The 215349-nt window shown below is 44.5% G+C and overlaps 1 protein-coding gene across 2 annotated transcripts; it reads right to left on the reverse strand.

Annotated features, from left to right (window-relative positions):
- Positions 1 to 31496: 31496 nt before the first annotated feature.
- On the reverse strand, positions 31497 to 202812 carry SLCO3A1 (solute carrier organic anion transporter family member 3A1). Of its 2 annotated transcripts, XM_052808172.1 has the most exons (11): positions 202467 to 202752; positions 174363 to 174828; positions 84609 to 84707; positions 81300 to 81563; positions 72865 to 73029; positions 70673 to 70871; positions 69608 to 69746; positions 65031 to 65206; positions 61823 to 61887; positions 57221 to 57341; positions 31497 to 31626 (listed from the first exon to the last, which is right to left on the reverse strand). In XM_052808172.1, exons 1-11 carry the CDS (start codon positions 202638 to 202640, stop codon positions 31620 to 31622), a joined length of 1875 nt encoding a protein of 624 aa, XP_052664132.1. In that variant the 5' UTR covers positions 202641 to 202752; the 3' UTR covers positions 31497 to 31619. The 2 variants fall into 2 exon arrangements, with proteins under 2 accessions (XP_052664132.1, XP_052664133.1); XM_052808173.1 differs by lacking the exon at positions 31497 to 31626 and having other exon boundaries at positions 48070 to 57341; positions 202467 to 202812.
- Between the last annotated feature and the right edge of the window lie 12537 nt (positions 202813 to 215349).

The following is a 215349-nucleotide window of genomic DNA, read 5'->3' on the forward strand; positions in this document are numbered from 1 at the left end:
CCACTGCTAGGGGCTTGCACAAAGAGCTCTGTGAATCCTGTACTTGGTGTCATCTGTTGCTTTATTCCTCTGAAAGATGTAGGTCAGAGAGAAAGGTCATTCTTCAGTTGATCAGGCTTCAAACAGGGGGACCGGGTCCTTGAAGTACAGCCAGTTTTGAATGAGGAGGCAGCAAGCTATATAGAAGACACAGGAACAGTGCAGCTTGCTGAATTATTTTGTAATCAATTAATGAGGTTGTATAACATCAGCAAGTGTGACTCTGCAATGAAAACCTAGAGATCTTGTTGCATTGCTGAGGGCTAAATTCTGCACGATCAGGAGTCTTACCACAGTGACAGAAAGAATTGAATATAATACATACTGAGTGCAGGAGAGGACAGTTTACTCTGCACTTGCTCCAAGTCCATCCTTTACAGCATCCTGGCCAGATTTGGGGAGGAGGAGATAATGCACCCCAGTTTCATGCATTGCTCATTATCCTGAAGAACTGCAAGCCACTCTGGAGCGATTGCCATAGTTCCTCAAGTGTTAGTCATTCTGCACATTCCATTTACTATGAATCCTCACATGATTCAGCTTAAACAGGTGCATAAATGTTGCAGGATTGGGTCCGTCAGAGTCCAGAGCCTCAATTTTATGTCTCATTTGTAAGATGGGTTGCAGGAAGATGAGAGCAAACTGTCGCAAATAGACTGTTGTGGTAGAGTAATATGTTCTGAAACAGAATGAAAGGCTATTATATCTTCTAGTTCCTAATAATTTGAGGAAATAATTCTGTATCCAGAACATTTGCAGTAAATACAATAAGGTGTACTTAAAAAAAAAAAAATTCTTAGCATAACGGCAAAAGTAACTGCACCAGAACAATATTGCATTTTGCTGCTTTGAAGGGAGAAGAGAAAAGAAATGGCATTTTTACATTTTCTTTTGACCTTTGAGAAATATCAGGAATATGTAATAGCCATATCTACCAACAATAGCTCAGAGGATTCAGAGAAAAAGAGTTAAACACCCAGGGACATTTACAAACAACTGGCAGAGAGGCGATGAATTTAAGATGCGGGTATGAAAGGCACAGATACACAGAGAGTGCAAAAATAATACATATTTAAAATGCTTTTAATCTATGTGAGAAGCGTCATTGAGAAAAGGTAGTGGCTCCTGAACAAGCGAAGGAGGGACAGAGAGGATGACCCGTGAGGTCTTTGCCATGCTATGATGAATGATAAGACCTGGTGCAGCGAGAGGTCTCAGGGGACCTTCCTCCATCAAATTTGTAATGCTGTAGAATACACATAACCTTTATCATATCTGTCAGCCAAAATGAACAAAGTTTACAGCCCATTTTATACAGCTAAACAGTACTCTGATGTGATGAACGGGCATGACAAATGGGAGCCTGTATTAACCGGGGTCACGATGTTTCATTGCCTCATTATTGGCAACGAACCTGCCTCTAGGTGCTTTCGCCAACGAAACCCTCAGTCCCTCCTGCAAAAGTCAGGCGACTCCCGAGGGGCATGAAGTGTCTTTTCCTCCCCAGTAAGTTCATTAACAGGAAGGAAGGATGCTGATTCAGTAGGTTTTCTGCCCTCCACCTTCTCCTGAATGCTCTTGCTGGTCTCCGTGCAGAGCAAGGGATTGGAGAGTACCACTCCAGCCTCTTTGCTCATGGATGGAGAAACACTGGTAATAACCAAGCAGCTTCCAGAGCTGTCAGTGTCCTCACCTGGCTTTATGTACCCTTGGGTGAATGTTTTCCAGCTGGATCCCAAAGCAGCTAGGTCCATTACTAAAGTGCATTCACCTTCCTCCCAGAGGAGTTGTGGGTCTTACTAAAGGAATCCCAAATGTTGGACAACTTGTTTGTCGTAGGCAGGGGGTATAGGAATGTGGTTCTTTTTTGAGAAGCAGGCAGCACTGAGATGCAGCCCTAGCAGAAGCATTTAGACATGTCCTAGCGTTGGTGAATCTGAATTTAGCCACATAAGAGGGGTCCGTAACTTTCTGTGGTCTGTCCCCTATTGAACTGAGTGAAGAAGCATCTCTGCTCCTTATCTCTTAGGCTGGAAGGGAGAGCCTTTAGTTCCTTGGAGAAAGAGCTGAAACCCTCCTGATTTTCTCTTTCCAGGGATTTTTGCCATTGGAAGGAGGACTCCAAGTCTATCATTTTCTTTATACCCAGAGTGGTGTAGCAGCAACAAGAAAGCTTTGGTGGTTCACAAGAAAGGGAGAAGAAAATTAAACTCTATTAATTTCAAGCTCTATTAGGATTTTAAGAAAGTAAAATCAATAGAAAAGGATGGACTCAGTAGGGAATGTGACCTTATTTTCCCGGTGTCTGAAGGGGAAGTGCACACAATAGAGAGACAAAAATACTCACATCTATAAAATCAGATCAGTTTCTTTGATGTTGAAGAAGAGAAGTTAAAACACTTACGTAACCTGACATCATTTGACTAGCATTTAGGAGAAGTGTCCTAAAGAGAAAAAGAGCAAAAGCAAAAAAAACCCAAACCAAAACCCACCCCAAATCCCCAAACCCAACCCCATCCATTAGTCCTTTCTATTTCTTTCTCTCCTGCAGTAAACTGCAAAAATGGAGTGATCCATGCAACATTTCATCAAATACTACCTGTCATTATCAGAGCAAAATGTTTGATATAAAAGAAGAATGATCTTTCTTTCTTTTTGGTCAGGTAAGCTGGTTTGGATTAATAAAAATGACACATTCACAATGATATTGATAATTTGCATGTGAAAAGCCTTCCACCTGGTAATGAAAACAATTTTTCAGTTTTGCCACCACTAGTTGCAAGAGATAAGGTCTGCCGTCCTCCCCCTCACAATTAACCACACATGCACACAAAAGGGAAAAGGTAGAAAAAAGGGAAAAGGTAGAATATGTGTGACAATTGCATATTGCCTGTTATCTGAATCCGATGCTAAGGTATTGATATTTCCAATTGCAGCTGCACAGCTGGCACGCTTTCACAGCCTAGCCCTGTGTGCCTGCCAAGCTGGGCACCTCCAGGTTGGGAAGGCAGAGCTGAGTACATGCTTGTATGAAGTTTTTATAGCGTATTAATGGCATTTGGGGGAAAAAAACCAACCTAAAACAAGTTTGCACCACCCCCTCCCTTTTGTGGTTAGCAAGCCACTGGGTGGCAGTGTGTGTGTGAACATATATATATATATATATATATATATATACATACACATAATGGGGGGGACACCCTCTTTTGGGGAGGGTGTCTCAAACCTGGGTAAGTTTTGCTCATCCTTGATATGCTGAAGGCCACTGCGGTGCTCAAGGCAGAAGGCAGGAGAAGAAAGGGCTGAAAGATGCTTCAACTTTGAAAAGCGTGGATGATCGCTGCATTTCCATCGACCTGTGCAAAACTCCTCAGCCGGGAGGAGTGAGTGCCCGAAGGTCGATCCCACCCCAGTGTTGGCACTCCAGGCTGATCTGAGCTGTCCTAGCCTTGCCTGCAAACCTGCACCTGCAGCATTTGTCTTGTACAGTCATCAGAGGAACAAAGCAGCCCTTTGCTGATAGTCCTGAAACAGATACCTGCCCTGTTCCCTGCCTCTACCCTAACCCACAGGCTTGGCCCTTGTTCTTCCCACCCCACAGAAAAATAATTAACCCAGCAAGGGCATATTTTCAGTGACTCAGAATACGCACATGTGTGCTCGGTGCGTATGAAGCATGCCCATTTTCTGCATACGACCAGCAATGATTTGAATTTAACAACGCATCCTCCCAAGATAATTCTAAACTAATAAGATTTTCTCACTTATAATGGTAGATTTTAAGTGTCTGATAACAGATATAGGTTTCAAATGCCAAATTGAGACCTTGTCGGGTTTTGAATTTTGTCTCTTATCTCAGTTCAAAGCTGCTAAGATGTGGCATTTCTTTTAGGTTTGTTTCTGCAGTACACCTTCATCACAGTATTTCTGTCTGCATTTCATGGCCCTTAAAGCGCAGGTCATACTTGACTCTAGTTTTGGCCTGTTTCAAGTTGGCAGGTTTGATTAATCTTGTCCTATACTTGACAGAAACCCAATTACTCTCCACAAGTGTGTCGAGGAGGTAAATCTACCTAGTTTGGATAAACAATCCTACATGCAGGATGAAGAAACAAGCTGTGTATGGGCACCGTGAAGTATGGGAGGGGGTTTCTTGCAAGATTAACTTGAGATTTCAGATTGTTCCTGCCTGTGAGAAGTCAGAGTGAAAAAGAGGACTCGAGGAGATGACACAGGAATAGATAAAGAGGAGGAAATCTTTATAACCCTCCTTTGAGGCCATCCAATACAGTGCTGCTAACCACTCAAAAATCTATCACCTTAGTGATGAGCACACCTGAGAAAACCTACAAGAAGGCTGTCTTGCTTTTTCCTCATCTTCTTATGGTCCTCGGGAAAATTTTGATCTAAATCTTTGCAAACTGTGCAGATTACAACAGCAATTAAAACAACCAAAAAAAGAAAAAAAATCACGTGCACACATGGTCCTTTGCAAATGAGAACTTTTCTGCAAGGAAAACATGAGATTCAACAATGTGTTCCATTTAGCAAAAATGACAAAATCTTAAGGGGCAATGTAAAGAATGTAACTTTTTCTTCTCTCCACCTCTTGCTAACAGCTAAAAAACTGCTGTGCAGAAGGCCTTTAATGCAAAACCTCATTTCAGCTCTAGAAAGGCACGATTTCTGTCTACAGCAACTGTCGTTTTGCCCCCTATCAATAATAAATGCTTTTTTCCCCTCTTTTATACTAATATTTCTCATTCTTCGTGTCCTTTGTGGTGGGCAGAGCTGCTGAGTGAATTGCCTAGGCTTCAGAACAAAGGGAATTTTGAAAAAGTAAAGTAGGGCAGCGGGATTCCCCCCAAAGAGCTCTAGCCAGAAGCTGCAGGGAGAGCATGGCCCCCAGGTTAACTCCTCCTGCAGGAGCAAGAAAAGAACTTCTTCGCCTAGAGCTCACCTAAGACCTTGCCTCTTGGTGGTCAACACCAAGGAAAAATCACCTACATTTGATCCAAAAACATCTTAGTGTATTGCAAACACCCCAATCACAATAGAAGCAGCTGGGGCAGGATATTTTCAGTACCATACTCCCCTTCTGGATCCTGAATTAAAGTTGTTGAATACACGACCCTGGTTGTGCAACGCTACACACTTGAAAACTAACCTCTCTGGAAACCTGACTTGTCAGTCCAGTGAGCATGTTCCTCAGGAAAGAAAACTTTAGTGCAGCTTGTACCTAGATGTGATTTTTGCTCTGATCTTAGATCATTAGAGTCCGCTGTGGTGAGGAATATGAATGATTGATCTGCTGCTGGATTGCACCTAGCACAGGGAGATACCAGCAGAAGGGGGAGATGGCACATAACACTCCTGGCAGGTTTAAGTGCTCTGTACAAATGTAGAAGGAGTAAGGAGAGAGAAAAAGAGCCAGCGTGGGGGAGAGAGACCACAGGCATGTACAGCCTTCCTGACCTAGTGATTTATTTATGGCATTCCTAGAGGGGAAGAAGCCATGCAAAGATCACGAGCCTGCATGCTGCAGTAAGTGTATGCCTGCATATATTTAGCAAGCAACAATACAAGGCACAAAATCTACAGAGGACAGGGAAATGCTTCCACTCTGTGTGAGGTTATTGAACAATTAGAGTCAGGGAATGAGAGAGTTTTATTTAGAGGACCAAGAAAGATTTCCCTTGCTTCTTTCTATAAATAAATTACAGGAAGATTCTTGGGTTTGCTTCCTTCAAAGCCAGGGTGTTGCGTCTCCCAGAGCACACCTCATCACGCTTTCCTCCTGCTCTGGTCAGCTTGTTCAAGGGCCTCTGCAGGGAGTTTTGGATACTGATAGCCATCTCAGGTCTGTAAGAGAAAAGGCTCTGTTCGCATCAAGATGCCTGGGAGATATATTTCACAGTGAGCTGCTGTCTCCAGGGTAGGTGAACAATGAAAGGAGCATTGCAGAGAATAGGCCTACAATGTAGCACAAAAAAAGGCAGAATCTGTGTCAGCTGAAACCAGTCGCAATGTTCACCGGCCTGATGAATACTTGCATTGGCAGATGGGAACGTTTTATAGAGTACAGTATTGCATGAGGGAGCGGTGCAAAGATTAACTCTAAACTTGCTGAAAGGCCTGATTCTGCAAGGTGCTGAGTCCCTGCAGCTCCTAATGAAGAGCCCATTACGTTGGCCACCATAAATAGATATTACTAAAGTGGTTCACCTTCGCTTTTGACTGGAGCAAACCCTGGATTTCACCAGGATGGTGCAGTCAGCAGTGGTACCTGAAGCAACATAGCAGGAGGCTGCACTGTGCTGAGGGGAGAGCAAGGGGGAACACGCGGTATTCAGTAGCACTCGTCAGACCTTTCACATCACAAAACATTAAGCCCTAAATGAGGACACAGTCTCATTGTAGAGCTCTTGACTCTGTTGTCTAAATTAGACCTTATCAGAAACAAGATCGTAAACAAGAGCCTGGGCCATCCCATTTTGTTTCTGAATTTAGCTTCTGCTTCAGCTCTGGGGATTTCAGAAGGAGGTAACCCTGGTGGCCTGAGGCTCCTGGAGACCTGTGGGGACACAGGGCACCAAGTCTCCCAGCTGCCTCTCCAGCTGTGCAAAGCTGAGGGTCTGATGGCTTGAAGAATGCTCAGAAGCATCAGCATTGACTTGAGGAGTTGGATTTAATTACTCCAGGATTGGACTTAATGCTTGGACTTGCATCCCAATCAAACTTGTCTGTTGTTCATAGATTCCTAGTGGAAAAAAATAATCTCCATTTATATATGGGAATATAATAATCAATCAAGCTTTATCGCCCCTGTTTCCATTCTAGCAGCTTATAACCACATAATAAAAGCACATAATGAAAACATCATAAAAACACACAGTAAAAACACATTCACCATGCAAGTATTGCCATCTTAGCACATCCTGGATAGAAATGCTGAAGAGTTCTTGAGGCTTCTGGTATGTACTAGTAACCTCCATAACACTACATCACACCCACCCTTTCTGCTTGAGAAGTGCTATCTGTTTAAATGACAGTGGTTATGGAAGATGCACATAAATGTTTGGATTCAGCAAACTAAGAACATGAAAGGTCTCCAGAAGAGTTTTGCCTTCTTGGCTTTACAAAGTTAGTTAGAAAATTCTGTGAGAAAAACCTCTTCAGCTGCTTTTGTTGTATTATAGCCCTTATTGGAAAAGCCGCATGAGATGGGTGTTGCATTAGCACTCTTCTTCCCTGTGGTTTAAATTAAGGTTCATCTTCACAGGCACTCCTTTGCTTTCCTTTGAAGGATGCAAACAGCTCGCTCTGCCTCGCTGCTCTAGCTTCATTTCCCTGACACTTTTTCATATATCCTTGCCCTAGCAGAGCATGGTTTGCTCTCACTGTAGATGAATCAACCCCCTGAACCTGCAACAGCACCTGGAATGGGGGATGATTCTGCATCCTGACAAAAGATATTGGTCCGTGCTAACTCTGCTTTGCACCCAAACTGTTTTGATTCATGTCAGATGACTCTCACTGTGGTGTACTGAGATATCAGTGGCACAGTAGTAGCACTCTTGGACTTCTTTTCCCACCCCATGTAGCAGCAACTCCTTTATCTGGGGAAAGTTGCTTAGGTCAAAGCCTCGTGTAGCTGGTCACTGAACCTGCCCACTTGTCTTTTCATGTATTTTCCAAGTTTCTCACACAGTTACTTCAGTGAGCAAATAAAACAGAAATTAATCATCAATCCCTTCAGTGACTTTATCCTTCACTTCAATAGTCCCAGAATAGTTACTTCTCACTTTAATAAGAACCTCTTGAATTCTTCTCACTTTCAAAGATTTTGTTTTGGGTTTGAAGCCAACATTACAGTGACACTGTGAACTTCATGGCTCAGCTACAGGTTGATTTTTGTATTTTTTTTTAAGCCACAGATGTTACTAGTAACATCTAAGATGACTGAACCTGGTTATCTTAGAGATTAAAGGCAATATTGTTCCCATTTTTTTCCAGCTGCTTATTTTGTGTCTTTGGGAAGCACTTTGTACTCACATGGCTTTGCTTTTTTTCTCCATTACTTCTCTCTCCTTTGTTTGCTTGACACTTTCATGCAGAGAAAGGGGAGAAACATAAACTAGGCAAATGTGATTTGATCACAGAGCTGGTAGGGGGCAGGTACAGTCAATCATGCTGCCTTGAACTCTCTTGTGTGCGATCAGCTGGAGTTTGTTTGGAGAGAGTCCCCTGAAATTATGTACCACAAAGATGCCGATCCAAAGCCCACGATCAACGGATGCCTTTGCATGGATGCTGGATGGGGCGTAGTATGTAAATATTCCCCCATATGATTTGCAGATGTGGGAAAAACTGGAGGTTGGTTTACCAAAACCTGTAGATTGATTCAGCTGCAGAGCAGAAATTCCTGGCCCTGGTCCTTCAGTTCCTCTCATGAAACATAAAATCACCATCAGAGGCAGGTTTTTTTTGCAAGTTCTCAGCCTCTTCAGAGACACACTAAATTAACCTGAACTCCCCTGGCTTCCCTTAATCTTACAAAAATGCAAGATGCAAAGCAAACCCCTTGTCAGCAAACACATTACAGAGGAAGGCAGCAAAGCTGCCCCCCTTACACCAGCTCTGAATTTGGTCCCTGGGATTTTAACTATTCCTTTATCTACTGAAAAGGAATGTTAAAAAGTTTAATTGGCATGTAATGAGATAACTATAACAAGTTAATTAGTTCTCAATTAAATTGTGTTTACCATACGTTCTGAATATGTTGTTAGCAATTAACGACACCTAATGAATTTGCAATAGCGACTGAGTTTACAACGATAAGGAAAATAATAATAATAATGCTCACACGTGGTTTCATAGCGCATTAGAAGTGACAAATGATTTAATAAGTGTGTGGTTAAATCACCATATCTTGTGCAACCGCTGGAAGGGAAACATCCAGGAAATTTATTCTGGCACATCTAACAGGGTTTGGGAAGAAACAATTGGCTTTCAGGGTAGGTCTTGTTGGGAAAAAGAATGCCCTGAGAGCTATAGGAGAATCGCAAAGAAGAAGGGAGAGCAAAGCTTCAGGATAAGGTCAGTTATTCAGTTTAGACTTAAGAAAGCATGACAAAGAAAGATCATAACAAACAATTGGAATAAGGTGGAAACCCCGGTGGATGAGGGAAAAGGGTTAAGTTCTTTTCCAAGATCACTTAAGCAGGTGAGTATATGGAGAGCAATTTGTCTCTGTGCTTCGAGTTAACCTCCCCTTAATGCTTTGCGCCATTAGAGTGCCACACTGAATAGGCAATAGAAGGAAAGAACCCTACAAACTAATTTACATTTTAATGAATTTTTAATTGAACCAAAATCTGTTGTTTCTGTTTAAAGATGCAGTGTTGACTTTGTGGTCTGTGCTGCTGAGAGCCAAGTGGGATCTTAATGTGATAAAAACAATGATAACGCTAAGCTTAATTAGGTTTGAAAGCGTGCCTGGTAAAGTGGCCTGGAATAAAAACATTACCTTCCTGTATAGAAGCCGAGCAGCGGGGCTGGGCAGAGCCTGGACCACTCGGCTGTCCTGGATGCGATGAAGCAAGAACCAGAGCTGCTACTTCTTGCTCGTGCAAAGCTCAACCGGTGGCACAAGTAGGGTGGGAGAGAAAAACCTGGTCCCATGTGCAACGGGATCACCCACAGTAACTTTAGCTCCATCTTCTCCTGCCATTAGATCCAGCTTTAATGACAGGCAGGACCTTACTGCTGTTTCTCTAAACACTTTTCTCTTCGTAACAGCCTATATCGACATGCCAAAGCCTGGGAATTGCATTTTGCAAGGCCAGGACTTGGAGGCATGGGCTCTCATGCCCTTCTCCCTCCTGGAGCATGCCTCCAGCAAAATAAACATATCCTCCCCCTATGCATCCAAGCCTACCTAGAGCCTGGAGACAAGAGAAAAGCCCTTACGCAGGGATTTCTGACCAGCTGCACTTGCATTTAACCAAAACTGTTCCCTTCTATTGAGGTGCACTCATTTGCTCTCTCTCTGGGGTACCTGTAATCCTGTTCCAGACATTTTAAGGCATTTTGTTGCGTTTTTAATGTCTTGTACCGAGTGATTTGCCAAGTTGACCGTGGCACACACATACCTAAGGAGCTCAATAAAATGGCAGCAAAGCAGCTATTTTAACATTAGTTTCTTGTACATCCTCTTCTTTCATCCTTCCTCTGGCTGCCTCTGCTCCTGGGAGGATTGCTCTGTTCATAACACACTCAGGGTTTCACATAATTAAACCTTGGTTTTATTAGTTATTCTTTATTAGGTTATTGTTAATTTGGTTGTACAATAAGCATAAGCTGAATGTGCCCCTCACCTCCACAGAGAGCCTAAGCATCTGACACTCTTAACAAACCCAAATAAAATCACAGCAATCAAAAACAAGCTATGGCAGCAAGTTTCAAAACCTGTTAAAATCACTATGTGAGCTTCGTTTTCAATATCCTGCTGCTACCTACCAGGTCCTGCATTTTGCAGCAATTTGCTCCACTATTGCTCTGTTATGCCATTTGAATTTCTATTGCGTATGAGTCACTAGCCTTCAGTGACTCATAAGCTCAACTTTGACCTTTACATTATAAGCCACGTTATTTTTTACTTTTAAAAGTAAGGGTTCCCCCAACCAATTTATTTCATACCTCCTCCCAGTGCCAGTGGGCAGTAATTTGGGTCCCTGTTAGCCTGGGCTGGAAACATGTTCCTTCCTAAAGAGAGCAAGTTTGTCACTAAAAACATCCTTGCATGCATACTGGGTGCAGAATGGCTAAGACAGAGACCTTCCACCTCATCATGTACATGAAACTCTCCTTATTTCTAGTTGGAAGCAAGCAACTTTTCACTACTCCATAAATTTTTCAGCTGCTGGCGATTTTGCCTTCAGAGGCATTAAACTCCAAACTCTCTTTCCCTGCTTTGCTGCTGTATCTCAGCTGCTGCTCTCTGGAGTTAGATCGTCCGAACAGAGCGAGCCACACCTCTACTTGCATTGCCTTGGCTTGGGAAATTATTCCTGCCTGCCCCTCCTTGCTTTGCAACTGCAGGAGCTGTCAGTGAAGGCTGCTGTTGCTGGATTTGCTAAGCAGAGTGGTCCAAGAATAGCCCTTGGTCCTGACAGGGCATAATCCCAGAATAGCTGCCACATTAGGAAGTTAATGGAAGGGGAAAGAAGTCACTGGCAGTTTTGAATTTCAATCAGGGACACCAGGACCCCCAAAGCCACACGTATCAAGAGGGGTGACGTAATGAGTATAGGACTCAGCAGGCTCTTGCCTTTGCACCATCACAGTGGGGATTCACCTGCCCGTAGCAGGTTATCAGGACCTCTCTGGGCAGGTGGGTGCTGACGAGGGCTAGCTTCCCAAGAGCAGATCTGGAAAAGGTTAGCGTGTTTCCAGTGTATTGTGGTGTCTCTAAACTCCTTTTTTGACTTGGCCATTGAGCATGAGCAGTCCCAGAGCTGGAAGGCTGGATGCAAATCCAATTAGCAGGACTGGGAAGCTCTCAGGGGACAGACAGAGACCAAGGAGAGGTCTTTTTGCATGTCTTTCTGCTGCACTTGTGCAGGAGCTTGTCACTGTCTAGCCCATAGGAACAAGCTATCTTGAAATCCAGGAAACAGCTGCTAAATGGCAGAGATGCCTTTGCATTTATATGATGATCATTACTGGAGTGTGTGAACTCAGGCTTCTGCAGATAAGCTCCGAATGTGGGTGGGTGCCACCTCATTTTGCTTTTTGCTTCTTCCTTTAAAAAGGGTCTTTCAACAAATTGTGCCCTTTCTCCCCTGCCTTTCTTGTCTCTCCTTCTTTCTCCTCCCGTGTGGCTGCTGTGGGAAGTTAAATGTCAAGTCAATTGAACAGTTTCCCATTTTGCTCTGACAGCTGCAGGCATTTGAGGCCACCTGGAGCTCCTGTGGCACCAAGTGATGGACCAGGCCAAGGAAGCGCCATCTCTCTCTGTAATGAGCCTCAGCGGTGTGGCTGGCAGGTCCTGATGAGCGCCACGGCAGAGGAGTCTCTCCGCCTTAGAGGTCACCCCCCCAGTCAGCTTAGGGCATTTCCTTGGCGGTGGGGGGGGGTGGGGGGGTGGTGAGTTGTAGCTGAGGGCTGCGGCTCTGAATTTAGCTTGATTTGGGTGATACAGGCTCTCAGGCCCAGATAACTTTCATAGAATCATAGAATCATTTCGGTTGGAAAAGACCTTCAAGAACATCGAGTCCAACCATTAACCATGTCCCCTAAACCATGCCCTGGAGTACCCTGTCCACTCGCTTTTTGAATACCTCCAGGGATGGTGAATCAACCACTTCCCTGGGCAGCCCATTCCAATGTTTGACAACCCTCTCAGTAAAAAAATTTTTCCTAATATCTAACCTAAATCTCCCTTGCCTCAACTTGAGGCCATTTCCTCTTGTCCTATCTCCAGACACCTGACAGAAGAGACCAACACCCACCTCACTACAACCCCCTTTCAGGTAGTTGTAGAGAGCGATAAGGTCTCCCCTCAGCCTCCTCTTTTCTAGACTGAACAACCCCAGATCCCTCAGCCGCTCCTCATAAGACTTGTGCTCCAGGCCCCTCACCAACTTGGTTGCCCTTCTCTGGACACGCTCCAGCACCTCAGTGTCTTTCCTGTAGTGAGGGGCCCAAAACTGAACACAGGACTCGAGGTGCGGCCTCACCAGTGCCCAGTACAGGGGAACAACCACCTCCCTGTTCCTGCTGGCCACACTATTTCTGATACAGGCCAGGATGCCGTTGGCCTTCTTGGCCACCTGGGCACACTGCTGGCTCATATTCAGCCGGCTGTCAACCAGCACCCCCAGGTCTTTCTCTGCCGGGCAGCTTTCCAGCCACTCTTCCCCAAGCCTGTAGCGCTGCATGGGGTTGCCGTGACCGAAGTGCAGGACCCGGCACTCAGCCTTGTTGAAACTCACACAGTTGGCCTCAGCCCATCGATCCAGCCTGTCCAGATCTCTCTGTAGAGCCTCCCTACCCTCAAGCAGATCGACCCTGCCTCCCAACTTGGTGTCGTCTGCAAACTTGCTGAGGGTGCACTCGATCCCCTCATCCAAATCATCAATAAAGATATTAAACAGAACAGGGCCCAACACCGAGCCCTGGGGAACACCACTTGTGACCCGCCGCCAACTGGATTTCACCCCATTCACCACTACCCTCTGGGCTCGGCCATCCAGCCAGTTTTTCACCCAGTGAATAGTGCACTTATCCAGGCCACGAGACGCCAGCTTCTCAAGGAGTATGCCATGAGAGACAGTGTCAAAGGCCTTGCTGAAGTCTAGGAAAATAACATTGACAGCCTTTCCCTCATCCACTAGGCGGGTCACCTGGTCATAGAAGGAGATCAGGTTGGTCAAGCAGGACCTGCCTTTCATAAACCCATGCTGACTGGGCCTGATCCCCCTCTTATCCTGGAGCTGCCGTGTGAGTGCTTTCAAGACAAACCGTTCCATAATGTTCCCCGGTACCGAGGTCAGGCTGACAGGCCCATAGTTCCCCGGATCCTCCCTCCGACCCTTCTCATAAATGGGAGTCATGTTGGCAAGCCTCCAGTCCTCTGGGACCTCCCCTGTTGACCAGGAACGCTGATAGATGATAGAGAGTGGCTTGGCAAGGACCTCTGCCAGTTCCCTCAGTACTCTTGGATGGATCCCATCAGGTCCCATAGATTTGTGAGTGTCCAGATGGCGTAGCAGGTCCCTAACTAATTCCTCCTGGATTAAGGGGGTATGTTATGCTCTTCATCCTTACCTTCCAGCTCATGGGGTGGGGGGGGTGGTGAGTTGTAGCTGAGGGCTGCGGCTCTGAATTTAGCTTGATTTGAGTGATACAGGCTCTCAGGCCCAGACAACATTCACTTCCTGCTTTCAGAAATAGAGCGATACTCAGTAAACCACTCCAGATGCCAGACAAAATAAATGGCAAAGAAGTAAACCACCATTATTTACTGTCGACGCCTTTGCTGTCTGGTGGGTCCACCTGTACTGGCACCTTCAAGACCAGAACTTGCTGCAGAGCCAAGAGAGAGGTGCTGGATGTGCAGCCACAGATGAGTTTTTCAGAGCAGGCTCAGGGGTTAGTACACCCCAAGACATACCTTGGAGGTGTATCTACTGCTGGAATCTGCCTACAAATGGGGAGAGGGTGGGATGTGGAGCTGACCGTGCTTTTGCTGAGTGGGCCCAGCTGGTAGTTCCAGCACAGTGAAAGCTGAATATCCATTCCCAAGTGCTACCAGTCGCAATTCATTCACCAAACACCTATTACAAAGTTGCTTTTATGATGAGCTGGGGGAAAAAAAAAAAAAAAAAAAGGCTGGCTAGTTGCCTTTTTGCCTATTTAGGTGCCTATGGCCCAACACTACAGAAAAGGCACTTCTGAAGTGAAGGATCCCTTAGAGATTATTTCTTTCCGTAGCTCTGGGTAAAATCTCTTTACTTCTCCCCCACAGCTGAAGCAGATCCATCGATCTCACACTGCACGCTTTGCCTCTCCCTTTTCACCTGCTTCTGCCTCTGTTCCCCATTGTCTGGTAATCATTTCAAGCTACAAGAGCTCAGTGCCTCCTCATAATGAATCTGCTTGTATCACAAAGCCTAATTTTGGGTAGCTGGGTGGAAAATACTGTCAAGGTCCCATTTATGAAGATGTCTTTAGTTCTGAGAGAAGGATGACTTTGCAGTTCTATTTAGGAAGATGAGGATAACAAAGGGGATTTAGTGTAGAAAGGTCTACAAAGCATCTGTTCCATATGCCGTAGGCCACAAAACATTTCCCATCTCTCTTTACCTAACTTAATGTCTACAGCAAAAAACAGGCCCCTACTGCATCGTGCTGCAGGAGGTCTCCCAATGTCCTAAGTCAGCATCTTTGGGAGAGAAAGACACCTGAAAGATGGGTTTATGTGAATGTTGCTGCAGTGGCTTAGGATGTTGCCTCCTCCTGAGAGGATAGCATGGATCTGGACCTCAGTTGCACGCAAGCAGGTTCTGGCATCCTTCTTCAAAGCCACCATCACCACATGTTGCAAGATACAGACACGTGTGCAGAAGAGGCTGAGGTGCTAAGCTGAGGGGAGAGAAGCTTTGGCAGACAGGCAGCAAAACAGCTGGAGGCTGTAATTTCTCAAGCTGTTGCAGCAGGAATTCATTGCCAGCACTCTGTAACCAGGAGGTCCTGTTGAGTATGTGGCTGTACACCGATTTCTGACAATGCTTAGGTCAATCGTGACCATTTTGTTCCCCAGCTCAGTAATGGGGACAGGCATAGAAGAGCTGCCTTTCTAAGATATAAGTGACTCAAGCAGAGATCAAAAACTCCTAGGAGATTAGGCATATGGTTTTCTTTGAATGTGGATAGTTCCTAGCACAACAGAGCCCTGACTTTGGTTAGGCCTACTGCAAATTAATAACTGTAACAAATTATATAATGGATGGAAGAATTTAAACAAAACACTTCTGCCCAAGAAGGTAAAAGTGATTTTTCAATAGCACAATTTTCAGGTTTTCACCAGGCTTCAGGTGCTTTTTGATTAATGAAATAGATGAACAAGTGAAATACATATGCTTAAACCATGATCCTAATTGAAATACATTATGGTCAAACAGGGCATGTTCTTCACAGGCAGAGATCAGTGCGATAAAGCAACGAACAAGATGGAATTGTGCTTCAGAAGTGTTCAAAAGCTCTTCCTATTCGGCAGGAGTGGCTCACATTTGCAAAACATTTATTCAAGTTTTAGTTGAAAATAAATCCTTGAATGTAGCTCTGCTATTGAGAGGTTGCAAAGTGGCAGTGGCCTCTTTAATCATTGTCCTGTTCAAGCCCTAATCAGCACAGCATATGCAGGAATGAGTGGTAGGAGCTGACAATTCACCTCCTCAGCAGGGTGAGGTTGTGTGTGTCTCTTCTTTCTAATTAGAAGCTCTATTCAAATGTTAATCAGCAACACCATGATTAAGGAGGATTAAAGAGAACACTTGGACATTGCTTCACTGATGTGGCTAAAGAGGTTTTTCCTTTCTTGTAACAAATAAGGATGTTCTCCTGGTGGAAGTCAGCTTATTTTCCAAGTGTTGTTTGGCTTCACCTTAGCAGCAAGGATGCCACCCCTCCTCCATGATGCTGCAGCGATGGAGGGCAGTTGTTTTACATCCAAGACCTTCTGCCTTTTGTCAGCCATCCAAGCCACTGGTCCTTGGTAAACTTTGCCAGTCTGCTGAGCCAGTGATGAGGGACTCAGCCACCACAGCTGAGAGGAACCTGGGAAATACAGAAGACAAAGATGGCCTGAGAGAAGGTGAGAGGAATAAGCTCTCTGCTCCCCCAACATTAGCTTTGAGCTCTCCCCTCAGTTATGCCAGTGCTTTAATACCCTTCTTAGCCCATGTCTTCCCTGCCAGTACAGGCTCCTAAACTACCCTGGTTGGATTTTTCTTTAGAGAAAGGAAGAAAAATCACTGGTGGGGTGAGAGAAAATCAAATTAATCTGGGCTGAATGGGAGAAGTCAATGAAGGAATATTCTTATAACTGATGGAAATGGGCATAAGCCTGCAACTGGAAGGGACAAAAGCACTGGAGATTATATCAGGATGACTCCAGACCAGACAGAATAAAGATGGACCACAGAACCAATGGGCACTTTTCCATCCAGAATTTCTCTGCTGTCCCCTATTCAAAGGGAAAAGGTGCTACATGACTAGAGACCATGTCCTTCTCCAATACCCTCTCTCGAGGTGCCTGCATCACATGCCATGCCTTGCTTAGTGATACCACACCATTCTCAGTGCCTTCCCGTGCCCCATAATTAGGGGAAACAAAAAGCTCTCTTGTGTTTCTACTGAGAGATGAGCTCAGCTGGCGCAAAATGAAACCATTTGTCTAACGGTCTAATATTTGAAAAAAATCCCTTCAAAGAGACTGTACTGGAACTGGCTAGTCCTCCAAATACATGAAATGATTTAATTAAAGGTGACAATTTAAACAGAAATTTTAGTGGATAGTGACCTCATTGTAAGTCTGTATTTCACCATTACAAAGAGTTAGCAGCAGGTGAGACTGCCCTCCCAAATCAAATGTTGTAATATAACAGAAATCCTGACACAAAAATATTCCTCTGAACTCTGGGGCTGGGGAGAACTCCCTTCATTTGCATATTTCAAAAACATGAAAAATCAAAGCAATCAGTTCATTTCTGGTGGAGAATTTGGATGCTACCTCCTGCATTCATGCATAATCCTCAGCACAGCGTTCATTAAGCCATGATGATTCATGACTGGCTTCTCCAGCTGAGATATGGAATGGGTTCGGCCCTGACTTGCCCTCACTATCTGGAGGCATTTAACTCTGGGGGTGACAACATACAGATTGCTGTGTGTATTTTGAGGCTGACTGCTCTGCAAAGTTAAGTGTTGACTTCAGCTGAGTTTCTGACAATACAGAAGTAGGCAAGCAGGGATTCAACCCTGCACTATATATTATATATGATTGCTTGGGGCAAAAAACTACCAGTGGTTTTTTTTCCCTGTACAATACCAAGAAGAATTAAAGTGGTCACAATAATAGGCTCTGTGCTTGCAGAGTACTTCCAGCCTGGATTCATTTTTAAAGTCAGCTAAAGGTTAGCACAGAGTCGTCAGGGACTTCTGAAAATTAGGGGTTTTCAAACCGTACAATTCCCATGTTGAGATGCTGTTAGCAGTCAATATCCAGTCTGAATCTTCAAATATCATCTGGGCCTTCAGCATACCATTATGTCACACTAATAGACATTCACATCTCAGCCACCACCACTAAAAGAGTAACTCTGAACTGTAGTCCCATCCTACCTAATGGAGATAGACTGTAATCTTGGCAGGCATAACTATGCCAGGTTTGATGTATCCAGCATGGACAACAACAATAGCGGAGGTCCAATGGAATAGGCAGTTTTGTAAGCTATAGAAACTCATGGTCTACTGACTCATGGCAACATCCACAACCCTCCACTGTCACTGCTGCTGGTACCTACAGAAGGTAGTTTAAGTATGGCTAGATCAACTTGCCCACATGACAGTATAGCTACACAGAAAAATCAGGGGAGAACTGGAATTGTATCAAAGTGTGCCAGAGGGAAGGTGAGTAAGAAACAATTATTCACTGTTCTTGCAGCAGAAGAACAAGGGATCATCAAATGAAATTCTCAAATTGCAGACTTAAGCAAAGAAAAAATAAGTACTTTTGCACACGTATTTAAACTGTGCAATATATTGCCACAGGACTACATGGAGGCCAAAAATATTAATGCCCAGAAAAGACTGTCAAGAGCCATTAAAAAGAAAGACTTAAACGTTGCTCAAAGAAGTGCATACACTACTACTGCCTAAAGGTGAAAGGACACAGAGAGATTTTTCCTCTCTTCCTATGCAAAAAAGCTTCTGCTGCTGGTCACTGTTACAGACAGAAGCCAGAGCAAAGCAGATGCTTGGTTCAGCTGAGTACAACCATTCTCTACATCCTTATAAAAAAAAAGTTCTGTTCATGGACTTGTCCTTTCTGGGGAAGTTCAGGATCTCCAGATATAGTTTTGACAAATTTTGGGAACTAATCAGATAATCAAATATGCCTTTCACTGATGCTGGACAGGGACCACCTTGTTGGCCAATTGCAATTAATCCCACGAGTCCCTCCACAGCCTAATGGATTACTATGACTCCTAAAGGTTATTTCCTACCACCAGAGCACTCCCAGGATAGATGAACCCCACATTAGCAATACCATCCATGTCCTTACGCAGTCAGGATAGTGCTGCATGCTTCTCCTCGCACTCAGGGTCTCAGTTACTCTGTCCCTCAGTGTGAGCCAGCAGACTGAGAGGAGCCCGTCTCAGCTTCACAGCTGCCTGGGTCTCCAACATTTTACTGCTGTCACTGTGGCCATGTCTATACAGCATAATTCAGTGTTCTGCAGAGCTGTATCAGCCAGCTCTGAGTCAGGCAACATCTGCACTATTGGCATCTGAGCTGCATGCACATGTTGCTCCCTGGAAGTCAACGTGTATTATTTCTCACCCACAGGGCTACTTTGGTGTCTCTTGCACCTTTGCACCATGGAGACACACCTTTGCTTAATTTTAAGCACATGGTGATGAGGTCTAACGTCCTAACGCAAAGGGCTCATCGCTGAAACTGTAAAGACAAAAGACTGCAAAAAAACAGCCGTGTCAGGCTGTGCCATCTCAACGCATCTTGCTGCACTCCCTGCCAGCCTTGGGGTGGTGGGGAGGAAGAGTAGCAGGATTGACAACACACCAGAAGCACAGACTTACAGCTTCAGTTGTTAGCACGGCACCATCAAATTCAGGGGTGAAGCTTAGCAGGGCAAGCAGCACGTCCCTTGTGGTTTCTGCATGGACAGCCACCTCCTCAGCAGCCTGCAAGAGCCCTGCCAGCCTGCCTGGTACCATGCAGGTCCCAGGTGGTCCAGTGGGCACTTTCTAGGCACATCAGAAGCCTACACTTGGAGACATTTTGTCTGCAGCATGGGTGAGTCGTGTCTTGGGGCAGCCTCAGGTCTCTCCTTATGTTCACTGTGGCATTGCCATTTCAAGAGTTTGACCTCCTGTGGGCAAGGGTGAAATACTCTTACTAATGAGCTGGCTCTTAGCTAGGCTGAGATCAGCTGGTGCCATTAGCTAGGGACATCCAGTAGGTACCACTGCACTGGCACTGTCCTTGAGAGCTTAGGAGAAAGACTGGGAAAGGGTAACTCCCTGTCTCCATATCTTTCACTTAATGAAAACGTGGCTTTGCATCAGACCCCTTCCATATGCCCAAGTATTGGCCACTTTTTTCTGGCAATAAAATTCCCTTAAAGCATTTAAAATAAAAAAATTGCAGAGCTACAAAACGCTGATGTTTTGATCAGAAATCATTACGCTTCCCACAGGCTTAGAAATATATTCATATCCTTCTTGCTTGCTTCTTTCAGCTAACAGTATCTCCAGAGGAGTTTTTCCAACCTCACCTATTTCTTGGCTTGCAAAGAAATAAAAATCTTGATTGATGATTGCAGGCAGATGTGATGAAAGCATCCCAATCAGAGGTATAACACTGTTGCCTAAGTAATGGTTTTTCCACTCCCATGGGAGGCAGCACATATCAAGTGCTGAGCTTGCTCTTCTAGTGGGCAAAATTCTGCACCATCAGATCTATATAAACAGCTGCAAGTTCACCTCACAGGGCAAGAAGAAAGCAAATAGATAAACTCAGAATACCTCCCTCCCCTTGTCTTTACTCTTGTTAACATCCAGGCATGAGCATTAGTCTGTTGCAGTAGGTCATTTGTTTTAAGATTGTACTTGGCTCGACAGGGAGTCTAGACAGAAGAGTACTCCATTAGTCTGACAGCTCTTCCATGCATCGAGCAAATCTTGGATGAGCTGGTGCCTCGAAGGCATAGATCGGTCCTGCAGGGAGGCTGAGGTAGGGGCTTTACTGCAGAGCAGCCTGGAGGAAAGGTCCTGGCTGACCATGCCAGGTCTCCTCTGGAACCAGAGGAAGAAGGTGCCCATCTTCCTCTGGAGCAGGGCTGGACCTTTCAGGGTGCCATGACCACAAAACCTTTTTCCAAATCATGAGTTAAAGGAGTGGTGGATCAGCTGCTAAGGTCAGTGTGAATGAATAGAGAGGTTGCTTTTTAGGGCAGCAAGACTTTGCTTTACAATCAGCATAAAGGACATTTCTGTGTAAGGCTCTGGGTCCTACCTCAGCCTGAGTTTAAACTCCAGTGGGACCCAAGCTGGATACCTTTGCTGCTTGCAAAAATCAGCAGTAACTGGAAAGAGCTGCATCTTATTTATGTGTCTTCCAAGATGCTGTAATTCTCACCCCCAGGCTGTTCTTTGCCACCCAAAGGCACCCTCATAGTGCATCTTCTTTGGCACCTGTAGGTAACCTCTGCCATAAAGATGTCACCACGTGGCTGCTTTCTTGTAATACCACCCATTGCCATAGTCCCAGACAGTCTCTGAACAGAGACCAGACAACGCCAATCTTTTTGGGGGTCACCAGGGGTTCTGGGCCCCCATTCTGCATGCACAGTTGAGAAACAGGCAGCCCACCAGGTAGAGTGGTCCTACTTTAATGCCAGGCTCCTAATACTGATTCAGTAGTTCTTACAGCAGCAATAATCAGCCACACAGCCACGGAAAGACGGGCAGGCCAGGTTCATTTTAGATAAGGTAACCGTGAAAAAACAACAATGTGACAGACAACTGCATGAGGAAGAACCCTCTCCACAGTTAAGGCTCTACTGACAAAATGAAGCAACTTTCCAGTAAGAGCTGCTCCGTCAGCTCCAGAGCTTCAGCTGCTGCTCAGGTGACACCTTCCAGGTGGGATTATTCTTGGAGGAGAAGGAGAGAGGGAGCGAAAGGTATGAGATGTGGCTGTTTTGGGATAGAGAGCCCTGGAGGTCCTGGAAGTAAGGATGAAAATGCCCATGGCACTCCACAGTCTGGTTTGGGTTTGTGTTTTGCTTTGTTGCGAGATGCTGATTCCTCTCTCAGCGAGGTCAGGAACCCGGTGTTCATCTACAAGCAACCATCCTCTGTCTTCCCACCCCAGTTCTCCCCACTATGCATACACATGCACAAAATCATCATCAAATTGCCAAAACCTGCTTCTGAGGGCCAATATCTAGTCCAAACCCCCGGACGTTGCGCAGGGCAGGATGCGCTAGCTTTCTCCAGCTGTTCCAACCTGCAGCAATTCCTGTGCGTTGAGTCAGGCATTGATCCTGGGTGGGAAGCCCACACCTCTTCCCAGCGATGCTCGTGGCTTGCCTTAGCCCTGGTCATGCCTCTGCTGTGTGGTGTCCAGAGCCGGTGCGCACTGCTGCCCACGTGCACCCATGAGGGTATGTGAGGAAAAAGGGACCGGGGAGGTGGCTCCAGATAAGGATTTTTGGCTGCAGCTCTGAACACTCCTCTGCCGATGGAATACTTATGATGACATGTTGCCTAGCAATGACCAGATTGCCCTGAACAGGCAGGAGATAAAATACACTATGGGATGTGGGAACCAAGGAGAGACTGTTAAAGGGAAAAAAAAAATCAAAGAAAAACCAACTCCCAATGGCCACTGATTTTGCTGCGCTTAGAACATTTTACTAGTAAGAGATGAAAAACAGATTTTGTTCAGGAAAGTGTTGGATTGGTCAGACTAATTTCACCAGCTAGGTAGAAGGCTTACAGGGATAAAAGCAGGCAGTCAGGAAGCACTTAGCTGTTATGTAGCAAAATGGTTTATTTTTGTCACTGCTTGGCGATGTGTGTCCGGACAGCACTGTCCTGTGGTGATTTCTTCCCTCTCGTTGTCAATGCGCCAAAGCTAATTAAAGTGAGCTGGGTCTATCCGTGAAGTGGGATTTACTGAAACAAACTAATCAGGAAGGCAAAAATAGCATGTATTTTTGTCATTTGGAGGGAATTGGTTGGCTCAGAAAGAGGATGGAGGGGAGAGCCGGCATAGGATGTCGTCTGTTTTGCCATCTGATGCTCCTCATTCATCCTGGTGTATATTCAGAGCACTTTCAGGTTGTTTTTTTGTTTTTCCCCTCCTAGATTTAACCCCATTTCCAACAAGCTGAAAAGCCAACAAGTGAGCAAGCTAGCATTTCTGAAAAACAACCACTTTTAAAAAGCTGCCAGTACATTTGGTTTTTGGCGGACCTCGGTATAAAAGAGGGGAAAAAGGGAAAGAGAGAAGTTCTTTTTCTGTGAAGAGATCATCTCACGACTTCATTCGCAGCATTTGTTTGCTGGAGCCTTTGCAGAGGCCAGCTGTTAATAGATGGGCTGCATGAGCCTTCTCATTCAATTTATCACCAGTCTTGCACAAAATGATTCTGCTGCTTTCGCGGGGGCACAGTCAATCTAACTATCATCTCACAGAACTAGAGAAGCCCTGATTACTTTACCATCCATTGCCTGGTAGTCTTTATTCTTTGAATAGCCCTGTGGGGAAGGGATGGTTTCTAGCTCCATTTTACAGATTCACAGAGAATTAATGCTTAAAGACAGAAGAGAACTTTGCATCATCCAACCTAACACAGATTGGGACATTTCATCGCTTACCTCAATTCTTTGTGCGTGACTGATGTCCTCCTTCCCCATGGTACCCCATCCTACCACCAAGCGATGGAGACTCCTGGTTAATCTCCTGCAAAACTGTGTTTAATCTCAAATCAATGCATATCTGATTTCAGCTCCAAGCTGCGTGGCTGAGGCATAGAGAGCCTGAAGCCGTAATCTTCAAAAGCAACTAGGCTCTTTCTTTTACTTTAGGATTCAGTGGGCTTTAAGCACCTAAAGTTTCTGAGGACCTGAATATGCTTGGGGATCCTAATGAACCAAACCAGGGCTTCTGGGTCAGAAATGCCACACTGAGCTCCCCTTTCCTACCCTCAAGAGGTGCTCATTGAGGGTTTAGTTTCAAAGGTTTTCACAATCCTAAGGGATTTGGTCAACCCAGGTGCTGTCCAAACCATTTCAAAGTAATCCCCAGAGGCTGTAGTGGAGACTAGAACATGGTTAAGGTCCAGTCTCAGAAGAAATTGATAAACCGAGGAGAGCTCACAGAAGGGGAGTGAAAAATATACAGGTCTGGAGGGGGTGATTTATGGTGACAGATGAGGAAGAGCTACCTGTGTTGGCTAAATGATGACTAAGCAAGAAGGTACTAATGGGAAATCTATTTGAAAAGTATAAAATATCAAGGGCAAAGATCGACTGTTTCAGGCGGGTGCCTGGCAGCGTGCCAGGGAAAGATGTGGGCCCACTGGCAAAATTACCTTCTCAGCAGGGAGGTTGTGGTAAGCTGAGGAATGATCTCCACGGGGGTCAGAGGAGCTAATGTGTGACTTTCACTTTAATAATCAATCTGGAAACAAACCAACAAACAAACAAATATATGGGAGGGACTTTCCTGGCCAGACCAGGAGAAGTGCTGTGGGATGGGACCAGTGTTTTCCCTCCCCAAGTTTCAGCGCGCTCATGGGCTCTTGTCCCGGCAGGCTCCTTCAAGCGTTTTGTCGACAGCTTGAATTTCTGCACTGCACTGGCTTTGTGGAAGCTTTTTGAGCTTCGTCATTTTGACAGGCCAATTCTATGACATTTTCTCCTCCACTGGGTTGCCAGGCAGAGGCGACACGCGCTAGTCAAGCTCCCAGCACCGTCCTTCGACAAAGCAACCCCCGGGCACCTGCCTGAGCTGCAGCGATGCTTGCCAACCTTGTGGCTTTTCCCCCCAGCTTTTATTCAGCACAGATGTTTAGCAGGGCCCCTTGGGGATGTTCACTCAACTGCTTGCATGGCGGAAAGCAATCCCTTTCTCTGAGGTGGGTGATCGTTGTGGACCTGTAAGAAGGCATTGGGGTGTTTGTGCCGTTCTCTTGCAGCGGTTTTGAGGACAAGGTTATCTCGTCCCCTCCCGACTCTCACTTAGAGTCAGCGTGGGGGAACTAATTGCTGCCTTCTTTAATAGATAAACCAAGGGCTGTTTAACCTTTGATGACTGAGTGGATCTGGGAAATAAATCGAACAATCTTAAACACAACGAATTATAGGGTCAAAAAGAAGCAGAATGCGATGGCAGGTCCATTCAGCTGCTAAAATTGAGGTGCAAGGGGCCAGAACGTGACCCTCTCTCCTCCATCCAAATAAAAGGTTGTCCATCAGAATGGGAGTTCAGGGGTGGGGTGATCAGATATGGCACGTCTGTGGCAGGAGCCAGGCTCATCAATTACCATTGATGGACTGTCACCAGGGAGATATTCCCTTTGGCACAGAATCAGATAATGCTGAGTCAAAACCATGCCCTTCAGGAGATTTCAAAGGCCCTCACTTCTTACCCGATGCTATCACTTTTATTAGCAGCTGGAAGTGTGAGATGCAGTGAGGAAGCACCAGTTCCCCTGGGTTCAGTGCCTGGCTTTGCCAGTGACTTGCTGGATGCCCTTGGAAAAGCCAATTAAGTTTTTGTTGCCTCGGATTTCTCAGTTGTACAATCCAGAGCTGTTCGCAAGCATAATTAACTCATAATCTGACCACAGTTTCAGGCGTGTGGTTTGCAAAAGGAAGGCATGATTATTTCAGAAATCGGGTATTGAAAGTATTAATAGATTTTTAAGGCCTGAAGCAATGACTGTGCTAATTTATTTATACAGCATTTTTTTAACCAGACCACAGAACCTCTTCCAGCAGTATCTACACTGCAGGCATGCCTGTAAGTCCTGCCTGTGCTACAGCACACCCTCTAAAGAGATGTTAAGTCTAGATTTAAAGATCTCAAGTGACAGAGACTTCATCACATCTGTAGGTCAGCTGTTGAAAGGCTTATTTACCTGCATCACTAAAGTATACCATATTGCTAGTGTGAGTGTATCCAGGATCAGTTCCCACTGCGAGAAGATTAAAGAGCCGTAAATGTGAGCAATCTCTAATCCAAGTGGGAAGCTGCAGACGGTGACTGAGTGAGCTCTTTGCATTCTGGTGGATAAGCTGAATAGATTAGGGCTTAAGCCTCTCAGAATAAAGCAGGCTTTCAAGATCTTAAATCATTCCTGGAACTCTCTCCATTTTTTCCAGCATCTTTCTTTGAGTTTTAGATGCCCAAACTGGAGAAAGTACCAAAACTAATCTCATTGACATTCCATTCAGATGCAACATCTCTGCACTACTTATAATCTCTTTCCTTACTTATTCATGGCTCATATTTGTGCTCTTAGCTACAGTTTTGTGCTGGTAGTTCATGTTTGACCGGTTTTCTGCTGCGATACCCTATTTCTATTCCAACAGAGTTTTTGAACAGTCTCAGAATATCTGTTTACAACCTGATCAATGTTTAGACATAAGTGTAGGATGAGGAACTTGATGTTTTGATCTAAAATAACTTAACAAGTGCCCAGAAGTCAGTCTGAGTTGGAGAGGTGGAGTCAAATTCACAGCTGGAGTTGTTCAACCAAGACTTGAAAGGATATCCTGGACAGAGACTGGAATTAACTTTCAAGGTGGGGTTTGCTGCTGGAGCACATGAAACCTGGCATTAAGCTTATGAAACGCACTTTTCTTTTTTTTTTTTTTTTTCCTCACTGTGGATTTGAGCAAGAACCAGCTAAGGGAATTACACAGGATTAGATGCTGCAGACATTTATTCTAAATGTTTATTGCTGAAATGGAAAGGTAAGGAGGCCCCTGACCTGAGCTGGGACAGTAGACCAAAATATAGCCAGGAGTGTATGAGCTTGGGATACATATACAGGAGAGAAGATGGACAGGGAGACCTGAGTTTCACTGGTGTGCGTGTTACATCTGTTCTTTGCTGCTGCCTTATTTAAATACGAAGTCTCTGCAACACGTCTGTAAGTTTCTGTGGGACCACAAATGACCTCATGTACATCCAATAAGGACCCATCCCAAGTGCATGGCTGTGGGGCCACAACACAAGAAATTACAAAAAAATCTTTGAGTCACCGGGCTATAGAAGAAAATTAGAAACAAAACATGTCCATTAAAAATTAATTAAAAAACCACCCCTACTGCTTCAACATGATAAAGGAACTATGGCTCTCAGATGTGCCCTCTTGCAGGGAAGGAGGAGGGTGTGTTTTTACAACTAGCTGTTGGAGTTGTCTCTCAGAGGCCGCCTGCACCTTCTTTTGTTGCTCCTCCTCTGATCAGATTCCCAACTTCTTCCCTTTGTTTCTGTCGCTTTACGTCCCCCACCCCCTGGCTTGTGAGGAGTAGCCTAAGAGTTAAAACAGCAGTGCAAAGCCCTGCCTCACCCTGGGATACAGCACTGGAAAATGCTGATGCTCTTGCATTTCTTCTGTTGGTCACAGAGCAATTAGTTGGAGTCTGACCCGAGCAGGAGGCTCTAGGGCTTGGCAAGAGGAGCCTTCCTCTGCCAATCTGTGCCGAGCAGCTGGCACACGTCCTGTGCTTCCACCACAGCCCTGCTGAAACCTGACTTAAAATAAATTAATTCCCTGACAAGTATTGCAAACACTCCTAGCAAAGATAACCCTGCAGACTCCGGCGTCCAAAAGCCTTCACCTTGTCACTGCCAAGAAGAGCCGGTGATTGCTCCAGCTATACACCGACCACTTCTAGAGCAGCTTGCATGGACATGGGATGGTACAAACCTCCAAGGAGTGTCCCTCTACAAAGCTGTCATCCATGGATGAAGACGGAAATCAGGACAAGGAATGCAAGGAAGATGCGGGACAGTGGAAGAACAGATTGAGGAATGGTCTCTGGGAAAAAGCTCTGTGGGAAGTGAAGGGTATTGACAGGTAGCAAAAGGGGGTTTCACTAAATAGAAGGGAAGTTGTGGTAAGAAACAAAAAATTCCGGGACCTGCTTTAATAAAAAATAAAGAAAAAAAGATATAAGGGAGTGGTAGAGACACCTGCAGAGAAACCTGGAGTTGAAAACTACTTGCTTACCTGAACTAAACACAAGGTTGGCTAATTCCAATTAATAAACTCAAGTTAAGAACGCCTTTTTCTTGCCAAGTGGATATATCATGCTAAGTAGAATGGACAGTGAAGGAAGACAGTGGGCAGAAGGAAAAAAAAAAGCATACACTGAGTGGGAGGTGTCAGAAGGATATATCAGAGACCATACCAAAGAAGCAACAGATTTGAGTGTTCACTTTTGAGAGGAATAAAGGGGAAATTGGGGGAACGAAGAAGTAGAGATGAGAATTGTCTAAACCAAATGATGACTGAAAATCAGGAACAGTGAAACCAGCAGAAAGGGAAGCTGAAGGGAATGGGGACAAAATCCTGTACAACAATAGTGAAAGGAAGGGGGACTACTGGCAGAGGGGGAAGGAGGAAAGGTTTGCAAGGGTGAAAGGGAAGAGCAAGTTCCTCTGCAAAATCTTGTACTGAAAAACCGTGATCAATCACATAATGAAATATTTTGGCCTCTGGGAAAGTCCCTGAGGAGCTTCATACAGAGCTTCCAGCTGCTGCGTTCAGATAGACAAATGTCATCTTCTCAAAGGTTTTGTATTGCTGTGTATGGAGCTGGACTATGGAAGGAGGCAGTGCCATGATTTACCATGTCATATATTAATAGTATCAAATTATGGCTCTGTGGTTATTGGGGTGGAGTATGTTTTACTCCTGGCAATAAATGTAGTGTTTGCCTTGGGATGTCAATCAATAAAATAGCTGCCCTAATTGCTATTGATTTATTCATTCATTGTAATACAGTACAACAAAAACCAGCACTCCTGCTTTGTCACAGTCCCTGCAGCAACAACAGCAGAGCTCTCACAAAATGCATTTTGCACAGCAAACTCAGGATTTCAGATGGGGACAAACCTCTGTGAAACTCCCAGCAACTTCAGCTCTCCCCTGGGATACCAAGGGGCCACAGTCCATCAATTCGTATTGCTGTGGACAAGTGACTGATGTTCACTTTTGCCTCTTCCATCATCTGCTGCTGAATGGGAAGAGAAAACCTCTCTCTCCTTTCTTTCTATCTCAATTCAACAATGAAGAACAAAGCTTCCCCTAAAGTGAAAGTGTAAGCTTAGATATCCCATTGGAAACGAGGCATGTTTGCAGCCTGCAGAGATGCTCAGCAGCATGGTGATTGGCTTTGCTTAATAATGGTGACAAAAGCTCCTTATCCTGCCAAAGCAGCATTAAAACCTCCCCTGGACAAAGGGCCGGGCGTGCAGCGGCAGTGCTGTGGGGCTGACGGCTCTCCCCCAAAGACGCCCGGCTTCTGCTGTGCCGTGTTTACAAGGCAAGCGGGTTTTATGCTACTTTTGGCTCAGTGGGATCCTGCCAGTATAACAAAACCTCCTCTCTTTTACCTGGGAGGAGGCAAAACACTTAAGTGGAAAGATTAACTCTGATGTGGCTCTGAAGCTGCTCCAGAGGGGCAGAAGCGACACAGCAGTGCCTCCAGCCTGGAGAGCACAGGCTCGGGATAGGGCCAAGGGCTGGCTGCTCAGCTCACGGCTTTTTTTTTTTTTTCTCCCAGTTAAAAAAAAAAAAAAAATTGTTTTTTGCTATTCCCATACTTCAAACAATGCTCGGGATATCATGCAATCCCAGAACAAGGCTGCTGATGCTTATAGCATGATACAGAAATAGGAGCCCCGTTTCCTACCTCGCTGGTACCCTCAGTCGTGGCTTCTTGCTTTGTTCTGGGGATGTCTCTACATCCCCTGCTCCTCCAGATGCCTCTCCCAGACGTGAATGTGTGTGCTGGCAGTTAGAGTTAGCACAGGCAATTACACTTCTGGGGTTTTTCTCTGGTCTCACCTCATCTGAGCAAGTCAATTAATCTCCTTGCATCTCAGTTTCTCTGCCTGTAAAACAGATAATAATGCGGGCACCACCCAGTGTGGCTTAATCGAGGTGCTGGCATCTCCCTGGCTGAGAGGGCTGCAGAGGTACGATGGGTTTTTTATCTGAGGCAAAGTAAAATGCCATTGTCTGACTGGTGGTCATTATAGCTGCCGAACTGCTAGCAGCCTGTGCCCACCCCCGGGATTCACTAGGTCACCTCCCAGGACCTCCCACCCGCTGCAGCTCTGAGCCACGGGAGACGCTGCTAAAAATAACAGTACTGGCACTGCTGCTCAGGACTCTTCAGTTCATCTATTTTTCTTTTTTTAAAGCGCTGATTTCACTGACACTTCTTTAAAAAATAGGAGGAAGGAAGAGAGAGAAATCATTCAATTAGAGATGAAAATATTGGCCCTGTTAGGTGGTTGCTGCTGAATGGGGCAGGAGGAAGGTGAACTGCAAGCATCTCATGTTGGGAGCAAGGGTGTGCGGGGCGTAAGGATCTCCGTTGCAAATAGCTGCCGGTCTGACATGAGGAGAGCAAGGCTATGAAGGGAGACAGCCCCAGAGGGACGATGGAGCTTGCCCAAGGTTGTGCACTGGGGGTAGAAACAGTGTCCAACTCTTCTGGGAGGACAGGCCATCCCCCGGATGACAAAACCTCTCCCCATCTCCCTCATCCACGCTGTGTTATTCCTCACAGCACTACGGAGTGTTACTCCAAGCCTTTCTTGCAGTGAAAAGTGCCCCAATTAGATTCCAGGATGAAAATTTACCAATTAAGTAACTTTTCTACAGAGGAAATTGCTGCACACATGCCATATCTCTTCAGGAGGAGATGTCCATTAGTGCTAATTGTGCTGGTGGCTTTGGTAATGGAGACACTGGTCTGTTTGGAGTTGGAAGGACAAGCTTAATCCTATTTCAGTTATGCTACTGAACAGATAGCGGCTGTTAATTACTTTAGTCACTCATTCTCTGGATCACAGTGTAACCCATGATCCAGAGGGGAAAAGTTTTGTATCCCATTATCATATCCCTTGCATCAACTAATGACTCCAACAATAAGGACTACGTTTCAATTAATAGTAATTTCTACATGCTTTGTGATAACTCTATTTTCAGCGTACACTCTTCAAACACTTCATATTTTACTGCAGAAAATGTATTGTGTTAAAGCTGGGAAAGCTATTTATTGGGTATTTTTGGTATATGATGAGAGCTTTTTTGGCATTAGTCCATCTTATCTCCACTCGGATTTTAAGGAGAGACTAAGTGGCTCTGACCTGAGTAGAGGAGGGTGAGCAAACCGAAGAAAATGTAATTGGAGTAAATGAACTTTTTAAGACTCAAATTGGACTGTAAGAAGAACCACTCTAGAGTTTGGAGAATCTTCACATTCCCCAATAACAACTTATTCCAAAAAACAAGCTGGCGGCTTTGCAGCTGGTGGTGTGTACACAAGCAAGACATGGGAGCAGTGTGGGCAGGGAGACTGGGGCAGGCTGGAGCCCTTCTCTGAAAAATCCTTTGTGTTCTCAGCAAAACATATCCTTCCACACGATACATTGGCCATCTTCCTAAAATTTCAATTTTTCATTGGAAAGCTATAGATTTGTCTATGGAAACCAATTTCTTCTGATAATTTGTGGTTTAGGGACCGAAAATGTTGGTTTACTATAAAATAATTTAAAAAATTTCCCAAATTCCTACCTGTTCTCATTTTCTCATCCAGTTCCCATTAGTCTGTGCTCATCCATCTTAAAGCATAAAAGGAAGGGAGTTTTGGGGGGGTTTGTTTTGGTTTTGTTTGTCTGTTTGTTGTGGGTTTTTTTGTTTTATTTTAATAATTCAATCCTAAAACAACATTTGAAATTCAGGTGCTGACATGTCTGAATGGGCGCACTGAGCCTTCAGAATAATTTTTGTGACAGGCAGACAGGTGAAAGGGAGAAATCACAGGAGGATTCAAATGTCTTCTAAAATGCAAGAACCAACCTGAGAGTTCACAGGATGCTGAAACAGATGGCTTTCTGAGAGGTAATCTATTTCCTCAATTTGGTGTTGTGGAAGGCACATAAACATTTCTGAAGGAGAGGATGACTCCTTGTCTTTTGATAAAAGGCACCTGCCCTCCATGCAGTCAGTACCTGAACAAAGAAGAAAAGAGATAAAACTGAAAAAAAAAATATAAAAATGAGGTTGCATTTTTCAAGCCTTTGTTGGAAAAAGGATGTAGAGGGGGTGAATACTCCTAATTATTATCTGAGAAGCATTCACAGACACTAGCTTTGGGGAAGCCTGTGGCAGGTTGAGAGCACATCAGCAAGTGCACACAAATGAGGAGGTACCTCTCAAAGAAAAACAATGCATAAAACATCCTGCTTATGCAAATGTATGATGATGACATTACCAGGCACTGATTAGGAAATAAATCTGATTTGCTTAGGGCCCTTTTTATCAACAATATACTGTTTTTTTAAGGTTTCTGGTAGCTGTAACCTTGGCTCATTCCTCCTTATTTGGCTGTCCCCTGAGGTTAGGTCCAGTACTTTGGAGATTAGCAGGGGAGGGAAGGCTCCTGCTCCAAGGGTGTCCTTCAGGTAAGATTCCAGACACAGCTGATGAACAGGTAAGGGTGGCATTTGTGCTTGCCATAGGTGAAAATGGCTCTTTATCCATTCTGTAACCTGCGTTGTTCTTGCTCCTAAGGATGCTCAGGTATACATCAATTCCTCTCCAGCCTTGTCCCATGAGGGAGAATCTGGTCACGCAGCAGAAGGAAAAATACTGGAATAACTTATAGTGTAGGTTGGTTAGAAGTTTACTTCTTGCTGTGTTTACAAAGGATTATAACTTTCCGGTTTTCACTGCAGGGACAGAGACATCAGGAAATGGCAGGAATGCTCCACCAGGGTCAGCTGATGTGGTCCCAGATACCAAATAGCAGCACAGTCCTCCTTTGATGGTGTTCATTGCTAGGAAGGTTTTTTCTGATAAACAGTGGCCATTAGCACATTCTGCAAGTGCCTTTTCTAAGCCCATCTTATCTTGGCATCTGTGACCTGCAGAGACTGGTTCCTAGCTCTACAAATTGGCAACAGATCACATTAACAGATGGCCTTGAGTATGCGCGTGCCAGGACTTATTATGCGCCTCTTTTTTTTTTTTTCAAGAGCTGTGTGTGAACTCTATCCAGGTATGTGGCAACATCTCTCATGTCTGGGATCATGGTGGTACACCTTTGTTATACAAGAAAGGAGCTGTCTCCATTTGCAATGCACTCTGAAGTCCTCACTCACACTCAAAAGGAGCGAAGCATCTGTCTGGTTTGAGTGAACAACTGTGCGTCCATTTTGGATAGCTTGGAGCGGGCTGCTGGCAGCCTACACAAAATGAAGCTACTGGGACCCATCCAGTCCTCACCAGACTCCCAGTCTCGGTAGATTTTCCCAGCCAAAGAAAACCTCAAACACTGCCTCAGCTGATATTCCCATGGCAGCCACAGCACAGGGAAAATGGGGCACGGAGTAGGAATTTTCTGGCAAATGGCAGCAGGTTGCAGACAAAGCCCACAGAAAAGATGAATGGAGTCTGGGGTATTTTACTGCTCAGGGCACATTGCTGGGACTGCCTCCACTGCAGAGCTGGGCAGGGAATCTCTTACAGTTTGCAGCTAAAGGACATAGGCACTGAAGGCACCTCTTCATCTAACAGACACTGGTTTTGAAACTTTTAGCTTAATTTGTATAACTTTAGGTCTGTGTTATTTACCTGATGGAGAAAGACTTGACCCTTTGTCTTCCTGAAGATCACAGCGACTCTGCTGCCTCCCCGGTTGTGTCAACCTCAAATTTTTCTTCCTGGGAGAAATATGTCATGCACTGATCTGTCAGTCACTTCTTCAGGGATACTGAATCTATTAAAAAGAAAAACCTGGTTTTAAATGACGTGTGATACTAAACTGTCTCATTACCTCCAAAGTGAGATGAAATGCATTCTCTCTACATATTATTTTTTCCCGTATGTCTCAGTATTATTCTTTGTTCATGGGAATGGTGTTTAGCCCCGAAGATTATAGACTGGTCATAACCAAAGAAAAGGAGAGAAAGATTTACTCCAATCATGTCAAAGGGACCTCAGTGAATATTAACTGATAAAGTATACACAGATCTCAGCACACCCTCATTACCCGCCTGTGAATTTAGCCGGCTTGATAAATGGGAGCAGTTTATAGAGCAGGCAGAAATTGATACGGAAGAGGTTTCTATCTGGAATGCTCTGTATAAATTACTGGATGCTTATCTGTGAGTAATTCCCTTGCATATGCTAACTGTCCAGACGCTTACAGCCTATGGCAAAGACATTAGATAACCTTCGATTCACAGTTGCCGGGGGCAATCTTCATGCTAAATAAATAGTTCATTTCTTTTGGACTCAAATGATATATCTGTTTGCAAGCATCACAAGTACTGGTCTAGAAATGGATACTTAAGCTATGATTTTTTTTAAGCTGTCCTTCCTTTTTTTGTGCCTGCAATTTGTGGCTGCACTTCATGTAATTTAGCAGCCTGTTACTTCTGCCTCGTCTATTTTATCCATCAGGTTTCTAATGTGCCCATCTAGGTGCCTGTCAGGTAGATGGACAGTTAAAGACATGATTTTTTAGCTTACTCTTTCTTTCTATACATGCTCTATTAAGGGCACAAACTACCCCAAGCACGTTCCTATATTTGCCCATTAGGCAACTTTGCCCACGGTTCTTTCTTGCTACAGACCTATGTGCTGAGCAGAAAAGGAAATATTTTTCTACTGAGCTCTGCAGGCTTGAGATCAGAATTCATCTGAGCAAAAAGTGAGGCCAAGAAGCAGGCAGGGTGAAAATGAAGCACTCAATACATAAAGGAAAGAGCATTTCCCAGCACTCAGACAGGTGAGTGGCAAATATCATCTTCTTTTGACATAACTCCCCCCACCCCAGCTTAATACAGACATTGCATAGTGTTTATTTGGCATAAGCTGGGTTTATAGCTCTATTTTCTAGAAATAGAATCACTATCTCTGCCTGGAAGTCAAAGCAGATTTTTTTTCCCTGAGGGAATTGCATTGGCACTCACAGCCCATCTTGGAGGCCAGTGCCAACCAAGTGTAAATGAACCAGGGGGAAGTTCATCACACAAAGAGAAAACTTCAGGCTGCCGAAAGGCTCCAGGCAACTTAGAGCAGCAGATCAAAACCAGATGGACAGAAGCTGCTACTTCTCCAGCCATCAAGCACTAAGCCAGGGATGCCCATCCTGTTGTGACCCAGCTCTTGAGCCAGGGAAATTTTCGGCCTCACGGTGAAGGTGAACTGAAGATGTGATCAGTGAATTGAGAGCACGTGCCCAAAAGCAGTGGTGTGCTGGGACATGAGTCACACGTGGATCTGCTGTCCCTGCCCAGAGGGACACAGCCTCCTGTGGAGGGTCGGCACAAGGCTCAGGTGGTCCCAGTCACTGCCTTTGACTTAAATCTGCTGCTACACATCAGTCAAAACGCGCACCTTTAGGCTAACCAGGAACAACCTGAACAAGAGTGTCTGCACCAGCCTCCTCACCCCAGCTATGAAAGAAACTGGAAATTATTATTAAAACCTGGGCTTAAGACACTATTCACCCAACAATATTCTTTGCTCTAACTTTTGCTGCCTAACAAGTTGTGCTGGTAAGTGCAATTTCCCTTGGAAATTAGCAGTGAAGCTGGCTCTGTTTGTTTGCTGGATTTGTATTTCTCAGCCCTGGAAGAGGTGCTCATCCCATGCCTCATTCTTGGCATTGCCAGGGTCCCTGGCAGAAAGCTGTGCACAGATCTCTCCATAGGGAAATACTACATTAATCAAGTGCTGACAGACCTCCTCGCTATTTTTTTCCCCATGATGGTCAAACATGTCATTTTTGCTCCTAAAAGATGTTGCCTGCAATTCTACCCAGCGCAGGTGCATCGCACAAGGCTCAGTGGTGGTAGAGGGTCTGGTGCTCAGCCTGTATCTTTTGGGAAAGGAGCAGCACTTCCCACCAGGCCTCTGGGATCTCGTACAGATGCAGACACGGAGCTTGTCTTTTGCCAAGCTTCTTCCACCTTCTGGGGTTTAACAGCTGGTGACAGTCCATTTCTCATCGTCAGAGCCTCTGTGAATGCTGTAAGCTATGGCATCATCTCCAGGCTTGGCTGCTCTCTCTCTCAAAGCCAAGATTAACCCATCCTTTCCCCAGTTTGCTGTGTGGAAGCAGCACTCAGCAGCTGTCCACAGCTGCAAGGCAAAGCTAAGTACCTGGGGTCCATACCCTCATCCAGGTGTATCCCACCCCTAGGGTGGGGGTATCCCAAGGTCTCATATGGAGGCAAAACAACAACATATCTTGTTCTCAGTGGCCTTCCTGATGATGTCCAATATTTTGCAAGCTTTTTTTGGCTGCCACTGCACACTGAACTAATGATATTGGAGAACTGTCAAGAGCGAATCCAACTATGCCCAGTCCAAACTCAGCGCACATAGAGATAGCTCAGATTATTTCCCCCTAGAAGCATTATGGCCAGTTACACCGCAGATCAGATTTACCTATTCATGCAGATTTCTGAAATCCTTCTGAGGTTCCCAACCATTGTGATGGCATTTGACTGCCCAAAAGACCTGAGCTCTTCCCCCTCGCTCTGGCTGTGTTGTTAGCAAAGGCACAGCTGAAGGGATGCCCTGTTTGGTTGGGTATCAGAGGAGCAGATACTGCACACCAAGCTCAGCTCTCTTTGGGCCTCTTGCCCACTGATTCCTGCTCATAAGAATCTGAAGACAGATTTTACATCACTATTATTTTTTCATAAAAAGCTGACATCATTGACTATAAAGGTCAATGAGTGGAAGAAACCTCTTTGCATCAGTATCTTTAGTTGAAATCTGGGAGCTACTGCCCATCTGCCAGGGTCACGCTGGAGACAAACCCAAGGTCCGAACTCAGCAGCAAGCTACCACTCCACTAGACCTGGCCAGTGCAAATAACATCTCTTACCACTGCTGCATGCCTGTGATTTGGGTCAAAGAAACCTTTTCCTGCATACTTTCAAGAACAATTTGCACAAATTTCTTTAGACCCAGGGTCCAATGAGTGTCCTCTGCAGAAGGAAACTGGACGCAAATTTCTTTCTCTGTCTTGGCAGAACCGTGCATGTTTCCAGCTCAAAGGAGTGAAAATCTAGATGCTATTTCTGCCTCCTCATGGCTTGTTGCAACAAGGATTCTCCCTATTACCTTTCCCAGAGGGGAGAAGAGTTGCCTTCATTTCTAAATTTAGCTTTAATGAGTGCAAAATGAATAAGGTAGCAGGGGAACCTAATCTGGTTAGCAGAGCAGCAGCAGAAAGCACAAGATGTTTGTGTACAATGTTGGATTTTGATTTCCTGTGCTGAATCCACAGGAGCATTGAAAGGATTCAAGGCTCCTGAAACTTCAGTGGTTTTGTGGATATACAGTTGGGTACAAATTGGGCAGGTAGTCCTTACGGCCAGTGATGACAGCAGAGCTCTATTTGGCCTTGGGCAAATACACACGCCTGCTGACTTTGCTGCTTGGATGCTGTTTATAAAGGGAGAAATAGCACAGGCTGGAATATATAAAGTTCTGTGCAAAATTATCTACTTGCCACAGCTTGCAGCTGTACTTCACTCCTAACAAGTACCCTCTGGCTGTTCCCGCTATCATCCGTGCTCTCTGGTCTGACAGTGCCTGGGTTGCCTTCCTCCTCCAGTCCTGGAGCACTACAGAGCAATGTTCATTCATCTAAGTTTGAAGCAAAATTATTTGCTGCATTTATTCAACTCCAAGATCCCAAAGCAACAGTATTAATGCACCTCAGCTTTGCTCCAGACCTGATTCTCTGAGTCTCTAGTGATACCCTTTGGTCCTGACTTGCATTATCCTTTCCACCCTTCACAGCCCAAAAGAAGAGTGCTGCTGAACTCATCTAAGCTGCATGGCAATATAGATCTGCAAAATATCTAAACAGATAGAATGCCCTGTCTGACTTTTGGAGCTGGCATTTGGGATTTACACAAAATGTTTTGCCCAAGGACCCAAACTAGTCAACAAACCTTACAGGCCCAAATTCCTTGGTCCATTGCTGGGAAGTAGCTCCAGAGGCCCCCCAAAAATTGGCACCACTGTAACCAAAGTAGCTTCACTGCCCAAAAGCACAAAGAAGAACATGTACAGAGAGACAAATTATTCAGATGCCACTGCAGGGCATTTTAAACCAGGACTCCAGAATTAGCACCTGGCACTTGTCAGAAATGGCAGAGGATGGCTCATGATTGTAAGTGATCAAGGCGTTTCCTTTGGTCTCGTATGAAAACCAAACCTATCTTCAGAAACAATAAATTCTGCTAGTCCTGTGCTGACGCCACCACTTTCTGCAGAGTCCTGGGGCTTCTTTGGAGGTCTCTGGGCCAGACACACATAAAGGATGTGCAGACTGAATTTCAAAAGCATCTCTGCACCCACAACTTCTAGTGAAGTCATCTGAGGAGGCTGCAATGCTCCGAATCCTTTCCTAATTAGATCAGCAGTCTCGTCACCTCCTGAGAGGGCTTGGTATATCCTCTGGGTTTTAAAGGAATTCTGTATTAAAAGCAGAGATCTGACAAATTGGAGCCTCCTCAAATACAGAAAGAAATGTAAAGACAATAAAGACCTTCCCCCCTACCTCTGATAGTTTTGAGTAATGACAGCTAGAGAAATAACACTTGTTTGGAAATAACCCATGACCCTTTTCATCCAAAGGGATCTTAGTAGCAAATGAATCCATTTTTTTTTAAGGCATAGAGGGCATTAACAACACGCTTGGTCAATTTTCTCACTTGGATTTCAACTTTTTCGAGGCTGTGACCACACATTCACTAGATAATAGTATCTTTAATTTCTCACTAATTTATATGGGCTTATTTTCAGGGGATGAAGCAGATATAAATTATTTTTATACACATTTATATTTCAGGGGATGAATGAAAACAGTAAGCACCATCTATTATTAAGTCAAGCACAGAGGCAGCAAATCAGCTGCATATGAGCAAATCACTCATACAAGCATCAGGGTCAGTTATCCCCCTATATAAGATATTTCAGCAGTATATAAATTAATACAAAAGGGTGGATTCATGTTTCAATGCTGTCGCAGTTGCCTGGTGTTACATAGACACTGCATGTTTATTTATCATTGTTGGGATGAGGGTTCATTTGTATGAATGGGCATAAAGATGACGCTGGATCTGTGGCTCACAGCATTTGCAGGGTAAGTTGATAGGACAAGGAAATGGTAGCTGGGAAAGAAGTAATTATTATTATTATTATTCCCATTTTACAGGTGAAAAGCAAAGCAAGGGCAAATGGAAGTGGATAAAGGGCCGAGCAGTGACTCCTGTTTTTTCAGCGCGTGGTGCTTGAGTCACAAGGCTTATGTCTTCTCGAGTAGCTCTACACCTCAGAAACTCAGCAAGCAGCTGGGAAACTGCAGCTTTACCCTCGCCACCTCCAACAAAACAAATGGGATTTAGAGATGCTCAGAGATAACGGGCAGCCCAGAGGTCACCAGGGAGCCAAACCCTCACATCCATAAACCCCATGGGTGAGACCAGAGCAAGTCAAAATGAGCAAACAACGGTGAAGTGTTTGTGAAGATTTATATAAATGATGTGTGAGTGTTTTCCTTGGAGGTATTTCTGACCTTTGCCATGAATGTTTATACAAATGATATTTTTGTTTGCAAGAACAATTGTACAAAGGCAAATGCGCAGAAATATACATTTGAGTGAAGCTTCACTACAAAGGAGCTTATAGAGCCATGCAGAAATCTCTTTGCTGCGTATAAAAGTTTCAGTCCCTCAGGAAGCAAATTGAAGTAATACGATCTAGGTAATATATTTTGCAAAACAGAAAATAGCAATGAAAGGCTGGCAAACAGCCAGATGCAACTGAAATGAACTCAAGGACTGAGATACATCACAGACCGTGTTTGAATAAGGAACATTGCCATAAAACCCAAGCCCTTTCATTCATGAATAATACAGGACCAAGAGACAGGTCTGAATTTGTCATGTAAATTATTTACTGTAACTACGAAATGGCCACCTGTCTAGGCTTGCGGCAGTGTTTGAACCAAGGCCCTTTAAATTAAAAAAAGGAAAAGATAAAGTTGCTTAAGCTAAAGAGGTACTTTTTTGCTACTGCGGAGTAGTGTGCTCCTGCCCTCATGCACAGAGGCATGAGTGGGGGACATGACTTGTCCTGGTTTTGGCTGGGATAGAGTTAATTTTCTTTCTAGGAGCTGGTATAGTGTCATGTTTGGGATTCAGTGTGAGAAGAATGTTGATAACACAGTGATGTTTGCAGTTGTTGCTAAGCAGTGTTTGTACTTAGTCAAGGATTTTTCAGCTTCTCATGCCCAGCCAGCAAGAAGGCTGGAAGGGCACAAGTTGGGAGGGGACGCAGCCAGGACAGCTGACTCAAACTGGCCAAAGGAATATTCCCTACCACATGATGTCATGCCCAGTATATAAACTGGGGGGAGTTGATCACTGCTCAGGAGCTAACTGGGCATCAGTTAGCGAGCAGTGAGCAATTGCATTGCGCATCACTTGTTTTGTATATTCCAATCCTTTTATTATTATTGTCATTTTATTATTGTTATCATCATCATCATTATTATTTTCTTCCTTTCTGTTCTATTAAACTGTTCTTACCTTAACCCATGAGTTTTACCTTTTTCCTTCTGATTCTCTCCCCCATCCCACTGGGTAGGGGAGAAGCGAGTGAGCGGCTGTGTGATGCTTAGCTGCTGTCTGGGGTTAAACCACAACAGACCTCCACTGGGCTGAGCCCTCCATGTTATTAAGCTGGGGAGCATCTTCAGGGGGGGCTTTTCACCTTGTTCTGCTGGTGAGGTCAGTGATGATTTTGCCCACGGGGCCCAAGCTTGGGACGAGGCCACCCAAGGGACCCCAGGGTATCCCAGACAGCTGAACCTACCAGCAGGATGGCCAAAATACCAGAAGGCAGCGGCACATCCCACCTTCAGAGAGCATGGCCTTCTCCAGAAGTGGAGTTTGGGTTTAGGCTGAGTGAGATTATAACCTTTAATATGGAACAGTTTATGAGCTCAGGGCAGAGATGCCTTGATTTGCAGAGGCACTTCCTATATGGGATGGACAGCAGCTCCACAGGACCCATCTGCCAAAGCCAGTCTGAACTAACACTAATGAGACAACAGCTCTTAGAAACACAAGACCTTTGTGCCCAGCCAATAGCAACTGTTAAAGATGGAATAAAATCTGCGCTGGAAGAAGTCTAAAAGACATTTCTAAGAATTCTGGATACACCCTTACACACCTGCCCCAGACTGTTCCCACCATCTCACCTCAGTCAGCTTCTCCATAGTGACTTGCAGCTCTGTTCAGCCTGAGCTGGAAGAGAGCTGAGCTGCTCAGGATTTCAATGTGGTGGTGGTGGTTTTTTTTTTTTTTTTTTTTTTTTTTTTTTTTTTTTTAAGCTGTTGGTCTACAGAGTGCTTCCAAAGAATCCCAGCAGATCTATAATAAACAAGAGCTACTTTTGAAAGCCACTTGGCATACTTGTTTAAATAACCTCTCTGACTCTCCAATTGTCTTGTTTTTCTCAGGGTTGTCATAGAGAGGAAGATATTGACAAGTTCATGGTGTGTCAGGGAGCATAGATGAAAGTGAAATAATTTACTCTGTTCTTGAAAGCATTTATTTTTGACCTATTTCTCCAGTGTGCGTAGCTACAGCATCTCTCTGTTTCTTCATGTCAGTTTGGACATTGGGAAGAGCATCCTGCAGTAGAGGCAGTGCACAGACATGGTTAATGCTGCACTGCCTGGGACTAGAGGTGTATCTGTCATGTTCAATGCATCTTGAGAAAGCAGACACCTTGTAGCAGGGAAGTCAATAGGTTGTTTAGTTATACTGAGCTTCTAGAAGGCAAAAACTCATTTTCACCTCTCTAAAGAAAGGAAAGGTCTTAGATATCAGTGCATTAGATCTTAAGAATGTCCCATCAAAACACAGGCTGCTGTAAAGGTTGTTACCTTTTAAGAGAAATGTCTTACTGAAACCAGCAAGGTCTTTGCTCTCTCCCTCATATGAGAAAGGTGATGAATGAAAGCAGGCAGTAGGTTGTTAGACTGTTTTTCCCAGAAATAACCCAAACGTTTTCTTCCTGGTGCATTCCAGCTTTGTTTGCACTTAACTAGAAAACTGGAAGAGAAGAGATAAAAGGTGAATGATGCCAGGCCAGGCTGTCTCCGAGTTGTAACCATCAAAAGGCTTCTTCAGCAGAAGTAGCATTATGAAAGGTCCAAGTCAGCACATGTAATGTGGATCAAGAGCTACCTACAAACTCCAGCCCTTCTAGAAGGTACAAACACTGTAGAAGGCTTTCCTCTGGATATTTTTTCCTGCCGCTGCTGAAACACGCAGCTTTACTCCTGACCCACAAAACACACTGTCCTTTTCAGATATCTCTAACAATTACTCCATTCACACCGGAAGGCAGCACTGCTGGTAGAGTAGTTTTGATTGTAGCAGTGTATTAACTAAACAGATTAATTAACTGATACACCCTCTTATTGTCTCATATTTCCACTGTCCTGTGGACTGCTGTGCTCTAACAATACTTTAAAATTCTAACTTGTTTTGTCTCTCCTGGCTTTTAAATACCCCTGCATTCCCATCTGCAGCTTTGTATAAGAATACACATGCAAAACTAAATAAACATGCATTTTGGAGACACCTTAACCTTAGCCCCCAAAAAGGCTGCTGCCCTACTTGTTTCTAAAGCCTTAACCCAAATGATGACATTTAAATAGAGCTACAATAATACCAGGTAGCTAATTCCAGTGATGGCAACAACAGAGCAGGGAAAGGAGGGAGGTGAAAAGCGACCAGCTCAAATAATATTTGCTGAAAAGGCAATCCTAAATATTATTAACCTGATTCTTCTCTGCCATCAAAATTACACTGTGGTATCTCTGGTTCAGTGAGAATCAGACCCTGAAAGGTAATAAAATCCTTTCTGTTAACAAGCCCATAAACTAATAGCACTTGAAAAAAATCGGCATACCAGGCTTCACAACCAGCAGTGAAAACAGATTAGATGTGATGCAAGGGCCAAGAGTATCCCCCAAAACCTCATCTTCAGCTGTAAAGTGCATTCCTGTGATGAACAGGCTTTGGTTTGCAGCTCAGTACCCTCTTCTGCATCTCCATGTGCATTTGTGGTTCAGTGGCATATTTACAATATTGGGGGGGGGGGGGGGGGGGGGGGGGCGGGGAATCAAACACCTTTTTGTTCAAATGTCATTTCAACAAAGGCTGCGTTGTGTTCTGATTTCTGGCTTCATCTAGAAATCTAGATGTCTTTCAAGTTGCTCTACTCCTTTCCAGAGGCATTTGGAAGTTGCGTGGGTATTAGTACTGGATAAGCACTGATTTAAGTGAGGAATTAGTATATGTTCTGAATGGAGAAGATGTTCTTTGTAAACACCCAAGGCTTGCAGGAAAGAGGTCTCCAGGATTTCAGGTAAATGCATTCCTAATTAATCTAAGGGGAAGGGTAGCATTCAGTGACCTCTAAGGGGTACTATGACAACATAATATTATCGATCATTCATATCCTTGGTTCAGCAGTCCCTTTCTTCTTGCATGTGAAGAGAGGGCTGGAGAGATAACAAGTTCAGCCCCAGAAACCACCTCTCGGAAAAAAGCAGGATGAGGCTCCACTCCAGCCTGAGCATTTTCTAGCCTTCTGAACTTCTGGTTGCTGAATTTGCCAAGTTTCTGCATTTGCCTGCTGGAAGCAGCCCGAGGACCCCTGTTCATTTTGCACAGGCCACCCTGCAGCCTTTAGGGGCACATTCACTCCTCACTGCCATCTTGAGTCCATCTGATAATAAGATAAAAGTATCTGTCCCCTTTTCTCTTCCACCTCTCAGTAGAAATTTTCCTAACTTGCAGTACAATCAGACCATTTTTATTCTTTCTGGCCATCTCCTAAAGGTGAAAGTGGGACCTCTGCTGAGCATCATCATCCCAGGCTCAAGGTTTTTAATGAAAACCTGGAATTCCTTCTATTTAGGGCCAGGGAGGTGACTAATGGACTAAACAGCCTGAGAGGTGGAGGAATGGCTCTGCTGAAAAGCACTGTGGCAGCCAGCAAGGTCCATGTGCTGAGCAAATGTTCATGACAGCCAGCGAGCCATGTGGACCTCAGACAGGGAGCAAACTCCCCTGATCTGCACTTTGTCCTCCTCAATCAGCTTTTCCCTACCTACAAGACCACAGAAAACACCAGATTTCTACAGCTGCCCTTCAACTTCATGGATTTGCACATCTAAAATAAGGATCGTCCTACTGAGACCTCTGTATTCTGAAAAATATAGGCTATAGCTATGTAGTCTTCTGCAGCCTGCGCACAAAGGCAGTGGGACACGAGCAAGCTCTGCCCCCGAATATGGTGCTCCCTGTCTGAGGGTGAACCCAGCTCAAGCATGGCACTGGCAGCATCTTCCCATCCCCAGCTGAGAACAACAGAGAGGGGAGATGCAAATTTGCAGAAGAGCACACACAAAGCCAATTTTAAAGTGAACGTTGGCCTCAAACTAACAGGGAAAATGCACCATTGGCTTTGATTTTTAAATACATTAGTTGTTCTCTCAAAGACTGGATCAATGGAAAAAGGAAACTGAGCGATGGATAACCCTTTACTTACTTAGGAGTAGGACTTATCCTCATGCTGTCTGGCAAGAGCATGGCCTGCTGTTGGGTGACTGTGCTCTTGCATTTCCCTCACAGCCATGTCTGCTCCCATGTCCCAGGTAACCACCAGGCTGGTCATGTATTAGAAGTATTTACCAGTGGGGTGTGAAGTGGCAAGAAGCATCTGTGAAAAATTCCAGAAGGTCTATATGCACTTGTATTTCAAAACAGAACAAAATATTGAATTTCTAAAATTTCCACAGAAGTGTAACGTTAAGCAGAAAAGATTGCTTGAAGGCAATCAAAATATTTCATTTTGATTAAAGTCCAAATACTCTAATTTATTTTATATGCTGATAGAATTCAAGCTACCATTTCCCAAAGAAAATTCTAAATGATACAATTCCAACAAGACACTGTGAGCTCATCAGATTGTTTGAAGGAAATGCCACCGAAATGGAGATATTCCCACAAAAAGTCACAATTTTGAGGAAATGACATTTTTTCCTCATGGGGAATATTCTGACTGGCTGTATTTAGCAGTTTGTTTCTGCACTTTGCCTGCACAACTCAAAGGTGTTTGTGTGGAAGGACAAGTGCCATGACATGAAGGAGCTGAAATCCACCACGTTACAGAGGAGATACCTGCTGGGGACTGAGATTCCTCCTTGTGCTGCTGAAGGTTGAATCATAGAACCAAGTTAGGTCTTGATGTGCAACATCTCTTCCAAGCAGGCTGAAAAGATTAATCATTTTTCCCCTCTATCGCTCATTTTTCAGCCTCCATCTGGTTATCTTTTGTGTAGATCACAGGCACTTCTGTTATCAAAGTTTGCAGAGCACTTGTCTCAGTTATGGTGAGGACTTGTCCAAGTTATGGTGTCAGGGACTGCAGGTATTACTGCAGCACAGCTCACACGTAACAGCATCACTGTGGAATGTGCTGAGCACTTTCCTTCTGCCCTGTACAAGAGCAGCCTTGCACTGAGTACCTGTATTTACTGAGCTCTACACGCAACTCTCCCTGCTACTTGCGTGACATAAAATGTCCTTTGCCATACAGAAAGCAGTGAGTTCATTTGGGAGCAGTGAACGGGGAAGAATTTAGCTCACTTATGGAAGCAGCAATGGCCAATAGCACGATAACGAAATGGTAGGTAGCATTTTGAAGGCCTCTAGGTATCTACAAAACGCAGATGTGCCTAAGCTCTTTGTCTCAGCATCTGAGGCACAGAAATATGATTCGGCACGTGGCTGTCGGGAAAACACCTGCTGTTTAAAAGCAAGATTTGAAAAAGAAACCTTCAGGCTCCTAGCCTGCTGAAAATACCTGTCTGATCTTGTTACCTTGTACTAGCCACATGAGCCAGGATCCATCCCTAGAGAGCTGAGAGATAGGCATCAGCAGGTACGAATGGAAAAGCCATGGATCAGCAAGCAGCTGCCTCTTGCAGAGCAACCCCTTTCTCCTGGTAATGAGACCTCTATGGATTTGCAGTGAGGAGACAGTGTGGTCCAGGGCTGCTCAGGGTCAGCCAGGACACAAGCTGCAAACAGATCTCTGAAGACAGGCAGTTCCTGGTCTCGCAAGGCACAAACCCAAGCTCCTGCCCAGCCCACGTTTGTCACAGGAGCGATGGAAAACCAGAAACAAGGGATAAATACTTCATTTTGCCCTGCCGTGAACAACACGGGACCTGTCTGTCTTCCCTGACTGGCTGAGCAGGGCTCTTCAAACAAGGTTTGTGGTACAAGAGTCCACAATTTTAATGACAGGTTTTATCTTTCCAATATTCTCTGCTCCTGACCACCAGATTGCTCTTTGCATAATCCTTACTCCAATAAGTACACATTCTGGGGCACACACCAATTGCAAGCACAAGAACACCAGAATACAAAACCAAATTCTTTCAAGCCCTTACAACTACTTCATGTCATTCAGCCAGCTTAGAGGCACCGTAAAGATCACCTGAGGCTTCAGGAGCTGAGCAAACTTGGTGCAGGGCTAATAAGACCTTCTGCTAAGCACCTTCCTGGATACACAACAACCTTCTCAGCTTGGAGCTCCCCAGACTTCATCACCAATCACTGCCTTAGACTGAGCCCTGGCTTAGAATGCTACAAACAGGCTGGCCTTGGGAAGGCTGCCAGGATCACACCTACCCTGGGGCTGGCACCACATCTGCAAGTCTTACCCGAGGCCCAGGGACAGCAAGGAGGAGATGCATCAGAGAGGGCTGAAGGAGGCAGATAAACCTACGCTATTGTGACCCATCTGTGAGTCCTTTCTAATTAAAGCAGGGCTTACAGCACAGCTACACACATAGCCCTGTTGCTAATTAGGGAGGGCTGAGCACTGACACATTAACCTCCCAGTCTCAAAACATTAACTTTACCAGGTGTAATATCTTCTAGGTGACATTAAGGTTAATAATCTGCATCCACAACAGAATCCAGCTCAGTAAATACCCAATTAACCGGGTTCTGTTAGAGGTAGCAGCAAAATGCAAGGTCTAGGATGGCTGAAGGGAGGCCCCGAAAAAGCTGAGTGTGATGTGTGCTGGTGTGCACACCCGCTGTGGGGGACAGTGGGGGACCTGTAAGAAACGACCAGTGGAGCATGCAGGAGTGATGCCTTCAGAGGGAGTGTGTGTGGGCTCCAACACCAGCACCAGCTAGGTTGAGGGAAAGCAATAACATGAATAAATAAAAGATTCTTTGCTGTCGACATTTAGCAAAACATTTTTTCCAGCCTTCCTCCCTCACTCCCTCCTTCTGAACCATTCCCCAAAGTTTCTGTTGTTTGAAAGTGAATTCAAAGCAACAGTGGATGGATTCAAGTTGCATGCAGTTAAAATGGAAGGTTTTTTCCTAACTTTTAATCTTTGTTTTGCCCTCTGCCTTCCGGAAGAGGGAATTGGAACAGGGAAGGATAAAAAATGGAACAAACAAGGAATAACTGAATATTCAACTCAGTTTGAATGTAATTGCCTCATTTAGCATCATTTTGTAGAAGCCCAGGAGAAAATGATTCCTTTCCTACAACAGATTTGAAACATTTAAAAATAATGGGTCAAATAAGTGCTTACTTTTAATCTGAACAATGCAGCAGCTAGAACAAGTGGAAATGGTTATCATCACATTCTCACGAATGTGCCACTGCTGGCCTGACCCCACGGCACTGGGGCGCTTTGATGGAGATGAAGGGAGAAGCCTCTGCAGCTCTTGGAGCAAAAACAGCTGCAGGGGCTCAGGGTGCTTTGCAGGGCTCAGCCACTTCACTGAACTGTTGCTATTTTAGCTAGAAGCTCTTTTTTTTTTTTTTCCTCCACAGCTGAACTGACACAAAGAGTGTCAGACACATTCGTCATCAACGAGACATCCAGCATTTTTCCTAACTGCTCAGCTCATCTTCCCTCTGAGCTCCTTCTCATCTTACTGTCTTCCAGGTGTTCAAGTTGCCCCATTCTGCAGCCATCTAGGATGTCCTCATTCTCCCTCTCCTTTTCTACAACGATTAATTAAACTTCATCTTTCCTTTTCCAAAAATCTTACCTTACCTTCTCTGTCACAACCACCTCTTCACCGGGACCTCTCCTCTGAAGGCACTGCATATGCACGGGAACACATTCAGGCCCACTGCCATTTCTAGCAAACTTTCAACCTCAACATCAAATCTCCAACCCAAAGTATCAACCCTGCTTTTACTGAAACTGAAAACTTCCTGGGAGAGACAGAGCACCAGCCCAGCCAGCCAAGCTGGCAGAACCAAAGAGATCATCCAGTGAGACAGGAGAAGAATGAAAATAGTGTTTTTAATATCATTTACAGCAAACTTACAGTATGTATTTCACATCACATATTTCTAAACTGCTCATCTGGAAAATATAAGCTGCAAAAATACAGAACACAGTACTCAAAATATATCGAGCATGTGGTTTCTCTTTTTTTTTTTTTTTTTTAAATCAATTGTACAGTGAAACATTTCCTTTTCCAAACCAGGTTTCGGTTTATTTTGGAAGTGCTGCTAAGCATCTGCAAAATTACCAGCAGTCAAACCAGCACACTTCAAAGACCTTTCCGAGAACCACTTTCCCTTGGGCACTGTAGGAAAAGACCAACCTACAGCCTGAGGCAGGGGAGAGGCACCTGGGCTCCTCTAGGTCCCAGGCACGCTGCTACAGACCATCTGTGGAGATGTCCTGCGCAGGAATAACCTTCTTCACATACAACCACCCACAAATGCTGCTCTGCCCAGGTGACTACGAAGAACAGCAATGGTATGAGGGACAAACATCACTGACTGGTCTGGTATGGAGGCAGGTAGGTACCCCTCCAATATTGTGGACCCTACAGAGAGCTCTGGGAGGGAGTTTTGAGCCATAGGTGTGATAAACTGCATGGGGTGGTCTTGTTCCTCCAACAAGACAATCAATGTGGAAGCACCCTCCACACACCAATGGAAGATTACATCTGCACACCAGCTGCAAACACTTGCCAGAGAATTCCTGAGCTTCTGAAGACTGGAGGAAAGTCTCACCAAGAACCTAGTTAAAAGATGCATCAGGATTTGGAGGGCATGTGGCAGACCTGCCTTGCTGAAATGTGTTAATTCTGTTATTACACCATGGAGAAACATGAGGATGGAGAAGGGAGTGGGTTAAGGAACAAAGTAAGTTCCTAATATTCTTATTAGACAAAAAAAAAAAAAAAAAAGCCCCTCAATGTTTGCCAGAGCCACAGAGGGGCCAGCTGGTTGAGGTAAGAACAGGATAACTTCTTTCCCAATCTGCTTTGAATTCTAAGCTCTCAAGTTTGCTCAGCTGTAGCTGCTGCTAAGGGATCTCAAGGGTGGAGAATAACCAGGTTACAGAGGCAAGGCATATGCTCCTGATCAACCTCTTTATCAGGAAAACAAGCAAAGAGAAATCATCCAAACTAAAACTTTGCTTTTCCTCCATCATGAATAAAGCATTGCCAAGGACTGACTGGGCAGCACTGTCACTTCTGCTCACAAACCACGTCAAGTCAAGAGCTGTTCCCCTCCTGCAGATTTAATCTGCCCCCACTCCCTCCACTCTGGCTGGTTTTCATATGGTGCTTATGTCTCATCTATACACAACAAAAGGAATTTTAACATTTTCTTATTGCAAACATTTTCCATCTAATGCCATTTATGGATTTCTAGCTCACACGACCCCAAATGTCCCCATGCCTGGAATGTGATGGAAGTACATACAACAGGGAAAAAAACATTTCCGCAGACTGCATTTGACTTGTATCAAAATCCTAACGAACACCACATTTATTGTACTTTATTTACATGGTAGTCACGTATAATATAATACAATACAGCGTTCCATTTGCAGTGGTAGGCACTATGGGTTTTAAAAGGTCACAGCTCTTCCCCTGCTCCCATCCCCGCCGCTCCTCCCTATGGACATGGTACCAAAGCGAACCAAGAGCTCCCTTTTGGGTGGTCCCAGCACTGCTGCAGTTTTCCACTGAACCCTGCTCTGAGATGGCTCCTTCCCAAAAGTAGATGATGGGAGCTGCTTTCATGTGCTAACATGGAGAATCCCAAACTTTGGTGGCCATAGACCACTGGCAACCCTTAACATTTGTCAGGGCCAGTTACGCATAGCCTCATCACCATGCTTTGCATTGAAAACATTGTGAAGGCAATGTGGGCTGTAGACAAGCTACAGACCTCTGAGCACAGCTTATAGGCCACCTGCGATCAACAGAGCACAGTTTTGGTCCCACTGCACATAAGACTTTAGGAAAACGGCTGTGAGTCTTCAAGAGAGATCATCATCCTCCAATCAGGCAGAAAGCATTGTGGGCGAAGAACAGGGGTCATTTCTTCCTTTCAAGTTCACACAGTTAGAATTGTGAGGCACCGAAAACATAGCACTGAGATGCAGTTTACATTGAGGTGTAAATGCACTGATATTTGTGCGATGCCATACTGCAAAAGAAAAGGGTTTTGAAGGGCTAAGATATACATGGCAGGGAAAGATGCTTTTTGCTGTCCTACCAACTGGCAATTCAATTGGGAAGAACTAAGATATGTTAGGCCATATGCGACTCTCCAATTTCCAAGAGATTTTTGCTTCTGATCTAAAAGCTGTGCAAACATCACAAATAAAATTTGCACCACCTGCTTCACCTTAATACCAATTTGGTTTTGTCTGGGTTCATACCCTTCTCGTGTTTGCTCTCAGTAATTACTGACATGAATGCATTAACTGGTAGAAACACTGGGAGAGGCAGATAATTTCAAGCATCTGTGAGAGAATATTCCTGGAAAGTGGATTGTGAGTTGGAAGCCAGCACTTTGGCCGTCCTGGAGCAGTGTATGTCCAGTGGTACTCTGCCCATTGGCATTGAGCAAAGATCCTCTTACTCAATTCCTAATCACATACTTTTGAACTAAATATTTGTACTGATGAGAAAATTCCAGCCTAGGGAACTCGGGGAGTAGAAATATCCCCCATAATTTCTATGTCCAGTCAGAACAAACCAACATGTATGAATTATAAGCAAGCTTTTCCAAACCCCTCCAGGCCACAGGTGATATGCAGAAATGACCTTGCAAATACACTGGAGGCATTTTCTTGGTTTTCTCAGCAATTCGCAAAGAAGAAATAAAAAGGGAAATTCATTAATGAACTTGCTAAAAATTATTTGCTGAGTGGGACTTGACAAGTTTCTTATTGCTCTCTGCCATTTGCAGACACCAACTTCCTGTAGAACAAGCCCAGCACTACAAACTGTCAGGGTATTGCTAATCTTTTCCTTCCTAATGTGTGAGACACTGCTCTGCCACACTTGAGCTGAAGAAAGTGGGGGAAACATTGCAAACTCATAGTATCCCAAAGACCCCATCCCTGGAGTCACTCCATTCATCAGACAAATAGAGGCTGAAGCAAGGTTTTGACAAGCTAAACAGCATATATGCTACATACATCCTATGGTCCTACTCTTGCAGCCATCTAAATGGATTCCTCTGTCCATGTGGCTTCTCCTGAATCCCCTCTGTCCTCTCAGGACAGTGGGATGCTCATAGCAGAGCAGCTGTGGCAAGACTGAAGCTGAAAGTGGTCCTTGTTCATACCCTGAAGAGAACACCGGTATTGCTTCTGAGGAGACAGAGCCTCCTTCTGATCCACTGGATTCAGGGAACAGAAAATGCCCAAAGATTTTACTTGGCATGACTAGTTAATAAAGAAGTACCTAATGTCTAAGAATTGCTGAAAGGCCATTTTTCAGTGAAGCAATTGTATTAAGACTCAGATTGGCTAGAAATGTCAATGGAATGATAGAAAACATCATTTGCAGCCTAGAAGTAATAGATTTCGTGTATAAAAGCAGAACAAACTATAATATTTTGAGCATATGTAATACTAAGTGAGACCTGCTGGCATCCCAGGCAAATTTAAAAGCCAGTCAGTAACTCCAAACACCTCATATAGACTTGGTAGAGCCGAGCTGTGCTTTGCCATCAGGAGGAAGGAAGAACTGTGGCTGGAGAAAGGAAGCTGATGGTCAGTTCTGAAGAAATGCCCACAAACCATGGGTTTCAGGGAGGTAAGGCAGGTAGGTCTATCCAGCAGCACTGAAGGGTGGATAATCCTTGCAGAGACTCCAGGAGGCTCAGCCTCAATGCCCTGGTTGTTCCTTTCCTCCTTGGATCAATCTCAACCATCAGATAACCAAAGCTGAGCCTGGCTCATGCCAAAGGCTCCCATCACACGATTGCCCATCTTAATAAACCACTGCCTACATTCACACCAGTTGTATCTTGGCTGCCTTGTGGGGACAGGAGGGTGTCATGTTGGAAGGAAAGGAGAATATTCAGTCTCCTGAAGTTGTCGCCAACAAAAAAGGCGAGTCACAGCAGCAGCATGGGATGTTGGGAGAGGTGAACTCAGATTTAGGTAAGAAAAGCAAAAACTCCTAATGCAAATGGGAACAGGTCAGTATTATTGCTTATATTCAGGGGTGCTCTGCCCTACGCACAGAAAGCCTGTGAACTTTGCAGGCGTTAAGCAGATCCAGAGAGAGATCAACAACAAACTTGCTTCTGTCTGCAAAGATAGCTCATGTGAAATTAGGGGGACAGATAAGCATGGCTATGTCTAAAGGCAGAGTCAGAATAAGTCTGGAAACCCTTGTGAATAAAGGAAAAAAGCTGTTACCACATCAGTCCAGTGAAGCATTTGCATATGTCTTTAACACTGACAATTCCCCATGTCACCTGCCAAGAATAAAACAAACATCACACCAAGATTGTCCAAGTCTTAAGAAAATACTAAGCCCAACACACCCAGGTGTGAGAAACTCTCACATGGCAGCAACAGCTGTGGCCGACTCAGGGGCTAAAGCTTCACAGTGCTGGTAGCCTTCAGGTTGTCTTGAGTTTGCTGCAGAGTGGAACTGCTGTTATGAGATGGAGTTGCTTTTCTGTCTCCCAGGACCTCATTTACTGAGAAAAAATATGTGTCTGACTGAGACACAAAGGGAAACCTGAAGTACATTGCATCCAACAGCAATGTGATGAACATAAAACTCTGATGGGCATAGGAGGGACTCCAAATCTCATTCATTCCCTTAGTTTTTTAATTTTTTTTTTCAGGAAAAAAATGCCAATGCATCTCAGCCATTTGGAAATACTCCAATCATTTTCCAAATGTCTGCAGTCCATCAGTTCAATTCTGAAGCATTCTGAAGCATAGCTAACTCAGCTAATTGACGCTAATTCCGCTCTGCAACTTTCCCTTTTCACCTTCCCAGCAAGGTGAGACCCAACTGAGATTAATAGTAGCAGCACTGAGTAGTTCAGTGCATCTCATAGGGGTATGGCAGTATGAGGGCCCTATTAGTTGAATTCCCAAGGAATGGAAGGTTTGTCTAGATAATTCAAGTGATGGCCTTTTCGGTCCCACCATACATCCAAGATGTGCTGGGCAAAGTCAGAAAAATGTATGATTTCAATATGTATAAAAAGAAGGTTCTGAAAATGCATCCCCTTGTTAACAAGGATGCAAAGAAATGGATTCTAGTGTCATCTGCACCAATTTTAGACTGGGGTCTCCTTTTGATTCCACTGGGGCTATGCCAAGGTGGTATCTGTGCAAGGGAAAGGAAACCCCAACCTGAAGTCATGCAAGGCAACTGGACAATCCCATAGAGACTGCTAAATCTCAACTAGTTTATTTTTTCAAACATCCCATTCCTTAGCAGACAGCCATGCAGGGAACACAGTGCTTGGAAATGTCAAAATAACACTTCTGCTGAGACTGAGGTCTCAACAAAACCCTGAATTTCAATGCCCCTGAATATGGAGAAAAAAATTTCCAACATTGGATCTGGACTGCACAGCTCGGACCATACCCTTATTTCTGTTCCCAGGAATGGGCATTCTTCTAACTCCATCCTTGTTCTTAAGTTTCCTGCACGGTTAAGGCAGCTGCGGGATGGAAGCGAAGTGCTGACAGGCAAAAGCCCATACTGCAATTTGGGAAGTGGGAGGATGTCTGAGACTCTTCATTTGTTATTCTATAACAAAAATTGGGTCACAGGCAAAACTGGCTTGTGGTTCAGAAATCAGAAAAAACAAAGAGCCTGCTGGGACGGATGAAGGTTTTGGTCTGTGTGTTGTCTTTAAACTAAAGCTCTGTTCTTGAATTTGTACCAAAGCACTGACAGTAAAGCCCTTCATGATGCAGGCATCTGATACACCCTTAAAAAAACCAAAAGAGTGGGATGGGGAGAGACCTTTTCAAAAGTCACATTATCAAAAGAACTAAAAAACAACAATCATGCAGGAATTTTAAGTTACAGCTTAAAAATAATGTAAGTAACCCCATTCAACTGTGTCTCCTATACATACCAAGAGAGGAGATTAAATGAAAAAAAAACAACCCCAAAACAAAAATGAAAATGTTAAGTGCCCTGGAATCCTGTTTCTATAACTCTGGTCAAGGGGGACTTTTGACTGTACTGACAAACCACAGCTCTTGAACACTGAGAGTTTGTTTTGCATCATGTCAGCATGCTATTCTCCTTCACCTTGGACCTTCAGAGGGGGAAAAAAAATGAAATTGTGAAAGGGGTTATAGAATTTCAAGCAATCAGGCTTTTAGAAAGGTTCTATTCTATGACATTTGTGTTCGAGTCTGAATGTGTGTGTATAGTATAAAATTATGAGCTAACATTTGAAAAGACAGCAGTCTAAGTAATAAATTTGCAGAATGAAGAGAACTGTACAGAATGATTTCAAAGGCTTATACTTGACAATTATACATATTTTATGAGACAGTTATGTACCCTGTACCTTTTTTAGATTCATTGTTTTATGGATGCAGTATCTCTATTTTAGCAGACAGGATATGCTAAACCAACCTAATGGTCTAAAAAGCATCATTTACCACCCAACATAACAATGGCACTGCATAGCTTAATAACTTTTTTTCCTTAAACTCCTTCATTAATCAAGTGATTCTTAACATGGCTGAAAACCAAGAATCAAATATCTGCAGTTACAGTATTTGTTAAGTATTTGGCACAGTGGAGTTTATTCGATACACCCTTTTTTTTTGCCCTTATTGTTGCTGAACATATAATGCTGTGCATAAATTACAGACACACATGTAAAGTCAGTCAAGTGGAAGCAGTCTGATACACCACACCCATGTTTCAATTCCTAGATAAGAGCAAAGTCTGCTGAAAAGGTGTTGAACATGAGTGGCAAGTTATCAACCCTCTGTAATTGTGCCAACTCTGGGGTGTCCACTGCCAGCAATGGACAAGGACTTGGGGAGGATCAGCCCCTCCACCGGCTGCATGGAAGTGATGTCCAGCATTCGGTTCAACATACCAGATGACTCCTCTAAACATCTGCAAGTTCACAACAGCTTCAAAATACAAACAAAAAAAAGGAGCTTTTTGATTATGATGCTAACCCTTAAAACCCTTCTGACATTTAGTCCATTGGAAATGGGTCTGGTTTCTGGGGAAAACTCATCAAACACAACCAATTTGTATTGCTTCCCAGCAGGAATGTTTTGGAAAAGAAAAATATGCATGCAAAATAAGCCTGACCCCATGCTTCTTGAAATCAGATGAAAGCTTCCCCATGCTTTTTGCAGGCTTAGATAAGACTGCATTGCAAAAGCAAAGCCAAATCTACTCCTGCATGGGTGCCTCTTGAGGATCTGAATGAAAATTTCAGAGGTGCTCAACGCTGGCCAGCCTCTTCTCCGATAACCCAGCCTTCCATAGGAATACTATTTGCACATCTAAGGGCAAAACGTGGCCTCCAGGACCGGAGGTTATTCCATCTTCCTCACATGCCTTCCACTGAAGTCAGTGGAATTTCTCAGGTGAGAAAAAATATCAGTTGTGAGGGTTGCAGGGTTAAGGTCAGTATTCCTTTCATCTTGTACATACACACACACACACACACACACGCTTACTTTAAAGAAAACATCCACCACACAATTTCTAGATTGCAAATTATATATCTTTAAAAACTAGAGAGAACATAAACAGCCTCTCCATATATATATATATGTATTCACTGAGTCACATAGAATATGAAAAAACTATATTATGTAAATCATCATATTATCTATAATTCTCCAACTGACAATTGTTTTTATAGAGACACAGTGCATTCATTCTCTTTTTTAAAAACATATTAGGTGTCTTCATTGGCTTGGTAGCATATTAGAATGAAGGCGTATGGATAAAAAATCAGAGGATTAAACAAACCCCTTGAGTCACATTATGTTTGGGTGAATTAAACAGGATCCTTCCCCAAACTAGCATAAATAAATCCTCCCTATGGAAAAGTGTCAGCGATTTAAGGGTTAACACAGATTTGAAAATAAGTTTTAAAAAAATCTTATTAGAGGACTACACAGACAAGTATTTGGAACTCAACCCCTTTAAAAATGACAGCACATTTGGCAAGTGTGAGCAAATGTCTTGAACTTTACTGGGTTTGAGAGATCTGAGCACAGCTATTCACAGACAACCACAAAGCTGCAATCTGCGAATAAGCCTCGGCTGGAAGGACTCGGATACCTCTGACAGCATTGCTCGCCACCTGGAAGGTTTCCAGCAGCTTTCAAGGTATTTATCGTGGACTCATGGCTGGTGACAGCGTATGACTGGTGGAAAAACTCCAGCACCGCTCCCTCTTTGCCATCACAAAGCGCAGCAGGTTTGAATAGCACCCAGACCGGCTAACCCTTCAGCCCGCGCTGCGGGGCTCCACGTACCCCTGGGACCCCATTTGCAACCACAAACGCCTATTCCAGCATTGCTGTTATCACCTTGCTCTTTCTATGCCTCATGCCCAAGCCTGTCTGTTTGCCGAGCTCTCTGATGAACTCTGCAGATGCCCTTCTTGGAAGCTCGTACTGTCATCAAAGGGGCTGGTACCCAGCCACAGCAGCTTCCTGCTTTCTCCATCACCCTGCAGGATGTCACAAGTGATCCCATTAGAAGATGCTGTTCTCAAGAATCCTGGCTGGGTCTGACTTTGAGAAAAAGACAAAAGTTTCCTGTGTCGCCATTGTTGTTTTGCAGTTGTGTTTTTTCATTCGTGCTCTCTTCTTGTTTTTATTAAAAAGGACCCTTGTATTATTAATATAGTTCACTCCTCCACAGTCACTATAAAACAGACTCCATATTTTCACACCACTCATGATCTTCAAGGTTATAGATAAATTTTGTCCTATGTGATTGATTTTGGGGCACCGAGTCCCGCCCCAGATTGTCTAGGGTGAGAGTAGAGGCAAAAAACTCACTAGTGCTGAGACCACCTTCGTGGTTCTTGATGTATCTTTTATAGTTTTTCCTCAAGCACTGCCAGGTGGTTGTATATAAGATGAATGCAAAAGACTTCAGGGCTATAGCAATACTAACATACAGGTATCTATATACCACGTTGTCGTACAGCGCACAGGCTCCTTGCTCGCCACAGAACGTGCTCCAAAACAGACACGTGGAGTCAATTCCAGCCCCAAAAATCAGCGGAGGTGGGATAAAACCTGTCAAAATAAGAGAGACAAATCATAATTTTATGATCCTTATGATAAAGAGAGAAGATGTGATTGCAGTGAATGGAAAGAGAGGATACTTTATCAAGTTTAATGGTCCCAGCTGCAGCCTGTGATTCTAATTTTTTAAGTTCTAAATCAACCTAAACAAAGTCTGTGGATGAGTTTTTAGCTTGGGCTCAACATCTATGGAAGAGATTCCTGCTGATATCAACATGCAGGAAGGATTTTACTCAAATTTAAGTGGCTTTTATTAAGGTTCTCATTTGCCTAATGAGGCTGAGTGGAGGGGTAAATGAAAGAGGAGGACGACAGCCTTGCAGCTTGTTCTCTATTTAGATATTGGTAATTCTGCACTCTGGGGTGTTCATCTGAAGAATGTCATAGGACGCCAGTTCAGAGCCTGATATCAGCTGAGGCACTGAGGTCTAGTTTTGGACCTTTCCCTGACACAAAGGTTTTCTCCAGGTCTAAGGAAAATAAGCGATAGCCTCGAATAGATGCCAAAGATTAAATCTGAAAAGAAGGGAAAATTTCAGTGCACCATTAAATGAAATATCACAGCAGCATTCTCCCACAGCCACTGCAACTAACTACTGATGAGTGTTTCTCAATCATAGTTTCATAGTTTGCAGCAGAGCTGCAATCTTAAAGCAAAGTAATCACTCCAATCTCATTTAACTAATAAAGACAGTGTTTTTCTTCTCTACCTTTCCTCATCCTACAGAGACATTGTAGAAGCCCCCCGCTTCACATTACCCCAATGGTGGTTAGGACATCCATGTTGCAGCTTTGCACTCCCCAGCCAGCACACGTGTACTGAGCGTGCAGTACTCAGAAGGAAATGTGGATGTTCTACATAATGTAAACCATTTCTCTTCCTTCTGTAATATTTATGGGGGGAGGCTGGAAGCAGATAAACCCTGGAAAAATCCCTGATTGATAAAATCACTGCTGTGGGTTAAGACAGCAAGCAAAGGAGAGCATCGTATCTATTGAAACCAAATAGCAGGTGGGCACAACATACCCGCGACATTATCACTCCATTCATAGGTGCTGTGAGGCCCTAGACTATAAATACATGTGTAGACAAACAGACACACGGACTGCAGTTTCTAGACAGAAAAGTGTTTAATCTTGGATCCAGTTTCATCATTAACCTGGATTTCCAGGCTTAAAAAAGATACCTTCCTTCAGCTTGTCATGAACAAAACAGTGACATTCATGACATATCTCCTAAGACTACAAATAAATTGGTTGTCTTCACCGTTCCCTGTGGTAACTGAGATCTCTTTATTTTATTTTGTCGATGACTAGTGCTCTGCAGATTTTGTTTGATCTTCCTTGTATGTTAATAAATGCAGGAGTTAAGAAAGGCTATATGGGTTTTTGGTAGTCCTTTTAACCAGTCATTAATAGCACAAATGTAGTAAATAAAAACAGATGATAGAAAAACAAGACAATCTTTTTGTTAGAAACCCTAGTTCCAGTCATCACATTTAAAAACCTGGTTATGTTCTGGAAAAAATGTCAGCGCCAGCTCCCTGTTTGTCATTTCAACGACTGGAAATTCCAGACTGGGCTGGTTCTGCTTCTAAGTTAAAAGATGCTCTTTTTTTTTTTTTTTTTTTTGAAACCTGTGGACAAGCACACACTCAATCTGGAATTAAAAAATTCAGCTGGGGTCCTGCCAGAAACAAGCAAAGAGACTGTGCTGCTGAATGCAGTTTGTGTGCCCAGTGCTGCACTGGCGCTGGATGCCACCTAAGGGGGTAACATCCAGATGTGGCAGTGACCGAGAAGGCAGGAGCCGCACGCTTTCTGGACTAAGAGAAAACTGCATTTGGATCATAATTTTGACATGTGAGCCCCTACTCGTTAACATGCTGAGAGATGTTGATACAAAGCTTTGGAGGTACATAGGCTGAACTTCACAGGGAGCTATCATACCCATCTGCTGGCTTCAGCTGGCTTTCCAGGTTTTCAAGATAATTTGGCCTGGAAATTGTTCCTCATAAGACTTGAGGAAGGACCTGATTCACTGAACTCCAAAGCTACACCTATGTGGATGCAGGCATGGATGTAGAAACCTTAAAGAAAAATACGTGAAAAACTTTTAGGAACCAGTGAGTGTTTCAGGTAATTTTTACCAGAGGAGAGGACAAGAGACTCACAGGAACAACTCAATGCCTAGACCCGCTGAGACATGGGAGTTGAAGGGTTGCACTGCAGATTGTAAAGTTCTTCTGAGAGAGAAACACTGTGTTTTTGTCATGTTGGAAGAAGAGAGGCAAGCAACATGGACTTGTAGCAAAAACAAAAGGAAGGCTTTGCTAGGATGCATGGTGAACACCATCCAGAAAGGATGCGTCCAGGACCTTACGAGCCTAAAACTCTTTGCTATTCCAGACACTTCCATTCCAAACCTTTGGCTCCGACAGCATTGCCTTACTCTCTTCTCTGAGAAACTGCAGTAGCACTTTTATGTGAAGACATTGTTATGCTGCCCTCTCACAGCAGAATTCCTATGGAATAAGATAATACATCCAGGAGGATACTGGGAGAATTCAGTCTTGTTTCATGTTATTACAGTGAATATTAAAGAGATTAAATCATGTTTTACCTCTTACTGCAAAGTATTGCAAAAATTTCTGCTATATATATATTTCATTGCAGAAACTGTAGGGCTGTGTAAAAAAAGCTGCTTCTGTCTTACTGAAATCTATTAGCTACGATTGCACCTCTGGGTCCCATACCTCCTATATTTAATACTCTCCTTTGGTTCAAGAAGCAGCTATTATCACTCTCTTCTTAAGTCAAAGCTTAAAGGTGAACTGAAAAGCTTTTAAAATAAATCAGTAAAGCTATTCTCAAACCTCAGGTTGTTAAGGGCAAAATTTGGATACCCTTGCTCACATTGAAAAGTACCTTTCTCTTCTATGGGTTCAAGCTACATTGCTGACATGCTTCAGGATGTATTGTCTTATTTCATGGGAATTTCTTAGTGACAAAGCAACGTATAAAGATTTGAGTTTAAATTCTTACTATGCCTTCCTCATTGGAAGAAAAAAAAATTCATTCAACTTAAGCATACATGTCTGAGCCTGCTTTTGGAGGAATTCAAGATGCCACTATCTCAGAAGGTTTCTCTCTTTTGAAAGGAAAACAAAAAAGAGAGAAAATCTCCCCCCCCTTTAAGTACTTTTTCCTTTGGAAACAACAGCCCACAGCCATCCTGCTCGCACACTTGCCTGCTGACACTCCACATTCAGCCAGTGAGAGCTGAAGACAGGCCAAAACCTGAGAGCAGCCCTGACAGCTAAAGAAAATGCTGTCTTTGCAAGGCTTGAACCGGAGCTGACCCAAGTCAACCCAGAAGCTTCCCTTTGAGCTATCTGAGCTCTGGATAAGATCGCTTGATGGAGCTTTCTGTATGACTGCAGTTACTTCACCAAAAGCAGTGAAAATCTAATTGGCTTTATCATAAACTGGTCTGGGACCACCATGTCCTTTTCGGCTAGTGGGGAACAAGGTGTTACAAAAAATAGGTAAACAAATGAGGTCACTTATTCAAAGCAATATATGGTACTGTTAGATTTTTGGTTCCCTACTGCCTAGTGCCTTGCTGCAGCCTAGGAGATGGCATTTTACTCTCCGGCTCATTCCTTTGAGACTGGGGGGTATCAGGCAGGGAATGTACTGCCCATGCCCTGCTAAAACAAAGAAAATTCCACCTCCACAACACACAGAAACCCCGTGCATGAGATGGACTCACACAATGATGGATTAGAGAGGATTTTGCCCTGAATTGTTGAGATTAATGAGCTGAAATACAGGAGCTTTAAAATAAGAGCCATCTCTTCAAAAGGGGAAAAACCCCTCTACCCAGAAAAAAGAAGCAGGCAAATAACAGCCCAGTGTGTTCCTTTTAATTCATACATGAGAAGCACATACCAGTTCAGAGGAACAGCCATATGCACTTTAATGGGATATTAACCCACAGGAGGATAGAAGGACTGAGCCTGTCTCATTTCACTGTTTCCCTTTCCCAGAGATCCGAAGAAAGGGACAAACACACCATGTAACACAGGTCCTGTCCCTCAAAGGAGGATGAAAATACATATCCCTCTGCTTCAGCAATATGCAATACAGCAGTAATTTTGCAAGCTGCTGACGTGTTAATAACAGCTATAGAAGAGTAACTGGTTGCGTGGGACCATGGCAGAAATGGTCATTTCTCATGCAACACCGCATTTTCTTCCATTAGCACAATTCAAATGGCAGGAAAAGTGCCTTCAGGAGCCTTGATGTGATATCCTTCATAGAGAGGGCTCGGACCCCATTGTGTCAGACCCCACTCATGACAACCACAGTACTGCACGGAGTAGAAGTCAGCTTTTGCACGTTAAAAATACAGTTTTCTGTGAGGGAGGAAAGGATGGGAGAGAAGGACATGAAATTTTTGTACCTACCTAGCAAACGGAGAAGCAGGAAAAGCACCCCCAAAGCGTAAGACTTGAGTTCAGGGCTCACGGTTCTGTAGGGAGGAGGGAGGGAGAGAGTGAAATCAATTCTTGTTGTTCTGCTTTGATTAACACACCCTGTGGCCATTCTGTGCTGTCAGCCAGGATGCCACCACCACCTCTTCAAAAAGTCATTAATGGAGTTTTTCTTCTCTCTTTGCCTGAACTGCCTACAGCCCCAAAAGTAATTGCATTGGTGATAGGTTCAGGAATTTAGCTAAGTCATTAATAACAACAGCTAATCTTGTCATTGGATGGGGAAAAATGAAATTCCCATCCCAGTAAATCATCATTTACAACCTCCCCATCATGCTTTCAAGGCTCTGGATGTTGAGAACTGGTGGGAGAGAAACTTTTTTGTTCTGAGACTTCCCACATTACTGGGAACAAGAAAGAGAAGAGGCAATGACAGACCAAAAGGTTCAGTCAGCCTGTTAAATCAAGCCTCCCATTGAGGACGTGCTCAAGAAGACTACTCTTCATGGGCATGAGTTTAGCATGTGAATTTTTTTTAGGCTGGGAAGACAACAGTTGTGCTGCCTTTTGCTACGAACACAACCCACTCTATTGCACTAGTGTTAACCTTCAAAGGTGCTTTAAAAAATAATTCATGGCTTTCTAATTAGCTGAGTTCAAGGATGCTACTGGCTAAAGTCACCCTCTTGGGGCAGGCTCAGCAAAGCCTTTGGAATTTCAGAAATCATTAATTTGGTCTTAAGTCTTATAATAACATTTTATTTCCCACAGTATAAAAAGGCTGGGAAAGCAGGACAGTGATGCCCATATGAATAGATTCATCACACAGGGGAACTTTAAAGGCCTAAGCAGCCTCTTCCATTAGCTTCTTACAGAGGTCTGCAGGCAGCACTGTTAGTGGCACCCATGGTGGCAGTGGTGGTCCTCTGTATAAATACATTGGAGGGGCATCAGACAATACCGATAAAACAGGAAGAAAGAGCAACAGGTTTTAAGTTGAGAAGAACATTCTGATCACCTGCCCTCATCTCACACATTATACTGGCCATGTAACATTGTACCATGATTCCTGCATGAAGCCTGTGACCTCTGGCTCAATTTCAGCAGAGTTTTCAGGCAGACCCCCAGGCTCGATATAAACCCTTTATGCCATGAAGCATCTACCCTTGGAATAACATTCCAGTGGTTAATGCCTTGGCTCAAATAGGATTCTACAGTAGGGTGGGAAATGAAAGAAACAGAATGAGTATTAAAGTTTATTTTATGGAAAAAATAATTACCATGTGAAATATTCACAGTGGGTTTTTAATCAGTGGTGGTGTCCATCGATCCACCTTTTTGTATTTAAGACCAGTCAATCTCACACCTTAGGGTGGAGTAAAAGTTGCCACCTGGAGACATCTCCTTTTCTCACCAACTACAGCAGTGAACAAATGACTTGCCTAGACAAGATATCTAATTTGTAGACACTGAAGTTCATTTTAAATTAACCATAGGAGCTGCTGATGCCACTTGTCACTGCCATGGACACCAGGGACACACTCATATGCCAAAACTTTATTTTAGCAATCCAAGATGGCAGCTGCAAGAGAGCATGTGGTGTTACATGGAGAAGAGCTCTTCCCTGTATGTTTTAGTAGCTATCAGTCATTCTGAGGGGATTGTAGTTACTAATTTGGATGTGTGAATTGTTTATTTTCCTACAGCTGTGAGCTGAGTATTTTTAATATTCCCTTTGCTTTTCTTATTCCCTTGTATTCTTCTTCCTGGCTGGCAACTGGCTTGTCTCATTTGAAGTTGACACTAAGACATCTCCACTCAGGATCCTACAGGTGCTGGCAGCTCCCTTGAACAAAGAACTCTTCAAACTTCAAATTACTTTTGCCACAATATTTATCATGAGAAATTTGATTTCCCTTTAGCTACTGTAGATGCAAAGAGGGAAACAAACCAGTAGGTGGAATATCTCATTTTGTATCCTGCAGGGAGACATGCCCTCACAGAGCTGTTCCATCCAAGATCCACTCAAGAGTGTGTTTCTAATACAGACCTTATTGATTGAATTTTATTGGAATTTTCCAGGCAGCAGAATGGATCTGCTATTTATGCCTCTGGTTATTATTCTCAGCAAGTGACAGCCCGGACAGATAAGTAATTCTGGATAAACGTGGGCTTAGATATATATGTATATCAAAAGGTGAAGTGTTTCATGTGTCTGGAAATAACACAAGGTCAGTTATTTGAATAAGCTACTTTTGCCCACCTATTCGTATTGGTTCAACTCAGAGATGTCCTTCAGACTTTCAAGTTCCTTCTGTTCTTGGACTTGGTCCAGGGTGAGAGAAGTTAAACTCTAGCCAGGGGGGTATTGACCAAAGCTAGCTTTTGCTGCAGCCTTTCATTTTTCCATGGTTTCTATGATCTTTAGGCCATCTCTAAAGGTATCTTACTAAGCCATTATGTGCTGAGAACATGGGCTGCAATTCTGCCCCTTTCCTGATGCAGTTGTAAGGTCCTTACCACCTGGACTGAAAGCTGCACATCTGTATTACCCTTCCCATGTTAATCCCAGCCTTGGTAATAACAAGCCTGCCACCTTTCTTTGGAGCATCCCTGCAGGGATCTTCCTGGTTTGCAAGCCCAGTCCCTCCTCACTCCCATTTTACCAAAGCTGTACTCAAGCAATTCCCGTATTCTCTCTAGCAGGTCAGTACTGTAGGCACTGAACTTGGTGGGGCCATGCCACAGATGGAAATAGTGCCTTAGAGAGAATATGATTTAATTAACACTTGAAACAATGGGCCTGAAATTCAGGCAGGACTGCTCAGGCTTTCACATCCCCAACTCCTGCCTGCATGTAGAGGCAGTAATGTATGAGAAAGCCTGTGCCTATAGCTCCTCATCAGCTGAGGAGGTTCAAAATCTTTTGAAAATACAGGCAGCTGTTTCAAGGTGTCTCCACCAGGGAGTGCTTAGTCAAAGGAGGATTTTCTGATGGCTTGAGCTGAGGTTCAGTCCAAAGTCATGGATCTGGGGACAGCCTAAAAGGCAGAAGCCAGGAGCTGTGTGGGACCCTCGGCTCCCTGCAGCTCCCAGTGGTACTCCACGGTTCCTCCAGCCCTGCTACCACCCCAAGGGCAACCCCATCAAGCTCATCAGTTCCTCCCAGCAGCGGTCCTACCTGATGAGTATGATGACTGAAGGCGTCTGTGCCATGGCCCCGATCATGCTGCAAACACACATCACGCAGAGGAATGTCAAGAAGGCCTCTTCGCAGCCGGGACTGGGGCATTTGCCAGGAACAACGGTGGCATTTTCGGCTGGGACTGAGGTGAGGCACGAACAGCCACTGAGGTTCTGTGGAGGAGCACAGGGGTTCAGGAGAAGGGAGAGCTGCAGTCCCCACCTGCCCTCTGTAATGAGGGCTTGCCAACAGCAACTCTGAATCCTCTAATGGTCAATTAAGTAACTCCTAAGTGCTTATTTGAGGGTGGTTTGGAAAGAATTTCAGAAGCGCGTCAGCTCTGATGCATGCTACCAGCAAGGGAAAGCCGTCCCTTGCCTTGTTTCTTTTCTTCTGCTCCTTTCAAGTCTCTCCCATAAATGTCAGTGCGACAAAATTATTACCAAGTTATACCCCTTTGAAGGAAAATAAAGAAACGATCTGTGTCCCTGCGACAAGGAAGATCCCCAAATTATGGTTCTAATTACTTTCTTATTTACCTCTGTCCTCTTGGCTGTTGCAATTAAACTGAAGTACATTAAAAGCAGGTAAATCTGCAGCCCTGTTGTTGGCTGCGGGTTCGGTGTCTGCTTCCAGCACCCTGAATCCCATGTAGGAGCCACCCACAATGGGTGCTGCAACTCATCAAGAGCTGAACTATCACAGCTTGGCAGCATAGACACTGCTGGACTCAAGTGCACTACAGGGCTAATAAATGGCATCTGGTTCAGAGGGATTTGTGTTGAGCTAAAAGCTGAAGTCAGGCGAGATAAACTTTATCAATATGTGATCAGAAGGAGGTCAAAATGACTGCATTTTTCTTTGATCTCTCCAGCAAGTGCAGGATGTGAAAAGAAGCTTTGTTTGCCAGTCACAGATTTAGGGATTTTTTTTTTTTTTCTTATTTTCCAACTCGCCCTCCTGAATTTCTGAGTGGGGGATGTCAGTGCAATTAAGGCACACAATACTACCAAGAAATCCCTTAACGAATACAGAATGAAACGATCATAAATGATTCATGGCTTGTCTCCATCAGCCCGCTGGGTTTGCAGGTCACATGTTTGTAAGAGGAGTAACGCCATAAAATAAAACATATTGAAAAACAGCTAAATCTCCTCCCTTTCCCCTCTACCACGTTCAGGCAGAAAGTCCTTTGCTTTTCTGCTGGGGTCCCCTTAGGACCATACAAAAGCACACTTTCTGGTTCACTGCATCCAAAGATAAGGATCCGTGGGGATACTACTCCAGCCTTTCTGACACCAATCTCTTTCTTCTGCATAGGAGTCAAATGATTTTCTTCCAAATAAGTGCACAGAGGGCAAGAGAGACCGCAGTGCAGAACTCCAGGAGAGCTGGAGTAGACATGCAGGTGCCTTTCTGGCTGGCAAGCAATAATTAACATAACAAATTCCTGTGCTGTGAGTTAGATGCTGCCACCTGAATGCTTTGAGATGGTGACAATTAGCACCACTGCAGTGGTGTTTGTACAGAGACAACAGGAATTTGTAGTTCCTGGCTCTTACTCCAGTGCATTGCCAGCAACGAGCCTGGACGCAGCCCTGTGGATTAAAACCCAGCTAAGTCCAGGAAAGTACATACCTGCACTGAAATAGCCTGGGACAAAACTCCCATTCATGGCATATGTGCAGAACTGGCTGCTCATTTCCCATGGGCTCTCATCAATGGAGAGAAAGTACCTGTTTCTGGCAATGGTGGGGCAGATTCTTCTCCCATTGGTGTGATTTTTTACAAACCACGAGGCAGGTCTCCACTTCCATTGCCTGAAAATTTGCCCCTCAATCTGCTTTTTTGACCATTTTGCACCAAGGTGCTAGCCCAAAGCCGCGTGAGTAGTTTGTACCAACTACATCTTCTTGCTTAGAGCTGCACCTCATCCTTACCTGGGAGATCTTTGATCTTTTATTACTGGCACACTATACAACTCACAGACATCAAACAAGGAAACATCAAAGATGGAGATTTACCTTTGTCCTGTGGAGAGGCAACTTTTTGCTACCCATGCCAAATTGCTATAGATTCTCTTGTCTGCAACCCCACTGCATTCAACCACACATTATCACAGCCTTCCACTGCCCAGCAGCTTGCACACTCAGATTTTCTGTGTGCATGTGAAGCTGCACAGATGCAGAGTTTGCACCTTTAACAGCATCCTGAGTTTGGGGTCATTATCTATGCAAATTACCCATGGTTTTAATTACTCATTTTTTTAAACCCTGGCTCTGACAGGGAAGGGACAGGCTGGTACTTCAGTGCAAAGCTGAGATGCCAGCATGGTAGTGCCAGGCTGCAATTCATGCATCTCGAGCCAAAAGGGTGAGAGAAGCAATGGCATCAAACAAACAAGACGCGGAGTAAAGGCTTCCTACGCAAGGGCCATTCCCAGGAATGGCTAGAAAGAGAAATTCCTGAGGGTGCCAGAGCTCTGCCTATCAGCACCGATACTCCTGTGGCTTTTTGGAAAGGTGCACCTCTGCAACCAGCTCAGGAAGAGAGAAGAAATGAAAAAGAAAAAAACTGAGCTACACATTGCTTTTAGAAATTGTTCACAGAGGAAAAGTGGAGAGAGGCAGTCAGAAACGTCCAATGCAGTAAAGTTAAATAAAGCATTCAGAGAATTTTATGTCCCAGTAAAAAGCAACCCTTGGCTCATCACAAGCATATAACATTCACAAGACCCTCTAGACAGGTCATTACCTGGATTATGGGTTTAAAACCTGGTTTGGCAATTTGGCTTTGCCTCAGGGCCATTGCATGGCCAAACTGGTCCATAATTCTTGATAATGCCCTTTCCAGAGGATGCTATTGCTTCACTAATTTGTGTTCAAAACGTTACTGCAAAAAACCCCACAAAACAAAGCGATGAAAAGAACCCCAAGATGCTAACAAAAAGGCAAAATAAGAAAGAATGAGAGAGGGCAAGGGAGAGTGAGGTTTTTGCTCAGAGGTTTGTTCTTGCAGAGCACGAGGTCAGGCAGCTGCAGACTGAAGGGACAGAGCTGAATTTTCATTACTGTGCTCCTTCCAGAGGAGCCAGAGCTTTGCCCTGAACCGCATGGCGGGGAGGTCACTGCCACACTCCAGCCACAGACCACACCAACTGTATTCTTGCTAAGGGCTTGGTGATCTGGCGGAGACACTATTCTGCGTGCCCTGTACAAGCTGGCTTCTTGTTAGAATGTTCATGTTGCCACCCCAGGTGTTGACTTGTCTCTTGTTGGGCGAAGGTGGAGGAGGAAGAGAGCAGGAGGCAACACCTTCGCATGTGCCACACACTCATGGATTCCCTTGTGGGGTTGCTGAAAGTACCCTGAAACTGTGATATTTAAAAGGGATGCCTACGCCTCTGAAGCTGGAGTGGGAATTGAGTAGAGAAGAGGTTTAAACAACAAACTCCCAGGTCATCTGGGCTGTGAGGCTGCACTTGCTAGCAGCAAGCTTGCAGCTCTGCTCACCAGCGCTTGTAGGCGGTTTGTGTCTTTAGGGCAGCAAGGGAGTTTTGACTTCTCCTCAAAAAGGAAGGATGAAGCCGTGGAGGTATAATTGCATGTGGTGAGCAGTGATGTCCCTGCAGCCACAAATGGTCACTGCGACCAGGCTGACCTCCCATAGGCTCCACACAGGCAGTGTGGCAGCAGTCACCATGCCTGGCATGGCCCCGGGCAGGGAGCAAGGACCGCAGGAACCCCACCAGTTCCCACCCACAGGAGCAGCAGGCACTCATTTTCATTGTAACCCAGAAGATACTAGCATTTCAGCAGCAAAAAATGGAAAAGCAGGCTTTTAAGATACTGTTAAAAATTCCCCATATCTTCTTTACACAGAGATGGTTTGGTCTTTAAGAGTTTTCTAAAGGAAATAAACTCTTAGATATGGAGAACTGAAAAATGCAGAATGTCTTTGGATGGAGTCTTTGCTCCCTTGACAACCGCTCTTGCTGCTGCCTCAGAGCAAAGCAGGGAAAGAGAGAGGAGCAAGAAGAGTGGAAGGAAAGCTTAAACAAGGGTGAATAAAACCAGGATCTGGTCATATATGTCTAGGAACCAGATTCAGGAAAAGAGCAAGAGGAAAAAGAATAAAAGGATTGGGCAGGACAAACACAGACTGGTGGAGAAGCAGGGAGATGAGGAGGTGTAGAAGAAAAGTGAAGCTGGTCCCACAGCCCAGGCCAGCAAGCTCTCAAGGATCTGGGTTCTGCCAGTGGACAACTGTGCAGATCTCCTCTCGTGTTCCTTGCTTCTATGCTGAGGAGAAAGAACAGAGAAGGAGGAGGAGGGGAAATCCCATCCTGCTCGGTGGGTGACCCTGGCAGACTGCTGCTGGAATCAGCAGACATTCATGCAACACAGTGAAAAACGACAGCGGCTCAGGCCCATCTGAGGTATGAGGTTAGCTTTTGGGGGTGTAACCACTGCTGGCTGTAAATCAGCTGCTCTACCAGATACGCACTAACCTCACTCACTCGCGCTCAGAGAATTGTTCCTGCAGGCAAGAGGTCACAAGGAAAGCTCACTCACCGTGCTGCTGCAGCCAGCAAAGCAGGCAGATAAGTATGTGACCCCATCTGCCCCACAGACTGGAGTGAAGGAATCAGTTTGGCATTCACAGTTGTTATTGCAGGGGGAATATGGGTCCAGAGATGAGGTTGGAGTTGAGCTGTAAGAGAAACAGAAAGATAAATTAATAGGCAGTATGATGATATCAGCCAGCTTTTCCAATTGTTGCCACACAGAGATGGCTTTGAAGGGGGGTAGTTAAGGCAAACAAATTACAAAAAAGCGGTGGGCAGACCATCTGGGTCCCAGCTTTAAGAAATACAGGCTACAGCCTCTCCTCGGGGACAGAAATGCCATGGCCCCTATTCCCCTGCAACAGGGAATCTAATGTAAGGCTTGCACTGCCTTGTTACCCCAATGAGAAGCCCCAAGGAAACCCACAGAGATGCTGTGGAGATTGCTCTGTATTTTTGAGAACAGTAACTGTGAGGAGCTGAGAGCCTGAAGTTGTCATCTTCTGAAGAGTTGCCACTCCATACTGAGGAGCATCGGAAAAGAAAATACAGAATAACTCTCTCCAAGACCTCTGAATGCTACAAAGCATCGTATGCCTCACTTCTTGTGCCTCACTTCTCCCATTAAAATGGGCCTGGAGCCACGCATACTGTCTCCTCACTGTATCTGAATTTCCAGGCATATAGAATCTGGTTTTACAAATTCCCCTCAGGCACTTAAATAAATGTACAAAGCAGTGCATGTCCCTCACTGCCAGGAGAAGCCAGATGGTGTGGTGGACCCAATGCTACGTAGGTGGCCATGGGTGCAGAATCAGGTCTGGCACCTTTCAATTCAGTTTGATCAATTTTAGTAAAACTCCGTTGTCAGCTGCAGGTACTCAACTCTCACAGCAATGAGTGGCATGAAAATATCCCAAACTAAGAGCCCTATATGACATTGTATTCCACATGCTTGCTCAATATGGTTGTCTAAGGGCCAGCGCTGCCTGAAGGCTGCCTGTTGAGGACAATAACACGGCATTTATGTTGGTAAGGCTCCATGAGACCCTGAAACTCTCTGAGGACTCACTTGTTTCCATAGGGAACAGTAACCCCTGCCACAGGTCCTGTGTCACATCCCAGGAACAGGAAAGACACGTAGCAAGCTGTGGACACCAGGTTCACCAGCATGGCCATCCTGATGGCTCCCAGAGCAGACAGGCTGAGCTTCTTCACCAAGAGGCCACCCAGGAATATGCCCAGACATGCACATGGGATTGCTGTCATCCCTGCAAGAGGAAAAATCAGTTAGTAAGAAGTGTGAGTGAGGCTCAGTGAACCACACTATTACAGCTTTTTACTTTCCAGCAGAGATCTGTGCGCTAGCATGGGGAAACCTTGTAATGACCAAATGCTGGAGCAGCACCAAGCTGGGGTTGCCCAAAAAGAGGAACAGACGCAAATGTGTACGCTGCCTTGCACAGAGCAACCGGGATCTTCTTCCAGTTCTTGTCCACATTGGCAGGAGATGCCAAAATTGCTGAGATTGGCCCACCCTAACCTAAGCATCATCATCTCTGATGCTTCCTGCAACAGTTGGCACACAAATAAAGTCAGGAATTTTCTGAGATGTCTAGACGCTTTGGATGAGCGCTGCTTGGCATACTTCACAGCAGTCTGATCTTCAAAGATTAGGCAATAGTCGCATTTGAAAATATGAAGTGTCCCTTAAAGAATCTTCTTAAACTGTGAGATACAAAATCACTGCCAGAAGTGACTCACTTTCCAGGCACAGAAAGGCATTATCACACTAAGCTTGTCTGGGTTCACTTTTACCCCTTTGCTGCCAGTTATACTCCAGACCTTACTCACCTGGGCAAAGCTTAGAAGTGCATCCAAATCCTGGCATTTCTGGACTCCCATAAATGACAAGTGGAGTATCTGGTAGCAACTTTATTTAAATTAAACAAGTTGTTGTGAGGACCACAGATGTATCAAAGTCTCCTTTCCCGCTGCTAGGTCAGAAGCAGGACATGCTCTGGCTCACGGGTGATTCCCTTGATTCCCTCTTTGCTGACAATCCAGTTGTACTCACATGCTGACTGGCCAGTATCTCCCACCAAACAGCGTAGCGGTTTTCCTTCTCCCAGTGGGTCAACGGTGAAGTTGCTTTCCTTTGCCAAGCCTTTAATTTTCAGGAAAGATGGAAGAGCCTAACATCTTTGAGACCTCTGCCCTTCTGTCAAATCCTATTAAAATTCACCAGCGAGTTCCTGTGTCACTGGGGGAGGCAAGATTCACTGCAGGGGATTGTTTCTTTTGGAAAACAAGGCCAAAACCAGAAGATATCAAGGAGTTCAATGGGAAAATAAATAACTGTCAGGAGAGCAGCTTGCAAGCTCCTTATTTTGATATTAAGATCCACCCATTTCATGATGTCCCAGTTTTTGACAGATCACTGCCAGCTGCCCATCTGGTGAGCTGTGGTTGCAGATCATCCAAGATCAACTCGCAGATATCTTAATTGGGTGTTGCCGAGAGAACGGCTATCATAAACAAATCACTGGGCCTGCTTGGGAATGAGCAGCAGGAGAAAATAAATGAAGATCCTGCCTGTGCATCAGTGTCCTGACAGGGAATGAATGAACGTTAAGAAATATATATATCTGGGAAACTGCAGCAGCATAGCATGGTCAGAGGGAAGGGGCATTTGAAAGACAACCATGCTGCACTAGCTCAGGTATTTGAACTGCTGATTGCAATTGTGTCATTTCCAGTCCAAGGGGAAAGGAGGGACTAGCAGGAGAAACTGGGCTTCCTAACCCAAATGGAGATGGGCTGGAGAACTCTGCGATATCTGAGCCATGAAACAAGCAATTTGATGGGCAGCCCTGTCGCTCGTCGAGCAACTGCAGTCTTGGGCAACCAAATTGCCCAGTTTGGTTGGGATTTCTGCTGTTCTTCAGGGCCATCACAGACTTTCATACCCTGGCTGTATCATACCACTCCTCACACAATGGTCTTGGCTATAGGTGAAGTGATCGCAGTGGGCTGTAGTGGAGAGTGCAGTCGAGGAGGAAGAATGCCGGAGGTCTGCTCTGGGCTCTGCAACCAAGGCACAGCTGGAACCCAGCCCTCCCACTCATGGACACATTTCTAGATGTTGGACAAGTCACTTTTGGGGCAGCCTAACTAGTGAGACTGGTTGTGGTTACCAGCCATGCTGAACACTTTTAAATGCCTTTGGATGCTGGAGATTTGGTGGCCCCTGTGGTTACTCACCCAGGAGCTGGTTGGCAGATGAGGTGGTGAGGTTGAACTGTTGCTCCAGGTACTTTCCAAGGAAGGCGGCGAAGCCGGCCACCACCGCAATCTCCATGCAGGCTGCCAGGATGATACAGGTGAAGACAGGATTGGAGAGCAAGTGCTTAGTTACTTTGGGGATCACTAGAAGAGAGTAAAAAGGGAGAGGTGTTTTAGTATAGGCTGTCCTTGAGGTGCTGGAGGTGCCTTGCTGCTCTCCTGCAGGACAAACTCACTTCAAATCAGGAGTAATTTTCTGTTCTGCACAGACAAGCTGGTTGAAAAGTGGCAACACTAGAACAAAGTGAAACACCAGAACAGTGTCATCTAAAGATTCAGATAGCAGGAAGGTGCAAAAAGAAGTCACCTGTCATTACGTTTACATCTTACAGATGATTTTGAAATTTTGAAGGATGAGCGTTTTCCAATATTGCTTTTGTTTACCCCATAGAGAAGTCAATCAAAGCCTAGTATTCTCTTTCTCCTTTCCCTGCCTGCTCCCCATGAACAACACTGAGCCAGCCATTGGGTGTCATGAATACTGTACTCAGCACCCTACAAATTCTTGCAAGCTTTCAGACACAAGCTCATACTTGGCCTTTCCTTCTCCTGCCATCCAGATTTGCTTCCTTTTCTTATTCCCACGTAACACTGGCTCACTTGCTGAAGGACACCTTCTTGCAGCACATCTGGGTGCAACCTGAAACTCTCCTGCTTAGCCTGGGGCCACGGCCAGCCATGGGCATGAGGGACCTCATGCCTGGGACAGGCATGTTAGCCTGCGTGTTCCCATAACCCAGAGCTTCACCAGCCAAGCAATGCCCTCCATGCAGAGCCTACCAGCCTTGGTGGCTGCAAGGGTGGAAGAGGACACATTGAGCTATTCACTGTGTAAGATGCACACACACTTGCTTTAGTTTCATGATCCCTTGGCTCCTCCCTCCCGAATCATTAGTGTGCAGAGTCCTCTTCTCCAAGCCCGTCTCTATTTCCGATAAGCAAACACGAGTTACCTTACAAAGGGAAATCTGGCTAATGAATCAGATAGCACATTTTCTACTTCAGCGAACATTTTAATTATTGCCGAGATAACACAGCTTGAAGAGAAGAGCATCCCAGTACAGAAGAGAGCCTTCCTTTGTCTCAATACCTGATGACTAATTTCTCCCTGAATTAAATGTGAAAATCATTAAGTTTGAAAATTACCTTGGTGAAGTGTAGTGAAGCCTCAATGGACCCCTATTTGCATTCTGAAAATCCATCCCCCACATCCCCTATGGTGTACCAGGGTTTGGCACGTGACAGATTTCTCTGTTGTTGGCTTCTGTTTTCCCTTAGGGCTTTTTCTGGTGCAAAATCTAATTGCATTGGCCTCAGCAAGTGTATGCACAGCTCTTTGTCAAGGCTCTGCTTGGGTCCCCTTGGTTCTTTTGGGGGTGTCAGGTGTGGGGGGTGTTTATAATTAGGTTTGATCTAACCTTTTTGGAAGGGGCCAATCCACAGTTTCTGGTCTCTTTATATCACAAACATTTTTTTGTGCCGTATAAAATTATTGCTTCCTGAGGATTTGCTGAACATAATGAAGGTGCGGGAGGCATAGTATTTTTCAGTAGAACAGGGAAAAAAAAAAAAAAAAGAAAAAACAATACTGGGCAGGAGAAATGGGGGTGGTGGGATTCAGACATGGATAGATCTCAGAAACCACCTGCTGCCTCCTCCAGTTCTTTGGTGGCCACCTACAGAATTTCTCCTTCTTGCCAGGAAAAGGAGGGAAAATGCAAAGGTGGACTTGGCAGTGCTGAACTTGAAAAGTCATATTTAAGGTATTAATGCCTGTTGTGCCTCTGGAGTTCAGTTTGTTCCAGATTAATGGATTCCTCGAGATGTAGCTTTGTGCCAATTCAAATGCAAAGATACATCTACCTCCAACTTTATCTACCAAACAATAAAAATGGCAGCCTGTCTTTTGCAGGAGGGAGTTAAAGATCATGGGCATTTATTTCTGAAGTTGGCAAGGCTGGTACCCAACCATCATGCATTACCAAGGTCAAAATCCATCCTTCGTACTTGGGGAAGGACAGCAAAAATTTTGCAGAGTTATTGCACCATCTCACACAAGAGAGGAGGCCCTCATGACTGCCTTGCCTGGCAGTGTTGGGCTATGAGTCCCATCACTTCATCATTGCTTCTCCTCCTTGTGTGTCCAGGTGTGAGTTTTCTGGGACAGATCCTGTCCTCCACTGCATGTTTGACCACCATGCACTGCAACAGGACTCTGTACCAGCTGGAGGGTGTAAACACAAAACCTGCTGCAAAGAGTGCAGAGGCAACGCAGGCAATGCTTGGCAGCCTCCACCATCTCCTCAGCCAGGGCTAGCTCGTTCCCTTTCATTTTCTAAGGGAAATGACAGGAGGCTCCCCATAGAAGTTAATATCCTTTCATCTTGCTACTGCCACCCGTTAAGATGAATCATTTGACACCTGCCGCTGCCTTATCTGTCTCAGTTCTTGGGGTGAAATACCTCTGGGAACAAGACTAAAAGTCAGCAGTGAAGTTTAAAAGTCTCTCAATAACTAGAGTGACGTGCTTTCAGCTGCCTGGCATATGGTGCTGGGTATGAAGGGAGAACGGAAAATGTCTGACGGGGGACAGTAAAACCCTGGGGAACACAACAGCTAAGCATGGCACTTCTTCACTGGAGCCGATCCCAGCAAAAGTCATGATAAACGTTACCCGGCACCTTGTTGGCCCAAAGGTTAACTGAACACTTTGTAGCAGCACTTTGGAGCTATAAATCTGAGGTTGAAGCCCATTCACCAAATGGGAAAAGAGAAAAGTCTTCTGGATTCAAAAGAGTCTCAGAAATCTACTTGGAGAACCCATGAGCTGTATCAGACATGGCACAGAAAGACCCCCCCTCCCACACTCAGAAGGACCAGCTCATTTAACGTCCTTATCCCAATGCACCCAGCATGCTACAGAAACGACAGCAGAAAAGCGATTCTCATTGCCCTGGCAAGATACACTGAGAACAACAACAAACCTCAGACTCTTTTTACTCTTGAAGCACTTAAAACTCAACTCTTCAGACCATCCATGTGCAGCGTTGGTCATAGGATCATCCGTAGGTTGGCAGGGACCCAGGAGGATGTCCCAAAGCTCTCCAACACCCCTGGCAATCCCTCATCTTCCCACCTTTTAACACCCCAAGCAACATACGTGCCAAGGCATCAAGCATCCTCCCTATCTCCTGCTGTGGGGCCAGCTGTGGGTGACAGGCCACAGGCTCGACAAGCAAACACACTTATGTACACCAAGTAGCTTTGATTTGTCACTAAACATCAGGGAGTACCAGGGATAATTGGCAACCTCATTACATGAGGTTTAACTACTCTCCAGAAACGACAAACTATAATCATCACGTTGGTGCTTGAAATGAATTGTTTGGAACATTACAATCACCAAGGCCCCTTTTTCCAGTTGGAGCACCCTACAGAGACATGTTTTCAATTTGCAGTAAAAGATGAGGAACACAGAAAGCAAAGTAATAAATTAGAGGGAGGTTTACAGCCCAGTCCATGTAGGACAGTGTGGTGAGGGAAAGGCGAAATGTAGCATTGAGCCAAAATACTACTTTCTAATAGCAATGTAGGCAGCGAGCCTCAGATCTGAATAGAAAACAAAAGGCAAAATCTCCACCTGGCTTGAGGAACAAGGGATGAAGAAAATAGTGCAGGCAGCTGGAAGAAAAAACCTCCTGGAAAGAGGCAGCTCCTATAAAAAAGACGATGGAGTATGGCAAGAGGCACTGAAGATATCTCAGATGAGTTTAATATGCCGAAGTTATATGTGGCCTTGGCAAAATTAGTATCACAAAGAATATGAAGGAAAAGGGTGATACCCATGTCAAAGAGGCTTCTTGACAGATACAAGCTTGAAGCAACAGTAATGTTCTCATGGAAGGAAAGCAGGTCCTTCTAGTTTATCACCTTGCCTCCAGCAACCGCCTTTGCTTGATTTCAGAGGGAGACGTAAACCTCCCTCACGTGCGTCATGTAGGTCATGGCAAGGCACAGTATCTTTTTGGAGACAGACATACTTTGCCTGACCTCAGCTGCTGCTCAGCTTCTGCCCCGAAGCATGCAGGCTGAAGGTCTTTCTGAATTAATCAAAGCTTCTGATAACAAGGATGCCAGCTTCGAAACAGTCAAGAAGAACCTGCCAACAAAGGCCACATCCTCATGAAATCCAAGCCAAAGGAAACTTGGAGACTGACAGGACCTGATGTGGGGCCTTTTATGATCGGCTGCCTCCTCCTTACCTATGATTAGGATTTCTCGGCAAGCCTTTTAGATGTTGGTAGGGAGCCAAGACCCAAATCCAAAAAGGCATTAAGGTCATGGTACTGGTCTGGATCCAGGCCAAAGACTCACTGCTATGGCCATGAAGGTACAGATGGAGCCCTCTCCAAAAGGTTGTCACTATCGCTTGTTAGAGCTGTGAATTTAAAACTACTTGTGGTAGCTGTTAATCCTGCTCAGTCCTATGAACTCCCACTGAGAACTACAGGCTCTCCATGGCCCAGGACACCCCTGCACAGCTGTGAGCTTCTGGCCCAGCGCTACTTGTCTGCTCCTAGAGAGCACTTTTGGGGAGAGACATCCAGGATTCAGAGCAGCTCCCTCTAGGTATTCAGCAGATTGGTACACAGAGCAGGAAGGAACTGAACAGAAGACAAGACAGCTGTCAGCTGTACAACCCAGCTCTCCCATGCTCTTGAAAATGAAGCTGGACAGAAACCAAAATGTTTCTAAATCTAGGGAATTTGCAATTTTGAAATTCATTTAATTCCACAGTGAGTTTTCTTTTAATTCCTTGTGAATGAGCTTCTCTCTCCAAACCTGAAGGATTCCATATCAATTTCAATCCTTTTAGGTTTTTAATCTCTCTCACTAGATAGACAGGCAGAATGTAATGAATTTCTGGTTTAAATCATTGCAAAACAAAATGCATTTAGAGCAGAGTGTTTCAGAGGTGTTAAAGATAAAGCCAAGGAACCATTTTGAAACCAAATTTCATCAGAACTGACTGCTCAATTCAGTAGAAGTGACATTGCCGTATGAAAAATGATTTTAACAAAATATTTCCAAGCACATCCTGGAGCAGGTGGTGGGTTAGAGGCAGCATGTTAACACCAAGTGGGAGGGCAGATGCTGGACAGACACGAGCAGAGGGCACAGGTGCCTTGACACAGCTGAGCATCATCTCTGCCCCTGAGCAGCAGAGATGTCCCCAAGGCAGACCAGAGGTAGGAAAGCAAAACTGTGCCCCCAAGACAGCAAGGACTGCTGCAGCCCACGCCTGAAGTGCTTTCACAGACCATACAGAGAGAGCAGGGCTGGAACAACCTTGCCAGGCTGCCAGCTGAGAGCAAAGAGCAATGGCAGCATTTATCCATCCTCTCCCTGCTATTAAACCTTCGCTTCCCTGTGCTCCCAAATGGATTTGCATTGCTTAACTGAAATACCAATCAGGTAAAGCAGCGCAGCATTCACACGCCAGTTTAGCAATGGTAAGCACCTCGCAGGACTGCCCTTGAGCCATCATGCCCCTGCCAGTGCTGCTGGGCAGAGCTGCCGTGGCAGCTGCCTGCTGCCTCTGCTGCCTTTGATTGCCTCTTCACCCTGTGCCATTCAAAGGCACAGTCTTCATTTCAAGTCTGAAGCTCCTCTTAAGGATGCTTCTTTTCCCGGCATGAAAATACCTGGCATGAAGAGATGCCGTGGCTTCCCAAAAGTTGGGCCTTCCCTCCTGTTTAGACCTTGATAGAGATGTAAAAGACTTTCCAACACTTTGAGCAGGTTGCTTTTATATTAGTCCTAGCTTTTCTGCATGCTAAGGCTACAGACAGGCAAAGAATCTCACCCAGCCCTACATCTCACTCTCTTTCAGCAAATGCTGTAGTGTCTCGAGCATCCTCCCATGTGCTAGCCATGCCATGTCGCTAGCTGACATGGCGCGACTCAGCTGGGAGCATGTCTCTGACACCACCCTGCTTCCTCTCCTGCACATCCACTCAACTTGCAGCAGTCTCTGCAGCGCTTGAAAAAAATTAAATAAAATAAAAAATAATCAAACCCCTTCAATAGCCAAAAAGGAGACCCAGTTCAGCTTCCGAGGATGCACTGTTGATACACAGTGCGTTCACACAATCAGTCCACAGAAACAACTCTTCCTCCCCACACTGTGCACAAGAGGCGGACAATCCCGCACCTCCATACAGACATGGACTTATGTCCAGCACACACCGGCCCAGGACTGAGCTGCAGAGACAACACTTGCTAAAAAGGAGTCAGAGTTATGGCCACACAAACTCCGATGAGCATTTCCACCCACAACCCCACGTACAGGTACATACTCTGCTTTTCAGTCTCACAAATACATGCAAACTCCATGTCCTATGAAAGGGCAGAAGACATGACTATGCATGTACATATATGTTTTTAACTTCTGTATATAATTACCAGTCCTTTTTATCCTAGGAAAAAGGTTAAACAGTCTAACTTTCCCCAAAGGAAACTTTATACAATCAACAAACAGATTAAGGATACTAGGTCCCGCCATATAAGAATGCATATATATATATTTCAGCTGCTGGCAAAATAAGGTATATACACAGCAAGATTCAACACATCACCTTAAACACTGCTCATCAGGAATGAGCGAGGCACATTTGCCTTCCCTTGCAGTACGTGTCTGAACATCTCCTCCAGGCAGGCACTTCAGCAAACATGACTCTTGACCACATTCTGACTGTGACAATAGTGGCAAGGGACTTAAAAGGAGATGTCAGCTACCAACACCATGTTGTCTGTGACAGCCTCAAAGGATAACTAAAAAGGTCATTCCCTGTCTGATTTGATGTGATGTAAACCGTATTTCAAAGTCCATCTACAAAGAGACTTCTGGAATACTGACTGATTCAAAATAGGGTTACCTGCAACGAGAAGGCTAAGTGGTGCCTCCTCATATAATCAATACTTGGAAGCATGTGGATGGGGCAGTTTAATTCCTCTACTTTGGTGAGCAATAGATGCTCTGGGAACACCCCCATGGCCTCCCTGTGTGCAAGAAACTTAGCTTGCTCAGCACCATCCTCGGCCAGAACTGCTGCCCCTCCACGCAGCCGGGACATGCAGTATTCTTTCATTTTTCTGTATGAAAACCTGCAAAGATTTCCAGTGCCCATTCCAAACACTCAGCGGCCAGAAGCAGATGCTCTGTTGAGTCCATGACAAAAGCCACAGAATTATCCAGATGGATGTATCATGGGAAAAGCACATTCCTCAAACTTGAGAAAATCCTTGCAACAAGGATAAAAAGATAAAGGAATTAATTTTACTGACAAATTTTCAAACAATTTATTCCTTTACCTTTCTTTTGAATTTTCTCATCAAGTCAAAATTTCACATCTTTGACCTTCCCTAATGAACAACCACATCAACTATTCAAGGCATTTTTATATTTAAGAAAACACTTTTTTCCCCAAAGTCTCTTTTTCCTTCCCACCCGCACCTCATTCAATTCCCAATTAAGGCAACTGCACAGGGAATAAGTGATTTTGTGCTCATTTATCTAAATGCATTAGGCAGTAATGAAACCCGCTCTGCCACAGTGACAGAGAGTGGGAAGCAACCACCAGTGCTACAGAACCACCCGCTCAGATGAAGGATTTTCCAGTGCAGCCTACAGAAATGGTATCTGCCCACACTGTCCTACAAAATGCTGGATCCTTAGCTGACCTTAGCTAGAGCCAGGTCCATTTCCATCACTGCAGGACACGATGTGGGGTTTTCTACTCTGATTTGCTACAAGCCATGCTCTGCCCTGCCACTTTGCTGCTATTCTGGGCTGGTATCTACCTCTTCCCCATCCTAGTTTAAGAGCTGCAGTGGTGCCCAGCACTCATTGCTTTGTATCTGGGATTGCCCTAAGCTGCAGCTCAGATGCCAGGAGCTCCCAATTTCTTTTAACCACCGTTGCTGGCTCACTCTCCATTTCGGGAGGCAGACAGAAGCAGGACAGTAGACTGGAGAGCAGTTCACAAATTACTCTGCCAACTATGTTCCCCTTCTTTTTTTTATCAACTCTGCAGGACTATTGTGCATTTCTGAGGCTTTGTAGTTTAAAAAAAACCCAAACCTTTCAAGTGGAACAAAGTCTCTCTTTAAAATGAGGACAATGACAGAGATAATTAGAAGCTAGGGACTGAAATTTCAGGACAGTGAGATTTTGGGGGGATTTTTTGGGGGGTAGACATAGATAGCCCAAATCAGAGACCAATTACAAATCCAACCAACTGTTAAGCTGTTGCCAGCTCTCACAGAAAACGTGACAAGAGCCACTGTCTCACCTCGCAGCTGCTGGAAGCAGGTCGTGCTGCTCTCCCCGTCCAGCGTGTGCCGCAGGACCCCGTTGCTCGGCTTGGGTCTCTCGTAGTCCCTCTCGGGAAGCATGGCCTGCTCGCTTTCCCCAGTGTGCTCTGGCCGTGGTGGCAAGGACTGTGGAAACCCGAACATCGGCAGGGACGAGAAGAAGAGTAAGGCACCACACAGCAGGAAGCCTCCCCACCATGCACCAATCCACCGAGGGTCATCCGGGGTAATGTCCAGCTTACCTGCAAGGGTACACACACACGTCAGCGGCTTGGCCATGGGGAGGGAAAGACAACAGTGTTCATTATCCTGTAGGCTGGAAGACGGTTGTTGGGGGCTTTGTTGGCTAGTGAGGGGCTCCCAGACACAAGGTGGGGACCCACAGTGCATCCCACACCCATACTGTGTGAGTCACCAGTGCATAATGACCTCCACATCCAAGAGGTCCTTAGGACAAGCAACCCATCACCTTGTCTATCTAGATGGTACATCCAGCTTCTGCTACACCTTGTAATCAGAGCTTCTCTCTAGTGTCTTTGGCTCTGCCAGCTCTAGGAAGCTGTCATATACCAGTCAGGGTCCCCCATGCCAGCACCGAGGTTTTGGACATCACCGTCCCAATGTGTCAAATGTGCACACAGAGCCGACATACCTACTGGCACAAAGACCTGCATGGAGAAGCAGCAGCACAGACAACGACACTGCATCTCCATCCTGGCTTACCCTTTTTTTTCCAGGTCAATGCTCTCCCTGCTTTGAATTCGCAGCCCTTTTCAGCAAAGGAGAGATGGGTATTTGGGCTGTACGGGCACCTGTGACTGTGTGGAGGGTGAAACGATCCTAATACTGGATAAGAAACCCACCCACTGCATCAAATGGGCTCAGAAACATAGAGAAATCATCAGAAAATGAAGAAAAGCAAAGTAAAAAGCAAGAGTATCCTGTAGGCCATCACTCAGCAGAGATAAGGAAAAAGAAGGCTCTGGAGTCAGTTTGAAGGAATAAATATAAACAGCAGGAGAGAAGAAACTGTGGTTCTAACAGCTGCCTCCCTGCCATAGCCACTCAGCAAGCCGGTGGAGGGTGCCCAGCACCAGAGCTGACTCCCAGGGGAGACCCAGGTCTGCCTGGCTGGAATAGCAAGCTCCTCTGTTCATGATGTCTGTCTGGTTACTGCCACTCTGAAAAATCTGTCTCAAGTGAGGCAATCAAGTTGTCTCTCAAGCAGAGACAGAAGGAAACTCTTTTCTCCTTGGGGAAAATAACACGTAGCTCTCAAATATATATAAAGTTTGAAAAATAGTGTTTTGGAGGGATTGGATTCTTCTGTTATTTCCTCCTTCCTGAAGTACATTTTTTTCAGGTTCTTGGGAACACAGCCACATGAAGAGCCACGTAAACCAAGGTCTTCTTCATATCCCCTTCCTAACATAGGTCATGTACAGAGGGCAGCACAGCAGTGTGCCCTGGCATCGCACACCTCCTGCCCGAAACAGGGAGCAGGGCAGGGCTCAACCCTCTGGAGCTAGGTCTTCTTGTGCCACCCCGGGCTGCAAGGCAGAGCCAGTTGCAACGTGGAAACTCTTCCCCATACAAAAATAGATGGAGGCCTTATGTGCCCCAGCCTTCACATGGCAGTGATGGACCAAGGCCAAAGCCAGCTGGACCTGCAGCTGGGAAGTGCCATACACTCCCTATGACCCGCTGAGCCACAGCCCCTCCAGGCTTCTCAGTGATAACAATCCACCGTTCTCCTCCATGGCTCCGTATTTGTTTGGGGATTTTTAAGCTGTAAATACAGAGCAATGTCTTATGTTAAAAATGGCTAGATCACATCACATTAACTTTTTAGCTAGATCAGCATCTTGCCTCTGATGGTAACCACCTGCAGATGCCCATAAAGTCCACAAGAATAAAGTCAACATATACCTGATATTATTCTTGTGATTTGCGGCTCAGGGGCTTTCTAAGCTAGATTTGATGTCATGTTCATTTTTTCTTTTATGAACTCGTCCAATTGTTTCAGAATCCATTTGTAGACTTTTAACACCCTATGGTGAGGAGTTCCACAGCTTCACCTACTGGGAGAAGAAATACCTTCTTCTGCACATTCGTATTTCGGAGTAAATTATACTTAATGGTCAAATACGTAACAGGGTTCAAACAAGTTCCTCTGCCTACAGGACCAAGCAAGTCTTTGGCATACCTTTGCTAAAGCCAAGGAATGAAACGGGGCCATGTGGTGTTTGACCAAGCCACAGCTAAAAGTCTCAGCCACCAAAAAAAAAGACAGTTTTCCTGCTCATTCAATATTATTTAGATTTCTTCAGCTGCCATATGCATGCAAGACCAAGAAAGGGCAGTAGTACTTTTCCAGATTTGCACAATCCTGTTCTGAGTCTTGCAAGGTTAAACTCCATCCAAACACATCCTGCGAAGGTGTATTATTTGCAACATCATTAACTGGAGTGCACCCTCAGAGGGGACAACATCTCTCCAGCAGGTTGAGAGCCTGTGGGATCAGATGGAGCTGAAAACTGTAGAAAAAGCATCTGAACAACTGAGGGAAAAGAATGAAGCGTCAGGTTTGCAGTCTACAGCCACAGGGCTTGGGGAGCAGCAGAGAACAGCCTATTACACATTGCCCTCTAATGGCAAAGAGCACATAGTGCAGGTAGCAATAAAAGAATTTGCAGATTTTTTCTTAGTGAACAGAAAGACAAGCTGCAGACAATTTGCTTTAACCCAGCTGCAGAGTCAAGGTGGGCAATAATTAGCACTGCTTTGGGAAAAAGCAATAATGCTGTGGGACTGAATCTGTCCAACCAGACAAGGTCATTCACATAAGGTGCCAGGCACGGATCTTACTGGTGTGCCTCCATCAGAGAGCCTGGACAGTCCTCCCAGGTCCCAGGGATGGCAGCTCTCCAGACTTCATCTTGCCCTCTGGACACAGCTCCCCTGGCAAGACTACGTCCACAACTAGCTGGTGTGCCCGGCCACGATGATATTTGAAGGTGTCCTCTAAGAGCTGGGCTGAAAGTCATCTCACAGTAGAAAAGCCCATATGAGGGAACAAATTTTAGCTACTACAGATCTGTTATCTATAGGGACAGAGTTGAAAACATCTGAATCCCAGCCATAAAACCCCTCTAAAAGTGATACATATACATACAAGAGGCACTCAAGATGGAATGAGCAGCAGTTTCCAGCTTGTAAGCATCAACATTTTTGTCCTGCTGATACATTAATGTATTTGATTTGAAACCAAACCCAGTTCTCCTTACTTGTGTCAATGAAGACAGCATCCACATAGATTTTGGTACAGAATGAGCCCAAGATAAATCCACAGGCTGGTCCAAATACCAGCATTGTGAAGAGGATCCCTACAGGGAGAGAGAAAAGAGAAAATTAGTACTAGGCTCGTGTTATTCATTACAAGTTGTTCTGCTTGTCTCCTGCAAGATGCTATTGCCCTCCTGATGTCAAATAGATAGGGATATGTCTCTGTGTCAAATGCTTCAGGCAAAAGAGCACCCTAAATGCTTTTTGCTTTTCCGTATCTCTTCAGGAAAAAGAATAGATGGAGCTGTGATAATGCTGAAGTTTTTCTCTTGAGCTGAGAAGACAGTGTGGACATATACTGTGTTTTGGTTGGCTGGCTTCTCTAAAAGATGTCTTACTCAAAAGCACAAGGTAAAGTAGACCTGCCTTCTCCCTGCAGGGAAGTCTTTACCTTTGCCACCTCCAGCTAAATTCTTGGTAGCCAGGTATATTTTCAGAATTTAGGGCCAGCAAATCTATGAAATGCAGCGTTGTCAGAGACTGCTGGATAAAGTCCTTTACAGAAGTAGGAGCACTATTCCAAATCTGTGAAGCCCTTATCCCCATCATACCCCCACAGCAAATATTCCCCAAGGCGCACGGCTCTTCTAACCTCTCGCAACTGCTCACTCCTCCTGCAAAACCTGCATGAGATTGCCAGTGTAATGCCAGGCGAAGAGCTATTGTAAGTAAATTACTTATTTGCTTCAACACAATCTTTAGAAGCATTTATTCTCACTCCCATTTTGGCCCTGAAACAGGAACGCTACAGGCACACCGCCAACTCTCAATTATCCTGAGCAGAAAGGCAGGGGGACACAAGGATAATCCAGAAAAAGAAGCAGCACAGATAACACAAAACATTTGTAAATTAGACAATAGGAACATATTTGGGATAGAAAAAACAACAAAAAGTCCCCAAGGACCCTTGTAAATGGCTTTCTGAAGGAAGCATGGGCAGGTCTGAGCAGCATGGAGCAAAGCAGCACCTGCTCGTTCACTCTGGGGCAGAGCATGGCTGATGGACCCATGTGCACGGTGAGGGGGCAACTCTTTGGCACTCCCTGCTAGGGATGTGCCAGCCTGCGCTGGCACCAGTCTTGGTGTCGCTGCACTTCAGAAATGTCCCATGAAGGAGCTTATTCGCATCTGGGTGCTTTGCTCACTCTCCTTCGGCAGCGAGGTACATCCCACATTTCTCCAAAACTCTCTGGGGGTGCTGTCTGGCATCTCGGTGCATTCATAATGCACTTCATCACAGCTATCTCAGCCCTCAAGTTCCTTAACTGGAAACTTTTCATTTCCAAGTTCTCTCTCTGTGCATTTCTCAGGAGTTGGAGAAATGATCAGAGCTGCAAAATATTCCCAGGAGACCACCAGCCCTATGCAAGGCAAACCGCACCTGCTGGACAGCTTAGCCAAGCAGAATAAGCTGGTACGGTCAGAAATAACTTCACCTTCATTTTTAAAATGTAGAGCACAAACTAATTCCTCCAGGTTTGTGGCACCGTGACTTGGCTGGATTAACAACTAGGTACAAAGCAACGGCGTCTCCAGCCAGCCACTGGCACAGAAACCCAGCATGTTAATGCCTTCACAGCTATCACCTACAGAAGCAAGAGGGAGAAACAAAGGTGGTGGGAGGAAAAAAAGTGTCAGGTTGTATGAGCCACAGTAACAAGTCACTGCTGTCAGGACAGCAACATAAGCTGCCATCCCTTGCCCCGTCTCAGCTAAGCTCAAGGCTGCGGCAAGGCACTGTGTCGCAGCCCATGCTGCCAGCTTAAATTAGTCCCCAGGACCTCTGCCCATGATGTCCACACCAGTAGTGGAGCAAGCCATCTCCCCTCCTGCAGTCACCTTATCCCCGGGCATTGGGTTTGTGTTCCACAATCCAGCAGTAAGTTGAGGAATTTTTGCTCCTCAATCAACAGAGCTGCTTAGGAAGCCCGTGCCTTGCTCCCCGCGGGATCTATAAAGCCTCACATGGGAGATCCCAGTCCCCGGTTACCTGCAGAAGCACTTCATGGGATGTGAAATGAGGGAAGAGACAGGTCGGGAGAGCAGGGAAAAGGGATTTCTTTTCCCAGCACCATCTCCCTCCTTCCCAGACCAAAGGCCTGCCCCACTTGGGGCTATAAAATTTCCAGTGGCATTTTATAAAATATCCACATCGCATTTTTTTTGGCCACTAGATGGCATTAGTGTCTGTCATTCATCCCACAAGTCCCATGTGGGGTAGGCTGGGTGACAGTGCAGCCCACGCCAGCTCCCCAAACACGATCATGTTACTGGAGGTCCTACAGCCCCTGGGAGGATCGCGCTGATGGCAGGGTGCTGTCTTCACCCATGTATCTGCCATACACACAATCAGATTGCGCCCTTTGGCTGTTTGCATGCAGGAAATCGCAGATTTTAGGACAAACTGTTCTAAAACTGTTGAGTTTTTAGTCAAAGAGTTTAAACAGACAGCATCTAGCACAGGAATGGCCATGACTACTAGTCTGATGAACAAGCCGGCAATCAAAGATCTGGTTTATCTTTGATGACTGAACATTAACCATGAATTTCTATGTAATTACGGTCAAGCATGCACGGACACAGTGGCCCTCACACCGGTTGAAGCAGCGCCTGGGGCAAACAGCCCATGTTTTGGATGAAGAGCCCTTGGATTTCAGCAGGAGTCACCACATTGTTCTGCTCTTACTTCCCTACCCTAGGAGGAGTAAGGGGAAGGAAAACCCAGGCAGACCTGAGTAACTTCTCTTTCCCAGTCCTGGATCCCCAGTCCAGAGGGCACCAGCGGAGAAACCTGCTCCTCCAGAGCTGCCCGAGGGTTCACGTCTGCAGGGATGACCCTCTCTGAGGGGAGGTTGCTGTGGGCACCAAAGCACCCCAGGCTGTGACAGGTTCCCACAGGCACCAAGGAGCCAACGGGGCTGCTGAACTGCTGTGCCATTGCCCCGATGGGACCTGTGTGTGCAAGCAAAAGGACTGTGTGGCCAACAGACAGCTGCTTCCAGGGCACCCACAACCCAGAATAGGGCAGCTCTGGGCACCGCAGGGCTGGTTTAAGACCTTGAGGACAAAATGAATCAGGCAAGACCTGCTCTCCACAGGCAGCAGGCACTTGTTTTCCTTTTTTTTTAATTTTTGTTTTTAAACCTGTTGCCAGTTGATAATTTTCTGTAAGTGACAGAACTGGAGAACTGGGAACACATCAAAATTGTCATTTGGCACCGATGCAGGCTCACACAGCTAAGCAGGCAGAAGGACAAGGACCAGTTCTAACCCTCTAGACAACACCTGTGGATGTACCAGTGTTGGGTTGAAGAGGGACACTAGTTTGTCCCATGATGATCTCCAAACCACAGACAGGGTTGTCAGACCGTGTGCATACAGGCAAAGCCAAAGAACTGAAGTGTTTCATGGAGCAAAGGGTAAGATAAAGAACGTGGAAAAAGATTATCCTTCACCAGAAAACCCAGTGAATATTTTCCCTTTTTTCCAAAGCAGAAAGGAGCAGGAACTTTTTGCTAGTGATCCATCAGCAGCAGGGAGATGCTTGCAGAGGCAGTTAGCTCAAACAAAAAGCAAATGTCACAAAAGCCGTGGCCAGTGCAGGTACATGCACCAGCACCTGTGACAGGTGAATGCTGCCCCTCCTCACACTATTCACACTGCATGGCAAACTACCACTTCAGAAACAAGCCATGGCCTCAGTTATTAAAATACCACTTTCTGTATATCTTGGCACCTGCAAGCTGGAAGGCATTATTTGCTCTGCAATGTCCTCACTAGAGGGCAATGTGGGATAGAGCATCCACTGAACAGGGAAACAGGTATCTAAGATCTTACAATAAGATATTATTATTCACCTCTAGGCTAGCTTAAGAAACCCTCATGTTAATTTGTCCTAAAATCAAGAAAACTGGCTCACCCCATGCCATTTTTGTTAACTTTTTTCGAGACTCCAACAAAATCCTATCATTGCAGTGATGGTATTTTACACTTTGTCTCATAAATCAAGCAGGTTTTGGAAAAACCTAAGGCAGGGATTGTCATGATGGATAGTCTAGGGCCTGTACAGAGCCGGACCATGCTCAAGGATCAACAGAGCACACCACTGGGCACAAGAACTAGGCTATTAGGCATTGGGATAGTGCCTGTGGTTGAACGCTTATGTGGAATTGAGGGCTCAAGGGGAAATTAGCCAAGTTAGAATTTGCTTAAGACATCCTTCCTCTTTTGACAAATTCTGCATGATTGCTAGTCGCCCCCATTACTAGGAAAATACTTTCCACATCATCCACCTAGTCATGCAACCACAAAGCTGCTGCTTAGTAGAAAAGTTCTAGCAAAACCCTTTTTCCCAATCCTGGGGTTGCTGCTAAGGATAAAGATGTGCTAAACTTGCAGATGGCTTTAACACCACTTCTAGGTCTTTTCCCATGTTTTCCTCTAACTTTTACATCAGCCTGATTTGATAGAGCTAGAGGGCACTAATACTAGGAGCGAACAGATCACAGGTCTAATCCTGGCTCTGTCAGTCTCTTGCAAAACTCCCACTGATGGCAACATAACTGGCGATCAGTATGGGATACTGCAGCCTCTTCCCTTTCATTCTCAGCTTAAAATTTATTTCTATTGCTCAGAGCAGTACATTCAGTAACAAACATCCTCCTCGGGAGGAGGAAGGGAAAACATCCAATACTGCCCTGGAAACAAATGCTTCTTGCTCTGCAGGGCTGGCTGAGCCTCTTCAAAGGGCCTGTGCTTGGTCCTGCATCCAACATTTCAAGGAGGAGCAGGGCATGTCCCCAGTGTAGTTAGCCCTACAAAGACCAGTGAGAAGTAGGATGAGAAAGGTTTCTCCTTTATGCAATTTCATGGGGTTTTTTATTTTTAATCTTAGAATTATTTTTTTAAATTCCTTCCAAATTATGGCAATTCTTAGAAATAAGTCAAGAGCTGTGAATTAAAAAACAAAATTACCTTGTTTTGGGACAATTCAAACTTTTTTTTGATAACTCGCAAATACTTCTTTTCGGTTTGGGCCCTTTTAAAACACAATTACATTTTATTTTGAAAACAGCTAATCATTTTCAGCTTTCCCACTCTATCCCTTGCACCACTCTCTCTGCCTCCAAAAAGGCAGGGAGAAAAATAAAAGCAGCAAACCAGGCTGGACTGCGAAATCAGAAGTATTTCCCTCCCCATCTTTTCAAATGGAACAATTTGCCAAATTCTACTTTGTCCTGCCAACTAACAGACATTTTCCAGGGGCTGAGGAAAGAACTGGGACAGAGGGGAGTATTAGATCTGACATTTTGTGATGGGATTTTATCACTAGTAAGGCCCAGGACTGATAATGCTGTTTTCCATTAGAGCAAAAGAAGGAGCAGCAGCAGGTACCACTACATTGGTGGAAGACTGTGGCACAGAGATGCTCAGTCAGTCATGCAAAATGCACAAGAACGAAGTTGCAAAGACAGGGATAAAGGATGTTAATATTCAGTAATAAAGAGCTGTCCCTTGGTGATCCAAGTTGCTTTCCAGCAGCAACAGGATCCCGAAACACAAGCAAACTCATGTTTCGCAGTGTGAAGCGGGTGCAGCATCAACTCGGTCTCTGTAACAATTAACTGGGGACAGTAACTCCCAGCAGAAACCCTCCTGCCTGGAAGTAAGACATGGAGGGAGACACAGCAAAGCTTGCCAGCCTCACCAAGGCGTAGAGAGGAGGCATCACAGGTACAGCTCGCCGGGGAATAAGAGCAGGTTCAGCACACAGTCATAGGCTGAGAAAGAAAACATGGGCAGCTAAAGGACACCAAATCACTTCACTTCAAAGCCTCAGCCCCACCAGGGACTGAGGACACAAGGTAATTTATTTGGGAGAGCTGCCACAAGCATCAGGTGAAGGTGAGCTGAGTAGGTGAGACAGGAGGAGGAAAAGCAGCATTTTCCACGGTGGGACAGCACGCAGGGCTATCAGAGCAGGAGCCATTCCTCTTACTGAAGCCACAGACATTTCCCATCACGCCCCCATTTCTACTTCCCAATCCCCTTCTGATATGGTGTTTCCTATGTCTGCCCTATTCTACCTGCAGGCTTCATTTCTTTACATGAAACCCTGAGGCAAAATGGTCAGGAGTCTGGATTTTGTTTTGCTTTATAAAGGAATTAATGCACTTTGTAAGGTGATTTAGTGAATAGCAGTAGGAATGTCAGAAGTACCCTATAATGTGGAGAAATGAGAAAATGAAAAAGTTATGTTCGGCTGTCATCTTGTCCTATCTCACATTCCTCCTAAGTCCTGATATGAAGCATTACAGCATCTGCCATTTATCTCGCCCAATAATAGACTATGCAATAACAGCAGGATACATATTTGTGACTTACGCCACACAGTGTTTAGATACAAGTTAAGGCCTACTGCAGGAACATACCTGAATTGAGCTCTTTGGCTTCAAAGGAACTGGCCCAGGAACACAGGACAAGGTGCTAAACCAAGAATTTATCCCCAAAGACATTGAAGGCTTTTGTTCCTGTCTGCCTCAATATCAAACTGGTCCAAACATCAAATCTCCCAGCTAAGAGTCAGTGCCACTTTCAAGCTACCAGCACGGCGACCTTCTTCATGCCTTTGCTCTGTGCATTGGGTGCCACGTGTCCAACGTTCAACTTAAAGCACAGCTTTTGGAGACACGCAATTCGGCAAGCATCTCAGCTTGGTACCCAAGTATCCACCTAGCTCTGTGGACCCATCTCACAGCTCTGCACAGGCATCCTGCTGCCAGGACTGAACTGTTATTCATATTTGTGCTAGCCGGTTTAAAGCCTACCTTGAGCACACCTTCCTGAACTCCAGTAACCAGTGCAAGCACACCCTGATCCCACAGGTTACCAACCTTCCTGACCTTACCAAGTGGCAGACTGAGATGTGATTGAGAAGCACTCACTTTGGAGAGCTGGGGGAGAGAAAAAAGGATGGGAGGTTACACCAAGAAACATCAACATTTCTCCAGCGTTCCCAGATGCACAATGGAGCAGTGTATGGAGCTGAATTACAGTCCCCATGGCCCCTGCTCACTTACTTCTTCCCAAAGCCCCCCTGTCGAAACAGCCCTGCTGCCATCCCCAAGAGCCAGCATCAGCAAGAGAAGTCACACTCCAACTGTTCCCAAAGTGAGAATTTATTCGATGCTGAGAGGAAAGAGATTTGTTTGTGATGCAGTTTGGAAAAGTTCAGATAGATACAAAGTCCCCGCTGCAAAGCAACCCTCTACCAATAAAGCCCTGGGAAACACTATTAGAATTGCCTCCAGGGACTTGCAATCACATTTAAAGTTTGCTTGAGTTATCCAGACCCTTCTGAAAAATACTGCTTACTATTTTCACAGCAACCTGGGTCACTCTTCTAGGAAGGGCTGGGTCCAAGGTGCACATGCACAGACTGCATTGCTCCAGTCTGTTCCTCCACAGGTTTGTAGGCAGTTGATGTGCTTGACCACCTGGGAGTTAAATAACCTCTACAACATGCCTTGAAACTCTAGCAAAGCAGCGATACTTCCAAACTGATCCATAAAGCCAGGGCCCGGATGCCCAAAGCATCTTTACTGCTCTTAGCTGTGAAGCAGCTGAATATGGACCATCAACAGTGAATTATACAGCATTTCCCAACCATGGGCAAACCCCTGGTGTTGCAAAGGATCACATTGTATTTATCCATGGAGATGTCACTGGTATCTACTGAGCTTACAGTCCCCTTCCTCAAGCCAGGCTGCTCCCGCCTTGGCATTTCCATGAAATTAGACTGTACAAGGCTGTGCACTGAGCTCCCAAGGAGCAGCACACCTTCAGCAAAGCATAAGGACAAAGCAATGCCTGTTCCCTCACGCACCATCTCAAGGGACAGCTTTGGTGGGCAAAAAGCTGATCAGTTTGGAATATGTGGGAAACACTCTCCACTGCAAAGCTAGCACTGTCTTCGCATCAAGTAACTACATTCCCATGGAGGAATGGATCGGGGAGTGAAATGTGATCTCTGTCAAGGATGACAGCGACCAGGTGGTTCAGCGACCATCACAAAATGAACGTATGGGGCACGCAGAGGAGGGCAGAGCACACACATGTGCTCCCATGGCCCTGGGGATGATGCTGTGGACATGGGACAGCATCCTGCCAGAGAAGTCATCCCCAGTCCCCTGCCTGCTGCAGGAGCAAGCTCTTTCTAAAAGCACAAAGGGAGCTGGCTTTACAAAGCACCAGATAATCTCAAAACCCTGCTTGTCCCACATTTCCTGCTGCGTGGAGGATGGGGCAGACCAGCGTGAAGGGATTACTGGAATAGCGTAATTTGTGCGCTCTGCAACCTGCCCTTAAAGAGACACCACCCCAGCAAAGCCCACAGGAATCAAAGGCATACTGGTACAGAATGGAGATGCTGTATTTTCCTGCACACAAGGTACTGGCCCTCAAGGGCTTGGGATAAAAGCTTTTGCACTCACACCCAGTGGGCAGAGACGGGTTTTCTCTGATTTCTATCAGTTGACTTAACCTCAAAAACGAACAGTAAAGGTAGGGGGAGGCTCTTTCCTAGCCAGATGGCTTCTTCCAGCGGCAAAACCCGCTGGAGTCATCCAGTGCTGCCCCTCTTCCCCAGCAGACGGTGTGCCCACGAGCCATCCTGTTCCCACGCGGGCACAGGGATGCCTGCATTCCTGCAGAACCCAGCAACAACACTCAGCCCCCAGTCCCTCCTTCCCAGCTTTCCTGGAGACAGCTTTCCTCATTTACCATGGAAAGACATCATTTTTTCTGCTGCTCAACTCCTTGTCTACACAACCAGCTGCCCATCACCACCTCTTGCTCCCTTATCACTCGTGCTTATTTGCACCGCTGCGATCGACTGTAGGAAACTTGAATAGGTGGCGTTGGACCAACGGCATGTTTTGATTCGTTCTGCTTCCTCGGTGCAACCACTGAAGCGAAGGGAATGTTCAAACAATCCTGACAGATGTTTCCAAGTGCCTGCAGCTGTCGATTAATGAGGAGCAACTTTGGGATAATTCACTTTAATGTTTAGTCTTTGTTCTGATGGGGATCAAAGCGGTCCCAGTCCTGTATTGATATGAGATGAGGTGGGGAGGAGGGAAGAGGTTGGGGGCTTTCTCCCTTTGGTACAGTAGCACACATTTTATTTATTACTTTTGCTTTCAGGAGCTCAAAAAGAGTAGAGCCCTCAGATGGGGATATCTATTTAGGGTTGCTCAAGTGATGCCAAAGACTGGGAAGGATGTCCTGGTACTGCCGAGGTAGAGAGAGACTGAATTCCCTGCTCAGTCATGACCTTCCCGAGGACTGTTCGCTGCATCTCATAATTTTTCCACCTTTTAACAAAGGCTAGTCCCTCCTTGTGAAGTGTTGCAAGATGCACGAATATTATGCAGTGCTTTAGTAATCAGGGATACAAAATGTGTTAGAACATCTGAATTTTGTTTCTGAGCTCTTCTCATTGATTCCACCTAACAGCTCATTGCCTGCATTTGTGTGTGCAATACAACACCTGGAAAAAAGAACCGACAGCACTGTCCTGAGACATCCTATTTCTCACTGTTGGACCTGCAGCTGCTTTTGGCCAGTGAAACAGCTCCAGCAAGCAGCAAGCCTGCAAAGCAGAAGTGTTGAACTGAATCTGACTCCTCCCATTTCCATGGGACCACTTGTGATGGGAAGCCCATAGAGGGGTTCAGTATTTGATTGCCCTGCCTTTAGCCAGTGACATAAATTATTACCTAGTTTGTAATCAGGCAGCCTTGGACATCTCCCATCAGCTTCTTCCCCTTTTCTACTATCAAACTTTTCCATCAATTTACCAAACCACTGTCTGCAGCCTGTAAAATCAGCTCCTGCTTCATGAAGATTTATTCTTTTAATGCAAGCTACTCACCACTGTATGGAAATGCTGCAGAACAACTTATTTACACCTGGGTTTAATAAGACAATGGCTGTATCTAAAGCTGGGGGGGGGGTTCACTTACTTATCAAAAGGCAGGAAAAAAATGCACCCACGCTACAGATATACCAAACTTTTAATGTGATTCTTGCAGGGCTGCAGACACAGCTCATGGAGGTGGCCTTTCTTCACAGCACATTCTTTGTTCTGGCCTATATTTATCATTCAGATGTTAATCCCTAAAGAGGTTGCTAGGACTTGAAGATATGTTACATAGAGGTTTCTCCAGAGACTACCAGTGTCCCTTTAAATATTGATTTCCATCAGAATTCAGGATTTCTCCAAGGAAATGTCTGCTGACTTTGAGATGAAATCTGATTCCTATAAGCAGGTATTTTGCCCGGTGAATTACCCTGCATTTTCAATTATTACCAAGCCTTAAGTTTGTTTTATCAGCAAATCCCTGTCCCCAGCACTATCAAGGCCACATTTGAAAGGATCAATGTTATACCAACAACTGACAGTCCCAGGAGATTCTGATACACACACATAATGTTTGCGGAGCAGCACAAAAAGTGATTGGACTTTTGCATTAGGAGCACAAGCTCAGTGTCCAGCCCCAAATTTTCCATAATGACTAGGTGCAATTCTGACAGCTCAAAAACACACCCATTAGCTGGCTTGTGCCCTCATTCTGATAAGCACAGAAATAAAGAAAACCCAAGCAAAACCAACCAAAAACCCAGCCCAGCCCCCTATTTGTATTGGCCTTTAAGTCACTGCTTTGCTCAGCTGCTGAAATAGGATCACCAACAAGATTGCAGAGAAACAAATCACGCAATGACAAAAGCTCCACAACCCTCAAAATTGCATTTGCAAGCAAACCAAAAATTAAAGTAGCCAATCTGGGAGTTCTGCAAGGTAAACTAAAGGGATACTCCCACTACAAAAGTCTTGGGATTACTTTGGTCCCACCAGTTGACACTGGGAGCAAACTGTTCCCCAATCCTGAACAGTTTTCCTCCTTAGCATCCCAGTACCCTTCCAGGCAGTGGGAGGGACTGCTTGCTGCATTTCTCTCCTTACTGATGGGAAGCTGGAGAAGAAATTTGCTTATGCTAATCAAACACTGGCACCAGTCATACGAGACTAATCCACCAGCAATCTCCATTAGTCTCTGCATATTTAACTAAAGCAGTGAACACTCATGGAGGATTATGAACGCAGTGGTATTGTTTTAGCAGTGTTTTCCTACTTAAGCTGCAATCACTCAGACCCCCTGTCTCCTAATATTTACATACACTCTACATATAAACAACCTGCAGAATCGCATCAGTCCATGCAAGCATCCTGGTCACTCTGCCTACAAAACCACACGCACCACGTAGCGATTTAATACATCTCCCTGCACCGTACAATGCTGTCTCCATTACTCTGCCGAAATACTTATGTTCATGGTGGTTATTTATATAAAGCAGCATCCTTGAAGGTATACACATTGCTTAATGCTCATAAAAGATACATCTCTTCCTCCAAAGGATTTACAGGTAGTTTGAACGCATTGCAAGAGATTAGAGACTCAGGCTGGGTTAGGCAAACTAAAGAGCTTAAGAGTCCAGTTTTCCGTCACTTTCTGCAAAAGGCAAAGAAAGAAAGAAAGAAACAAAAAACCCCGCCAAAATCCATGCCCTGTCCAGTCAGGTGTATCACAAAAAGCCATTGCTGAGCAATCTCTGAAATGTAAGGACAAGTCACTTGCTCCACCTACCCTGCTGGCTCACATTCTTGTCCCCCAAATTTGCTTGTTATCACATGAGAAGAAGCCAACTCAGTTTAAGAAGCGGGTGTAAGAACATACCTAACTATAGCGTACAAATCCAGGGCAGGCTATATACACCCTGATGCACGAGCCCACAAGACACCGATTCCACACCTTCAATGTACGGTGCAAAAATGCCAGCCATAGCTGTGGGCTTGAACTAGCGATTTCCGCCTTTCAAGCAAATTTTCTCCGTGCTAATTACCTTGGGAAGCAGCCACCAAGGAAACTCTGAAAGAAAAAAAAAATGCTTAAAAGCCAAGTACACTTTTTTAAAGGGTTTAAGTCGCATGCCTGCGAGCTGTGTTCATCTCCTCCCAGCCGTTAAACACAAACACCTGTTTTACCAAATCTGTGGTGCCACTTTAGCTAAAGGCAGACAGATTTCCTTGCGTTATTTCCCAGGAATTGTGCCAACAGTAGGTTAGTATGGAAATGCACTTCCAGGGCACTTTTCCCTATCTACAGGACTGCAGTTCTCTGAGTTTGCTGACCAATTTCTCATTTAACACTGGGTGGGTTTGATCCTACATAGGAGTATAGGGATACATTAAACAACTGCACAAAATCCTTCCCATCTCTCTGTCCCCTGCTTGGGCAAGCCGTCTACCCCACCTGCAAGCACAATCTGAGGTTCTTGCACATTTTTATCTCCATCACTTGAATTCTGTAACAGCCAGCACCCCCCATCCTCCTCATATGCTAAAATACACTAGGAAAAAAACTCAACAGATCATACGACTGAGAGTACAATGAGCTATTCACACATACAGGGTAAATCTCAGAGCCTGAAAAATGTGAATTTTGGCATTTGTCAGTTTGGAGGTTGGTGCAACACTGCCTTCCTTTTTTTTTTTTATTTTTTTTTAAGCTGTGCACTGAGTTCAGCACAGATGTAACACATTTGTTTGAGGATAAGGCTGCCAGGACCACCTCCCGCTCACTTTAACCTTGGTCTTGGGGATATTCCTTTCCCATCCTACATACCTTAAAAGAGAAAATGTCGAGTTCCATTTCTAACTGACATTTTATGTCGATACAGACAGCTTGCTGCTTTTCTAAGCAATGATGCCGTCGGGAAGAAAAGTTCAGCTCTGTTTCCTCCCTATTGGACCTCCTCCATGCCAGCCTTGACATTTGAAAGGCTCTTCTCTGCAGAACTCCCCACTCCTCCTTCCCACCTCTCGCCTGACAGCAGCAGAGGACCACTGCTGCATTTCCAGTCCTTTTAATGCCTCTAACTTAGTGTTTGCCAGTTCTTCCTTGTACTGACAGCACCTGGGATTTCAAGGTCTTCTCTCTGAGCATCAGCTAGAGAACGTATTTTCCAAGGTCAGAGGACACAGACTCATTCAGTCTGGTATAGTGGTCAATACCCCAACAGCCTGCAGCTCCCCAAATTCCCCTCTCCTCCCAGCTCAAGCTGTTACACACATATACATGCGTAGTTCTCCATCCCAAACACAGCACCTGCAATGGAATCCATATCCCTGAAACATAGGAGGAAAATTTGTATTTCTGCTGTTCAGGCACTTTTGTGCTAAGGAAAACCTCCCATTGCCCTGCAGTCCCTATCACCCCTGCTCCAGGGCTGCCAGCTCAGCTGACATCTCCCTGGGAACATTAGCTGTTCTAATTTTTTTTTTTTCCCCTCCTTTGTTTCACGTTTTTTCAAAAAGTCTGGGAGGAAAACCTCAGGACAATTAAAGAGCAACGTAATACATGGTTTGCTCCTCTGCAAAGGAAAGCAGGAAGAAGAGAGTGGCCGAAAAGCAACAGTTCCCCAAGAACTGTCTGGGCAACCCCTTGTCCTCCCAAAAGTCATCAGCAGAACTCTCACTTTTAGCAAAAGCAGTTTTCACATCTTTTGTGATGTCTCTTCAAATCTCCCTTTGCCTGGCTGCTGCTCAGGTAGAGACTATGTGGAGTGATGGAGGATGACTCACAGGCACCTAGTACTGGGTAAGCCCATCCTAAATTCCTGAAGCAAGGAGAGGCCTGGGAATCACCGGTGACGTCAGGCAAGTTGCTGGGAACCTAGTGCTGATAACAGTTATCTGTATGAACCATTTAGGAAAGTGCTTCACTTCCCTCTGCTGAATAGATTTAATCTAGTCTAGTAATGGCTGAGCCGTCAGGAAGGAAAGGAAATTAAAAACAAAACTTCTGTTGTTCTGCTTCCTCATATTGCAAACGCCATTAGAAAAAAGTATTTGCTCTTGACAATAGTCATTCTTTGCACTGACCCAAATCTCACTGAAGTTTATGAGAACTCTTGCACTGACCTTAACTGGCTTTGGATCAAATCTACCATTTGCTTCTTACAGAGGATGGCCAGACATTTAGGGTGCTAGCCTGGGACCTGCCAGACTTTTACTAGTGAGCAGCCATGGCTTGATGCCAGGATCCTTGCACGTCTTTCCACCCATCTCCTCCCTTCGAGGTCCCTCACTGCAGGGGCTGCTCAGCCCTTGGCCATGCACAGGTCACAGCTCCACCTGCTTCGCTGGCACAGTGGCAAGAGTATGCTGAGGTCTCCCCATACCATCTGTGGGGATCGCTGTGGGCAACGCGGGGTTGTGGCTCCAGATGTGCTTTGCTTCGCTTCATGGCGATCTTACTTCTCAACACGCTCTATGCAGACTTCTCAGCAGGAGAAATTTGGGAAGTCTTAAGACATACTATATATGGGTGGGACAGCACTATGCTCCCATGAAACGTTTCAGAGGAGACAGTGGGGCTGGCCCCGTCTGACAATCCCCTCCAAATATCCCCCCCCCACTCACCCCATGTGCTGAAGTCTGAGGGATGCCAGATGCTAGTCTGGGGGATGGGGAGGCTGGCTGGATGCAGGATAATCCCCCAATCTAAGATTACTTCCAATATAATTTCTAGCAGTCAGTTGCATTATAAGCACAAACCCTGGAGGCTGGATCCAGAGGACTATGTTCCTGATAGGGTGTTATTCAGCATTTCACCACTTCCCAAAATTACAGGCCACGTGGGCATTTTCCTAAAGTTTCTTACAAGTCAGAAGCCATGGGGAGCTACCAGCCTCTCCAGTGCTGCTTTCGTAAGAATATTTTCCTTTGTGCCAAGGAGGACCCTGTCCATGAAGAGTCTCTTTCTCCCCAGGGGAGAGAACAGCTGCTGCTATCATTATGGGCTAGTCTCCCTTAATTAAGCAACCACAACCACAGCTGAAAGATAAAAACAAAGCCCTTTTCCAGCTCTCCGGGAGAGGGATAGGATGGAGGCTCTGGAAGAAGACAGCAATTCTCTCCCACAGTAGACCTAGGATTGCCTTTTAAGTTTGGAAGTGAATTAAAAGCACCTGAATATCCCATTTAAAACCAAATGCATCAGAATGGCCCAGTTAAAGGTCTTTTGTGGGAGGTAGCCCTTGCCTGAGGGAAGCAACCCTAGTGGGACAAGTAGGATGCACATAGGAAGGTGCATGATAGCCTCTTGTTACTGAAACAGGACCTTCAAAATTGTTCCTGTACTCCTCCTCTCCCCGGGTGCTCAGCGACCTTTCAGGAGCTGGTGTGGTTCTGCAAGGTCACTCTCCTGAGAGTAATAATGGCTTAGTGATAATTGCCCAATTTCCACTTTGTTCAGAGATGTCCACCTCTGGATTTGCTACTTTTTGATGGGGTTTGTGTTTTCAAGAGGGTGGAGGTGCAGGTTTGTTTGGATTTTTTTGTTGGTTGGTTTGGTTTTAAAAAAAATAAATTAATTAATACAAGCCCCTTAATTCCCAAACCTTCAGCTTCAAGCTGCTTTTCTTTGTAAGCATCCCTTCATCCTGGTTAGACAAAAAAGGGGTTGCACCCAACCGAGTAACTGCAAGTGTCTCAGAGTAGTATTCCTAAAGTCACTCTGGTAGTGTCACTCACTAGCTCCTGCCCGTCTCCAACATGGCTCTATTAATGAATTCATGGGGACTCTCTCATTTCTCTGACTGTTTATTACCCTGCTTCCAGCAATCACCTCCTGGAAGAAGTTAACCCCTTAAGACTGCATAGGTAAGCACTTAGAAAATGAAACTAGTTTCAGACAACTGAACTATTCTGGCTGGACCTGAGCTGGATTAAGAGGTTTACAGAGCTTGTTACCACCCATATGCTGCAAGTCCTGCCAGCCAAACTGCCAGTGCTGGCATTTCTAAGCCCAGTCTTGCAAAGCAGTTCAAGTTAAGATACTCACACTTTTAAAATAATCCAGCTGAAAGAACTGCTACAGGGAGGAATCCTACAGAGCATGTGACAGGAGGCTGGAAACAGCAATTGCCAAACCAGCAGATAGAGCCGCCTGCTTCTTATATCATCATTTCATAAGGTTTATCTTTATTGCAAAGTCCTGGTAAGTGAAATTGGTCAGAAAGCCTTTGACAGACCAGTGTGCCACTGGAAAAATGCAGCGGATGAAGTCAGGAGGCTTTATGAGACTATGGCTGCTTATCTTTATTTTCATTTTTGGGAGGGGGAAAAAAAGGACAGGATGTTGAAAATTCTCCTCCTCAGAATTTCAAAATGGAACACATTATTATTTGGGGGTTTGAAAAAACATTGTCACTTTTATGTGATTAATTTTCATATTGCATACTATATAGCCATATAAAAAAATGAAGAGGCAATAAAAACACTGATGTTTCAGACGTTTTTCTCAAAATATTCTGTTGTGGAAAATTTCAAAATTTGCCACATTTCCTCCATGAAGAGGAATGAAGACCCATTCCATGAAAACTCAATACCTTGCAGGAAGCAGAGCCTCTGTCTCCCGCCCCGCTCCGGTGAGCGCCAAGCCCTGCAGGATCTCACTTGGCTCGCCTGTGCAAACTGCCACATGTTTCAGCTGGTGTGGCTTTGGATGATGATCCACTTTTATTATTTTTGGCAGTTTGTCGTATTCTTTTGGACAGTAATTACATTTTCCAGGGCAGGCTTTCTGCCAGAGCTCAAAACGATGACCAACAGGCCCTTTTTAACCACCTGCTGTGATTTCAGCCTTGATTAGTTATTAACGTGCTATTGAAACCCATTGCAAGAACCATCCTTTCTGGTTATGTTACCAGCCTGGCTTCAGGGAGAGGTAGGCTTGAAAGGAGAACAGGGAAATGCCATAAGCAACAAAGACAGAAATTTGAAAGGTCTGAAACTGTAGAGATTTTGTACAATGGTACTTGCCTTTGTGAATATTCAGACTGCACCAGCCTTGTCCCCGCTGTTCCCACATCAGCTGGGATTGAGCAGCTTTGATATGATATGAGCAAACCCGATGCTAACAATGGCCAAAAATGGAAATAAAACTTCCTGTAAAAATCTGGAGTCTTTTCCACCTGCCAAGTATCAGGCTCCCATTTTCTTCTTGTGCTCTAGCTGGCTCCAGGGAATGAGACAGGCTTGAAAGCACTGGGTTTCTGCAGGTGTATGGGTGCCTTCTGACTACCTCCTCCCTAACAAACACTGGCTTCATGGACTCATTTATATCTGACAGAGAGTAGGGGTCTTAAACATCCTAAATTCTTATCACTGGCATGAATATGGGGTCATGGAGAACAGCAATAGCTCTGTGCTAGCTCCAAAGGTCAAGTAGCAACAGCCTGGCCACAGATGCTGTCTGTATTTATAGGTATTGTAGATGCTTATTATGTGGTATCACAGAGAGATCTCAAAGCAGAGTCAGAAGTTCATCTGTGGGTTGACAGGACATAGCAAGCTTGCCTTGGCAGGAGAACAGGTCTTTCAGTCCAAAGAAAACCTCTCATTTCCTCCATCCTCTAATTTCTACCTTCTAATTTTTACCATCTCCTCGTTCCCTAAAAAGAAATGATGGTTCCTGACACAGGGGGATCAAGCCTTGCACGAAGAAGACTCACACTCTCTCTTGCTGAAGGGAAGTGAGAGGCTCCTGTCACTGCCTATCACACACTTCAGGTGTTTTCTTCACTAAACCAGAGAAGACAGAGGATTGAGGCACCAAGAGCCTAAGGGATATGATCAAGGATATTCCCAGCATTTTAGGGAACCAGGATCCTAATCCCACATCTCTTTTCTCCAGCACTAAGAAATGCTCAGATTCCACATTAGATACTTTACAGTCTGCCCTGATGGGTCCCTTCTCATAGTTTGTGCAGTCTCCCATTGAAGTGTATGTCCTTCTCCTTTTAATAAGCATCAGGTCTTAATTTTACCTTCAGTCATCAAGCACAGAAACAAGTCAAGGTCTTGGCACACATCACAGGCACAAAGGACACAGACGCCCAACACCTTCACAAAGCTGCAGTCCCAAAGCAAGTAATCACAATTACAGTCAGTATGAATTTCTGTTCTCCACAGGTACCAAATTTTAAAGGTAATATGACTAACAACATTGCTGACATCCTGCACAGGAGCTAAAACCCAGCAAAAACCCACTTATCCCGATTTAGGACCACTCAAATGGCAGATTTTTTTTGTAGACTTGGTCATGAGTATATACTGTCCAGGCTGTATCAAGCTCCCTGACACCTCTTGCATTCCTTCAAAGCCATCAGGATTTCTCCAGCCAGGCTTTCCACCTCATCTTCCCAGCCTCTCAGGCTGCAGCTGGCAGACTGTTAGGGCTGGTTTGCAGCTTCCCTCTGAGTAGACCTCAATAAAGTTACCCACAGGATCTTGATAAAAGTTAATGTGATACTCTGCCATATGTCACCAAATCCGCATACTGCAGGGGATATGATATATGAGAATTACAAACTTAGTTTTGTGGTAAAGCATCACCCATGAAATGGCCATCTCAGGGGAACATTCTGCCTTTGCTTTCACTCTGTTCTCCCAGAAGGTTTTTATTATTAAAGCTAGCAATATGTTTAAAAGGATCCAGAGTGGACACATAGAAAGTGCTCGGTATTTATTGTGATCATTTCTGCTTTGCAAAGCAGGCATACGTCTGCCAGAAAGTGCTGTGCTTCGCCTCTGCCAGTGTAACCTGAACTGTGGGGAGGAGAAGGGGACTAGGTTTTTTACATTATCCTGTTTGCATTCTTTTTCCTCAATGAAGCTGCAACTCTAAAAGCAGTTAAAGTTAGTTCCTCTCATCACTTTTTTCCTTTACATGGTCAAATCCACAACTTAATCAGGTTAAGTCCATTCCATGGAGATAAACACCTACAAACATCGTGGTGGTTCCTCAGTGCACTCAGTGTCCCCAGAAGTAAAGCACACAACTCCCAGCTTTAGAGGCTTAGGTTTCTCTCTGGGAAGTTTGGCAAAGAGGTTCAGTAAAAATAAAAGATTTTTCCGTCCCTGTGGAAATACTTCCTTTAGTCCAACGTCGAGACAAATCATCAGACCTTGTGATTTTTTTTGCCAAAAGAAACATTCCCAAAATGCTTCACTGAAATTATTGAAGCATTATGCATTGATAGAGGAGAAAAATAGCTACCTAGAGTTTGTTTCATCTCATTATTACATTATATTAAAAAATCTTTTGCCCCCATCCAAATGACATAATGTTGACAAATTCCTGTTGAATATTTGGACAAATTTGATGCAATCCTGCAAAACACCTCAATTTGAATGAATTGACCTTACAGAAAATCGCCAGTGAGAAGAGTCCAGCAGACACAACCTAGCAATCACCCTGCAAGTTTTACTGTGCAAACCTGATGTGTCTTGTTTTCCCAGCTGAAAGGTGCAGGGAAGACCAAGGGGTTTTCTGATCTGAAAGTGACCTTTATGAACATCCTCAAACATGGAGGCTGTAGCATAAAGTTTTAATCATTTCATCATTGCATTTTGGCAAGATTATGCACAAGACTGCAGCAGGGCATGTGTCTAAAGAAAATTACCCGGGCACTGAAATCATGGACTGTATTCATCTCCAGTGCACTAATTGAAGCCTTCAGGCAAATTATTATACCTTTCCACTTAGGAAAGAGAAAAGTTTTCTTTCCCGCTGAATGACCATTAACCACGTAATACTAATAGGGGATAGTAGCCATTCGGAATGATAACTGAAGCGTGTGTCACGAAGGACAGTTTGGCAATATGCAATTTGCAGAGTCCAAACAGATTAGAGTCCATCTACTTCATGACTACAGGAAAGCGTATCGCTGCTCAGCAGTATCACGGCAAAGCTGCGTTGGGTCACATCTACTTTATCACCATCCTATCACTGTTCTTCCTGGCTTTTGTAAGGGGATAAGTTTCAGATGTCCACATGTACAATTTTACTATGCAAAACTGAGCATTTATGCTCATTGTTAATACTGAACTAGGGAACTAGAGAAAAGGAAGATAGGAAAAAAGTGTACTTGATGTTGTGTTGTGTGTGAAAACTACTATTCCTTTCAACTGCAGGTGCTGTAATACAAAAAAAGGTGCTGACTGACACAGTCTGAAATTAAAAAACCCTTCTGGGGACACACAGATCTATGATGCTGTTTATAAAGGGTCCTTCATCCATCCTGAAGTGACAACACTACACAAGCGCTGCTGCAAAAGGTATGTTTAATCCTGCCTTTTGACTGCTCACTAGCACTGATCCTGCTTTCTGCACGCTGCTTGATAAGAAACGTGCTGCAACCACCCCATTTAGCAATGGCAGGCAGCGAACAAAGCCCCGGCCCCTGAACCACTGCTTTGTGCCATTTCTCCTCCACCACGGTCTGCAGAGGAAAGTGCTTGTGGTCCTGCCACAGCAAGAAAAGATAATGTGGAGGAAAAACAGGTCACCTCTTGGTGCGCAGAGGAGACAAGCTTTTCCACAAACCTTTATAGCTCTTTAATATGGGCACTGGAAATAATTCTGGGCTTGCACAGAAGTGTCAGAGATAGAGAAAGATTTTAATGTGTTTGAAAGGGGGAAAAGGAGCTTGATGAGAGACATCCTGCATACCACAGATACAACACCTATGGATCTCCTCACCTGTCCCTGGAGATGGGCACTGAAAGCCCATCCCTTTGCAAGGGTGAGCTTGCTTTCATTTCACTGTTCTCACAGATTTTGTCATGGGTGACTATGAGATCTGAAAAACCCTTCAGAATGAGCAACTCCACTTCCAAACCTCCTGGATGTTCTCAACCCAGTATTTGCAGAAAAAATTCCCAGTGAGGACTATTTTTTTGTTTTGTTTTGTTTCATTACCGTGACCAAAAATACCTAACCTCCCCTATGCCAAACATGTACTTCATAACCTGCCAAAGGAAAAAGAGGCAGCATTACCATTACTAACCCAGGCATTGGAGTATTCCTCCCTTACCTGCCTCCAGGAGACCACATATCAATTCCTTCCCTTGCCAGGAGTAGCTGCACCACTCCCTGTCTGATCCCAAGTTTCATATGTGACTATTCCTGAATTGAAACCAAGCCACAGATTCCCAAACTTCTGCCCAACTCATACACTGGCTCAGGATCTGGATTTTGTAGCTCCAGAAGCAAACTGAAAAAAAAAAAAAAAAGTAGCAGCAGCAGTAAGAAAAATCACATTTGTTGCATACTAAAAATCTACCCCTTTCACTAACAAGTGCTTCTCTGAATGCAGAGGTTCTCAGACACATCTACATAAGAGGCTTGAGTGAGCTTAGCTCTCGGGAATATGTGTCCCGCCAGACCCAAATCACAGTGCTGTGATGTCACAGCCAACAGCAGCTCAACTTCCAAGACTTGCCTTTTTTGCACCAAAATAGCAGCTAAGCCTGAACAGGAAGTTCTGAAATATTCATAATGACGGAATTAGAGGTAACACTTAATCCTCATTACTCACTATTGGTATTTATGCAGCATACTTTCTGGCTTGTGAATAATCCAGAGGCAGAAGGCAAAAGAAGTTAATATATGTGAACAAGGTACTGTCATTTCAGAAAAGTAACTTTGTGCTGCCTATTGGCCCCGTGTAATCTTTGTGGGTGGAGGGAATGCAAGTTCCTCTCCCTTTACCTGTCATTGTAAGAAAAAGTAGAGCTGGCATGAATAAAGAAGAGAGCAGACAGTTCCATATTCTGCTTCCAACTACCTGGAGCCATATTCACAGTGTAGGAGTTGCACTGAAACTTCCCTGCCTGTTTAAGGACAGGTTGGTAGCTGGTTCTCCATGTCCACACCACCATGTCTGCCCAACAGCAGTAACAAATGGTGCTGTAAGACTTGAGCCACAGACAAATAGTCCCTTTCAAGTGCAGCCGTGCCCCCTTTTTGCTTCTCATTATTTCTTTTGCAAGCAGTAAGGCCAGGCCAGCTGCCTAAGCCATTGGTGCAAAGGTATCCTACCTCATTCGAGTCAAGAGGAACCAGATTAGCAGAGACCTGTTTATACCGCTCATGGTCACCTGGCTCATTTTGGTTTAGGGAGGGATCAGATGAGGAACTCTGCCTGTTGGGTTCAAGGGCCAGTATCTCCTAAGTAACAGCTAGAGGAATATACCAGCTAGAGGAATAGACTGCAGCTGACACAGCAGAGGCTATGAAAGGCCACATCTCTGTGGCCTCAGTTTAGTAATAACACTCATTTCAGGGACTGCACATACCACAGTCCTTGATCTCAAAAAGGTCAAAATATTGCCTTTCTTCCCTCTGAAGACAGAAGAAACTGAGCCAAATATACCTGCCTCACTTCCCACTGCTGGCAAACGGCAGAGGAGACGATATAAGCCAAGCTTTCTGGGCTCCCCCTAGCACTCCATCACCAAACATCTCATCTCACACATGTTGTGCTGGGTACCACGTTACTGTCCTTTTTGGCTGTGCTGCATCTCCCCTTTGCTTCTCCTACAAGGACAGGAAAGCAGCAGCCAAGCTGAGGATCCATCTGTCCCCATCACACAGACTTCCTCACCCTCCAGCCATGCTCTCTTCTCTCTCTCCTGGATGAAAGCTCCTGTTTCATCCCACTGTTGTGACAAAGGCATCTCACTTCCACTCAACACACTAAAGCCCTTCAAGAATGGATGCTGCCGCATTCTGATAAAGCCAGCAAGCACCAGGATTTTGAGCAGAAGCTTTGAGTTTGCCATCTAAGGCATCAGCCAGCCAGGCTGTCAGCCTGCCGAGCGGTGATGGAAAGTGGGGTCATCCACAGAGGCTCTGTACCAATAAAAAAAGGCCTAAAAAATGGACTGCCAACTAATAAAGCCCTTCAAAACATTGCAGGGAAAGCATTTTTCCTTCTTATTCTTAGGAGTATAAAGATTCATGTTTCAGTGCTGTCACTGGATACCCTGTAAATGAGGACACTGGGTACCACCGGATACTTCACAGGTTCTGCAAGTCATCTCAATGATGGGGTGACAAGGGCACAAGTTCAGGATATTGTCACCACAGACAGGGTTGTGACAAAGTTGTGACTACAGCACAGTTGCTCCAGCTGGCTTCCAGCCTGCCAGTGCTCGTATCTATCCCTGCTCTTGCAGCCTGCAAAGGGTCACAAAACTGATCTCCAAAGCAAAATAAATGGTAAAAGTAAAACCTGGCTCTCAACTTGTGAGGTTCTTGCATGCATCAGGCAAGTTTAAAAGCAGTTTAGCTACCCACCACATTGCAGAGCAGTCTCTATCCTAAAATGACAGGTGGTGTAGGTCAATGCTCAGGTATCTCCATCTAGTTGTAAAATGCTTTACAGATGTGGGATAGCAGACAATGTGACAGGCCTGTAGTTTGTGCAGAGCATGCTGCAAGGTAGCAGAGAAAGAAGAAAAGAAGATGCACTCATCAACATGCAAGAGTGTCAAACTGCCAGAGCCTGTCCTTCCCACCACTGGATTCTGCCCTGTGGAGACAGAGATGTGTAACCATGGAATAAAGCAGGATTTCCACCTCTGACATTAAAAAAAAAATGAGCAAAAAGCCTGCTGCCTACTCACAGCTCCTTTGTACCATCCCTGACATGTGGGCAGCAAAAGCTGATTGCAGATTGCTAACAGTAGTTGCCACTGCCATCTTCAAAATTGCCATTTGCAACTGATTAATTAATGCTGCTTGGGTACAGACTGTAATGTTAATTAAGCTAAGGGGGAATTTTAGAAAGCAATTCTGATGAGTGCTACAAGGCGCTAGAAGGGGCTGAACGTGGCTGTCTTTCCCCTCCACAAGCAGTGAAAACAAACAAACAAGTAAAGTATAGACCTGAACAAAATGGGTCCTAGTACATTTTTAAACAGATTGCATTTGGTTAATTTCAAATAAATGCTATGCAATTTAATTTCCAGGGCTAGAGGCAAGAATAATACAGCCCTGCTGTGTTGTCTTCATCCGTCTTCTAATAAACTGATTAGAGCCCAACACGTTAAAGCCCTGTGCACCATTATCTATTATTCAGGTCCCTAAAAGATGTTAATTAACCCACATGTTCTGAGAAGCTCCATTGTAACACATACAATAGGGAGCCACATGGCACAGTCAAAGCACGTGTTGCTTACTCGTTTTGACTTAATTACATGGGCATGACGCCAAGGTGGTTCTGGAGGAAAAAATATAGTATTCCAGAGACAATGTCCAGATGCACACATCAGTTTACAGTCCATTATTTTATGAGGAAAAAACAAATAAATCCACCTTTCTCTGTTCTTACACAACAACAACAAAAAAATCTAGCTTAGTCAGAACTAGGTTATGTCAGGCAAATCTAACACTAAACAAGATAGGTTTGGGTTCAAAAAGCAGCACTCAAAGAGTTGATCCTGCCATGCAGGAAGATCTGAAAAACAAGTGCTTTTTAGGTTGAAATGCAAACTATAAACTAAAGCAATTGTAGAAGGAGATGAATGGGGTTTTGACTCAGCTCTTGGTCCCTCAGCCGTTGAGAAAGGAAAGACTAAGAACAAGAAACCTCTTTGTCAGCTCCTGCAGCCACGGCACATGCATGCCTGTTGCAGATGAAGATTCTGGAGAAGATGCATTACCCAGACCTCCACCAGGCATATACAAAATAAAATCTTTCAGAGGTTCAGCACAAAATAAAATCTTTCAGATCTCAAAGTTAAGTACACTTAGTGATGACAAAAGACTCCTCTAAGACTACAGAATTATCTCTCCCCAGATTGCAAGGCATGGGAGTACATGATAACTGCAAGAATTATGTTACTATTTGAACATGATAAAGTAACATGTGTTCAGCCAAAACCACTGAGCCACAGCTGTTTGTGCTGAAAATTATTTTTCTTCCTAAAATCTAATACTGAGGTAGACACTTTGTATGGAAAACTTGGGGTCAAGTTTTGAAAGTTGGCAAAGTTGTAAGCACTAAAACCAACACAGTGCAAAGGGATGCGATCAGCTGGTAATGCTGCTTGCTTCATCTCCAACACTGCAGGGCCCAGGTTTAACAAGCCATCAGGTAGACCACTGAACCCCCTGTAAAACCTGGAGTACTTGAACGATGTCTTTTAAACCAGTCATCAAACATAGAGGTAAAGTCAATGCAAACCAAGAAGGTTTCTGAACCGATGGTGACTGGTTTCGCAGCGTGGAGTCTCTGGTCTATGCAGTGTGCAGCTTGTGCTGCAGTGATGAGAAAGCATGTACTGAGTAAGTACGTGCTGAGCATCCACGTACGGCATGGGTTAAAATACATTACCTGTGGAACTGAGATGATGAATATCAACATAAATGACTTACAGCTGTTAAATGATTTGGGGCCAGTCCCATCACTACCAGAGATAAGCACACATCACCCCTACAATAGATCAAACAGGATGAAAGCCAGCACTTTGGACGTTATGCTAACGCACCTCTCTCTTTTGCAAAGCTCTTCCTTTTTCTTTTTTTATAACATTTTCAAAAGAAAACAAAAGGAAAAAAACCCCACAAACCCAGCCTTTTCTTACACGGCTCCAAGGATCAGGGACAAGAGGAGCACAGCAATCCCTGGTAAGAACTGGCCCTCCTTCTGCGACTGCACTCCAAGTAACGCGGCAGGGTTTGGCTAGGAGCACCCATACTCTTGTTTAAAGGAGTCACAAAACACAGCTGACAGCAAATGAGCTCAAACCACCCTTCTGCAGCCAGGCACCTGGCTCAGAGCTCGCTGATAAAAGCAGGACTTTGCTCTGGGGCAGGAACCTGCTCTGCCCCCCAGGACCTTCGTGTTCTGTTTCTCTGCCATAAATCTAAGCCAACTCCATAAATCTGCTAACATAAACTCCTGGTGGGTGTCATGCAAACATGACACGTGCAACTGGAGGTTTGGAGAGAGCCTTCCTTCTTGTTCATCTCCTAGCACTGCTGGTATTTTTTTTAAAACCTGTTTAAGAGCTGCTAGGTCTGCCAAGCGTGCATGTCAGCCAGCACAACGAACAGCCTTTGGGAGCACATTACTTTGTGTGTTATACTTTATGGCTATACAAGACCTTTGTGATGGAGTTTCAGATGTCTCTGGTGTCAGGATTTTGTACTTAAATGCAGAAGGACAATTTGTTCCTTGTTCTCAGAAAGAAGGAACTTGAAGACGTGACAAAATTTGTATTAGAATTTAATGTTAAATAAAAAAATCTGAAAGGGTTACTTAACTCAAGCTGTCTTTAAGCCCTTGTGTGTTGTAGGGAACCAAGTATCAGGGACAAGTTATCCCATGTATATTTATCACAGATTTCATACCTTTCCTCACACACATGGAAATTTGGAGAGTTTGGCAGTTTGAGGTTCCCTTCCATTTATCCCATTGAATCAAAGATTTTTCTTTACCCATGCAGCTCCTGCTTTCCCTAATACAAATGTCAAGCTCTCCCTGTGCTTCCTCTGAAGCCTCAGTAGTGCAGCCTTTACAGATGGACCACTGGACTGGAAAGAACATGGGTTTGACCCCTCTTTTTTTAAAAAAAAAAAAAAAAGGAAAAAATGCAGAACTTGGTAGTTGCTGAAATATCTACTTGGCAACATAGAAAGTACCCATCCAAGGTTTATTCTTCTGGTTTAGAACTGCAAATGCCCAGCAGGTCCCCAGATGGCAAGGGAACACCGCTAGCCGAGCACCAGCATCACCAGGATTTTATTGCATCTTATGTCAACCCTTCTGCGCATCCACCCAGCAATTTCTACCACTGGCAATGGCAGTATTTTTATGATCAACCAGTATCAATGCAGATGCCATTAATATGTCTGTGTATATCTGTGTAAGTAATAGTGCAGTGTTAATTGAATGGCTCGGTGTTCATTTCATCACACATTAACACTGCTGAAAGTTACATAATTCAGTTTCCAGGGAACATTTTACCGTATACCATAAACTACCTCAAGAAAAAAAAGCAAAGACAAAGCAAATCAGAAGATCAGAAGGCTGAAAGCTCCTAGCAGCTTCTCCCCTTTTGGAGGGCTGTTATTTCATCAGCTTTTATTTCCATTATTTATCATGTGGAAGTAACTGTGCTGTTTCAGTTGCTGTAGCTTAAAATGTAATAAAATATGGTTGTGACACAACAATACCTGGATCCTCCAGCCAAACCCTGCATTTCAGTGTCAGGATGTACAAAATATTAATCATCTGATGCAGCTGCTGCCGCCTTTGTGAACAGAGCATATATTTCACTGCACCCTGGCACATCTCTTCTCCTGAGGGCTTTTATTAAAAAGAGCCTGTGAGTTACTGAACTGTAAGGTTTGCAAGCCAGAAATTTGACCCAATATCCAGGTTCATAATGCTCTTGGAAAATATTTAAATCAATGAGCAGACCCAGACCCTTAAATCATGGCAAAATAACACCCAACACACCATTATACAACAAATCTTTTTTAAGAAGAGGCGGCTGATAAAGCTTAGCTCCTGGCATCATTTGCAATGTTTTGTAACCAAGGAGGCCAGGTTCCTACTTACGGATTAGGTCAACGGAGTCAGAAAACATTTGGGCTGATGAACCCTTTCTTAGGCTTTATCTCTGGGTCGTGAGTTTTGCAACACTTCAATTAAGGAGAATATTAGCACAATGCAACTGTGCAGTAATAACACATGCTTTGCTTGGAGGGGAACGCCAAAGGGAAATCTCCTCCTCTGACGATGCTGACCATACACCCAGATTGCCGAGAACAGGTCAAGGCTCTGCTCTTGCCTTGGCCCGGCACAGTGGTAGGAGCCCCGCAGAAGTGTGGCTCCAGCTCCTTGGGGCTTCACAGCTTTCAGACCAAGTTCATCTGTCTGTTCAGCCCAGACTTTAAGAAAAAGGAATACAGAAACACAAAGGAGGGTAAGAACATTTCTTTTGGCTGCAGTGTCAGTCCTGATGAGAACTGGGTCATTAAAGAACAGCTATTTCTGCCATTATATCTAATTACAAAAAGGAATCAGTCTCTAAAAATAAAGCTTCAAGTGTCTGAACTATATTAAAGGCAGATAATTAACAATCAAATAGAAGAGGCCATCTTCCCCATCACGTTGAGTCCGGGTCTCCCACTGAGACATATCATTCAAGTGTATCACTAACACAGCAGCCCCATGCAAAGGACAACAGCCACAGCTCCTGACTGATGATGCCAATATACAGCAACCTCTTTCTCAGAGCTTTTGAAAACAAAGAATACCACAGCACTTCTTTATTTTTTGCTGCTGAAGGAAACTTGTCTGCATTGAATTCACAGATACAACTGACCCACGAATTGGCCAAATACCTGTTATCTCTCTCCAGCTCAGATGCATCCCCTCTATTTAGACACATAAGCAATGCATCTAATTTATAGATACTCCACCCTCCAAGGACTGAGAAACATGCTCAGAGGCAATTCAGTCCACCTGAGACACAAACCATCCTCTGGCAATGCCTACCTCTTTCTACAGGCTCCACAATCAGCCTTCTATCTCTGAAAAAAGTGCCAGACGTTGAGACTGTCCCTCCAGATGAGGATGTCTCAAGGCCACCCTTCATCCCAACTTTAGCTGGGACCACCAAGTCAAGCTGCCTGGTGGGTGTCAGGAGCAAAACACCTTTGGAACAAGAAGGTGGGAAACAGGGTGCAAGATTGCACAGCCAGTGATGGGCAGAGCCTCAAAGCTCGTTTGATGTACGTAAACATGCCAAAGATGAGACGTATCTTTGATGCACTTGCAATTGCAAAGCTGGAGTGGAGTCTCACAAAAATAATCTTGTTCATGGTACATCTTGTTCTTCCTATTTCTGAATGTGATGGGAACACTGCAAGAACAGCCTCTGCCATCGTAGAGTAGCATATTGTATTCCCAGGCCACACAGCAACAGAAAAGCAGAAGTGAATGGAGCAAAAAAAGCATATCACTTTGGCATTATTACCCTCAAAAAGACTCTATGTTTAAAAAAAAAAGGTCCAAATTGCCTAAAATGCCGTTTGAAAGCTTTTCATGCCCATTTTATCATCAGAGCACTTCTCTTGAGGACACTTTCACGGAGAGGACCTAAAAGCTAAATCAGATTTGAGAAATTCATCCACGTTGGGGTGAATACTCTCCCTCTCCTCCTCTTCTCCAGAAGAGCGTGGATGCAATTTATCTGTGCAAACCCAAGAGAGAAGGCAAAGAGAACAGGAGGGAGAGATCCAGCCCAGCTGTGATGAAGGAGGGGCATCAAACACATCAGGAAGAGCAAAACAGCATCCAGCCACTGATGGGGCAGTTTTTGCCCAAACCTGAGAGAGAGCACAAAGTTAAAAGCTGTGTCTGCTGCCTTCTTCCCTGCTCCTTCGCCACAGCAAACTTTCCTAGACTATTATCTCTTGCTCATTAAAAAAGACTACAGCTATTAAAAAAAGACAGAGTTGATAGCACCTTGGGGGGATTCATATAAGGCCAAAAGGGACCATTATGAACATACACCAGACAGCCTGCACAAACCCCGAGAACCTCATCTAGCAATTTCTACATCACCCCAAAACATCTGTTTGAGCTATGGCACTTCTTTTAGATGAACATCTAGGTCTGGACTGAGAGATCTCCTATGACAGAGAATTGTACAGTAAATTGTTTCAATGGTTAATTAACAATATAAAAAACCGCATCCCTTATTTCCTATCTGAACAGGCCCAACTTCAGCTTCCAACCACTAGACCTTGTTTGGCCATCTCCTGCTCAGCCAAAAGACCTCCTGCTATTGGATATTTGACTTGTTAAAAGAATTTGTTGGGTGCTTGTATACCACAGTAATAGGCTATATAGAACATGAGATTAAAAAAGGCAGGAGATGCAACAACACAGACACATGCATACCTACCGAGCTGGAATACATGGATGTAAAAGCTGGCATTTGCCAGCCCTCCCTGCCCTTGTCCCAAGCCGCTGGCCAGGCATGCAGCAACCAGGGAGCAATGCCAGCAATCAGCTTCAATATAAACAACGCTCCAGCTCAACACAAGTTCCTTTATGGGGCTTAATAGCACTTCATAAAATCTATTAAGTAACTTCGGGAGCCTTTGTGCTGCTGCTTTCAAGCTCCCTCTCTGGAGGCAGTGGGGAACCCCCACCTCTGAGGCTGGGAGATGTGAATGCTCTGAAGCATAGCTAAACTGTTTGCTTATGCCACTGGTTACAGGGCTAAAAGAAGCATCCGCTTTCCATGTAGGCATTGCCCTCCCTCAGATAGTGACAGAATGAGGCAGGGCAAGCCAGCTCATAGCATCAGTTCAGGAGAAGTTTCTATTGTGCTCTGCCCATTGCTTACTGGTGACATGAGACAAGTTGCTTCAGCTCTTTGTGCCTCAGTTTCCCTCACCGTTAAACCGAGGTGAAGATTTGGTGATGAACTACGTAAGACATGGGTATTACCACCAGTCAAGTGAAGAAAAGGCAGTGTACTTGAGCCCAACATTTGCTCCTTCAATATGATCAAAACTATGCACGAAAGAATGGTCAAAGTTCCCTTGAATGCTACCATTCTGGTCTCCCTCTTCATCCACCCCTTTCCCAGCCACACTCTGCTCTTCACTTCTCAGGGCCAGGCTGTTACCTAGGCATTTAAGAGCATTTGGATGAAAAACCCAGGCAGTGAGCGGACTTCATGGGGAACAGACACTCATAGTCCTACAAGCTGCTCAAGCTGACCAAGCCCTGGGGTCAGAGTGTGAGCATACTGAGATACACTCTTAGGAAAGATGGCAAGGATGAATCAGATAAAGACTTAAAGTGAGAAGAACCAGCTGTAGAAAACCCTCAAGCAGAGACGTCCGGGCAGATCATGCAATTTGTGACAGCAGCTTTTCCAGCCTGTTGTTCAGATTCTGTTTGAACCATCCTCTCCCTCCCTTACAGGATCATTATCTTACACCCTCCTCTCTCACTTGTAGCCAAACTCCTTTCATTATTCTCTACCTCCTTCTCACACACACTGTTCACCTGCCTGTGTATCACAACCCTCCCCGCTCTGTGTTTATCATGTCTATTCAGATCCCAACTCTACAAAGATGCTCATTACGTCACACCTGCAAAGACTTTGTTTGCCAGACTTTCAAAAGCTTACAAGTGGGATTAAATAGCATCTAGTAGATAGTGAGTTGCAGGAATCAGCAAGTTTTTCACACAGGGCCATTCAGGGTAATTACTAATCACACATTCATTGCAGATGCAACCTTTTGTGACCCAATTCTCAATAGGCAACATCTGTCTGCCTGCAAAAACGTGCATCATTGTGCTACAACTCTTGTATATGTAAAAAGGAGCTGTTTTGTACAAAAAGCCCCCCTTTTCCTCAGAAATCTTTCTGCAGATTGGATGGGTTTTGCGACTCTCTCGCACTGCCTTCCTTCCCTTGCCAACAGCCAAGGAACTTACCTCACTTGCCATTGCACCTCTTCGTGGCCATGGGCTGTCCTGTCCCACACTTCACTGCTTACCAAAAACTTGCCCTTATAGTCTATGGGATGCTCTTTCCTGGTCCTAAGAAGCAGGAGTGTCAGGGCTGTTGCTGGGGCTGAAAGCTCTTGAGGGTGGGGAAGAAGCAGGGAAGGGTTGTGTGGCATCCAATCCTTTCTTTTACTCTCCAAACATCTCACAGCTCCAGCCAAGCTGGTCTGTCTAACTACCTGCTAATCCAAATTTGCTCACTGCTCACAGGTTCGCTGCCTCCTCTGAGAGTGGTACTAAGGCATGCTGAAAGAAAGATGAAACTAATAGATACCCATTTTGTCACTGGTTAACCCAGTGCAATTACCACAAAGTTCATGTTCCGTAATAGGCAACAAGCTCTTAACAAAGCGATGTTGTACAGGAGGTTCCTGTAGATCACAGCTGGGAGCGCGGCTGAGAGCTCGGAAGCACTCCTGGTTAAAAATAGGACAGTACATGGAAGAGGTAGGATTTGTAACTTCTAAAAATAGCCTTCCTTAAAAAGATGCTTTTTACCTTGCTCACACGTCACGTGTGCATCAGGCCTCTTGGCTAGTAAGAGTAGCCGTATCAGGATTTTTGCCTGGTCCCAACTTACTATTTCAGAAACATCTAATCCTAACTCACAAATGAAAAAAAATAGTATTTACCATAATGACTCATTCTGAGAAACACATTCACAAATGCTCCCTTCCCCCTACCAGGAGACACATTCCAGGACCATGTGAGCAAGAAAACACAGTTGCAGTCTCCAAATAACACAAGCTCTGCTTATTTAACAATTTTGGCAAGCCTCTGTTTCCTGATTCACTGTTTCAGATTTGCAGTAACAGAAGTGAGAGATTACAGAGCAGGTTCGCGTGGAGGCCGAGATAAATGTAGGTCGACCAAACTGAATTTCCTATGAAGTGTAGGAGAGCAGTGTTGTCACACCATAATGGTCTCCAGCTGTTAACGCCACCAAAATACACAGCTAACGTTTACAATAAATGCGTATAGTGCTTAAAAGCACGTACAAAGCTGGCTCCTCTGACAGGAGGTCTACAAGGCAGAGTCACTAATGCAGGACTGAGCATTTATAGAAAGCAGAGAGAGCGATCACTTGGTGACACTGTTTACATGGGTCTGTTCCCACTACATTACTACCTCAACTAAATCATATTGGGACGAGGAGGATTAAATTAAATGATTCTCCAAAATCCTGCTTTCTTCTATTGCTCTGCCAGCATCCCTGCTAAACTCATTAATGCATAGCATCGAAGTTGTTATTCCACAGGGACAAGGAAAGCCCAAAATGCACTGCTGGGGAGAGAGAAGAGGGAGGCAATACGATCCAGCAGATGCAGCAAAGGACTAGCAATGGAGCTGCTGTTCCCAGCCCTGCCACTGGCCTACAGTGCATCACTGCGCAAGGAAGTCTGCCTTTTTGTGCTCTGATTTCCTGATCTCCAAAGTCAGGCTTCTCTGTTAAGATTTTTAAGATCCATGCATGTTCAAGAGCTATACTGGTTTCTGCTAAAATAAGGGCGACAAAGGCTCAGGGCCAATAAAGAGCCAGGGCCCACCTGAGCAAAATGGGTAAGTTAGTGGAATTCCTCCAGTTTTTCATTTGTCCATAACAACCAACAAGCCACGATGCTGGCAGGTTGCCACAGGACTCTTTAACAGCAGCTGGTAAAAATTACAGGTTTGGTTTTTCCCTTGATTTGGGCATAATGAGGGAAGAGCACTGAATGTATCAATCTATTTTTAAGCCAATGCAGTAAGCAGCACTGTCTGAGGAAAGTGCTGGGCATTACAGATTTTCAAAAGGAAAAGATGCCTCAGTTTGGACTATCAAAAGGGTATTGCCTTTCTCTCAGTGGGCTCCACAGCCCTGACTGGAAGGCTGGTGCAGTTCCACAAAACATGAGGTAGAAAGGCCAAAGTCAAGGTAACCAGAATTAGGTCTCTTTCAAAACACCAGTCTAAAGACTCTTTTCATAGGAGCTTTGACTTAGCCTTTGGCAGAATAGGAAGGAAAGAGAAATATAAGCATTTCTTTCTCTTCTACATCCTGGGCTGGCTACATTTATAATGCCACAGAAGCTGTTGACAGGGTGGTTCAAATGTCATAGTAGCAACACCTGAAAAAGCCTTAATTTTCTCAACAGACTACTTCAAGCGATACACAATGATAAACTATGTATGTACAGTATGATACAGCTGCTGTGTAACCAGGACTCAAGGTTTGCACTCCGGGTAGACAAGAGATGCATTTGCACTATTTCTACCCCCACATGGCTCTAGGAGGCAGCTCAGGAAAAGTTCATTTGGTACAACTTGCCTCAGGGCTTTGCTTTTCAGCTTTAACATTTTACAGGACAGCATGGCCTTGGAGCAACTTGAAACACATCTGGTCACAACCAACTGCAAGTAAATGGACTCTCCTTACATTGCAGAATTGTACTTCCCAGCATTTGATGACAGAACAGATCCTTACATCAGCTAATCTTACTTTGCGTTGAGGACTCAATAGCTTCATCTATGCTTTCATCCAATTACCCCATGCACCAAGACCCCAATCACTTGTGCTTAAATACCATCTCTCAGAAAGGTGCTTAAAGACTTCGAGAGACCACGAAGTTTGTCCACAGGTTAATCATAAAGCACTGGAAGGAAAAGCACTGGAAAAGCTGACACATGATGGGCAGCTTTCCTGCTATGTAATGTCCTGGCTCACTGGTTACCAGTCTCGCAGACCAGTTTCTAGCTTTTGATGTTACAACTTTGTCCAAGAGCTGACAGGTTATTCAGCAACAACAAATGGTGGAGGCCCGAGGAAGACATCTGCAAACAAGCCTGCTCTGGCATTATGCTGGAAAAAAAGCAGAGCTATCAACTTGACACTACTGTGGGTGGAGATATCTAGCAATTCCTCTATCCTATATAATAAACTGAAAGAATCAGAAGGAATTTGAAGTGGCTGAAGGAAAGAATTGCTTATTCCTGGGATATGGGTGTAATTGAGGCCCCATGTTTGTATTTCAAGGTGGAAAAAACAGAGCAGGCAAGCATGTTGTACTGTACCTGTAAGCAGAAACACCTATTGCATCTCATCAGATTCACCACTGAAACAGAAGTGACCATGAGGCATTAATCTCCAGTACAGTGTAAAGAGCAGCAAGAAGGTTTCTGTATTCTGTTTTCTTTACTTATAGCAACAGGCTAGCGTTTGGGCAAGCAGCTCTGGCACCATGTAAATCCGTGGCCTTCCTGTATGTGCAAAGGCACTGAAAGAGAGGAATTTATTAAAGGATACAGTGACATGCCTTTGATACATCAAAAGCTACGCTGTCTGCCTCTCTGAACAACTGAGTCATAATCACAAAGGAAACTCTTCTGAAGTTTATTTCTTCACTAATTTGCATCTTGTTTTCTTGCTCCTCTTTTGTATCTTGTGCTTTGAAAGCACATTTCCCTGCCAGCAGCAAAGCAGAGCCCAGGAGGTGAGAAACCTCCCTCCCACCATTGCAAGGACTCCTCACTCGCTGCCTACATGTCTTCTAACGCTGGGCTGACCCTACCCACCTGCACGAAGGGGAGAGCTCCCTCTCAGAGCTCACCCATTACCCGCCTGGAAGGGCTCTGGAGAGACCTCCATTCCCTATGTTGCACCCCAACACTTGGAAATAAATTGTGCTTCATCAGAAGGAAAAAACTATAGATACTTGCTGTCGATTCACACCCACCCCACTGCAATGAATGCATGCTCCTGCACTTTCCTTAGCCTAGTTTCTATGAGTACGACTGGCCTAATGCAAACTTTGCAGCTGGCTGCGACTGCAGAGCCTCAACAGCTACTCTGAGCTCAACTACCTGACCATGATGGAGCATCGTATTCTTGGGCTACAGTCCCTGCATTTGATTGGAAAGAACAATAGTATATTTAATAGTCAAGACATTTGCTGAGTAAGGGCAGCTAGATATGCTATGGTCTATGAGAAAGTTTTACATTTATCTAACATCCTTTATGCAGTGTAACGGAAGAACATTACAATTTCCAACATCTCTCTAAGCCAGAATTTGTTTCCGCTTTTGCTCTTTCCAAGGGATCATGTTGCAGCCCTGAGCATATCAGGGTGGTCCCACTCTACACCCATACCCTTGTAGGGTTCAGTGACTGTGGCCTCCTAGGATGTGGTTTAAAACACGTTTATTGTTTTGTGAAGGGATTTTAAATACAACAGCAAATCATGCTGCCAAATTCCAGGGGAAAAACCACAACAGGCAGGCATAATTTTTCAATGTCTCTACTACTGCAGGCCTCTTTTTGAACCTAGAACTCATTTTTAGGGTAGAGTCTATTAAAACAACTAGAGGACCATGACAAAAAGATGCTTTCATCATACATTCAGAGCACTGTCTGCAGTGCCAGTTATGCCCAGCAGGAGTTACTACTCTGACCTTCATACTTCTCTTTCAAGGGGCAACACATAAGCTGGACAGAGCTGTATCCACACCTCCAAGTTTAGTGGGTGACCTTATTACTCAGCAGAACTGACAGCTCCGAAATTATGCAAAGTTTTTGCATGGGAAAGACAGATTTATCAAGTTCCTGGCATCCTAGCAACGGCTCCATGGCTACAGCCTATATATCTAACCCTAAATGCAAAAAGAAAGGAAAAAAAGGGATTTCAAGGTCAAAACGTTGTGTTTCATTTTCTCATGAATAACGCAACAGCAGCAGTATGAAATCTTGCCTTCTGCCCCAATCATAGTTTCTCAGTCATCAGAATTCTAGTGGTGTCTTCCCATCTCTCTCCGACTCTCATAGGTAGATACTTGACAATTCAGTAAACTAAACTGAAATGAAGGCTCAACAGAGCACAAAATTTGAGGCTAGTTGCAGCCTTTGAACCAGACCATTATGATATTTTGGGTCAGTGAGTAGGAAAACAAGTTGGGATAGAGAAATGTCAAAGTGTGAAACTGTCAGAAAAAAAAAAATGTCAGAAACAATATACTTTCATTCCTCCCTGAAGATGACTGTGTTTGTGATACAAGACAAAACTCATTTTACACACCAGAGATCCATAAAGTCCCTTCAGATGGAATGGCAGCAACTGATATCTCGCTCTGGAGCAAGGACAGTGAGCTTCATCACTCTTGATCTCATGTTTCAGGCGTTGACTTTGACCATGAAATTTTATTGGTAACACAAAAATTTTTCAATATAGCTAAGCTGATGCTTTTGTGGTGCTAAGAAAAGAAGACACATTTATTTTGATAATTTTATCTCATCAGAGACAAAACTAGGAATTTAGAAAAAGATGTAAACTTCAAATCACAGATCTTCTATGTGGGTAAGTTGGAAGTTACAGTATTTCGTTGGCTAGGAAACACATAATTTCAGTTAATTTACTGATCATTCAAAAAGCCTGACAGTCAACCTTGCAACACTGTCTTGTTGGTTTTGGGTTTTTTGCTTGTTTGTTTTTTAAGCAAACTGCAGCATAGAACCTATAATGTCATCACTAGAAATATCCTTATGAAAAGGTAGCAAAGATACTTGCTAAATCCACTTAGGATAAATCTGCACTTACTCATGTATTAAAATCAATGACAAGACATAGAAACATCTGAAGTGATGCATGAGCAATACTGTAATTCTTAGCTCAGCTGCACCCCAAAATAACTTGGCTGAAGTTTTTCCAATTAGACAGTGCTGGGATTCAACAATTAACTTAGCCATTGTTCGAAGTATCTAGTGTAACCTCATTGTAAAAGAGCAAATAATTTGTAACTGCAGCAAGAATGTGTCTCTCAACAAACATTTCTGAGTGTATATAATATGGGGGGGAAAGAGACAGGTTGAAGGCCGTAAGTGCCTCAGAAAATCACAAAAGATGGAAGGTTCAGATTTCAACTAAGAACCAGATCAGTAACCACAAGTGAGCATTATCATCCTGTGGCTGTTAAGAAATTTATGTAAAAATGCATATGAAAGTCTCCTGCCACAGCCCAACGTGCCACTCCCACAGTGGCTTTATCTGGGGTCTTTGCTGAAAGCTCAGTGTCAATGCCAAAAAATCTGAAAAGACATGAAGTTTGAGCTCACCTTGGGATGCTCACTGAAGGACCATGTAGAGGAACACCAGCAGCTGCATGTGGGGAGCTCTCCCCACCACCCCCATTCTCTAGATGGAGAAGGATGCTTTTCAGGACAATCGGGCGTTCATGAGCATTAAACTAATTTCAAATACTTTAAAATCATAGTTTTAAATTAACATCCATTTTCTTCTGTACATTAACTATTGAATTGGGCAAGCCCCTTCCTCAGCTCTCAGGGGAAAGCTAGCACGAATACACTTTGTCAATCATAATCTATCAGTCTGCAGCCCAGACTTCCCAAGGGGTACCCTACCACACAAGCCATTTAAAACTGGACTGGATGGGCCATCAGCATGCCTACTGTTGGAAATCATCTTGCATTCAACCCTGAGGGACAGGGTTGTAATAAATATTTCCAAACTCTCATTTCTCTGGTTTGGGAACACAATCGATGTACTTTTGTTAAAAAGATAAAAGATAAGAAAAAAAGAAGAGTTAAAATAGCCACTTGCAGAAAATGCTGAGCTTGACCCATCCAGGTCAAGGATCCTGGAATGTAAATACAATGCAATATAAGGCTATAAAAGAATGGCCTTGATTGTTTTCAAGTGGGTCTTTTTCTCTCCAGCAGAACTGCCTTTATACAAGCCATGGTACCTACAGAAATACAGTGCCCTGAATTAGCAGAAGTAGTCTTTGAGTGAATCTGTTGAATTTAATCTAGGATCTAGAAGTCTGCTCTCTTCTCATGCTTATTCCCTAATCAGATAGTTATTCAGAAGAAGAGAACAGCAAAGACAATTGTCAAGTGTTTTCATCAGCTGAAATGTGTCTCCAATGCCTTGTAGATGACCCCCACCCCACCTGTGATCACACAGCCTGTCAACCCCCCCTCACCCAGATCATTGTGCCAACTAAAGTAATTCCTTCCCAAGAAAAGTAATGGTAGGTATGTATCTGACAATGTATCTTAGGGCATTTAAACAACTAAGAAGAGGAAGACCAAGCACCAAGTAATAAACCAGGGATGAGTCAGCTGCTTCTTGCAGATAGCTCACATGGAACAATTTGGCTTGTTCTAATATTTATTGTATTACTGTATTCCCAAAGAGCTTAAACAAGTGGAAGAAAATACCTTTTTTTCCCCCAATTAATTTTTAAGTTGTGGAATTCAGTGCCACATCATGAGAGCCAAAAGTTTAGATGGATTCAGGAAGCAATTGGACAAAGAAAGAAATCTCTCTTACTGGCAAGTAACGGAGTACGTGTGTGCAGACAAGAAAGAGCAGGGTTTCACTTAGCCTGCTATGAGACCAGACAATGGACAATGAAATGAGGAGTTAACATCATGCCAAACCATCAGCATTCAAAATCCCAGCCCTGGTCAGTATATGAATTTGAAGAGGCAGATGCTCAACTTACATGACCCAAGTGTATTCTGCTGTTTTATATTTGCTCGATATTTGGCCCATGAATTTTCCATCATAGAGAGGTCCTTGTACAGCCATAGAAACATGACAGCACAGGCAAGGGCTCCTACGCTCCTCTTGGTGTCCAAGCTTGTATTGATGGCATTGAGTCACAGGTTTGTTGATACTGATTCTGACTGGCATTACAGAATCCCAGGAAACCTCCGAACAGCTTCTGGCAATAAAGCATTACTAATTTTGCATAAATGTATATGGGGTGAGACACAGAGGTATAAAGATATTGAACTACAGGGTCACAAACAAGAGGCAGTAGCAGAACAACCACCCAGATCCCAGTCCAAGGATCCTCAATCCAGTAATTTAGGCATATCAGCATGAAACCTTGAAGTAGATTGTGGCTGCAGCCACAGTGGTTAGAGGCTCTTTTCTTTGTCATTCCCCTCTAATCAAATGTTTTACTTTGCAGAGACAAATTACATTCCTAGCTTTTATTTTACTCGGGGACTGCTGTGACCCAGCAATCAGCTCCAAAACTCTTCCGTCAGGTTTAAAATGCTGATGGCCAAATAACGAGAGGTGATTCATCTTTGAAATACATCAAGCTGCTTGCAATTGCCTGACTGCTTTTCACACACCAAGGAATGGCTGGCTTAAGGGTCTGATATTCAGAAGAAATAGGATTCCTCCAAGTGACATTTACAATACATTCACATATGTCCCACACCGGTACATGTAGGCTCTTCTCTTCTTGAGTTTCATTGCACAGGGGAAGGTATGGAAGTCATTTATCAATAGGCAGCATTTCTATAAAATAGTGAACAGGTTCCAGGAACAGTTAGATTCAACCACCTCTCCTGCCACCATATGCTCAAGATGGTGGTGGAGCAGCCTCTTTTTGCTCCCAGCCATGGTCAAACTGTAGTCTGACACCATGATTGACAGCACAGTGGGTTGAAAACACACAGGCTACAAGCTGGCCAAAATCTTCTCAAATCTTATTTTATTAAGAAGCAGTTTTTCTATAAGAAGGTAAAAAATAATTCCAGTATTTTTTTTCCAATTAAAACTTATTTGAGATAGAAAAATTAATTATCAGGAAATTTGAGAGGGAAAGGGTGATTGTCAAAAATTGCTAAGTGCCAGAAAGAAAACTCAGTCCATCCCTTTCCTACTGCCATGGTGGGAGCACAATGCAATTCATTGGGAGGCCTCAGCCCAAGAGATTGGCTGCTTGAAACCACTGTAATACTCCCTCAAACCCAAAGTCCCTCTCTTTTTGTCCCCAGTGCTCCTTCCACAACAAGAGGACAAAGCTGGTACCCAAAGATGTGGATAGATGTCTTTGTTCCAGCTGTTCAATGGACAAAGAAATCAGGGCAGTTAATTAGTGCTGACAGCTGGCACAAATTTAACCTTTCTTTGGAGACGGGACGCGGACCATAAAAGACAGCCTAAATCTCCATCCCCAAATCAAACAACTATAAGGGTTGAGGTATGATTTCCAAAGGATGCAAGTCAGAGAGGCAATGGCTCAGCATATCCTCTTAAACTTCTGCAAGTGGGGGAAAAAAAAAAAAAAAAAATAATTAGAGTCCAGCACTAATTCTTTTCTTTATTAGAAGTCAGTGCAGACCATATGTGCTCCAACTTTCTGGACTCAAGACAGCCACCTGGCACCAAAGCACTGCACCCAATTAGTGTGATGGATTGATTTCTCCAAGAGGCCAAATTAATGCAAAGCATTAGTGTTATCCAGCTTGTATCAGCATCTCACAGTTCGCAGAGCAGGTGACACCAGCCTGGCAACACTATGAAGATAAGGGGAAAATGTGCATCCTTAATGCTGGCTGGCTGGTCAAGCGCACAGCCAGGATTTGAGGAAACCTCGGGTGACTGCCACGAGACCTCTGCTTAGGCAGGAAACTTCACTCAGCCCCTGATGTCTGCAACCTTGACTGCAACCTGCTACTAAGTCTTGTTTAACCAGTTGCTCTTTGCCCAGTAAATCCCATGCCTTACATCACACTTCAAGATCTTGCCAAAAAGGACTTCTTTTCCTTCTCCCATTTATGCACAGACAATACTTTCCTCTGCCTCTCAGCTTTATTATAGGCAACCTTGGTGTCCCATGTTTTGTTCACATAAGGAGTGCTTTCTGCAGGCAAGAGAACTGGCTAAATTCATCTGCCAAGCCTTCACAACAGCAGTAACATGGATCACACTTAAAAGGGTCCCTTTGCAGGTCACAAAGTCTTTTCAAACTGGAAGTAGATGAACAGCATTTCAGGAACTCTCACTATAAGGAAAAATAGCCTTGGAGACCCAAATGCTGTTACAGACTCAACAGCTATGGCATCAAAAATGAGGCAGAATTTCACTTTTCCATAAACCAAGAGCAGATTTCTTTTTTCCTTTGTAAAGCCAAAAGCTGGAGAAAACCACATGAAAAGGAGGTAAGGTAGTAAAATGAGGCTCTGATCCCCGCTCAAGTTTGTAGGCATTGCTGCAGTATACTTCACTGGATAGAATAATAGACTCTTCTTGTGGTATTTTGGCTGCTGCAGCCCCAGCTGGAGTACAAACATGCGCTGAAAGCCATAGAAACACAGAATAATGAAAACAATTTATTATTTTTTAAAAGCTGGAAAAAAATCAATTTGAATATGGCATACATGTTTATTTAAATTTAAAACTGTGACAACTGTACCAATAAACTTATTACAGCCTCTAGGCAGGTTCAGGGCAACACTGAATGTTAAATTATGACCACAAACCTTCAGAACTGCAGGCTGCTAAACACACACCCAGCAAGCCAAGTTCATGTTTAAGAGTAAAGCCCTAGTGACATAACTATAATTTCAATAGGGGGGAATAACCTAGATTTCCAAGAACATCAACAAAAATACTTTTGGTTTGGTTTTGATGGGTACACCTTTGGCCAGACCAAACACTCTAACGTTGAGTGTTTTACAGTAAATGATGCTGCAAACTATGCAGTACAGAGGCATTTTGATCCCACCTGTAAGCCGCAGGCTCCCCAAGGTAGCTGGTCTGGTGTGATTTTGTAGCTAGCAGAGCATCAGAACACACAGATAGTGCAGGAACCAGCTTGGTCCCTTGGAGGAAATGACTCAATACCTTATGCCAAGAATCAATTAAAGGGAAAGCAAGGAAAGCAACAGGGGTATCAAAAGCCTGATCTACTGATAAATTGGTAATTTTTTTCCCCATATTATCTTTATGGGACAAGAAAAAGGAAGAAAAATAGGAACAAGTAAAATAGGACTTCACAACTGGAATAATTTTCTCAGGCAAATATCTTCTCAGACACCCCGTTAACAGAATAGCTAGGCAAGATCAGCCAAGCAGTGATCACCAAGCCAAGCGGACCAATTCTTTACATGCACTGAATTGTCTGAGAAGATATGGCAGGGGAGGGGAGTAAGCATCACTTAGAGCTCGAAAGGCAAAAAGTATTAATGGTTTCATAACCCAGAAAAACATGAGGAAGGAAACATCTACAAATTTATACTTGGGTAAAGGTCACCAGGGTTTATAACCTCCACGTTTCTTCCTTCCTTCTCTCTCTCTCCTGAGATCCTTGCTAAAAAGGCATTTACAACCCCCTTGCACGGCTTTGTTGTAAGGTGACTCCTTAGTTTCCTTTTGACAGGTTTGCCCAAGGGCATGTTGGCGCAGCACCTCACAGACATCTGTTGCTCTGGCTCCCTTTTCAAGCTTGCCAAGAGATATCAACTGGATTGCTTTGCAAATACAGATGGGAGGGTGCAACCTACGGGTATAACCTACATGGCATCCCTTTTATAGGTAAAAACAATAAAAACAGCCTACATGCAAGCTCCAGTCCCTGCCTTTTTATAATATTGTGTTATGGTAACACCTGGCCACTTCTGCTAATACTGTGTTCTTTGGCAAAACGGAAAACAGAAGCTTATCTAGAGCGATCATAGACTGGAAGGCTCTCATCTCCTGGAAATAGTGCACACCAAGAACAGTCATGATGGAAAAAGTCACCCAACAACTGTTTGCAGAGCACTGACAGAAAAATGCAAGTTCAGCCTTCCCAGCAGCATTGTATGCAGAAACATCTCTCTCAGATGCTAACCACTCAGCTCTCAGTTTGACACCACCAGTATCATAGCTGTGGCTTCTGCTAACAAAATGCCTATACTTCGGGAAATTCTTCACAGAAGAGGCAGCTCCCTTCCTCATGTGAGACTGAGAGGTCCCACCATCACTGGCCAGTGCAGATGCCACCTTCCAGAAACAGTCTGAGGACATTGTGGTGACTTCCACTCTCAGATGTAAAGACTGAATTAAAACTGGCTTTTAGACACAGTGCCTGAATTACACTCTCAAAGTAGTTCAGCGTCTGTCCATGAGATTGGGAGTGTGCTGCTCAGCAGCCAGTGCCAGGAGCAGAATGAAGAACAGCAACCACAATGAGCATTGATGTGAAGTGAGACAGACAGACAGAAAGGCTGCAGACAAGCCTGTGGAGAGTGGTAGCGGGGACTGATGGAGCGCCAGATGGTTACGCAGCAAAGTTTTGCCTTCCTTCGTGGCTAATGGCATTGCCCTCTGAGCAGTTCCACTGTCAGCGTAAAATCTGTTCTCATTCAGAGTCTCATTGATTAATATTTGCTCTCTGGTCCTCCTGCGCTGGTGCAATGTAATGATACACAAGTCCCAGCTGCTGCAGTAGCCATGAGCGAGAGAGGGGAAGGAAGGCTCTCAGCCATCTGCAAATAAAGTGTTTGTCTTGCAGTTTACACCCAAATAAATCATTTGGAAACTTGCCCCAGCGATTCTGGTATCCTATAGACTCTGTCAAATGCCTTCAGTGAGAAGCTGGGTGCCTTATTCCTATCAATGGGAAAGGTTTGCCTGCATATGTCTGTGCACACATGCATGGGATGATCCAGGCTGCCTAAAATAACTGCCTGAGAACTGGCAGTCAGAGGCAGATGTCTCTGATGACCTTGATACTGAATTTTTTGGGGGTCATGGGAAAACCCCTGTTTGAGTCTTTAGCAACTGTGACCCTGAGAAATAACTGGGGGAATGGTCCACTACCAGACCTAACTTATACAGCTGTACATACAGGATCACAAAAACAAGTCCCTCCACGCTACAGGATTTGGGAGACTTCAAATATCGTCACTTTGTCCTGCCCTATCTCACCCCCAAGGCCAGTCTCTCAGTCTCTGGCACCTGCAGGAGCTTTGTCACTGATGGGAACAAGGATTGCCCTCTTGCCTTGATGTGGGTAGATTTTTGGTGGCCACATAAGCAAAAACCACAGAATCAACCCTCAACAGTCCACAATAACCCACTGCACAACATGTGCATCATTAAAGAATACTACTGATTCAAAAAGTAAGTTTAGTATTTGAAGGGACTTGCAGAGAGTCATGGGGAATACACCACCATTCCTCATGCACATAGTAAATGTTATTCCCACCTTGCAATTCTCCAGCACAAGTATTCCCAAAGCTTCATCCCCTTTCCCAGAAAAGGCAGCGAGCAGCACATTCAAAGGGGCTCCTGTACACAGAAATTCCAGGCAAAACTTCCAGCTTCTACCTCCACATTCATGCCCTAATGACACCACAGCCACTTGCAATCTATAAAATTACAGCTATAAGATTACAGCACCGGTAATGATATAAATAGATGGTGATGGGCACAGATGACAACCAAGATGAATGGTCAGGGATTTATTGTCCAACAGGTGTTGCATTAGCAGATGACAGCCAACAGCAGCAAAGCAGCCCACAGCCACCCTGGATGGCTTTGTCCCATTCATATCTCAAGCTCCAAATCTGCTGTAAGAGTTTCCACTTCCTGAGCAGCTCCCCAGTATTGGCACGGTGGTATTTCCAGTCCATACTTTCCATAGACGAAGCTGCTGCCTGACCTCAGCTACACCGGGGGCAACTTGCCACCAGACCCCATCGCCTCCCCATGTGGCAGGGATACATCCTGACCCCTGTGCTATGCTTTAAAGTCCAGTGTCGTGCAGTGACCTACATCAACCAGCATGACCACATAGGCAGGCTGCTTAGAGCTAAATGAAAGGCCTAAAAACTTGAAGATTTGGAGGATTACAAGGGAGATGAGGCTGAGTCAGGGCCTAATCCTAAGTATTTGCCCGATTTTGTGTGCTAAAATGAAATCTCTGTGACACCACCTACTACAAGTCGTCTTGTTTGTATTTGTTCACAACCTTGTCGTGTTTGCCATCTCAGCCCCTTTCCTCCCCGTGAGTTTCATCACTAGAGCCTGGAAGACTATGCATTATGAGCAGGACACCCTGATTTGGCCCTTTGGATTTAGTGTTATCTTGAGATAGAGAGACACCTGAACGTACAAATCCTCCCTTTCCCATTGTTCTGACAATAGTGCTCCTTCATGCCAAAAGTCAAAGTGACAAAAAACCCAGCTGCTGAGTAAGGTAAAAAAAAAAGTTGCTTTTTCACAGCATCTTCTTGACTAGGTACATGTAGAAACATCTTAATGAGGAAAATCAAGATCTAGAGCTGTATCCCAGAGGTGCTGGTAAAATACCAATTGCTCAAAACACATAGTACTGAATGCATTTATTGTCCCTCAGAGCTGTTTCAATAATACAAGGGGTCTATAAGGAAGATGAAGCTAATCTGTAAAAATTACTTCTACTGTACTGGAAATCCTCATCAGATTAGAAGAGCACTGTAAACAGCAATGTGGCTTGGTCAGCACAGGTAGTGTGGTGGTCGTGTGTCAGCCGGTACTTGCTGCTGCTCCCCTCTTGTCACAGCCTGTCCGTGCGCTTCCCCAGGGGACGAAGCTGGGTGAAGTGGCTCCAATGGCATTTCACAGCTGCACCACGTGGCGTAAGCAGTCCTGCCTGACACCATGCAGTGATCAAACGGTCCTCGGCCTAATAAAATTTCTTTAAATATCTTAATTAGACCATTTGTCCCTCTATTTAGTCACACAAATATCACAGAACAGGAAAATGCAAGTCGGCAGCATAGAGGAGGAGGAAGCTCAAGGGAAGAAGGGAGAGTACGCTCAGCCATAAGCTGCCCAACTAAGGACAAGAAATTCAGAAGTGTGAATTTTGGTTTAAGCATCCCATTTCCATTACATTTTCATAAGAAAAGAAATATCCATGCTCTGAAGGTTCAATTACTGACAGGACAGCATAAACATAGGAAAAGCACTTAGATTCCCAGACAAGTCAGGAAACCTTAACTATGATTTAAAAACTAATCCACCGCCATCACACTGTAAGACCCCGATGACACTTGTACAGGGCTTTAAGGCTTTCAAGGGAAATTTTAGACAGAGCACTAGCATTTCATGGATCAGACAATCCAATTTAAGGGTTTGCCTATGCTAGGAAGTTTGCTGCTTTTACTTGCCTGCGGTGGTTAAAATGGCATCCTGCTCACCCAGCCACATGCCTCAATATGGGTGCAGTTGTGCATGTAATAGTAATTGCATTTGCATAGCTTACTTTTGTAAGCAAAACAAACTGTACCAAATAAGACAGTGTTCCTCCTTAGCCCTGCACTGGGAAAACCATGCGTACAAAAAGAAAATCACATCTCTGACAACATGGTTATTTATCAGTCTGTGTTTTCCAGTGTAGGCAAGTATTTGAACACTTATGGAGACAGGAGGTGAGCAAAGAACCAGGAGAGAAGATTAAATGCCTCACTTTCCAATTTGCATGGATTTACTAGTGCCTTAGCAGTGATGTTTCACGGCATATTTTCCCCCAGGAAAGGAGGAAATGGGCTGACATCCCACTATCTTTTCCACCCTGTGCTGTATCACCTCCAAATTAGCTCTACATGGAAATAAACTCTCTCCTAAAGCAAATAAAACTTTTCCTCATGGCACAATAAGTTTTTTTCTAACTCAAGACTCTACCATTTTAAACACAAACTTGCTCCTCTTACACCAATTTCTTAACATTAATGGCATGATACACAGGCATAAAACAGGATTCCTGATAACATCTGCTCTTCATGCAGCTTTGAACCTTGGTCAGGATGCAATATTAGCAGAGCCCCAGTTCACAATTTATCTGAGCCATTTTCACATCAGAAAACTTAGTTTCTTATGGTGCAAACTGAAAGGGACAGTTTCAAGTTCCTTCTCTTCCAACCACTGTTTGGAAACATTTTTTAATCGCCCCTGTATTTTCCCCAAGATGCCTTCAAAATGAACAATATAATCTTTTCAAGTCTGACACAATGTTCTGCTCAGAAATTTCAAATGAAAAGAAAAATTAAAAAGTAAATAAATATTTCCAAAAGATAATCCTTGGTTTAGTATCAGGAACTTGCTTTTTTGACCACAACACTAAGATTTTAGGGGTTCATTTCCCCTCTAGGGAGGGGAGGTGGCACTGCTGCTCCAGTCAAAGTATCCCAGCAGGCGGAGAAGCAAGGCTGGCAGTAAAGCTGCAAGATGGGCAAAGTGGTGGGATTTATCTCATCTCCCATCAAGTGACACCTTCATTTTGGAGGATGAAAGCAAGGCAACCAGAAACATCATCCTGACCTTCTTGCTAACTCCCTGCTTTATCCATTTGGTTGCAACGTCTTGTCTGACCTGAGCTTTTGTGGGGTTGATGTGTGTGTGCCTGGACACCATTCTGCCTCCTTTCACCCACTACGACAAGCGCAGACTCTCACTGCAGCACGAGGATGCCAACATTCAAAGCGCAGACAGAAGCTGATGGGTGGCACTGCCTAACCCACTCAAATGCACAATTATTTTATTAGCCAACATGGTTTCTGCACTGGAGCTATTTAGCTTGTTAGTCTTACAGTGCCTGTGTCTCTCCAAACAGATCCATGATATTTCTTTGCCCCATGTGGCTTCATGGAATCATGCAAACCACTCTCCTCCCCTTGCCACTTTTGCCTTTCCCCAGGGAAACCCAGCCAGCAGACAACACATAACCTACAGAGTATCACCCTGCTTTTCTTTTCTCTTTGTTGTTTAAACTGCTCTGTACGTTTTTGGGATTCAGAACACTTTCTTTACTAAATAATGTAATTAGCCACTTGGATCTGGAGCACTAGCATTAGTCTGCAGCTTAACAACATAGGTTAGTGAACATGCAGTTATATACAATGTGGCGTAGGGACTCAGACCATGACTCAGTGTCAGGGCGTGCTCAAGTACTGCAAAAAGCATCCTAACTTCCTGAACATCCAAGTCCCGCTTGTCCCACAGAGCTGGACTTGCACACAGTTTCTGCCCTTCCTGCACTCAGCCCCTGGTCTTCTCTTCCTCCAGCAACAAGCTGCAATATCTACAAGTCACAGAGGGCAAGATGGGTGGTTTTTGAAAGCTCTTCTGAGCTCACACCTCCCCACAACAGTGAGGAACACTGGTCTTTCAGCAGGGCCTTTCCAACACTGCCCTTGCATTAGCAATCCTGGAGCTTTGCTTTGCCAGGTTGACTCAATGTGTGCACAAAACTGGGCTGGGATAGCAGGAGAGCGCCCTGGTCTGCACAGCAGACCCTAGCACAGCACAGGGAAAGGGCTAATTCAAAGTTGGTCCAACTAGAGCTTGGTTCAAATTAGTTTAAACTTCCTCTGTGGTTTCTCCTTCCACCCCATCTGCTCTTGGATAAACAAGATTCTTCTTATCTAGGTACCCGTTTCTACATTGTGGTTTCATTAGGCTGGTGGATGAGGTTTTCTTATCCTCTGCAAGCTGCGAGTGGTGAACAGAACTGGCTCATGAATAACGGATGCTCGGAGAGAAAAAAAACCAACACCAAAACAAGGCTCACTTATCCTTGTTTTTTCGTGTCATTGAAGTAGGTTTTCATTAGCTGATAAACACTCTGACAGTGCAATTACTCCAAGAGAAATCATCATGCAGAACAAATCAGTACATCCACAAGGCTGTCTCCATTCTCCAGCCTCCAAGGGGACCGCTTCCCCCATCGATCAATGCATAGGGGAAGGAAATGCTAATTCTTCCTAGTAATACTTTGCCTTTCATCTGAGATTTTCAAAGCACTCAACGCTGAGCGTTTGTTCTGTTAATGTTTAGAGGACCCAAGAGAGTGGAGGGCCTCACTGTGTTAGGAAATTGATACAGTCAAAATGGCATCATCCCTATGCTGAAGACTATGGTTTGACCAGTCTGGGCAGATAAGGTGCATCAGAGGAAACCAAGACAAAGGAACTTGTATATAATTACCCATTGAGCTGATTACGAAGACAATTCTGTTTCCCTGTGTCTCAGTCTTAATCACTGGATCAGACTGTGAATGTTGCAGCCAAGCTCCCCACACCAGACACACAATATCCCCACGCAACAGACAGGAGAGGCCAAAGGAACTTTCATTTGCAGGAAGCAGGAAAAGTCAGAGAACAGAGACTTATTTGTCTAGCCTCTAAAAAAGGCTTCCAGATATCTCCCTGATAAGCTAAGACTCAAATACCTGCACAGACACAGATGCACCATGATTGCCAGCAAGAAATGTGTGGAAAAGTGTGTATGTGAACAACAGTCACTCCTCTTTTCAATTTCAGTATTCTCTTCCAAAGCAGAATGTATTGTATATTACTTGGATCTATAAATAATTTATGTATCTGAAAGAAAGAAGGCAAGGTCTTACAAATTTAGGTACCGTATGCCTACGTACACATATTTATGTATAGAAATATACGCACGCACAATGCTCTGCTATTCTGGCACTCAGTTGTCTTCAGACAGCTCATTTCTTTCCCCTTTCCTCCTTTGCAGGATCACAATAATGAAGTTAGGCCTGGCAACATTAGTGAAGCACTTATTTAATCCACCCTTTCAAATTCTACTGATATCTGCCCAGATGATATCAAAAGAGCAGCTGAGGCCTCTTTGTCAGAAGCCTTGAAGGAGTCATAAGCAAGAAGATAGTAAGAAATCTTATTACCAGCTTGGAGACAAGAGAAAGAGAAAATAGGGATTTGGAGAGACATATAAGCAACAATCGACCGTAGGCAAATGCATGTGAATAAGGCTTTCAAATGCAGTACATCAGGAGAGCCCTATAATAGGGTTTTAAATGTGTACAACACACCTAACCAATTAAAAAGGCATTTTATCAGATGTTGGGCAGCTCTATCTCTGTCAGGACACAGAAGTAAATACTTATCCTCGGCTGAAGAAAATAACTTGCCTTTCTGTTTCAAGTCCAGGGCATGAATTTTCTTCTGTTCTCTCCCTTTCTACAGTATCAATGAACAAAAAATGGCATTCTTAGTTTACAGAGGATGCCTTTATAGATCTCTCCAGAAACACAAAACTCTCTGCATATATCTGGAGATGCCATCTAAATCTTAAAATGCATCCCCAAAGTTGATTTCAGTAACAAGATGCTTTTGAAATAAGCTATTTTGAAGAGTAATAGCACTACATACTTGCCTGCAAAGTAACTGAAATCACCTTATTTCTTGGAATTTCTCAAGAACCAGAAACATGGCATATTTTTATGAATTATTTATCTTGTATTTCTCACAGAATATTGTTTTTTGGAAAATTTTGACCAACTGGCATTTTTTTACTTGAAGCTGGATATCACTTCAAAAAATATAAAGGTTTTGTAGCCCTGCAAAGAAGAGACAGCCACATAAAGAAATCACAAGCAATAGTCTGATCACCAGAATGACCGACACAAACTCTTATGGTAACTATTACGTCCGAATTAGTGCTTCCTTCACCTATGTCGTCTTTCCTTAAAATAGGGCCAGCACACAATTACCTGTCTCCTGGCAGAGCTCCAGTACACCACAGTTTAAGCTTGCACAAGATGGGAGAGAAACTTGCTAGCGAAGGCACAAGGACCCATCATCACTATACCTTCAAAGCCAAGGCTAAGCAATGCTTTGAGGAAAACATTTTCACCAATGAGTCTGAAAAGCAAAAAGGAGAAGAGGACGGCTCATTACTAACAACAGATGGCTCTCAGCAGCAGATCTTCACAAGGGGAAGTCTATATCATTTCCCAGTTTGGGGGCTTGGAAACCTGAGACACCATGGAGGTGAAGTGGTTTGCCAAGGGGCACTCACAGTGACTCTGCTCCTTCTGATTTATTAATAAACTCTATATACACTGACTCAGCTGGAAAATATGATGGCCTCTAAAGCCAGCTGATAGGTGGTTTATCTCCCAGAAAGCTAACACCGGAGCATATTTCTAAGCATGTTTCTAAACCCAAAGTTATATTTAAGCGCTCACACGTTAAGGCTGATGTCACCCCAGAAGATAAGCACTTACTGTGCTTTGCAGTATGTCCCACTGGAGGTAGAAATAGTTAAACAATTGCATGTAGGCTTTTTTTGTTTGTTTCAGTTTGGTTTTTAACCTCAGAAACAGAATAAATAGCATTTTAAGTTGGCCCAAATACTTGGTTTCGCATGACCCATTTCTGACTATGATCGTATACACATCATTTACAGGTCACCAAACTGTGACTTGCAGTGAGGAGCATAGCAGCTGTGCAGCAGCTCATAAACCACACAGTAGCATCCTACCCTTGTGCCTGACCACTGAGAATCTGAAGCTTCTTCATCACTGCAGATTTTGGTGCAGAATGACCATTTCCAGTCATTACATTAACTGCAGATCAAACATACAGTCAGGACACAGGACACAGGACACAGACCCCTCTGACCCACTGGCATGACCAGCTTGGATTTGAGGATTCTTCATAAGCTTGGGACATACTTGAAGAATCTCAGCCTAGCCCGTATCAGTTCTCCTTTTGGTTGAATCCAACATAGAATCTAACACCAATAAAACATACCAGTGGGCAGTGGCCTCCTTTGCTGCTCCGACAAAGACTAACTACAAGCAGTAACTCGCTTGCAATGAGACAGCTCACCCCTGCACCCTAACCTAGGGGAAGGTGTGGGCTGCTGAAGCTGATAACGGATCTGCTCTGCATCAGGTTTGGGATTTAAACAACAAATTAATCAAGCTTACAGCAGAACTTTGGACTGAGACTGTAGGTCTACTAGGCAATGCAAATACGGCATATGCTGTTGCAATAGGATCCTTATAGGGACTGCTATGCAACCCCACGTTGTTCCAACTCCTGTGCCAGCCCTACCCGTGTGGTCACGTCTCTGCCTGGGATACACTTGGGAGCTGTGCTGACTTAGTTCAGCTCTGTGCCTAATCAAAATTAAAAGCCTCTTAGAAAGACTGCAGTCTGCCAAGACTTCAAAGGAAAGGTTAGTTAAAAAGCACGACTACCTGCAGACCCAGAGGAATGAGATTTTCTTTTACTGTCATAACTGAAAGTCTATGACTGTATACGGCTGTGTGTTGTGGGAGGAAGCTGTGCAAAGAGCTCCTTTACCTCTCTGTGCTTTTCCCACCACTGAAGAGTTATCCCTCCCGCCTTAGCAGTTCTCTCCCATAGCTGCTATGTCAACAAGGCACTTCTCCAGCCTCAAGGACCTGCTCCTCCTCTTCAGTCTCTCTACAGTTAAGAAGCACCAACTTTAAGACCTGACAGCTTATGGTAATGGTGGGTGCCTCCTGTCTTCACACATCCGTCCACAGACCATGCCTTGCCAGCCCCCAGTAAGCACTTCAGGAGGTGTTTCCCCGGATCAGGGGGAAGGGAACTGCAGACCTGTGTGGCACTTCTCCAGTAATCACATTTGCTTCCTCCAAGAGGATGTTTCTGAACGATATTTGAGAACTTACTGCATTTACTGACATATTTGCACACTTTTCCATTGACATCTAAAGATGCAAACAGATGTAGCCTGGCTTTCATGGACATCATTTCACTCCACGGGCATCAGATCTCAAAGGGCAGACACAGTATTTGAGTGCAGTTCAGTGTAATGCACTAGATGCCGCAAGCCTACCTTATTCTGCTGTAGGCTTCGATACCTGCCTGACTTTGCACATCCTGTCTTTGGCTTCCACAGAAATTCATCAAGATGCTCCCATGTCCATCCTAACTAGAGCCTTCCTGACCAACTCTGAATTAAATCTCATCACCAGCTTATTGCCTAAACCTGATTAGTGTCTATGAGTGGCAGGAAACAGGGAACATTCTATAAAATTGAGATCAGGGCCAAGGTTGATAAAACTTGATAAAAAGTACCTCTGGAAATAAGCGTACTGATGGCGTCTGAAAACAGAGGCTCCGTAACAGGGTAAAATAGCCTGTCCAGAGCTCTAAGCCTCTGTCCTGCACATGGGCTAGCCTGTATAAAGTTCTCTATATACCCTATGAGTAAGATGACAGCACTTTTTATCCAAAAAATTTCTAGATGGATGATAAAACCAATCCAGAAGATAAAGAGGAAGAAAAGACAAGGCATAGGGAAAAGTAGCAGAGCAGCCAACAAATTAGAGGAGCAGCCCAGCTATGCTTTCAAGACGAAGGATCCTCTCTGTCATGCCCACTGTTTTGAAGAGCAATGCTGGATTGCAAACCCACGCCAATGCCACTGTAGCATCCAGGGAAGCCCAAAGAATACCCGATACCAAAGAATACTCTGAGCAGCTGCATACTCTGTCCTTAAGAATGGGGACAACATTTGGAAATTGCTGTCACAGAATGGGAAGTCATCACACCTCCATGGATGCAGAAGCACTCAGCCCTTCATGTGGTACTCGTGCCACCTCCAGAGCTGTATGCACATGTCCAGATGAGAATGCAGTTGGAAAAAGCAAGAAACACATTATCAGCTTTGCTGTTCTGAAACATGGTTGTTTGCAGAGCTAAAATATTTTTGTCCATTTATACAAAAACCAATTTAGGTGTTCCTCAAGTTCAATTTTGATAGTTAGAGAACTTACTTTTATAATCTGACCGACCCTGTATTTTCAGGGAGGGTTATGTTAATTTTGGGTATAAAATACTGACTATCAGCTGCTTCTTTCACAAGTGCAGACAACTATCCTGCTTCCTCAGCCTAATTTATCACTAGATCCCTGGGAAAAGCAAGCTTGCTTTGTTCAAGGCTTGTTACAGCAGGAAACAAGGCACACAGTAGGTGCTGAAGTCTTGTCATGACACCAACTAAAACTACTGTCAGAGTTAAACTGGCAATCTTTCCAAAAGCTCGAGTAGAGGAACGATGCCTGGAAATTAAGCAAGGAGGGGCTGTTCTTTCTGTGCAACAGCTGGGTAAAGCAAGCTACAAGCTTGTTTTCAAGCCCAGCCCGCATTTAACTGAAAAGATTAGAACAAAATCAAACACTAAGCCACTCTCAAACCAACAGAGGAGGAGGACGACACACGCAAGCAAGCAGCCTGCATGCAAAAACCTGAAAGCTGAAGAAGCAATGGCTTTAGTTTCCTCCTAGAAAGCAGACCGGGGAGTTAGACGCAGCTTGGCTCTGCAAAACTTTGGAGAATATCATCTCCCACTTGATCAGCATCCTTTCCCACACCGTTTCCATAGCAGACTTGAAGAGCAGCTTTCAGAGGATCACTGTAACACTACAGGGAGGCAGCACAACAGAAAGGCTCCAGCCTGGATGGCAGACTCCCACCTGGTATTGAGGACCAGAATCTCTACCCCACAGCCCAGCTGGCCCTCCTATGCGTGAAACCAAACTGGCTGGCAGCTCTGGGTGGAGGTCGAGCTGTAGAAAGCCAAGGAGGGAAAAACACATTTATAAAACATACTGGTTTGGGAGAGCTACAGCATCTTACAGTGACACAGCTTTACAGAGTAGGTAATGAAGCCCAGGCAGGATGTAGGAATTCTGTTCTGATCTCGTTCTCTGTGCCAGTGCTATAAAGACAGAATGAAAAACAATAACTATGACTGATATGTCTCTTTGGCATAAGGGATGCCCACTGCAGTTGGTGTGCTGTGCCACTAGCTCATTTGGCACTAGGAAATCTGACTCTTGGGCAGATGACAATAGGAAAGGCTCCTGCTGCTCCCTTCTCCCCAGGGCAGGGCTATAGCTGTAGGACCCAGACAGCCCAGTGGAAAGCACAGCACCTGTGTTCTGGTTCCTGTATATAATGAGCGGAAGGATCACATACAGAACGTGTACCTCAATGAGAACTTCTTGGACCTTCCCCCACTTTTACAACTCTTCCAAACCACTTCAAGTAGCACATCTCTGGTTTCAAGGAAGTGCCACGTGTCACAGCACTTTAGTATTTTTTGCCTTGACTGCAGGTAGAAAACACACGGATAAACTGAACACCAGTGATTACCATGACCATTAAAGCCTTTGACAATACCCCACATGAGAGCATTTCACCATCACACATAAAACCTTCACTAAAACCAGGAAATGTCCAGCTACAGCCCATGATGAACAATTGGTAGCTCTCTGTGGTTCGACAGACATTTCCGTCCTAGTAGCAATCGTTGCTTTTACCTCTTTGAAAATATTACTCAAAGCCCACAACACCCTGTAAGTTTTATAAATGAGGAAAGCATAATTGAAATAATTCATACAAAGTCTTAGAGCAGTAGTGTCTCAATTGAACTATAATCCAAGCAATTCTTCTCCAACCATACTCCCCGAACATGAGCTCATACTCGGTTGCTGAGGATTCAGTAACTACTAATTTTTGCACCACAAAACCTAGCTGTCTTTACTGACAGAGTTCCCATTCTGCAAACAGTATTACTGTTGTTATAGGAACAAAAAGGAAAACATCCAACAATGAAAAATTAAACAGATTCCACCAATTGCCTCAGCTCTGTACAAAGAGCAGATGTTAAAACCTTCAAGTGGTGTCAAAATCTCTCTCTCAAAAGCAGCAGGTTTTGAATGGTTTGGTAATTAAAAACTCTGAAGATTGTTGGCTTTAGTTCAGCACACTTCACATTCACAGAAAGGCTTATTTCTTCCCTCCACAGTGCCAGATATTGATGCACAACCGAGATATTTAAAAAGCCGGTCAGCCACCAACTTCCATGACAGAATGGCAAAAGCCAGCAATGCTAAAATACCAACATCTGCAGAGACTGTTCACATTGTCATCAGTCTGCCTGGGTAACAAAGAGACAAAAACTTTCAAAACCACAACCAGTGTTCACACCTTGCAGATGAGGGAAGGGTTTCTTCCCACGGGTGTTGCCAACTCTGAATGGGGAACGAGTTAACCAGCACCTCTAGGATGACTTTCCAAGCATGTATCTCAATGCTGCAGCCACTGTATGCCCTTTTTCAGCTAAGTCTCTAACGCAGTACCAAACCCTCTCAGGGCACAAGCTCAAAGATCACCATCTTTCCTCTTGATTTCTTTTTAGGCCTTAGTACTACCACATCATCTGCTACACTGAATCCTTCTATTAAAAAGAAGCCCCGAACATGTTTGTAAAATTGTAGGCAGACCAACCACTTTATCTTGAGGTGCATCATTGCAATGTAGTCAGAAACATGTACACTATCAATTTTCAGTAGCAATTATCACGTTTTCTCCCCATGCATCAGTGCCAGAGTCATTGAGCGTGCACAGCAGAGCCATTGCCTACCTGAGGCTACTCCAATTCAGCCACATGGTGAGGTTGACTACGTGCAAGGCAACAGCTTTGGCTTGGAAGTTTTTACCTTGTCTTGAGTAGGTAGGAAAGCAAGCTGCCCCACAGGGACTTGAGGGCTAAAAATGTGAAATTAGCAGGCACACAAGATCATCCAGAGGCCAGAGAAGCCACAATGGTTCAATTCACTCAGCAGCAGAGAAATAAGATTACCCTTCTGTCCCACCAGCTAGAGAGCAAGTACCTCACAGAGATATTAAACACAACCCCAAGGGGAAGAACAAACGAAGAACAGAGGAAGCTCAAGCAGGACATAGAAGCAACCAAAACTCAATCAGCTTAGGAGACAGGTATTGCCCAGAGGGAGCTCTGTTTTGAACATACTGAATAGGAGGCTCCAAAGCTGTCATACTTTGGCCAAATTCCATCACTATTTTAAGAGGAGATCTGGGTATATTCCTTCCAGGATATACAGAGCATACTGAAACACGCAAACTCCCCCATAAATATGTTATAGATCAAGGAGAAAACCGAGTCCTCTTTTTACACCAAAAATATTTTCCACACAAAAGCCATGTTAGTAATTACATTTTTTCCCTAAAGTGGTGCACACCAAGGGTTAGTCATATACCTCCCATTGACTCTAATGAGAGCCTTATGGCTAGAACAGCAAACAGCTTTTTCCAGAACATGGTGGGTGGAAGTAATTTCTATTTTAATAGGCCAAGAGTAGCGAGAAAGACAGAAAACCAGAAAAAAATAATCCCCATGCATGCCTGGAAGTGGAAGAGATACAGCATATGTGTTCTCTGCCTCATTTCTGGGACTTGAGACACATCTTCAGATTAGTTCTTAAAACTTTGCTACAAGACAAGAAACTAATTTTCAGAAGAGGTGTCGTTTGCTTGACTTGCTCCTTCCTATAGGATATACAACTTCCACATGGAAATGACACCACCAAGATATAGGCATGGAAGCTGATAAACACAACTTGGTTTGAGAAAGATCATACAGAAAATGATATACGTTGTCAGGGATTCAAGGCTGGCATATCTAGATTACCAGAGCTAGGGGGGGAAAAAAAAACCCAAAACAAAACCTCTTCTCCAAAGAGCCACAACATTTCAAGCAAACTTGAATTCTGAAATGGAAACTCACCCCCTCAAACCTATACTTAGAAAGAAAATTCCTAAAAAGTACAGCCTGAGATTTCATTTAGGAAAACTGAAAACAATCTTGTAACTGAGAATTTTCAAAACACTTCTGAAGCTCCTTAAAATGACTAAAGCTCAGCTGTTTGCAAGCTGACAAGCTGGGCAACAGACATGAGAACTAGGTTGTGAAGGGTATTTTAAAGCAGAGGAATCTTGCATGGTGCATACCTTTGAGCAGGGACACGGGAAGCCCTACAAATACCACCTCCAGAGCAGCACACGTGGTGCAAGCTTGGAAGCCCAGATTGCTGTAAAGCACGAAGATAGTTCAACTTCTAGCTTCTTCTATTTGACAGTTACGTTATTCTGAAGGGCCTATTAACAATAACCTTAATATTTGCATAAGGTTTCAAAACTCTGTACAAACGTCAATTAATCCTCTCAACAAATTTGTGAGGTAAGCAAATGAGTATTATCATTTTCATTTCATGGATGAGAAAGCCAAAATACATAGAAGTTAAAGCCAGTATTTTCAAACGAGCAGGTGAACAAAATGAACCCACATTTCCACTTGAGTGAAAAGCCAGGTTGGAGACATATACAGACACACAAACATGTTTTTGTGCACATATAAATCTAGTCAAACTGGAAGCACAGCTCACAGCTGCTTCATCAGACTCAGCTACCTTTTTCAAGGACAGGCAGCGAGCGAGCTGCAAAGGCAGAGGAATCCAGCCTCAAATTCTGTCCAGTGCTCAAACCCACATTGTTCTCAACTCAGATTTTTAACCAAATAAAACACAGAGGTGGACGTCTAAATACAAGTGAGTTCTTACAATTTTCACAGAAAAGGCAGAAAGGCTCAACTTCTCTCTCCGATAGAGAAAAATTGCACTGGGAACCCATGTTTTACCAAACACTGGTGACTCCATGTTACAGAAAACCTTATAAATGCATCCCAACAGGAAAGGATTCAACTGGAGGCGTTAACTCTGCAGACAAAGTCAACGATTCTCAGTCCCAAATCCATGGGAAAATGGGCTTTGTTAGTTTCAGTGCTCACAGAAACTCTTAAAGGATTTTTAATGCTTTATCAGTGACTACCTAGGGAAGGCAGCATCAGGTTGAAGGGAGCATCCCAAAAGCATAATAGAGATCTCTTCCTCCCAACTGGTATATTACTTGCAAATCTAGTTAGATAATCAGGTTTCTGCAGGAGCAGAGTATGCACACCTTCATGCAGAGGGTGAGAAGGGTTTCTGCTCAATATTAACACTCCTTACCATACCTGATACTCATTTTCATGTGACAGAGGTAAATTCTGCTTGGATCTGATAGCAAGAGGTAAGAAGCTGCTCAGTGAGTACAGCAAAAGATGGGTCCCAGGATCTTTCTTCCAGGGGATACTGAATATTATTCTAACATGCACCACTCCAACTCTCCCTGTAAACAGTTCACCCCTTAAATCCAAAAGGTCAACTCCGTTGATACACCAGTTATGGCGGGGACGGGAGGTTTGATTCTCACCCAGCAGTGCTCTTCAGGACCGACTACAGTGGTCGCTTCTTCTCCAGTGCTGGGGAGCTCACTCAGGTCACTAGGTTTGTCTTCATGCCTTGTTTGTTTTGAATACGTTTATCAAGGGCACTTAAGTATTTGGGCTGGGCATTTTATCATGTTGCTCTTATAAATCCAAATAAACATCATATCTGCTAGAAAAATGGATTAGTTAATAGAAAGCACAAACATGAACAAGCAAGAGTTTGGGGTTTTTTAAGACCTCAAAAAAAAGAGACACATCCAAAAGTCATTAATGCCTGAAAGGATAAAAACCCAAGATGAACAGTGCATCAGGAGCAGCACAGGCTAATTTATATGAGCCAAAACCCTTTTGTACAGAGTATACTGAACTGTGAAACAGGTTTGATCATGGGCCAAGTCGTGTTTCCTAGGCTGATGCGTGATTATCCAGCATGACTTTGCATTATAGCACAAGGGCACTGGTGTGATCTACGGTAGGGAGCTGCAGAGAAATCACAGGTGAAAAGCCAAAAGCTGAGCATTTTCAACACAGAAGAAAATCCACATTTTCATTTCAAGTACACAAAGCTTTGAGTTAGGCCAGAGTTTTTAATTGTGGGGACGAGAAGGAGAAGAGTACATTAATTCTTGCTTGATTTACTAAGCAAGAATCTAGTCCCTTATATGCCTTTACTGCTGAAATATTAACAGATTAGATATATTAAACTGATGACAATGACACTTATCTCGAGAGTTAAGACGCAGTGTAACAAACATGGATTTTCTGTCAGAAGTACATGGAGTAAGACCTTGATTTTCATAAATCTCAGCTGTTGCTCAGGCAACAGCCACTTTTAAACAGCTAACATGCAAAAAGCATTTTCACAAACCTAGCTCGTAGCACCTCTGTGACTCAGTTTACTTGCTGCAAGCAGGGATGAGAACCTCAGCACGAGAGAAAGCAGCATGTGCTTCATGGTCTCTGCATGAGAAAAGCCTCCCTGGGGTCATGTCCTGGCTTTGGCTGGGATAGAGTTAATTTTCTTTCCAGGAGCTGGTATAGTGTCATGTTTGGGATTCAGTGTGAGAAGAATGTTGATAACACAGTGACGTTTTCTGTTGTTGCTAAGTAGTGTTTGTACTAAGTCAGGCATTTTTCAGCTTCTCATGCCCAGCCAGCAAGAAGGCTGGAGGGGCACAAGAAGTTGGGAGGGGACACAGCCAGGACAGCTGACCCAAACTGGCCAAAGGGATATTCCATACCATGTGACATCATGCCCAGTATATAAACTGGGGGGAGTTGACTGGGGGGGCAGTTCGCTGCTCAGGAACTAACCAGGCATCAGTCAGCAAGTGGTGAGCAATTGCATTGTGCATCACTTGTTTTGTATATTCCAATCCTATTATTATTGTCATTTTATTATTATCATTATTAGTTTCTTCCTTTCTGTCCTATTAAACTGTCTTTATCTCAACCCACAAGTTTTACATTTTTTCCCCAATTCTCTCCCCCATCCCACTGTGGGGGCAGGGGGAAGAAGTGAGCAAGTGGCTGCACGGTGCTTAGTTCCTGGCTGGGGTTAAACCATGACAGGTCACTGTATAAGCTGATGCACTTGAGGGAGAAAGCTTTGCTGTTCACTATGTAAGCCAGAAAGACTTGGACCTGTTCTGTTACCCTCCCTGGGTAGATGCAAGATGTGGCAGGGCTACAGGGAGGAAGACCTGCCATGTGATTGTACAGTTTTGTTATGCAGTTGTCAAAGCCCCACAGACCAGCCCTGCCAAATACAAGAAATAACAGACCTGAAGCAAAGTTTCTCCTGATCCCCATGGCTGCAGGAGTTCAGGAGTACAGGAGTACTTCACATTTAAGTATCGTACCCAAAAAAGATAGTTCTTGCAATAACGCTTAATGCTCAGTGAAATATAAGTAGCCTGCTTTGCTCTGCATACTATAACAACAAAAACCTCTCATTTTATTTCTCCTCCAATCAAATAACACTGGAGGTTTTCAGACTTGGACACCATTAAAATCTGTATTTTCCAGTGGTCAGTAGAAGGTGCATGAATAACTGAATGGGGCAATAGGCCATAAATGATTTTTAGGTGGTAAGTCCCACCAGTCCATATCAAAGAAAGAACACAAGACTGGAAACTGTGGGACCTTACGCAAGGGCTGTATTTTCAAAAATTGGAACAAGAGCTCTAAATAACATTTGAGGAAGAAGAAAAAAGAATCAGAGATAAACAAATATAAGGAATAAGTGACCGTCTGGCCACAGGTGAGACCATAGTAGGCATGCAAAGCAGCCCCACGGCTAAGGAGAGGGGCAGAAGGAGAAAGAGATTCAAATGTGGAGACAAAGCCAAAACACCCCAAAAATGTTGCTTTGATTTGCCAGTACAACAGTACTACAGTTACCTGGCGTGACCCTACGAAAGAGCCCAGCAGCAACAAGGGTTATGGGGAGATGCTGTGGCCAGATTGTCATAGAAATGCAGGGTATTTTATCAGGTTAAAAAAAGAACAAGACAGTTCCCTCCGTGCATGACCATAAAGCAGCAGCCTCCCTGCTGACCCTGCAGAGGTAAAAAGGCAGAAAGATAGGAGGGTTTAGCTGAAATTAAATAGACAGTGGATTAGTATGGGATTTTTATCCTTGACCTGGCTTTCTCTATTGCAGACAGCTTACACCCAAACACATTGGGAAAAGAGAAACCCACAGATAAGTGATACAATTTTGCCTTGGCACAGAGGAAGGAAGTTATTTGTGCTGTTCTGTACACAAGGTAAAATTTGTTTCCTGCAGTCATAGGAAAGCTTCTCCTTCCTCCTCTCCCAAAACCACCTAGCAGTATTCAACACAGCAATACTGAGTCCTGTACAAGGTTGTTCCCACTCCCTCAGGAATAAAGAAGAAACTAAACAATTTTGGTGTTGTGTTGTTTTTGCTTTTTTTATTTGTTTTTTGGTTTTTTGTTTTTTTTTAAATTCACTTCCTCCACACATCCAAGATTTACATTTGAAAACAAACGGAAAAGTGAAGAGCTGCAGACAGTACCATGAAACAGGATTCTCCTCTTCTCAGCCAGTTCAGAAAACCACACATGAATCAGAAATGAACCCTAGGAAGTTTGCTGCCATAACTTTCATTCACAGCATGAGGGTTTCCCTTCCCCAACCACTTGTCACAGACAGAAGCTGCATCAATAACCACTTCATCCTACACTCCAGGATGAGACACTGTAGGCAGGAGTTGGCTTTCAGTTAGAACACAGTCCAGAGCATTTTCTGCATTTAGCCTAGCAGTACAGCCTGCAGCCCACCCTGCGCTGGCAGGCTGTATGAGGAATGTTTGCCTAAAATAGTTGTGTATCTTATTAACTACAAACCAGTTCTGCTTCAAGTGCCATAGAGACAGCAGCTACTTAAAAACTTCTTCAGAGTAGGTAAAAACTGTAAGGTCAGGTGATAACTTTTTTTTTTTTTTTAAAGCTGTGGCATACAAGAAAGTCTCTGGCACCACTCCTTTCCCCATCCCAAACCCATGCTGGCTCTGCATCCCAGCAGGATAACGTTGGAGCAGCCCTGGGGCTGCTGCGTCCCACGGCAGCCACCTCAGCACCCGTTCAGGATCCCAGGGACCAGAAGGACTTTGAGGTCCCCATCTCACCAGCCACAACAGACCCATGCAGTCAGAATAAGAGGTGACACTAAGCCAGTAGGACAGCTTTGGGAGGCAAAGCTCTCCTCCCCAGGCCCCAGCCACCAGCTCTGCCCGAGTGCCAGCTGGGAGATGGTTACGTTTCTATCAATACGAAGGCTGACGCAGGTGTGAGGAATGGCAGCAGCAAGGCAGCCGCTCCATCACTTTGGCAAAAGATACACCAACATTTCTTGCTGTGCAATGAACTGAGATTGTCCTTTTTTTTTTACTATATTTATTTTTGAAACAACCCCCAGAAAAACCCTTGCTGCAACTACCTTGGAATGTCCTGAGCAACCAAAACTTTGACATACTTTTTGAGGCTTCACCCCCCCGCTTCTTTTTTTAACCCTTGAAATACTGACTTTCTACTCAGTAAGAGTGGCTGATCCCACACACATCCACAGCCACAAACCTTCCTTATCCCGGACCATCCTGCTCCCATCGGTTTGAAAGCGTTACTAGGGTATTCAGAAGGAACAGCGTTAAACCAAGGTGTGACCTGAATCTCAGGTTGGTGTGTTCTCTGAGTAAGCAACACATAGCTTTCCTGAGAATTGGAAAATAAGGATGAGTTTGCTGCCCTGTAACAAATCCCTATTCAGTATTTCAGTTTAGTGGACTTAAATTGCTCTGGCATATAATGCAGCCGAAGAAAAAATGCTCCCCTGAGCAGCTGCAGTTGCTTGTTTTAAAGCAGAATAATCCTGTGTAGCTCCTCAGAATGGATCACTGGAAATGTTGGGATTCTGTGATGTTAACAAGCCGTCCCAAGATGACATATGTAATCCTTTGGCTTTAAAACAAAAGCAAACGGAACCACATAGGGGACATTCTCCTTCAGGTCCCGTCATCCTCTGGAAATGCAGTCCAGGAAATGTTTTACCCACTTCTGCATTGCAACCATCTCTACAGTGAAGTGAAGCAGCAGATTAACATCCCATAGAAGCATCCTAGTATGACTTTGAGGACAAAACATTGCTATAATGTTTTCAACGGGGGAGGTAGGAGAGAACAAGAACTGCACAAGCACTCAGCTCTAGAGCTGTCCCTGAAGCAATAGTTCAAGATTAGCTCACATGAACTGCTGGAGCAGCTGAGCTTTCTGGGGTCAGAGGAGGAAATTTCAGTCCTTAAGCAGTTTTGCTTATGTGAGTCAGATGCTCTTGGAGCAATCTGTATACACATGTGCGTTTTTACATGCATCCCCTTACCCATATATTGATTAACAGCAGCTCAGTCTGTCCTTTCTTCAGTTCCTTAATGCTGACACTGTGACTGCAATTCAGCTCTGAGGAGAGGAGGAAGCTCTAACAAAGCAGGGGGAATCGATACATTACAACTACAATTCTCTGCTCAATAATTACACAGAATTTACACTGCTGAGTAGGCTCCCTCCATTGATTTTTACAAAAATATTTACTGCAGCAGGAACACAGGTGTAAGGCTAAATTTTGAGGCTCTGCCTTTTCAATGCACTGATTTCAAAATAATAACCAATTTCATACTGTACAATGCTTTAATACTTTCACTCACAGACATACCTCCACACAGACAGGCACCTGTACCTACAGTGTTCTTTTCCCCTCTCTATTTCTCTTTCTTTGTTCAAAAAAACCCAAAGGATTCCCAGTCCAACTGCTCACAAATCCTGCTCTCAGCTACTTGCTGCAGACTTTGCGAAAAAATCACATTCCAGTTTGGCAACTCTTAAGTATTTATCATAGTCTCAGTAAGAAATGAGTCATGTTACAGAAAGTTTTGAGTCCAAAAAGAAAGGAGAAGCATCCCTGGAATCAAGTCAACCAGCTCCACCCCACGACACAATAGCGGGGCTGTCAAGATCACCAGACAAGTATACTGCTTTAATATCTCAGTGCCAAGTTATTATAAAGCTAGACAATGCTTAGGCTGTAAATTATACTATCATGGGGAAAAAAACCCCAAAACAAACCAAACCAACTCTGTCCTGATATCAAAAAACCTCTCATGAGTGTGTTCTGCAAAACTGGAAGGGGAATTGAGAAGGGAAGAAAACACCATGATGTTACTGCCTAGCTCTGAAGCAAACCCATATTTTACATCAGATGTGAATGTCTGGCCATCCAGCGTTAGAAACAATAGAAAAGAACAGGACTAGGAAAGAGAGACAAGATGAGACAAGGAAATTAGAAATATCAAATGGAAATATGGAAGGAGCTCTAGAGCCACTAGATTGGGAATTTAAGATGAAGACAAGAGGTGACTGAATTGCATGGAAAAGGTGAACAAAACCCAACTACTCTCTCAGGGCTTGTGGGTACCCAGGCAAAAGATGTAAAAGCGATCTGAAAAGAAGAATTTAATTTGTGGAACTCGCTGCTGCAAGATGTCGCAAGGCCTAAAATATAAGTCAGCTTAAAGTCAGGTTAGGTAATTTGGAAAGTATAGGCTCACTAAACACAGCAATGGTCCAGATGCAGCCTCCAAACCAAACCACTGAATAGTCAGAAGCTGTTTACAAATACCCAGGAGAGGATCATTCTCACCTTGTGTTGCTTCTTCCACACTTGAACATTTGTTACCAGTTACAATGCGAGACAGGGTGCAGGCCAAGAGGGACTCTGGCCACAGCTGTTCCAAAGTTTAACACAGCATAGAAATCCCTGAACTACTGCCAATACAAATGGCATGAATGTGTATGCGAAGAGAAGGGCAATTCAGCAGCACCATAGAAAGATGGACACAAACTCCCTCCAATTTCAAGGAAAAAAATCGCCATCTAATTATTTCCCTGCTGTTGATGCTGTCCAGAGGGAAAAAGCAAGATGGACCATGAATCCAAGATTGCTTTTCCACAAAACACCAGTGTACAGCAGCTCCTATGGACTCTTAACAAAAGAAATTGCCCTTTCTCTAAAATGAGAAAGGAAAGCATAAGCCTTTGACCCAAGAGCAGAGGTCTGGATCCAAACTCATAAATCACAATGGCACACAGAAAAGAAAGGTAGCTATATGGCTTTCTGTATTTTCCTCTTAATTGCAATCTTTTGAATTTAATTTTCTAATTTTCTATATGATGTAAAGAAACTGTGTTTTAACTCCAGGAAAAAACAAAGGCAGAAGGTCTATACTGCATAAGAAGTCTCACTTCTCTTGATTTTCCCTCCTGAGAATGCTGATGCTACTAACATGCCATGAATTTCATAAGAATGACTCATTATCTAAGTAATAAAACATTATGCTCCCCACCCCCTTAAACTTCTCCAAGAGCAGGGAATTTTTAGGATCATGATCAGGGTAACATATCATGGAGGGCGCAGGGACCACAGCTGGACATGCAATGCTGTGTGCAGCGTACACATCTTGGAAACCTCTTCCAGGCACTCTGTACAGCCATGCAATGATAAATGGCAGATTAGCATCTGACGTGCTAGAGGAGAGCTTGCTGTTGCCCACTGTAATTACAAGCAAAGCAGAAAGGCAGAAGCAATGCTTCCAGAAGACAAGCATTAGAAGGGTTTGTTGAACAACATTTCTTGAGGTGGCAGCGGGCCCCTTCAAAACCTCCTGCAAGCCCTTCTTTAATTTTTCCCTATGCTGGGGACACGCCAAAGCCACATAATAAGCTGCCACAGGAGCAGTGAAAGAATAGTAAGAGGAATAAAACCTGCACCCAGGCTATGGAGTAATAAATATTTATTGCCCTTCCTTTTTGCACATTGCGAAACAGATGCAAAAAGAAGTTCAGTGACTTGTGGGAAGTGAGGCAAAATCAGCTCTTCTGCTGCTGCAAACGAGCAGAGTCAAAGGAACAGCTCCTATTTACCTTCTTAGTGGTGCAAAATATGTCGGTCCATCCAGGACAGACCTGAGATACTGTACTCTTCTCCTAAACTCTGACATCCCTACTCCACTCCACACATACCAGTTCCCCCTGTCCCACATGCTCAGCAGCCCTCCATGCTGGGAACAGCAGATCCCTCTGTGCCAGGCAAGACAATACACTGACAAGTAGCCCTCTGAAACATTGAGATGTATACCACTTATTTGTCAGGTATTGCAAAGACATAGTAGCTGTCGCTACTTTGTCAGGAAGCCAAAATTTTAATAGCTTCTGTTGTCCAAGACCCAAACATCAGCTCCTTTTCTTCTTATGTGATGAGAACCTGTTTTTGTACCTTCACTCAACTCTTTTCAAGGAAGCCTGTTATATTCTCTCAAACCTCCTTCAGCATAACCACGGACTAACAAAACCGTTCTCTTGTCATGCTGCCAGAAGCATGCAAATACTACAAAAAGCCACATAGAAGCAACACAACTGCATTTTGTTTGTTGGCTTTTATATTTTTTCCCCAGATTAAAGGCAAGTCCCACCATCCAAAATACAGTTAAAAAAAAAAAAAAGTAACTGCAATATATAGGGAAGAGGCTTAGGGCCAACTGGTGTCATGAAGTTTGAATCCAAGGGTCCCCAAATCAAGCTTGTCTCATAGTCAGTAACCTGGCTTCAAAAGAGATGGGTGGCAGTTTTAATTTCCATCCTTTCTCAGTGGCTTTTGGTTGCTCTGTGTAGTCACTTTAAAATTACCATTTCTACCTAATATCTCAAATGACAGGTTCCTGCTGGCTCATACCTCACTGGGTGACACAGAGGCACAAATGGATCTTTCTAATTATTTAGCTGATGATGCATCAGGCAGGAAACGAATCTGACAAAGTCTTCCAGAGCAGCTCAGCTTTTGAGCACCCATTCATCAACAGGGTGGCAGAGCTTATGCAAACCCCCACAAAACAGATGGGGTGAGGAAGAAGGGTCCTTTTCGTGAGTGGGCCACTCTGAACAGCCTTGTTAAAAGTTACAGTGTGGACTGTAAATGGGGTGGAAAGGGTGAAGAAAGAGACCATTGGGGAGCAAGCACTTCTCTCCCAGGACATAATGCTTCCTCAAAGCAAGAAAAGGTGGGGAGACAAGACAGGCTATATATAAATTGTACAAGTTGCATTTCTTTCCATAAATGAATGGCTGAAGTGCATCACACATTGCCAGAGGCCATCAAAGAAGCATGTAATGTAAATCAGTTCAAGGAAAGAGAGAGAGAAACCTGGGGTAGGGGTTGGCGAGGCAGAAACCAAGAAGGTCTCTGGGCTGGAGAGGAGGAAAGGCCGAATACACTGGGAAGTGTGTTCTTACTTAAAAAGGTCTCCAGGTACACCGGTAACAGCAAGCGAGACAGGTCGGTGCAGTTTCACATGCTCACAAGAGGCCTCTGCAAACAGCAGCACCTGCCAGACAGTAGAAAATGCTGCTCTGTTTCCATGCTCACTCTACCCACCGTTTCCTAATGCAGTTTGGTTTTTTTTCCTCCTCCACATCTGAAACATCTCCAGTTGATTTAAAAAGCCACTTTCTTTTTGTGGAAACATGAAAGCTCTCCATTATTCAGCACTTATTCCACATGGATGAAGGTCACAGGCCTCCTTAAAGAGCTTTCCCACAGTGTGTAACATTAACAGCTGCACCAAGATTAAACTAATTTCATTTTCTGAGATCTTACTTTTGACACTGAACAAAGTGGGTGGGATGGGAGGGAACAGCAGCAGCAATTCCTTGCATGACTCTAGGGGAATTACACCTCAGGCACCAGGACCAAACCCACAGACCATTTGTGTTCTCTCCTCCAGGGCGGGCAAAGGGCTCTAGGGTGAGCTGGTCCATACTGGTTAGCACCAAATTGCAAACTCCTGCTCTAGTACATGATCTTGAATACTTATAAATCACAGCCAGGGCCCTTCCATGAGGGACATTCCCAACATGTGAGCATGTTCGCAGAAGAATTCCAGGAAGCCTTAAAAACCCTTAGGAGCTTAATAAGGTGAATTACTAGGTAAAAAGGTACTTTAGTTATCAGAAAAAAACTGCAAGATTCAAACTGTCCCCTTAAAGGAGGGAAAAATGGGGGAAATGAGAATAAATTGCAGTGAATGGTATCAATTCCCTCTTCTCTCACTGGGAAAAGTCACCATTTCCACCATATTCCCAGTGCCAAGGGCTGGGTCCCAACAGCTGCATCTCTGCTGGAGATATGGGGGGGGGGGGGGGGGGGGGGGGGGGGGGGCGGTGTGGGGAAGAAGAGGGAGGAAAAAAAAAAGGCTGACCATCATACACCCCCCATACAGTTCTCATTGCAACAGTTACAGCATTCAGGGGCCTCTGTGAGCCCTCAAGCAGAAAGTTTAATAAACCTCTGAAGATAACGACTGATGCTCATTATGACAGATCCAGGCATACAGCTGGTCTCAGGATCAATTCTATCAGAGCAGCAGCCAAAGTTATGACCCGGGCTGAGGCTGAACCTCCACTTTATCTGAAGCTTGGCCCTCACAGGAGAAGAGCTCAGAGGTTGGGAGCCCAAATTCCCCCATGGGCAGCCCTGACTCAGGGGTGCAGCACAGAGGATGTGTCAGTGCTGCAGTGACAGCCATTTCAGCAGACTCCACGGTTAATGGACACCGTTCTCACTGCAGCTGAGCACTACAAAGGGGTTCTTGCTCCCAGCTGTTCCTCACCTCCCCCTACCAGAGGTCACCTAGCAAAACCACCTAGTACAACCACCCCCAACCCCATTCTGCCAAAACAATCCATACCTGCTTTAATCCTTTAAACACAATTGATCTTCTGAACCTGGATCTTTTTGACTGAACAGGCCATGGTGACCTACAAGCAGTTCTGCTGGGAGTCCCGGTGGGATGGGACATCCCCCATTTGTCACCCAGAGGCAGAAGAGAAAGTGAGCCAGACCCTCAGACAGGAGCACCCGTCCAGGAAGGCAATGATAAAGCCACCAAAGGGCTCTGAGGCTGAATGCAAACCCACTTGGGGTGGAAAAGGAGAGAGTCTGGCAGCAGGCAGTTGCAAAGGAAAGAAGACTGAGCCAAGGGAGAGTAAAAACTAAGAGGAAGGGGTGGGATAAAGCAGTGTTGTCACCTGCCTTTTTACTATGGGTAAAGAAAGGGTAGCAAGGAAAGATAACACCCATGCCCTGCTTTCTGCTGTCCTGACCTACCCCTGTTTAGGTCACCGGTATCAGATGGTATAAACAGCCCAAAGGAGATTTGCCATCATCATGTAGAAATCATATGCCATTTAGAAGTCCTGGAATTAAGTTGACTTTGCAATTCAACAACAAGCACAGAAGGAAAATAAATAAAAAGCCAGTGGGTTAAAAGTCAGGATCTCCCTCAGTGCTGGAAACACAGCTTGCATTTAGCTATGCTGCACAGCTTGAAGACTGAAGCTTAAGCCATGATATTAAGGTTCATACGGCTGAGAAGATACTGGCATTTGGGCAGACGTCAGCAATTCTTTCAAGCGAGTTACAGATACCAAGGGCTGGAAAGTCAGAAGCATTTCTGCTGTGTAAAACGTGACATGCCAAGATATTTATTCTGTTACAAATGATGCTCCACGTGAACCTTAAATACTGGGTTTCTTGCAGCTGAAGAATAAGACACCCCATCCTATACACACATAGAGGTTTTTGTCCAGGTATACTGATGCTCCTGGCTTCTGCTCACCCTAGCGTGTGGTTCCTCACAGGGCATTTGGGACTTGCAAAGCATCCAGAAGTCCTAACACCATGTGGCTCCAGGGAGAAAAAAAATGATAGGAAAATGCCTCTACATCAGCCATAATAAGGCTTGTGAGCACAGGCTGGGTAATGAGTGCATTTTACTAGCACTGAATAGAAATCAGAGGCAATGTACAACCACATATTGCCTGTTAAATGATCAGCTCGTTTTCAGCAAGTCTTTTCATCCTATGCACCCTGTGGAAAGGGCTTCTTGCTTCTCTGAAGGGCACGTGGACGAAGCAGGACGGGAGAAGGGCAGCCCGGGACACACTGCCCACTGCTGAGCTCCCAGTAGGAGTGCTGCCAGTTCCCACGGCCGGCGAGACTGCTGCCTGCAGCAGCTTTGCTTTAAAGACCTGGACAAGCTGTGACCCTGGAGGCCAGAGCTGCCCAACTGAGGTTCCTTTTAACCTCAGTGAAAATAACAGGCTTTTTAGCTGCTGGCCAAATATTAAATGTCACTTTCATGCTAATTTTCAGGCTTGGACACAAGCATTTGTTTTTCAGAGAATGCTCCAGAAAGCCTCTGCCTTCAGCACAGATGGCTACAGCCAAGATCTAGAAAACAATCCACCAGAAATGATGAAAGTTGATTTCACTCCTTATGAAATTATTATATCTGTGATTTTGTTGATTATAAAAGGTTGCAGTTAAAACTTGGAAAAACTAAAGCAGAAGACGGCTTTCATTAAAAAAAAAAAATAAAAATATTGCCAGTACTTCCGCTACACAAAAAGCCTATTAAAGGCATTCCTCTATTCAGAAATTAATATTCAAGTTAAGCATTTGACTTGTTGCATTCATTTTTTGCAAGGGTTGTTTTATTGGTTTTGGGTTTTCTCTTCCTTAAATAAACTCTCTCCAATTTGCTGCTAGAAAACCCCAAAACAGTGGAAAGAAAAGAGAGCCAGAGTATCCTGTTGAGGGTTAGATCATGTCCAGCTGCATAAGAAATGCAGAGAAACAAGAGGGAGGAAGTCAGCCAATGGGATTTTGGGCCCATGGGATATCACAAGTCCAGAAAACACTTTTTGCCTCCTTGCCACGAATCCAGATGCCACAAAGGGCAGAAGATAAAGGCACAGATCCTGCCCCATGTGCTCAGGCTGGGTGTGCAAGGACACACTTGCTAATATCTCCACTGCACATTAAACTCCACATCACCCTTGAAATGGGCCAGGACCATAAGGCACTGATGAACCTTCAGTTTATTAATAAGTTTTTTTCCTCCCTAGAGAGATGACATTAAAAATAAAAAAATCCCATTTTAATTTCCCTTGAAGTAACTTGGGAAATGATCATTCTGATTTAACCTTGGGCATTCTTAGGTTTTTTTTTCCCCAATAGTCTACAACTTCCCCTAAATGGAGCAGTAAACTAGTTGTCTGTAAATGGAGATTTACTTGGTCACCAGTTGTATGCGACTGGGATTAGACCATCATCATTTTTAGAGCATCATGGGTGTATGCACAGCGCTGCACGAATGAAGAGCTACACCAGACAAATAACAGGTCGCCCATCCAAAAGGGCTTACATTAATTACGTTAATCCAGTAGAGACAGAGGAGTGTGATTAAACAGTCTCTACTGCCTGGGATTTGGCTGTTATCCAGCAGTAATCCTGCACAATCTGTGTTTGAAGTGTGTGTGTAAGGGGGATACTGTAACCACCTACCTCCAACGTCAAAGCCAGAGACTTAGGTAGATGACGGCATCCTTAGATGCAGGAGCAGTTCCTGGAGAGCAGCATCTCCAGGGATGAGCCCTGAGTCCCTCAGCTCAGCTCCTGCAGAGCAGCCAGTCTCTCCCCGACTACTGGGAACCCAAGGACCCTGGGGACTTGAAGTTAGGTAGTAACTTTAATTAAACCCCAAAAGCCTCTTTAACGAAGAGCAGAAGTAGACACAAGAAACACAAACTCGGGGCTAAACCATAACACTAAGCTGTTTCCTATGTGCCTGATACAGGACAAAGTCTCTTTCAGAGGGGAGCAAGATTCAGCCACACTGACCCTCCACATGCAGACACTTGAGGTTAGATTTGGACTCCCTCTCCAGGAGAGGGGAAACTCTGTACAGGAGGCAGCTCATCCTCCTGCTGCACATAGGATTTTATTGAATGACAACAATTTAAGTGTCACCTTTGAATCTCCCTTTTCTTCAGCCATAATGCAACAGTTATGAGCACAACTGGCTGAAAAAGGATATTGATTCACATGCAGCAACATAGCCTCGGTCATCAATGAAGTCACAACCCACAGTTCCTATCAAATCACGTTTGTGACCAGCAGAAAAGGAGAAGACCCTTTAGGCAACTGAAGCCACTTTGTGCTACATAGGCAGGTTGCAACTAAGAAGCCTTTAACCTGGGTTGGAGGTGATAAGCCTCAATGGTCAACACTGGATTTTATGCTCCTCTTCCACTACCTTCCCGCGGAGGGCCAGAGGTTACGAAGAACAGAAGGTGTAGACCCTGCAAAATTGGGCCTGTGACTGCTTTGTGCCACTTCCAGCTCCACCCCAGTGATGCCTACCAAACATACTCAGCATCCCCAGAGGCACAGAGGGTAGCATGTGGAGTGATGCAGCAGGCTGCAGCCATGACTCTGCTCCTGCACTTTCAGCACAGCAAAAGGTTATCTCAGCTTCTGGCCCAGATGACAGCAGACACTCACCACTGCTGTAAGGACCCTGCTGATTGACTATCCACCTGCTGTAACCAGAGCCCAGCTTATTTATTTGCTCTGTCTCTGGCAGGCTGTCCCCATCCAGAGGAATCTCCCAGGGAAAGGGAGCAACAGCCCTGAGTCACTGCTAACAGGCATGGGGAGCTCTGCCTACCCACTGAGCAACTTTTACCAGCCCATTCGGTCCTAAACATCACCTTTGGCAAGCAGACAGCAGTTCTGTGCTACCTAGCATAGCTCCAGAGAGAAGCTGGCAGGAAAAACAATGAATCATTTGCTGAACTTCAACTCGTGACACTGCTAGCGTGGACTCCACCATGCAGCAGCTGGATCCAGCACTGAAGCCTGTGAGGGTCAAGACCAGATGCACAGCTTCTGGGATGTGAAATGGGAAATGCCCACTCCTAAACATCAAATCCCACTTCTACACTCACAGCTGCCAATGAAGCAAGACCTTAAATCTAAAGGGATCCATTTAAACAAATCCCATTCCTCTCTCTGACATCCCTCTCAGAGGAAGAGTCTCCAGGATATCGTGGAAGAACCAAGACACTCTCATAACAAAGGCTGAGGTCCCAACTCTCCTTTTCCCTGCTTTGCACAACAGGAAATAACAAGCAAAAAGGCAGGTCTGAGAAATGCTCTGTTGCCAAGTCCCCTGGACAGAAAACCAAGGTAGTAACTTCAACATATACACTTGAAGAAGATGGTAGGAACACGACTAAAAGCTATTTCTAAATTCTCAGTCTCATCTGCCAACTGAGATGCTACACACAGCAAGTAATTTCTCTGTCTCAGCATGGTAGGACAATGTGAAGAAGAGCTCCTCGGCCAGGAATCAAAGAGTCAATGCTTGGGAAGTGCCGATCACTGCTACAGAAGTCTGGTTTGCAATGTGTTCTTTCATATTATGGTAGAAAACTCCACTCATACAAGCAGGGAAGAAATGAAAGTGCAAACTGTTAAAAAACCCAGACTTGCGGGTTTGCTGTACCTGCCATTCCCAGAACCTCAACTCAAACAGAAGTGCTTTTTGATGAGCTGCTAACAGCTAGTTTGTTCAAGGTTAGCGTTTTGTTTGAAAAGCTCAACATCCCCAGCATGAAAAGCAACAATGTTTTCCTTTGGTCAGCAAAACAGGGCAAATGCAGCTTTTATTTTTCACCCTAACCCTAGATGGGGGAGGAATGGCTCATGCTCAGAGGTGCAAGTACTCTCAGCCACATGGCTGGGAATGAGTTTTGCTCTGTAGCTGTATAACATCATCCAAGTCACAGTTGGAGGTTTTCCAGTTAATAAAACGGCCATACGGGGCATTAAAAAACAAAACCAAAACCCCAAAAAATTTCCTTCCTTTGCCACCTCCAGTGTCAAAAATCCCTCCAAAAAATGCCAGCCAAAAAGTAAAACAGCAGTCAGTGGTACTCCTGAAATTCAAGAGTACCTTTTTTTCTTATGAGCTTTTTACTCAATGGAAGTGTTACCAGCACCTTTGATCAGTGTGTTATGGGCAGAAGACAAGTAAGGATGGGTTGGAGGCAGCAATTAGCATCTTCAGTAAACACTAGGATCTCTTTAGGAACAAGGCTCCTAGCACACTCGCTTCCCCTCCTGACACCACCCACACCCACCGTCAAAACACACTGTTTATTCACAAAACAAGCTTGCTTTGCAAGAAAATGGAGACCACGTGTGTCCGTCCCGTGGTCTAGGAGGCGGCACACAGCAATGCCCTTGAGAATCACCCAACAATTGTGATCCAGAAAGGCAACGTTTAGCCCAGATTCTATTTAGACACCTAATTCCCATGGTTATCGATTAAAATAAAGAGCCTGAATTTTAATAGAAATTAAAGACCCTTTTGATGTGAGGATCCAGGCTTCTGTAGACTTAATGGAGATGGCCCATACCATGTTTCTCCTATACCGGCTCAGCTCCCATCTGAACTCTAGTTGCTTCAAAACCTGCCCCCACCCAGCCTTAATATGCTGCTGCTCACCTCTACCTCCCCACTAGCTCCACCTCCCCACTTCACCTTACTTTTGCCAACATCCTTATTCTTGCCTTTGCTGAACACAGCCTTTGCTCACGAAGATTTCCCAAATCCTTACCCCAGCCTAAGTCACCTCCAACAGCTCCCTAGTGCACTGTAGATTCAATTTCAAATTGCCTTCCTGGGCTGCAATAAGCAGCAAGGACTTTCTCAAGCATATCCTATCCAGCGCTACACCTCCTTGCTTGTCTCCTCCTCCGTCTGCTCCTCCAGCTCAGCTCTAGAATTTACTACCCCTCCAGGGCTAATAAAGCCCAAACTTGCTGATTTTAAGGCACAGAGTAAGTCTCATCTGTTTACTCAGAGCTGGAATATCACAGGACAGCGAGTCTAATTTATTCAGTAAGCTTCGCTCGAGCTGCTTAGTCTCCACATTACCACAGTTTTGGGGGGTGCAGAATGTGAGACAAACTCAAGGAGCTACACATGGGAGCATTTTCTACAGTAACACTGGAGAGCAGCACAGCTTCATTTTCACTTCTCTTGTTTATCTGAATTTTTCACTTCAGCAGGTCTTTTTATGCATCAGCAAAACCCATTTAAGACTACATTTTTCACTTAATGGGATGGCCTGCCCTAATCTTTGCCAGCTGCACAAACCTGTGCTTTATCCCCCCTGCTCCAGTGCACTTTCTTACCAGTCCAAGGAGCTACCGGAGCACTCCTATCAGTGGGATGTGGCAAGGCCAGGGTGATGGCATGACTACCATCTCCGGCAGCAACAAGATTTTTGACAGGCAGCTACCGTATCTTCAGTCCAGGAGAACAGTTTTGTTCCCCCTTCACCACCTTCATAGCCTTAAAGCCCAAATCCTAAGCATCCAAACAAGAAAGTAACAGACTTGGGAAGAAAAAATGCGCAACCTAACTAGGTGATAAGAAAAGCCACAGGGGATTGTGGAATTCACTGCCATTTCTATTGTGCAGACCATAAACATAAGCAAGTTTCAAAAGTGACTGGACAAGCCCAGGCGCACGTCCCCTGTGCTGGTGGCTCCTGGAAGTGGGTTATGGAGCAGTGTGGAGTCTGACTGTCCTCAACCTGCTTCTTGCACCTTACTGACCACTATGCAAAGACAGTGTTGGACTCAGTTTAATCATCCAACTCGTAAGAGACAAATTAAACATAGTTTGCAGAGGTGGAGAAGGCTAGTGCTAGCAGACAAGAAGCTAGGACCATTAACCCCTCTGACACTGAAAAGTAAGGAATGTCTGCACCCATGGAAGATACATTGTTTTGCAGCAATGCAGTGAAATGTTTTAAGTCGCAGAGCAATTGCAAGGCACTGGTGTCAGAATTCCTGGGGTCTATTCTCACCCTCCTGCTAACTGTTTTATAACCCTGGAGACTTTGCTGCAGTAAGAGTATTTGTTTAACGCATGCTTAACTTGAGTTTTGCAACTACTTATAAATCAAGTACCTCCAGAATGCTAAGCCCTAATGAGGTGTGGTATCCAATTACAGAAGAGACCGGGTTCCCATTTGATACATAATTCTCACAAACACAGGAAGGGAAGCAAGGTTTGGAGAGACAAAAAGTGTATTTCACCAGATCAAGTGACAGCTGGGAAACAAAACGTAAATCCTTAAGTATAAGTAGTCACACTGGTCTGAACAAGATTCACCAAGCATGAACATGTGTGTTTTCCAGCTGTCTCAGCTGATCAAATAGAAGGTGTTATCTCTCCCTACAAACCTTTTACCCTCTGGCACCTGTGGAAAACGCTGCACGGCTTACAGAGAACTACTGCAAATAGTTTAGTTTCCTGCAATGCTGCTTCTTGCACAGTCTACAAACACAGCATGCTTGTCTACCAGCAGTACCAGAACAGCATGCTTTTACAAAGGACATAAATGAAGATATGCATTGACATAAAACAAAAGTGCAGTAAAACATCTTTACACTTGTATTGCAGGAATGTGAGTTTTTATGTAAAATGCGGAGGGGGAGTATTGACCACCTCCCCCCCCCCCCCCCATGAGTGCCCCAAATGAACAGAAAGCTGAGGCAACCCACAGCTGAGGACAGTAATGTCCTCACCACCCCTCTCAGTCCCCCCAGCACAGAGTTTATAACTCTGCAGAGGGAAAGCTTTCTCTAACAAGTGTTCTTTTGATGATCAGTCTGATTGAATTAGGACATCCATATGTTGTTAGCTGATGGCTAACAAGATACAGGTGGTCTTTCATCACAAGGGTAATTGGTCTCTGCAGCAATGACTAATACAGCAAAGTTGTCCCAGTTGTCTTTTTTTCCTCCCCTAATATTATTTCTTTCCAACTCTAATAAGCAGTATCACTGTCTCGTACAAACAGTTACAGCTGGAATGGTTTGTCCAACACTGAGGATAGGAATGTACAGAAAACCACAGTGAAAAAGCGAGGTAAGCAGAGGGAGACAGTGAGGAAAGAAGTGGTGCATGGTGTATCTTGCTCTTCTACCTGTTTGAACTCCTGAATTTCTGCTATTGCTTTGATCTGCTGCCTTTGGCCAGATCCTGCACCTCGTAACAGAGGCAGTCTTGTTTAGCTGCAGTGAAGTGCTCTGAGATATTAAGTCAAAGAGCAACGTGACATGTTGTTAACATCCATTGGAGAACCTATTTAAATCCTCACATTAATTGGTTAATAAAGGGCCAAACTTGGATAGCGTCCTCCAGACAAAATCCCTATTACTGAAATCAAAAGGGGACTTAGTGAGACCAGGCCTCCCTCTAAGGAAAAGCCAAATACCTCATTAGCAGCACAGTTAATGAAATGGCTGTACCTTGGCCAAAAGAAATCTGAAAAAAGACTCTCCAAGTGCTTTCAAAAGACCGAAGTTCGAAGGAGCAATTTAGAGACCAAACCCCAAACGTTGCGAAGGCAAAGCCAGAAGGATTTGTCTAAAGCCAAGGGGAAAGCTCCTAGCTGAATAACCCCAGACGAACCAAGCACAGGCCTTCTGCAGCCCTTCTCCGGCAGCGTGGGCACTCCCAGCCTCCTCCTCCCCATGCCTGACCGCAAGGTCTGCGGCGTGCAGCACTCACGTGGCGTGCGGTGCTCCCCAGCCATGCTCTGCATGCACTCAGCTGCCAGGGCTGCAGTGGCAGCGGTTGGAGGGCATCTACCCACAGTGCAAAAAGCTCATCCCTTCCCAGAGTGCATAGCCCTGCAGATTGTTTTTTGTGTGGGCAGTGTGGAGGCAAAGAGAGCTCAAAAAGCCTCAGGTTTACTCCCAGGGTGAACCAAACCCTATACGTGAAAGGGGAACATCATTTTTGCCCTGTACCTTTTTCTGACAGACCTTCAGAGATGCAGCTCATGGCCAATTTCATCTTTCTCAAGCTCAGTTTAGGTCCTTGACTCAGCATTCTCCTTGTGGCAGCAGAGCTGGTTTGGAAGACGCAGGTGACTGACAGCTGTGAAGTGACAGGTTAGTCAGTGGGGAAACACCTTGGCACCACAGCAGCGGCGGCTCTTCCGCCAGCAGTGTGGATAGGGTTCCAAAATAACCAGGCAGATCTTCAGTAGCTTAAATCCCAGCACCAGGCCCCTGGTGACAAGTATGCCAGATACAAGGTTTCACTTCGTCACTGAGCCCTGCATACACTACCATCCCCCTGAGCCCACGCACCACACCAGGAAGGGCTCCCACTCCACTGGCTCTTCTTATGGCTTGTAAGGCGACCAAGAAGCACATCAAGGAATTTTATGTCTGTTTTGCAAGGTACCCACCACTTGGGGCCACACTTTTTCCTCCCAGCTAGTCCATCAGGGGTAATCAGACACCTGTGAGTTATTGAGACCACACCAATGTCTCCACAGCAGCTCTGCCCCAGGCATCACAAAACAGGTACTATTGGGCTGTCCCACACCTTTGATTCATGTCACAGCTGTTCCTCTGGTGTTAACGCCGTTCGTTTTTAATTACTTAGGTTCATACACTGAACCTGTCACATTGGTCAGGCACCTGTTGGATGTCTCATGCCAGTTACACACACAGCCTTGAGGAAAGTCTCATCCAGGGCCTGATCTGCCATCACTCTATTGATGTCCCTCACAGCCTCTGGAAAAAGCTCTTCCTGCCCTGTTCCCCACAGCCCTGAAGGAGCTCTGCCCTTTCAGCTGCTACGCTGGGGAGCGACCTGCGCAGAGCTGCCAAGGCATGGCACAGCAGTCATGATAAAAACGCAACTTAACAGCACCTCTGGCAGCTGAGCACTGCCAGGCCCCATGTGTCAACAGACCCGTACGTTTGTGCTGTGGCACTGCTCGGGACTTCGCAAACCCAAACACTTTTAGGACGTTACTCAAATAGCGCCTATCTGGCACCCAAAGGGTGTGAATGTCAGCAGGCCCGGCACCCAGCTCAAACCTGCAGCAGCCTCTCCAAAGGGCAATAAAAAAAAAAAAAAAAAAAAAAAAAAATTTGGTCAAGCGCCTCACCCAGCAAGAGAAGAGGCAGTTTTGAAAGAGTGAAAGCAGGAGCTTTTGTGAAAGAGTTTTGCTTTCTCCTATACACTCATACAAACACCTTGTCCTGCAGATAGCCACAGGTGGGGAGGTATACAGCCAGGCCAGCCAGCTTTCCCTGCAGCTCACAACATGGCAGACATCAAGAGCAGCAGCGACAGGGGTCTGAAGCCCTGCTGGCATTGGGCAGGATGTGTGTGTCAGGCTATACAATAAAGCAGTAACTATTTGCAACTTTAAGGCAGTGATTATCTTTTAACACTACTTCTGGTCACTGCCCTTTGTTGCAAGGTTACAGTGGCACAGCAAAATTCATGAAAGCCGCCTCTTGCTCCCTTGGCTGAGGATGAGTAGGATAATCATTTCTGACAAGTCCTAAAATATCCTCCATACCAAATTCTTTGTTTGGGTAGGAGGAGAGGACAACACAAGCCTCAGTATTGGGCAACAAGACTTTTGCCACTGCTTTGTGGCCAGTGCCCTGATTCGTGCTGGCAAAGGGGCAGATCCTGTGCCTTGTCCCACAATGGGAAGGCACATGCTAAACACAGCTCCAAGTGTCCTCAGTGCCAGCCTGTAAACTGGGACCAAAACATCTGGAGGCTTCTTATGTGCAATGAGTTGGGGAGTCTCGGTCAAATTCCCAGGAGAAGGGCCAAGACTGACAGCACACACCAGAGCTCACTGCCGCTTGCGCCATCGAGAAGGTACAATACAGCCTTCAGCTCTTGACATGGGCAACTCGGCACCTTCCAATCTATTTAATTAATTTTATGAACCTTAGGACTAATACGTACTGTCCTCTGCATATCTGCCATTTAAATGACAAGGGCACTGCTTTAAAGAGGCTGCCCCAGGAATGATGTACCTCACTAGGCTCTCCCAGGTGATGACTGTTTTAAAAACACTACAGAAAGAATCCAACATGCTCAAAAAATGAAGTGATTTTTACAAGACACCAGAGTCAGCAAATCCCAATTAAGCCAAAAATCAGCTGCAAAGTACACAGAGAGCACAGAGTAACATGGTAACAGCTCCCACCCTCAATATGCTCTCACACAAAGTCATTTGTGTTGGACTCAAGCTTTATTTACTCAGCTCATAACAGAAAAGCTATTAGCAGAAGGTTAAGGTAACTGGAGCAATTGCTGTAAAATAATGGAGCCCATAGCAGTTACAACTTTGTGCATACATACATTTAATTGAATAAATACATCCATTCAGCTACTGCCTATCACAACTCAGCCTTCCTGCCTGCAGTGGGGAAGGTTATTCCCATTAATTGATTATTGTTACTGCTCTAATACACCCTACACACTTGTTTACGTTTCCATTTAATTTTCCAGGATATTACCACTGGCACTGTAAAAGCGGACATGTGTAACCGAGCCAGCCCCGCTGACACACAGCAAATGAGAACACAGATCTTGCCCCAAAGGAGAGTAATTACAAAAGGCTGCAGGTTATCAATGGATCAGTGGGTTAGGCCAACACAGTTAATACCGGTATATCCTCATGAAGCCATGCGATTTAATCTGATCACAGTTAGTCCACAGGGAAGACAACCCAGTGAATCTGATGCAAAGACACCTTTCAATAATGAGCAGGCATCAACTGCACTTATGCTGGCAACAGCACTCCTTTTAGTTTAGTGTTAATACTGTGTCTTTCTCAACCCCTTGGAGACTGTGGCAGAAAGGAGAGGCTCTCCAAATCACCCGTAGGAGGATGCTTTTACCAAACAAAACAATTACAAAATTCCATCAAGTCTTCAGGCTAAAAATATTACATACCTGTAAAATTGCATATACCAGCAAGGAGAAAAGCAATTCTCTGGACCAAGTGCTCATGCTCTGCAAGCGCGTGTGCCCACATGGAGGTGGACAAACTCACCAAGCAGCTTGCAGGTATTGAACGGGCACACAGAGGAAATACAACAGATAGGAAGTCAGCTAAGATCCACTACAAAAGACCGAGTAGAAACAGGCTTTAAAAGAAAAAGGGTTAAGGAAAGCACAAGGCTGGCAGAGCCTTAAGTGAGTGAGCTCAGAGAAGCATGTTCCAGCAAGAAGGGCTAATATGAATAAAGTACGTGTGTTGTTTGCAGACCACACAAGGAAGGAATACAGCTAGGTGGGAAAGGCTGTGAGGAGTGGAAGGGATAAGCAGAGCTGTACAGACCTCTCAAGTGGGTCCTAAAGACCTTCCAATCAATATGCATCAATGGAGGGCCTTAAAAGGCTGGTGATATGACTTGTATGCTATAAACAGAAAATTATTCTGCTTGCTATGGTTTAGGCATGTAGGTTCAAACACACACTTCAAGAAATTTTGGAGAAATTCAGAAAGGGCAAGACTGAGCAAAATGCATTCGTTGTCCATGCAAGAGACTTTTCAGCAGTTAGAGGCAAAACTAGCAAGCAGCTATTGGAAACCTAAGTGAATTTCTTGACCGGGGGGGGGGGGAGAAAAAAATTCACAAAATGAAAAAAATACAGAATTGGGAAGGGACAGAAACAATGCCCATCTCAACACATTTTTGTGGGTACCCACTAACTTCACACAGAACCTATCATGCTGTAGATATCACGCTATGTAAAGAAAAGAATAGATTTCCAGCCTGAAAGCCAAACATCTGTAAAATTTGCTCTTTCAGTTCCAAAATATTCACGTTTCTCAGAATTACGTGGTGTCCCCCAGGAAACAGAATTCCAAAAGCTTCAAGAAAAGGGAGACATTTACTATAATGAAAGATGCTGTCACTGACTGCCCATTCTATAGTCCTTCAAATATAGTAAGTTACATACAAGAATACTGGTTAGACAATGGGGGTGCATCCTGCGAAGGGCTGGGGTTTTCAACTCTCCAATTTTTATGGCCTTTTCTTTAATGGCATTGAACACATTTTCCCTTTCTTTTTTATAAAATCATAAACCCCATTTCCTTTTTAAATTTTTTTTTTTTAGTATTTATTGTTGAAACCTAATGTACGTAATATCAGATACCTCATGAAGTTCATGTGAGCCTCATGAAGTTCAACAAGGCCAAGTGCAAGGTCCTGCACATAGGTCAGGGCAATCCCAAGCACAGATACAGCCTGGGCAATGAGTGGATTAACAACAGCCCTGAGGAGAGGGACTTGGGGGTATTAGTGGAAGAAAAACTAAACATGAGCCAGCAATGTGTGCGTTTGCAGCCCAGAAAGCCAATCGCATCCTGGGCTGCATCAAAAGAAGTGTGGCCAGCAGGTTGAGGGAGGTGATTGTCCCCCTCTACTCTGCTCTTGTAAGACCCCACCTGAAGTACTGTGTTCAGCTCTGGGGCCCCCAGCATAAGGAGGACATGGACCTGTTGGAGCAGGTCCAGAGGAGGGCCATGAAGATGATCAGAGGGCTGGAGCACCTCTCCTATGAGGAAGGGCTGAGAGCGCTGGGGTTGTTCAGCCTGGAGAAGAGAAGGCTCCGGGGAGACCTTATAGCAGCCTGCCAGTACCTAAACGGGGGCTGCAGGGAAGATGGGGAGGGACTCTTTATCAGAGAGTGTAGTGATAGGACGAGGGTGTAAAGGTTTTAAACTGAAAGAGGGTAGATTTAGATTAGATATTAGGAAGAAGTTCTTTACTGTGAGGGTGGTGAGGCAGTGGAACAGGTTGCCCAGAGAAGTTGTGGATGCCTGTCATGGTTTAACCCCAGCCAGCAACTAAGCACCACGCAGCCACTCACTCACTCACCCCCCCCCCCCAGTGGGATGGGGGAGAAAATCAGGAAAAAAAGTAAAACTCATGGGTTGAGATGAGAATGGTTTAATAGAACAGAAGAAACTAATAACGATAATGATAACACTAATAAAATGACAACAGTAATAATAAAAGGATTGGAATGTACAAATGATGCGCAGTGCAATTGCTCACCACCCACCGATCAACACCCAGTTAGTCCCTGAGCAGCGATCCCCTGCCCCCACTCCCCCCAGTTTATACACTAGATGTGACATCACATGGTATGGAATACCGCGTTGGCCACTTTGGGTCAGCTGCCCTGGCTGTGTCCTGTGCCAACTTCTTGTGCCCCTCCAGCTTTCTTGCTGGCTGGGCATGAGAAGCTGAAAAATCCTTGACTTTAGACTAAACATTACTTAGCAACAACTGAAAACATCAGTGTTACCAACATTCTTCTCCTACTGAACTCAAAACACAGCACTGTACCAGCTACTAGGAAGACAATTAACTCTATCCCAGCTGAAACCAGGACAATGCCCCATCCCTGGAAATGTTCAAAGCCAGGCTGGATGGGGCTTTGAGCAACCTGGCCTAGTGGAAGGTGTCCCTGCCCATGGCAGGGGGTTGGAACTGGATGATCTTTAAGGTCCCTTCCAACCCAAACCATTCTACAATCCTATGAAGACACACAGTAGATGAATGGTTTCAAAACTCACAGCAGCTGCTTAGCTTACCAACATGAGCTTCCTAATAGAAACCCAAGTACTATTTCTTCGTATTGCCACACACAAAATGTTGACTCAAACTCTGACGATTTCAGCATCTTATGCTGATAACTTGCTATTAACTCAGCGCCACAGATACTAACTCTCAGATTTAATTCTTGTCAGTCGAGAAGATGCTTCTGTTTCTCCAAAACACAATGGCTGCTGTCATTTTGACTGACGTAAGCTACCATAAGTGATTTTTCAAATGGACAAGTTTATCCCTGGAGACAGCAAGATTCCAACTAGGGCACGTTTGTCTTCTTCCTCTGCGACAAATCTGGAGTTGGTGCTTAAAGCAAGCAAGAAAGCACCAGAAGCAAGACTGAGCATTTCTCTATGACTGTCATCACAAAACAAAAAGTGCTTCCACACATTCCATGTAAAATAACCTGACACCGCTGCAAAGGTCAAAGTCAGCAGTGACAACGCAGGGTCTTGTCCCCCTTACTGGGTTAGTCCCATCTGGGCAGATGTGGACAGAGAACACCATCCTGTCAAGTTCTCCTCTTACACCAAGGGTGACAGCTGGAACAACCACATGATAAACCAAAATACACACAGAAAAGGCCAGACAGAAGCCTGGGAGATGAGACAGAAGAAAGCAGCTAAACAGACAGGTCCAGCAGTGCTGAGTTTTCTATTTTTCCATTCCTCCGCCCTGCCATGAAGCAGGCCAAGAACAGCTCTATGCCCCTGAGCACACTGAGCTCAGGCACACCCTTGCACTACCAATAACTCAGGAGCGCTCATCACTCCTCATCACTTACTCCCTTGACTCAAGACTTGCCCCTTCTGGGATTTCCTTGAAGTAATTCTTCCTATTACAGCAGTTTCTGCAAGTCAGCAAGGAGTCTGAGTTATGGGTTCTGAATGTGTGGGGTATGTGTCTATGAAATAAAACAGTGAGACAGCTTCAGCAAAGTTAAATAGCGTTAAAGATCAACACAGCATTCTTCTGAATGAGCCACACAATCTGGCAGTGCTCCCTCTAACATCAATATCAATTTCCTCCATCAACAGGAGACAGAATAATAGCAACTTCCTCTATATAATGCAGCCCTTAATTGTGCCAGATCAAATACTGGCTCCCAGAGGCTATTCATTCTGCTCTATAGGTAACCATGTCCTAGACAAGATGCAACAACTTTTATCTGCAAATGTTAAATGCTACAGGAAGCCCAGAAGGTGCGTATGGAGACTGCTAATAACATTAATCTACCACATCACTGCACTGGCTCTAACTGAACACACAAACCACTGCTGAGAGCAATGTGGGTGCTCCAGTGACCAGAAAACACTTGCAAGCTCTTGCTCATCCGAGAGGCAGCAAATCCATACAACCACTGTCAGATCTGGGTTCCCCCCCCCCGTATCAGCTCCATGACTCCTCTGATCCCCCTCCTAATGACAAAGTCTTCATTGATTTCAACAGAACTCAGCAAGACCTAGCAGAAAACGAACTAAAGAGGGAAATGCCAAGTGAGTCATTAGCAGGTAGAGAAAGAAACTGTGTAGTAAGTAGTCTTCAACATACTTTTCCTCCTTAAAAATAAATGATGCCACAAATTGAGGGAATCCTTTGACATTAGTAAAGCTGCAGCAATAGCAAGTCTTGCACAGTCTGCAGGAGTGAGGAATTCCTCCACTCAAAGGGGTTACTTATGGCCGGATGCCAATAAATACACAGGTAAAATTAACCTGCTTGTTTGGAAACCTCTAGATGGGAGTTCAGATCTTAAATACAAGAGCAGACCCAAACAGAGAGAAGCAAGCAAACCAGCAGCAAACCAGAAGATTTTTTCCTAACTTCAAACAGCTAAGAAAATTCCTTTATTTTTTCATCTTTTGGCTGCTATTGCCAACGTTACGACCTTTGTGTTGAGCAGGCACTCGGAAGCTGAAATGGGAGGAGAACATATTTCCCATCATTAGCAGGAGCAGGCATGGTCCCGCTATCTTTCTAACTCTGTTACAGCACAAATGTGTTTTCTTTTGAACATCCTTTGGTGCATACTTCCATGCATGCATCTTTTTGATTTGATTTGCCCTCAGTTACCACAACACAGCCCTCTTTGCTAGGGCTGGTTACTACAGCAACAGAATCTGTTTGAGTTTGGTAGCAACACATTGCAGCCATCAAAAAATCTGCTATTAGCTCAAGAAACATGAAACTACATGTCAGCAGCCCATGCCACAAAGATATCTTTCTGTAATATCTCATCCCTGTCTCTCTAATTATGAAACTCTATGAATCCTCACCTCCTTAGCAGAGCACAAGCCTGAGCAACCTCTGCCTTCAAAGGATGCACAACAGAGGTGCACTGCCCACCATCTCCTGTGTGCCTGTCACTGCAGAGAAACCACGAGCCAGATCTGACAGACTTCATGGCCAGAAATATATTATATTCCACAGATGCTATTACTTGCACTAGCAGTTAAAGCCAAAGTTTCACTTTAAATTCCATATGGTATCACATCTGCATTCTTCTGCACACGCGTATTAGTACTAATACAAAAAGAACGGTTGGGGGCAGGGGGGGACACATGGGACGACACGTTCTTGGGTTTGGGGTTGTTTTTGTTCTGTTTTTATGAAACTATAGGAGTCTTCCTGTATTGTCATTTCACTGCAAAGAGACAGTATTAGATATTATATTAAGTTACTCCACTGAACTCTTGTACAACTCAGAAAGAAGGAAAACAACTCTCAGTGCACAGAGTTATTTCTATCTAATTCACTGCCTTAGGACACAAGAGGGTTTTTATTGCAGCAGGTGAACAATTACTAGCACTTAGTTGTTAGGTGAGAGATTGCTGCTTCCCGCCCCCCACAGCTACAATACAGCCCAAATGCAGCATATACGTACTCGATGTTAGCAATATACTAAAGACAGCATGAACTGGTCAATCTGATCATTTCTTAGCCACAGCCAGCCATGACAGAAAGTTCAGCCAGACTATTATTGCTGTTATTAATTAGTTTCTATCCTGAGAGAACAACCTATGCCAGATTTGCTCCTAATTTAAACTGAAGGAACTTACCCAAAAATGTTTTACCCTGTCACACACAATGTAGCCCCTATTGAGTGAGCGTGCTATTATGAGAAAGCAAACTGATATAAATATAGCACAGTGACGGTATACAGTCTGTAGTTATTTCCTCTGCAAAACAGAAGAATGAAGTGGGTAAGCTGCTCAGCCAGCTTTCTGCTAAGGCCACTGAAAATTGCATTGATGACATCAACAAAATTAATCAGTTAAAGACAAATCTGAGCAAATAATTCTCAAAAAACATTTTAAACTGAGGAATTTGACCTCTTCAAGTATTCTCAAACCTGAGAAGACACGTACATTTCCACCAGCTGCTTCTCCATTTATATTCATTCACAGAATAGATTTTTTGCTGTAATTTTTTCCTGTTAGCTTTTATTTTTACTAGCCAAATTGATTGCAGGTTGATACAAGAATTAATCAACCCATATCTGAAAACCTACTTGTGATGGATAGGCTGGGACAGGGCAGATACTAAACTTCATTGTTGGTATGGCTGATTGGTTGAGCGCATATGCATGCACTCTTCTGCAACCCATAATTCATACATAGAAATTCAGATTATGATTTTCATAGCTAAAGCCAGTAAAGGAAACAACCCCAAAATGCTCGGGTTTTTTTTAAACTCTGCAGTAGAAGGGAACATGGTTAGAAGCATATGTCTGAAGGAAAAATAATGAAGCAGCATATAGTAAGCAGAAATCATTTTCTGGCAGTATTTTCCCAGCTACAGTTGAACTGCCAACTTTAAAGAAGTTATTTTAGCATACAAGATGAATGTATCTCAGGAACAAAAAGAATCACTCTTCCTAATCCTCCTCTCATGCACCCTCCTCAATCCTGTTCTCAGACATGAAGCATTGCTTAAAAAGTGCCCATGGAACAGACCGAAAGAAGTTGCTGCTTCTCTATATAGTTATTTATAATAGATAATCTTAGAATCACTCTTAATTCCAGCTCATCATTTATGGTGTTGGCAAAGTTGCTCCAGTGAATTTAGTCTCATTATTCACCTTCGGGCTGTACAGTATCTTGTATTTTATATATCATCCTGCTTTATCCAGCACTTACAGAACCAAGTGAAGGTGAATAATGATCCAAGGACAAAGCTAAATGCTGAAATACTATGTTTTTATGGCCAGTTACAGGAAAACATGGACAGACTTTGAATATGCAGAAGAACCTCTTAAGTAGCAATACAACCAGGAATGCCATAGCATGCTATATAGTCAGTCTTTCCAACAGGCCTCTTCGCTATCCCAAGACACTGAACACCATTCAGAAAGTCAGCAGGACTGTTCAGCTTTGCTGTCTATGGTCATACCCCAGCTGCATTCAGCTATGCTTGGGAACTTGATAAAAACGTCTTCGCAAAAGTAACCAACCCAAAACCAAACAGTAATGGGATCATCCATTCAGTTGAAAGTCATGTCAAGACAGGGATGATGGCACAAGTGCACAGAGTTTTGATTACTAGAAGCTATACTAACAAGTGCAGAAGGATCACATCAATGGCAGCACACACTTCACTGATTTACTGCATTGGAGCCATTTATCTAGTGACAAGTCCTGCAGGAAGAAGAATGAGCCTAGCTGGTAAGTTTTTTCAGAGAACAACTTCACCCACAACATCCTCTTTAAACCTTCTGGAGAAGGTACTGCTGCTGAAACCCATGAGCACTTTACTCCAATAACAAAGATATTTCACTGGGTAACTGAAGCAAAATTTCATATCTTAACCAACTGGGAAGAATTTTGCAACATGATCACCAGAATCAGGAGTTCTACTTCAGGCTCACCATATCTCAAAATAGACCTCACCAACTTCTGCACCCCATTCCATTACAGGGATCACATTATCTGGGGTCCTGCCACAGCATGCTGGGTCACAGCACCTACTCCGTAACAGGCACTTCCTTGCTACAATGTGATGGTGGTAGTGACAAGACATGCATCTCCTCTCAGTCTTCTTATACTGCAATGATCACTCAGACACAGACAAATGCTTTGGAACAGGAAGGGAACTAGGGCACCTTGGGGAAAAAAAAAAAAAAATCCTCATCACATATGCCATGTGGAAATTCTTCAGCTAAAACTCAACCATAAGCCACCAATATCTGAATTTAAAGCAATCTGGGCAAACACAACAGAAGCAGTGAGCATCTGCCTAATCATCCAGTAATAATCACCATGGCTGTCAACCTTTACCATTGCTACAATACAAGCAAATACCACAGTGTTTCCCTGCTGCTTACAATGGCTTGGTGTAGATACCCATGCCAAGTTACCTTCACAAGCACAGCAGCACACGGAGAAGAGGCCTCAAGGCATCCCTTCCACTGGTGTCAAACAGAAAACAGGAGCGAGATGCCAGCTCACAAGGAAAGCCTTCGGTGAGAAGTTCAGAGAGCCTTACCTATATACAGGGAGGAATCTTTACGCCTCACGTGGTCATCAATGTAGGAAACTCCCAGGGGCTGGACAGGGGTAGCACCAATGCCCAGGAGGACCTGTGCTCCAATGAGCAGCAAGTACATCATGTTGGTAGCAGTCCTATTCCTGCAGATAAGGTCCGGGTCTGGTCCCTCATCACTGGTGGACCCATTGGCAGCACACACATCCCTCCCTTCAGCCCCCCAGCGTATTTCTCCCGATTCATACTCGTACTGATGGGTCAGAAATTCAGGCAACGCGGAAAGGAGGGCACCCAAGGCCATGACTATCCCTCCACATCCTATCAAGCGTGGCCGGTGTCCTCGGGCTCCAAAGTAGCTCACGAAGAGGATGAGGGCCAGGTTGCCAATCTCGAAGCTGCTGGCAATGACTCCCACATCAGCACTCTGAAGGTTGAATCGCCGCTCCAAGGTGGTTAAAACACTCACCTACAACAGAGAAATCCAGAGAAAATTACTGAGAGGGAATACAACCTGCCTTCTGTCCTCCCCATATGTCCTGCTAAAGCATAAGTTTCCTTGACTTTCCCTTGGAGCCAAAAACATACACATCAACGACGTCCAAATCACAGTATAGTAGTAGTTGACCTCCAAGCATGATCTGACTATTCAAATACAGCCACATCAGAAGGTCCTAATACCAAGTGACATTTCACAGCCTACCACCTGTCTGAGCACATGTTCACTTCCAAATTCCTGCGTACATCAATGTATATTTTGGGTGCCTGCAGAGAGCCATGACTCCGTGACTGGTTAGCCTCTCTTTGGGCTCGCTTTCTATTTGAATGCGCAGCCTTCATGTTGGAAACACTGTCCCACAGAACCAAGGCACAAACCACACCAAGCCTCACATCATGCCAGGCACCCAATCTTTCTCTTGGAATGAACCGCAGTTAGCGAGCAGCGGAAAACCTTGTGGATACTTGACTTGTACACCAGCACAAGGCCATCAAGTCAGTCAGAGAGTGATGCACAAATAGGCAATTTGGCCAGCATAGAAGGCTTCTATTAAAGTATATAAATAAAATGCTGATCAAAGGGTTTAAACTGTTTGTGGATTAGTTAATGACTGGGATTGTCACTTAGAGACTATTTTTTAAAAGACAGGCCAATTAAAGTTTACATAAAAGATTTAAATCCACCACGGGAAGATTTAACAAATGGCGGTTATTTAACACTAAGAAGAGAGAAGCACATGAATAGTCTTCAAATATTTAACATTGCTGCAAAAAGGAATGACCTGTTCTTTGTATTCAAAATGGGCAGGACAAGAAGTGACAGGTTTAAACTGCAGCAGAGATGATTCAAGTTAAATACAAGGTGGGGAGAAACTAGACTTTTACTGGTAAGGATCATGAAGCACTGAAATATGCTGCCTGGAAAGGCTGCAGAGATCTTTAAAAGAGCATAGACCAGCATCTGTCGGGAAAGACACAGGTATGACTGATCTTGCCATAGGGCAGGAAAATGAACCAGATCCATCTCTTGAGAGTTCTTCCAGTCTTGATTACATGATGCAATGAAACACAATGTGGATTTTCTGCAAAAGTCATAGCACTGATCAGAGTATGAAAACGAAACATTAGGTACCTCACTTGCTGTCATCCCTACTCGAGGGAGAAAAACTCAGCGCATTCTCAAGTCTATAGCAGCGTCCCCCTTATACAGGAAAAAAAAAAAAAAAAAAAAAAAAAAAAGAAATTTTGAACGTGTCACAGAAATGCCAAAAACTTTTACCTTGGATAAAAGACTATCTTGTTCTTCAGACTGCAAAAGATGAAGATATTTAAGGTTATCCTAAAACAGGCAGGTTTCTCTATTAAAAAAAAAAAAAAAAAAAGAGTGATAAAGACCTCAGAGCAGAAGGTAGCCCCTGGATAGAATAAAAATAGCCTCCCACTGGAGGCACTGAAAATCTTTGCTGATAAACCTCACGAAGCAGGAGCCAGTCTGACCGACTTTAAAGTATTCTGACAGCAGCTCTTCTCCAGGGGCAGTTAGCCTCTGTTAGAGTACACCAGGGCGCTGTTGGACAAAGACAGCCCCATCGGCAACAAAATGGAAAAATGGAAACAACCCACTTCTGCTGCTTTGCATAAGCAAAAGCTCCTAAACCTGACCCTGATAAGTGTCCAAGTCAGATCTCCAAAACTGGATTGTTTTAATGTTTTCTGAAAATTCAGCCTTCATCATATAGAGGCAGTTATCATTTTATACCACCACTGTAATCCTCCCCCACTAAAGAGCCAAGAACTGAGGCAAGGTGAACAAAAAAAAAACAACCCCACCCTAAAAACCAAACCCTATGACTCCAGGCAGTGCAATAGCAATAATTCTTCCCCACGCCAAAGCCAAGTGAAGATGAGCATGTCAGAGGGAGAGGAGATCGCCACTTCATCTGAAAGACTGGGTGCAGGTACCTGCTGGGATGAAACAGCTCTGTGATTCACCAGGGGAAACGATGTCCTCTCATGCGAGGGCACAGCACGGCCTGTCCCCGCTCCAGTGACCTTGGCCACACTGCTCGGCAGGCAGTGCTTGAGCACACATCTAACAGCAACGTCACTGTTCCCAACCCTCCGTGGGAGCCAGGGTGACACAGCTAAGCAGGTGGGGACAGACACTGCTAGAAAGCACTACATTGGGATTTTCAAAGCAAGGCACACCAAGGTGGAGGGATACGGTCAACATGCCATTGTCCCAGGCAGCCCCACCAGGCACTCGTGCGACAGAGCTACATTTATCATCCACAACACAGGACTGGTTTTATTGCAAGGTGTGATCTAACAGGGCTGGTGCAGACCGACTGGTAGGCCTCCAGACTTCAACACCAAACAGCAAACACCAACAAACGCCAAGTGATACAAAGCCACCAGTATGGGAGCCCTCCTTCATGCTACCACCTCCAGCACATCCCTAGAAGAACTCGGCTATAGTTGAGGTCCCATGAACACCGTTTTTGGCAGAATCTCTCCAAGATGAGTATATAACTCTGAGCATGCAAACTCACATCCATGGTGCTCATTTCTGAGCTGCACCTACATAGGAAACTAATAGTTACTCATTACAGCTGTGTAAACTGAGGCACAGAGCGCCAAATATTGAGACAAGTACAGTCAACAAAATTAATTTGTGATGGAATAATTTAGGCTGGGAGATTGAAAGCCAACAGAAGTGATTTCCCAAGGCCAAGTAGTATTATGTAGCTTTGGAAGTCTCTCTCACATTTTGACCTGGCTGCTGAATTTTAGGCTTTTACCATACATATATACAAGTGGCTAGAAAGCAGGATGGTATTTAGAAACACTTGGGTGCCACACAAGGGTCAGATTTTGGACAGCTGGATTTCAGATAAAAACCTACACCATTTCAAAGTGCAGTTCACACTGACAGGTACAGTAAATTGGTAACAAACCTGAGAAATAAAGCCAGAAGTCCCAATTCTCATTCTGCTCTTATTTCAGTGGGACTTCAGTAGTTCTCTTCCTTTTTACAAAAGCTAAACTACTCACAATAGGGAACCAGAGTCTCACCATCCCCTAACAGTTTCTTGCTTTGCTTTGATGAAGAGACTGAAACAAAAGGAGGAGAAGGAGGAGGAGGAGGAGGACAACACAAAGCAAACTCCAACCCTCCTGATAAAAGCTGGCAGAAGTTCTCCTTATTCCTCTGGCCAGACCTCACTGCGTTTCCCAGCTTGCTCCTTCTGACTGTAGCACTGCCACCCAGTGCTACCAGCTCTGTCTTTCTTAAGTGGGGTATGGGGTGCAGTGGGGGGCAACAGTGAAAGAACAAAATCATTACATCAGCCTTGAGCATCCAGAGGAAAACAGCATCCAAGTACAAAGCACTGAGACCAGCATCAGCAGAGTAGCCTCCAAAACACTGACAGTCAGGGGCGGGGGGGGTGGGGGGGTGGGGTGGGTGTGGGGGGGGGATAAATCCCAAAATAAAAATAGGTCCGGGAAATAAACTGTCAACGTGCAGATTTTTAGCCAGAGAACACCAGGAGCACAACTGCATTACATCCAGGGTGGTTGCAGCCCAGACAGCACAGCCCAAATTCTTGCTTTGACATTGGCTGTGACCTTAAATACACAGGCCGACTACAAAATCGGCATTAGCACAGGAGAGATGTTACCTGCGTTTATTCAAAACTGATTCTAGCCATGGGCTGAGGTTTTTCTCCCACCCTTCTCTATACCCCATCTTTACGGGGCTTCCTGCATATAAAGTGTAATCTGACTAAATACTTGCAGTTTGCATGCGGGATGCTCCCGGTGCCCTTCTAACTGTTAGATAAAAGAGCACTGTGTTGCCCGTATTCCCTTTCACAAGCCTGCTCCCCAGCAGATAAGCCATCACTGCTCCTAGACACTAACTCTATTTATCAAGAGTTACATAAAACATTGCAAAAGACACGACAGGTCCCTGTAAAATAGTGACGTCACCTGAACAGGCTGCAAGGATTATAAAGAGTCCCTGTGTGCTGAGACCAGGTTGAGCATTCAAGAGTGCAGTCCACGTGGATGTTGGTTTAATAGCAGGGACGCAGAGAATGGAGTGGTAAGGCAATACAGCGGCTTCAGATGGACAACCTCCTGCTAAAACACAGCAGGGAACACAAGGAGCCCACGTTATTAGCTGTGAAGCTGCTATTTCCTGGCTCCTGTCAATTTACACAGCTGTTTTGCCAGGGCTGGAAAGAACAGATTAAGAGGATATTCAGTCAAAAAAGCTTCAAATGTAAGATGAAAACAGTTACCAGGAAGCTATTACAACATCCAGTAAAATTCATGCAGACAAGATAACATGAGACACATGCGGTTTGACCCCAGAAAGTTAGTGGTGTGAAACCACCCACTGGACCAGACAAGTCCAGAGAAGGCATAAGAGGACAGAGGTAGAGACAGCATTGTAATTGTGGCAAATGCCAGCGCCCACAATGTTGGGAACAGTACTGAAGCTACAGCTTCGTATGGGTATGTCACTGTGCTAAAGACAGCTGTACCTTGCCTGTTGCTCTTACGTCCTCCTGTCTGTCCTGCAGACCAGTGCTTAGCAGGTCACTGAGGCTCTCTGACTAGCAAAGTACTTTAGCTGCAGCACTGTACACAGCCCTCAATTGTGCCAGCCTCGTTGCCTTTTTCCATGTCTCAAGGTCTCCACCAACCCCTTTGATAGGAACTGTCTTTCTGTGTCTAACCGCATCCTCTGTCTCCAGCGGGACTCCCATTTCACCCACTCCAGACACCTCCCACCCAGTTTTTAGCAGCAGATCCACTAAGATTTAGCTATGGCATTAGAGATATCAACAGAACCATGCAGCTGTTGTTACTCCACAAGTTCATGCTCCTCCAGACTAAGTCTATACCAGATCAGTCAATTGGACCACTGTAAACTAAATCAGGTTGGGCATCTGTGTACCTTGCTCATGCAGAAAGTGGGCTTGGGATCTAGAAAGATCACGTAACCCAGCCTTCTCCCTTTCTGTGAACACACCGCCTAACACACAATAACAAGAAGTAATTACAACTTACACCATGCTTGCACTATCTCTTCTTCTTACAGAGCCACAGAAGTCTGCACACACGCATTTCATCTCGTGTGATTTCAAAGACTAAGCTCAAAAGGACCTGGGCTAAAGGGGCCTCCTAAGTCCACCGTAAAACACTCTTCAATGATCAAAAAAGGAAAATGATCTCACATAACGCACACAGTGATAAGTGACCCACATCAAAACAAAAAAAAAAAAAAAAAAAGGAAAGACATCAATCACCACCTTAAAATTTTCCAGCCAAAGCAACTTCTATAGCAACCCCTGTAACTAAATCCAGGGAAGCTTTTGCCATGCTATTCTGGACTTATTTCAATAATACATGCTCACATTCATCATTCCTGTCTGTCCCAAATCTATAGATCTTGGCATTTCTGAAGCAAGGTAAATTTGTTCTCTCTATAGGCTGTTTATTTTATATTAATGCTCAGCAAAAATGCAATCCACAAACCTGCCTCACACTATTGCCCCACTTTATCACTAAGAAATGAACTGAAGGCTGGGGACACCATTATGGAGTCAGAGACACAATGCATAAAAAATGAATATCATATTGTTCGTATCTCCAATGATCAAGTCATATTCACCCACAGAGTCTACAGATAAGTTCATTGTATTAATAATACAGGGTTATATATAGAAAACACATTGACTTTATGCCTGAAGGGCCTTTTTAAAAGGCTCCTTTCTAATGTAAAATACATTTTCTCAGTTATGTGGTAAAAGATCGGACTTGAAGAGACATGTCTGCAGTGCTACAGGGTGTAAAATAATTGCCTGGCAATTATGTTCCCAAAGGAAAACAAACGTGAACCGTCTCCCATAGTCTCCATTACAGAGCTGGGAAACACAAGGTTCCTCAAAGAGCCAAAGTGACCATGCCAGAAAAAGCCGCTGCTTCCACGCACCTCCACCCACTTCTTCAGATGTCACCTCATCCTCTCTTCCAGCAGCCATGCAGGACAGGGCAAAGGGCATCCCATAGTTGGAGGCAAGGTCTCCTCCCCATAGAGCTGGTACCCGTGCGCTGAGCCCGCCTTGCCACCCACTCTCTGAGCTGACAGGACAGCCACCAGGCTCAGGCTTCGAGCCCAAGGGAACGGCAATGATCCTCTGCTCTGATGTTTTTCTGCTCCGCAGTTCCACCGTTCAGATGATCACTTGGGGTTGAGCCCAATTTTTTAAAAAGCAGACAACTCCCTCGGCATTTTATCATAGAATGGTTTGGGTTGGAAGGGACCTTAAAGATCACCTAGTTCCAACCCCCCTGCCATGGGCAGGGACATCTCCCACTAGACCAGGTTGCTCAAAGCCCCATCCAGCCTGGCCTTGAACACTTCCAGGGATTGCGCATCCACAACTTCTCTGGGCAACCTGTTCCACTGCCTCACCACCCTCACAGTAAAGAACTTCTTCCTAATATCTAATCTAAATCTACCCTCTTTCAGTTTAAAACCTTTACACCCTCATCCTATCACTACACTCTCTGATAAAGAGTCCCTCCCCATCTTCCCTGCAGCCCCCCTTTAGGTACTGGCAGGCTGCTATAAGGTCTCCCCGGAGCCTTCTCTTCTCCAGGCTGAACAACCCCAGCTCTCTCAGCCTGTCCTCATAGGAGAGGTGCTCCAGCCCTCTGATCATCTTCATGGCCCTCCTCTGGACCCACTCGAGCAGGTCCATGTCTTTTTTACACTGGGGGCCTGAGAGCTGAAAGCAGGACTCCAGGTGGGGTCCCACAAGAGCAGAGGGGGACAATCACCTCCCTTGACCTGCTGGTCATGCTTCTTTTGATGCGGCCCAGGATACAGTTAGCTTTCTGGGCTGCAAATGCACATGGCCCAGCCTGTATTTGTGCTTGGGATTGCCCTGACCCATGTGCAGGACCCTGCACTTGGCCTTCTTGAACTTCAGGAGGTTTGCACAGGTCCACCACCCAGCTTGGTGTTGTTGGCAAACTTGCTGAGGGTTCACTCAATCCCACTGTCCATGTCGCCGACAAAGATGTTAAACAGCGCTGGTCCCAATACTGACCCCTGAGGAATGCCACTCGTCACTGGTCTCCACTTGGACATTGAGCCGTTGACTGCAACTCTTTGAGTGCGACCATCCAGCCAATTCCTTAACCACCAAGTGATCCATCTGTCAAATCCATGTGTCTAATTTAGAGACAAGGATGTTGTGCAGGACAGTGTTAAAGGCTTTGCACAAGTGCAGGTAGATGACATCCATAGCGCTTCTCTTATCCACCAACAGTGTAACCCCGCCATAGAAGGCCACCAAATTTGTCAGGCATGACCTGCCCTTCATGAAGCTATGTTGGCTGTCACCAATCACCTCCTTGTTTTCCATGTGCCTTAGCATAGTTTCTGGGAGGATCAGCTCCATGATCTCACTGAGCACAGAAGTTAGACTAACTGGCCTGTAGTTCCCCGGGTCTTCCTTTTTTCCCTTTTTAAAAGTGGGGGTTATGTTTCCCCTTTTCCAGTCAGTGGGAACTTCACTGTACCGCCACAATTACGCAAATATGACAGACAGGGGCTTCACAACTTCATCTGCCAGTTCCCTCAGGACCCACAGATGCATCTCATCAGGTGCCATGGACTTGTGCACCTTCAGGTTCCTCAAATGGTCTCAAACCTGATCTTCTCCTCCAGTGGGCGGTTCTTCATTCTCCCAGTCCCTGCTTTTGCCTTCTGTGACTTGGGTGGTGTGGCCGGAGCACTTGCCGGTGAAGACCGAGGCAAAAAAAGTCATTGAGTACCTCAGCATTCTCCGTGTCCCAGGTAACCAGTTCTCCCATTTCCTTCTGGAGAGGACCCACATTTTTGCTAGTCTTCTTTTTATCACTGACGTACCTATAGAAGCTTTTCTTGTTGCCTTTGACATCCCTGGCCAGATTTAATTCTATCAGAGCTTTAGCTTTCCTAACCTGATACCTGGCTGCTTGGACAATTTCTCTGCATTCCTCACAGGCTACCTGTCCTTGCTTCCACCCTCTGTAGGCTTCCTTTTTGTGTGACAGACGGACCCCATCAGCCCCCAGTAGACCAGATTTCTCAAAGCAAGTCCCATGGTCTAAGTAGCTGAACTCCTGGCTCTGGCACCAGTCCTGTAACTATTTGTTGATTCACCAGATTCGACTAACCCTTTCAAACCCCTTCCCTTTGACCAGGAGGATTGATGAAAAAACTACCTGCACTCCAGAGTCCCTTACCACTGCTCCCAGGGCTCTGTAATCCTTCTTGATACTCCTCAGACTGTTCCTGGCTGTATTGCTGGTGCCCGCATGAAACAACAGCAGCAGATAATAGTTGGTGGACTGTACAAGGTTTGGTAGTCTCTCGGTGACATCCCTGACAGGAGCCCCTGGTAGCAGCACACCTCTCTAGAGAGTGCGTCAGGTCAGCAGATGGGTGCCTCCGTGCCTCTCAGAAGAGAGTCACCTACTACTATCACTTAGTGGCACCGGTTGTTACACGGGGAGCAGATCGGGCTGCCTTACTCAGCTCCAGTGTCTCTCCTGATGTGACGGGTCCTTCCTCTTCTGTCTGCAGGCGGTGAAGCAGTTCTGCAAGGGCACTTCAGGCTTTGGGGGAAGCCTCTTCCTCCTGCAGGTCCTTGCCATTGCAAGCTTCCATTCTTGCGCATTATTGCCCCCCCTCCCTTCCCTGTGTGCCAGTGGAGGAGTTTTTGGCTGTTTGGCCGTGGGTTCACTGAAGTCTGTGCTCGGAACCAGCTATCTAACTCCTTCTCAGCCTCCCTGATGTTACGCAGCCTTCTCACCGCCTCCTGCAGCTCAGCCACATGCTGCAGGAGGTCCTCCTCCTGGGCACACCTTTTGCAGGCAGCTCTGCTGCCTGTCCCTGCCCCAGGAGAAAGGTCTAGGCTCTTCCTGCAGTCTGAGGTCTGCACTGCAGCTTCTCCCTTCAGCAGGTCCATCTGGGTAGAGGCATTGGCCACCACTGGGGTAGATGGTGCAGACGTGCCAGCCGGAGCTGCAGCCTTTGCACTCAGACGACTATCCACCATTCTGCCCACTCCTTTGCTATCGGATGGCTGGCAGGAGGGCAACAAGCTTAATACTCTTTGCCCAGCCCCAGGCGTCAGCATTCCTTGCTGTTCCCCATCCTGCTGAAATAGTGAAGGCATCAGGACCTCCCATCTCAGGCTGCTGATCATTTGTTTCAACACCATTCCTGAACCAGTAAAGTCAGTGGAAACTTAAGAGATGTTCTCACCGCAGATGCTGGCAACCCACGCTGGCTTTGGGCACATGAACATAAGGGAAAACAAAAAAGGGTGGCGATACGAACACACCCAAGCTGGCTCTGCTCAAGGTCTGGAAATCATATCTGCATAGAAATTTGCATTCACATGACAGGGATAATAGACGCCACAGCTGAACCACTGCTGAGAAGTAGGGTGTTATTAGCTTGGCTGTTGCTGCATGTGCCTATGCTGTTTCTAGGCCAGCACTGGAAAATCTGCAAGTTACTGTACTGGTGCCACGACGAGTTTGCAGCTCGGATCTATGCCTCATTGGTTGAAAAATTAATTTTATATTCTAGTGACCAGCTCTGAGATTACTGACACGATCCAAATTAAGCACACATTCAAGGTCAGGATTTTCAGGGGCCTGAGTAGAAAGGGTATTACTCTGTGCAGCAAGAGAAACAGCACACCGCACTCCTGCTCGAGGCAAGACACGTATTTTTTGTAACCCCTCCTCTCTAGCACCACGCAGAAAACTCTTCTGCCATCTCTTGTACCCCACTGTACATCTCTCCACATTTCAGTAGTTGAAGCATCCTGTGCCACTTGCCCTCAGCCAACGCAGGGCACAAAGCAAGTGTATCTGGGTCACCCTTTGCGGGTTACGCAGCTATGCCACAAACACTCACAGCAATGCTATATGCTGTTGCACATTGCAAACAGAGCAAAGAGCAGTCAGCACCCACAGAAGATATCCTGTTTGGTCAGGAGTTGATACACCAGTGCAAAGCCACAGTTTGTTTCAAAGTAGCTTAAAACAGAAAAAAACCCCTCACATGCCTCTCAAAGTTAAACAAGTGTATTTTCCACTACTCTAGTGAAACTGGGATCCATACTGATCAAATATGCAACATAAAAACCTAACCTCTAATCCAGGCAATCATTGCAGCAATCAGCAAGGCAACTGGGCTGTCATTATCTTCCCCATTTGTTTCTTAAGGATCCTGCATGGGACACAAGGGACTGACCCCCTTTCCCTGCCTCCCCTGAGGAAGAGAAGGAACACTGCCCCATTTAGAGAGGTGTGAACAAAAAGATCGTCAGGGGTGTTATTTGCAACTACCCCCTCACATCCATCATGGAAAGTTAGCGTGAGTCACCCACAGCTCAAAATAGACCCAGGTACAGAGCACCAGGCCACACCGAACTTCCTAGTAAAACTTCAAAGGCTTTTTCTGCTGCTCTGCAACAGACGTGCACCATGGCTGAGATCTGCATTTTGTTAACCTTTTGAAGTCCCAACATATGGTGATATTATCACAACTGCAGACTGATTGTCCACACAAGTCTGCTGCCTCCAAGTCTGCTGCTGTTCAAGATTCACCTCACTGTGGGAAGGCAGGTAATATTTTAGTCTCTGACAAGTTATCTACATAAATACATCCCATGCCAGAATCCATTTGGAGCCTACACTGCTCTTTAGTAGCACACAAACAACAAAGCTAGTGGATATTTGAATCCTTATTTATTTTTAAATGTTATGTCATTTTCACTGGCAGCAAAATAATGCATCATAAGCATACTAAGAAGCACAAACCTCAACCCTGTAACCGTATTTTTGCGTGCTTTAAAAACTGTAGCACAGAACAGTGCCGCCGGCACATTCCAAACCCGGAGGATGAAGAATTCCGTGTGGAATAAGTGCACAGCAGCAGGGGCTCATGAGCAGGGGCAGCCACTTAGCTCTGTCAAAGTAAACAGCCAAGGGAAAGCAGCCAGAGCATCTTTGACACATTCAGAGATGGATCTCCTTTTTTTCCTGTGGCTGGCAAGTAGGTGTACAAAGCCAGATGAAGAAGAATTTAAACTGTATATAACTCAGATGTAGGCTCCTACAGCATCAAAGGCACTCTTGGCCATATAAAGGACTGGCAACAAGATTCATACATGGGTCCGGGACTCTGTAAACAGGGCACCGTCGCCCAAGGTTCACTTCAGTGGCAAAGAGGAGATGAAACTCATGTCTCTGAAGACTGTTAACAGGAAAAAAGTCCCTTCCTAAGTACTATCAAAGCACTGGAGAGGCAGGATTGTAGACTGTCACACTGCAACACCCTCACTTCTCCGCCTCCCCAAATCAATGCAAGTTTGCTTGTTTACCTAGTAAAATACTTCCTAACACAAACACTTTTATGCCTGCAGAGAAGGCTTTCTACTATAAACAGGGCTACTTACCACAGCAGAAACCATAACGCAAGCCTGACAAGAAAACCTGTCATGCAAAGGACTTCATGTTATCTTAATTTATGATCAAGAGCTGAATTCAGGGCTAAGGGTTGCATCCGAGTTATGCCACAGTGCAGATCAAGAAGAGAGGCCTGTGGAGCTAGTTGCAGAAGCATTCCCAGCTGCCAGGCACAAACCAGGGCAGAAGTGACACAGGCAGGACACTCTGAAGCAGCATTAATAAAAGCTTTGATGGAAGCTGAATTCAGTTTTCACGGTTGGAGGACAACAGTGATTATATAAAGGCTATATACTGAGAGAGGAGGTTTTCTGACAAGTCCTACTACTTTTCTCCTCATCTGCTCTGGCTGTGCTGATCTCTCTCGTACTCCACTCCACTCCACTCACCCAGCAGCAAGGATGCCTGGCTACAACAAATGGGAACTCAGCTTTGGGAGAAGTTAGAGGCATTTCTCATCAACCAGTACATGAAACACTTTAATTTAGTAAGCCTTGGGAGGAAGGAAGCCATTTAAAAGGGAACCAACAAAATGGCCACATTGTATTGTGATTCATAACAACTCGTAAAAGAAACACCAAATAACTGTAAGCATCTGCAGGTGGAATTAGGGTCTGTCTACCACTTAACTAGCAACACCCCGAGCTTGTCCCAAAGCTACATGAGCTGCTTGCTTATCCCCATCTCACACCCTGCAGCCCACAGAAGAGCTGTCGGTGTCATCCTGCTTATTTGCTAAGTAACACCCTCCTACAAAGCTGTTCACAAACGACTCATTTCTCCTTCCACGTTGTCTCTGTGCAGAGCCAAGGGTACGAAAGGGAGCTGCATGCCGGCTGCTGCTGAACTTCCCGTTGAAGAATGGGGCAGGTTGGGAGGTGAGCACAGGGGGTTCGTGGTGTAAACAGACAAGTCAGGGCTTGAAGGTGATCTTAAATCTATTCCCATCTGAGAACCTGGTTATTATCTCAGCAATTCCTGTGTGAAGAATGGTGGGGTGGAAGTTGTAAAGGGCAGACTTGTGACATTTGCATCTTTAAGTTTGGCAGTCCTGAGTGCAACACAAGCCATGCAACTTTATATCCCGTACCATCGTATCATCTCCCCATTTTGCCACTTCTCAAAGGCAGCAAGCTGCTTTCCTCCTGAACAGAAGGCAATTTACAAGTGTCTTTTAAAATAACACACACAAAATAACACATAGGGAATAAAAAAATTCTTACAGTTGAAGAAAAATTAAATGGGATATCTAGCTAGAACTTGCAGACTTGTCATACTCTCACTTGTCTCAATGTGTCCCCTGTAAAATGGAGATACAGGCAACGAGATGTCTCACCAGATGATGGGAGCTCTGGTCCTTAGGATTCACTGTGAAGCGAGCTATCAAAAAGCCAATGAACAAATGCATCTGCTGTGGCTGTACACAACAAATGGCTGAATTTCACCCCTGTGTCTGCAGGATTAACAATAACCCGTGTCAGAGACAGGCACCGAACAGCAGCTGACAGGATCCCTTCACTGTAGAATCACCAGACCCTGCAAAAATTCAGCTAGCACATGCAAGGAAAACAGAAGTCACCACCTCTTCTACTTACCTACCAGAGTCTGACATGAGCAAAAGCACAATGCAAGAGAGGTTCCCATGGAAGACCACTGCTCCTACAGCAGGGGCACACCAAATTCTGGGAGGAATCCAGAATTCAGGCACTGCAGAGTGGCAATGGTTTTGCCTTCAATGTTTAACACCAGGACAGAGACATTCACTAACCAATTGGTTAGTGCAGCCAACCCAAGAGCTCTTTTCTCCTTGTACTTTCCCAACCTCTGGTTTCTCTTAACCTGATTTTGCAGGTGCATGACAGACCAGCCAAGACAAGAGCTGCACACATGGCTGCAGTATTCCCACCAACACGCATCTGTCATCTCCCAGTGCATTGCTCAAAGCCATATAAAGCTTCGCTGGGAGATATACAGCAAGCAAGGGAAATGAAAGCCATATGCATGAAACCAAGCAAGACAAAGCCCCTGATATGTCAGCAAAGTGGCCCATGCAGCCTCTGAGCATGGGTTTCTCAAACTGGGAGATGACATTAGTGGACTTGTGATGGAGAACAGGGATGAGTCCAGTCCAGCTTGCATGGGGAAAGCTGGAAAACTGGTGCTTGCATTAGCCTGTCTGCAGGTTACGTTAACTGAGAGGATTTTACCAGTGGAAAGATCATTCTTCATCCAGTCTCACTACCTGCTATGCTAGATCTTTTGTCTTCTTTAACCCAAGCCTATTAAAGTTTTCCTCACAGCTCCGTGCCCATTTTCTTCCCATTGCACATATCCTCTGCAGCCATTCCAAATCCCATGTTTTCATCTCCTTCCACAGTTCTTCAGTCATCCTTCGCAGACAGCTTCTACATGAAGTTCATTCTCTTTATACTCAGCTTCTCTCTGGTTCCCGCCTCCCCAAGGCACTAATTACAATACAGTTTATTAGCCAGGCACGTAACATTTAGACTCTAAATTTGGCCTGCTTTGAATGAAGCTAGACACCACTGAAGCAGTCCACTGCAGTGCATAACAGGGAAGGAGATTTTTCAAAAGCACTTTAGTGGCTTTGGAACAAGAGTCCCATTTTGAGAGAGACACTTAGAGTAAGTCACTTTTGTCAATGAGAGTATGGCTCAGAAAGCATCTTTGAAAAATAATACCCTCAGGCTCTTTTAAAACCCATCACTACCAAAGAGCAAGTAAAGCAGCCCCGTGTAGTCTTTTCCTGTGAAGGCTCAAAAAACAAAGGGCTAGATGCTTCAACCCTGTGGTTTCAGGCAGGTGTGAAGGAAGCTGTGATACCATTCAGCTGGCAACAAGGCTGCATCATAGCCTAGGGAGAAGCCTCACAGATCAGCCACAGACAGGTAGGATAACACGAAATTACTAGCCCATTAATTCATTTAATTCAACTTGTTATGGTAGCTGATACAGACCTGGTTCAGGGTCCAAGCCAAGGTGCCTCTTTCATTCCAGTTACCGTTATTGTAGCAGCTGAGTGCCCATCATCCCTGCCCACAAGATGCCCGTGAAGCCAGACAATACCATAGCTAGCACATTTGCTGATGGAAAGAAAAAGCCCAACGAAGGGCTTGGGAAGTCCATGACAAAGCAAGGAAATGAGCCCAAACATCCCTAGTCTGCATCTTCACCAGAAAACACAAATAGTAGTTGTGTCTCAGCCAACAAGCATTATCCCATGGGCAAAGCTGTCCACTCCCAAGTCTGCCACATGTCGCATTGTCCAAATACGAATAAAAACAGATTTTTCTGGGCACGAACATTAGTCTTGACTGATGAAGGGAGTCAGTTTGGACATGACAGCTCTGGACAGCCAGCTGCAAAGTAAAAGCCTGGCTTGAAAACACTACCCATGTGTGGCAGGAATGTTCCTCTGCCCCTGCCAAGATGCCACCATCGACAGAATCTGCCTAGCCAATATTGGCTCAGAGGAAACAAGTTGCTGTTCCCCCATCATTTAATCTCTCACTTGCAAGAGCAGCAGGGACGAGGGAGAGGGCAGGGAAATACAGTGACATGGACTCCTGGAAACACTCAATGAACTTAGTTTTTCATGATGCTGTCTGGATACCAAGAGTTCTAAGCATAATCAGGATGCTGAGAACCAAATTGAAAGTGTCTGAATCTACACACTATGCACCATAGGGGGCAAATAAAGGAGAAAGCAAAGGTTATTTTAGTTTCAACTTGCACTTCCAGTGTAGCAAAGTTCTGTGCATCTCTTAAAGACCCCATACCTTGAAGCCTCAGTGCGATGCCTAACAGAAATCCATAACGTTTTGGTCAAATTCAACATTGGAGTAACCAGACACACTCCATTCATGCCAAAAGGCACTGTTAGCACTTTGCCACAGCCATTTGCAGAACATTTTTGTTTGTTTTGGCCATCCACCCCCCAAACAGTAATGCCATCTCTGAGCAAGTCATTTTGAAGATGGGGACGCAGAAGTATTGAGCTGGGACATTAAGGAGAGCCTGGAAAAAAGCTTCCAGACATGAGACCATACAACCTTATACTGATTCCCAGACTCACTGTGGCTTCTACAAGAAAGAAATCCAATTCATTGAAGCCATATGACTATTTGCTGCAGCCTCACTTGCAGCTCCTTATGTAAAAAGAACTCTCCAAGAAGTTAAATTCTGCCTTCCTACCTCCATCCCAAACTCTCCCACTCTCCCTCCCTTGACTCAAAATCCCAACTGTGCAGAGTCCACAACTGGTTTCAAGCCCTGACCCTGAGGAAATAAAATAAAAATCTTGTGTCCTGGATGAAAACAAGCCAGTTTCTCCTGCCAGCCACCCTCTCATCCCAGCAATGCAGTGAAAGCAGAGAGAACTTTGGAATCAGATTTACCTCCGAGTTGTTACCTGGCTAACCAGTTGCTCGCTGGATATCTGCCCACAGAATACCAACGATGGAGCTTATTAATGTGGGAGCATCTTGAAAACTCAGACAGCGACAAGGGACTCTGGGCACTTTTCAGAGATATACTTCAAGAGTTTGCAATTTGAAAACGTCACAGAACTGATTCTAGAGGCTGCATCCAATATTTCCCAAGATTCATTATACACAACTACAGTAATTCATTAGGGATCTATTTAAATAAGAAGGCAAAATAAAAATTCTGGCAAAAAGCTTGTCCAGCATTGAATTAAGCTGAATGATTCACATCAATAAATGCCATCTCAGCTACAAGAGGCTACACCATAAGCCTCAAATGCTTCCACAAGACACAGCAAGAAGAGATTTGAAACTTCTGCCTTCTTGGTAAGAGCTAGCACTGAGATTAAGAGCAACACAGCAGCCCTGATGCATCCTAATCCTCAGAAAACACTGGACTTCTGTGTAGGGCCAGCATTTGAGAAAGCTTGTACAGTTGCGCCAAATGACACAGCAAACCCACAAAGCTGTGCCTCTAGCACATGGTTTGCTAGCGTGGCTTAACTTCAATAGCCATCGAATAACTCCCAAGCTGTTTTTGGAATCCATTCATTCACAGAGAGATTTGCCAATGCAGAAGTAGCCTCAATTGAGCAAATAAACTCTTGGAAGCGAATGGTTTATCTAGCTCCATGGAATACTTGAAATCCTCCCTTTTCAGCCTTTGCTCTCAAGTTCTTTCAAGTTGGTAGGTTTGAATTCCAAACACTATGGGAAAGCTTTTCAGTAACCTCAAGCCAGCTCCCTTGATATACAATTTTTTTTAATAGTATTAAATATCACAGATTACAGCAAGAGAAGAAACAGAAAACAAAACTCAACCTAGACTAGCATCATAGCACCGTGACCCAAGGGCTCAAGCTAACCGTGTGGTTTTTGACACCACATTTTGACAACAGAAATACAAACATGGGGCCAAAGCATCCCTCTCTGGACCAAAGCTGGAGAACACAAGATGTGGCAGGCTCCTGCAGGAACACAACCGAGCTCAGTGGGTGTTCACTGCACTAAGCACCTCGGACGAGACTGACTACCCGATCGCCCAAACCAGCTGATGCTACAAAACTAACATCACTGCCCTTCACAAACAAGCACCTCTAGACAAGGCATCCCTTCAGCTAAAGCTCCTGACCCTCAGCCAGCAGCTGCGCTGACTTCAGACATAAGGACCTGCATTATAACTAGCCATAGGCAGCAGGAAACAAAGTGTGCATCTCATGCAGAGGCTGAAAGGCCCATTGTAATTAACCGCTCTCGGCCCTGTACGTTGAACAAGACAAAAAAAAACCCACAGTTTTCTTTTGCTGGTAAGCCCTAAAAATGCTGCCCACTATTTCACATAAAGGGCCTATACGCCCAACACTGTCTCTGCCCATCACACAAACCGCAGCACTTGGCAGAGGCTATGGGGAAGGTTAATTCCCACAATAATCAAATTTTACAGACAACGCCTGCAGGACAGAAAGAACGTCACCATGTTTTAGTCACACAGACGTGTTTCTCCTTCGGCTGAACCTGCTTGCTGCCCAGTGGCACACCACAAAAACCAGCAACTGATCACCAAGTGCAGACAGGATCCAAGCACAGGGAAAACCATTTACCCAATGCCAGCCAACATCTCTGCAACGAGCATGTTGATGCTCAAACATGATTAACGGTTTAGCTCATGGGTGAGGGCGGATGCTCTCCCAGCAGAACGCAGCGAGCAGCCGATGGAGACGTGCTCCCAGTGAGCCTGGGAAGAAGGGGTGGGATGGGGGGAAGGTGGTGTTTCAATTTTTGCCTTTGTTTTAAACATTCAAATCTATTTTAATTGGCAATAAAAATTAATCTTTCCCAGGTCAAGTCTGTTTTGCCCCTGACAGTAATTACTAGTCTTTATCTCAACCTACGAGGTTTTTCACCTCATTTTCTGCCCCCGCCCTGTTGAGAAGGGGAGTGAGAGCACAGCTGGGTGGGCGTCTGGCTGCAGTCCAAGGTTAACCCACCACAACACCTCACCATGCAAGGTGGATACTCTTTAAAAAGAGAAAAGTTAAAGCTTTAAGAACAACTTAGCAAAAATAGCTTTACTAAACCACGACAATGACAGCTCTTCCTGCAGCTCAGAGAAATGATGAGAAGCAAGCCATAGGACTGAAAAACTAGAAAACTAAACTCAAGTTTTTCCTCTTTAAAAATCAAGACCTAGTTACATATTGTTATTTTTCTGTTGTTTCCCAGTTACAGGGAAAGAAAGGATCAACCCCTACTTTGGCATCTCAATACATCATGCAACACTCGAACCGTGTCAGGATGAGAAGTAAGCATGTTTCCAGCAGATGAAAGTCATTAGCGCGGCACAACAAGCAGCAGGACGCTACTGGGGGCATTTCTCCTTCATATTTTTCAAAATCTTTTTCTTTTAGTCAGTATTTTTAGCTTCTCTTTTGGAAGCTTCAAATGCTGCCCCTCCTCTCCCTTGACATTTCTCAGTATAGACGTGTATGTGTACATACAGGTCTGGTATTATTCAGAGGCGAAGGGGACTTGTCCTGCTACTGTACCAAGCAAGGCACATGCCAGTCCTCCTGCAGACTTTCAGAGATTCCCTTCAAGCCAAAGTGTGAGGTTTGGCCCACGCTCCAGCATCAAGCAACTCCCAAGCAACTCTCTGGTCTACTGCTAATGATGTGCCAAACAGTGTTTGCACGAAGCTGAGGAAAGAAGTAGAAAGAGGTAGCGGCTATTTCACATCCTCCTTTTCAGAAATAAAAACCAAGAACCCCAAAGCAACCTTTCTGCAGCTCTTCCTGTTGAAGTTCCACCAGAAAAAAACAAAGACCATCCATTGTTTAACACCACAGGTTGCAATCCTATGAAATTAACAGTGTTTTCTCACCCCCCTGTTATCCCTGTGGAGAATTAAAGGGATGAAACAAATCTGAAACTACAGAAGACTCAGAACTCTGTCCTGATACAGCAAACATACCCATCACTGCTAGCCTCTGGCCACCCTGCATGCAAATGTAGGTGCTCCCTGCTAGTTCAGAGCATGCAAAGCTCCCATCTAATACAGGTTCCAAGCAGACTCCAGGAAAAATACTTACTTTTCACCTTATATAAATTTATAGAATAATTAATCTGATTTAGTAACATAGAAGGCACCATTACCTGGCACCTCAGCTGTAAAGCAATTCCATGTCGTTTCATTGAATTCTTCAGGCATTAAAATGTTAAGTATCACCTTAAAATACACACATACAACATACACTACAAGGCTGTTTCTTATATATTGACCCAAAACCAATGCTGATTTCAATTCAGCCAAAAATCTAGCTGGGGGGGGGGAATATACCACTATATGTTTTTAAAAATGAAAAGGGAAACATTTCTGAAAGGTTTCTGTATTCTTCTACACCCACACCCCACAACTCTTCCCAATCAGCCAAGCTTTCTTTCAGTTTCATCATGGTAGAGTTTGTAGTTGCCTTTTTATTAGGGGCGGGCGGGGGTAATAATAGAGAAAAAGTTGGATTCAGATGCAAACATCAAAGCACCAAAAAAAACCCCCCAAAAAACCACCAAGCTTGAAAGCAAATCTGCCATAGTTCCTTCAGAAACCATAATGCTGGGTGAGTCACAAAGACCTTAATACAACTGAATTATCCAGGTTCCTTCAAAAACTTCACTGTCATTTTATGGATCACCATAAAACTGAATTTTAAGTCTTTTTCCACTTTCAGTAAACTAAGGCATTATAATTATACAGATGAACAGCATGGTAAGTGTTTTAAAAGGACATTTAAATATTAAAAATAAGACAATTCCAGCAATCCTTGCCCAGAAAACAGATCACTATGTAGCATGGAAAAACAACTTCTGTGCTCCCATACCTGCCCTCACAGCCACTTATCTAAAAGTCACTGGGCCTGCGAACATGCAGAAATCATCCATGCAATAGTTGCAGACACTAAAAAGATTAAGATGTTAAAAAAATACAGGGAAATCAGCTGGCTTCTTGGCAAGGAGAAAGGATACTACGAAGAGAGAGAGGCAACAGAGAGTAAAAACAAAAACCAAACCAAAGCAAATTGGTTTTCTTCTTCCTGAACCATAGAAAATAAATAACAATGATGATAAATATTCAAGCAAACCTGAAATAAAGATTTTGCTTTTATGCTGCAAGCAGTCATCTAAAATTATTGAGTGTGTTCAGGCACTGCTGCAATACGAACCCCAGTAAAAGATGTTCAATTTCAACACAATGGGCACTGTGCAACAGCAGAAGGAAGGGGCCCGCCTCACTCAATTCAGTAAGGAATATTTAGGTATCAAAATGCAGAAGTGCATCACATTCACAATAAGGCTGGAAAAGAGAAAGTTGCTAACTGGAGAGCTTAAGAAATCTGATTTTAGTTCTGAGGTCTTTCCTAGATTTGCTAAGTGATGAGGGGCAGATCCAGTCATACCTGTGCTCTAGGTCTTCATGTCTACTTGATTACGATTGCATCCCCACTTAAAATCTGGGAAAAAGGAACGGTTCCTTTTCACCATGCTTTGATCCATCCACTCAGACTGAAGCATCTTGGATGCAGGGACCATCTCTCTAAACATTACAAAATGCTTCCCATAACAGGGCAGAGCCCTCCCTGCACCGATGGGAACAAGTGCCAGACACTCCAGGAACTCCCTAAACACTTGCTATCACTATTGATTGTATTGATAGTGTATGAAGCATGGCGGTGTGAACTCTCTACTTAGTGGAGCAGGCAATGCTATTTGCATTGCAGTATGTATCTACAAAGAGACAGAGAGTCTAGTGGTTACTCCAAGGTGACCTGGAGACAGGACTCTTGGGGTTCTAGTCCTGGTTTTGCTGCAGAGTTATAATGAAACCTTGTAAATCAACATCAGTGGCCCATTTTTCTATGCAATAGGAAAAATGAATTCTTCTGAAGTTCACTGGAGCACTTAAAGGAGTTACTACACAAAGTATTATCATGTGTTTATTTAAACTTCCTTGGATGGCGCTTAAAATATATCACTTCGCAGCCTCATCTGGTGTTGATCAGAAGACAAAGCAACACTAATTCATCCAAGCTGCAACCTCACCCACTAAATAGTATGCCATTGTTTAATCTTGCTACCGTGAAGGAATAACTAGAGACCAAGGAGTGTACAAGTAAGGAAACATTTTAGATTATTATACACAGAGGACAAATTCGTTTTGATGAATTGCAGAATAACTCTTTTGAAGCAATAAATTTACACTGCTGTAGCAGAACAGAAGCCGGCTTTTGGTCCTTTACAATACCCTGAAATAAGGGAAAAGAAAGCCCATGCAACCTGAGAGACAGCCCTTTCTGGGAAACAGGGAATATCTGCTCTCCCTTACAGAGAAGGAGAGGGATCGCAGTTCAGCTGAGCCTTCTCTGAGACAGGGCCTACTTTACGATTTAAAGAGTCACGCTGCATAAAGTTACTAAGCAAGAAAAACACAGACCTTCAGACCAATGTATTCTCTGATCTAATTCAAGATCCCTTTAAACCTCAGCTGCTTTAATACTGCAGGCCATTAAAACTCAGAGAGCTAGTTGTCACATAGGCACACAGCAAATGCTAAAAGAGATTTTGGAAGCGAAGGCTGGCCAAAAGAAATGAGACATTGGTTTTACGATGGATCATAACATTTCTAACAGGCTGCTCTTTCTTTCAGGGCTTACAAATATCACTTGCCCCTTACAGGGAAAAGGAAGAACTGCCAAACTTTCTGCTAAAAATAATAAAAAGAATTAAATACTAAAATCAATTAGTCCACACTCTTACACATCAAGTGCATTTTGCCTTTAAATGCATTTAACCAAGAAGGCATCAAATTGTAAGTTTGGATTTACTCCGCAAATGGCACACAGTATATAATGTAAGAGATGAAATGGTGTAGAGAGAACAACATGTTTATCTCTTAGTAGTAGATTAAAAAAAAACCAACTGTAAACCAAAGTATAAATGCCAGTTACTCACAAGCTTTCCTGGTACTCAAAAATCCAACCTACACCTGGATCAGAATTTATATAATTTATATAAAGTTTTTATGTTAATGAGTCAATGCCACACTCCTGACCCAAGCCCCACAGGAGTCTGAAGGCATCAGAACACAGAGCTGGATGTGGTTTCTCCTCTACAGTCAGAGACCCAAAAAACATCAAAAGGCTTCTTAGAGAAGAAATATGAATGTAGTCAAAAGAGCTAGTTTAGAATAACTTTCTGTGCAACTCAGCTGCAAAACAAGACAATATTCTCTAATGGGAAAGGCATACTAGAAACAACTTTCCAGAAATAACATTGCCAGCAAAGATATATTAAGGGAAAATGAACTGTAAGCAATAACCAGCCAATGCTTGGCAATCTTCATCCCTACTAAAACATTTATTTTCACTCCTTGTTTTTTTTTTCCCCCCTTAAATACCCCAGTGACAAATAAATTATGAGCATTACAGCTAATTTATTACTCAGCACTGCTGAGGATGGAAATAAAAAAAAAAAAAAGACAGCAGTATTTTAAAGCTGATTCTTATTCTAGGAAAATAAATACTTTAATAAAAACAATAATAAATTCAATGGGGAAAAACTGCTCTTGCGGTTAAGTCACTGGACTGAAGCACCTGAAACTGGAATGCCCTGCTCTGCCAGACTCGACTCTGCCCATGCCTAAGCCATTCAGGCTCTGCCACTGTTAACCAAGCAAAAGCTTTATCAATAGCTTCAGCAACAGAATCAAGCTTTTAATCTCTGCCTCAGTTTTCCCACCAGCAACATCTCTCCCACCCAGTCTACTCAAATAGTAGACTGCAAATAGACTGCAAATACTTAGGGGCAAATTCTGTTGTACAACACCAAGCACAACAGAAACCTTTGAAGCACTGCAGTACTCCTACATTAAAATTGTCTTTAATGACATCTTCCACATGGACCTCTCCACTGACTTGAAGGAGGGTTTGACCGGGTCTCTCCAACAGGAGACAACTGCTTTCTGTAACAGGAAAATGGTATTGTACTTATCACATTTAACACAGGAGGAGAAGGGGTTGGCACCAAAGCAACTTAAAAATCCAAGAGCCAAATTCTGCTCTTAATCCCTCCATTCCCTGGCGTCCATCTCACAGGACCCCCTATTTCTGTTTGTTCCAGCAGGAACCCTTTGATGATTAACTTCTATATTTATCTTTGATACTGACTTTTTTCCCTGAGTATGGAATTTTTAAATTTTCATTAATATCCCAAACCCCAGTAGCAATAAAACTGAACAGAAGGAGCCTGTCTCAGAGACCACATACACATGCCCAATCTCACCTGGACTCACAGAGTGTGATTTTTACCGCAGGTATGTTAAGAGGGCTTTTGCAAGCTGCAGTCAAACGCTGCTGCACGGGCAAAGCTATAGCCGGGAAGTTAAGCGTGGCTCAAAAGTTTTCATTCAGCAAAACAAGAAACAACTTGGCATTCATTCCCATGCAAACACCAATGCACCCTCCTTGGGAGGGACCAATTATTTTCCTTTCCATCTCATGCTCAGGCTAGTCATCCTCTATCCCTTGATAAAACACATGAATAGCTGCATTCAAAGCTGCAGCAAACAGAGATGTCAGTAAAGCTCTCTAAAAACAGCTAGCCAGAGCACACCAAATAACTGTATCTCAACGCACTTCCCATATGCATGCCCTTTATCTAAAGAAGCCCGTGACTTTGGCAGATGTTGGATGCTTGCAACTAGGTCAGTTTGAACCGGAGCGAGCCAAGGCTAAAGGCTAGGGAGAGAAAATTAAATTGCGCTCCTGCTCCACAAACTGTGGCTGTCAAACCGAGAGCTCTTCGCCTTCTGCTAAAGCAATGATTTCACCACTGGCTAGGCAAAAGATTTGACTGGCAGGTTGATGAAATGCCTCGGCGATAAACCATCAGGAGCACTTAGAACATTATTACCAGTTAAAATATTCCAAAATATGATGCACACAGGAATCCAGGGGTGGAGGGGGGACAGGGAGGGAAGTGTTGCCAAGGTATGTGAATCAGCCTTATCGAAATCCTCATCGCTGCACGGCCGGCATGACTGATCACACTGCTGCATTCGCCTGAAAGGCACAAGGCTCCGGCTGGAAAAACAGAGGTTCCAGCCTTTCCCTCTTGGTGCCATCTGCACCAGTAACGCTCAGCTCTTTAATCCATGGACCTACGCTGCAGGAGAGCGACCGGGGGTGGAAATCATCTGGGCTTTTAAAAGTTGCCGTGAAAAAATCTGAGTAACTTCTGCAGCCGGAATGCCTGCAGACTACAAGCAGCGTTTTCCCCGCTGCCACTGCAGTTGCTGGGAAATTCAAGTTTCCAAAAGCACGCAGGAGTAATTAGATGAAACCAAATAAATGCATACACAAAACCTTACAAGAATATGCAAATAATAGGGTGTATTCAGCAGCCCCAGAAATTAAGACAGCAGCGCAGGCTTGCATTTGCATAAACTATGCAGGATATGGCACCAAGTCATTTTGGAACATGTGCATTTTGCAAACAGCAAGCGCAATAATTGACAACTATTTTGGAACGTGACATTGATCAAATGCTCCCTAAAACTTCACATGAAGACCCTCAGAAACACCGTACTAATTAACCAGAGACATCCACTGTTGGCATCCTGAGGTATGTATTTTCACTGCTGAGTTCTGTGGGAAAAGAATTGGACTTTATAGATTTTTATCAGCATTTATTATTTATAAAGCCCTGTTGGCAAGCACAATGTTTTACGAACAAATAAAAGTGAATGATCTTTGCTTCAAAACCACATAATGAATGAATGTATGCTTTGTACATATATTCAAGTGGGCGCTACTAGTTTATCGTGCAGCAAACATGGAAAAAAAGAAGTTTTTACATCTCTAAAAAGAAATAACAATATCCACTTCTAAATGTAGTGACATGAAAGCCAAGCCCAATCAAAACTGAGCTCTTCAATCACTCCTAAGAAGCCAAGCCCCTGCTTTGTTTTCTTAACAAGCTGAGTTTTTGCCCTCATGGTCTCCCTGGGCAGAGCAAGGCAGACAAAAAACGAGGAAACCAACTTGTCGCCGTATAAGGAGAAAAAAGGTTTCTCTTCCTGAGTTACAAATAACTAGGGAAAGTCACACATGTGGCCAAGCAAAGCAGAAGTATGAATACAGTACTCACTGCTGACAGGCTAAAATTAGTAGTTTATTCAACTGCCCAGAACTACACACTGTGTCCGTCCTCCGCAGCATCTCCCCATTTGTCTGTCTTTCTGTTTGCTCTCCGCTTTGTCGCTAATTTGTCCCTCGGGGAACAGCCCGGCACGCCACCGCTGAGCCCAACAGCCCCTGCTCATCTCAGGAGCCTGAGTAAACGAGTATCCACTTGCAGTTACAGCTGGGCAACTCTGCGGTGCCTCCAATGATTTCGCCCCAAGACAGCACCCAAGAACAGCCCTTGGCCCCATGGGACACTCGGTCTGCAAAAACGATTAGGTCCTCCACACTTTCCACCAAGCATCTTCCCTGCTTCTGCTTTCACTCCCGCATGACACCTGTAAGCACAGCGCTCATCCAGATTCGCTTTAAGCACAGGTCTACCCTCCAAAGATAATTCCACATTTGCATCTGTTCATTGCATGAAGAGCTGCATGGTATTTGCAATGACGGCAGACAAATTATACAGGGAACGGAGGAACATTTGCCCAGTGCAGCTGGGCCACTGCTTATGCATGCTGGGGATTGTTGTGAGTTTAGTTTTCTTTTTTTCTTCCCCCCACTGACCAGTTGTCTGTTACTCTTTGTGGATCAGGCTGGCCATGGGGGCATGATGTCATGCCTGCCAGGATACAGTCCTGGAGAATGGCAGAGAGTAGAGACAGCAGCACCTCAGTCGAGTTAACCCCTCGGAGGAGGGAGGGAGGACTCCTGGAATCAGGACGGCAGAAGTGTTTTCCAGCTGGCGAGGCTGGGGTGCATGAAACGCTCCAAAGGAGCGAGAGGGAGTAAGCGCGCTACTCCGGTACAAAGCGCGGCACGAGAGTTGGGGAAAACAGGAAAAGAAATGCTGAACTGGTGAGGAGAGAGCAACGCAAAGGAGTTTGAGGAAAATGCCATACTAGGGACTATTACTGCTGCTCCTACACTCAGACACTGTAGCAAAGTGTGCCAATATACAGTGCTCTAGCAGATCTATGCATTTCCAGCATACCGGTGCCCACTGGGTGACAATGCCTCAGTGGGCTCTTCCTTGGCCATTACTTTGATGAAGGATTATCCCACACTCATTCATGCTGACAGCTCATTTTGCAAGTAGCTCATCGGAAACAATGTATTTACTTACTAAGGTACTACTCCCATAAAAGAGGCACGTCCCTGTCTGGCTGCCACAAATTAAGCGATATCCACCTATACTCACATTGGGTATAGAATTGCTGGATTCATCTCAACAGATGTGATGTAGTTTCCTTTGGAATTAGAAATATGTTCCAAACTAAACTTACATGTTTTATTATATGGAGATGACTGCTAATTTCCATTTCATATTAACAGGGAATATTAACCATGGTTAGTTTAGCCACGTACCTTGAAAAATTATAGATCACGTTCAGTACAAATTTGCATAAGTAGCTTGACACGTGAGAGAGGAGCAGTGCTAAACACAAAATACAAGTATTCCAAATGCAGAGATCTTACGCTTACTGTATAATACATTACGTGTATGGCCTCAAAAAGCCTCAGAGATTATGAATACATTTCTTTTCCATGGAAACTATATTTCTGAAATCCAGCAAGCTATTTTGAGAAATTTAAATCAACTACACACTTACATCTGCTGGAAGAAGAACACTTCATTTTCACAGGCTGCCTCTCTCTCTGTGTATACTCAAAAGGCACCAGCACAGCCGTATGGACATCTTTCCAACTCTTCTACTACAGTTCTGCCTCTGACACCAGATCTCACTATGCAGATTCAGCGCAGAGCCTTATTTTGACCGTTCTCTACCTAACACCGAGACTTCGGGGGCTGCTGTGCTTAACACCGCTGCATCACTTGAAGAGGACAAGGAAAATCAGTGGCGCGGGAGGCACGAAGTAAACGCCCCGCTAGATGTTCTTGGTATTTATTCAGTATAAACTGGACAAACTGGCATTTGATCCGAGTTACCGGCCAGCTCGGGAACCAGCAGCGGTGACGAGCCAGCCCGCATGCACGGCCGTGCGCCGCCCGTTCGGGAGTCCGGGGGACCGGCTGCAGAAGTTGCCGCCGCACACGCGAGAGGGACGGCAGAAGGGTAACCCCTCCGCGCTGCTGAGTCATTTAAGCCGTGAAACGCCGGGTTGTGGTAAAACCCACCCGGGGCGGGGGGCTGCCCGCCGAGCTGCCCCGGCTGCGAGGAAAACTTCCCCTCCACTTCTGCCGGCGCATCCCCCGTTCCGCGGCTCGCCCCCCGCCCGGCAGCGGCTCAGCTCCGCCGCGTCGGCTCGGCAGGTAACGCGGGGGGGGGCTCCGCGGGCCGGCTGCCACTCACCAGGTAGGCCCCCACCGTGCCCTGGGCCAGCATCAGGGCGCACTCGGACACCAGGAAGAGCTGGATGCTGGAGAAGCAGGAGACCTTCCTCCGCCGCCTCCGCTGCCGCGGCGCGCCGGCCCCCGGGAGCTCGCTGCCGCCGCCGCCGCCCGCCGAGCCCCGCTTCCCCGGCATCCTCCCGGGCACCGCCGCCGCGGGATGGCGGGCCCCGCGGCTGCTCCGCGCCTTCTTCCTCCTCCTCCTCCTCGGGGTGCCAATCACAGCGGCAGCCCGCGGCGGCTGCCTGTCCGCCCGCGGGCTGCTGCCATGGCCAGCTCGCCACCGCCTCCTCCTCCACCTCCTCCCTCTTCTCTCCTCCCCTCGCCCTGCCGCGCTCCCTCTCTCCGCCGGCCCCGCGCCCCCGCCGGCGAGGGGCGGGGGAAAGTGCGGGGCTGGGGCTGGCGCCGGCGGAGGCTCCGCGGCGGGCGGGGCGGCCCCGTCCCGGGAAACGCGCGGGGTGGCGGGGCCGGCTCTTATCGCCGCCGGGTGAGGGGGGGGAAGGCGGCCGCCGCAACACCCCCCCCCCCCCCAACCCCGGCTGCCCCCCTCCGGCCGGCTTCTCCCTGTGCGGGGCCGGAGCCCGCAAGCAGAGGGAGCGGAGAAGGTTTCCACGCGGGGCTGGAAGTTTTTTCACGCAGGTTGAGGGCATGATGCCCCCAAATAGGCCTGGCCCGCGTCTCCTTCCTGGCATCCCCCGCCCTTGGGTGCCCTAATTTCATCCTCCTGCAAGTGCTCCTTTCTAAAGGGCGAAGGGAGGCCGTATAAAAATTGCATGTTCAGAAAAATAAGCAGCAGTAGGTGTCGTGCGTTGCCGCACTGCTGCCACGTGGGCGAGGAGCTTTTGCTCTCAGGCCCGTGCTTCGTGTCCTCAGCCACGTGCTGTTCTGATGGGGCCTTTTGTTGTCACTCCCGCCTCGAGTTCTAATTTCAAGAGATACCTTCTTTTAAAAACCACTGATCGTCACTTCTACTATTACAGATCACATTCCTTGTTGGCGTAACAGCAACACCGGATCTGCTTTGCTCTTCAAGCGCGCTTTTCCAGTTTGTTTCTGGGTCCACACTGGGGGCTGCTGCCTTACTTCCTCATGTTGTTAAAATTACAGTTAAGTGGAGGTTTAGGTACTTAATCCATTTAGTACTGGGATGCCTGTGACCTTTGAGAGGAACAGTTTTCTGGGGAAACAGGTTACATTTTTTGAAAATAACTACATGATTTGCACCCTAAGTTCCATTTTCAAAGGTGGTTGAGGCTTCAAAACTCCTGAATACCTAGGAAGATGCCTTTGAAAATGGAACTTAAGAACATTCTAATTTTTCAAGGCATAAGCCAGTCATCACCAGTCACACCAGCAAGTCAAGAGAACTGACATTTTAAATAAGCCCTTTTTTCTTTCAGCACCCTTCTTGAGCTTCTTCCCCCCAAATATCATCGTTGTCTGGGGGCTTTTCATTTTGGCCGCCTTTTATATGAGTACCTTTAAGAAATACGATACTGAAAATTAATATTGAGCAGAGTCTCCACCCAAGTTGATGAGTCTTTACCAAGCCCAGCTGATGCACCTTGTCCCAGCAGAACTGCAGACTATGGCCGGAAAGAATTGCTAGAGACCTGGCACGCTCAGCTGTTACCCTTTGCTCAGCTGCCAACAGCTCCCTCCCATGCTGAACTTTGGCTCGCCATAGCTTATAAAGCAGGTCTGGGCCATATCAGCAGGTGTCAATAGTCCCATCTACCCCAGGGACATGGTCTCCAGCATTGATGGCCTGAGGCAGCATTATCAAATAATTAGTGGGGAGAACAGTCTGGTGCTTGTAGCTGAGTGGTCTTAATTTTAATGAGATGCATATCAGTCTTTCAGACATTATGCACCTCACAAGATGCACGTTAGAAGCTACCTGAAGCCTCAAACGCCAAGGTTTTTGCATGAGGTCATGAAATACTGGCTCATCTGTACAGGGTTCTGCCAGTTCATAAGGTGTTTGTTTTCCACCCAGGGAAAGCTGGTTCTTCCACGGAAAGAAAATGAAAAAAAAAGCTCATTTTCTTGAAATCTCTTTAGAGTACAAAAGTGCTCATCTCCTTCCTAACATGTTCATTTAGGGACCTCTGCTATAAAAATTCTGAAGTTGGAAAGCTAGAAAGGTCTCTGTCTCTAGATGGGTAGATTCACAAACTAATTCAATTAGCATGGCTAGACAGATGCTTTGCTCCAGATGGATGCTGTGGTGCGTTATTGTCCTGGTTTCAGCTGGGATAGAGTTAACTGTCTTCCTAGTAGCTGGTACAGTGCTATGTTTTGAGTTCAGAGCGAAGAATGTTGATAACACTGATGTTTTCAGTTGTTGCTCAGTAGTGTTTAGACTAATGTCAAGGATTTTTCAGCTTCTCATGCCCAGCCAGTGAGAAAGCTGGAGGGGCACAAGAAGTTGGCACAGGACACAGCCAGGGCACCTGACCCAAACTGGCCAACGGTGTATTCCATACCATGTGACGTCCCATCCAGTACAGAAACGGGGAGGTGGGGGGCAGGGATTCGCCGCTCGGGGGACTGGCTGGGTGTCGGTCGGCGGGTGGTGAGCAATTGCACTGCGTATCATTTGTACATTCCAATCCTTTCATTATTGCTGTTGTCATTTTATGAGTGTTATCATTATCATTATTAGTTTCTTCTTTTCTGTTCTATTAAACCGTTCTTATCTCAACCCACGGGTTTTGCTTCTTCTCCCGATTTTCTCCCCCATCCCACTGGGTGGGGGGGAGTGAGTGAGCGGCTGCGTGGTGTTTAGTTGCTGGCTGGGGTTAAACCACGACAGTTATAAACAGGATGGACAATCTAACAGACTTTTCAATAAGTGAAAATAGAGGGGTGTCTCTTAAAACATTTGAACATGTAGAATTATGGCAGGGGAAGTCTTAAAATTCCCTGACACCCCCCCCCCCGCCATTTCTGGGGCATGTTGGTCTTTCCAGTCAGCTTTTGCCTGCTCTAGGTTAGGTGCTAAAGGCAGCAAAGCTCTGAATGCTTATATAACTCATCAAGTCTATATCTGGGGACCCAAATAAACTTCTGCACATGCTACCACAGTTACCAATCTTCGAGTCAATGCTTTAAAGCTCTTCAATATATATATAATATATGCAAGTGCCATCACATGTCTTGATCACGTCTTGGACATCCTGTTGGAAGAGTTTGTCCAGGCTGAGGAAGCAGATATACTGCTTGACTGTCAAAAGGAAAACAGCTGCTAGAAAAATTTGACTCTAATACTAATTATCTGAAACATCTGGTTGGTTAGTTTATTGCAGCAGAATACAATTATCAGTTAAATTTCTGTCCAGAAGAGACAGAATGCCTGGATTTTTTTTCTCTTCTTTATGTTGTGTACTTGCACTTACTTCCTTTAGAAAAATTCCTCCTGGCTTGCTCTGCTGAAACAAAGAATGAGGGTCTTGCATCTCCACTCAAGTACATCAGTAGACCTGAGTTTGCTTTCTGCCACTCTTCAACATACCACATTCCTGAGAGATCTCAGTAGAGTGCTTCAGGGATAGACAAGTGACCTGTTTGGATTTAATAGTTAATTATTGTTATACCCAAACAGTTTTTCTGGTCTAAATTGACCTAGCTTTAACTACTAATGTGCAGAATACTAATGTTCTTGGATTATCATTAGCCTAGAATGAAAGGGGCTTTACAGCTAGAATAGTCCTTTTTCCTCAGGGCTTAGTAGTTTTGCCAACGCAATTCTCAGCTATTTCCCCAACCAAAGCAAACATTAGCAACTTTTCCCCCAACAATAATTTGCATTAAATTTCTTGCAGATACCTTGTCAGATTTTTATAAACACTTGAACATTCATAGCTGGGAGGCAACGTGCTGCCATAGATAAGGTTGGACACTACAATCTTTAAGGAGTCAGCTCCCCTGAGACAGTCTTATTACCTCTTGTCTGCTGGAATCTCCTTGCTAAGTACCTGTGGGCTTGTGTCAACATTCACCTTTGGGTAACCTTAGCAGCTGGAGTTTTCTTGATCTGTCACCATCCTAAAACCATTTTTGCTTTGGTTCATTTTTTTTATTCCTTTTTGTGGTTAATCTTATTGAAAATTATCTGTGTAGTCATGGGTTTTGATACTGGACAGGCATAACTTTTTTCATCCATGTCTAGAATCAGTGCCTATGGTATATGGGGTTTATGGCTAACACAGAAGAAGAACTGAGGGAGAGCTATGAAGGATGAGGACCTTAGGGAAGCACTCAACTGATATCTTACACCTCAACAGACAAAAGTGCAAACTTAAAAAGAAAATCTAGGCTTAACCATGAGCAGTGTTGGTAACAGGAGGAGAACAGTAAAGGATGATTTTCCTTAAGCAGAGCTGGTGGAAACCTCTTCTGTGAAATGTGCCAAGGCAAGCAGCTGATCTATATCATTAGGCATCTCTACAATTGCCATTAGAATCGAATTCCCAAACCTTCCAGACATATTTTACAGTCCAGAGAGCTAATGTGTGCCTCATCCAGTACAGCCTCACTGGAGCAGCGGTGGGCACCCAGTGTACCTATTCTTGCTGCGGGTACAGCAGAGAAAAACAAGGACAGGTGCTAAGAGAAGACGATGGTCTCACAGGAGACATATCGGTCCTGTGGTGTGTATTAACAAAAGCTAACAAAAGCAGTGCTGCAACCATAACTGTTATCTTCTCTCACCAAAACTGCTCTGGATATTTTCTACAAGGCGATTGTGTATTTCATTGCTCTGCTTTACACTGCTGTAGGTCAGGGGCAGCTATCAGAGTTTGATACTCACCCAAGTGTCGGCATCCTCACCCTTCCCCATGGCTATGGTTTTATGACAAGTGTTCCTGCAGTGCAGCGTTAGGGTTTCTCTCCTGCCCTGTGGCCCTGGGTGCCAACCTAGCTGCAAATCACTGTTAATCTGGTGTAATTGCAAGAGTGACTGAGAAACGTCATCTTGAGAGCCACCTTTGGGGCGTGCTTGCTTCGATCTGCCCGGTTGACACTTGTTCTGCCCCTTGATCTGGCAGAGTAAATGCTTTCACCTGGCTGCAAGGATGTCATGGTGCTGGAAAATAATGTTCCTGAGAGGTTTGCCTTCTGCTCCATTCAAAATTATGCCAGTGAAATTAAAAGTCAGGCACAGCTGTCAGATATCACACTCAGACTACACCCATTTGGGTTTCTTTCCAGGACAGTGCAGCCATGTTGAGGCCAGTTTTCATTTGCTTTAAGCCATTTGGATGAAAGGAAAGCTCATGTGCTGCCAAAATGGATTTGCATGTAGCATAAATCATGTCCCATCGGCACCAGATCTGCACCCCTGGCTGGTCCTACTCGGTGCATTTGTCTGAGGGAAGGCTTACATATTAGGAAAATAAGGAATAACTTCAGATATGTTCAAAGAGCAAGGAAGAATGCATAAATAAATAAGAAATCCCAGGACTCTAGCCAAGAGGCTTTTCCTTGGGATGGCCTTGAAGGTTTTTTTTGTGAATCTCTGGTGCAAAACCCTATGGATCAGCTGGTACAGGAGGGAAGTGACAGGAAAGGATTTTAATCATCTGCCAGTGTAGAATAGGGGTATAAGTATGCACATCAGCCAAGGGTGTACAGCAGTAAGGAGGCTTGAGATTGGGACAGCTTGTGGATATATCAGCAGCTGTCATTTCCAAGACGCCATGATGCTAACAGTTTTAATGCAATTTCTTTCTATAAACACTTCTGACTTTACTGCCTTGCTATTTTGAGTCCTGCTGGAGACTTGGAGTCATTAAAAAGGCATTTCCTTCAGACAAGCTGATTAGATAGCTGTTCCTTCCCCCAGATGATGAAAGGCTGGAGAACACCTCACTGAAGCTAAAAATTGCAGAAAATGAAGACACATTAGTTTAACAAGAGGTGCAGGTTCACCTTGAAAGCTCCCACTATGAAAACAGTTAAAAAAGAGAGGAGATTCTTAAATGCAAGAATTGGATGACTTGTCTACAACCTACCTTGCATAAACCTGGCTCCTAACCTCTAATTATGGTTTTCCCAAATAAATGAGACTCAGATCTGAAGGCAGCTGAGTAATCTCTAATGCCATTGACTCCACGAGACCTGAGGGCATGCGACACTTTTACAGGAGAACTAAGCACCCAGCAGGATCATGGTCTAAATGGAAATCAGAATGACTTTTGAATTAAAGCAATGTGATTTAGCAAACACAGTATAATTGTGGAGTACCTGCAAATATTGATATCAGCCTAATGCCTCATTTAGTAGGAAAGTTAATTTGCAGAATCAGAAAATGAAAAGCAAATTACTGGACAACAGACTACCACTTTCCTGACTGTTAATCAGCATCTCATAAAGCAATGATTGTCCAAACCCTAAGTCAATATACAATAAAAATATCTCATTTCTGTATTGTAAAGATGAGAACTTGAAGCTCTAATTCTAGAAGATAATTCTATTTAGTCAATCAAAAAATTAAAAAGGGAATGTCATCTGTTTGTACGTTACAAATTGATGTGCTTTTATGAAGCAACTAAGATACCCGTAGTAGGAACACCTTATTACAAATGTTCTGCTTTCCTGCCACTGTCACACTCTGGAAAGTATTCTTGGCCAGACTCATCCATGGCTGATGATGCAGCAGAAGGCAATGTTCCCTGGAGTCAATAAGAATTTGTCTTCCAGGTGGTGGGGTAGAACAAGGAGTGACGGTGCCATCTTTTGTGTAGGAAGTCACACCAAGCTCTCACACAGTCGCAGTTGCTGGTGACACATGGACACTTCTGCCCAACTCTGAGCATTAGTCTTAGTGGGTCAGCCCAAAGTTAATTCCTGGGATTTAATTTTGACCCCTTAATTTGTTTTTTTATGTTATCTGAAGAAAGTTTCATTCCTTCTATGTGCTTCCACATCGTAAGTAACTTCCTTTAATAGCAAAATGCGGCAGAGCTTTGATATAAAACTTTGTAAAGTGCTTTGGACCAAGGGGGCTATAAGCACTTTGTAAGCAAGTGGAGTTCCAGCCAGACACTGAACAGTTGTGCCCTGATGCTTCTTGCTAGATAATAACTTGACAGACCACATACTTGTAAATCAAACTGTCTCCTTAATAAAGAAATTGTTTACAGAGATACTCAATGGCATCTTGAAATCTAGCCATGGGTGCACAGACTGACTTCCCGTGGAGCCTTTTATTTACTGTCCATGAATATAATCTCTGTGGATCTTGCACTTTTGCATGAATGCTTTCAATCTACCATTTGTGCTTGCTTTATTCGACGTAGTTGTATTTTTTTCTCTAGACGTTATGTGCAGCATGTATCTGTCTCATGATACTAGTTCCTTAGTTTATTGAAATGACTGGTGTATCTCTTTGCAGAATGGATTTTATTAACATCTCTGAGCTGGTAAAAACCTGGCTTAGGGCTTTGCTGGATTAGCTGGATCTGCCCAATTGAAGAGACTTTCCTGTGTCATTTTGTGGTGAATTTGTTGTACTAGGGTCTCTGTAACATGCATTGTAGTCACAGATGAAAGACCTGCCGTGTGCCACTGTGGAGGATGCTATTTCTGTCAAGCTAAGGTGAAGGTGTTCATGGGACAGTTTGAAGCTAAATACGGAGCAGATGACAATTAAAATAGTGTCCTATGCTAGCCATGAAAGAAACAAGACAATCAGCAAACACAAAGTAGGACCAGTACAGACAGAAAAGGAAGGAACTGCATTGACAGTGTTGTGATGTTGTGTGATAACTTCTCAAAACAAAACCAGCTCCCATAAACTAGCCTTTTTATTGCCTCTTTTTGGCCAGAACTGAATTCTCTCACCTCTTACTGGTGCATGATGCCAGTTCAATTCAATAGCTGCTTCTTAGCAGCAGCTAACAGTATTGTTGGGTGTTACCTTATATACTTATGTAATTTCAGTTGAGCTAGCTTGATGTAAAAGAACACCCTTTTGTCACCTTAGCTGTACCAATGCCTTCACGTACCATAAGTTCAGTCACAATCTTTTTGACTGGACGCATATGCCTGAGTTGAGTTGCAATCTTTTGGGTTCATGTTAATAAGCAACAATGTGCCTTTGAAAACCACCAGCAATATGAGTGTATAGTGAGCATTTTTGCCAAAATTAGATGGTTTTCTTCTGTCTTGTACTCTGAGACCCTGTAGTAATTGACTTTCAGCATTCTTGACAGCCTTTGGTCCTCAAAGGGCTTGCACAGAGGCCAAGGGAAGCAAGTAGGAACCCCAAGAAAGGGGTTGGATTTTTTTTTTTTAACTTATTTTATTCTGGAGAACACTGATTAACCCTTACTGTGCTTTATTGATCCATCTTTTAGAATTAACAGGATCCCTAAATTACTCTGGGTCTGTGAAAGCATGTGAAACTGAAATGTCTGTAACATCCTGTTCTAATAAGTAATGCCTGAGTATACTAACTGGCATTTAAGGCAATAGTCATCTGGTATACACACTTAAATCAAGTGTGAGGGGAACCTTTACTGAAGCCACTGCAATAGACTGGCTGAAGACCTTGCTGCACATTTCCCGTGGATCTGTAGGCAAGCTGTATCCAAAGAGCACCTGAGTCTTGCTGCATCTTTTTCATCCTTAAGGTCTTAGCTACAGGAACTTTCTCTTATGAAGGATCCTTACAGTGTTTGGTATGAAGAAGTCTAATATCTCTGAAGTAACAATAAAAATGCAGGATGGAGGAATGCAGGGGAGAGGGGAGTTGTTGACCTTGCTGGAACTCAGATAAGTCAGTGGAAGATAAAGAGAACTCACTTGCTCTTGGACTGACCTCCAATATGAAAACAGGGTAAAGCAATGGAAGGTCAAAGAATAAAAACAAGTCATTTGATAGCGCCTCAGTAAGGCAGCAAAGAGTTGCTCTACTTCAACTTGAATTAAGCAAGGCCATCAGAAAAAAATGCCCAATTCATTTACTTACTGCAAAGCTAACAGAGCCCATATTTTTGGTTGTTGTAACAGAACAACTGTCCTGTGAACACCCCACCAGAAAAGGCAGGGTATGGGAGAGGAAGGTGTTATTAAAGGAGGTCTGTGAGCTTGTTATCTTGATGCTTCTCAAACATAGCCTCATCTGATGCTAATTCTGGAGCGTTTGTTGAGCATGGAGAAAATGGAGCAAAATGAAAAGCAGCAACAAGGAGAGGAAAAGCCTGACATGTTCTTAGCAAAGTTATATTCCTGCTCCATTTTTCATTGCTGTTTTAAAAAGAAAATAATTGGGTTGCAGGAAATATCCTGCAAGCTCTCGCGTGAATGTTTGCTGTTTAGGTAGAGTGACCTGCAGGTGAGCACTCAGCAGTTAGTTTTCATTGAGAAAGAGCCACAGTTTCTATCTATCTCCTACATTTAGAAGTGTGAAGAGTTGCCCGCAAGCCAAGAATGACATTCAGCTAATGTTGAGGGTGCATCATTTGGATGTTAAATGTTATCTCATGGCGGAGAACAGCATGGCTGGGTTCAAATGGATTAAAAGATAACCAACCTCTGACAACTCATTTAAATTTCCCTCCCCTCTAGATTAAGAAACTGGTCCCAGCTTCTTAAACATAAAATGGGACATCAAGAGATGGGATTCACTCCCCCACTAAAATTGTTCATTTTCCCAGAGGAGACCATATGCACTTAATGCAAGAAAGTTACAGACAGCACCTAACCCAATGAAAGAAATTACCTTGAGACATTATTTTCAGAGATATTCCCCTGAGCTCAGTGGGCTTTGATGCCATAAAGCCACCACAACCAATACTGTCACCACAAGGATGGGAACTATGTCCCGTGGTCTGCTCTGGCTCTCGTATTGTCCTGCAATATAATTTCTTCTTCTGGTCTGCGTGGGAGATACATAAATAACAGCAACTGCTTGTAAATATCATCCAGTATCAGCCTTTGCACCTATACCTTAGCTTCCTTTCTGACTTTCAAAGTCTTTTTTCTGAAAACATCCTATCAATTACCAAGGATTTGTTTCGCTGCATAATTAGGATGAAGGACAGTTGTTCAGAAGGCAACTGCTATTTTTATATATCTGTGGTAATATAAAAATCTCCTTGTAAATCAATCATAAATGTCTCTTTGGTGATTTATGACCAGTACGTATAAGCTGAGATAGCTTTGAATGCAGATTTTGTTATAAATTATTTCCTTGAATTTTTGTCCTAAATGCAACAATTTACTATTATTAATAGTCTGTGCACATCACACTGAAGCAAAATGGAGAACAACATCTTAAGACAACAAGTGTACTTACACAAAACTTTCTTGCATAACTTCCTCCATGTGGACAGGAGAAGGATCTTGATCCTTTCCTCTGTTAGCACCAAAAAAACCCCTCAATTCTGGAACAGAGCACTAAAGTTGTACATCTGCTAAGGGGATGACAGTCAAGGTCTTTAAAAAAAATTGATAATATTCAACTTTGTTGACTTACATAAATTGCAGCAGTGCTGAACTGATCTGTTGTGGACTGAAGTTCTAGAGATACCACTCTCCCAAGTACAAAGTCTGAGTCTCCACTCTCTTCTACATGTATGTTCATTTACCACCTGGGCAACATGATATGGTAAAGATCATTCAAGAGGGTGATTTTCACTGCATTCAGTTGTATCAACATGCCTTTTCTTGATCAAGCTGAATACCCTGTCAATGAACTAATGCTGTCGCTTGCTTGAGACTAGCTCGTTACCAGATCTGATCATATTTCTGTCATATTTTCCTTACTGTTGTTTTTTAGTGAGAGATGCTTTCCCTATAATAAATATGCATATTTCTGCAAAACTCAGCTTTTTATGTAATTTTTTACTAATAGCAGTATATTTTGTTTAGTTGCTTTTCTATCAGAATTCTTTTTTCAGTAAGTAAAAACCATGATGATAATTTTAATAGCTTTTATCTATCTTTTTCTCTGTGTTTATCAGGGAAGTTCAATAAAAATGTAAAAATCTGTCAATTTTAAGTTTCAGAATGGAAACTGAGACACCAACATTTTTGTCAGATTTCTTTCTCTGTCTTGACGAATTAGCCAGCTGTAAGGGCAGAATGTATCTTCCAGCTTCTTGTGTGTCATGAAGTAGTCTAATACTGCCGACATTACCATGGTTTTCACATCCTACTGAGCTTTTTGTGGTTTTAGTTTTCCTAACAGAAGCATTAGAGGGGCACATTTACATGCTTGCTCTGATTTATGAGTACATTTTATTTGTGGGGAGATTAAGTTATGGCAGGTTGGATCTCTTTGGGTTTCCTCGATAGCCTCTGATTAGTTTTAATACAGGTAGCCCTCACAGTAAATCAAGTGTCTCAGCTGATCTACAACAAAGTGAAGCTGTGACTCATTACCTGGTAGACAAGACTTTCCTTGTGTGGTAACTCATTACACTGAGGAGATGATTATTTACGATGGTTGCAGTCACCCCAGCTGATGGTGTCATTTAGGAAACTCAGATGTTCCATGTAGAATGTGAAATAATTGATAGTACATAGATGACTCACTAAGATCTGAACAAATTCAAAATATGCTTTTCTGAGGAAAGCTGGCTGGGTGATGGATATGACCATCACTGGGCTCCAGGAATCACCTGGAAGCACAGAGAATGTCCCCTGCCCTTGCCCAAGGTTAATGTCCATAAGGTTTTCTTGGAAACTTAGTATCTCTGCAGTTCTGTAACCTGCAAAGCATAATGAAGAAAGTGCATTCCTAAAGATAAGTAGGTCCCAGCCTTGGCTGCCAAGCTCATTTTTTTTTGGAAGTCGGGCATATGAGTCCTGCAGAAACAGCACAAGGACAAACTTCAAGCTGGAGATGCCATGAGCACTACTGAAATAAAGAAGTTCCTGAGCTTGGAAGCATGGCTAATACAAGCTTGAAGGCATGCAAGACTTAGGTACTGCCCAATGTTTGCAGAGCATCTGAACCCAGTCTGAAAGAGGGATTTTACAGCAGCAGTTTGGTTAGTTTGTCATCTCTCTGTTATTTAGCATTTGCAATATATTGCATTATACTTCTTTCTTTCTAGTGCATTTTGGTGTCCATGCTAATAAAGTATCAGTGCTCAAATACACTCCTTGAATCTTTTCGCTGTCATGCCATTCTTAAAAACTCACAGCTGTACCATCGTGTTTACACTTCAACAGCAAAAACAACCCCCAAATCCCTCTGTGTCCACCAGTGAGCTGGCCTGTCTCTCCTGAGCACCTGTACAGCCATGCCATTCTCTTTGTGATATGTGTTTTATTGTCACTTGGACATCTAGTCCATCACTCGGATGGCAAGAATCTGAGACGAGGTCTGTACTCATGTTTTCTGTTAAGTGGCTAGCGCGCAGGCGAGGCAGAGGGGGATATTAAATAATAATGACAATAATAATACATCTGATAGAGTTCAGTTCCTCTTTAGCACTAAATGGAAAGCTGAAAGCCTCCCTATGGATCTTTTCCATCTCAAGCACCAATGATTGTAACAGATGCATCAGTTTTAAATTAATGACTTGCATGACAAATAATACTGATGCATGTGTTTAGGAAATCTGTGGCCAACTGGCATGTTTTGATTAGCTGCAAATGATGACACAGCCACGCCTGTAATGTAACTCATAAAATATATAGATGTGGTCCACTTTTTTAGTTGGAGCAAGACAATGTAGATCCGTTAGTGTGGTGCGTATCCTTTACCTCCAACTTTATAAGAATCTTATTAAATAAAAATAAAAGCAATGAACAAAAGGCCTTTGTTCTATGATTTTAAAAACAACTGCAAACAGCAAAAGATTAGTAAAAACCAAAAGAGG

Source organism: Harpia harpyja, chromosome 14 (genome assembly GCF_026419915.1).
Source record: "Harpia harpyja isolate bHarHar1 chromosome 14, bHarHar1 primary haplotype, whole genome shotgun sequence".
Taxonomy (NCBI): domain Eukaryota; kingdom Metazoa; phylum Chordata; class Aves; order Accipitriformes; family Accipitridae; genus Harpia; species Harpia harpyja.

What these genes read in the sequence shown, in the direction of transcription:
- SLCO3A1 (XM_052808173.1), bottom strand. Translation starts at nt 202,640, where the DNA reads ATGCCGGGGAAGCGGGGCTCGGCGGGCGGCGGCGGCGGCAGCGAGCTC. An exon ending in ACTGTTCCCTATGGAAACAA is followed by an intron (nt 69,747 to 70,672) that starts GTGAGTCCTCAG and finishes TTTCTCTTACAG; the next exon opens with CTCAACTCCAACCTCATCTC. An exon ending in TTGCTGGCTGCAGCAGCACG is followed by an intron (nt 65,207 to 69,607) that starts GTGAGTGAGCTT and finishes GCTCCTCCACAG; the next exon opens with AACCTCAGTGGCTGTTCGTG.